Raw genomic sequence first — 267,667 nt, 5'->3', positions numbered from 1 at the left:
TGCCACTGCTCTCCTCGCAGCGGCGGTGCTCTGACACAGTGGTGCAGAGCCCGGAACATTGGGGCCGCAGCCCGCAGAACCAATGGCGGCCACCAGGGGGCGTAGCGACCCATTACACAGAATCACAGAATGACCGGGTTGGAAGGGACCTCAAGGATCATGTAGTTCCAACACCCCTTCCTAGCAGGGCCACCAAACATACACATTTACTAGATCAGGTTGCCCATGGCCCCGTCCAACCTGGTCTTGAACACCTCCAAGGACGGGGCATCCACAACCTCCCTGGGCAGCTTGTTCCAGGACCTAACCACTCTTCTAGTAAAGAACTTTCCCCTAACATCCAACCTAAATCTTCCCTCTTTCAACTTAAAACCATTCCCCCTAGTCCTGCTATTATCAGCCCTTTCGAAGAGTTTACTCCCCTCCTGGGAGTAAGTTCCCTTCAGGTACTGAAAGGCTGCAATGAGGTCACCCCGCAACCTTCTCTTCTCCAGGCTGAACAAACCCAACTCCCTCAGCCTGTCCTCATAGGGGAGGTGCTCCAGCCCCCTGATCATCTTCGTGGCCCTCCTCTGGACCCTTTCCAAAATCTCCATGTCTTTCTTGTACTGAGGGCTCCACACCTGGACACGGTACAACAGATGGGGCCTCACAAGAGCAGAGTAGAGAGGGACAATCACCTCCCTATCCCTGCTGACCACCCCTCTCCTGATGGAGCCCAGGATCCCATTTGCTTTCCAGGCTGCCAGAGAAATCTAGGAATCTAAGAAACAGAGTCCAACCATCCTACAAACCTAAGAAAAGGAAAAATAAAGAATCCTACAAAGGAAGAATCCTATGTGCTGGAATTTCTACATTCATACAGCTCTAGAATCCTAGAAATCTAGAATTGGAGAAACAACATCAAATATGAGAATCCTACTATCGTGATGGAACCTGAATGTCCTAGAATCCCAGAATCATCTTGGTACGAGAAGACCTCTGAGGTCATCAAGTGCAACCAAGAACATGCTGTACCATGGAAGTCCCTACACCCGTTCCCCAGCACCACAAGTTCAGGGCCCAGCAGGGTGCTGGATGACATGTCACAGATACGGGTTCAGCGGTGGACTTGACAGCTCTGAGTTAACAGTTAGTTGACCTGAGAGGTCATTTCTAACCTAAATAATGCCGTGATGGGTAGATCACTGCAGGGGAGGCTGTTGTCTGAGCAGCCTGAGAACTCAGACCATGTCACATTTCACTTGTTCAGTGTTTGACTGTTTCAAAAGCCTGAGTATTTCTTTTTAGATGTCATCAATCCAGCCAAGGGGTTTTCCTGAGGAGAACCTTTCACATGAAATTGCTATCAAGTTTCATCCACCTGCTTTGTATTGATCTCAAAGACAGTCTGTACCTCACCTCAGTCTCGATTCCTCACTAATGGCAGCACAGAAAATTGATTGGTTCTTTCCAAAAGAACACCAGAGTAGGGATAATGACACGTTACATTTAAATGTAGTGAATGAGGCAGCACTGATCAGCTCTGACAAATACTGCGCAGAGTTGAATCAGCCCAAAGGAAACTCTTCCAGCTGGCTGCTCTCTGGGCAATTTCCAACGTAAACATTCAAGTGCTCTTCTCATAGATGACCCACAGCAGCTCTCCTGTTTATGGGAAATGCCCTGTGAAAGCTGTGACCAGCTGGCTGTTCTGTCAGATGAAGCACTTCAAATTGGCATATCATGTTTCCTTGTAGAATCTTTGAGTTGTTTGCAGTTCTAAGCCATTTATCAGCTCTCTATTATTTCTTTCCTTTCATCCAGATACAGCAAGACTCACTTTCTCTGAAGCCATGACAGGAGGCTGGATCATCACAGGAACAAAACCCATAGGACAGCTTTGTTCTGCTGAAGCTCAGGCACACAGCCCAGTGACTTCAGAACCTATTCAGTTGCCTTCAGCCAATTTTCACCCCCAGCCTTGGATTCCATGCCTGCATGTCCTAATGGCAAACTGTCCTCATGGACAGAGGCAGCACTACTGCGATCTCAGACATGCAATGCAGATTTCTGGATGTAACATGGGGACTTCTGTTCTTGGCTATGTAAAGACAGCAGAAAATACATGGCACATCTCCTGATGTGACTGAAGTGGTCTTGTCCCACCCCAGTGATGCTATGACTCTATAGTTCTATGGTGCTGTGATTTCATGCTTCTGTGATTCCTCAACGTGCTGATTCTATGAGTCTGTGACTCCATGGTTCAGGTAATCCATGATTTTGAGATTCCATGATTGTAAAAGTCATGGTCTTTGGGTTTTGCAACAATAAATGAGGAGGAAGCCCATCAACTATAGCCAAGCTATAATTCACTCCTGATCTCCAGCATGATGACAAAGGCACTGAGTGAACACTGCCAACCTCCCTGTGTCTATGTGTCCCCATCACCCAACTGTCCCCACTGCCCACACAGAATTATAGAATGGCCTGGGTTGAAAAATACCACAATGATCATCTAGTTTAAATCCCCCTGCTTAGTGCAGGTCACCAACCACCAGACCAGGCTGCCCAGAGTAACATCCAGCCTGGCTTTGATGGCCCCACCTACAAACTTCCAGGTCCCTATCACCAAGAAGTTCCCATTTGGCTGCATGTCCCCTTTTCCCCATATCTCCATTATGTCTCCATACATGCAGCCATAAGATGGCGCCATAAGATCCCATATCTTCATGTCCCCATATTCCTGTGACCCCTTGCCTTCCAAATATCTCCCTAAGTTCCTCACTGACCATGTCCCTGTTATCCTCACACCTCCCAGTGTCCCCAAATGCTGTGTCACAGTTCCACAAAGGATCAGCCTCACACCTTGTAGTCTCACAGGACTGGACAGGACTCGGGGAAGACTCCTTGGACAAAGCCTTGATATGGGGACAGCGTCATCTCTGGGTGGTCCTGGGGGACAGAAAGGCCATGTGTGCTGAGTGCTGGGACATGGGGGATTTGGGCTCAATGCCATCAGGATCCCAGCACTCAGTGTTCTTCCTCTGATCCCTGGCTTCCTCATGTTTCCTGGGGCCATGGCAGGGGCCAGCTGCATGCAGGGCTCAGTCCATGTCAGGGGAGCCTGCCAAGCCCGGGGGCGTCTGGGGAGTGGGAGGGAATCTGGGAGGATAAATGCAGACCTTGCCTCCTGCAGCCTCACCCAGCTCCCAGAGCACAGAGGAAGATGAAGGCAGCTGCGCTCAGCCTCGTGATGCTCCTCGCTGCCCTGTGCTGCACAGTGGAAGCTCAGGTGAAGCATCCGTGTGGGATGTGGGCTGGGGCTGGAGGTGATCGGCCATTGGAGATCCCCGATGCGAGCATCTCTCTCACACTCTCTCCTACTCCTCTCCCCACAGCCACTTGTGCAAGTGCCGGACTCAGAAGTTGCTGTGGTGAGTGCCTGGGCAGTCATGCTGATTGTGCCCAAGGGTGGCCCTGCAGGGAGCTCTGCAGGAGCAGGTGGGGTCTGTACCAGCCTGGCAGAGACACCCCTCTATTTGGCACATCCAAATTTCTTCCATTTGCACCCTCGTCATCTTTTCTATGGGTCCCCTAAATCCCTTCTCTTGGTGGCTCCAAATGCCCTCTCTTTGGGTCCCCATATCCCATCCTTTTGGCATCAACAGATCTCCTTTCTTTGGCAACCCGATTCTCACCTCTTTAGGTCCACAATCCCCTTGTTTCATTTTCCCTTATTGTCCTCTCTTTGAGATCCCCGTTTCTCTCTATTTTGCCCCCACAGCTCTTTTGGCACCCCTATTCCCCTCCTTTGGGCCCCCCAAACCCCTGCCCTGCCCCTATGCCCAAACCCAACCCTGGGCTCCTCCATGGGCAGAGGCGCACACAGACCTTGGCAACCATGGGGGTGGGGGCAGCCCTGGAACCAACCAGGCTGCTTGGATGGGGTCACCCTGTGATCCCCCCGATTCACAGTTCCCTCATGGCTGCCCCATGGCTCTTCTTCCCCAGGCGCCGCCACCTGTTGCTGTTGCCCTTCCTGGATTGGTGAGTTGGGTGACCCTGGGGCGAGGATGGGTCTGGGATGAATTGCTGTTCTCAGTTCCCCTGGGACTTGGGGACACTCTGCAGTCCAAGGCTGCTGTTGGGCTCCCTCCAGATGTGGAAGGGCAGTGGTCAGGGGAAAGAGGCAATGGGGGTAGTCAGGGATGAGCTGGCTACAGGACCATGCCTTGGCCATGCTGTTCTGGTGCCCTTTTTCCCCAGGACGTGCTCATCAGGACAGAGGAGAATCCCCCGCATGTGAGACGGAGTGAGGCCCTGGATCTACGTGTCTAGGTGAGCAGCACGGGGACACCTATAACCCCACAGGGCTCTTGGGGGACCCTGGGTGTATCTGGAGCCCTGAGGACTGGGCATCAGGGGCTGGGAATTGATGGTATGGAGGGGACTGTCTGTGGCCTGTTCAAGGGGGACCTGGGTACTCTCACCTCCAGCCCTTCCCTTGCGCTCTATGGGGCTGTGCAGAGGAACAGATCTGGAGGGGACAGGCTCAGGGTGCCCTATTGTCATGGTTTAATAATGTTGTAATTTTGCTATCAGTATTCCACATCATAACATCATATAAAGCATGAATAATTTTACTGAATCTGCAACTTACAGAAGAAGACTACATCTCCCAGAGAGCAACACGATAGGTCACGGGACCTGGACTCTATATTAACTCTGTCGCAGACTAGACTGATGTCTATTTAAATTTAAAGGAACATATGTCATGGTTTTGTAATTTTGTAATTTTCCTATCAGTATTCCACATCATAACATCATGTAAAGCATGGATAATTTTACTGAATATGCAGTTCACAGAAGAAGACTACATATCCCAGAGAACATCATGGTCAGGGATAAGTCACGGGACCAGGACACTATATAATCTCGCTCCCAGGCTGGAGTGCTCTCTCTCTCGGACTTCTTGGAGAGTGGGAAGCGTTCCGTATTATATTGTGTTATCTTGTATTCTGATATCATATTTAGTAAAGTAGGTTTTCCTACTTAGATTGCTGCTGCTGTTCTTTATTTCCCATTCCCCTTTTCCCTTCCTTTCCAGGCCTGGGGGCCTATGGGGTGGCTCCCCCCTGTCACAGGCATAGGTAAATCTAGTTAACCTGTGACAACATATGACCTCACAGATGCAATGTGTGTGCCTAGAAGGACATTAGCACTGGAGCCATGCTGTGTCAGGAACAATGGCATTATACTGATGGCACCGTAGGAATACTGTGATAGTGATAGTGATAATGATAGACATAGCAACAGTGAGAGTGACAGCGATAGCATTGAATTGCTTGTAAGCATTTAAGAGTGTCTATTTGTGTTTGGAGCAGGAACCCACATTGTTTAATTTGAAGTTTCCATGGAACATGGTGCCAAAGACTTTTGGCAGCATTGTGAAGGGTGCTTTAGTGTTTGCCCACATGGGCAGCACAGCAGGTGAGGCAGGATGGCTTTTGCTCACAGACACTACAGTATATCCAGTGGCTCCTGCTGGCCTCTCTTTGTATGGTAATATGACCTGCATGTTTTGGTTCATGTCCTTCTTGTGCTTAGCCTGAAGCTGACCCCACACAGGCATCTGAGATGCCTATGGGATGATGTCCTTTGTGAAAGGAATCAGTGAGTGCTAGTTCTGAAATGTTCAACATATCTTGATGTGAGAACAGCCTTGTTTTACTCGCCAGTTCTGCTTCACAAGACACACCAGAGTCATAAATAGGCTGCTTTTATCTTTGTACCCACCAGGTACAAGGGCTTCTTCCTCAGATTTCTTATATATTGTCTTGGATTACAGTGCACCAAGGTGGAAAGTTGCTTGTTGTTGCATCCCAAACAATGGAAATCCACCAAACTGGGGAAAAACAGCCAAGGATCAGCCAAAATCCTCTGTGATGAGGCTGAGGGTGGAAAAATGGGGATTAAGTAAATGAACATACGACCACCTTAGATGCAACTGAGCATGCCCAGAAGGACATTTGCATATATGTATGTGTTGTGGTTTTGTGCTTTCTGTTGTCAGTATTCCACATCACAACATCATGCAGAGCAGTGCCCGTCAAAGAGTTCGTGTTCTGGTTCCATATTACCTCCCTTTGGGGCAGTTTGGGTTCTTGGAGGGGCAGCATCTCCTGAGGACTTGGCTCGAGGAGGTGGTGGACTGAGACTGTGCCCCCCTGTCACAGACTGATATCCTGTGATAACCCCATGTCTGAATGAGTTCTTGGAAAAGAACTAGAGGGAATGGTTTTAAGCTGCGCCAGGGGAGATTCAGGCTGGACATTAGGAAGTATTACTTCTCGGAAAGGGTAGTCAGGCATTGGAATGCACTGCCCAGGGAGGTGGTTGAGTCACCAACCATGGGAGTGTCCAAGAAACATTTGGATGTTGTGCTGAGGAATATGATTTAGCTGGGAAGTATCGGTAATGGTTGGACTAGATGATCTTGTAGGTCTTTCCCAACCTTGATAATTCTGTGATTCTGTGATTCTGTGATGTCCATCAACAATTAGGGTCAGGTGGAGGATACAGTATAGGCCTGTCAGCCTGACCTCATTGCCAAGAAGGTTATAGAGCAGATCATCCTGATTGTAGTAGCGCAACACATAGGGGACAACCAAGTGACTGGGACCAGTCAACATGAGGTTATGTAAGGCGAGTACTGCTTTACTAAGCTGATCTATGATCATGACAAGGTGACCAGCTTGGTGGATGAGGGGAAAGCTGTTGCTGTTGGCCTCTAAACTTTAATGAAGACACTGTTCCCCACAGTGTTCTTCTGAAGAAACTGTTTGCCTATGGCTTGGATGTGTGTGTGCTTCTCTGGTGAAAAACTGGGTGGGTAACTGTGACCAAAGACCTGTGGTGAAAGGAGTTATCCCAGGTGGAGGCCATTCAGGACTGGTATTCCCCAGGTTTCAGTGCTGGGGCCACTTCTCTTTGATGTTTTCATCAGTGTTCCTCAGGGGTTGGTATTGGAGCCTGTCTTGTTTAATCTCTTTTTTGATGACCTGGATGAGGGAATTGAGTGCACCCTCAGTGAGTTTGCAGATGGCAGCAAACTGCTCCCAGTTGGAGCAGTTTGGTCTGCCTGGGGGTAGGAACATCCTGCACAGGGATCTGGATTACTGGGCTGAAGCCAATGGGATGAAGTTCAATAAGACCAAATGATGAGTCCTGCACTTTGGCGACAACAGCTCCAGGCAGCGCTGCAGGCCTGGGGCAGAATGGGTAGAAGACTGCATGGAAGAAAAGGACTGGGGGTGTTAGTTGATACTCAGCTGAATGTGAGCCAGCGGTGTGGCCACAAAGACCAATGGCATTCTGGCTTGTATCAGAAATTGTGTAGTTAGCTGGGCTATACAACAACCCCAGGCAACCCTACAGGCTTGGGGAGGTGTGGCTGGAAATCTCCCAGATGGAAAGGGACCTTTGTGTGCTGATGGACAGTCGGCTGAATATGAGCCAGCAGTGTGGCCAGGTGGCCAAGAGGGCCAGTGGCATCCTGGCTTGTATCAGGAATGGTGTGGTGAGCAGAACTAGGTGTCATGGTTTAATAATTTTGTAATTTTACTATCAGTATTCCACATCATAACATCATATATAAAGCATGAATAATTTTACTGAATCTGAAACTTACAGAAGAAGACTACATCTCCCAGAGAACAACACGGTCAGAGATGGGTCACGGGACCTGGACACTATATTATCTCTGTCGCAGGCTAGACTGACGTCTTTCGAGTTCTGGCGTTCAGGGGAGTGTGTGGGAGCCTTCGCCGTTTCACCTAGATTTACAGTAGGCCTCTCGGTTTCGGGACTCATTCTCTCTCCTATTTTGCTTGATTCGTTAGCTCAGTTTTCAATTATATTGTATTATATTGTGTTATCCGGTATTTCGATATAGTATTTAGTAAATAAGTGTGCCTCCTTAGATCGTTGCTGCTGTTTTCTTTTCCTAATTAACTTTTTTCCTTTCGGCCTAGGGCCCCTGAGGGGCCCACAGCCCCCTGTCACAGACGCAGGTGGATTTTCGTTTAAACCGTGACACTAGGGAAGTCATCCTGCCCCTGTACTCAGCATCAGTGAGGCTTCACCTCAAGTACTGTGTTCAGTTTAGGGCACCTCAGCACAGGAAAGACATGGAGGTACTGGAGCAGGTCCAGAGAAGGGCAACGAGGCTCGTGAAGGGCTTGGAGAATCAGCCCTATGAGGAGAGGTTGAGGGAGCTGGGTCTGTTTAGTGTGGGGAAAAGGAGGCTGAGGGGAGACCTTATTGCCCTCTTCCAGTTCCTGAAAGGTTCTTACAGTGAGAGTGGGGCAGGTCTCTCCTCACTAGTGACAAGTGACAGGATGAGGGGAAATGGCCTCAAGTTGTGCCAGGGCAACTTTAGGTTGGATATTAGGAAGAACTTCTTTACAGAAAGGGTAGTTAAGTACTAGAATAGGATCCCCAGGGAGGTGGTTGAATCGCCATCCCTGGTTGTGTTTAAGAGCTGTTTTGATGTGGTACTTAGGGATATGATTTAATGTAGGGTTTTTAGAGTTAGGGTTCTGGTTAGGCTGTGGTTGGACTTGATGATCTTCAAGGCCTTTTCCAACCTGGGTAATTCTATGATTCTATGATTCTATGGAGAAGATGATTCCCCTGTTCTTGGCACTGGTGAGGCCACACCTTGAGTACTGTGTTCAGTTTTGGGCTCTTCACTATAAGACATTGAGGCTCTGGAGCGTGTTCAGAGAAGGACAACAAAGCTGGTGAGGGATCTGGAGCACAAGTCTTATGAAGAGCAGCTAAGGAAATGGGTTGATTTGTCTGGAAAAAGGGGTGGCTCGTGGGATGTGGGGGTAGATGTAACTGTGAGCAAGTCACCAAAGAGCTTATAGATTCTTTGGTAGACCTTATCACTGTGAAACCCTGGAAGACCAGAGTGTGAGACAAGAGCAAGCAGTGTCTGTTTGCATCCATGGGTAGACAGGAGGTTCTACTGATATGCATTGTTAATCCTGTTATTCTTAAGAAACCTTTCATCCTTTATCAGTGTTGTTTGGGAGAAGCTGGGACCAATTAACTGATTAGAGGAACTGTTAGAGGAACAGGAATGTCTTGCTTGTAAGTGAATGGTATATAAGATGTATGTTGAGCACAATAAACACACACTATTCTGATTCTACAAGAAACTAAGAGAGCTCTCTAACTCAACTGAGCATTGACAGTGGGAGACCCTATCACTCTCTACAACAACCTGAAGGGAGTTTGTGGCAAGGTGGGCAGTGGTCTCTTCTCCCACGTAATTAGTGATAGGCATAGAGGAAATGGCCACAAGTTGTTCCAGGGGAGGTTCATGAATGACAGAAAAGACCACTTAGACTGTATTTGATATTTGCTTTTTAGTAAGGAGCCATATGCAAACAACAAAAACACATCAGCTATTCAGCAGCAAGCGACAGAAACAGCAGGACTAGAAAGCCTCCCTGTCACCCCACCTACTGTATAGCATTTTCCAGTATTCCTTCTAACAGACCAGCATCATCATGTCTGACATCCCACAAATGTGAAAGCTGAATCAGAGCCTGGTACACTGAGAAACGTGGCGCACACTGTGGCCAGATGTGCTTGTTGGCACTGCAGCTGGATTCTCAACATGTCAGTCAGGAGCACCCAGAATGGTGAACTCACATGAAGGCACAGGAGCTTTCCCTCCAGTCAGACTCCCACAGAGGATGTGCTTGTGTTCTTATTCACAGGAGTAATACTGTCAGGAAGAAGAACTGGTCCTATAAGCTGCTTTAACACAGAGGCCTGTGCATCTGTAAGCGCACCTTCAGTATCATTTAGTGCAAGAGAAACGTTCAACACCTGTGTCTAAGATCAAGGTTCAGACCCAAGCTTGCTCTGTGCTCAGTGGAGGAAGGTGACCAAAAGAGGTTCCCTCCCCCTCTGGTGGTCACGTAATCACAGAATTATCAAGGTTGGAAAAGACCTAGAAGATCATCTAGTCCAACCATTACCAATACTTCCCAGCTAAATCATATTCCTCAACACAACGTCCAAACGTTTCTTGAACACTCCCATGGTGATTCCATGGTGACCCACGTTGTGCCACTGCTGGCTTTCTGGAGGTGCACACCTCTCTCTTTCACCCATGAAGGTAAAGCACAGAGCAGGGGTTTCTATTCCTGTGCCTAATTCCTGTGTGATTAAAGCAAGACGAGAGAAGTCCAAAGCAAGAGTGCCTACCTTAATGGTTGGGGTCCAGGGGAGAGATGCTCTCGTTTCTTTAAAGCAGTTCTCACCTGGCTGACCACTCTCCCCAGGGCACCTTGGACTTCCTTGTTCTGCAGACAGTAAATTATGGGGTTTAGCAGCGGAGTGAGGATCCCGTATAGCATGGAAACTATCCTGTCCTGGTGAGGTGAGTAGGTGGAGGAAGGCCGTACGTACGTGCAGATGGTGGTCCCATAGAAAAGGCTTACCACTGTCAAGTGAGCGCTGCACGTGGAAAAAGCTTTGTGGCTGCTCTTGGCAGAGTTCATGCGCAGGACAGCAAAGAGGATGTGGGTATAGGAGATGAGAGTGACTGCAAAGGCACTGCTTCCAAGGATCCCAGCAACTGTGAGAGTCACCAACTCCCGGCTGGCAGTGGGTGAGCAGGAGAGTGCCAGAACAGGGGGTATGTCACAGTAATACTGGTCAACCTTGTTTGAGTCACAAAAAGAGAGCGTAAAAATCAGAGAGGTGTGTAAAAGAGAATTAAAAAACCCGATTACCCAAGTGCCAATGGTGAGGTGAGCACACAGCTTCATACTCACAATACTCATGTACCGCAGTGGGTGGCATATGGCAATGTAACGGTCATATGACATCACAGCCAAGAGAAAAATCTCGGTGCCTACAACATCAATGAGGAGGAAGAGCTGGAGCATGCAACCAGTGAATGAAATTGCCTTGTTCCCCAACAGCAAGGCCTGCAACATCTTTGGCACTGTGATGGTGGGACATATGATATCCAGTAAGGATAAGTTGCCAAGGAAGAAGTACATGGGGTTGTGAAGGCGAGCATCTGTCCTAATGACAATGAGGACGGTGATGTTGCCTGCCATGGTGGCCAAATAGATACTGAGAAGTAGCACAAAGAGAAGAAAACGCACCTCTGGAGCATCAGAAAGGCCTACAAGAATAAACTCAGATACTGTTGACATGTTGACCCTCTGCATCTTACCTTTCCTTGTGGAGATTTCACAGGTGTACCTGGAAAAAAAATAAGAGTAAAATTTTAATTTTCCTCCTGAACAAGGTGATGTTTTGGTCTGTTTTGCAGTTTAAAAACAATTCCAAGTTTGCATCACCTAATGGAAAAGTAAATATCTAGAGATAGAGATGATATAGATATAGATAATATTAAGTGTAAAGTGATGAGTCAAAAAGCTTAACTTTTCTGAGATAGGAGATCATAAGAGTTGAAGACAAAAACCTAACAATATTAGCACTTTTAGGATCTAGATGGGCGTTGTACTTCTGCCTTCCATCTCAGAGGCCTCTAGGAAGACTTGGTGCATATTGTGACATTAAGCATAACTTTTAATAACTTATGCAGTGATTCTAGAGGGAGATTAAGTGCAGCACGATCACCTCCTTCCTTGATACCAAATACTGAAATGCCATAAGAAATGTTTAAGCAGGAATAAAAGGCTCATGGTGTTTTAAATCACAGCATCACTTGGGAAGATGGGAAATTAGTTAGGTGGAATACATTGGGAACCGCATGGAAATACTCACTGCAATGAGGGGTTTGTTACAGGTGATACACTGCAGTCTGCACTTCCAGGAAACCTGCCAGGCCTTCTGTTCCTTTCTACATCCAGTTAGAAGATCAGAGAAATGATTCCACGGGAGATTTCAGAGCACCAATTTGTTAAGGAAGAGCTGAGTCCTGATTTAGCAGCAAAAGAATTTTCTCGCATAGAATCACAGATGGTCTTGTATTGGAAGAGACCTTAAAAGACACGAGTATCAGCCAGAATGCCAGCCCAGATGCACGAGTAAGTGTCTCTTCATTAACAAGGTGTCATAATTATATGCTGGGGATGTACCTAGGGAGGAGCGTCTCTGAGGTTTTCTTGAACACACATACAAGGCACTTCAAGAGTGCAAAGAGTTGCAGGGATGTGGCAATGCAATAAAACAACTTCCTTGCCCCGAATCTTTGGATTCCAGTCACTTTGGTGTTGTAGAACATTACCAATGAGCTGCGGTTCTGTACTTAAGTCTACCTTCAGGACAAGGGAATAAAAGGCATCGTTCTCAATGGGTCCTTACCAATACGCCTCAGGGGCCACTCCAGATAGTGGAAATTTTACGTATCACATGAGTTTTGACTTCTTTAAGCCACACTTCTGTCACCTTTACAAAGTCTTTATCACTGTTTTCCAACCTTGGTCTGTTGCCTGCACGTAATGGGGCAAAAATAACTTCGGCAGCAGCTCCTCTGTAGAATTAGGTTAAGGTGTACAGCCGCCAGCACAACTACCCCAGAGGTTGGCAGTACATACAACACAAGTGCCTTTGTATTATTTTGTGTTCAGAGTGTGGAATGTTGGATTTTTTTATGTATTCACGTAATGATTTTGGAGTGATTCCACTAAAAATATTCTTTGTAACTGAAACGAATGATCAATTTACTTATGGAACCATAACGAATCACCAAGGTTGGAAAAGACCTCCAAGATCACCCAGGCCACCTGCCACCAATTGGACCAATTGTGGTTCAGACTTTGGGGATCTTTCCTTCCTTTCTTTAATGATGATAACGGTTTTCTCTGCTGGGCAGAGTAACTCCAGCAGATCCAAGGAGTTACAAGTGCTTGGGGGTGAAGTAATAGTTTTATTTGTCTATGATTGTCCATTCACTTGATGAAAAAGATCTTAGAACTGATCATAAGGGGAAGTATAATTAATAATTAATAATTAATTCCCTGCACTTCAGCTGCTGGTCCAAGTGGATGGCAGATGGGGCTGTGCCAGCTCTTTCCATCTTCCTTTTGCATGGAGCATGGAGATTCAAGTGATTCTTGGCATAGGCCTGGAGCTTGGTGATGTGGCAACACTTTCCTGGAGATGTCACCTATCCATGTATTGTAGGGGTTGGAAGGGAACTTTGGAGATCATCCAATCCAACCCCATCACCTCCTACCAGGTGCATGAATCCCAGCAAAGTCACTGACACTGAACCCTCCAGTGAGAGCACTTTGGTCCCTTGCTGTGCTCCAAATACACCTCAAGGTGGTTTAGAATACTGGGATTTCTTCAAGGCTTGCTTCTTGGTGCATTTAGTACTACTTCTTCACATAGACTCAGGTGTGGGAGACACTGGAACCTGTGACACAGCACACATTATCCTAGATGTCCATCCTTGCTCATCATGAGTACTTGGCCATGCTTTGAAAAAACAACTTCCATTTTCAGAACTGGTGTGATCAAAGAGGTGGTTTTGTCAGGCAACCCAGTTGGCCTTGATGGTTGGACCTAATGATCTTGGAGGTCCTTTCCAACCCTAATGACTCTGTGATTCTATAAGAAGGGAGATTTAGGCTGGGTCTAAGGAAGAAGTTCTTTACGACAGTGAGGCATCGGAGGGCGATGTCACATCCATGGCCCTTAGCTCCAAAGCTGTGCCACTGGGCAAGCAGTGCTGGGTTGAGACTGACCTCAGATTGGGCCTCCACTCTGTGTGGGGGCTGTTTGCTTACTGGTATGTCAGATGCCATCTTAACAACCCAGTGCTGATAACAGCCTCCACAATTGCTGAAGTACATTCCCCAAGTGTATTGGCCTATAGCCCAATAAGACTGAGGTTGTTTAGCATTCATAGTGAGCTACAAATCAAAGCTTACAAGGGCATTATATTGTATAATAGTTACACAGAACTTAATGTGACTTGCTCAGCACCAGTGGCCAAGTTTGCTGACACCTTAGGCTGAAAGCTGTGAACCTCCACTAAGTCAATCAAAGGAAGACCCCACTAGCTGCTTTTAGCCAGAGGACAAGGAAGCCTCACCCACCAGCAGCAGCAGAGTTTACTTGCCATGTTGTTCACACAAGACTGCAAATATCCAGGTTTGCAGATAAGGTGCCACTAAGTCATAATGAGCTACACACACAACTCTCATCTACCACGTGCAAACACAGCCCTTAAACTCTTGTGAATGTCATCAGTAACCAAATGCTTCCTCAGCTGTGTTGTGTCATGCAAATATTTTAATCAGTTTTATTAACCACATGCGTACCAAGGCCTAGTGAATTGGACATCAGTGTGTTTATAAGGCTAGACCTACTTGCCTCTGCATACACCAGAGACTGAAATGTTCGGTACGTGTGCAGTCATTGCAGCAACACTGAAATTCAGTTCAGGAAAAAGGATGAGGCCTTGAGTCCAAATGCCTGCACATCATATGTTGCCTGGAGAGAAGGCATTATTCAGCCTCAAGTCAAATTCCAATTTCTCAAGTAGTTTTCCTCACCTCGTAATGCCTCAAAGCAACCTGCAGGTATGTGTGTGGTGGATCTTCCATACACCTAAGCTGCTGCTTATCTGTAGTAGAGTAGAAAATCATTAGTGTGGATCTTATTCATGTTCAGTGTCACTCTCTCCAACAATGACCCTACAGGGTCTGGGAAGAAGGAATGGCCATGAGAGTTCTGCAGAACAGGAGCCCCAGAGCAGTTGAGGAGGAGGACCAGGTGTGCTCTCAATTGGCCTTATTTTCACCAAGAACCATTTCTGAGATTAGGAGAGTTAGGAGCTGTTTGAAACCAGCCCACTCTAAACAGCATTAAAACCAGCCACCAACATGCAGCTAGCTCTGCTTGACCCATGATTTACAAATGGCAGTGATTAGACAAGAGTACCTTCACTTTTCTTGTGATCTAACTAAAGCACTGTAGATATCTTTCCGGTTCTCATAGGCCATATTTCTTTTGGGGCAGTCTCTTGCTGTCCCCTACATTAGAGCCATAGTCAAGCCTGGGTGCCTAATTGGAGAGCTGCTAACTTCAAGGAGAGAAACCTTGAGACTCTAATAATGCACAGTGGAGCCAATTTAAACATGCTTAAACTCAGAGGCTGAGTTGCATCACCGCCATTTGTCAGGCATCAACTTTTTAACCACATCTACTGAGACCTCATTAAAATCATCTCGAATAATCTCCCAGGGGGGCAAACCAATATTATTAAATAGTTTGCCTTGGAATACAGGTGGCCAAAAGCTGAATGGAATTTGTGTTTGACTTCCAAGTAATTATTTCTGGTTTCTGCAGTGATTTGTGTCATGCTTCCTTGCGGCAAAGAGAACATAGCAGATAATTCCCCAAGAGGAAATGTGAGACTTAGAAAATAGGAAAAGAAAAAAAAAAGAAGAAGAAAATGAAAGGTGGGCAATTATATTCCAGTACCTGAAAAGTTCTTACAGTGAGAGTGGGGCAGGTCTCTTCTCACTGGTGACAAGTGACAGGACGAGGGGAAATGGCCTCAAGTTGCACCAGGGCAAGTTTAGGTTGGATATTAGGAAGAACTTCTTTACAGAAAGGGTAGTTAAGTACTGGCATAGGCTCCCCAGGGAGGTGGTTGAATCGCCATCCCTGGGTGTGTTTAAGAGCCATTTGGATGTGGTGCTCAGGAATATGATTTAGTGTAGGGTTTTTAGAGTTAGGGTACTATGGTTATAGGGTACTATGGTTATAGGGTTCTGGTTAGGCTGTGGTTGGACTTGATGATCTTCAAGGTCTTTTCCAGCCTGGGTAATTCTATGATTCTATGATTCTGTGGGTCTCTATGGGTCACTATGGGTCTCTATGGGTCTCTATGGGAAGCTATGGGTCACTACGGATCTCTATGGGGTCACTATGGGTCTCTATGTGTTGCTATTTGTCTCTATGGGTCGCTATGGGTCGCTATGTTCCCTCACTGAGGGATATGATTTAATGTAGGGTTTTTAGAGTTAGGGTTCTGGTTAGGCTGTGGTTGGACTTGATGATCTTCAAGGTCTTTTCCAACCTGGGTAATTCTATGATTCTATGATTCTATAGATTAAAGAAACAAGAGAAATTCAGCACTTGTTCTCGTGGGCACATTATCATCCAACAGAAGTTTTAGTCATCCACCAACAGCCATTGGCCCAGTTTTGCAGCCCCTCCTTCCCTTTCTCCTTCTGCCTTCCAGCAGAAACGACTTCACATGGGACATGCCTGAACACCCTGAGAAAAGAAAGGGGCAATTGAGGAGTTCTGTTCTGAGCTCAAATGTCCATCACTGACACCATCTGTGATTTACTTTAACTAAAAAACCCCAAAACTTTCACAGTAAACTTTTTGAAGTGTGGCAGCATATATCCCAAAGGAGGTCCTGGTCCCACAGCTTCCACAGACAAACACATAGATCTGTTCAAGGTTTGAAATCCATGGGGTTTGATCCTCAACCTCATGACATGAAGTGTAAGGGAACAGCAAGACCAAGACCTTGAAGTTTCTCAATGGTCTCAGACAGCTGCACTAAAATAGAGTCTGAAACCACTGCTGACAAGAAAAGTTACTCCATGTGGACACACACTTTTCAGAAGCCGCCTTGTTTACCAGCCCCAGGGACTCCCACCATGGCCAATGTGTTCATGCTTTGGTTTCCTTTCTGCAGTATCTTCTGGGGTGTCAGAGCAGAGAAGTGGCCTCAAGCAGCAGATTAACAATGACAGAAATCAGGAAAATAAAATGGCTTAGATTGGAGAGGGCCTTAAAGATCATTGAGTTCCAACCCCCTGCCATGGGCAGGGTTACAAACCACTAGACCAGGCTGCCCAGGACCCCATCTTAATGTGCCTTAAGTGCTTCCAACACTGCCATGACTCCAGCACAGAGGGGTCCTGCAGTTGATGGCAGAGGGATGTGGTTTCTGAAGAAGAGGGAAGGGGAAGGAAGAGCTTCCTCCCTAGACTGGCAGTTGTGCCCCAGCTCTCCCATCTCTTTGGTGTGAGCGCTGTGATATGAGCATATGGTGGGGGTGGGTCAGTGCTTGGACTAGATGACCTTAAGGGTCTCTTCCCATATTAATGATTCTGTGATTCTTTTCTATGTTTCTATGATCTTGCCTTGATTTGGCTTATCCCCATGGACATTCAAGGGATATACAGCTGGTAGTACAGTTCATAGAATCACAGAATCATAGAATCATAGAATCATAGAATCACGCAGTTGGAAAGAACCTACAAGATCATCTAATCCAACCATCCTCCCATTACCACAAGCCACTAAACCATATCTCATAGCTCCTCATCCAGACACCTCTTGAACACTGCCATGGACAGTGATTCCACCACCTCCCTAGTCTTTAACACAAAGGGCCACACCACCTCATCTATCCTTTCTGAAGAGCTTGTAAGCATCAATCACAGCACTCCAGTCCTGGCAGTGGTCCCACCATGGATCCATAATAGCAACTAGGTCATGGTTTGCCTGACACAGTCACTTCCAGCTCCACCTGCTTGTTAGCCAAGCTGTATGCATTGGTGTAGATGCACTTCAGCTGCGGCATCTGCCTCACTCCCAGCTCAAGCATCATTCCCCTAGGTTCATTTCTTGTAAGCCCTGTTTTGTCCCATCCCCCCATCGTAGCTAGTTTAAAGCTCTTTTGATAAGCCCTGCTAGCTCCCGAGATAGGATTCGTTGCCCCCTTTGAGATATGGTGGTTCAGTGGATAGGCAGCAGGTCAGGAGCCAAGTAAACTGCCCTATGGTCAAGGAACCCAAATCCTACTGTGCCTTAAGTTCTTCCAACACTACCGTGACTCCAGCACAGAAGGGTCTTGCAGTGGATGGCAGAGGGATGTGGTTTCTGAAGAAGAGGGAAGGGGAAGGAAGATCCTCCTCCCCAGACTGGAAGTTGTGCTCCGGCTCTCCCATCTCTTTGGTATGAGCGCTGTCTCAGCTCCTCAGGGTTGTCTCTTAACACAAAATAGAGAATCACAAAATCACAAAGCCTTTGAGATTGGAAGGGACTTCTTCAGATCACCCAGTCCATTGCCCCTGCTCAAACAGATCAGCCAAAGACAATTGCCCAGGAGCAATGTGTCCAAAGAAGGGTAAAGGAGCTGGTGAGGGGTCTGGAGCACAGGTCTTATGAGGAGCAACTGAGAGAACTGGGATGGGTCAGCCTGGAGAAGATTCAGGAGAGACTTTATGGCCCTCTACAACTGTCTGAGAGGAGGCTGTGGTGAGGTGGGGGTTGGTCTTCTCTCCTAGGGAATAGTGATAGAATGAGAAGGAATGACCAGGGGAGGTTTAGGTTGGATGTTATGAGAATTTCTTCTCAGAAGGAGTTGTCAGGCAGTGGAATGGGCTGCCCGTGGAGGTGGTAGAGCCACCATTCCTGGAGGTGTTCAAGAAACGTGGAGATGCAGTACTGAGGGATATGGTTCAGAAGACATGGTGGAGATGGGTCAATGCTTGTGCTTTCCAAGCCTGCTCTGTCTCCCTAAAGGTATAGAACAAAAAGATCACTTGAGCTCCCGCTCTATGAACTAAACGGCCTAAACCCCTGAAATCTCTTTTCATTGTTTATAGGCTTCTCTGAGCCATTTCATCACTGCCCACCTGAACTATGAGTAGTGAAAAACCATCAGTGGACCAAAACATCTTTGGGAGTTTTTATGGCTATGTTCTCTTGATCCGGGCCCCAGGAAAGCAGCAGACTTCCCGATGGCTCAGGTCTGGTCTGCATATGGGGCCCTCTGTTCCTCTGAGAAGGGAGTCACCCACTATGACCACCCTTCTTTCTTTCATGAAGTCTTGAGGTGTGGTGACCACCTTGCCTTAGGCTCCCTCCGAGGCAGATCCTCCATTGCCTCCCCACTCATATCTCCTTCAGGTCCCAGTATCTCAAACCTATTGCTTAGAGGGAGCTGGGGAAGAGGGCTGGGCAGGCAGGGAGGGCTCCCATGAAGCCGAGTTGGGACTCTCTTCTAACCCTCCTGTTGCCGTGTGCTTCCATGGTTCAACCCCCCCTTGCCCCAGGTTCTAGTGTTAGCCACCACTATGGCCAAAAAGCCACCGTGACTCAGCAAGAAAGATGGCAAAATGGTGTTTATTAGGACTAATTAACACCTTATATACCTTAATCACTTTGTCTACGCCCCCTAGAGTGTACGTTTGAAATGCGCTCCCAAGACACATCACAAGGTAAGGAACTGAACAGGGGAGGTACTATCAGTGTCACAGCCCGAATCCTCTTTAATGCCTTCAACATCTCACCCTCCCCAAATACAACAGGGTTCTGCCTCGTTAGTACCTACAACACCCTCCTCATCAGTCAGCTCTGTCTGACTGTGACAGGGCAGGGTGTCAACCACTTTTCTGGGAGTATCTCACTGTCACCCTTCCCTCAGGGATGCCAGTAAGTCACTCCATCAGTCAATCTCACACTCACACTCTCTTATGGTCCTGCTGGAACCTCATATCAGAGATTTAATTGAGAGCCCCCTGAGATCCTACAGCATGTTTAGTATTTCTGATGGTGTTTATCTATTTGCCAGTGTTTTAGGTAGTGCCCAGGAGCCCCATTGATAAGAAAACAGACAGGAAATGTCAACTTGTCACAGGGTTTTACAATGTCCTCCAAACCAAAAGATGAACCTTTAGTCTGAGTGAACAAGCAGCTTTTATTCAAGAGACATTTTTGTGGCAATGCTGACCAAATATATCATCATGACAGATCCTTTGGGAAAAGTGTCCACGTTTCTACACCTTTCCCTCTTCACTATCTACTCTTCTACCCCACAGTTTTCTCATGGCACTCTTTACCTCTTTATTCCTCAGTGTGTAGATGAGGGGGTTTAGCATGGGGGTGATGATGGTGTAAAATAGGGCCACGATCTTCTCCTCCGAGAGATCACTGGATGGGCGTATGTAGGTGAATGTGCACGGCCCGAAGAACAGAACCACCACAGTGATGTGGGACCCACAGGTGGAGAGGGCCTTGCGCCGTCCTTCGGATGTGTGACTTCTCAAGGAAACCAAGATCACCACGTAAGACACAACCAAGATGACAAAAGAGCTCAGAGCTATCATCCCGCTGTTGGCAATGACAGTGACACCGATGGCGTAGGTGTCAGCACAGGCCAGCTGTAGCAGGGGATGGACATCACAGAAGTAGTGGTCAACTTTGTTGGGGCCACAGAAGGGCAGCAGAGTGATCAGAAGAGTCTGCACAATGGAATGCATGCAGCCCCCCAGCCATGAGCCCACCACCATGCGGCTGCACGTGCGCCTGGTCATGAGCGTGGGGTAGTGGAGAGGTCTGCAGATGGCCATGTAGCGATCGTAGGCCATCACTGTCAGGATGAAGATCTCTGTGCAGCCAAAGAAATGGACCCCAAAGAGCTGCACCATGCAGCCCACAAAGGAGATGGTTTTGTTTTTGACAAGGAAGTCAGCAATCATTTTGGGAGCTGTGACAGAGGAGTAACAGATGTCTACAAAGGACAAGTAGCAGAGGAAGAAGTACATGGGGGAGTTCAGGTGTTGGCTGCTCATCACGGTGACAATAATGAGCAGATTTCCCACCACGTTCATTGCATAGAAGCAAAGAAACATCACAAAGTACAGCCCCTGCACACCTCGACTCTCAGAGAGGCCGATGAGAATGAACTCCTTCACACCGCTTGCATTGGTCAGTTGGGCAGCCATACACAACAGACAGCCTGTGCACATGGAAAACCAAAGAGATGTCATTTGATATCATCATCATCACTAATAATGAATTCTACCCCATAGGATTATGGGGGATTATAGGATTCACATAGGATTACTGTTAACCCTACAAAAAGATTTCTTTCCCTATTCACATAGGATTTCTGTTAACCCTACAAAAAGATTGCTTTCCCTGTTCAGGGAAGGGAAGGGAAGGGAAGGGAAGGGAAGGGAAGGGAAGGGAAGGGAAGGGAAGGGAAGGGAAGGGAAGGGAAGGGAAGGGAAGGGAAGGGAAGGGAAGGGAAGGGAAGGGAAGGGAAGGGAAGGGAAGGGAAGGGAAGGGAAGGGAAGGGAAGGGAAGGGAAGGGAAGGGAAGGGAAGGGAAGGGAAGGGAAGGAAAGGAAAGGAAAGGAAAGGAAAGGAAAGGAAAGGAAAGGAAAGGAAAGGAAAGGAAAGGAAAGGAAAGGAAAGGAAAGGAAAGGAAAGGAAAGGAAAGGAAAGGAAAGGAAAGGAAAGGAAAGGAAAGGAAAGGAAAGGAAAGGAAAGGAAAGGAAAGGAAAGGAAAGGAAAGGAAAGGAAAGGAAAGGAAAGGAAAAAGGATAAAGGGGCATAATAAAAAGAAGGAAATCAGATAAGCTGGAAAACTTACCTCTTCTGTATTTGCAAGTCTGATTTTTTTTGTGGAAGAGACGTATGATTTTATCTCCTCGATACCTGCATTTCCCAGCAGGGATGTGTTAGGGCACAGACATTAGAAGAAATGCTGAATGTAAAGCTTCCAGCACTTGCTCCCTATAACCCATCCAATTCTGTCTAGCTATTCCCTGCCTATGGGAGAACTGCTCTGCCTGGATAATGGATGCACAGAGGGGGGTGTTCACCGCCCCACAGCAGAGCAGCTCTGAGAAGAAAACCATTTAAATACCTCTCTTCAACCCTCTCCAAGGAAATCTCTCACCTGAATGGCTCCTGGGGCCAGAGGAGGGAGGAGTGAATAGAAGAGGCAAAGGAGATGTGAATTCCATCCTGACTGAGAAGTTTGAGTAAATATACTTTAAAGACCAAGTCATCACTCAGCGCTATAGTTTTCCAAAGGGTGGAGGGGCATTAGATACAAAGAATTAGATCCAAAGCATTCACTTTCTAGCCAGATTTCTAGGAATTAAACAGCACTTCTAGAGATGTCTGTTGGTAAGGAGAGAGATGCTGCAGAACAAATGGATGTGATCTCTCAAGATCAGGTTAACCAATCAACTCTAACTCATCACTGCTCTGAATACGTATCCTGTAGTCTGTGCTCTGAATAGTGTCTACTGAAACTCAGAGTCCTGGCCAGGTTAATGGCAGCTCACAGACCCACTGTTGTTGGTAACAACCCTCCAGTTGTTGGGAATGCTCTCCAAATCTCCACTGCAACCCCACCACTGTGGATATGGTTATAGTTGAGTACAAAGGCAATTGGAGATGTGTCTTTCTTAATCACTGCAGTCCATTTCACATTGTAACACTCAGGTGCATTGCCATGTTCTGTTTTGTTCTTGCTGTATTGTTTCACTTATCATCTCATTGCTTTAAACTCAAGCAAAGATAAACTTGCTGCCTTAACTCAGTGCCTGGGAGCTTCGTGCTGACCCCATCTGTTGGTAAAACATGGTGGTTCGTGCTTAGGGGGGCTGTGATGAAGCTTGGGGGGGGGGGAGGTCTGTGCATGGTTGGGAGATGAATGAGGTTGTGTGAAGCAATGAGGATGAAACTGGATGGGAGAGGACGGGGGTCAAGAGATCAATGGGAGTTAAGGAAATCAATGGGAGTGTTAAGGAAAGTTGGGTAGGGACGATGGGCCCCTGGGGGATGGGTGCTGTGCAGAGAGAGGCTGTGAAATCGGCATTAGGACTGACTATTTCTCAGCCCCAAATGGCAGTAAGGAGGCATTGCTGCAAGGTCTGGAAATGGAGCAGTGCCAGGATGCAGATGGGAAGTGAAGCGTCAGCGCAGGAGGCTGTAACAAGGAGAAAGAGCAACGTGGTGGGATAGTGATACGGGAGGTGTCATGGCAAAGGGACTAATGCAAAGGAGAGGGGTTACAGAGCAAAAAGGGGAGCACTCCCCCATCTCTGAACATCTCAGATTGCAGGGAATGTTCCACAAGCGGAGTATCTCCAACCAGACATCTTTCTCCAGCCCTTCAATGGGGTCTGAGAGGTGCGTCCAGGCTTCAGCCCTTCTGGTTGCTCTGCTGAATTGCTCTGTGCTCCCAAAGCTGATGGGGTCCTTTCACCAAGTCCTCAATCAGGGCTGTGACCCAACAGTTCCCATACACCAGTGTCACCCTGGCCTACAAAAAGGGCAAGAAGGATGTGGGAAACTACAGGGCAGTCAGCCTCGCTTCTGTCCCTAGAAAGGTGATGGAACAGCTTGTTTTGGATGCCATCTCCATGCACTTGAAGGTCATCAGGAATAGTCAGCATGGATTCACCAAGGGCGAATTGAGCTCAATCAACCTGGATGCCTTCTAGGATGGCATCACAGTGGATGAGCAGCGTGCCCTGGTGGCCAAGAAGGCCAAAGAGATCCAGGGGTGCATTAAAAAGAATGAGGCCAGCAGGGCAAGGGAGGTGATCTGTACCCTTACTCTGCCCTAGTCAGGACTCACCTAGAGCATCATATCCAGTTCTGGGCTCCCAGGATAAAACAGACAGGGATCTCCCAGAAAGAATCCAATGGAGGGCCAATGATAAAGGACCTGGAGCATCTCTTCTATGAGAAAAAGGGACTGTTCAGCCCTAAAAAGAAGGCTGAGAGGGGATCTCATTGGTGTCTAAAATGATCTCCAAAGGTCCCTTCCAGCCCCTGCAATTCTGTGATTCTTTGGCTTCATGTTGGGATGCTCCTGTTGTTTTGTTCCCCTTTAAATGGTCTCTTGTCCCACTGAGTGACCTTCAACATTGGATGTCCCTCAGTGCTGCCCCTTGTTACCCTGGAGGCAAGCTGATCCTTGGGGACACTGGAGTATCCTGTGTCTCTTGTCCCTTGGTGACACCAGGGTGGGTCCCCGGGGACATGACAGGGGATCCTTGTTCCCCTGGAGACACCACAGCTGGTCCTTGGGGACATCAGAGTGGATCCTTGGGGCACAGTTGTGTCCCTTGTCCCCTTTAGGAACACCAGGGGATCCTTGGGAACATGGAGGTGTCACTTGTCCTCATAGGGACATCAGAGCTGATTCTTGGGGACACTGGGGTATCCTGTGTCCTTTGTCTCTTGGTGACACCAGGGTGGGTCCATGGGGAAGTGGAAGTGAGCTCCTTGTCCCACTGGAGACACCACAGCTGGTCCTTGGGGGCATCAGAGTGGATCCTTGGGGACATGGAGGTGTCACTTGTCCTCATAGGGACACCAGAGCTGATCCTTGGGGACACTGCGGTACCCTGTGTCCCTTGTCCCTTGGTGACACCAGGGTGGGTTCCTTGTCCCCCTGGAGACACCACAGCTGGTCCTTGGGGGCATCAGAGTTGTGTCCTGTCACGGTTTAAACGAAAATCTACCTGCATCTGTGACAGGGGGGGGGCTGCGGATCCCACAGGGCTGCTAGGCCGAAAGGAAGAGTTAATTAGGAAAGGAAAAAAGCAGCAACGATCTAAGGAGGCACACTTATTTACTAAATATTATATTGAAATACAGGATAACACAATATAATATAATATAATTGAAATTAAGCTAACAAATCAAGCAAAATAGGAGAGAGAATGAGTCCCAAAACCGAGAGGCCTACTGTAAACTCTAGGCGAAACAGCTAAGGCTCCCACATGCTCTCCTGAATGCCAGAACTCGAAAGATGTCAGTCCAGCCTGGGAGAGTTTCCAGGTCCCATGACTTATCTCTGACCGTGTTGTTCTCTGGGATATGCAGACTTCTTCTGTAAGTTGCACATTCAGTAAAATTATTCATGCTTTATATGATGTTATGATGTGGAATACTGATAGCAAAATTACAAAATTATTAAACCATTACATTCCACCCCTTATTCTACATCATTACATTAAGCTTAATACATACACACACACTCAAATGTATAGTTGTGAGTAATCAGCAACCTTATTTTCTTAACAGTTTATATCTAATCCATGCAAATCCCAAGGTGAGAACAAAAATTCATAACCTAACTCACTATTATTTATTAATTTTGAGAAAAATGGCAAAACTGCCAGAAAAAGGAAAACATGACAGCGGTGGAGGGGAAAGGCAGCGCTAGTAGGGCGTCCCCCACATCAAGGTGCACTCATCCTTTCCCAGCCACCACAGCAGATTCCTTTTGAATTATACTTCTTTCCATGGGTGCTCTACACATGCATGGCCAGTGCACGATATAGAGCCCAGATGAAAAACTTGCTTAGAGAAAGCCTAGTTAAGGTATACAGAAAAAGTGTTTCCTTAACATTAATCCACTCTATCTTAAGTCCTCTACCTAATTGGACATCCATCAAATATCTCTGAGGCTCTACTTATATATATAAGAAATTATTGGCTGCACTCCCCCAACATCAAATTCCCTTGTGGTACACATTGGACATTCCCATTTTTGTCCATCACCCACCAAGTGCACCCATGTCCCTGGGCAAAAACAGTACCCCGGAGAGGTTTGCCCTTTCCAGACGCTGGAAGGACCCAAACTGCTTTTCCCAATACGCCCTTTATGTGTACTACAGGAACCTTATCTCCCTCTACGGTACATAGGGAGCTGGATTGATTAGAACCATTACGATTACTAGATCCTCAAGTGTTGGCCAACCAGGTGGCTTCTGCTAAATGGTTCTCCCAGTTTTTAGATGTTCCACCACCCATTGCTTTCAACATAGTTTTCAACAACCCATTGAATCGTTCAATCTTACCAGATGCTGGTGCATGATAGGGAATATGATAAATCCACTCAATGCCATGATTTTTGGCCCAAGTGATTACAAGAGAATTTTTGAAATGAGTCCCATTATAAGATTCAGTTCTTTCTGGAGTGCCATGCCGCCACAGGATTTGCTTCTCCAACCCTAATATGGTGTTTTGGGCTGTAGCATGGGGTACTGAGTATGTTTCGAGCCACCCAGTGGTTGCCTCCACCATGGTGAGTACATAACACTTACCATTGTGAGATCGTGGCAAGGTGATATAATCAATCTGCCATGCCTCTCCATATTTATACTTTTGCCATTGCCCTTCCCCCCAAAAAGGTTTCATCCTCTTGGCTTGTTTAATTATGACGCATGTTTCACAGTCATAAATAACCTGAGCAATAGCTTCCATAGTTAAGTCTACCCTTCGGTCTCTGACCCACTTATATGTTGCATTCCTTTCTTGTTGACCTGAAGTCTCATGGGCCCACCGAGCTAGGAATAATTCACCCTTGTTCTGCCAGTCCAAGTCTATTTGAGCTACCTCAATTTTGGCAGCTCAATCAACCTGATGGTTATTTTTATGTTCTTCAGTAGCCTTACTTTTAGGCACATGAGCATCTACATGGTGCACCTTTACAACAATGTTCCTTATTCAAGCAGCAATGTCTTTCCATAGTTCAGCAGCCCAAATAGGTTTACCCCTTCGTTGCCAGTTGTCATCTTCCCACTGCTGCAACCATCCCCATAAGGCATTTGCCACCATCAATGAATCAGTATAAAGATGAAGCATTGGCCACCTCTCCCGTTCAGCTACATCTAAAGCCAGCTGAACAGCCTTTACCTCTGCGAATTGGCTTGATTCTCCTTTACCTTCAGTGGCCTCTGCAACTTGTTGTGTGGGGCTCCATACAGCAGCTTTCTATCTGCAATGTTTCCCTACAATACGACACGATCCGTCTGTGAATAGGGCAAATTTCTTTTCATTTTCTGGTAGCTCATTGTATGGTGGTGCCTCTTTAGCACGTGATATCTCTTCTGTAGGTGATGTTTCAGTTTTTTTACCCTCAAGCCAGTCCATGATCACTTCTAGAATTCCAGGACGGCTGAGTTTTCCCATTCGAGCTCGTTGTGTAATTAATGAAGTGGCATCAGTAGCATGATGGGTGGAAGGAACCTGTCCTTTAAACATCCGGTTTATTTCTGGCAAGCGAGGTGCTAGAAGAAGCTGAACCTCTGTCCCAACTACTTCAGAAGCAGCCTGAACCCCCTCATACACGGCTAAGATCTCCTTCTCAGTTGGAGTGTAGTGCTCCTCAGACCCTTTATATGCTCGACTCCAAAATGCCAGCGGTCAGCCTCGGGTCTCTCCTGAGGCTCTTTGCCACAAAATCCAAGTGGGACCTTTCTCTCCAGCAGCAGTGTAGAGGATGTTCTTCTCATCCTGTCCCGTCCGTACTGGCCCCAAGGCCACGGCACGGGCTATTTCTTGTTTTATCTGCTCAAAAGCCTGCTGCTGCTCAGGCCCCCATGAGAAATTGTTCTTCTTCTGTGTCACCTGATAGAGGGGGCTCACTATGTGGCTGTAGTTTGGGACATGCATTCTCCAAAAGCCCACTACTCCCAGAAAAGATTGGGTCTCTGTCTTGTTGGTGGGCGGAGACATAGCAGTGATTTTGTCAGTCACATCTGCTGGGATGTGACAACGTCTATCCTGCCACTTTATACCTAAGAACTGAATTTCTTGGGCAGGCCCCTTCACTTTGCTGCGCTTAATGGCAAAACCAGCTTGCAAAAGAATTTGGATTACCTTTTTTCCTTTCTTGAAAACCTCTGCTGCTGTATGGCCCCACACGACAATATCATCAATATACTGCAAGTGTTCGGGAGCATTACCCTGTTACAAAACAGCTTGGATCAACCCATGGCAAATGGTTGGGCTGTGCTTCCACCCTTGGGGAAAACGGTTCCAGGTATACTGAAATCCTCTCCAGGTAAAAGCAAACTGTGGCCTACATTTTGCAGCCACTGGGATCATAGTATCATAGTCTCATGTGAGTTGGAAGGGACCTGAGAGATCATCGAGTCCAACCCCCGGGATCTGAGCCCCCTGTGTAGCAGAGCGGCACTTCTACCACTTGCACCACAGGAGATTCAAACCCGGGCCTCCGGTGTTACAACGTGGCATTCCTACCACTGCGCCACCGGGGCACGCACACCGGGCACACTAGGGATGGAAAAGAAGGCATTAGCAATGTCAATGGTGGCATACCACCTAGCTTCTTTTGACTCCAGTTCATACTGGAGTTCTAGCATGTCTGGCACAGCAGCACTCAATGGAGGTGTGACTTCATTCAGGCCGCGGTAATCCACTGTCAGCCTCCATTCTCCACGGGCTTTACACACTGGCCATATGGGGCTGTTAAAAGGCGAGTGAGTTTAGCTAATCAATCCGTGATTCTCTAACTGGCAAATTAGCTTGTGAATGGGAAGCAATGTGTCCCTATTGGTGCAGTTCTGCTGTCGGTGCACCACTTTGGTGGCAATTGGTACCTCTTGGTCTTTTACCTGGAGCAACCCCACAATAGAAGGATCATCTGACAGATCAGGTAAAGCTGACAGCTGCTTAACACCATTTGTGTTAACAGCAGCTATCCCAAAGGCCCATCAATACCCCTTGGGCTCCTTAAAATATCCCATCCTAAGGTAATCGATACCCAAAATACATGGAGCCTCTGGACCAGTCACAATAGGGTGTCTCTGCCAGTTTTTACCCGTGAGGCTTATTTCGGCCTCCAAAATAGTCAATTCTTGGGAACCCCCAGTCACTCCATGGATATATATTGGTTGTGTCCCTTGGTGACTTGAGGTCATTAGGGTGCATTGTGCACCAGTGTCCATCAAGGCTTTATATTTCTGTGGTTGAGATGTGCCAGGCCATCTAATCCACACAGCCCAGTATACTCTATTGTCCCTTTACCCGCCCTGGCAGGGGGCAGGGCCCCTCTATTGGTTACCTTGGTGGCTTGCAGCAACTGGAACTTTCCCCCTTTTGGAAGAGTTCACCTTGGTGGATGTTTTGCATTGTAATTCTTTCACTCGTGCCTGAAGTGCAGAAATGGGTGAATTACACCACTTCTTCATATCCTCCCCATGATTACACAGGAAATACAACAAAACAAAATGCATGGTCTTATTGTTCTCATTTGCTTGAATACGAGGACTTCCCTTTTTTATGGTTGAGATTTTCGATGATATGGATCAGGAGGAACTCATGTTGTTTAACTTTCTCAATAGGCGATCGTGGGAATCCTGGTCTCCATCATCTGGTACCACCGTGGATTCATCTACATCAGGCAAGTTAGCCAATTTATCAATAATATCACTTTGTGTTCCCTCCACTTTGTCTAACCTTTCAATTATCTTGACAATGGCTGAAGTATAAAGATTAACTTCTGTAGCGCTTATAAATAATTCAAGCTCATGAAGTCTACCAATCAGTTCATTCACAAGGTTTCCCCTTTCCTCTTTGTCATATACTAATGCAAGTACACTGGCATGTTTTTCTGTAGCAGCCCTTGTAAAGTCACGCCACATTTGTCATGGAACACGGACTGTCTCAGGATCATGTAATTGGTTTGGGTCATTACAGATGAAGTGGGGGCTGTATAGCATTTCCACCAGAGCATTTTCTCTCAAAAATTGGATACCTTTCTCTATATGAGTCCATTTCTTTTTCTCAGGCTCCAAGTCCCGTTTAAAAAGGAATCTATCTTTTTCCGCTATCAACATCTGCTTTCAGAGGGTGTAGGACTGATCTTGGCATGTGCCAATACCTCTGTCTACACGTGAGACCCTGGAAATGCCACCCAGTTCGCAAGCTTAATTGCCATCGAGCCCCTTAGGGACACCAAGGGATCCTTGGGGACATCAGAGTGGATCCTTGGGGAAATGAAGATGTGTCCCTTATTAGGGTTAGGGTTGGGGTTAGGGTTATGGTTATGGTTAGGATTAGGGTTAGGGTTAGGGTTAGGGTTAGGGTTAGGGTTAGGGTTAGGGTTAGGGTTAGGGTTAGGGTTGGTTAGGGTTAGGGATAGGGATAGGGTTAGGGTTAGGGGGGATGTTCAGTGTGTACAGCAAGGGCATTTGATGCTAGGGCAGTGCAGTCGGTAACTCTGTGTATATGTAACTCTGTGTATATATTTGTATAGAGACCAGTGTGCATATTCTGTTTTGCTTATAGTTTATTTGCATGTAGATGTTTATATTAAGTATGATGTTGTGATGTAGAATAGGAAGAGCAAATATTACTAAGCCATGACAGTCTTTATCCCTTGCCTCAAACACTTCCATCTATATGGTATTGCTCCTAACAAGGCAAGGGGTTTTCGAAGAGTCCTCACTATTTCACCTTGTACCTTTGCTTTTCTTCAAGGAGGTGGCATGCAGGAATGACACAAATGGGTCTCAATGACCCAAATGAGACTCAGCAGCTGTTTTGCAGCCGCCAGTGGAGCTCTGACTGTTCTGGGCACCCCATGCCATGATCTGATGGTGGGGGACTCCTTGGGCAGGCTGGACTCAGCCAGAAAATGCTGCTCTGGGTGTCCAGGCTTGGCTGAGTGAGGACAAAACTGCCTGGCCCCAAACAAGGCAGAGGAGCCACGATGCCATGTGAGGTATCTTTATGGCTATCTGTACACTGCACAGCAGGCCCGGCTGCTCCTGCCTCTCCCCTCCATGGGAGCTGGGGGGCTGTGACATGGCACAAATGACTGCAGGCAGAGAGATATGGCAAAGGGAACACAAAGCATTTAATGACAAATCATAGAAAACAATGAGTAACAGAAACAACGCTATTCCTAAAACTGCTATCCCACAACAATTGAGTGCCCAGACAGTGTCCCATCCCACTGCAATGATGGCTTTGGAGGATGGCTCTTTTCTGGAGGGGAGGGATGGGGCTGCTGCTGGTGCCCGTGGAATGCTGCTGCTGCTGCCTGGTGCTGCGGGGCCGGCGAGGAGCTCAGGGTTACAGGTAGCCGTACATGTCAGCTATGGCCATGTCTACCTCCCGCTGCACCAGGAACTGCACGGGGCCGATCTTCATCTGCTGGGCCGCCCGCTGCCGCTCCTCCTGGGCCAGCCTCTTCATGCTCTCCCGCTCGAGCCGCTGCTCGGCTGTGATGGGCAGCGACTCTTCCAGCACTCTGGGTACCTCACGGCCACCCACCCGGGGCCCCACGCAGGGCACAAAGTCCACGGGGCGCTGTGGCCGAGGCTGCTGCTGGTGCAGCTGTGGCAGTGGGTACCTCTGCAGGAATGAGCTCCTCCGTGGTGATGGGCGCAGGCAGCTCTGCACTGTCATCTTGGCTGCATCCTCCTTTCGCGCCGTGCTGCCTGGAGGTGCCGGCACTGCCTTGTCTGGGCCTGTGTCTTGGGGCTGGAGGGCAGCAGGGCCGGCACTGGGTGTGGGTTGGGGCTGCACAGAGGGTGGCTGGCGCACCGGCCCCACCGCAGTCACTCTCTGCCCCAGCGGGTGCACGGCCTGGATGGATTCACACAGGTGCGCGTGCAGCTCGCTGGCAGTGCCCTTTTGCCCGCTGCTGCTGCCTCCTGTGCTGGTCCCAGGCAGCTTCACTCGAGGAGGGCGTTTACAGCCTTTTCTTTCTTTCCTTTCCTTGCACGGCAGCAGCTTCCTTTTCTTGGTTGGAGCGCTGCTGGTGGGCTGCTCCTTCTGGGAACTCTCCCCTTTCTCGGGGGTGCCAGCAGGCGCAGGGTGTTTGGCCCGCTTGGTGCTGCCCCTCTTTTTCTTATCTGCCACGCAGCAGATAGTAGAGCCTGGTGACGGTGGCAAGGGAGCATGAAGCACCTGGGGCTGCCTTGGCTGCACCTCCTTGATGGGCTGTGTGGGTTGGGCTGAGGGAGGTGTGGTGACAGCCAGTGTGGTTGGCAGCGGACTGAGCTGGGCACTCGCTGGTGGCACGACAGACTGCAACTGTGACAACCCACACTGCAGCTCAGACAGGAACCCAGGGGATGGTGGAAGCCCCCAGAAGGGGTCGCTGGGGATCCTGCTGGCAGCCTGTGCCTCCATGCTGAGCTCTGTGCTTTCCCAGGGGTTGTCAGGGAGCTCAGCGATGAAATGTCCTGGGGCAGGGCTGCTGGGCTTCTTGTGGGGGAACTCAGCAGCTCTTGCCACATCTGAAAATGCAGGATGATCACCGTTTGGGGGACTTCTCACACACACTCTGTGCAAACGCACACCTGTGCGTTCTGCAGCTCCCAAACTCACCATTGATCCAAGAGAGCAAACCCGGATTGCCCGTGATGTCCTCCAGCACATCCGAGCTTGTCACCACTGCTGGGAAAAGCAAGAAAATGCCAAAGGCTCAATGCCAGCTCTCCCATATCATGTTCAACCTGTACCAAGAGATCTCTGGTGGACGTTGGGTTCCCATTACAGATCAGGACGGCAAAGGTAACTGTCAAGCCCAGGGATTAAGACCCCAAGAACACACTGTGAGAACAGTCCCAGGGGGATTCGAACCCGGGCCCTCGTGTTGCAAAGCGGCATTCCTACCACTGCGCCACCGGGGCACACAGGACATCCCCTGCAGCACTGCCCCCGCCCAGAAGTAACAGTCAAATCCCTCCACACTTCATGACAGAGGGCTGAGGACACTCACTTTTGCCTGGCAGTAAGGACGGGCCGTCCCCATCACGTCCCTCTGGGCTCTGAAAGGTGACGCTGGATCTCTGGCAGCCTGCTGGCTGCTTCTGAAGAGAGAAAGGAAGAAACATTGGAGGGAACGTGCAGCCACAGTTTGCAGAGAGGTTCTAGATGGTGCCAGAGATGGGATATCAGAGTGCTGAGACATTATTTATCACTAAGGGAAAACAGCCTGAGCCACGTTCCTGCCATTAGCCCAGGCTGTCAGCAGTGAGCACAGAACCCCACCGCTTATTGAGGGCACAAAGGACCAGTAGGGCTCCTCCCACTCCGTCCCTTCCCTTAAAAGTGAGACAAAGGAAGAAGAACCAAACAAAGAAACCCAGCCATACCTTTCCACTCACAGAGCAGAAATAGAAATAGCAGTCATCTCCTGGCTGAGACATGGCTGGTGAAATCTCAGAGGAAGCTGAAGCTCCCGGGGATCTCTCCACAGGAATGTGCCCCGCTCTTGGAAAGAGCTGGCTTCACTCTTCCTAAGACTGCCTCGAACCCCAAAAATCTCCTTTTGGACAGGAACCTTGCAGAAAGTTGCGACAAGTGAAAAACTGTCAGGAAGAAGCATTTTCCCAGCTTTCTTCTGCACCCAGCCATCTGTGGGGCAGTGAGGCACAAGTTGCTCTCGGGGAAGGCCTCGCTCTCCCTCCTTTGTCATGTCTGACATGAAGCTGGGGTCCCGGCAGCAGTTTTCCAGGGGAGGAATGACATTTCATCATCCTCACCGTAACACGGGATGGAATCTCAACAAGAACCCATTTCTGCAAACAGCCGTGCTGAGGGGCACCGCTGGAGCTGGGAACTCCTCCCCAGCACAGCTTTTCTGCTGAGACACCTCCCGGCAGCCACCCAGCACCAAACCCAGCTCACCTGCTGGGCCTGCTCAGCCCAAGCTGTGACCAGATCACGCACACGCCACACTGCTGCTTCAGACGGGCTCTCACAGGGTGATCAGCTCCAAGGAGGGCCCAGAGCTCAGTCTGCGTGCAGACACCAGAGCACCAGCTCTGCTCACCAGCTGTGGCACAAACGCTCCCACCCGGCAATGGTTGTGACCTCAGCGAGTGTCTGCATCACTGCTGTCCCTGCTAGGCTCTTGTACCAGCTGCGTAAGGAAGCTATCTTCCATACAATCTAGAAACCTCTTGGACTGCTTCCTCTGATCTTTCTTATATTATATATATATATATATATATATATATGTGCACCAGCATATATCAGGGAAGTTGAAGTCTCCCAAGCAAATGAGTGCTGGCTATCGTGTGACTATAGTGAGATGCTCATAGAACGCCTCACCCATCCATTCATCCTGATAAGGTGGTCTATAACAGACCTTCAGCAAGATGTCACCCCTACAGGCCTTCCCCCTGATCCTTACCCACATGCACTCGTCTTTATCATTCTGAAACCCAAGCTCTATAACATCAAAACTCTAATATAAAGGGCCACACCACCACCCTTTCTTCCTCATCTATCCCTTCTGAAGAGCTTGTAACCATCCATCACAGCACACTAGTCATGGCAGTGGTACCACCATGGATCAGTAATAGCAACTAGGTCATGGTTTGCCAGATGCACAGTTGCTTCCAGCTCCTCCTGCTTGTTAGCCAAGCTGTATGCATTGGTGTAGACGCACTTCAGCTGCGGCATCTGCCTCACTCCCAGCTCAAGCAGCATTCCCCTAGGCTCATCCCTGGTGAGCCCTGTTTTGTCCCCTCCCCCATCATAGCTAGTTTAAAGCTCTTTCGATAAGCCCTGCTGTCTTCTGTGCAAGGATTCGTTTCCCCATTTGAGATATGGGGGTTCCATTCATGGATAACAGGCCAGTGGCCAAGTAAACTGCCCTGTGATCAAAGAACCCAAAGTTTCTGGCTCAACACCAGCCTCTGATCCAATTATTCATTGCTTGTGCTTTCCAAGACTGCTCCACGTCCCTCACTGGCCCTGAAGGTATAGAACAAACAGTCACTTGAGCTCCCACTCTTTGAACTAAATGGCCTAAACTCCTCAAATCTCTTTTCATAGTTTGTAGGCTTCTCTAAGGAATTTCATCACTGCTCACCTGAACTATGAAGAGTGCAAAATAATCAGTGGACCTAAGCAGCTTTGGGAGTTTCCTCGTTATGTCCCTGACCCGATGCCAGGAAGGCAGCAGACTTCCTGATGGCCCAGGTCCAGTCTGCATATGGGGCCCTCTATTTCTCTGAGAAGGGAGATGTTGCGTATTGGGTAGGTGGTACCTGCGTGCACCAGGGGTGGAGTCAGGGAGGTCACGAGTATCTGATAGGGGTGGTCACATGTACTAGTATATACGGTTTGTGGCACGGCATTAAACTTGTACTTTCGGTGTTACACACTGTGTCAGTCCCCTCTGTTCCCCATGCGCGGAGGCACGGAGAGATCTGATGGTGGGGGACTCCTTGGGCAGGCTGGACTCAGCATGAGATGCTGCTGCCGCCATCTCTTCGGTGGGAGACCCCGTTCCTTCCTTTATGGGTGGCAGCAACCCAGATCTGACAACAGAGGGCTCCTCGGGCAGGCTGGGCTCGACACGAGATGTTGCTGCTGCTGTTTCCTTGGCTTATTCCCGCACTTCCCTGATCTTCCAGACTCTCTGCCTGAGAAGCTTCACCAAGTCGCAGGCCAGATGGTCTGCGTCGGGCATCGTTGGGTGCAGCCCTTGAGGAAGATGGTGGCTCTTGGCTGCAAGCTCCACCCTCACGCTGGGCTTCCTCTTCTCCTCCTTCTTCAGCGAGGAAGCTGACACGTCTTGTTCGGCCCAGCTCTTCTTGGTATTCTGTTCCCTCCTGGCCCTGCTGCTCAGATACAAGCACAAGTGCTGCTGGAGAATCAGTGCAAAGCACAGCCTGAATCGCTGCTACCTTGCACTGAGGAAAGGCTGAGATGCACCACGGCCTCACCTGCTGCCTTCTTGGAAGGGGAGCTTCAGCTCCACTCGTCAGGAAGTCCTCCAGAAACCTCCTTCTTTCCTCCTGAGCAGGAGACTGGATGCTGAAACCTTCTCCAAAGTCGTTACTAAACATTACCTGGACCTGAAACCCCAGGAGAAAACACAGTTCAGATCCAAGACCACAAAACAGTTATATTCTAGTCCAATACAGTTCTCTCCCGATAGCCCCCCTACAACTTCCTATATTCCCAGTTCAGCTACCTACATCCCCAGATCCCCCTACAGCCACCGGCAGAACCCACATTCCCCTCACAGCCACCCATTTCCTCATATCCCTTGGTATCCCCACACAGCCCACTACAACCCCATATACCCCAAGATCTACTCCTACATCCATCCCAGTTCAGCCAATCGGAGCCGGTGGCGCTGCCGCTGACCAATGAGAGACGGGGGCGGGGCAGAGCGGCGGTGTGGGAGGGGCTCCGGGTGCGTTCTGTCGTTACAGGGGATGGGATGTGGGATCGGGATTGGGATTGGGATTAGGGATGGGGGATTGGGATTGACGGGTGGGACATGGATTTGGGATGAGGGATTGGGAGCGAGATTTGGAATTGGGATTGGGACTTAGGACGTGGGATTGAAATGCGGGATTGGGGCGTTGGATGTGGGATTTGGCTGTGAGATTTGGGATTGGGATGTGGGGATATGGATATGCGATGGATATGGGATGGGATTTTGGGAAATTGGCTAGATATGAGGTAGGGTCTGGTTATGGAATGGACTTGGAATGCACATGGGATCATGGAATCCTAGAATGGCTCAGGTTGGAAAATAGTTTCGAGGTCCTGCAGTCCAACTGCAGCCCAACCATGGAATCAACGCAGTCTCTCCAGCTCCGTCTGCAGCACCTTTCTCCCCTCCAGCAGATCAGCACGTCCTCCCAGCTCGGTGCTGTCCGTGAACTTATTGAAGGTGCACTCAATGCCCTGGCCGAGATCCCTGATCAAGGTGTTCAATGGGAGCTGAGCCCTTGGGGACACCACTTGTGACTGGCCACCAGCCAGAAAATGCTGCTCTGGGTGTCCAGGCTTGGCTGAGTGAGGACAAAACTGCCTGGCCCCAAACAAGGCAGAGGAGCCACGATGCCATGTGAGGTATCTTTATGGCTATCTGTACACTGCACAGCAGGCCCGGCTGTTCCTGCCTCTCCCCTCCATGGGAGCTGGGGGGCTGTGACATGGCACAAATGACTGCAGGCAGAGAGATATGGCAAAGGGAACACAAAGCATTTAATGACAAATCATAGAAAACAATGAGTAACAGAAACAACGCTATTCGTAAAACTGCTATCCCACAACAATTGAGTGCCCAGACAGTGTCCCATCCCACTGCAATGATGGCTTTGGAGGATGGCTCTTTTCTGGAGGGGAGGGATGGGGCTGCTGCTGGTGCCCGTGGAATGCTGCTGCTGCTGCCTGGTGCTGCGGGGCCGGCGAGGAGCTCAGGGTTACAGGTAGCCGTACATGTCAGCTATGGCCATGTCTACCTCCCGCTGCACCAGGAACTGCACGGGGCCGATCTTCATCTGCTGGGCCGCCCGCTGCCGCTCCTCCTGGGCCAGCCTCTTCATGCTCTCCCGCTCGAGCCGCTGCTCGGCTGTGATGGGCAGCGACTCTTCCAGCACTCTGGGTACCTCACGGCCACCCACCCGGGGCCCCACGCAGGGCACAAAGTCCACGGGGCGCTGTGGCCGAGGCTGCTGCTGGTGCAGCTGTGGCAGTGGGTACCTCTGCAGGAATGAGCTCCTCCGTGGTGATGGGCGCAGGCAGCTCTGCACTGTCATCTTGGCTGCATCCTCCTTTCGCGCCGTGCTGCCTGGAGGTGCCGGCACTGCCTTGTCTGGGCCTGTGTCTTGGGGCTGGAGGGCAGCAGGGCCGGCACTGGGTGTGGGTTGGGGCTGCACAGAGGGTGGCTGGCGCACCGGCCCCACCGCAGTCACTCTCTGCCCCAGCGGGTGCACGGCCTGGATGGATTCACACAGGTGCGCGTGCAGCTCGCTGGCAGTGCCCTTTTGCCCGCTGCTGCTGCCTCCTGTGCTGGTCCCAGGCAGCTTCACTCGAGGAGGGCGTTTACAGCCTTTTCTTTCTTTCCTTTCCTTGCACGGCAGCAGCTTCCTTTTCTTGGTTGGAGCGCTGCTGGTGGGCTGCTCCTTCTGGGAACTCTCCCCTTTCTCGGGGGTGCCAGCAGGCGCAGGGTGTTTGGCCCGCTTGGTGCTGCCCCTCTTTTTCTTATCTGCCACGCAGCAGATAGTAGAGCCTGGTGACGGTGGCAAGGGAGCATGAAGCACCTGGGGCTGCCTTGGCTGCACCTCCTTGATGGGCTGTGTGGGTTGGGCTGAGGGAGGTGTGGTGACAGCCAGTGTGGTTGGCAGCGGACTGAGCTGGGCACTCGCTGGTGGCACGACAGACTGCAACTGTGACAACCCACACTGCAGCTCAGACAGGAACCCAGGGGATGGTGGAAGCCCCCAGAAGGGGTCGCTGGGGATCCTGCTGGCAGCCTGTGCCTCCATGCTGAGCTCTGTGCTTTCCCAGGGGTTGTCAGGGAGCTCAGCGATGAAATGTCCTGGGGCAGGGCTGCTGGGCTTCTTGTGGGGGAACTCAGCAGCTCTTGCCACATCTGAAAATGCAGGATGATCACCGTTTGGGGGACTTCTCACACACACTCTGTGCAAACGCACACCTGTGCGTTCTGCAGCTCCCAAACTCACCATTGATCCAAGAGAGCAAACCCGGATTGCCCGTGATGTCCTCCAGCACATCCGAGCTTGTCACCACTGCTGGGAAAAGCAAGAAAATGCCAAAGGCTCAATGCCAGCTCTCCCATATCATGTTCAACCTGTACCAAGAGATCTCTGGTGGACGTTGGGTTCCCATTACAGATCAGGACGGCAAAGGTAACTGTCAAGCCCAGGGATTAAGACCCCAAGAACACACTGTGAGAACAGTCCCAGGGGGATTCGAACCCGGGCCCTCGTGTTGCAAAGCGGCATTCCTACCACTGCGCCACCGGGGCACACAGGACATCCCCTGCAGCACTGCCCCCGCCCAGAAGTAACAGTCAAATCCCTCCACACTTCATGACAGAGGGCTGAGGACACTCACTTTTGCCTGGCAGTAAGGACGGGCCGTCCCCATCACGTCCCTCTGGGCTCTGAAAGGTGACGCTGGATCTCTGGCAGCCTGCTGGCTGCTTCTGAAGAGAGAAAGGAAGAAACATTGGAGGGAACGTGCAGCCACAGTTTGCAGAGAGGTTCTAGATGGTGCCAGAGATGGGATATCAGAGTGCTGAGACATTATTTATCACTAAGGGAAAACAGCCTGAGCCACGTTCCTGCCATTAGCCCAGGCTGTCAGCAGTGAGCACAGAACCCCACCGCTTATTGAGGGCACAAAGGACCAGTAGGGCTCCTCCCACTCCGTCCCTTCCCTTAAAAGTGAGACAAAGGAAGAAGAACCAAACAAAGAAACCCAGCCATACCTTTCCACTCACAGAGCAGAAATAGAAATAGCAGTCATCTCCTGGCTGAGACATGGCTGGTGAAATCTCAGAGGAAGCTGAAGCTCCCGGGGATCTCTCCACAGGAATGTGCCCCGCTCTTGGAAAGAGCTGGCTTCACTCTTCCTAAGACTGCCTCGAACCCCAAAAATCTCCTTTTGGACAGGAACCTTGCAGAAAGTTGCGACAAGTGAAAAACTGTCAGGAAGAAGCATTTTCCCAGCTTTCTTCTGCACCCAGCCATCTGTGGGGCAGTGAGGCACAAGTTGCTCTCGGGGAAGGCCTCGCTCTCCCTCCTTTGTCATGTCTGACATGAAGCTGGGGTCCCGGCAGCAGTTTTCCAGGGGAGGAATGACATTTCATCATCCTCACCGTAACACGGGATGGAATCTCAACAAGAACCCATTTCTGCAAACAGCCGTGCTGAGGGGCACCGCTGGAGCTGGGAACTCCTCCCCAGCACAGCTTTTCTGCTGAGACACCTCCCGGCAGCCACCCAGCACCAAACCCAGCTCACCTGCTGGGCCTGCTCAGCCCAAGCTGTGACCAGATCACGCACACGCCACACTGCTGCTTCAGACGGGCTCTCACAGGGTGATCAGCTCCAAGGAGGGCCCAGAGCTCAGTCTGCGTGCAGACACCAGAGCACCAGCTCTGCTCACCAGCTGTGGCACAAACGCTCCCACCCGGCAATGGTTGTGACCTCAGCGAGTGTCTGCATCACTGCTGTCCCTGCTAGGCTCTTGTACCAGCTGCGTAAGGAAGCTATCTTCCATACAATCTAGAAACCTCTTGGACTGCTTCCTCTGATCTTTCTTATATTATATATATATATATATATATATGTGCACCAGCATATATCAGGGAAGTTGAAGTCTCCCAAGCAAATGAGTGCTGGCTATCGTGTGACTATAGTGAGATGCTCATAGAACGCCTCACCCATCCATTCATCCTGATAAGGTGGTCTATAACAGACCTTCAGCAAGATGTCACCCCTACAGGCCTTCCCCCTGATCCTTACCCACATGCACTCGTCTTTATCATTCTGAAACCCAAGCTCTATAACATCAAAACTCTAATATAAAGGGCCACACCACCACCCTTTCTTCCTCATCTATCCCTTCTGAAGAGCTTGTAACCATCCATCACAGCACACTAGTCATGGCAGTGGTACCACCATGGATCAGTAATAGCAACTAGGTCATGGTTTGCCAGATGCACAGTTGCTTCCAGCTCCTCCTGCTTGTTAGCCAAGCTGTATGCATTGGTGTAGACGCACTTCAGCTGCGGCATCTGCCTCACTCCCAGCTCAAGCAGCATTCCCCTAGGCTCATCCCTGGTGAGCCCTGTTTTGTCCCCTCCCCCATCATAGCTAGTTTAAAGCTCTTTCGATAAGCCCTGCTGTCTTCTGTGCAAGGATTCGTTTCCCCATTTGAGATAGTTGGATTCCATTCATGGATAACAGGCCAGTGGCCAAGTAAACTGCCCTGTGATCAAAGAACCCAAAGTTTCTGGCTCAACACCAGCCTCTGATCCAATTATTCATTGCTTGTGCTTTCCAAGACTGCTCCACGTCCCTCACTGGCCCTGAAGGTATAGAACAAACAGTCACTTGAGCTCCCACTCTTTGAACTAAATGGCCTAAACTCCTCAAATCTCTTTTCATAGTTTGTAGGCTTCTCTAAGGAATTTCATCACTGCTCACCTGAACTATGAATAGTGCAAAATAATCAGTGGACCTAAGCAGCTTTGGGAGTTTCCTCGTTATGTCCCTGACCCGATGCCAGGAAGGCAGCAGACTTCCTGATGGCCCAGGTCCAGTCTGCATATGGGACCCTCTATTTCTCTGAGAAGGGAGATGTTGCGTATTGGGTAGGTGGTACCTGCGTGCACCAGGGGTGGAGTCAGGGAGGTCATGGGTATCTGATAGGGGTGGTCACATGTACTAGTATATAGGGTTTGTGGCACGGCATTAAACTTGTACTTTCGGTGTTACACACTGTGTGAGTCCCCTCTGTTCCCCATGCGCGGAGGCACGGAGAGATCTGATGGTGGGGGACTCCTTGGGCAGGCTGGACTCAGCATGAGATGCTGCTGCCGCCATCTCTTCGGTGGGAGACCCCGTTCCTTCCTTTATGGGTGGCAGCAACCCAGATCTGACAACAGAGGGCTCCTCGGGCAGGCTGGGCTCGACACGAGATGTTGCTGCTGCTGTTTCCTTGGCTTATTCCCGCACTTCCCTGATCTTCCAGACTCTCTGCCTGAGAAGCTTCACCAAGTCGCAGGCCAGATGGTCTGCGTCGGGCATCGTTGGGTGCAGCCCTTGAGGAAGATGGTGGCTCTTGGCTGCAAGCTCCACCCTCACGCTGGGCTTCCTCTTCTCCTCCTTCTTCAGCGAGGAAGCTGACACGTCTTGTTCGGCCCAGCTCTTCTTGGTATTCTGTTCCCTCCTGGCCCTGCTGCTCAGATACAAGCACAAGTGCTGCTGGAGAATCAGTGCAAAGCACAGCCTGAATCGCTGCTACCTTGCACTGAGGAAAGGCTGAGATGCACCACGGCCTCACCTGCTGCCTTCTTGGAAGGGGAGCTTCAGCTCCACTCGTCAGGAAGTCCTCCAGAAACCTCCTTCTTTCCTCCTGAGCAGGAGACTGGATGCTGAAACCTTCTCCAAAGTCGTTACTAAACATTACCTGGACCTGAAACCCCAGGAGAAAACACAGTTCAGATCCAAGACCACAAAACAGTTATATTCTAGTCCAATACAGTTCTCTCCCGATAGCCCCCCTACAACTTCCTATATTCCCAGTTCAGCTACCTACATCCCCAGATCCCCCTACAGCCACCGGCAGAACCCACATTCCCCTCACAGCCACCCATTTCCTCATATCCCTTGGTATCCCCACACAGCCCACTACAACCCCATATACCCCAAGATCTACTCCTACATCCATCCCAGTTCAGCCAATCGGAGCCGGTGGCGCTGCCGCTGACCAATGAGAGACGGGGGCGGGGCAGAGCAGCGGTGTGGGAGGGGCTCCGGGTGCGTTCTGTCGTTACAGGGGATGGGATGTGGGATCGGGATTGGGATTGGGATTAGGGATGGGGGATTGGGATTGACGGGTGGGACATGGATTTGGGATGAGGGATTGGGAGCGAGATTTGGAATTGGGATTGGGACTTAGGACGTGGGATTGAAATGCGGGATTGGGGCGTTGGATGTGGGATTTGGCTGTGAGATTTGGGATTGGGATGTGGGGATATGGATATGCGATGGATATGGGATGGGATTTTGGGAAATTGGCTAGATATGAGGTAGGGTCTGGTTATGGAATGGACTTGGAATGCACATGGGATCATGGAATCCTAGAATGGCTCAGGTTGGAAAATAGTTTCGAGGTCCTGCAGTCCAACTGCAGCCCAACCATGGAATCAACGCAGTCTCTCCAGCTCCGTCTGCAGCACCTTTCTCCCCTCCAGCAGATCAGCACGCCCTCCCAGCTCGGTGCTGTCCGTGAACTTATTGAAGGTGCACTCAATGCCCTGGCCGAGATCCCTGATCAAGGTGTTCAATGGGAGCTGAGCCCTTGGGGACACCACTTGTGACTGGCCACCAGCCAGAAAATGCTGCTCTGGGTGTCCAGGCTTGGCTGAGTGAGGACAAAACTGCCTGGCCCCAAACAAGGCAGAGGAGCCACGATGCCATGTGAGGTATCTTTATGGCTATCTGTACACTGCACAGCAGGCCCGGCTGTTCCTGCCTCTCCCCTCCATGGGAGCTGGGGGGCTGTGACATGGCACAAATGACTGCAGGCAGAGAGATATGGCAAAGGGAACACAAAGCATTTAATGACAAATCATAGAAAACAATGAGTAACAGAAACAACGCTATTCGTAAAACTGCTATCCCACAACAATTGAGTGCCCAGACAGTGTCCCATCCCACTGCAATGATGGCTTTGGAGGATGGCTCTTTTCTGGAGGGGAGGGATGGGGCTGCTGCTGGTGCCCGTGGAATGCTGCTGCTGCTGCCTGGTGCTGCGGGGCCGGCGAGGAGCTCAGGGTTACAGGTAGCCGTACATGTCAGCTATGGCCATGTCTACCTCCCGCTGCACCAGGAACTGCACGGGGCCGATCTTCATCTGCTGGGCCGCCCGCTGCCGCTCCTCCTGGGCCAGCCTCTTCATGCTCTCCCGCTCGAGCCGCTGCTCGGCTGTGATGGGCAGCGACTCTTCCAGCACTCTGGGTACCTCACGGCCACCCACCCGGGGCCCCACGCAGGGCACAAAGTCCACGGGGCGCTGTGGCCGAGGCTGCTGCTGGTGCAGCTGTGGCAGTGGGTACCTCTGCAGGAATGAGCTCCTCCGTGGTGATGGGCGCAGGCAGCTCTGCACTGTCATCTTGGCTGCATCCTCCTTTCGCGCCGTGCTGCCTGGAGGTGCCGGCACTGCCTTGTCTGGGCCTGTGTCTTGGGGCTGGAGGGCAGCAGGGCCGGCACTGGGTGTGGGTTGGGGCTGCACAGAGGGTGGCTGGCGCACCGGCCCCACCGCAGTCACTCTCTGCCCCAGCGGGTGCACGGCCTGGATGGATTCACACAGGTGCGCGTGCAGCTCGCTGGCAGTGCCCTTTTGCCCGCTGCTGCTGCCTCCTGTGCTGGTCCCAGGCAGCTTCACTCGAGGAGGGCGTTTACAGCCTTTTCTTTCTTTCCTTTCCTTGCACGGCAGCAGCTTCCTTTTCTTGGTTGGAGCGCTGCTGGTGGGCTGCTCCTTCTGGGAACTCTCCCCTTTCTCGGGGGTGCCAGCAGGCGCAGGGTGTTTGGCCCGCTTGGTGCTGCCCCTCTTTTTCTTATCTGCCACGCAGCAGATAGTAGAGCCTGGTGACGGTGGCAAGGGAGCATGAAGCACCTGGGGCTGCCTTGGCTGCACCTCCTTGATGGGCTGTGTGGGTTGGGCTGAGGGAGGTGTGGTGACAGCCAGTGTGGTTGGCAGCGGACTGAGCTGGGCACTCGCTGGTGGCACGACAGACTGCAACTGTGACAACCCACACTGCAGCTCAGACAGGAACCCAGGGGATGGTGGAAGCCCCCAGAAGGGGTCGCTGGGGATCCTGCTGGCAGCCTGTGCCTCCATGCTGAGCTCTGTGCTTTCCCAGGGGTTGTCAGGGAGCTCAGCGATGAAATGTCCTGGGGCAGGGCTGCTGGGCTTCTTGTGGGGGAACTCAGCAGCTCTTGCCACATCTGAAAATGCAGGATGATCACCGTTTGGGGGACTTCTCACACACACTCTGTGCAAACGCACACCTGTGCGTTCTGCAGCTCCCAAACTCACCATTGATCCAAGAGAGCAAACCCGGATTGCCCGTGATGTCCTCCAGCACATCCGAGCTTGTCACCACTGCTGGGAAAAGCAAGAAAATGCCAAAGGCTCAATGCCAGCTCTCCCATATCATGTTCAACCTGTACCAAGAGATCTCTGGTGGACGTTGGGTTCCCATTACAGATCAGGACGGCAAAAGTAACTGTCAAGCCCAGGGATTAAGACCCCAAGAACACACTGTGAGAACAGTCCCAGGGGGATTCGAACCCGGGCCCTCGTGTTGCAAAGCGGCATTCCTACCACTGCGCCACCGGGGCACACAGAACATCCCCTGCAGCACTGCCCCCGCCCAGAAGTAACAGTCAAATCCCTCCACACTTCATGACAGAGGGCTGAGGACACTCACTTTTGCCTGGCAGTAAGGACGGGCCGTCCCCATCACGTCCCTCTGGGCTCTGAAAGGTGACGCTGGATCTCTGGCAGCCTGCTGGCTGCTTCTGAAGAGAGAAAGGAAGAAACATTGGAGGGAACGTGCAGCCACAGTTTGCAGAGAGGTTCTAGATGGTGCCAGAGATGGGATATCAGAGTGCTGAGACATTATTTATCACTAAGGGAAAACAGCCTGAGCCACGTTCCTGCCATTAGCCCAGGCTGTCAGCAGTGAGCACAGAACCCCACCGCTTATTGAGGGCACAAAGGACCAGTAGGGCTCCTCCCACTCCGTCCCTTCCCTTAAAAGTGAGACAAAGGAAGAAGAACCAAACAAAGAAACCCAGCCATACCTTTCCACTCACAGAGCAGAAATAGAAATAGCAGTCATCTCCTGGCTGAGACATGGCTGGTGAAATCTCAGAGGAAGCTGAAGCTCCCGGGGATCTCTCCACAGGAATGTGCCCCGCTCTTGGAAAGAGCTGGCTTCACTCTTCCTAAGACTGCCTCGAACCCCAAAAATCTCCTTTTGGACAGGAACCTTGCAGAAAGTTGCGACAAGTGAAAAACTGTCAGGAAGAAGCATTTTCCCAGCTTTCTTCTGCACCCAGCCATCTGTGGGGCAGTGAGGCACAAGTTGCTCTCGGGGAAGGCCTCGCTCTCCCTCCTTTGTCATGTCTGACATGAAGCTGGGGTCCCGGCAGCAGTTTTCCAGGGGAGGAATGACATTTCATCATCCTCACCGTAACACGGGATGGAATCTCAACAAGAACCCATTTCTGCAAACAGCCGTGCTGAGGGGCACCGCTGGAGCTGGGAACTCCTCCCCAGCACAGCTTTTCTGCTGAGACACCTCCCGGCAGCCACCCAGCACCAAACCCAGCTCACCTGCTGGGCCTGCTCAGCCCAAGCTGTGACCAGATCACGCACACGCCACACTGCTGCTTCAGACGGGCTCTCACAGGGTGATCAGCTCCAAGGAGGGCCCAGAGCTCAGTCTGCGTGCAGACACCAGAGCACCAGCTCTGCTCACCAGCTGTGGCACAAACGCTCCCACCCGGCAATGGTTGTGACCTCAGCGAGTGTCTGCATCACTGCTGTCCCTGCTAGGCTCTTGTACCAGCTGCGTAAGGAAGCTATCTTCCATACAATCTAGAAACCTCTTGGACTGCTTCCTCTGATCTTTCTTATATTATATATATATATATATATATATGTGCACCAGCATATATCAGGGAAGTTGAAGTCTCCCAAGCAAATGAGTGCTGGCTATCGTGTGACTATAGTGAGATGCTCATAGAACGCCTCACCCATCCATTCATCCTGATAAGGTGGTCTATAACAGACCTTCAGCAAGATATCACCCCTACAGGCCTTCCCCCTGATCCTTACCCACATGCACTCGTCTTTATCATTCTGAAACCCAAGCTCTATAACATCAAAACTCTAATATAAAGGGCCACACCACCACCCTTTCTTCCTCATCTATCCCTTCTGAAGAGCTTGTAACCATCCATCACAGCACACTAGTCATGGCAGTGGTACCACCATGGATCAGTAATAGCAACTAGGTCATGGTTTGCCAGATGCACAGTTGCTTCCAGCTCCTCCTGCTTGTTAGCCAAGCTGTATGCATTGGTGTAGACGCACTTCAGCTGCGGCATCTGCCTCACTCCCAGCTCAAGCAGCATTCCCCTAGGCTCATCCCTGGTGAGCCCTGTTTTGTCCCCTCCCCCATCATAGCTAGTTTAAAGCTCTTTCGATAAGCCCTGCTGTCTTCTGTGCAAGGATTCGTTTCCCCATTTGAGATATGGGGGTTCCATTCATGGATAACAGGCCAGTGGCCAAGTAAACTGCCCTGTGATCAAAGAACCCAAAGTTTCTGGCTCAACACCAGCCTCTGATCCAATTATTCATTGCTTGTGCTTTCCAAGACTGCTCCACGTCCCTCACTGGCCCTGAAGGTATAGAACAAACAGTCACTTGAGCTCCCACTCTTTGAACTAAATGGCCTAAACTCCTCAAATCTCTTTTCATAGTTTGTAGGCTTCTCTAAGGAATTTCATCACTGCTCACCTGAACTATGAAGAGTGCAAAATAATCAGTGGACCTAAGCAGCTTTGGGAGTTTCCTCGTTATGTCCCTGACCCGATGCCAGGAAGGCAGCAGACTTCCTGATGGCCCAGGTCCAGTCTGCATATGGGACCCTCTATTTCTCTGAGAAGGGAGATGTTGCGTATTGGGTAGGTGGTACCTGCGTGCACCAGGGGTGGAGTCAGGGAGGTCATGGGTATCTGATAGGGGTGGTCACATGTACTAGTATATAGGGTTTGTGGCACGGCATTAAACTTGTACTTTCGGTGTTACACACTGTGTGAGTCCCCTCTGTTCCCCATGCGCGGAGGCACGGAGAGATCTGATGGTGGGGGACTCCTTGGGCAGGCTGGACTCAGCATGAGATGCTGCTGCCGCCATCTCTTCGGTGGGAGACCCCGTTCCTTCCTTTATGGGTGGCAGCAACCCAGATCTGACAACAGAGGGCTCCTCGGGCAGGCTGGGCTCGACACGAGATGTTGCTGCTGCTGTTTCCTTGGCTTATTCCCGCACTTCCCTGATCTTCCAGACTCTCTGCCTGAGAAGCTTCACCAAGTCGCAGGCCAGATGGTCTGCGTCGGGCATCGTTGGGTGCAGCCCTTGAGGAAGATGGTGGCTCTTGGCTGCAAGCTCCACCCTCACGCTGGGCTTCCTCTTCTCCTCCTTCTTCAGCGAGGAAGCTGACACGTCTTGTTCGGCCCAGCTCTTCTTGGTATTCTGTTCCCTCCTGGCCCTGCTGCTCAGATACAAGCACAAGTGCTGCTGGAGAATCAGTGCAAAGCACAGCCTGAATCGCTGCTACCTTGCACTGAGGAAAGGCTGAGATGCACCACGGCCTCACCTGCTGCCTTCTTGGAAGGGGAGCTTCAGCTCCACTCGTCAGGAAGTCCTCCAGAAACCTCCTTCTTTCCTCCTGAGCAGGAGACTGGATGCTGAAACCTTCTCCAAAGTCGTTACTAAACATTACCTGGACCTGAAACCCCAGGAGAAAACACAGTTCAGATCCAAGACCACAAAACAGTTATATTCTAGTCCAATACAGTTCTCTCCCGATAGCCCCCCTACAACTTCCTATATTCCCAGTTCAGCTACCTACATCCCCAGATCCCCCTACAGCCACCGGCAGAACCCACATTCCCCTCACAGCCACCCATTTCCTCATATCCCTTGGTATCCCCACACAGCCCACTACAACCCCATATACCCCAAGATCTACTCCTACATCCATCCCAGTTCAGCCAATCGGAGCCGGTGGCGCTGCCGCTGACCAATGAGAGACGGGGGCGGGGCAGAGCGGCGGTGTGGGAGGGGCTCCGGGTGCGTTCTGTCGTTACAGGGGATGGGATGTGGGATCGGGATTGGGATTGGGATTAGGGATGGGGGATTGGGATTGACGGGTGGGACATGGATTTGGGATGAGGGATTGGGAGCGAGATTTGGAATTGGGATTGGGACGTAGGACGTGGGATTGAAATGCGGGATTGGGGCGTTGGATGTGGGATTTGGCTGTGAGATTTGGGATTGGGATGTGGGGATATGGATATGCGATGGATATGGGATGGGATTTTGGGAAATTGGCTAGATATGAGGTAGGGTCTGGTTATGGAATGGACTTGGAATGCACATGGGATCATGGAATCCTAGAATGGCTCAGGTTGGAAAATAGTTTCGAGGTCCTGCAGTCCAACTGCAGCCCAACCATGGAATCAACGCAGTCTCTCCAGCTCCGTCTGCAGCACCTTTCTCCCCTCCAGCAGATCAGCACGCCCTCCCAGCTCGGTGCTGTCCGTGAACTTATTGAAGGTGCACTCAATGCCCTGGCCGAGATCCCTGATCAAGGTGTTCAATGGGAGCTGAGCCCTTGGGGACACCACTTGTGACTGGCCACCAGCCAGAAAATGCTGCTCTGGGTGTCCAGGCTTGGCTGAGTGAGGACAAAACTGCCTGGCCCCAAACAAGGCAGAGGAGCCACGATGCCATGTGAGGTATCTTTATGGCTATCTGTACACTGCACAGCAGGCCCGGCTGCTCCTGCCTCTCCCCTCCATGGGAGCTGGGGGGCTGTGACATGGCACAAATGACTGCAGGCAGAGAGATATGGCAAAGGGAACACAAAGCATTTAATGACAAATCATAGAAAACAATGAGTAACAGAAACAACGCTATTCCTAAAACTGCTATCCCACAACAATTGAGTGCCCAGACAGTGTCCCATCCCACTGCAATGATGGCTTTGGAGGATGGCTCTTTTCTGGAGGGGAGGGATGGGGCTGCTGCTGGTGCCCGTGGAATGCTGCTGCTGCTGCCTGGTGCTGCGGGGCCGGCGAGGAGCTCAGGGTTACAGGTAGCCGTACATGTCAGCTATGGCCATGTCTACCTCCCGCTGCACCAGGAACTGCACGGGGCCGATCTTCATCTGCTGGGCCGCCCGCTGCCGCTCCTCCTGGGCCAGCCTCTTCATGCTCTCCCGCTCGAGCCGCTGCTCGGCTGTGATGGGCAGCGACTCTTCCAGCACTCTGGGTACCTCACGGCCACCCACCCGGGGCCCCACGCAGGGCACAAAGTCCACGGGGCGCTGTGGCCGAGGCTGCTGCTGGTGCAGCTGTGGCAGTGGGTACCTCTGCAGGAATGAGCTCCTCCGTGGTGATGGGCGCAGGCAGCTCTGCACTGTCATCTTGGCTGCATCCTCCTTTCGTGCCGTGCTGCCTGGAGGTGCCGGCACTGCCTTGTCTGGGCCTGTGTCTTGGGGCTGGAGGGCAGCAGGGCCGGCACTGGGTGTGGGTTGGGGCTGCACAGAGGGTGGCTGGCGCACCGGCCCCACCGCAGTCACTCTCTGCCCCAGCGGGTGCACGGCCTGGATGGATTCACACAGGTGCGCGTGCAGCTCGCTGGCAGTGCCCTTTTGCCCGCTGCTGCTGCCTCCTGTGCTGGTCCCAGGCAGCTTCACTCGAGGAGGGCGTTTACAGCCTTTTCTTTCTTTCCTTTCCTTGCACGGCAGCAGCTTCCTTTTCTTGGTTGGAGCGCTGCTGGTGGGCTGCTCCTTCTGGGAACTCTCCCCTTTCTCGGGGGTGCCAGCAGGCGCAGGGTGTTTGGCCCGCTTGGTGCTGCCCCTCTTTTTCTTATCTGCCACGCAGCAGATAGTAGAGCCTGGTGACGGTGGCAAGGGAGCATGAAGCACCTGGGGCTGCCTTGGCTGCACCTCCTTGATGGGCTGTGTGGGTTGGGCTGAGGGAGGTGTGGTGACAGCCAGTGTGGTTGGCAGCGGACTGAGCTGGGCACTCGCTGGTGGCACGACAGACTGCAACTGTGACAACCCACACTGCAGCTCAGACAGGAACCCAGGGGATGGTGGAAGCCCCCAGAAGGGGTCGCTGGGGATCCTGCTGGCAGCCTGTGCCTCCATGCTGAGCTCTGTGCTTTCCCAGGGGTTGTCAGGGAGCTCAGCGATGAAATGTCCTGGGGCAGGGCTGCTGGGCTTCTTGTGGGGGAACTCAGCAGCTCTTGCCACATCTGAAAATGCAGGATGATCACCGTTTGGGGGACTTCTCACACACACTCTGTGCAAACGCACACCTGTGCGTTCTGCAGCTCCCAAACTCACCATTGATCCAAGAGAGCAAACCCGGATTGCCCGTGATGTCCTCCAGCACATCCGAGCTTGTCACCACTGCTGGGAAAAGCAAGAAAATGCCAAAGGCTCAATGCCAGCTCTCCCATATCATGTTCAACCTGTACCAAGAGATCTCTGGTGGACGTTGGGTTCCCATTACAGATCAGGACGGCAAAGGTAACTGTCAAGCCCAGGGATTAAGACCCCAAGAACACACTGTGAGAACAGTCCCAGGGGGATTCGAACCCGGGCCCTCGTGTTGCAAAGCGGCATTCCTACCACTGCGCCACCGGGGCACACAGAACATCCCCTGCAGCACTGCCCCCGCCCAGAAGTAACAGTCAAATCCCTCCACACTTCATGACAGAGGGCTGAGGACACTCACTTTTGCCTGGCAGTAAGGACGGGCCGTCCCCATCACGTCCCTCTGGGCTCTGAAAGGTGACGCTGGATCTCTGGCAGCCTGCTGGCTGCTTCTGAAGAGAGAAAGGAAGAAACATTGGAGGGAACGTGCAGCCACAGTTTGCAGAGAGGTTCTAGATGGTGCCAGAGATGGGATATCAGAGTGCTGAGACATTATTTATCACTAAGGGAAAACAGCCTGAGCCACGTTCCTGCCATTAGCCCAGGCTGTCAGCAGTGAGCACAGAACCCCACCGCTTATTGAGGGCACAAAGGACCAGTAGGGCTCCTCCCACTCCGTCCCTTCCCTTAAAAGTGAGACAAAGGAAGAAGAACCAAACAAAGAAACCCAGCCATACCTTTCCACTCACAGAGCAGAAATAGAAATAGCAGTCATCTCCTGGCTGAGACATGGCTGGTGAAATCTCAGAGGAAGCTGAAGCTCCCGGGGATCTCTCCACAGGAATGTGCCCCGCTCTTGGAAAGAGCTGGCTTCACTCTTCCTAAGACTGCCTCGAACCCCAAAAATCTCCTTTTGGACAGGAACCTTGCAGAAAGTTGCGACAAGTGAAAAACTGTCAGGAAGAAGCATTTTCCCAGCTTTCTTCTGCACCCAGCCATCTGTGGGGCAGTGAGGCACAAGTTGCTCTCGGGGAAGGCCTCGCTCTCCCTCCTTTGTCATGTCTGACATGAAGCTGGGGTCCCGGCAGCAGTTTTCCAGGGGAGGAATGACATTTCATCATCCTCACCGTAACACGGGATGGAATCTCAACAAGAACCCATTTCTGCAAACAGCCGTGCTGAGGGGCACCGCTGGAGCTGGGAACTCCTCCCCAGCACAGCTTTTCTGCTGAGACACCTCCCGGCAGCCACCCAGCACCAAACCCAGCTCACCTGCTGGGCCTGCTCAGCCCAAGCTGTGACCAGATCACGCACACGCCACACTGCTGCTTCAGACGGGCTCTCACAGGGTGATCAGCTCCAAGGAGGGCCCAGAGCTCAGTCTGCGTGCAGACACCAGAGCACCAGCTCTGCTCACCAGCTGTGGCACAAACGCTCCCACCCGGCAATGGTTGTGACCTCAGCGAGTGTCTGCATCACTGCTGTCCCTGCTAGGCTCTTGTACCAGCTGCGTAAGGAAGCTATCTTCCATACAATCTAGAAACCTCTTGGACTGCTTCCTCTGATCTTTCTTATATTATATATATATATATATATATATGTGCACCAGCATATATCAGGGAAGTTGAAGTCTCCCAAGCAAATGAGTGCTGGCTATCGTGTGACTATAGTGAGATGCTCATAGAACGCCTCACCCATCCATTCATCCTGATAAGGTGGTCTATAACAGACCTTCAGCAAGATGTCACCCCTACAGGCCTTCCCCCTGATCCTTACCCACATGCACTCGTCTTTATCATTCTGAAACCCAAGCTCTATAACATCAAAACTCTAATATAAAGGGCCACACCACCACCCTTTCTTCCTCATCTATCCCTTCTGAAGAGCTTGTAACCATCCATCACAGCACACTAGTCATGGCAGTGGTACCACCATGGATCAGTAATAGCAACTAGGTCATGGTTTGCCAGATGCACAGTTGCTTCCAGCTCCTCCTGCTTGTTAGCCAAGCTGTATGCATTGGTGTAGACGCACTTCAGCTGCGGCATCTGCCTCACTCCCAGCTCAAGCAGCATTCCCCTAGGCTCATCCCTGGTGAGCCCTGTTTTGTCCCCTCCCCCATCATAGCTAGTTTAAAGCTCTTTCGATAAGCCCTGCTGTCTTCTGTGCAAGGATTCGTTTCCCCATTTGAGATATGGGGGTTCCATTCATGGATAACAGGCCAGTGGCCAAGTAAACTGCCCTGTGATCAAAGAACCCAAAGTTTCTGGCTCAACACCAGCCTCTGATCCAATTATTCATTGCTTGTGCTTTCCAAGACTGCTCCACGTCCCTCACTGGCCCTGAAGGTATAGAACAAACAGTCACTTGAGCTCCCACTCTTTGAACTAAATGGCCTAAACTCCTCAAATCTCTTTTCATAGTTTGTAGGCTTCTCTAAGGAATTTCATCACTGCTCACCTGAACTATGAATAGTGCAAAATAATCAGTGGACCTAAGCAGCTTTGGGAGTTTCCTCGTTATGTCCCTGACCCGATGCCAGGAAGGCAGCAGACTTCCTGATGGCCCAGGTCCAGTCTGCATATGGGACCCTCTATTTCTCTGAGAAGGGAGATGTTGCGTATTGGGTAGGTGGTACCTGCGTGCACCAGGGGTGGAGTCAGGGAGGTCATGGGTATCTGATAGGGGTGGTCACATGTACTAGTATATAGGGTTTGTGGCACGGCATTAAACTTGTACTTTCGGTGTTACACACTGTGTGAGTCCCCTCTGTTCCCCATGCGCGGAGGCACGGAGAGATCTGATGGTGGGGGACTCCTTGGGCAGGCTGGACTCAGCATGAGATGCTGCTGCCGCCATCTCTTCGGTGGGAGACCCCGTTCCTTCCTTTATGGGTGGCAGCAACCCAGATCTGACAACAGAGGGCTCCTCGGGCAGGCTGGGCTCGACACGAGATGTTGCTGCTGCTGTTTCCTTGGCTTATTCCCGCACTTCCCTGATCTTCCAGACTCTCTGCCTGAGAAGCTTCACCAAGTCACAGGCCAGATGGTCTGCGTCGGGCATCGTTGGGTGCAGCCCTTGAGGAAGATGGTGGCTCTTGGCTGCAAGCTCCACCCTCACGCTGGGCTTCCTCTTCTCCTCCTTCTTCAGCGAGGAAGCTGACACGTCTTGTTCGGCCCAGCTCTTCTTGGTATTCTGTTCCCTCCTGGCCCTGCTGCTCAGATACAAGCACAAGTGCTGCTGGAGAATCAGTGCAAAGCACAGCCTGAATCGCTGCTACCTTGCACTGAGGAAAGGCTGAGATGCACCACGGCCTCACCTGCTGCCTTCTTGGAAGGGGAGCTTCAGCTCCACTCGTCAGGAAGTCCTCCAGAAACCTCCTTCTTTCCTCCTGAGCAGGAGACTGGATGCTGAAACCTTCTCCAAAGTCGTTACTAAACATTACCTGGACCTGAAACCCCAGGAGAAAACACAGTTCAGATCCAAGACCACAAAACAGTTATATTCTAGTCCAATACAGTTCTCTCCCGATAGCCCCCCTACAACTTCCTATATTCCCAGTTCAGCTACCTACATCCCCAGATCCCCCTACAGCCACCGGCAGAACCCACATTCCCCTCACAGCCACCCATTTCCTCATATCCCTTGGTATCCCCACACAGCCCACTACAACCCCATATACCCCAAGATCTACTCCTACATCCATCCCAGTTCAGCCAATCGGAGCCGGTGGCGCTGCCGCTGACCAATGAGAGACGGGGGCGGGGCAGAGCGGCAGTGTGGGAGGGGCTCCGGGTGCGTTCTGTCGTTACAGGGGATGGGATGTGGGATCGGGATTGGGATTGGGATTAGGGATGGGGGATTGGGATTGACGGGTGGGACATGGATTTGGGATGAGGGATTGGGAGCGAGATTTGGAATTGGGATTGGGACTTAGGACGTGGGATTGAAATGCGGGATTGGGGCGTTGGATGTGGGATTTGGCTGTGAGATTTGGGATTGGGATGTGGGGATATGGATATGCGATGGATATGGGATGGGATTTTGGGAAATTGGCTAGATATGAGGTAGGGTCTGGTTATGGAATGGACTTGGAATGCACATGGGATCATGGAATCCTAGAATGGCTCAGGTTGGAAAATAGTTTCGAGGTCCTGCAGTCCAACTGCAGCCCAACCATGGAATCAACGCAGTCTCTCCAGCTCCGTCTGCAGCACCTTTCTCCCCTCCAGCAGATCAGCACGCCCTCCCAGCTCGGTGCTGTCCGTGAACTTATTGAAGGTGCACTCAATGCCCTGGCCGAGATCCCTGATCAAGGTGTTCAATGGGAGCTGAGCCCTTGGGGACACCACTTGTGACTGGCCACCAGCCAGAAAATGCTGCTCTGGGTGTCCAGGCTTGGCTGAGTGAGGACAAAACTGCCTGGCCCCAAACAAGGCAGAGGAGCCACGATGCCATGTGAGGTATCTTTATGGCTATCTGTACACTGCACAGCAGGCCCGGCTGCTCCTGCCTCTCCCCTCCATGGGAGCTGGGGGGCTGTGACATGGCACAAATGACTGCAGGCAGAGAGATATGGCAAAGGGAACACAAAGCATTTAATGACAAATCATAGAAAACAATGAGTAACAGAAACAACGCTATTCCTAAAACTGCTATCCCACAACAATTGAGTGCCCAGACAGTGTCCCATCCCACTGCAATGATGGCTTTGGAGGATGGCTCTTTTCTGGAGGGGAGGGATGGGGCTGCTGCTGGTGCCCGTGGAATGCTGCTGCTGCTGCCTGGTGCTGCGGGGCTGGCGAGGAGCTCAGGGTTACAGGTAGCCGTACATGTCAGCTATGGCCATGTCTACCTCCCGCTGCACCAGGAACTGCACGGGGCCGATCTTCATCTGCTGGGCCGCCCGCTGCCGCTCCTCCTGGGCCAGCCTCTTCATGCTCTCCCGCTCGAGCCGCTGCTCGGCTGTGATGGGCAGCGACTCTTCCAGCACTCTGGGTACCTCACGGCCACCCACCCGGGGCCCCACGCAGGGCACAAAGTCCACGGGGCGCTGTGGCCGAGGCTGCTGCTGGTGCAGCTGTGGCAGTGGGTACCTCTGCAGGAATGAGCTCCTCCGTGGTGATGGGCGCAGGCAGCTCTGCACTGTCATCTTGGCTGCATCCTCCTTTCGCGCCGTGCTGCCTGGAGGTGCCGGCACTGCCTTGTCTGGGCCTGTGTCTTGGGGCTGGAGGGCAGCAGGGCCGGCACTGGGTGTGGGTTGGGGCTGCACAGAGGGTGGCTGGCGCACCGGCCCCACCGCAGTCACTCTCTGCCCCAGCGGGTGCACGGCCTGGATGGATTCACACAGGTGCGCGTGCAGCTCGCTGGCAGTGCCCTTTTGCCCGCTGCTGCTGCCTCCTGTGCTGGTCCCAGGCAGCTTCACTCGAGGAGGGCGTTTACAGCCTTTTCTTTCTTTCCTTTCCTTGCACGGCAGCAGCTTCCTTTTCTTGGTTGGAGCGCTGCTGGTGGGCTGCTCCTTCTGGGAACTCTCCCCTTTCTCGGGGGTGCCAGCAGGCGCAGGGTGTTTGGCCCGCTTGGTGCTGCCCCTCTTTTTCTTATCTGCCACGCAGCAGATAGTAGAGCCTGGTGACGGTGGCAAGGGAGCATGAAGCACCTGGGGCTGCCTTGGCTGCACCTCCTTGATGGGCTGTGTGGGTTGGGCTGAGGGAGGTGTGGTGACAGCCAGTGTGGTTGGCAGCGGACTGAGCTGGGCACTCGCTGGTGGCACGACAGACTGCAACTGTGACAACCCACACTGCAGCTCAGACAGGAACCCAGGGGATGGTGGAAGCCCCCAGAAGGGGTCGCTGGGGATCCTGCTGGCAGCCTGTGCCTCCATGCTGAGCTCTGTGCTTTCCCAGGGGTTGTCAGGGAGCTCAGCGATGAAATGTCCTGGGGCAGGGCTGCTGGGCTTCTTGTGGGGGAACTCAGCAGCTCTTGCCACATCTGAAAATGCAGGATGATCACCGTTTGGGGGACTTCTCACACACACTCTGTGCAAACGCACACCTGTGCGTTCTGCAGCTCCCAAACTCACCATTGATCCAAGAGAGCAAACCCGGATTGCCCGTGATGTCCTCCAGCACATCCGAGCTTGTCACCACTGCTGGGAAAAGCAAGAAAATGCCAAAGGCTCAATGCCAGCTCTCCCATATCATGTTCAACCTGTACCAAGAGATCTCTGGTGGACGTTGGGTTCCCATTACAGATCAGGACGGCAAAGGTAACTGTCAAGCCCAGGGATTAAGACCCCAAGAACACACTGTGAGAACAGTCCCAGGGGGATTCGAACCCGGGCCCTCGTGTTGCAAAGCGGCATTCCTACCACTGCGCCACCGGGGCACACAGAACATCCCCTGCAGCACTGCCCCCGCCCAGAAGTAACAGTCAAATCCCTCCACACTTCATGACAGAGGGCTGAGGACACTCACTTTTGCCTGGCAGTAAGGACGGGCCGTCCCCATCACGTCCCTCTGGGCTCTGAAAGGTGACGCTGGATCTCTGGCAGCCTGCTGGCTGCTTCTGAAGAGAGAAAGGAAGAAACATTGGAGGGAACGTGCAGCCACAGTTTGCAGAGAGGTTCTAGATGGTGCCAGAGATGGGATATCAGAGTGCTGAGACATTATTTATCACTAAGGGAAAACAGCCTGAGCCACGTTCCTGCCATTAGCCCAGGCTGTCAGCAGTGAGCACAGAACCCCACCGCTTATTGAGGGCACAAAGGACCAGTAGGGCTCCTCCCACTCCGTCCCTTCCCTTAAAAGTGAGACAAAGGAAGAAGAACCAAACAAAGAAACCCAGCCATACCTTTCCACTCACAGAGCAGAAATAGAAATAGCAGTCATCTCCTGGCTGAGACATGGCTGGTGAAATCTCAGAGGAAGCTGAAGCTCCCGGGGATCTCTCCACAGGAATGTGCCCCGCTCTTGGAAAGAGCTGGCTTCACTCTTCCTAAGACTGCCTCGAACCCCAAAAATCTCCTTTTGGACAGGAACCTTGCAGAAAGTTGCGACAAGTGAAAAACTGTCAGGAAGAAGCATTTTCCCAGCTTTCTTCTGCACCCAGCCATCTGTGGGGCAGTGAGGCACAAGTTGCTCTCGGGGAAGGCCTCGCTCTCCCTCCTTTGTCATGTCTGACATGAAGCTGGGGTCCCGGCAGCAGTTTTCCAGGGGAGGAATGACATTTCATCATCCTCACCGTAACACGGGATGGAATCTCAACAAGAACCCATTTCTGCAAACAGCCGTGCTGAGGGGCACCGCTGGAGCTGGGAACTCCTCCCCAGCACAGCTTTTCTGCTGAGACACCTCCCGGCAGCCACCCAGCACCAAACCCAGCTCACCTGCTGGGCCTGCTCAGCCCAAGCTGTGACCAGATCACGCACACGCCACACTGCTGCTTCAGACGGGCTCTCACAGGGTGATCAGCTCCAAGGAGGGCCCAGAGCTCAGTCTGCGTGCAGACACCAGAGCACCAGCTCTGCTCACCAGCTGTGGCACAAACGCTCCCACCCGGCAATGGTTGTGACCTCAGCGAGTGTCTGCATCACTGCTGTCCCTGCTAGGCTCTTGTACCAGCTGCGTAAGGAAGCTATCTTCCATACAATCTAGAAACCTCTTGGACTGCTTCCTCTGATCTTTCTTATATTATATATATATATATATATATATGTGCACCAGCATATATCAGGGAAGTTGAAGTCTCCCAAGCAAATGAGTGCTGGCTATCGTGTGACTATAGTGAGATGCTCATAGAACGCCTCACCCATCCATTCATCCTGATAAGGTGGTCTATAACAGACCTTCAGCAAGATGTCACCCCTACAGGCCTTCCCCCTGATCCTTACCCACATGCACTCGTCTTTATCATTCTGAAACCCAAGCTCTATAACATCAAAACTCTAATATAAAGGGCCACACCACCACCCTTTCTTCCTCATCTATCCCTTCTGAAGAGCTTGTAACCATCCATCACAGCACACTAGTCATGGCAGTGGTACCACCATGGATCAGTAATAGCAACTAGGTCATGGTTTGCCAGATGCACAGTTGCTTCCAGCTCCTCCTGCTTGTTAGCCAAGCTGTATGCATTGGTGTAGACGCACTTCAGCTGCGGCATCTGCCTCACTCCCAGCTCAAGCAGCATTCCCCTAGGCTCATCCCTGGTGAGCCCTGTTTTGTCCCCTCCCCCATCATAGCTAGTTTAAAGCTCTTTCGATAAGCCCTGCTGTCTTCTGTGCAAGGATTCGTTTCCCCATTTGAGATATGGGGGTTCCATTCATGGATAACAGGCCAGTGGCCAAGTAAACTGCCCTGTGATCAAAGAACCCAAAGTTTCTGGCTCAACACCAGCCTCTGATCCAATTATTCATTGCTTGTGCTTTCCAAGACTGCTCCACGTCCCTCACTGGCCCTGAAGGTATAGAACAAACAGTCACTTGAGCTCCCACTCTTTGAACTAAATGGCCTAAACTCCTCAAATCTCTTTTCATAGTTTGTAGGCTTCTCTAAGGAATTTCATCACTGCTCACCTGAACTATGAATAGTGCAAAATAATCAGTGGACCTAAGCAGCTTTGGGAGTTTCCTCGTTATGTCCCTGACCCGATGCCAGGAAGGCAGCAGACTTCCTGATGGCCCAGGTCCAGTCTGCATATGGGACCCTCTATTTCTCTGAGAAGGGAGATGTTGCGTATTGGGTAGGTGGTACCTGCGTGCACCAGGGGTGGAGTCAGGGAGGTCACGAGTATCTGATAGGGGTGGTCACATGTACTAGTATATAGGGTTTGTGGCACGGCATTAAACTTGTACTTTCGGTGTTACACACTGTGTGAGTCCCCTCTGTTCCCCATGCGCGGAGGCACGGAGAGATCTGATGGTGGGGGACTCCTTGGGCAGGCTGGACTCAGCATGAGATGCTGCTGCCGCCATCTCTTCGGTGGGAGACCCCGTTCCTTCCTTTATGGGTGGCAGCAACCCAGATCTGACAACAGAGGGCTCCTCGGGCAGGCTGGGCTCGACACGAGATGTTGCTGCTGCTGTTTCCTTGGCTTATTCCCGCACTTCCCTGATCTTCCAGACTCTCTGCCTGAGAAGCTTCACCAAGTCACAGGCCAGATGGTCTGCGTCGGGCATCGTTGGGTGCAGCCCTTGAGGAAGATGGTGGCTCTTGGCTGCAAGCTCCACCCTCACGCTGGGCTTCCTCTTCTCCTCCTTCTTCAGCGAGGAAGCTGACACGTCTTGTTCGGCCCAGCTCTTCTTGGTATTCTGTTCCCTCCTGGCCCTGCTGCTCAGATACAAGCACAAGTGCTGCTGGAGAATCAGTGCAAAGCACAGCCTGAATCGCTGCTACCTTGCACTGAGGAAAGGCTGAGATGCACCACGGCCTCACCTGCTGCCTTCTTGGAAGGGGAGCTTCAGCTCCACTCGTCAGGAAGTCCTCCAGAAACCTCCTTCTTTCCTCCTGAGCAGGAGACTGGATGCTGAAACCTTCTCCAAAGTCGTTACTAAACATTACCTGGACCTGAAACCCCAGGAGAAAACACAGTTCAGATCCAAGACCACAAAACAGTTATATTCTAGTCCAATACAGTTCTCTCCCGATAGCCCCCCTACAACTTCCTATATTCCCAGTTCAGCTACCTACATCCCCAGATCCCCCTACAGCCACCGGCAGAACCCACATTCCCCTCACAGCCACCCATTTCCTCATATCCCTTGGTATCCCCACACAGCCCACTACAACCCCATATACCCCAAGATCTACTCCTACATCCATCCCAGTTCAGCCAATCGGAGCCGGTGGCGCTGCCGCTGACCAATGAGAGACGGGGGCGGGGCAGAGCGGCAGTGTGGGAGGGGCTCCGGGTGCGTTCTGTCGTTACAGGGGATGGGATGTGGGATCGGGATTGGGATTGGGATTAGGGATGGGGGATTGGGATTGACGGGTGGGACATGGATTTGGGATGAGGGATTGGGAGCGAGATTTGGAATTGGGATTGGGACTTAGGACGTGGGATTGAAATGCGGGATTGGGGCGTTGGATGTGGGATTTGGCTGTGAGATTTGGGATTGGGATGTGGGGATATGGATATGCGATGGATATGGGATGGGATTTTGGGAAATTGGCTAGATATGAGGTAGGGTCTGGTTATGGAATGGACTTGGAATGCACATGGGATCATGGAATCCTAGAATGGCTCAGGTTGGAAAATAGTTTCGAGGTCCTGCAGTCCAACTGCAGCCCAACCATGGAATCAACGCAGTCTCTCCAGCTCCGTCTGCAGCACCTTTCTCCCCTCCAGCAGATCAGCACGCCCTCCCAGCTCGGTGCTGTCCGTGAACTTATTGAAGGTGCACTCAATGCCCTGGCCGAGATCCCTGATCAAGGTGTTCAATGGGAGCTGAGCCCTTGGGGACACCACTTGTGACTGGCCACCAGCCAGAAAATGCTGCTCTGGGTGTCCAGGCTTGGCTGAGTGAGGACAAAACTGCCTGGCCCCAAACAAGGCAGAGGAGCCACGATGCCATGTGAGGTATCTTTATGGCTATCTGTACACTGCACAGCAGGCCCGGCTGCTCCTGCCTCTCCCCTCCATGGGAGCTGGGGGGCTGTGACATGGCACAAATGACTGCAGGCAGAGAGATATGGCAAAGGGAACACAAAGCATTTAATGACAAATCATAGAAAACAATGAGTAACAGAAACAACGCTATTCCTAAAACTGCTATCCCACAACAATTGAGTGCCCAGACAGTGTCCCATCCCACTGCAATGATGGCTTTGGAGGATGGCTCTTTTCTGGAGGGGAGGGATGGGGCTGCTGCTGGTGCCCGTGGAATGCTGCTGCTGCTGCCTGGTGCTGCGGGGCTGGCGAGGAGCTCAGGGTTACAGGTAGCCGTACATGTCAGCTATGGCCATGTCTACCTCCCGCTGCACCAGGAACTGCACGGGGCCGATCTTCATCTGCTGGGCCGCCCGCTGCCGCTCCTCCTGGGCCAGCCTCTTCATGCTCTCCCGCTCGAGCCGCTGCTCGGCTGTGATGGGCAGCGACTCTTCCAGCACTCTGGGTACCTCACGGCCACCCACCCGGGGCCCCACGCAGGGCACAAAGTCCACGGGGCGCTGTGGCCGAGGCTGCTGCTGGTGCAGCTGTGGCAGCGGGTCTCTCTGCAGGAATGAGCTCCTCCGTGGTGATGGGCGCAGGCAGCTCTGCACTGTCATCTTGGCTGCATCCTCCTTTCGCGCCGTGCTGCCTGGAGGTGCCGGCACTGCCTTGTCTGGGCCTGTGTCTTGGGGCTGGAGGGCAGCAGGGCCGGCACTGGGTGTGGGTTGGGGCTGCACAGAGGGTGGCTGGCGCACCGGCCCCACCGCAGTCACTCTCTGCCCCAGCGGGTGCACGGCCTGGATGGATTCACACAGGTGCGCGTGCAGCTCGCTGGCAGTGCCCTTTTGCCCGCTGCTGCTGCCTCCTGTGCTGGTCCCAGGCAGCTTCACTCGAGGAGGGCGTTTACAGCCTTTTCTTTCTTTCCTTTCCTTGCACGGCAGCAGCTTCCTTTTCTTGGTTGGAGCGCTGCTGGTGGGCTGCTCCTTCTGGGAACTCTCCCCTTTCTCGGGGGTGCCAGCAGGCGCAGGGTGTTTGGCCCGCTTGGTGCTGCCCCTCTTTTTCTTATCTGCCACGCAGCAGATAGTAGAGCCTGGTGACGGTGGCAAGGGAGCATGAAGCACCTGGGGCTGCCTTGGCTGCACCTCCTTGATGGGCTGTGTGGGTTGGGCTGAGGGAGGTGTGGTGACAGCCAGTGTGGTTGGCAGCGGACTGAGCTGGGCACTCGCTGGTGGCACGACAGACTGCAACTGTGACAACCCACACTGCAGCTCAGACAGGAACCCAGGGGATGGTGGAAGCCCCCAGAAGGGGTCGCTGGGGATCCTGCTGGCAGCCTGTGCCTCCATGCTGAGCTCTGTGCTTTCCCAGGGGTTGTCAGGGAGCTCAGCGATGAAATGTCCTGGGGCAGGGCTGCTGGGCTTCTTGTGGGGGAACTCAGCAGCTCTTGCCACATCTGAAAATGCAGGATGATCACCGTTTGGGGGACTTCTCACACACACTCTGTGCAAACGCACACCTGTGCGTTCTGCAGCTCCCAAACTCACCATTGATCCAAGAGAGCAAACCCGGATTGCCCGTGATGTCCTCCAGCTCATCCGAGCTTGTCACCACTGCTGGGAAAAGCAAGAAAATGCCAAAGGCTCAATGCCAGCTCTCCCATATCATGTTCAACCTGTACCAAGAGATCTCTGGTGGACGTTGGGTTCCCATTACAGATCAGGACGACAAAGGTAACTGTCAAGCCCAGGGATTAAGACCCCAAGAACACACTGTGAGAACAGTCCCAGGGGGATTCGAACCCGGGCCCTCGTGTTGCAAAGCGGCATTCCTACCACTGCGCCACCGGGGCACACAGGACATCCCCTGCAGCACTGCCCCCGCCCAGAAGTAACAGTCAAATCCCTCCACACTTCATGACAGAGGGCTGAGGACACTCACTTTTGCCTGGCAGTAAGGACGGGCCGTCCCCATCACGTCCCTCTGGGCTCTGAAAGGCGACGCTGGATCTCTGGCAGCCTGCTGGCTGCTTCTGAAGAGAGAAAGGAAGAAACATTGGAGGGAACGTGCAGCCACAGTTTGCAGAGAGGTTCTAGATGGTGCCAGAGATGGGATATCAGAGTGCTGAGACATTATTTATCACTAAGGGAAAACAGCCTGAGCCACGTTCCTGCCATTAGCCCAGGCTGTCAGCAGTGAGCACAGAACCCCACCGCTTATTGAGGGCACAAAGGACCAGTAGGGCTCCTCCCACTCCGTCCCTTCCCTTAAAAGTGAGACAAAGGAAGAAGAACCAAACAAAGAAACCCAGCCATACCTTTCCACTCACAGAGCAGAAATAGAAATAGCAGTCATCTCCTGGCTGAGACATGGCTGGTGAAATCTCAGAGGAAGCTGAAGCTCCCGGGGATCTCTCCACAGGAATGTGCCCCGCTCTTGGAAAGAGCTGGCTTCACTCTTCCTAAGACTGCCTCGAACCCCAAAAATCTCCTTTTGGACAGGAACCTTGCAGAAAGTTGCGACAAGTGAAAAACTGTCAGGAAGAAGCATTTTCCCAGCTTTCTTCTGCACCCAGCCATCTGTGGGGCAGTGAGGCACAAGTTGCTCTCGGGGAAGGCCTCGCTCTCCCTCCTTTGTCATGTCTGACATGAAGCTGGGGTCCCGGCAGCAGTTTTCCAGGGGAGGAATGACATTTCATCATCCTCACCGTAACACGGGATGGAATCTCAACAAGAACCCATTTCTGCAAACAGCCGTGCTGAGGGGCACCGCTGGAGCTGGGAACTCCTCCCCAGCACAGCTTTTCTGCTGAGACACCTCCCGGCAGCCACCCAGCACCAAACCCAGCTCACCTGCTGGGCCTGCTCAGCCCAAGCTGTGACCAGATCACGCACACGCCACACTGCTGCTTCAGACGGGCTCTCACAGGGTGATCAGCTCCAAGGAGGGCCCAGAGCTCAGTCTGCGTGCAGACACCAGAGCACCAGCTCTGCTCACCAGCTGTGGCACAAACGCTCCCACCCGGCAATGGTTGTGACCTCAGCGAGTGTCTGCATCACTGCTGTCCCTGCTAGGCTCTTGTACCAGCTGCGTAAGGAAGCTATCTTCCATACAATCTAGAAACCTCTTGGACTGCTTCCTCTGATCTTTCTTATATTATATATATATATATATATATATGTGCACCAGCATATATCAGGGAAGTTGAAGTCTCCCAAGCAAATGAGTGCTGGCTATCGTGTGACTATAGTGAGATGCTCATAGAACGCCTCACCCATCCATTCATCCTGATAAGGTGGTCTATAACAGACCTTCAGCAAGATGTCACCCCTACAGGCCTTCCCCCTGATCCTTACCCACATGCACTCGTCTTTATCATTCTGAAACCCAAGCTCTATAACATCAAAACTCTAATATAAAGGGCCACACCACCACCCTTTCTTCCTCATCTATCCCTTCTGAAGAGCTTGTAACCATCCATCACAGCACACTAGTCATGGCAGTGGTACCACCATGGATCAGTAATAGCAACTAGGTCATGGTTTGCCAGATGCACAGTTGCTTCCAGCTCCTCCTGCTTGTTAGCCAAGCTGTATGCATTGGTGTAGACGCACTTCAGCTGCGGCATCTGCCTCACTCCCAGCTCAAGCAGCATTCCCCTAGGCTCATCCCTGGTGAGCCCTGTTTTGTCCCCTCCCCCATCATAGCTAGTTTAAAGCTCTTTCGATAAGCCCTGCTGTCTTCTGTGCAAGGATTCGTTTCCCCATTTGAGATATGGGGGTTCCATTCATGGATAACAGGCCAGTGGCCAAGTAAACTGCCCTGTGATCAAAGAACCCAAAGTTTCTGGCTCAACACCAGCCTCTGATCCAATTATTCATTGCTTGTGCTTTCCAAGACTGCTCCACGTCCCTCACTGGCCCTGAAGGTATAGAACAAACAGTCACTTGAGCTCCCACTCTTTGAACTAAATGGCCTAAACTCCTCAAATCTCTTTTCATAGTTTGTAGGCTTCTCTAAGGAATTTCATCACTGCTCACCTGAACTATGAATAGTGCAAAATAATCAGTGGACCTAAGCAGCTTTGGGAGTTTCCTCGTTATGTCCCTGACCCGATGCCAGGAAGGCAGCAGACTTCCTGATGGCCCAGGTCCAGTCTGCATATGGGACCCTCTATTTCTCTGAGAAGGGAGATGTTGCGTATTGGGTAGGTGGTACCTGCGTGCACCAGGGGTGGAGTCAGGGAGGTCACGAGTATCTGATAGGGGTGGTCACATGTACTAGTATATAGGGTTTGTGGCACGGCATTAAACTTGTACTTTCGGTGTTACACACTGTGTGAGTCCCCTCTGTTCCCCATGCGCAGAGGCACAGTACTTTCACATGGCAGCCTTGATTTGTCGCTGGATCGGGAGGCGACAGGAGTCACCCACCACAACCACCCTTCTTTCTTTGACAGAGGAAGTCTCAAGATGTGGTGGTGACTGCCTTGCATTAGGCTCCTTCCTAGACAGATCCTCCATTGCCTCCCCACTCATATCTCCTTCAATTTCCAGTGTCTCAAACCTGTTGCTTAGAGGGAGCTGGAGAAGAGGGCTAGGCAGGCAGGGAGGGCTCCTGTGATGTCAAGTTGGGACTCTCTTCCAACCCTCCTCATCAGTCAGGTCTGTCCCACTGGGACAGGGCAGGGAGTCAACCACTTTTCTGGGGGTATCTGCCTGGCACCCTTCCCTCGGGGATGCCAGTGAGTCACTCCACCAGTCCATCTCCTGATCACACTTCCTGATGGTCCTGCTAGCACCTCATGTCAGAGTTGTAATTGAGAGCCTATTGAGATCCTACAGCATGTTCAGTATTTCTGATGGCGTTTATCTATTTGATGATGTTTCAGGTAGTTCTGGGGAGCCCCACTGGGGGCCTGTGCTCACTGTCAAGAGAACAGACAGGAAATGTCAACTTATCACAGGGTTTACAGTGTCTTCCAAACCAAACGATGAGCCTTCAGTGTGAATGAACAAGCTTTTATTCAAAAGGAATCTTTGTGGCAATGCTGACCAAATATATCATTGTGAAAGATCCTTTGGGAAAACTGTCCACGTTTCTACACCTTTGCCTTTTCACTATCTACTCTTATACCCCACTGTTTTCTCATGGCACTCTTTACCTCTTTATTCCTCAGTGTGTAGATGAGGGGGTTTAACATGGGGGCAGTGATGGTATAAAATAGTGCCATGACCTTGTCCTCCAAGAGATCACTGGATGGGCACATATAGGTGAATGTGTACGGCCCAAAGAACAGAACAACCACAGTGATGTGGGACCCACAGGTAGAGAGGGCCTCACGCCTCCCTTAGGATGTGTGACTTCTCAAGCAGACCAGGATCACCACGTAAGACACAACCAAATTAAGAAAAATCTCAGAGGTATCATCCCATTGTTGGCAATGACAATGACGCTGACAGCGTAGGTGTCAGTGAAGGCCAGATGTAGCAGGGGATGGACATCGCAGAAGTAGTGGTCAACTTTGTTGGGGCCACAGAAGGGGAGCCGAGCGGTCAGAAGAGTCTGAACAATGGAGTGCATGCAGCCCCCCAGCCATGAGCCCCCCACCATGCGGCTGCACGTGTGCCTGGTCATGAGCATGGGGTAGTGGAGAGGTCTGCAGATGGCCGTGTAGTGATCACGGGCCATCACTGTGAGGATGAATATCTCTGTGCAGCCAAAGAAATGGACCCCAAAGAGCTGCGCCATGCAGCCCACAAAGGAGATGGTTTTGTTTTTGACAAGGAAGTCAGCAATCATTCTGGGAGTTGTGACAGAGGAGTAACAGATGTCTACAAAGGACAAGTAGCAGAGGAAGAAGTACATGGGGGAGTTCAGATGTTGGCTGCTCATCACGGTGACAATAATGAGCAGATTTCCCACCATGTTAATTGTATAGAAGCAAAGAAACATCACAAAATACAGCCCCTGCACACCTCGACTCTCAGAGAGGCCGATGAGAATGAACTCCTTCACACGACTTGTAATCACTGCATTGGTCACTTGGGCAGCCATATTTGACACACAGCCTGTGCACATGGAAAAGCAAGGACATGTGATTTGACATCACCATCACTAATAATTAATTCTGTACCAGAAACTGGGAAGCACATAGAATTACTATTAACCCTACAAAAGCATTGCTTTCCCTATTTTTTCCCCCTGGGTATTTCATTCTCCGTGAGTGAAACTTTGGCCATGGCTGTCATGTGCTCCTTCATCCTGGTCCTTTGGGGCTGTGAAGGACTGAGCCTACAGTCACTGTGCTATGAAGGACAGTGAGAGGCACAACAAAGGCGCAGGGCAGGATGTTTTCCCCCATTATAGTCCAAAGTTATGATTACAACCCTTGTGAGAACCCTTCTGAGACACCCATTTCCATTTCTGGCCTTCCACAGGGGCAACTGACACTGATACTGGTGCCTCCTTTGAGTGACCAAGATTGACTCGGACTTTTGACTCGGACTGATCCAAACTTTTGGTTTGGATCTCAGTTTGGGAACTCTCTCTCTCCACAATAGTGTTATATAGAGCTCGGTAAGCACAAGCCAAGCCCCAAATAAGACGTTCCTCCTCAGATCTTTCTGAGCTGCACCATCCCTTACTCAGATACTCACTTAGTTTCTCATGGTCCCACAGGTGTTCAAGAGTAAAATCTTGTGACACTAGGGGTCCCCAAGCTTCTAACCTCTTTCCTAGACCTCATCATATTTCCTGCCACTCACCATTCTCTGATTTTTGGGAAGGCTTCCTCTACATAACGTAAATTACTCTTGCAGAGCATACATGCAGACAGACTGATAGCATAGTACCTAAGCTGGCACCCTGAACGTGCATAAGGAACTGGGAAGAGCACTTGGAAACCAGTCCAAACCCCATATTGCCGTTTAAATTAGCTGGGATATACAGGGACCAGGCAGGTATCTCCATCAGCACCCTTCACTGATTATAGCTACGTGCAACTCCAACATAGAACACGAGGAGCTTAAAAAGAAACCAGTATGTCCCAAGGAACATAACGATCCGCAGCCCTCAATACAATGCTTTACAACTGCCACAGTTCCGCATTATGTTCTGATGTGAACCACAACAAATGCCCGGCTGATTCTCGAGCAGCAGCAGAGTTCCGACCTCCGGGGCCTCCAGGGCCTCCTGGGCCTCCCCTCCGGCCGGACCACTCCTCTGCCGGCCGCGCCTGCGCTGTGCCGGCGGAACGCGGAACCCAACCCGGCTCCTCCCCGCCGGAACCGCGGCCTTTCCCTGTCACCGCCGGAAGCGCTGCCGGCCGCTTTTCCGGTGTTAGTCGCTCCTGCTGCCCGCCATGAGCAAACGGAAAGCGCCGCAAGAGAGCCTGAACCAGGGCATCACGGACTTCCTCATGGGTATGGGGGGCGCGGGGGGCGGGTCTGGGGTTCGGCTCGACTGGTCCGACTGTGTTTCTCCCCGTAGAGCTCGCGAATTACGAGCGCAACGTGAGCCGGGCCATCCACAAGTACAACGCGTACAGGTACCGTCTCCTTCCTCAGGCCTGACCCGTTTGTTTAACCCGCTCCCGGCTCTCGGGGGTCTGGCCCGGCCTCGCTGCACGAGCCGTGCTGGGGGCTGAGCGCTGCGCGGCTCTGGGCTCTGACCGATGCCGTTCCGCAGGAAAGCGGCCTCCGCCATCTCCCGGTACCCCAGCAGGATCCAGAGCGGAGCCGAAGCGAAGAAGCTGGTGGGTCCCGGGGCGAATTTGGGCTTCTCGGGGTGAAGGAGTTGCGTTAGGACGGTACCGAGGTTTCCAGGAGGAGGGAAGCGATGTGCGAACGGCTCTGCCTGCGTCAGCTTCTGGCAGCCGGCTCAGGGAAGGGGGGAGCGGAGCACATCAGCTGTGGGGGTCTCATAGACTTGAGCTGGGGACTCCAGCTGGTCTCTTCTGTGCAAGGCAGGTTTCCGCTTTGCTGTGTTGCTGTCTCACCAAGTTTGGGGAATTGGAGTTGTAGGAATCAAAACCCGGTTTAAAATAACTGTTTTCAGCGAGTTTGTAATGCGGCACTTGAAGTGCTGAGTTTGTGCTGCTTGTGTTGTACCTTTCAGTGCTCCCGATCTCTCATAGAACAATGTTTTAAAATGGTTTCTGTGACTTCACGGCTTTTTGTTGAGCTTTATTTTTCTTAGCTGTGATGGCTGTATGTGGCCTTGAAATTGACTTGTGTTTCATCCTTCCTCAACATTTAGGATGGAGTAGGTGCTAAAATAGCTGAGAAAATAGATGAGTTTTTATCCACTGGAAAGCTCCGCAAGTTGGAAAAGGTGTGTTTCTTTCCTTTGTGCTTTATTTCTCAGCAGTTGTTTTACTTTGTTCTTTGGGAATTGGTCTGCTGCTTTTGTGCAGCTTCTGTCCCTCTCTGTGGAGGGACTGATGTCAAGCACTCTGCAAAGTAAAGTGGGGAACAAGAAGCTTAGGCAAAGCCTCTGAACTGTCTACTTATATTTTAGATTGTACAATTGGCACATGAATGTCTTCTGTAAGAAGTGGAATGCAGGCTCTGGAAGGCTGTGGAATTGAGTTTTAACCACGCTGTTTACCTTAGTATGGGCAGTTAAGACAATTAATTTGCAGGAATGGTACGTTGTGGCACCATCCTAATGCATAGTATTATTGTTAACACTGTTTTGTTCTGATTTACGGTAGGTCTCCAAAGCAGAATCTGACCAAGTTGTTTTATAAGCTTTCTTTGTCTACTGAAATGGAGTAAAGAAGAGCTTGTTCACATTATTATGTTCTTGCAGATTCGACAAGATGATACAAGTGCTTCCATCAACTTCCTGACACGAGTTACTGGAATTGGGTAAAGCTTGGTTATTATCTGTTAGTGCAGGGGGGAAGTGGTTGTTGTCAGAGTTGTAGAGCTGTCAGTTACAGGTTTTGCAGTAGAAGAGTGGAAGTAGAAAGCTCCTGTGTGCAAGCTGAGAGGAGAAGGAGGGAGGGAGGCGATCAGAAACTGAATCAGAAGGTTGAGAACAGTAAAATCAAGAAGACATAGTAGGAGCCTGTGAGACTTATGGTGCAAAATCTGATTAGGGAGAATAGTATTTGTACCATGTTTGTAAAAGGAGATCCAGAGCCCTGCCAACCCCTCAAAAACAGGACTTTTCAGAAAGATGATATTAGGAGTTCTCAGGCCTGTTCTTGTTCCCATACTGTGCGTAGGGAGATTTTGGCAAAAAAAGAGCTCAGTCTACAGACAGGCACTTAATTTAGCATGTGCAGAGCAGCAGTAGTCAATATCTTGAGTGAGAAGGGCTGTGATACTGCTTGCCAAGAACAGGATTGGCTAAATATAGAACATCGGTGCTTAAAAACAGAACTGGGTGGAATGCTGTGGGGAAGGAGAAGCAATATTGAGACTGCCTGAGGTGGAAGGCAGGAGATGCAGTGGTGCTTCAGTAATTCTGAAGAAAGATTTGCTGAAAGGTTGTGGGTGTTTATGTTGTGCTTATGATAAACTCTTCAGCCAAGCTGCTTTTCTGTACTGTAGGTTGCAAGCTAGAGTCTTGTGTAGATTTTTGTTTGTTTTTAAGTTGTAGTCTAAAGACACTTGCATTGTTGCCTTAAGCTGATTCAGAGGCTGTTAATAGTGAATGTAGTCCTTGTGCCTTCAGTTCCACACTAGTATTTGTCTAAAGCTGTGCTGGCTGTTTGGTGAGATTGTGTTGGTTTACTTCTTGAAATCATACATCAGTATGTAGTTCCATCAATACTAAAAATGTGCAGTTGGATAATTGTCTCTGTTGCTTGAAAACACAAGCTAAAATGTGCATGACAAAAGGATGATAAGCGCTGCAAGCAACCATAATCTCAACCTTGAAAAATCAGGGCAGTTTGAGTGAACTGTGATGTCCTTTGTAGTGCTGTAAGGTTCCTGCTGTTCCTAATTGCGTGTTGCCTTGCCTTTTTTGCAGTCCTGCTGCCGCTAGGAAGTTTGTAGAGGAAGGAATTAAGACTTTAGAAGGTGAGTATTGAGTGTAACTTTGGGTCCTCAGTTTATTCTCTGATAATGTTTCTTATGTTGCATTGCTTGTTTCACGGTAACAGTGTGATAGCAGATAAGCCTTTAGTTTGAGGAAACTATTGATAAAATAACAACAACTAGCTAATCTAAATGTAGTGCACAGGCTAGAGGCATTATGAGCCTGTTAGAGCCATTATTGAGCAACCTGTTAAAAATCTCTTCATTGAAGTTGCTATTTGCTCGTTGAATATTCTTCATTTGCATCATCTTTGTGTTGTTGAAAACGCACTGTAAGAACTTAAGTAACTTTTTTCTTTTTTTTTTTTTTTTTAATTTTCTAGATCTAAGAAAAAATGAGCACAAGCTGACCCATCACCAGCGAATTGGGTTGAAGTAAGCTTTTTTGGCTTCTTGTGCTTGGCTTTTCTAATAACTGCTTAAGACACCAGAATGTAATGTTGGTTATGGGCAGGACCAAGGTCCTGTCCTCTCTATATGCTCTCTGTGCAGGGACAGCTTTGGTGTATCTGATTCAGTGGCAGGGATGTGGGGTTTGTGGCAGAGAGACAAACTGCCTGCTAGAGAGTGAGAAGTGTTATGCAGCCATTTGTTTACTTATTTATTTTCCCCACTACTCAGGTTCTATACTTAGTATGCATCTTTACATGTGTGAGTATTCACAGGAAAATACTGTTAAGGAAGGTAGTATAAGATTACCCACCTGACCTGTCCAGGTTTCCTATGTGTTTTTAGCTTGTGTATTGTCCTTGGGTCTGCTTCTGGCACTGTGCTCAGATGTTACCCCAGCAGGAATGGTGTTCAGCTCTCTGCTGGCTTCATTTTGTCCCTAGTTCTACTTCAACCCACCCGAAGTGGGACTAGGGGAAGGTCCCACATCTGGGAGAGCTATTCTGAAGATGTAGGGATTGGGTTGGTTCTGTGTGGTGAGAATGGGGAACTTTTGGTGATATAAAAATTCTATTGTTTCTTCTGATACCACTTTTAATTAACTAAAATTTTAAGTTGCTCCCCATACCCCTCTTTCAGACACTTTTACTTTCCTATACACAGATACTTTGAAGATTTTGAGAAAAGAATCCCAAGGGAAGAAATGTTGCAAATGCAGGTCAGAAAGTCTTTGTCAAAGACTTGAGGCATGGAAGGCCAATGAACAACTGGCACCTTGAAACATTCATCTTTCCTTATTCTGTAGGAAATCGTGCTGAAAGAGGTAAAGAACTTGGACCCAGATTATATTGCTACGGTCTGTGGCAGTTTTAGACGAGGTTGGTACGCTGATCTTCTGTGTTTTATTTTGGGCAAAGCAGCAGATCACGATAATACATGCTTTTCTGGAGAGTAAGTTTATGCTGAAGTCCAGCTTTTCCTATTACTGTTGTCTTTAATGGGTTAGTGCAGTAGTCAGACACCTTGTTTGTGCTTCATTACTAGAGAGTATAGCAGCACATGCTGGATGTTCTCTGAGAAATGTAGTGATAGCAACTTCAATGGAACAGAAAAGGTTTTCTTCCTTTCAGATCAGTTTTTCACGTGTATCTGGAAAATTCACTGACTGTTGTTCTCTACAAGAAATATGTGTTTATCAGAAGAGGTTAGGAGCATTTTTATCAGTGTTCATATATACTTCTCATCTGGGAGGAATTTTCTTTGCTTCTTACTTGCCCAGGTGCAGAGTCAAGTGGAGACATGGATGTTCTCTTAACCCATCCGACTTTCACATCTGAATCATCCAAACAGGTGTGTTTCTCTGCTACCATGTTTAGTATTGAGCAGCATTTCCAAAAGAGTATTTTAAATTCAGATGATATGCAGCGTCAGACTTGCATTTCAGCTTCCTGCATCTTTTTGTAGCTGTTGGATCACCATTCTTATTTTGAGTAATTAATGCATGGCTCTGAGAAGCAGTTTTATGTTGAGTTCTCAGCATAGTGTGTTTGTTCTCATCCTCAGTCTTCTTCCCCAATTCCTCCTGAATTAATGTACTATACAAAGTAGAATTGTAACAACTATGTGAATAAGGCAGCAGTTAAAGTATCTCCTTAGGTAGCCTCCTTTTCTTGGAGGTGAAGCAGATGTCCTGCTGCCCTTATAGTCTTTTGTGGCTACCTCTGAGGAAGGCCTAATGATAATCCCTTTTTCCCTGTTGCTTCTATGGATTGATTGCAACAAAATTGAAGACTCAAACCAAGAAGCAATTTTTGTCACTCTAAGTGGAAACAATCTGGCATGGATTTCACTAGAAACTTTTCAACATTGTAATTTTATTAGTTCTTTTTCACTGTTGCTCTGATTCTCGTCCTCTTGGTCAAATTTCATGTTGGTATTTCACATAAGTTCATGTGGTGTCCTATGGTTATGTCCTGCAGCTAAACAGGTAAGATATTCTTGTTGTAAGTGAAGTAATTTTTTCTGTGTTGTTACTGTTCCCAGTCAAAGCTTCTGCATAAAGTTGTAGAACAACTGGAGAAAGTCCACTTTGTCACTGATGTGCTGTCTAAAGGTGACACCAAATTCATGGTAAGACCTTTCAGGGGATGTGGTGGGCATTATCTCTCCTGACAAAAGCTGGGATGCATACAACAGTGTTTGGGCTGCTGCTGGTGTGGGATTCTTCGTATTTTTTTCCTCTTAAAAACTCGTTGCAGTTGTGACTCAGTGAATCTTTTGTTAAAATGGAAAATAATTCCTGTCATCCTTGCTGTTATATGACTGAAGAAGTAATTATGTGCTGTATTGAGTTACAGTCCTCTTATCAGCTGTAGCTCCCAGCACTGGTGACGGCCAGCTGTTCTAACAAAACATTTGATTGGCTAGATAAGAATTTAATTTTACTCCAGGCTAACTGATGATTAAGTACAAGCTGCGTGCATTTGGAAATGTGTATTTTAAAAGTTTGTGCAGCACTGGGGCAGTCAAGAACAGTGAAGCTCTATAACGTAAGCCTATCTCAGACCTGTTTCACTTAATTTTAAATTTTGCACTTTCTTTACTTCCCAGGGTGTCTGCCAGCTGCCAAATAAAGAAGATGGAGCATCTTATCCACACAGGAGAATTGATATTCGGTATACTTTCCAATAAAAAATTTATCTGTCTGCTGTATAATAGACATTCATTTAATGTTCTGCATCCAAATCTCTGTTTCCCTGTTTAGAAGAAGGCATTTACTAGATTTCCAATTACCTTGTATGGAAACCACTGTCAAAGTGCCCGTGTCTGGAGCAGGTTATTAGCAGGAATGCTGTACTTAAATAACAGCTCTGTATCCAGTTTCAGAATTGTGACCTACTTGACAATACTGTTTTGCCATGAATTCTTGGCAGCAATGAAAGCATCGTAACAATAGGTTACGAGTCATGTTAGATGTGTCATACCTTTCTCTGGTAATGTTCTTCATTCTTGAGTTAGGGCATCTGCAAAAATGAAATAGTCAGAGTTGCAGAATGTGTGTGCTTGAGCACAGTTCTAGATCTGTTCCCTTCCAAAGTGGCTGAATTCCAAATGGCGTGTAGCTTCATATTTGTCCTAAATATATACTTCTCTTCCATTTTTATTCCAGGCTTATCCCTAAAGATCAGTATTACTGTGGTGTACTGTATTTCACAGGCAGTGATTTATTCAATAAGAACATGAGAGCCCACGCTCTGGAAATGGGCTTCACAATCAACGAGTACACAATCCGTCCCTTGGGTGTCACTGGTCAGTCTGGGCTTTTAAACAGTGTTCTTTCTAGTTGCATGTTTTCTGTGATCCTCTCCTTTAGTCATCTTCTCAATTGGAAATCTTGGCAAATACTGCAGTTAACAACATTATTCACTCTGTCCTTCCTGGAACTGTAAAACCATTTTAGCAGAGGGAGACAAGCTGCTAATGTACAGACAGAATTGTGGAACAAAATGAACACATTGGGATGCATGATCTGCTTGGTCTTAACTGAACTGCAGCTTGGATTTGCTCTGCGATGCACAACACACATTTTCTCATTCTTTTAACTTGATTCATGTCTTTCAGTTGTTTCCCATTGGAGGGTGGGGGGGGGCTGACTGCACATTGTGTGTGTCTATTTTAGTTGTATAAGCATTATAGCCGCGTAGTTAATTATTTTTCTTGTGACGCTGAGAATGATTACCTAAATATTGTGTGAAAAACTGTGGGTGGTGGTGGTTCTCTGTGGGGGTCGGGCTTTTCTCCTGTGTGTTCTTTGGGGGGAGGGTACTCATCAGTTCACTTGCAAGTATGTTTTGCTTACAGTGAAATCGATTGTCTTGATCTTGCAGTGCTTTTGGCAGTGCAGGATTACATGGAATTTCCACCTTTCCAATAGCATCTGTAATGTGCTTGCAGGAGTTGCTGGGGAGCCCCTACCAGTAGAATGTGAGGAAGACATCTTTGACTACATCCAGTGGAAATACCGGGAGCCAAAGGATCGGAGCGAATAACTGCCTGTATTTGTAACTGAGCTTTCGTGGCATTTTGTGAACGTGCATATTGAAAACGTGCAGGGTCTTTGGATGTTCTGCAACAAATGTGCATTACTGATCTTTAAAAGGAGGGTATTTGTAGTAAAGCTTAAATCCTTCCTGTGCTTTAGAGAAAGTGGATGAGAACCCAGTGTGAAACAACTCCCTGAAGGGTGTTCATAGTCTGTTTTTTGCTGTGCTTGTCCTGGTAGCCTGAAATACTTCCTGCTGTTTTAAGCTATAGCCACCCCCTGCCCCTTAAATATGTCACACTGCTGCTTTTTGTCTTAACATTCCTAATATTTTAAAATAATGTCATTTGTTCCCTGTCCATTCTTTCCATTCAGCTTGAGTATTGTAGAGCTCTGCAGGCTCCTGTGTAGATACAGATGTTTGTGGAGGGGGGCTCTTCAGATGAAATAAACTATTTACCTGAAGAAAGAAGTTCACTTTTCTATCTCTCCCTTTTCTGCTCCTTATTGTTCAGGGGTCCGTTCTTGCATTTGAGGGGTATGATTTAACTGGGCAGTATTGGTGATGGTTGGACTGGATGATCTTCTAGGTCTTTTCCAACCTTGATAATTCTGTGATAAACTCCTACAGGTGGGAACCCTCCTTCCTGATGAAGGTGCAGATGCTGTTTTGCTGTAAGGTGTGGTTTCCTTCTTAAACCTGAAGGTTCCAGAAACCTGGAGCAGTAAAGCCCAAGCAAGGTCTGATTTGGCTGTTACTCTAAAAGCACATCCACCTGCTGTGACTGCAGCCAACTAACGCAGGCTTTTAGTAGCTGACCGTGATTATACACCTGTACTCTAGCTTTTCTTTTGTATGAAGCCTGGTAGTAGAAACGCATTTACTATATTTACTATAGTCTCATAGTCTCGTGCGGGTTGGAAGGGACCTTAGAGATCACCGAGTCCAACCCCCGGGATTCGAGCCTCCTGTGTAGCAGAGCGGCACTTCTACCACTTGCGCCACAGGGGGGGATTCGAACCCACGGCCTCCGGTGTTGCAATGCGGCATTCCTACCACTTGCTCCACCGGGGCACATACTATGATATGATTTACCTGGCTGGGGGAGCGGCTCTACGCATGCGTAGAAAAGCCGGGGCTCTACGCATGCCGACCTCCGCGCCTGCGCCCCCCTCTCGCTGCGCATGCGCACCCAGCAGCGCTTCGGCTTCCACACGCAGAGCGTTCCGCAGCGCGGTCCGGCCGGCAGGGCGCGGTAGGGCTGCGGGGCCGGTCCGGAGCTGGAGCTGTGGTCGTTGCGGCCCATAGTCCCTTGGTTGGGTTGGGGCTGGCTGTGGTGTCGGTGGGACGGGAGGCCGTGAGGGCGCGGCCCGTCGCTCCTCGCGCTGCGTTCCGCCCGTAACGGGTGTTTTTCACCGGTTTAGCGACTCATTTTGATCCCTCCGGTTTGGACAGGAAGGTGGTTTGAGCAGCGGCCGCGTTTAGTGCTTATTAATCGGCATCGGTGCGGCCGCACCTCGAGTGCTGTGTTCAGGTTTGGGCCCCTCACTGCAAGAAAGACATTGAGGCCCTGGAACGTGTTCAGAGGAGGGAAACAAAGCTGGTGAGGGGTCTGGAGCACAGGCCGTATGAGGAGAGGCTGAAGGAGCTGGGATTGTTCAGCCTGGAGAAGAGGAGGCTCAGGGGAGACCTCATTGCTCTCTATAACTTCCTGAAGGGGGGTTGTAGTGAGCTGGTTGGCCTCTTCTCTCGTGTAATCGATGATAGAACTAGAGGGAATGGTTTTAAGCTGCATCAGGGGAGATTCAGGCTGAACATTAGGAAGTATTACTTTTTGGAAAGAGTAGTCAGGCATTGGAATGCACTGCCCAGGGAGGTGGTGGAGTCACCGACCATGGGAGTGTTCAAGAAACGTCTGGATGTTGTGTTGATGAATATGATTTAGCCGGGAAGTATTGGGCTAGATGATCTTCTAGGTCTTTTCCAACCTGGATAATTCTGTGATTACATCAGAGGAGGGAGCTGCAGGCACTCTGCTTGCTGTAAATCCTCCAGGCCCACAGTTGTGTCAGTAGTTTAATTTCCTACTGGAGAAGAGTCTCCACGCTTCTTTTTGTGTCTTGTCTTGTTTTCTAAGCTGGACGTTCTGCTGTGAAATTCCTTTAAGAAAGGCCATAGTTTTACATCCCTCCCTTTGGGTTTTGTTGTCCATTTAAGTTGCAGCAGCGGCGTGTGTTAGAAGGTGCTGCTGGATGTACATGCACAGCTTAGAAATGGTTCCAGCTTGTGGTTCCTTATCAGTGAGGCACACAGAGGGTACCTGCTCATAGAGGTCTATAAATGCTTTGGACATAGGTTAGATTTTGTGCTGTTTAAATTTAAGATTTTTGGTGCTTCCATTCTGTTTCAGATCCAATGGCTGCCCCACCATCATACAGCGACTTGGGAAAGGCTGCCAGGGATGTATTCAATAAGGGTTATGGTAAGTAACATGACTGAGCTTCCATGTTTCTCTTTTGTCTTAGGCAACTTGAGAACCACAACAAAGTCATTCCTATGTCAGAGTTCCATTTGATTCCTTATGATGGGAATTCAACAGAGGGATGGGGAGAATTTTCCTCTTAGAAGAGAATTCCTCCCTTGGAACCAGATATTTGAAAGTGAATTTTGTTACTCAGAGGAAATGGTAACGGTATTGATTGGTCCCAAGATAGCAGAGATACCAAATGATGGATGTTAAGCCTGGCCAGAAACGAAGAACAGGTGTATCCTATGACATTTATTGGTAAATTCTGGCTGTTATAACCAGAAACTATGAACTCAGCCACTCTGAATTGTCGTAGCTCCTTTTGTCATTCATCAGTAATAGCAACATCTGTTGAAATATGAAAATAGGCTGTTTCTAGCCAGTGTTCTCCATTTGTTGCACTTTGATTGTGTAGCAAATAAGTCTTGCTTGTATACTGCAGTGAAACAGATGTTATATGCTGTTCTGTTTTCAGGATTTGGGATGGTCAAGTTGGAGTTGAAGACCAAGTCTTCAAGTGGGGTGGTAAGTACTGGGGGCTTTCACCATCCCCAGCAAGGGCAAGCTCCTGAACTGGTGGCAGTAACCTGCCAGCACATGTTGATTCAATCTTCTGCTTCTTATTTGAGGATAACTATCCCCAGTTTGTTTCTACTGTGGGATGTGGAATTGATGTAGTGGTACTTCTTTCCCTTTGGTGCACACAGATTGCTACAGAATGGCAGAATTATAGGGACGTCAGGAGATCATTCAGAACAACCTCCTGCTAAAGGAGGCTGCTGGCAGAGGAGGTTGCAGCTGGAAGCATCCAGGCAGGTTTTGAATATCTCCAGCAGCCTGACATGGGTGGCAACACTCGTCAAGGCAGGGGGTTTGGAAATGGATGGTCTTTAAGGTCCCTTCCTGCCCAAGTCATTCTGTGGTTCTGTGATTTCACAGTAAAGCTGCCAAAACAAGAAATTGCTTTCATAATTTTGGCCTTTACCCACAGTCATACATATTTTATACTGGCTAAGCTAATTCTTATAGTGAGTCTCAACTCTGAGTGCCAGCTCTTATTGCTGCTCTCCAATTGACAGGTTTATGCTGCTTTTCAGGTGCTTTTAACCATATTTGCTTTAGCCTCCCTCCCTCTCTTGCATTCTTATCACATAAATGGTGCAAGTCACTTTCATTTCTTTGGTACTATTTCATGATGTCTCACCTGAGCTCTTGATAGATTACTTGCATCGTGCACCCAGCAGATGAGGCCGAGGATCTACAACTGCTGTTAGTTTATGACATCTCTGAATATTTGTAGTTTTCCTGGCACAGTTATGATTCTCAGCTAAATTAGTAATAGTTCCTTACACTCTGTACATGGCAGAACATGCCAACTGATATAAGTTTTTAAAATGGGTTTTTCCTTCTCCATGCAAATTTCGTGTTGGATCCTTTTCAGCTGGTAAGAATAGTGACTATTTTGGCATGTTGGCTTTTGATTCTTTTGTCGTTGACATTTTTGTGGTGCTTACCATTCATCTGCCTGGTGGTTTTGAGCAGTGCAGTCTGTGCCATGAACTTTGCCTTGTGTCCATAGCGCTTAATCTTCTGTATGTTGCCTGCATGTGAAGTCATTTGTCATCTCTGGCGATCTGAGATAAGAGCACTGTAATAACATCAGGAGGAAATCGAGATAGGTATGCTAATGGTATGTTTGCTGCTAAAGGTTTTATGCTTAGTGGTGTTACTAATGAGCATTCCGCTGCCATATGGGGCTTTGAGGATTGAAAAGAGGTTGGGTACAAAGCATGGAATCGAATTCATTCTTGGGAATTAACATTATCTCCATTTCAATACATAAATGTTTTGTTGTTTTTCTTCTTTCATGTGGGTGTGGACAGTGCCATTGTTGTTTTCTGTTGGTTGTAACTGTTTCACAGGTTACAGCTGTTTGTAATCTGTGAAATGTGGTAAGTACATCATGTTCTTGAGGAAACAGCCATTGTGAACTGAAAGGTCAATGAGAAGCTGAGCTTGACTGCTGAGTCAGGCTGGAATGGGATACAAAGCCAGAATGAGTTTGGTTTTCAGCTACATATAATCCAAGTAATGCTGCTGCGTGAAATGGCCTGATGAGAAGACTGGTTCAGAAAGTTGGGTTGATGGCAGTAGATGTTAACTGTGTGCTTTCTGCTTTCAGAAACAGATTCGGTTGTGGGAGATGGTTGTCCTTTATATGTTAAAAAAAACCAAAAAACTTTCACAACCTTCCTTTTGCTTGATCTGAGAATCAAACTGATGCAGATTCAGTGTCTTTACACTGAGTTTGTGGAAGTGATGTTAGAATGGTTTGTAGTGAATTGATCTTGAAGGATAGTTGTGCATCCCGACTTACGTTCTGTGTTTTCACAAGGTGGCCAGATACACCATAAAATTTCTGTGCTGTTGTAGTATTGCGGCTCAGGTGAACCTAATGAGGTTCAACACGGCAAAGTGCAAGGTTTTGCACTTGGGCTGGAAGAACCCCAGGCACCTGTACAGGCTGGGAGGAGCGGTCCTTGAGAGGAGCTCGGCAGAGAAGGACCTGGGGGTCCTGATGGACGAGAGACTCAACATGAGCCAGCAGTGCGCTCTGGCAGTTCAGGAAGCAAATGGGATCCTGGGCTCCATCAGGAGAGGGGTGGTCAGCAGGGATAGGGAGGTGATTGTCCCTCTCTACTCTGCTCTTGTGAGGCCCCATCTGGAGTACTGTGTCCAGGTGTGGAGCCCTCAGTACAAGAAAGACATGGAGATTTTGGAAAGGGTCCAGAGGAGGGACAGGAAGATGATCAGGGGGCTGGAGCACCTTTCCTATGAGGACAGGCTGAGGGAGCTGGGTTTGTTCAGCCTGGAGAAGAGAAGGTTGCGGGGTGACCTCATTGCAGCCTTTCAGTACCTGAAGGGAACTTACTCCCGGGAGGGGAGTAAACTCTTGGAAAGGGCTGACAATAGCAGGACATGGGGAAATGGTTTTAAGTTAAAAGAGGGAGGATTTAGGTTGGATGTTAGGGGGAAGTTCTTCACTAGGAGAGTGGTTAGGTCCTGGAACAGGCTGCCCAGGGAGGTTGTGGATGCCCCATCCTTGGAGGTGTTCAAGACCAGGTTGGACAGGGCCCTGGGCAACCTGGTCTAGTAAAGGTGTATGTTTGGTGGCCCTGCCAGGCAGGGGGGTTGGAACTACGTGATCATTGAGGTCCCTTCCAACCCAGGTCATTCTGTGATTCTGTGTGAGTATATGTCATCTTTTCTTCATGGTGTGCTAGGAATGTATGCTCATATGGCTGTGTGCTGGCTTACTGCCTTGGACTTCCTGCTCTTTGCTTTATGCTCTGTACATTAAACACTAAGTAGGCCATCTTTAAGTTATTTTCAGAAGAAATGTATTTATTGAGATTTCGTGGCCCTTAACAAGAAGCTCTGATGTGTAGGAGCTGCTCAAATATCATAGGACGGGGTGTTTGAAAACAGCGTGGAGAATTTGATGAAGAAAAATCAAAGGATCCAAGCAGCTTTGTATTTCAGATGAATATCTTCTTGTACGTGGCTATGGGGCAGTGAATCTATGTGAAATATAGAACAAGTTGAAGAATGTTGGAATAACAATTCCAGCTTTGGAACAGTAAAAGATAGCAAAGGTTTTCTGCTTTTTGGTGGGGAGCTTAGGGGGAATGTTGGTGAATAATGTAGGAAAAAAACGTGACAAAAGATCAAGGAGGGGTACAGGGGAATGAGGTGCCATGGCTTTGTGTACTGGGGCCTAAGAAAGCTCCAGGGCTATATCAGCACATCTTAGTAAAGGACATATTCAGAACAGAGATGCTAAAAGGAGCGTGCGTTTTGAGATGCAAAAATGACTATTTTACTTGTGGATAGGGAGGAGTGTTCTGTTGAAAGGCCTGAAGTTAGTGAGTGTTTGCGTACTTGCATTTGACAAGCGGACAAAGTATCCAGAGTGGTTAAACTCATGTTGTCCTCTTGGCAGGAATTTACTGCAGGTGGTTCTTCCAGTACAGACACAGGCAAGGCTTTGGGTAATCTAGAAACCAAGTATAAGATCAAAGACTATGGACTCACGTTCATTCAGAAGTGGAACACAGACAACACTTTGGGAACAGAAGTTTCCATAGAGGATCAGGTAAGAGGAAGTCAATACTCTGAAAATGTTTCTGCAGTTGGTATGAGAAAGTAGTACTGAGTGGAACAGAAGGCACTGAAGCAAAACTACCTGAAGTACTTATGCTACATTTTAATGTTTTAATGCAGAAAGCTGTAAGTTTGCCTTCAGACTGAACATGTTTTGTGAGGTTGAAGAGCAAGATGAGCGTTTACAGCTTGGGGTTGCTTAAGCAAATGGTTTCTAAGTACCACTCTTAAAATAAGTAACTCCTTTCCTAAGTTAGCAGCTTTATGCTTCTTACAGAGTGCGGCAGCATTAAGTAGCAGCGCCAAAGGTAATAGAAGCTCTGTGGTGCCCTCCACTGTGTATGTCCATCTCCCTTTGTAGTTATGACTTTGTACTTTAACCGGTACATTAAAATGGAAAATGCTGATCAGCTCAGAATGAGGTTAGACAGCTCTTAGCATACAGCATCTACAGATGTCATTGTAAAAACGTGTGAGATTTGCCCTTCATGTTGTGTCATCTCCTAAGACCTGAAGTAGTGCCATAGTATCAAAACCACGTTTTGACAGAGCTGTAAAAGACTTCTCTGTTTTTCTTAACAGTTGGCTGAAGGATTGAAGGTTGCTTTTGACACTATATTTGTACCAAACACAGGGTAAATATTTTCTATTACTTTAACCCGGGAAGCCCTAGAATTGTCTCTACCTTTTGATTAGAAGTCCTTGTATGATTCTTTGCGTAAATGCTCAACATGCACTGTCACTGAATGGTCATATTCAAATACTGCAGCAGGAAATTCCTGTTCTACAGGCATTGCAGAGCACTTTGAAGGCAGTGGGCTCTGAAGAATGTGCTAAAATTGATTTTTCATCTTTTTGGCCACTGCAGATTTTTCATTGTGGTGTAGTTATTCCATTTCTCTAACTGTCCTCTCAAACAGTTCTGTTTTACATTCACTAACTTGCACTGTCTTTGTGATGGTGTTTGTGGTCCATCTGCTGTCCACTCGGTGCCTTAGGAACACGGGACAAAGTACTGTTTTTCCTAAAGCTTGTGGGCGTATGGCTCTGCACAACTGAATGAGGAAGGAGAATGACATATTATGATGAGCAGTGCAATAACATATTTTTGTCTTCTATTATTATTGATTTCTTTTGGTTAACAGTAGAGCAGAGGAGAGGTGCATATACAGGTGTATATGTCTGTAGATGAAGCCTGAGACTGCTTCGTAAATAATTAACTGGTATTTGTCTGTTGTTGGAGTCAGCATAACAAAACAGTTGGTGTTGAAAGTATTAACTGAATATAAGGAAATAGAAAAGGAGTTAAAAAATGAGCCCCTGGGTCTAGGTTTGACTGATGGGCAGCACAGCATCCTGCTGTGTCTTCAGTGAGAAACATAAACAAGGCTGGGGAGAGGATGGGGGAGGTGATGTATTATTTTTTGCAGTTTTGTTAACTATGAAGTGATAGCAAGATGAGCAGAAGGACACATTGAGAGAAAGACACGTGCTTCTCCGGAAGGCTGACCAAATAGACGATGTGTGGAAGATGAGGAAATCTGTTTTTGGTAGAGGAGTGGTATCCTGCAGTGGAGATGGAAGGAGAGCAGGCACTGCATGTGGAAGAATGGTGGAGGGAAGTGACCAGGTTAGGACCATGGGAGACAAATGAATGGCCAAAGACAATCAAAGACAAGGTCAGATATCATTGTGAGATGTCACTGTTGGTGCTGAAACAGATGATACCATGGAACACTGCACTTGTTTGTGATCAACAAGATTTGAAAACTGATGGTTTCTGGGAAATTAAAAAAAAAAAAAAAAAAAAAATCCCTTAATTATTTTCTGTAAACTTCTTGATGATTTTAAGTATCTTGAGATGGTGAAAGAAGCACGACCAAAATATATAGATTAGTGATACCTGGTTGAGTAGGCATTACCTTCATTTAATTAACTAGCCTTTAGGGATGTGCATATGGCACTAGAACTAATTCTGTTATACACCACCAGGAATAAAATGGCATGTTTCTCTTCAGGAAGAAGAGTGGAAAATTGAAGACTTCCTACAAAAGAGAATATGTAAATCTAGGCTGCAATATAGACATTGATCTCTCTGGACCAACCATTTATGGCTGGGCAGTGCTGGGTTATGAAGGTTGGCTTGCTGGCTATCAGATGGCTTTTGATACAGCCAAATCTAAGCTTTCACAAAACAACTTTGCCTTGGGATATAAGGCAGGAGACTTTCAGCTGCACACTAACGTGTAAGTATGGATTTACCCTTGGAAAAACATTCTTGGGGAAACCAAACTGATCAGTCGTGAGGAAGGGATAGGATAAAGGAGGATGCTGATTTGTCTCAAAGTAATTCACATTTGCCGATTCCATCTTCAGTACAATTACAGCAGAGAACCAACTTTTCAACTTTCAGCTGTGATTCGGGGTAATTTTATTTCTGTCTGCACAGAATAGCAGTAAAAAGGCACTTTATACTGTTAACTTAAAATGAAATCCGTAAGCTGCAATTTCTGTATTGGCAGTAAGAGTCTTCAGTTAAGCTGTAATGTCCTTCCCCTTCTGAGAAGAAAACCTGTGTCTCAGAAACAGCCAAGGTGGAAGAAGGAGATGTCTGCTGCATCATACTTGAGTGTTTCCAGCAGTCACCTCACTGCAGTTCTAGCCTGGGCACTCAGCTGATCTTTGAATGCAGCAATAGAAAATGCAGTGCAACAGCACTGCTTTGGTCTCATCATTCCCACAGCTGCCTTTGTCCCTTTATGCATTATCACAGGCTTTTCTTTAAGACACACACGGTATTTTTATCAGATTTTCAAACCTTGTGTCTTGACTGTTGGGAAATCTCCATGTATGACACATTCGGCATTCATGCTTTGAATAACATCAGAAGGTGGCTGTGAGTTCCAGCGAGGAAGTAGACGACCATGGGTCCATGGAATGCTCAGTTCATTCTGAGATAATGATCACATAACTTGGGAAAAAAAGGGCTAATCTCAAGAGCTGCTGTTTACTCAAGGAGGCAAATCTTTATGTGCTTACATCTCTTACAAACAGGAATGATGGCACAGAGTTTGGTGGGTCTATTTATCAGAAGGTTAACGACAAGGTTGAGACATCAGTCAATCTTGCATGGACTGCTGGCAGTAACAACACGCGTTTCGGCATTGCTGCTAAGTACCAAATGGACGAGAAGACTTCCATTGTGGTAAGGATTTTTCTAAAGAAGGAGTATTCCAAGTTCTGTTTAATGCTCAGAATCAGTGGTGTGAAATAGTTGCTTCAGCTACTTCCCAAGAAATTACAGTAGATAGCAAACTATTGCTTCTGTTGTGTTCAGGTTTCAGCTAGGAAACTACAGGTGTTGATATTTACACCTGTAAAGTCTTGCAGGAATACCAGGGCCCGAAGGGAGAAACTAAAGGGGGAAGCTGAGCACTGGGAAGAGATGTCCCAGAGAGAAAACATGCCCATCAGCAAAGAAAAGTAACTGAATGCATGGTAATACTAAGCACTTTGTTAAGTAATTCCAGAATAATTCCGTTAGAATTAAAAATATGAACAGCTCATAAGTCAGTTTAAAAAGTTTCCATATTCATATATGTTTGTTGTTTGCTCATTTATATATTAAAAACAAGGTTACCACTTTATATATAACCTTTACATGTGTCACGATTTAAAGATCAGAGCTGTTACTCAAGCCTGTTAGTTTGAATTCAAGTAGTGTAGTCTAACTGACCAGGAAGTTGTGTGAAGGAAGACTGCAATGTGCCACTATTAGGGGTTAGTCTACAAGGAACTGGACAAATTAACATGTAAGCTGCCTTCCTGGAGTACCAGGATGATTGTCTAAATATTTACATATTGGTGTGATTTCTTTTCTTTCCTGCAGGCTAAAGTAAATAATGCCAGCCTGATTGGGATTGGTTACACTCTCGCTCTTCGACCTGGTACGTAAGTTCAACTGGTAGCATTATGTGCTACTTTAATATTAATCTGGAGTAGAAAAGATAGATGAAAAAAAAAAATTATCTAGAAATCTTACACAGATTCATAGGAGTAAAGTCTGTGCATGCACCTAAGTTCCTATAGCAACTGAGACACGTCACTGAACCTCAGGTACTGGGAGGGGGACGGACACTATAAGGGAAGATTAGGATCTCATTACTTGCTTTTGTAGGTGTAAAGCTGACCCTCTCAGGCTTGATCGATGGCAAGAATTTCAGTGCTGGAGGTCACAAAGTTGGGCTGGGATTTGAGCTGGAAGCTTAATGCAATTCTAAGTACATCTATGGCTGGTGCTCTGGAAGATGAAGGTGAAGTGAACCCAGTGTGCTTTGGCCTTAACATCACACTAAAGTCTCAAGAAGTGTGAACTTTCTGCTTCTTCCAAAGTATGCTTTTAATGCAACACTGAGTCCAGAGAGTACAAGCACCTCTACAAGAAGATACTTGAAGATATGGAAGCTCTGATGTTTGTGCCACGTTTCACTTGTTTATCATATTCTAAATGGGTTCTTAAAAGGAGAAGAATATTCCACCTCTTCCCCTTATTGTACTGTATACTGCATGTCCTGTATTTCACTCCCTTTTATAAAAAGGTGATCCGTGCTGTTGTGCAAAATTTCCTTTTATGTCAGAATGAAATAAACCAATCACAGCTGGAAGAACAAAAACCTGATTCCATCTTCATTCAGGTATTTACATACATTGATCACATTCCCCACTGAGCCTCTCTCTGTTCTAGGCTAAGAAGTGCCTTCCCTCGCAGGAGAAGGGCTGCAGTGCTTTAAAATTTTAACTGGAAAAAGCATTTATCTAACAGTTTGCTTTTCTGTGCTCTTTAACTTAACATCTTTACCTCACATTTAAGAGGCCTATACAGTAAAATCAGTTTTTTCATTAAAATGCTTTGAGTATGTTAACAAACAAAAAGTTCACACTTTAGGTCATTTCGTTCCCATACAGGAAACAAGTATTAAGTAATTGTAACTGTTACATTTAAGAAAAAAAGTGCAAATCAGCAAAGCTAAGGAAATGTGTTCACAGTTCAGGTGTATTAGGAAGGTGTCATATACCAGTGACAGTGCAAGCTGACTGCGTGCATTGTCCATTTGTCATCAGAAAGCCTGAAAAGTAGGAGAACCACATGTGGTGCCTAAAGGAAGAAACATCATGTTGTACAGTAAGAATATCTGCTGTCTTAGGGCACCGTTAAGAACTTTTTCCAAGCAGTTAGGATGGGCATTTCCTACTGCGTCTTTCAGAAATAAGAGTATCTGAGATGTGGATATCAGAAGCTGTGCCACGTATCTCACACAATCAGTAGGCAACAGTGAAAAGAGGCACTTCCCCTTCTAGAAGCAGCAGATCATCACAGTTGGCTTACTCAGGTAGCATGTCTTTAGAGGCAGCTGAGGTGATTTTACATATGGGTTTGTTCTGGACTGCTTCTTTCTTCCACCTGAAGCTGAAGCCAGCTCCAGTCAAGAGCCTGCAGTATGAACAGTTAGAAATACAAAGTTCAGTGCTGGCTTGTATTTGAGAATGCAAAGATTGAAAAACTACTGCAATAAACTTGGTCAATATAGTTTCGTGATGAATGATACCATTTATTTAAATGAAAAAAACACAAACTATTTTCTTCGATATTTTACTTGCAAAGCAGTACTATACTGCAGTAAGGAAGCATCCCTGCACACCAGTGCGGAGCCACCAGAGATCCATCCCAATTGCAAACTGCAGTTTTGCAGTATTTTTATAACACAGCCAAGTACCTCCCCCACCTGCCCCTGCCCTTCGAAGAAAGGGAAGTCTGAGTATCCCAGATGCTTTACAATGTGGACTTAGAGCCCAAAGACACGGCACCCACTCTCAGCAAGCAGGGAACGTGCCAGCAGTTCAAATGGGAGACCAAGTGGTTTCATTTCACACAGCTCCAGGTATCTATGAACCATTTCACTTACTGAGTAGGCAAAGGTAAACAAATAGAAATTTTAACCAATAAGCTTCCCTAGTCCACACTTGTACAAGAATATCAAGCATCTTACCATAAAGCTCTGCTCCTGATCCTTCATTGTGTCATGCATCACATTTTCTAGTTGGCTACACAGTTTCTGCGATTCCAGCAGTAGCTCCTCGCTGAAAGACGAGCATGTTTGACAATTATTTTCCATGGAAGTTCCTCTAGGAAATACTTTGCAAAGGTATGCACAGCACTGGGAGAGTATTAACCTTTAGCTATTAAACTTGTTTTGCATCAGGGGAAGTCAGTGGCATCCCCAGATTAGTAAATCTGGGGATGGCATGGGAGAAAAGGAAGCATGTTCAAATTGGAATTGGGTTCTTATATTGGAGCCACTGTCACCAGAGAAAACATTTAAAGCAGCCTATAAACTAAAGCATGAAGCAACACACAAACAAATGAGCTAAGGTCTCATTTTAATTAGGGACCCCGTTGCTTTAACCAAGCCAGAAATGCAAGTGCTTGGTAGAGAATCTTTCACGACAGTCCTGCTGCCATTCATTACCTTCCATAATAATACAATTCCTGCTGTCAGTACACTGCAAGTAAGCCCAACAAGTGCAGATAAAACAAGCCCTATTTATTGAAGTGGGGGGCATGCAGCTAAGTATTATTTCCAGTTGTTCATAAGGAATATTCACAAACCCCAGAAGAAACAAGCAAACAAACAAACACCAGCCATTGGGTGGATAAAACTACTGACACTGGAAACTGAACACTAAGCATGGAACGTAAGAAAGCTTCTACATCAGTTTACGGTGCTGACACCAGCAGTAACAGAACTCCAGCCTTCACCTCACCTTTTCCTGACAGATTCTGGTAAAGCATAGGTTCCAGAAGGGACCTGCAGCAGCAGCTGACCAGGGCTATTAAGACGTGATGTGTTCATGCTCTCTGGACTACCACTAACAGGACCACGTACTTTACTCTGAAAAGACAGCAGATTGAAATTGCAATTCTTTCCACTTATTTCTGAAAGCTGACAACAAGACAGCCTAGAAATCATCTTTAATCCTAACTCAGGGTAATGAGGATAAACAACGATAGGATGTACTAAACTTACTGTTATTTCAGTAACTCGGGTGTGCTGCTATCTTAACACAGTTTTTATTTTACTTACACAAGCAATTTTCAGTAAGTTCCACAGTTCTTTCTGTCGTTTCTCCTGAAGTCTTACAACTGTTTCTTCATCTTCATTCATCAGATTCATCACTTTCTCCACTCTGGGGAACAATTCTAACGCCTTCTGCTTGCAAACTACAGTTTTACTTTACAAAAATAAATGAATAATAATGAATTAGATCACACATCGTCAGTTGCAGTAGGGAAAGTTTCTTAACCCCTATAAGACCTATAAGGTAAACCTGTTTCTTATAGTGCTGGAACAGAAGCTCTTGCTGAAAGAGGAAACGTTTTCTCAATAGTCAATGAAAGGTAACTAAAGAGCTCACCTGAGTTGAGCATAAATGACTCGGACTTTTTTTTCAAAGGTCTGGATTGCCTGTAAGAGCAACCGTACAATTTCTTGGCTGTCACCACTTGTCCTCTGATCTGGAATAAGAGTCAGAATATTAGACAGAGAAGTAGGCTTTTATTACAGCGAGAAGCCTCTTAGTGGTTTGTTCCCACCTTTTCTTCAATCCTGAAACATCCCAAATATAGAGGACATGCATGTTTGGGTGGGATGAAGTGCACTGGCTTTTAGCCACCAAGAGATGGGAACTGGAAAGCAGAGTTGGTAGGGTGGGTCTACTGCCTTGGGGCTGTACAGATGTTTAAACAAACAGCCATGTCTTTCAGGCTCCCTACACAGAAAATGAAGCATACGCTTGCAGAAACAGTTTGCTCTGAGAAGAGCCCAGAAGTTCCAAGAAAAGCTCAGAAGATGTCAAGAGAGCAAGGCTGGCCTGGTTTAAAATTGAGTCCCTGACTCCCCTCTCCAAAATAGGCAAATCCAGAAGAGTCCAGTACTGCTAACGTAAGTGCAGGCCTAAAAGGCAGAGAAAGTTTCCTCAATGCAGATTATTCCACCTTCAGAGTTGCAACCCACAGAAAGCAAGCTGAACTTGCCATGAAGTATCTTTTACCTCTTGGCTTCTCCCTCAGTCTCCGGTACAACTCTCTGGCTTGCTCTTCCCTAGAAGAAAGGCACAGAACACAAAAGATTTCTCTAGGACCTAAAACATGACTGAGTAATTAAAAAACTCAGAGCTCTTATATAATATTCTGCTATTTCAGATCAACAGGTGAGAAGTCAAACTTTTTCTTGTTAGGTTTTAATTTTATTTATTTATTTTTTAAGTCCCCCATAATTTAAGAGAGCAATTTCATTACCCTGGAGTAAATAAGGAATTAAGTTTTGCTGGCAACACTCCTACATCTGACATTGAAGACAGTGCAACTTACAAATCCTCCAGTGTTCCTCCTTGTTTACGACCCAGTGGGCTTCTCTGAAGGTCCACAATGTCTGTTTGCAGGGCCATCATTTTCTTTACTAGCTGATCCACATCATCCTCCTGGAAGCAGAGCAGCACATGAGCAACGGGGCAGACACATACTAAGAGACACTACTACTCACTGATTCTTCCTTTCTCATTCATATTTCTAAATATGTCAACAAAGAAATAAACAGTCTTTGACAAAGACAAGTGTGAACACAAGTGAGTGAATTAACTTCAAATAAATTAGCTCTGTGCTCTGGAATAAAATAGTTCCTCAGGTTTTTTTTTTTAGTTAATAAATTTGGTCTGTGAGGAAGCACTACTGAAGGACCAGGCTTCACAATACAAATGGCACTAGATTCCAGGCTGCAATGCTTCCTCCTTATTTATTCACTACTCCAGATTTCTTCTCTCATCCTACCTATCATTGTTTCTCCTCCCTCCCCCCCCACCCTTGGCATACAAATGCAGCCAGTACTGGCACCCCAAGTTCTGCTTTTCACCAAAACTTGTTCATATGCAGAAGCTGCCTCTTGTCAGACAGTCCTTCTGCTGTTCCACATCCTTCAGCTAGGGGAAGACCAAGTGTTGCCACGGAATAAGACTAATCCAACAAGCTACTTTTCACTCCTTGCTTGGGAGTAAGGGTCCTTAGTTGTACTTACAGAGATTATATTGTCTTACGTCCAATCATCAAATCATTTGCTTTACTACTCAGTTTAACCTACTATCCCAAATGCTTCTTTCAGCTATCTTAAAAATCTACCTCCAGGCTTGTTTAGCTGGATCTCTGAGTGCAAAATCTCCTCTCACCTTCTGCAAGATCACCCTCACTCCCTAAGGCCTTGCAAAAACTGGTGAAAGGAGAAAAAAAAAAAAAAAATGCAATGCAAACCAAGGCAGCATGATGCATGGAGTCAGCTCAGACACAGTAAGTTTCTATTTAAAGGAGAACAAAGGGGAATAAATAACCTCTTTCTTTGCATAAGTGATGAAGATTTAGGATCTCTTGGAAAGAGTCCAGCGGAGGGCCACAAAGATGGTGAAGGGCCTGAAGCATCTCCCCTATGAAGAAAGGCTAAGTGAACTGGGTCTGTTTAGCCTTGAGAAAAGAAGGCTGAGAGGGGACCTGATCCAGGTCTATAAATATCTGAGGTGTGGGGGGCAAAGTGGTGAGGTCAGACTCTTCAGCACTTTGTGGAGACAGGAAAAGGGGAAACGGCCAGAAACTGGAGCAGAGGAAGTTCCACACGAATGTGCACAAGAGCTTCTTTACAGTGAGGGTGACGGAGCACTAGAACAGGCTGCCCAGGGGGGTGGTGGAGTCTCCATCTCTGGAGATATTCAAGACCCGCCTGGATGCTGAGCTGTGTGACCTGGTGTAGGGAACCTGCTTTGGCAGGGGGGTTGGACACAACGATCTCTGGAGCTCCCTTTCAACCCCTACAATTCTGTGATTCTGTGAACATACCCGACCACAAAGTTCCACAGCTTGCTCCATCTCTTTCCAGGCAAAGAGCAGCTTCTCAGAAGCTACAGAAATGAAAAAAAGAACAATTTCTTTTCTCACACTCACACAGGGAAACACTGCATGTGTTACAAAAGACATCCGTATGCAAGATACTGTACTCACTAATTCCAAATTCAATCTGCTCTTTATACTTCTCAAGATCAATCTGAATGCTTGTTTTAAAGAAGTCCAGTTTTGCTTTCAGCTGCTGGGAAAGGGAGGCCATGGAATTCTTCATCTTTGAGAGAGTACTGTTATAACGCAGCAGATTCATCCTGCGTGGACAAGAATGTTCTATTACAAATGCAGGCCTCCACTTATAACAAAAGTAGATACAACAGAGCATAGCAGTGAGCACAAAAACAGCTGTGCTAAAGAACACAATTCTCAGGTTTTCTCTAGTTGTTAACAGCTCCACTCACGGGCTTCCCCATTCTAACAGGATCCTGCTCCCGTCCTTTTACTTTCACCAGGGAGCAAAGGCAGAAATATGTATTCCAGCAAGACTGCCACCGTACATGGCTGCTCGCTGTCCCTGCTGCAGCCGGTTACAATCCTCTTTCAGCATCCTGATTGTGTGCCAGATCTGACCCCAAACTTTCCGCAGCTGGAAAAAGTGCAGATTCTTCTTTGGATCCTGAACTGGAAACAGAAGAATGGGTGGAGGGAAATCAGTATGAAGCTTAAAAGTAGCATTATCACATGACAAAACAGACTAAAACATCACTCCCTTGAAAGGCATGCAGCCAAGACCCCACCTCTTACAAACTTCAGAGCTGGCTACCATCTTTGCAGCTTCCCCAGTATTATTAAACCCTTCCTTCCTTCAGTTATTTTTAAAAGCTGAATAAATGCCACGCCAGGCTCTTTTATTGCTTCTCTAGTGCCAATATACAAAATCTCTCTCTGCTCTTTGCCCACGATACAGACTACAGAATACAGACAGCCCTCTCAACATGAACATTTGTACTAGAGAAAGTCCTTACGGATATAGTCAACACTTTCCGGATGAGGTCGCAAGGCAACCTGAGCCTCATAGGCAACTTTCTGATTATCAAAGAGGAAGAGGAGGTCTGTGTCTGCAGCTGCAGCATCATTCACCTGCAAAAGACAGAAGACACAACAGTGATCTCTCAAAAACAGCAAACACCAGTAACACCACAAACAAAATGCTCTTCTTCTCCAAGAAAGAACATGACCAGAACAGCAGGGAGTGCTGTAGTCCCAAGAGCTGCACTTGCAAATTTGCAGAACAGCCAAGGAAGGGGAATATCCAGACTCACTTTGCTATCAGCTGCATGCTTCTGAGTAAACAATGCAAGACCAGCCTCCTGCAGTAGCTCCTGATCCTGCTCTGGGATTCCTGTATCTGCCTGGATCCTGGCCTTCACTGTTTGCAGGGTCTCTTCTTCTGTCACAGGGTAGGTGTGCACAGTTCCCGTCACCATGTTCAAAACATGCAGTAACTAAAAGGAGATCAGCGTGACATAAGAACGGCTGAAAATGCATAGGTTATGTTTGAGCAGAAATCTCTGGACTGAGACACTGACCACCAATAAACTGCTTCAAAGAACATGCAAAGTTCAAAAAGTCACTTTGCAGCTACTTCATAACATTATATGCTCAAGACCTCATCTTTCATCAGCTGGAAAAGAGCTCACGTGCCAATTAAACAGCTTTTTCAGCAGAGTTCTTTGCCAGAATGCAGGATCAAGAACATACAGAAGCTACTTGCTACTCCCAGAAGCATGAGAAAAGCACATTGCTAAATAAGATTCTGTGCTGCTCCACCTCCTAGGCGGATGACTCAAGGCTCCTGTCTCATGGACTAGGTTCAAGTGCTTGCTGGGAAAGTAACCCAGGTGCATTGCTCACCTTCAAATTCAAGATGTCATCCAAAGCTTTGAAACACCCATTGGGCCCATAGACAGGATCAGTACCTCTCTGCCGTGGGTGCCACATTAACATGAGTTGCAGCCATTTCTCCAGTTTCCCAGCCAAAACACTGAAGGACCAAAGCAAGAACGGATCAGAAAAGAAAGTGCATCTATAATCACGACATGGACAAGTCTCTGCAGAAAAACTGAACCAATTTTCTTTTCCCAAGTGTAAATGTGCTCTTTAGAAGGAGAAATGGAGACACATCTACCCATCTGATAAGGTGCACAAGCACTGTTTGTGCCAAGCACTCAACTTATTTACAGAAAAGCATATAAAATACAACGTGGTCCATTCTGAGTAGGAAGTTCATTTCAGTACGTCACAACAGATCACGACAGATTTCTAGTCCTCACCTGTTTAGATTGTTTGGGCGGGGTAAACTGCTAGAAAATTTGACTTCTCCAGATAAGTCTTCTGAAACAACAATATCCAGCTCACTCTTCTGTCGCACTTTCGTGTGCCTAATGAATTCCAAGCAAGTACAACAGTGAAGTTATCACTTGCCCTTCCCAGCACACACGTTAGCAAACTTTTACAGTTAAAACAAAGACATTGCTTTAGTTTCTGCTACCTGCCCTGCAGAAGCCAGTCCCGATTCCCAAGAGAAATCTAAGGAATGCTCAACTTGCTCAAGCAGATCAAACTCCAGTAAAAGAAGTCAATCTCCATAAGGGTATAGAATACAGGGATATTACCCTAAAGAATCAAGGGACCACACCTCTACTTCCCATGGACAGGACAATGGCACCGCATGCATTCTTTTTATCACCTGGCCCAAGGTCACTCACCATTGTACTGGCTGCCAGTTGGGTAGGAATGGTCTGAAGCCTGTAATGCATTCAAAAGCCAGTGTGCCAAAGCTCCAGTAATCCACTGTAACCGTATACTTCTGCTGTTCCAGCAGCTCTGGAGCCTGAGACAGTTTACACATGCAGAAGTCAAAGCCATCCATCTCTCAGTTCTCTCTGTCCCTCAAGAGCTCAATAACATTTGTATCACATTAATGGCTGTGCTGAAACACTGCCTCTCACGAGCTTTGAGATCTCACAGAATACTCCTGCTTCTCATAAATACAATACACTGTGTTATCATAGACACTGTGATAATCCATCGGGGTGGAAGGCAAAAGAGGGGGGAAACGGGGCAGACGTTATCTTTGTCAGCTGCAGCACCCCAAACGCACCCCCTACCAAGATAATTACTTCATCCCAGTCCAAACTTGAATTGCACTATTAACTCTGTCCCACAGCAAAGTGGGAGATGCCCATCTAGCTGAATACCTTCCTTACCAAGTACTGCAGTGTCCCAACAAAGGATGTGCATAGGCTACCCTGATCCAACTCCTTAGCATATCCCAGGTCAATGATTTTGTGTATTAACTGAAAAACAAAACAAAAGAAGAACACTAGAGGCAAGTTTTGCTGCACACGTACAACAGACAAAAACAGTTCAGCTCTTCAAAGACACGCAGAAGGGTGCTGAATGACACACAGATCTGAGAGAGCTGTTACCCTAGGCTGACTGCTTCTGCATGTTCGCCACTGTAACTGTAGCAAGCACATGCACCTTCTCCACTTGTCTGTGTAGGCAGACACCACATTACTGCTTACCCTTTGCTCTCCTTGCTGCAGCACAATGTTCTCTGGTTTCAAGTCTCTATGGATGATCCTGTTCTCATGAAGGTACCTGAGAGCAGAGGCTGAGACACAAAGAGCCACTTGCTAAGAATGTGGAAGTACCTAGTATGAGCTTGCAAAAGTTTCACTTCTATGTGGTACAAGCATGGTGTTTGAGCTGAATCTTGTACAAAGGACAAGATCACTGACTGAAAAATAAAGTTCCAAGTGCAAGAGGAAAAAGTGTCAAACACATCCAGACACAAATTTGTTCTCTTGGCAGTGACATCTTTAACAGTTACAGTACATTCCCCTCTCTTCAAGTCATTTTCTGTACCCATTCCCAACTAAAGGCTGAAAAAGAACTGTAACAGCTGGCAGAAGTAAAATGCATGTCTTCACTGAAGGAACGGCTATACTGAGCTTTTCTTTGCCCATTTCTTCAACAGTCTTAAATCAGGATCCAAAAGCCAAACATCTTGTTCTGCTCTGTTCATAAAGTGGTGCTCCACCCATTTCGCCTCCCAAAATTTTTCAGATTCATGAGAATTTCCCAAATTTTCACACAGAGCCACTGCAACCCCAAATCTAGGAAATTCTACCTAGACAAGATAAAAACCTCATCTTTGTATGGGAAATTGGTAACCGCAGCCTGAACCTCTGATTAATCAGCAGTGATTCTACACTTGTGTAGCTCGAGCTTGTGAAGATATTGCCATCACTTACCAATATCAGACAGTAAGATGAGAATGGCTTCTTCCCGCAAACCACAGCAATTCTCCAGCTGATTCAGGTACTGCAAGAAAACACCAAAATGACAGCTTCTCCATCCTATATCCCATTGAAGGATCGCAGTCCCACGTATTCTCAAAACACAAGATGTTCAGGCATGAACAATTAAGTTTTTTTTTATTTGTTTGTTTTTTTACAGACAAAACCATGGAGCTGGGACCTCTCCTAGCAATAATTAGGGCTTCAAGCCTCAGTGCATCCATAGGATGAGAAAGGGAGAGTGGAAAGTCAGTGTTACTGCAACTTTGCTGGGTCCTTCATAAGCATTTCCCCTGGAGCCTAGCAATACCAGCTCCACTGTCAGCTGTAAGTTACAGGTCTCATCTATGGGCAGGTTATAGCAAAGTCAGCTGTAAGTTACAGGTCTCATCTATGGGCAGGTTATAGCGAAGGTTTAAAAAAGCAGTAAGATAAGAAGCAGCACTAGTAACTGTATTTTTTTCCTATTACAGACAGGGCCTGCACCTTGAGCTACAATGGTCTTGGACATGCTCCAAATCCTGTTGCATATCCTTCACACATGCTCTCATCTTCTACATGCAAAATTGCTGCATTGTTACTTGCAGACAAATAAAAGTCAAAAGCCTAAGAAAGCACTAGAGATTTTCAGAACTTTATCAAGGACTAACGTGTAAAATCCTCTTGGTATCACGTAAAGAATTAGGAAGCATCAGAACATGAAAATATGCTTTAAAGAGAAACTTCTAAAAAGAAGCCCCTAGGTTCTATTCCGCTGGGAAGCTAATCCAGCTTTTAACCTTTCACCACCACCACCTGTCTCAGCTGCAGCTGGGACAGTACTGCGTTCTTCAGAGTGCAGGGCATGACGCCGTGTATTGGTTCTATAAGAAAAACAATGCTGATACACACCAAAGCTTATAGCTGCTGCTAAACAGTACTGCACAGCATAAGGGCCATTCTCAGCAAAGGCCCAAGTTACTAGGAGGGAACAGGATTAGGACAGCTGACTCAAACTGATGGTGAACAGGATATGAGGGGCTGAGGGCCGGCTCTTCCAGGCTTATTTGTCATAATAATGATCTATTCTCTGACTCAGTAAATAGTTTTTATCTCAACCCACCGAGTCCCACTTTTGTCTTTCAGTTCTCTCCCCCATCTCACTGGGAAGGAGAGGACAGTGAGTGAATGACTGGCACCTCCCAGGTTAAAGCACAGGAGCACCTGGTGAGCTCACCTTGCGGAGGTCCCCACCCTGGCAGTACTCCATGGCCAGCAATGGCAAATCATTCGGTGCAAGCTTCTGCATTCCCTCCGGAACATCACGGGCAGCCACCACATTGGGATGGTTCAGCCTGAGAAACAGAAATAAGGCAAATGGACACCGCACCAGATCCACACCTGCACAGCCTCACACAGTCGTGGTTGTCACATTAAGTCCTATAAGGCCATTAATGCTTTTAGAAACTGAAAGTCAGCTCTAACAGCCTGCAATTTATCCATCCCTCACAGGCCTACAAACTCATTCCAGCTCTTTGCACACCCTATGTGTGCCACAGATGTATCACAGGCGTGACATGGAGCTACAGGACGAGCTCAATGCCCCGCCGGGCCGGTATCACCCCCCAGCAAGTTGTTTAGCAAGAGCTAATCAACCCAACACCCCATGTTAACCAACCCAGAACCCCACAGCACAGCCCTGTGCAGATGCTAACACAGCAGAGCTGCTAGGAGGAAAGCCTTAGACCCGAAGCTCTCAGGAATAACAAAGACCTTCAGCACGTCCTCGCTCCATGCCGGACCAGCCGCCCCTCCTGCCCGTACCTCAGTGCAGCCATTACTATAACGCCTATGCCCCTATGAGGACAGGCTGAGGGAGTTGGGTTTGTTCAGCCTGGAGAAGGTTGCGGGGTGACCTCATTGCAGCCTTTCAGTACCTGAAGGGAACTTACTCCCAGGAGGGGAGTAAACTCTTGGAAAGGGCTGACAATAGCAGGACATGGGGAAATGGTTTTAAGTTTAAAGAGGGAAGATTTAGGTTGGATGTTAGGGGGAAGTTCTTCATAGGAGCGTGGTTAGGCCCTGGAACAGGCTGCCCAGGGAGGTTGTGGATGCCCCGTCCTTGGAAGTGCTCAAGACCAGGTTGGACGGGGCCATGGGCAACCTGATCTATGGAGTCTCTATGGGGTCTATGGTGTCTCTATGGGGATCTATGGGGTCTCCTGGGCAACCTGATCTAGTAAATGTGTATGTTCGGTGGCCCTGCCAGGCAGGGGGGTTTGGAACTACATGATCCTTGAGGTCCCTTCCAACCCGGGTCATTCTGTCATTCTATAACGCGCCCATCAGGGCCGGGCCCGGCAGCGCGGGGGCGTTGGGCTCCACTCGGCCCGTCCCGCAGCGCCAGGCCCCGCTGCTCCCCATCACCTCCTCACGATCTCTATGTCCCTCACCTCTTCATGATCTCTATTTATCTGCCTCACCTCTTCATGATCTGTATCTCCAGGGACCAGCGCTCCCGGTTCCTCGGGCTCAGCTCCTGCCGGCACTGCTTGATGGCCACCTGCTCGCCGGTCTCCTGCGGACACAGCGCGGGGTCGGCTGAGCGCCGGTCGGGCCGGGCCCGGCGGAGCGGGACGGGAAGGGCCGCCTCCTACCTTGTTGTGCCAGCGGATGACGTTGCCGAAGCCGCCGGTACCGAGGCGCTCCTTCATCTCCCAGGGGCCGCAGGTCTGCGCCTGCAGAGCCGGCGGGCGGCTCATGGCGGACGGAGCGCGGCGCCTCCGCGGGGCCTGGGCCGTCTCCGCCGGCACTTCCGGCTCCGGAGGCACGTGGTACGAGGCGGCCTTAAAGGGGCCGCGACCGCCTTCCGTCAAGTGAGGGCTACAAAGGCGATAAGGAGCAATAAATTCAGCTTTTCCAATGAAGAAACTCTGAGACGTAGGACTCAGGCTGCAGTAGGGCCGCCTTCCGTGGTTGGTATGTATTGTAAAAATGATGTGGTACTTACCACAGAATCACGGAATTATCAAGGTTGGAAAAGACCTAGAAGATCATCCGGTCCAACCATCACCAATACTTCCCAGTTAAATCATATCCCTCAACACAACATCCAGGCAACATAAAGCCAGAAAACACGTTTCTGAAGCCTTTTACACTTCCTGCATTTTGCACCTGGTGTGGAACTGAAAGAATCATAGAATCATAGAATTACCCAGGTTGGAAAAGACTTTGAAGATCATCAAGTCCAACCGTAGCCTAACCAGTACCCTATAACCATAGTACCCTATAACCATAGTACACTATAACCACAGTACCCTATAACCACAGTACCCTATAACCATAGTACTCTACAACCACAGTACCCTATAACCATAGTACCCTATAACCATAGTACACTATAACCACAGTACCCTATAACCACAGTACCCTATAACCATAGTACTCTACAACCACAGTACCCAGTAACCATAGTACCCCATAACCATAGTACTCTACAACCACAGTACCCAGTAACCATAGTATCCCATAACCATAGTACTCTATAACCATAGTACCCTATAACCATAGTACACTATAACCACAGTACTCTATTACCATAGTACCCTATAACCATAGTACCCTATAACCATAGTACTCTAACTCTAAAAACCCTACACTAAATCGTATCCCTGAGTACCACACCCAAACAGCTCTTAAACACAACCGGGGATGAAGCAGAGGCTTCAGGCAGCACCTGAGCAGCTGAACAGTACGTAGGGATCCTAACTTAGCAGCCTCTAAAAAAACCCTGTCCTGATGCAGGATCAGCTGGGAGGTAAAGCAGCGGACACTGCTGAATGGGGAAGGTGCTGTTACTGCTTGCTTTCCTAAAGCACAGTAAGAAGCACACAGAGCGCCCACACCACTCTCTAGAAAGCTACAGCTGACCTTAAGCTCAAAAAGCTGGGAAATAACAACTTCTGAAATCCTCACTGAAAGCCATTACTTCATTAGGAACTTTAGAACTCCAATAGCAAAAAAAAATCATCTTTAAAAGAGATAGAAATTAGCCCGTTTGTTCAGCAGAGCCCAACCAACCTTTCTCAACACAGTCCCATTTGTTCCTAAAGCAGATGTATGGCACTTATGTTCACACGTGCAGATGCATATGACAACCTTGACACAGGTTTCCATACAGAAAAGACTTAAACATTCAAGATAAAGTTTCCTCTTTGCCAACGTGCAAAATGACCCTCAGCATGTTTGCTGACAGAGGATTCTGTGCACTTACATCCTGAAAATGAGAGGTCCTAACATTTCTTCATTGATATTAATTAACTTGGGAGTTGATTCCAGCAACACTGAGGCACACTGTGACACAAGGTCTCTGTGCCCAAGATTCCGAGGGGATGTCACTGCAGTGCAGCACGCTGCTCCAGCTCAAAGCAGGGCTTTCTCAGCACTACAGCTAAGCCTGCAGACCTCTGGTCATGTTAGAAACCATACACCTGTGCATTCACTTGGAGCTACCTGCTCCATTCCTCCCTCACGTTTCTAGAAGCACAGTGAGACAAGACAGCTCTTCATAGGGGATACATACTATTCTCAGTCTCGCTGAAGCTTGAGGTGTCTAATGCAGAGAATATTGTTTTGAAGGCTGTATCCGCTCTCTGATTAGAATAAAGAATGGACAAAGCAAACTGGCTGCAAAATCCAGTATGTAAAACCCAGTGTGTAAAATCAACAAGTCAGCTCTCCTCTCGTCCCATGCAGAAACCCCACAGTTTGGACACATGCCACTCTGTACCAGACCATCCCAAGATCTCCGCTGCTGCTTTTTCTCTTGGAGGAGTGGGAAGCACACCCGACTGCCCTCTTCAAGCTCCACCCCCTTCAGTGCAGTTTTAAGTAGGACGGAGCTTTTCAGAGATTGTAAGAGAGATGTGGGAAGCATAAACACAGAGCGGTCTGGGAAGCAAATCAGCGGCAGAAAACAAAAGAGAAGAAAAACAAAAAAGGTATGTACTACTCTGCAGCCATTTCATAAAATGCATTTCCTGTTTGTGACATGATTGACATTACCATTAAATGCTTTTAATAAACCATGCTAAAGTCCCACAGCAGTTAACTAACTGAGCTGTTGCCTTTCAACTTTTGAAGACGTACAATGCTGGATGAGACATCTGGCTTCCAGGTGCTTCAAGCCTCAGCAAGCTCTTCCAGTATAAAGGCAAACAACCTCAGGCTCAAACAGCAGGGAGCTCTCCTGGTTCTTTAGGTTACTGGGGGGGAAACAGAAGAGGGAGCTGCTTTCAGTCATTGCCAATGACTTTTTGTTCCACCTTTTAAGCTACATTTTTGTTTTTATTTCTTAAGCTGTTATGCCATATCTGTAAGATAATACACTAAGAATGTGAGTATTACTCAGAAGGACTCTTATTAACAAATTATAGTAGAAATGTGTGATTTAAAGCATTACTGGCAATGATACTTCAGCAAAACCAGTACATCTGCAGCATTCTTTAGGTCAACTCAAGGTCTGTACTGCTTAGGAGTGCCTTACCAGCAAGCACACTGCTGGCAGCTTTCCACGTGGAGTTCTGTAAACATAGTATTTTTCACACAGCTATGTGGTTTCAGTTTGATAAGGCTTATCGCTCAGAATATTGCAGTCTACTGGCATACACTGTACCTTTCTCAAGACTGGAAAGCATCTGCTAATATGTGTTTAACAGTTTTCCACGTATAGTAGGACAACAACCACCAGTGGTTAGAAAGGCAAAGGAGAAGGGAAGAAGGGGCGTAGTGCTGTAACATAGACTAGCTGGAATGGGGAGAAAAAATGGACAAAGGATGCAGTAGAGCAAAAGACTACAGGCCACTTATACATATTAGACCATCTGCATTTTAATGATATAAGAAATGCCATTTTGGCCAGAAGGGAGAGAATATATATTGCTCAGTTTCATCGATAACATTTCCGTGTACCCAGGACTGACACTGTGTTGTGTAGATGTCACTTGATGGTCACAATGTGTTTTCTGTCCAGTGAGTAATCAAAACCAGACAGCACTTTGACAATATTACTTAGCCTCAGTGAAAGAGACCATCTGTTTGCCTCCTTTGTTAGGAAGCAAACTGGGTGAAGGGCACTGAGTACAAGACTGTAACACATCTACCTCCCTGCAGTCAGAGGCTACAGAATCCCAAATTCATGCTTCTGCCAAGAAACTTCCCACTGAAGGCCAATATATGTATGAATTTTGCAACAGTAAGGTGAAATCCAGTGGGAACACAGTATCCGAATGTCCTTCCTATACTTATTTGTAACCAGGTCGATGCAGGGACTTTTCCAGGTAAGAGATGTTCAAAGCAAATGAGATGAGTGGAGGCAAAGATCCAAATTCATAACTAAACTGAACCGCAGAGTAGAAAGTGGATTTTAATGTAAAAAGTATTCTCGTTATTTGAAACCTTAAACTTGAAGCTTTGAAACCATTCACTCTGTAGTGAAACATCCTTTTCAACAGTTTATTTTTTTTCTTTCATCTCCACAGATAACTTGAGGTCTGGAGGTGATGTGGAAAACACTTAGAATGAAAGGTGAGCTCCTAAGTCTCCTCCTGCTGGTGGGAGCAATCAAGACTATTCAGTGCCAGGTAAGAGGATAATATATCAAGTAATGCTCTTGCCATCCTCAGACACTTAACCTAGTTTTCAGCAGCCCTTCCTTACCACTGACTCTAGCCATATGTATCCAAGGAAAGATCTAGTGCTACTGCTAGAAAGCAGGGGAAGAAAAATAATTGGCTGCAGGATATGTATGTGTACCTTTCTGCTCCTTCCTCCCACCCCACTTTCAGTATTTAAGTACAATGGGCAACAAGTGAAAGTCTTGCACCAAAGGATCACACATCATTGCATACATGACCAGTCCATGCTGAGCTCTTACTATGACTAACCGTATTAACACATGCGCTGAAAAATGAAAGTTAATCAAAGTACTCACAGGGAAACTACAAGCAAAAGCTGCTGAGCAAAAGTAACTGCTTGTTCACATTTACATATTTGCAGATTATTTTCTTGGATCTCCTGCAAATAGCAGGAAGTTGACAAGCTTTAGTTAGGAGTTTGAGTGCTCCACCAGCACATAAATGCTTCACAAATGATGCAAGTATAGCACACCACCCAGTTCACATCACTCAAGTCACAAGCAGCAGCCCGATAATCTGAACTAATTACATTAGTTGCAGTTTTTCAGTACACATGCTGAAATACTTAACACACTTTTCACTGTTCCCTGATTTTCAAGACCTCAAGAAGAGGTGTGGCTTCTCAAAGGCACTTGTTCTCTCAGTTTTCTTCAGAGAGCAGGTACTGACAGAATTCACCTTCTCTACTTGCAGGGCTCACACATGCGTTACAAACGGGGAGCCAGATCTAGAGGTAAGCCAAGCAAACTACAGCTGCATGAGCCAGGGGCTTTGAAAACACAGGGGAGAGGAAGGGAGATGTCACTGAAGGAATAGAGCCTGAAAGTTGTTTTCCATGGCTGGGGGCAGATTCAGAAGACAAAACACTCAAGTATTAATACCATCCACACCTTAAAGAAAAACATTCTCCTCTCTCTCTGTTCTTCTGAGTAATAATGAGGATGGTCATTAGCAGAACAGAATATTCAGCAGCATAATAGTGACAGAGATGGGATAGCTTGAGTCTGGGAATAAGAAAGAATGGCCTGTTAGACTGGTTTGTCCCTTTGTGGGTACGTTTTACCTCAGCAAGAATAAGTTATTTTGCTCAGCAATGTGTTTTCCGTGAATCTCTAAAAAGGATTCCCTTTCTCCAATTACAGCCATTTGCACAGACAGTTCATCTGGACAAATATACCAGCACAGGGGGAGCTGGCTGAGACTCTCAGGGAGCAGAATAGAATATTGTAGGTGTGACAGTGGTCGGAGTTACTGCCACACTGTGCCCATCAGAGGTGAGTATGAAGAAAAAGAATGGAAAGGGTGGGAGATAACAGACTATCCATTTAATCATCCTAAAGAAAAACTCCATTGTCAGGGAAGGAGCGATCACAAAAAACTTGGCTTGAAATGAAAGCATCAGTATACACTGACTCAGGCAGTACTAAGGAGGAATGGGCAAGAGGCTGAGAAAAGCTTATGATACCATTAATGGAAAGAATGGAGCAAAGGAAGAGTCGAACATGATATACACATATTAGGGGAAAGCAGAACAGGCTGAAGGAGACCAGCAGGAGGAGGGGGGCATGTTGCCAGCTGCTTACTTCTGTGAATTCTAACTGTTTCCTGGCTTTTGTTTATTCCACAGCCTGCACTAGAAATAAATGCTACAATGGGGGCCAGTGTTCACAGGCGTATTACTCCCCACAGCTCTTCATCTGCCAGTGTCACCACGGTTTCTCTGGGAAGCAGTGTGAAATAGGCAAGTATGCTGCTCCAGTTATTGGGAACAACACTGCTGGTTTTAGCTGTGTGGTGCAGAAGGATTAGGTACTTAGAAACCACTGCTGTATGGGAGTCTCTCCACTAAGCTGCCTCTTTTTGTGGTAAAGCTAATGCTACAAACAAGTTTAGAAAAGGACACGTGGGTTTCTCTGTGTCTCATGAGGCCTCAGGTGGGAAACTGCATCCAGATCTGGGGCCCCCAGCACAATAACGATGTAGAAACATTGGAGTGAGTCTAGAGGAGGACCACAAAGATGAGTAGAGGGTTGGGGCACCTCTCCTAAAAACACAGGACAAGAGCATTGAGTTTGTTCAGCGTGGAGAAGAAAAGGCTCCATGGACACCTCATTGCAGCCCTCCAGTACTTTATAGGAGCTTCCAGTACTGTCAGGAGGGAGACAGACTTTTTATACTGACTAATAACAATAGGGCAAGGATGGTTTTAAACTAGAAGAGAGAAGGCTTAGATTAGATGTCAGGGGGATATTTTTCATTCAGAAAGTGGTGAGGTGCTGGAATACGTTGCCCAGAGAAGGTGTGGATGTCCTGTCCCTGGAGATGTTTAAGGCCAAGATGTATGGGGCCTGTGCAGCCTGATCAAATGCTTGATTTAGTGGCTGTCAACCATGCCCACATCAGGGGGGCTGGAACTAGATGGTCTTTAAGGTCCCTTCTAACTCAAGCTACTCCGTGGTTCTCTGTCCTCTTAATAAAATACTAAGTTTTGAAGACAAAGACATTCATGTATATGCAGAGCTTGCTTGGAAAGATATTGCCCTGACTTACAAGGCATCTGGAGCTAACTTTAAACAGAGCACAGTCAGAGAAAGCAGAATTTGTGATGCTGTTTTTTGTTCCCTTTTGCTCAGATACTGAAGCTAAGTGCTACAAAAATGCTGGAGTAACATACAGGGGTACATGGAGCATAACAGAGAGTGGGGCTGAATGCCTGAATTGGATCATCAGTGGCTTGATGGACCGTAAATACAGTGGCCAAAGAAAGGATGCTGCTGAGCTGGGGTTGGGCAATCACAACTATTGCAGGTGAGGGGCTCACAGCACACATTAGAGCTGTAAGAATCTGATTATTTCAAGAGCTTAGGGCAAAAAAGGCTATTTGTAAAAGCTTAGTACCAACCATAGAACACTGCGTACAGGTGCAAACATGTCCAAGAGCAGCAACTGATAGATTTCTATTTCTGAACCATCTAAGAGTGGATGTTTGACAGACTACAAAGATGCACGCCTCTCTCACTCCATAGCCTTTCCCTTGTGCCCACTGCTTCCTTCTTAGTGTTAAAAACTCCTGTTACAAGCCAGTTTCCTGTCACATTTGCCTGTAGCTCTAGACACTCCTTAAAACTCTACAATGCAGAGCTTCCTGCACGTGATCTAAACTGCACAAACAAGCTATCCACTCTTGCTACTGGCCATCTCATCCTCACCTCCATGCTTTTCTAACTAAAATAAGAATACAGATTACTTCTGCAGGTTCAGTTCACCCCTTCACTGCTAAGCACAATCAAGTTACCAAACTAGATGGCACACCTGAGACTAGTAATTATAGCTTTATAATGATGCATAATGTCATAACTCTTTCAGAAACCCAGATGAGGACTCCAGACCTTGGTGCTACATCTACAAAGGGGGAAAGTACACCTGGGAACACTGCAGTGTGCCCTCCTGTTCAAAAGGTACATGCAGGAGGACAGAGAATGGGCTTTAGATATATAGTGAGTCATAGCAGCTCTAAGAGTTATCTGTGTCTTTGTGAAAATCAACAGTTAACATATTCTTATGTTAAATCATGTTTAAGGTTTTAATATTTACTACAGAAGTATAGCTAGTATATAGAAGTCTTGACAGAAATCACAATTGGAGCAGCTGATGGTTCACATGCACCATGTAACATATGCAGTTTTCTTATTTAAGCTGGAAACATCAATTGCAAAACTGGAAGAGGCACAGATTACCGAGGTAGTCACAGCGTTACCAGTTCTGGAGCTACCTGTCTGAGGTGGAATTCTCTAATCATTGTCAGCAAGTTATATACTGCTTGGAGAAGAGATGCTTACCAGCTGGGCCTTGGCAGTCACAATTTCTGCAGGTATGTATTCAGTGGTACAGTGAACTTAAAAACAAACAGTAAGTTTCCTTGTGGTAATGTTGAGGCAGGGCTCTAGTTGTTTACATGAGTTACAAAACACAGTAAGGATGTTATGGCTGGGAATCAAACTCACTGCTAATGGTAATTTTCATTCCACTTGGTGTGCCTATACTTCTCTAACACCATAAATGAAAATTTAACATGCCCTCTGTGTCACTAAAAAGATCAAAAGGAGTACACTCAGAACCCCATCTGCTGTCCTTAAGTGTCTCCTTCTCGCTAAACTCTCTGCAGATCTGACAATACAAGTTTTTCTTCTCCTTCCTGTACTGCAGGAATCCTGACAACGACAGCAAGCCCTGGTGCCACGTACTAAAAGGAAAACAGCTCACATGGGAGTACTGCGATGTGCCTACTTGCTGTAAGGATCCCAGCACTCCTGATGCTGCTCTTTCTTCTGTACTGTATGTTGGAAGCCTCTTATAGCAAAATAAGTGATGGGGAAAACAAGCTCCTTAGGATAAAAAGGGATTCTGTAGCTCAGCTGTCACAGAAGTACCTTCTCTGCCCCCGAGGAGATGATCACAGAACGAGGAAATAGGAAAGACAGGGTTTCTTTAATGTGTTTTTCAAATCAATATAAGTTTCCTAGGAAACAGGAATGAGTCAGATACCGAGCAGTTCATGCAAGGCTGCCTCAGTATGCATTGATAGCCAGCAGGCTCTTAACCTTAACTTAATGCAAGAGTCCCTGAACAAAAAAGATATTTCTGTGTTTGTCACCTACAGCCACCTGTGGTCTACGGCAGCGCAGAACACGCCAGTACCGGATTAAACTTGGCTCCTATGCAGAAATTGAAGCTCACCCATGGCAAGCTGCCATCTTTGTGAAATATCGCCGAGCACCCGGAGAACATTTCCTCTGTGGAGGAATTCTGATCAGTTCCTGCTGGGTTTTGTCAGCTGCTCACTGCTTTGAGGAAGGGTGAGTTGAGGATTTGGTACTTTTTGGAAATCATGATTTAAAAAAAAAAAGTCTGGAAAATTGAAGCATCCAGTATTACTGGAAGAGGGAAAGACCTGAAAAAGGCATTTACTTCACTGGGTCATTCTACAGTAAAGAATTATAGTTAAATGTGACCAGTGTTACAGACAGGCAAACTAGCTGCATGGCATTGAGGTACCGTAGCAGAATATCAAATAGCTAAAGAACAAAGCTGTCGGCACAGAATGCAGAGCCATCTGAAACTTGCTAACAGCAAGGGACTTACAAAGGAGCTTTGCCATAGTGGCTCTGAGCAAAAACTAAAGCAAATAGGACATCTGAGATCAAACTGCCTGACTGATGAAGTAGTAAAACACTAAAATAAGAGAAGCTCCAGCAGCACATCTTCAAGGAAAGGCTCTACTCCAGTTAACTCTGGAAGAAAGTAAATATGCTTTCACTTTTAAAGTTTTAGTACTAATCAGCTGAAGATTGTGCTGGGCAGGACTTCTCGAGCAACTCCAGAGGAGAAGGAACAAAAGTTTCAGGTGAAGAACTACATTGTACATGAGAGATTTGACTCAGAGAATTACAACAATGATATTGGTAAGAATTTCTTTGACCTCACAGTTTGAGGGGTTGTGATTTGCTAAAACTTAATCAAATGGTAATTCTTGTTTTTGTTCCCCACTGTTCAGCTCTGCTGCAGTTGAACTCGGACACAGAAGACTGTGCTATTGAAACAGATACTGTTCGAGCAGCTTGCCTCCCAACACCAGACCTGCAGCTGCCTGACTGGACTGAATGTGAGATCTCTGGTTATGGTAGAAATGAAGAATGTAAGTAGAAGGTGCATTGTGGCCAAAGCCACAAAGAATTCAAGCCCTTAACAGTGTTCAATCTGTGGTTCCTGAGTTATATTAGCACTCCAAAATACGTGGAATATGCATGAAAACAAGTTTGGGGTTATTTCGTTCATCTGTAGCTGCCCACGTTAGCAGGGTTAGTTTTCCTTGAAACTCTCAAACAGTAGAAACACAAAAAATGGCATGATGAATAAGACAAAAATTGTCAGTCAAGGTCCTGCATTTCTGCTGTATTATTTATTGCATTTAATTATTAACTTAGATATTGTCATTCTCACAGAAATCCATTTCCACCAAGATTTAATATACCATGCAGTTGCGGGTGGTTGCATTAATCCAAAGCATACATTGACTGTACAGCAATTAGCAAAATCAAAAATTAAATTTAAAAAAAAAGGCTAAGGATGTAAAAATCCTGGATATATGTTAAAAGGACACCCAAATTAATCAGAATAGCTCAACTGGGCAGTACCTACAGAAGTCATGAAGTCCAACTGCCTGGCTGCTCCCAGGCAGACCAAAAGTTGAAGTACAGCATTTTGATTATGCCTCCAATACTTGCTGGCCCCTGACAGGCATGCAGTACCAACCCCCTCACCAGGAATGGCTTTGAAATAGAGCTACTTTAAAACCAGAGACAAGAAAAAGCCTGGAATAAAACCTGCCTGGAAGCACATATAGATTAACCTGTATTTCAAAAAAGAAGAAAAAGAAGCTCTAACCTTACTGGCATTTATTTTTATTATCTTTAAATGATAAATGCTGAGGCAGAGACCATGAAGCATCCATCCATCATAACAAGGACAAATCATGATATGAGCTATTAAGGCTTTTGGAACAGACTCGACAGACAATTATATCACAAAATGTTTTTAAAAAGCTAAAGCTGGTCCTTAAGGCTTCCTTTCCACAGGGAGCAGAGTTAACTCTTTCAGAGTAAAGGGACACTGCAATTATAATTTAAAACCAGACTGAAAAACAGTCCTGCCAATTTTCAGCTTTGTGCAGTTGCAGCTATGCAGAAGAACAAAACCAACATGCAAGGCAGCAATAAATCAATTCCATTCCAAGATAACATGAGTGTGCATTCCTATCTAGTTATTCAGTATTCTGCAAAACAAGACATCTGTTTTTAACTAACCCAAATCTAATACTAAAAGTCAGGATCCCTCTTCATACATGTAGTGCTTATTAGATGCATGTCATTTAGATTGATGCTATTCATACAAATACAACCCCCTAAGAAACATAGCAAATTGCACCCTCTAAAAATCTCTAATACTTAAGTTTGCTGAAGTAGCAAAACTGTCTTTCAACTGTATTTAAGTTGTTCTCACTAGCAAGGCAGAACCCCCATAATTAAAAAAAGAATCCTGGCAAAGAAATTAGTTTTGCCGCCCTCCTCTCCTGCCTCTAGTTAACATACTCTCTCCCAAACCACAGACACTGAACTGCAAAGTTAGATATATTAAAAAAAACATTCTTATATTCATTTATATTCACGTCCCTTTCAGTTTCTCCCTTTTATTCAGAGCACCTGAAGGAAGGCCACGTCAGACTGTTTCCAGCCAGTCGGTGCACCACACAGCATCTACACAACCGGACAGTTACAGACAACATGTTATGTGCAGGAGACACAAGGCACCTTGATGATGCTTGTAAGGTAAAGCCAGTTCTATTCCTCTTCCCTCATCCTCCTCCCCACCCCCCTCCATCTGTTCTTGATGATCTAAATTAACTAAACAGACATTTTCATTAAAATCATTTAAAGAAGTCCTGCATCTGACTACATGGACATTCTAGAGAACTTCTGTTTAACAGGACTCAACTGCTGGGTCTTCTTTCTTAATTCCCTCTCCACCTTTTCCTCATAGGTAGGAATGCAGACTACATTCTGTCAAGCAAACCAGAATACAGACTGAAAATTCTAAATACAGGAAATAACACAAAACTGAACAGGAAACCCCACGTCAGCAGCACGTCTATTATTTTCTATTCTGTCAGCAAACACACCTAAATAAAGATTAGTACTTTTTCAGTTTCACTTTACTCACAATAGTATAAAGCAGCTTGGAAAGCAGACATTTTAGTTGCATACTGTTTGGGTTCCCTTCTCTGATACAAGCACTAAATAGAGTTATGTCTGAAACACAGAAGGTGCTTATGTGAAGGTGCTGTTACTAAGAGCACAGGAAGCACAGTGACCCTGATTTATCAGTATCCTACAGAGGGCTTAAGGAGACACAAGAGAGGGCATCTAACATACCATTATGGCCACTGAATAGGGAAACAGTACAAAACATAAACACACACGAAAAATAGGTTCTTACTAACCTGACACTTTTCTGCAGGGTGACTCTGGAGGGCCTTTGGTCTGCATGAAGGATGACCGCATGCATCTAATAGGAATCATCAGCTGGGGAATAGGCTGCGGCCGCAAAGACACACCTGGTGTTTACACAAATGTGAACCGTTATCTTCACTGGATTCAGAACAACATGAAATCCTGAGCAAGAAAGGAACTTTCCACGATCCTGTGAGCATGCCCTTACAACTTGCTTTGAGGTGTTTTAAGGATATTGACAGGGCATTCTATCTGTCCAGATACTTCCAGTGTAAAAGGAAGACATACTACTGTGTGTGATACGGGCAGTTTCTCAGAGCACTTCTCCCACTGCAGGTTATCACAACCTAAGAGCTCTTTCCCCTTGAATCTCCAAGTTTTCTCCTTCCACCAAATCACACAGATAGAACTAAATTTTGGACTGCAAAATGTGAGGTATGTTGTTTTGGGAACAGGGGTGAACTTAAGGCAGACAAGACATTTCATTTCCTGGTACTTTCATCTCCCTCTTTAGATCACCAAGACTCAAGAGACACATGGACACGTGCTTTCTATAACGTGGCCCTATGGCATACCTAAACAATCCCCTCTGTGAAATATCTTCATTATTCAATTTATTCCCACAAACCCCTTCTTTACCCCTCCTCTTTGGAGCGATATTCTTTTCTAGCTTTTAAGCCACAATGTAAATATCTCCCTTTGAATGGGAGAGACGAGAAACTCACAAACTCCTATGAAAAACCACCATTTAAAAAAAAGAAGTGCACTGGAAATACACATACTTTCTTATCCAAAATACAACTGCCTGCAGCAAGGTGAATCAAAGGAGGATTGAGCTTGAGCCTTTGTTCTACATCAACTTTTTCTAGCTTGGGTTATCCCCATTTGTGTCTCACATAGCAAAAATAACACACTGTGCAATGTCCACTTCAAAAACCACACTGCTGTAACACTTGTGTGTGGGGGGTTGAATAAGTTTTTCAATGTAGTTTTCTTTACAGTTCTGAAAGGTGTGCTTTTCTGGTTTTGTGGTTGTTGAAGTACTACGCAGGCATTTTTAGTTATTCTGTACTTATCCGGCTTAACAGCAAAATTTCCACCACTCTAAGAACAACCAACAGGTCTCAACTTGTCCAGCAAGACAATAATCCACACTTACCCCCAGTGAATTTAGGACTGCACTCCTTGTAATACAGTATTAACAATGGATTTGTAAATAAAAACGCTAACTCTCATTTGGATGTATATTGAGAATAACTCCAGTTAGAATTAAGCTCCATTCTTCCAATGTTTTACTCCGGTTATTTAAGCTGGTTTCCAACTCCAGTAGAAATAAATGTTTAAGCATAGGCTGCTTACTTCCTCATCAACCTACCACTTGCTTTTTCATTTTGGAACAGATTTATTAACAGATCCTAAGCTTAAGCTATCTGAGCAAGAACAGAATGGCATGATGTTAGACACTTGGCTCGTGTTATGCTTTTCCTCCTTACAGGAGCCAAACATAAATAAATAATGGTTAAAAATCAAAATACAGCCTTACCTGCCACAGAATCAACACTCAATATTTGACTACTGAACATCTATGTATTACCATCAGTTACAAAAGCAAAAGGATAAGTCAAACTGTAGCCTCTTCAAGTGCTTGCTAGACATACATCTATTTAAAAGTAAAGACTACATCACACAAAGGCTGTATTTCTCCTTTAACAGAAAGCAGGATGAGTTTAACAATGATCACAAAACAGAATCTTGATAGTTAACACCAAGCAAACATTACCTGTACTGCAATTGCCATGCAATACATTGCAATGCAATGCTAAGTGGTGTCTATACACTTTCTAACAGCTAAGCTTCTTTAAGAGATGCTTTCTAAAGCTTCAACTGCATATCTTGTAAAGCCCACACAAACCACTCTGAAATGACACGGGTGACAAGTAAAAATCAATTTTATTTATGCTTTTGTCGAAGTTTATGTTTGCAATAAACATGCTTCCAATGAGATCACCTGCTGTGGCATTCATCAGTTGCACTTGAAAATGCAATTCCAAAAGCAAAATGCCACTCATCCACTGCTAGTTTCCATCACAGGAAAAACAGAGCACACATTATTCTTCATTTAGGGTCATGCTGTTCTGTTCACAAGCATGGACTACACATGCTGGATTGGACAACCATCTGATAAATACTGTAACCACATGTACAGCAGCCTATGAACCAGTTCTGCTACCAAGAAATTAACACATTGGCATCTAGTGGCCAAAGAGCACACTACAAACAAAACAAAACTGCATATGCCTCTCATTTGGTATTTAAGCTTTACAGAGCGATGCAGCACAGACTGGGATGGGCATACGTAGCAACAACTCTTGCAGAAGAGACAGTCTTAGTGAGAAATCAGGCTTGAATCCACCAATCATCACAGCAGCTAATTGAGACAGGAACTAGGTTGAAGTACAGTGCATTAAAATGGTACCAGGACATAATTATTTGAGATAATGACACCAGTGAGCAGGAAAACAGCAGTATCACCTTCATTTGTAATAGGCAGGCAGAAAGAAAAATAGGTTCCAACAAACTACAGGATAGTAGCCATCTTCACTTTGCTGCAGGTTCAGTTTAAAAGGCCTTCCATCAGAGTGCTACATCTGCACACTAATTCTCCTGCCTCTGTCCCGACTACCCAAAGAGACTAGGAAAAACATTACCTCTAAATACTGAGGACATAAGAGGAGCAACAGAACTATGCTCAGATATCACCACCCATTAGTTCCAAGGTAAGTGCTACAATCAGCTCTTCACAGGAGTCCACATTAAGATCTGGATGAGCCTTTAGTCTATCCCAAAATCTTTAAGACACTTAATGACTACGACATTTAGGAAAAGAGGTCCACTTTTCCACTTCTTCCCTCTGCAGTACCTCCCCCATTCCATCCTGGTTGAGACAATCTACCTCTCCACTTTTTTCAGCCTTTCCAAAGCACAATGGCCAGCCAGTCTCACTGCTGCCAAAAGCTATAGCTCTCCATCCTAACATCCAGTGATGGAGAAGGGCCAATGACAAACCATCACTCTGCAGCTGAACTCTGTGGAAACTGAATTTCACATCACCTACAAAGGGATAAAAAAACAGCCAAAATGTAAGGAACAGAAGTTGGAAAAACAATCCCTAGAATTTCCTTTTAGACAGAATGATGAAGGTGATACAAACTTAGATATTTTACTTGCTAGTCCCAAGGGACCCAAAGTCCTCTCCCATCTGACAGAGCTGCAAACACTTGAGGCTCAGCTAAGGATGAGATAGTTTCAGGTCAACCTTATTTTTTTCCCCCTCCCCAGCACTCCAAGCACTGGCTATCCTGCTCATGCTACCAAAGGAAAGGGAGCAACCCAAAATAGGCAGACCAGGGAGAAGCTGGGTCCAACAGCTAGGGACAGGAGAAACAAGAAAGTATTTTTCCTCACTATAGTGATCCTCTAGGTTCGGACTTGGAACTTGCCAGCTTTAGTCATGTATTTTATCCCCTTGAAGGGCTTGTACTTCTCCCCATACATGTCCAATCGATTCACTTTCAGTCCTAAAAACAAATAAAGACAGAATAAGATTGACTGTTGCCACAGATACAGCAGACAGACCTTCGGGATAAAGGAAAAGAAGATCAAACCAGAAAGACAATTATTAATTGTCAGAAGCATTCTTACACAGCCATACTCTGAAATTATTTACGGGACTATTAGAAGCGCTAGACAATGTAGATATACCATTTCACAGATCAGAGTGGAAAAACCCCAAAAATTCATTTAGCTGTTGCTTAAGCATACAATTCTTCATCAGAATGTATTTCGGAAGGCCTGCAGAGCTACACCAACTGTGCAGAGTGAGCACTGGCAGAGCAGAAAACATTCAGCTACTTTATCTGATGGTCACTTACCAGAAATAGCCAGCTGCTGAATTTTAAACTGCAGGTTAATAGTGGGGTTTTCATCTGGTTTTGACGTCCCAGCTTGCAGATTCATGCTACCCTTCAGGCTTGGCAGCTTCTGGGAGTTTATCTTCCCCACATCCCACGTGAGCAACTTCAAGTAACAGTAAACATAGTAGTAAGCGGAAATGCCACCACCCTCTAAACATCAACTAGGTTGATGTGACAACTTTATTGTTTCTCTATGAAAAAAGTCCTTTGTCTCAGTGCACATCCACTATTTGTGCCATGAGTTCTACTTCCTATAGGTAACAGTAACATAAGTAATGCAGAATCACCTCCCTTCCATGTGGCTGAAGCAGAGTTGCCTGATGCTCTACTATGGATAAACCTTACAGCTTGCAGAAAGAAAAAAAGAAAAATAGAATCCTGGTTTATGTGTTGGGGGGGAAATCAAAAAACCCACTAACCAACACAGACCCTCAGTGCTCACAAAGGATTAAGTGTTGGCAGTCAGTATGAAGCATGATAACCAGATAAGCAGAAATTTGTGAACCAGCCAGTAGACTAATGCCTCATCATACAACATCAATCCTTGACTTCCTGCACACACCAAGAAACCAGAACTACAATCCATTCTGGCACTCAGCTATCTACCACGTGGCTTAAGACACAAGAAACAGGAGTATATTAAGTTCACATCCCAAAAAAAAAGATACTGCCTTCATGGCAGCAACATTCAAAGAAACATTCTCTTAAACATGAGCAGTTCAATTTCATTTGCTGAAAGGATAAAATTAAACAAACAAAAAAAAAACCCTAATATCTCTCACCTTTGTAACCGGATCAAAGATGTGTGTACCCTGAGAGGGTGTGAGGCTCATATTCAAGACACCTTTTGGCATCTGGATGGTAACCATCACTCCCTCTATAGTCTTCCCCATGGTCTGCTTTGGTCCCACCGTGATTTCAAAGCGTCCCAGTGAGCTGCTATCACGGAAATTGATGTTGTGTTTAACATACACAGGAATTGCCACAAGACTAGAAGACAGAGAAAAACAGTCCTTGTTAATTTTTTGCCTTCATTTTTGGTTTTCACTGTTCCCAGTAAAAAAAATACAAGGACTGCAGGAAACATGATCTTCCTAAAAGGAGAAGAACATCCTATTCTTTTTAATCCGAAAGCAAATTCAGAATGCTGTCCTGAAGCCTTAATTACTTTTTTTTTTTTTAAACCAAACTTTCCATACCTTAGTTTTCTGCTTCCTCCAGGACAGGTAAGGACATCCAACATAGCGGAAGAAATGAGCAGTAGACAGCAGAGTCTTTTTACATGTCATAATCAAGCTAGTAAGCAGTCCCAGACAGTGCAACAGCACTTGAACTGCCTGCTTTCAATTTTTCTTTCCCCTGCTCCTTTTCACTAACTTAAGTTTGATAAAGTTTAACAAAATGCTTTAGCATCTGCAACCTCAACTGCTGTCAGCCTGCTTCCAGAACTCCTAGTTCTATGAAGAAAGACATCAGAAACAAAAAGGATTATCAGGCTATTTTGTTTTATCTGAAAGTTTGTTATAAATACAGGTAACTATCAGCATGTTCACTCAATTCTGCTTCACTCATCCACACTCCAGTTTGTTCACCTGCTACCAGCTTTTGAAAAAAATGCAGACTGACCAGAAATGAAAGACAAAAATCACTGCTCCAAACATGAGACGCCACATTTTAAAAAGCACAAGTTACCATGCACTCCTACTTCACGTGGCACAAGTAGCCACCAAATCTTTAAAGGCAGATTTATTTTTACTGTTCCCCCAGCCATTCCTTCTCTCCAGTCAGGAAGATCCAAATTCTGTAATTCACAGCACTAAATGCAATACTTACTTCTGAGCACTGACATGGTAAGACAGCAAGCGGAAATTTCCATCAGGTGGAATGAAAGAGAGGATCCTCTCTGACTCCCAGCGCTTAAAACGCACACATGGATGAAAACTGACATCATCCAATAATCGAGGGTTCTGAAATAAAAGAAAGGCTGATGAAGGCAGTACTACCTAGAGTAACTGCTTGAATTCTTTAAAATCTTCCGTGTGTGAAGGGCCTACCATTTGACAATGCCCCCATTTGAACATCTACACTGAGGCATGTTAAGCTACCTGAAACATCTGTGCACAGTGGTACTCAATATTCTTAGTCCTATCCAGACCGGGTATCAGGGGAAATCCATTTACTTTGAGGGTGGTCAAACACTGAAACTGGCTTCTTAGAAAGGCCACTTTCTAAGGGATCCCCTGTGCCTGCCAGCATCTGAGATGCGCTTGGATAACACCCTCAGGAACACACTTCAACTTTTGCTTAGCCCTTATGTGGTTGGGTTAAACTAAGCTATTCTATTCTATCTTAGAAAATTCAAGTCACATCAAATAATTACATTGATGCACATTGATAAAAAGATAGCTCATTAGGATATTTGCCTAAGCACCAAATCTCAGAAACGTAGCCAGAGAACACATGAGCAGCAGTTTTAATAAAGAACCTGAAAATAAAACCTTTAGGCTCAAAGTTGTTGAAGTTCATTCATTCTCTTCTTATTTGGTGTACATAGGTTCTGACATACTGGAAATCATCACTGTAAACCAGAGATCTTAGTGGCATGGCTGAGAAACTTTTCAGAATACTTAAGTAGAGATACACCCTTGAGCTTTACCATAAAGGAAAGGGTAAGATCTGGCATCCCAGTCAGCTTGACACAAGCATCAATTACTCCTTGGATTTCAGCAGTAATTGTAGAACCTACAACAACAAAAGCAAACACAGGAGGTTTTATGAACCTTACCAAAAGTCATCACAACGTGGAAAAATTATCAATGAGAAGAGAATTTAATATCTTTATGAAGTGCCACCACACATTATGTTGCCTGTTCAACATATTTCTCACTTCTAAACACTTCTAGAGAAGATGTATACAAACAAGAAACACTGATATCTGTAAAGGCCATCCAATGGGCAACAGCAGTAGCTCCCACTCTGGTAAGACTAAGACACATTAAAACTAAGGAGATAGTCCAGTGCAGAATTCCCAGTTGCCTTCTATTTTCCCCGTACAGAACTGTTTACAAGACCTCATGAACAGTCAGAGGAGAAGAACAAGCAAAAATTTTAACACTTCTCTAAAAGTTTTGACAGAATGGCACCTAGAACTTGGCAACATTTCCAAGTAAGAAGAGGAACAAAACTTCCCATGTTTACATGAAGGAGCACCTCTTTGGAAAACAAGAACTATTGCTGGTCTTAGCTAAAAGCCACTTCCATACCTGATTTGTCAATTATTGCATCTATCTCTTCAACCACATCAAAATATGCCTCATTGTTGGTGTATTTCACACCAGTACGTCTCCAAGGCACCACTGATAGCTGTCCAGTAGGGAGCTGATCACCCACATTAGTACTTCCTGGAAGAAGAAGTGGAAAAAGAAGAGTAATCACATCAACCACAGAAGACAGTGTTCCAGAACAAGTTCCTGGCCTCATCTAACTAGGCTGCAGTTAAATTTCCAAGAAACCTCTGTCTCTTTGTGGGAGAGCAATTATTCACTGTTCGTATTCTACAATTAGCATCCATAAGCACTAACACGAGACTCACAAAATACATCTGTGCTGTGGTTTAGAAGGGTATGGAACAACATATATTCTCTTCACCTATGTCCAGATTGACTTATGTAGGAGTACTGCCACACAGTCACACCCATTTGTCTGCTTTTTCTTTCCTTGTACCTGTGATGGTGTTGACCACTGTTCTCAGGATAGTTGGAGGCTTAATCAGTTCTTTGAGAATATTGGATTCTGTTGCCAATGGAAAGCCGTTGTCTAGCATCTCTTCCAGCACCTCATAAACCACCACAACATTGTCCTTGATCATTACCTCTGAACAGACGCCAAAGTAATCCTGTGCAAAAGAAATAACTACTTAATCTCTACAGGAGGATATTAGTGACCATTCAGTTTATTTTCTCCCACAAATAAATAAATCAAGCTTCTCCTTGCAGCAGGTGAAACAGCACTGACACTCCACATATTAACAGAAGCACATCATATTGAACACTCCAATAAACAAGCACAACTCTAAGCAGACTTCCTCCTTTGCCCCACAACGCTGGCAAATCACTGCACTGCTGTATGCATCTATTTCCTTTTTATATAGCGGGATTCACTCTAATAGCCAAGAGAGTTCTCAGTGGGCACTTGAAAGCAGCTTTAATGCAACTGGATAAGTAGCAAAATTAACTAAAAATAAACAATTTCCTGAAGTATATTTTGGCTTGAACATGAAACAAAACAGACTTCCATATCAATGTAAGTAACTCAGATTTTGACTGTAATTTTGCCTAGTTACTTCAATACTGATGGCCTTCAAAAACAAACAAACAAACCTAGAGAACAAGGTTAGGAATGTGACAACATTACCTGGAAATTCCAATTAAATTGTTTTTCCACTCAAGCCCCACCTAGTTAAAAAGCTGAGCACATGAGAATCAGCCTCAGGCAACCTAAAGATAACAGGTCACACCAAAAGAAAGTCAAATCCACACACACACACACAAATAACAACCAAACAAGCTGCCTGGATTCAAGCCCTGGGGATAAACAAAGAATCATGACTGTGAACTTGAATTTGATGAAACATAATTCAGGGTTTACTGTAGCATTTGGAAGAAGAGTTCACATGATACTCATCTGACCAAGCACTTTCCTGTATTTCAGCAGGATGCTGATCACAAGACAATTCAAACCCAGACTATACAGCCATGTTGCTGGCAGGCAGCAGATATGTTCTCCACTCTGCATCCAGTTAGGGGGAAGTTCTTTACTAGGAGAGTGGTTAGGCCCTGGAACAGGCTGCCCAGGGAGGTTGTGGATGCCCCGTCCTTGGAGGTTTTCTAGACCAGGTTGGACGGGGCCATGGTCAACCTGGTCTAGTAAATGTGTATGTTTGGTGGCCCTGCTAGGCAGGGGGTTGGAACTACATGATCCTTGAGGTCCCTTCCAGCCCGGGTCATTCTGTGATCCTGTGATCCACCATCTGACTCAGTCATGTCAGTAGAGAGGAAACACAGCTTCTCTGAGGCAGCTCCTATAACTCACCTCTTTAGGTAGCAAGGAACGCTTCCAAGACACATCCCTAGCAGCAAACATGCAGGCAGGCTGTCAGATTAAGGCACACAGAGACTTGTGAGACCAGCTCTGGTTGGGTCTCACAAGCACAGATAGAAGATACAAGATTGCAAAACAGAAATACAGGTCTTGATCGCTGAAAGGTCCTGCAAGCAAACATTTATCTTAAACCCATCACATAACTGAGAAGTTAATGCCTAGCTACTGCAAGCACTCAGCACACACACTCTAAATCCTCAATGGTGCAGGATGAGAGTTAAGAGAGAGCAAAATGAGAATTGTCGCTAATGTAGAAGATTTTTGCTCCTCCCTGTCACCGTTCTCCATCGCAATACTGTCACCTCAGGCCCCTCCTCTCCTGAGACACACCTGGAAGGTGTCGACGACACGGTGCAGAAACTCAATGACGAAGAGAGGCGGCACCTCGGTCTGGATGACGGCCACGAAGAAGATCTTGTGTCGGTACACGCTGAGGAGGAAATGATGCGGCGTGGAGATGACCGGCGGCACGTTCTCCGCCTCCGAGGCCCTCTCCTGCGCCTCGAAGAAGTAGTCACACACGGAGCGGCTGACGACGCTCTTCCAGTGCTTCTCTAGGAAGATGTCCCCCGAGGCGTTAATCAGGAACAGGCTGTGGATCATGACTGCGGCGGACGGGCCGGCGGCAGCGCCGTCACTCGGCAGCACGGCTCCCCTCGGGGCGGCTGTTCGCAGCCAGCGCTCTGACGGGGCGGCCAATCCGGCCCCACACAGCGCGGAGGCGCGCGGCTGATGACGCACAGACCGGCCCGCAACGCCGCGCTCCGATTGGAGGAGCGCCCCGCACAGCGCGCGCCGCCAGCAGGGGCAACACAGGAGGCCGTGGGTTCGAATCCCCCCTGTGGCGCAAGTGGTAGAAGTGCCGCTCTGCTACACAGGAGGCTCGAATCCCGGGGGTTGGACTCAATGATCTCTGAGGTCCCTTCCAACCCACACGAGACTATGATACTATGATATCCAGCCTAAAAGATGAACTTGTTCACTAGAGCAGAAAGAACTGACCTGCTTACCATCATTTACACTAAAGATTTGTTTTTAAGTGAGTTGTTAAACATCAAGTTTTGTTTTGCTTTTTAATGTCTAATTCAAAGCAGCGCAATGAATTACGCAGAGAGCAACAAAGAGGAATACAACATTTAATTCCAGCGCTCTAAATTGAAGCACGAGGCTCACGCTGTGTTATCAGAAATCATACAGGCATCACAGATAGAAAGCAGCAGCACACAGTTACGTTGAACAACAGAAAGCCTTTATACACTTACCATGTTCTCCGAGAAGCTCAAACCTTCGTGTTTTGAACTTAGAAATTCAGGTCTATAGTCATGAGATACTTGTTATCAATGTGAGCAGCTCAGGAGTCGGTACAAACCAGAACGTAAAGGACAGGGCAGAAGGTGCAGCAAGAACTGAGTTCTGTGATGCTGGTTAATTTCCTGACAGCCTGAAAACAACCCAGCAGAGGGGACCTGAGCCCTGAGGGGCAAAGATCAACGCTGGAGGGGAAAAGCTGTTGGCAAACCGCGTTATCTTCATAAAACAGTCCCTTTCTTCCGTAGTTTGCCTAATGCAAGAATTGTGACTATTTAACTGCGCTGTGGAAATAGAAACAACCCGCTGCAAACTGAAACAGAACGGACTGACTGCACCCTCCAGGCACACAGCAGCTCCCACTGGGACACCAGCACTGAACAAGTTCTGCTGCACTTACACTGTGGATTACGCTTTGATTTCACTCCGAACGTATTCTTCTGTACTGAAAAGCCTCGTCCCAGAAGATACACCGAAAATGTCCGAAAGTTACTGCAACTGTCAGAACGAGACGCCCGGTCACCGAACGAGGGGCAGGAGCGGCACAACACACCGCTTAATTCAGCCTACGGGGCAGATATTCGTCCTACCTTCTCACGATGGTCCGGCACCGACAGCCCCACGGCACCGACAGCCCCACGGTACAGACAGCCCCATCGCACCGACAGCCCCACGGCACCGACAGCCCCACGGTACCGACAGCCCCATCGCGCCGACAGCCCCACGGCACCGACAGCCCCACGGCACCGACAGCCCCACGGCACCGACAGCCCCTCGGCATCTACAGCCCCACGGCACCGACAGCCCCACGGCACTGACAGCCCCACGGCACCGACAGCCCCACGGCACCGACAGCCCCACGGCACTGACAGCCCCACGGCACCGACAGCCCCACGGCACCGACAGCCCCTCGGCATCTACAGCCCCACGGCGCCGACAGCCCCACGGCACTGACAGCCCCTCGGCACCGACAGCCCCACGGCCCCGCTACGCGCAGCTCTCCCGCCGCAGCGCCGCTTCCGAGCAGCCCATCCCGCATCCCATCCCATCCCGCAATCCATCCCATCCCATCCCACATCCCATCCCATCCCGCAATCCATCCCATCCCATCCCATCCCGCATCCCATCCCATCCCATCCCATCCCGCAATCCATCCCCCCCATCCCGCTCCGTGCCTCTCCCCGGGCCGCCCTCGCCCCGCCCCGCCTCCCGTTCCCGCAGCCCCTCCAGGCCGCGGCCGACGCTCCTGCCCGCTGCGCTGTTCCCGGGCGGCGCCCCCGCCCGCCGCGGGCTGTTCCGCTGCTGCGCCCCCTCCCCCCGTCGCAGAGCTCCGGACCCAAGATGGCCGCCGTGTCAGTTTCGGGCTTCGCCGCCGTTCGGCCTTTGCTTCTCGGTTCCCGTCTCTCTCAGTCTTCGGTGAGTAGCGCTGGCGGGATCTTCCCGTCTCCGTCGCCCGGTGCTGGGTAACACGGGGACGGGCGTCCGGCGGGCCCCGCGGCCCGAGGAAGGGTTAGGCCCGCCGGGCTCCCCGGGCTCGCGGCCTGTTCCGGCCCCGCCGCCGCTCTGCGCCAGGCCCGGACCCGGCTGCTCGCCGCCCTGGGCCCCGCCGGCCGCTCAGCTCGGACGGCGGCGGATGAGGCGGGCGGTCGGTCGGGCTGCGGGGCTCGCGGTCGGGCTGCGCTCCAGCTCCGACTCCGAGGAGCGCGGATGAGGCGCGCGCGGGCCCGGCCGGAGCGGTGCAGGCGCCGGGTGCGTTGCCCGGCCGCGGGGGGGTGGGGAGCGGCGCGGCGCCTGGCTGCTGCGGCCGCTGCGGCCCGGGCACGCGTCTGCCGATTCCCCGGTGCGACTCTCTGTGCTGAGGCGGGGCGCCGTGCTCGGGGCCCGGCCGGGAGAGAGGGATGGGCTTGAGCTGTAGCAGGTGCAGGGCCGTGCTCCGCGCACTGAGCGAGCGGCGTCGGGACAGTCCTGGCGTCGCCCCGGTGTGACCGGGCGGTTACGTAACGAGCCGGGCCCGGAGCTGTGCCTGCCGTGGGTGCTGCTGGATGGAGGAAAAAAACCTAAAACTCCAGGCATGGACGTTAGTGCTGAACGGTAGTTTTGAGTCCTTCTGGTACGGGCTGCCTGGAGCTGTGGAGTTTGATGTCTGTATGTAAATACGTTCGGTGCATTGATAACTTCCTGAATACTTGCTGGAAACCAAAATGGAAGAGAACTGTGCTTATGAATGAAAACTACCTTGCAGAAAAATGTTATCCATTTGAATAAATAGATCGTGAATTCTTCAGGGTTTGTGTACTTTTACCACACTAAGGAAAAGTCTTTGTTGAAGAGAACTAAAGACTATGAAGTAGAACCTCCTACCCTTACATCTGCATCTTTAATTTGCAGTGACATAAACACTCCTTTTTCATTTGTATATGATCACTTGTTACTTTGTCCTCAAGTGTGCTTCATCTGTCAAGGATTTTACTGTTGTCTCTTCTACGGTCTGTAGAAGTAGAACATTTAATTACAATCTCAAGCTGTGTTTCTTCACTTTCTTTACCGATGGAACAACTGTCTCAGCTTTTCTTAGCAGGAGGGGAGTCAGGGCTATGATTTATGCTCCTGGAAGAGTTCTGAGAGTTCCTCGCTGTTTGCTCAGGACTCTTGATTATTCCTACTGTTTTCTGTTCAAATTTCAGGCAGCGTCTTCTGCGTGCAGAAATGAAAAGAGCTGCTGGTTTGGGTTGTTATTGTTTGGGTGTGGGTTTTTTTGCTAGTAGATCCTCGACATATATATATTTTTAATGTTGGTGTACGTTGTGCTCAGCATCGATATAAAAGTTGGAGTAGAATTTATGCCAACTTTATAGATCAAAACAAGAAGAGCACACTTCATTTTTTTCCATTTTCAAGGTTGTATAGAATTAATTTTTCCAATATTAAACCACTGTTTCTCAGCAGTGAAGATAGAACCTTATTGTTACTTCTTTGTAACAACTGTAGCAAGATTGAAACTTTGCTCTGTGTGTGCAATGAATTAATGTTGGCTGTTATTTTTTTAATTGTTAATTTCAAATATCTCTTTCTCTTCCAGGTGTAACGTTACAGTTCTTCTAATTGTGAGCGTGCAGACCAGAAGCTGAGGTGAGATGCACTGAAATCTTTATATCTCTGTGGAAAAAATTTGAGAAGCTGTTACTGGATTTATTGGAGAGAATTAGGAAATTTCTAATTGTTTTGCTTTCTTCTCCCCAGTGTGACAACACTTAATGTTTGAGAAAGGAGAAGTAATTCAGAACAGAAAACGTGTATGCTATGGTTAGCTGTTTCCCATCATCCGAGAATCTGTTTTCCCATTGTGTGAAACTTGTTCAGCATCAGGATAAAGGATAACGACTCTATGGATATACAGAAGTCTTCACCATGGTAAAGCTCGCCAACCCCCTGTATACGGAGTGGATTTTGGAGGCAATCAAAAAGGTAAAGAAGCAAAAACAGCGTCCTTCAGAAGAAAGGATATGCAATGCAGTGTCTTCATCACATGGATTGGATCGCAAAACTGTTCTGGAACAGTTAGAGTTGAGCGTTAAAGATGGAACTATTTTAAAAGTCTCCAACAAGGGTCTCAACTCCTACAAGGATCCTGATAACCCTGGGAGAATAGCACTTCCGAAGCCTCGGAACCATGGAAAGTTGGATGGTAAACCAAATGTGGACTGGAATAAACTTATCAAACGGGCGATTGAGGGCTTGGGTGAGTCTAGTGGCTCATCATTGAAGAACATTGAGCGTTTTCTGAAAGGTCAGAAAGATGTGTCTGCGTTATTTGGAGGTAGTGCTGCCTCCATTTTTCACCAGCAACTACGATTAGCTGTCAAACGTGCAGTTGGCCATGGCAGGCTCCTTAAAGATGGACCTCTGTACCAACTCAACACTAAAGCAACCACTAATGCTGACGGGAAGGAGAGTTTTGAGTCTCTTTCCTGTCTGCCTCCAGTGTGTCTCCTTCCCCATGAAAAGGATAAGGTAAGACCCAATTTACTGGGCATTTTTGTGCAGTTGGTGAAATGTGTCACTATATGTGTCACTGTACGGTCACAGTTTGAGGTCAGTTTGTTTAACTTGCTTTTGGTAAAATAGGAACAGCAAATGTACTTTAAGGATCCTCTGTTGGAATTTCTGAGCATGACCAGAGAAACTTGAATAGGTGATAATTTGTACATTGGACCTGGAAACTGCAAATGAAGTACTGTGGGGAAATTAGCTCTTATGTGCTCAGTACTGCTGTGTAGAAACATGACAGCCTTTCCACATGGTTACAATAGCAAAACAGGCTCGCTTGTCTCCTCACTTTACGTTGCTATAAGGTAGGGTAGATTTGTAAAGCCGACTTGAGATTATCTTATTTTTGTGTTTTAATTTGACTGGCGCTTTAAAAGCTTATCTGAATACAGCTAACACTGCGAAGTACCCATGTGCCGTTGGTGCCAGATATTGTCATAGAGGCTTTAAGCATTATTAAACCATGACAAGCATTTACAGTGAAGAATTCAGTTTTTGTCCTCGTGCAGCTTTGTTGTTAAGTCTGAAGAGCAGGTACATGGGTTATAGCAATTGAAAGGAGGAGTGAAATCAGAGGATGTGGAGAGCAAAGGAAGTGCTGTAATGAGCAATCATGAGCTGCTACTCTTTTGTGTGCCTTCTACCTTTCCTTGAATGTAGCTCATTATATAAACCAAAGCACTTCTCTGTTGTTTTCTCCTATTTTCATGTTTCCTTTTTCCCTTTTCTTGCATCCTTCTGTGTCCCTAAGGTCTTTGACTCCTCTCCAACCTCAAGATCGAGTTGTTGGATTGAAACTGATACCCAGTCAGTATCTTTCCTATAATTTTCATGCTGCTGTGGAAGCAGAGTAAGATTGAAGTCTTTGTTTATTCAACATCCTTTTGCTACTAATATTTATTCAGGAGTCTCCAGGAGTTTTACAACTTAAAAATAACTTTTTCTATCCATAATATATATATATATTTGATGGGGTTTTTTTGTTGTTGCTGACCTCTTCAGTGATGAGGTTTTTTGAGTGTTCTGCTCACAGTTTTCCTAATAAGTTTCACTCAGCAGGGAGAGGTCGTATTTATGGTCTCTTAGGATTTGAAGATTTAACACTACTGTAGGAATGTTCTTCCTAACAAATCTGTACAGCTGCTTTGATACCAGTAAAGATTGTCTGAAATTTTCATTGTGGGTATTTTGTTATGGACGGAGTAGTTAATAGAGCTGTGTTGTAGGCTGGTAGAATGTAATAATATGCTGAAAATTCTAATAGCTTTTTCAAGTTCTCCATCTAGATATGTTTCCTATGTACTTCTCCAACTCTGTCTGAAATGAAATCAGCAAAGAAAACTGATGATAAACAAGCCTGATAGATGTGGGAGCTGGACTGAGGGTGGGATATACTAGCTATACATATTACTATTGGCTGTGTGTGTTTCACAGCCTAATCAGTCATCTGTCAAAACCCACGACCAGTTTGATACTCTTTCAGATGAAGTGTTTCCTGTTTTTGTCACAGAGCAGTATAGATCAGCTTGGCCATTGATAGTATGGGCTACTGTAAATACTGAATCTTTTTGAGGTTTGTTTGTGTTTAGGCTGTAATATATTCTACTTATTTCTTCTTGACCTGTTCAAGTCTGAGGAGCTTGAAGACAGCATGGATGATTATTAGGTTTAGAAGGTCTTACTGTAAGCTTTTAAACATTAGCTACAGTAGAAATATTGCAGAGAGTTTCTTTATTCAATTCTGACTTTTTTTTTTAATTTAATATTAAGACTCCACATTTCTACTCTTGCATTATCTCCATGCTGCGTAATTCATACTGAGTTTCATACTAGTTTCTTGAGTAATTTTAAAGATATGATATGAAAACATGTATGTAAATTCTGTCAGCATTAGCTGGCATGTCAGTGGAAGCCAAAAGATCATTCCTGTTCTACAGGATTTTTAACACATATTTTTTTCTGTATGCAGATGTGATAATCTTCCTCCCTTCTACTGTCTTACTGCATCTCAACCAGTTAGGTGTGAGCAAATGCATGCTGAGGTGTAGTAGTTTTCTTGCTGGGTACTTGAGAGTGGTGAGGTTGTTTTGTTTTCGTTAAGGGAATTATTCAGCACAGCTTTTCCAGAAATATCACTGCCACGTTTGTTTAGTTCAGATCTTGACATGGTTTTGGCAGTAAGATGAACAAACCCTTGGTCTCCCAGAACCGCTAAATTCTACTGACGTTTTTCATAATCACTCTTATCTTCTTTTATCCTTTTACTGTTTGGTCTTTAGCATCCTCTTGAGAACCCTTTATGTATTTGTGTCCAGATTTAGGATTCTTAAGGGTGTAGTAGTTCATTGTTTCATTTAGGAAGTGCTTACCTGTCTGTGTTTGACAAAAGCATCACTTGGTTTAGGTACCTAAAAGTAAATATTCAGTTATGTATATTTGCCTGTGTGAAAGTTGACACATAAACTTCTTAAATAAAATCAATATGAAACGGTACCGTAGAAGTTTGTTTCGTAAATATTATTTACTTCTTTTTCCACCATCTTTCTTCCTCAACTTATGTAAATACCACATCACAGTACTGAGGGCGCAAATTACTACAAGTTATCATGGTTCATCAGGTAGCAGCGGTGTTCTGATGGCAGTAAAGGTTGGATATCTCTAGCCTAAAGACACCACTTGGATGAAAACAAGCAAATAGAGCAAAGCCCGTTGATGGGTAGTTCAGTGGTATCGTTGATGGTAGTTCAGTGCAGAAACTGCCTTATCTGTTAGTGACAGTGTCTGATTAAAAAAAATAATAATTGTCTTTGAGTGAACTTCACTTTAAGGAAGAAACACTTTTTTCTTTCAGTTTCCATTACTTTAGGAGGTAGAATGGGAATTGCACTTCACTGTATTGTAGTAATTCTTCTGACTGTAACTGAATTTGGCATTGATTGTGTGGTAAGTAACAGACTGGTAAGATCCACACAAAGGAAGAAAGGTAGGAGAGGGAATAGCAAATCGTTGCAGTACCTAGACATAAAGGAAAGAAAAGACTGAGTTGCTGCTGCTTGCCTCAGTATCAGGCAAATACCACCTCTTCAGAATACCTGTATGTGAGGAAGCATAGATGGCAGGCCTCTCGTGTTGGGTTAGCCAAAGAGATGGTGAGCATGGAGTAAAGAACATTCTGCACTGAGTCAGTTGTGTTAGTGGCTTTTCTTCCCACATCTATAGGGAATGAACAGTACAAGCTAGATTCCAAATAACTGCAGTTTCCAGATACACTGTGAGACAGTCTTATATGCCATTTAAAACTGGATAGGGATGTGGTAGATGTAAATACCAAAATATTCACCTGCAGTGCAGCCAGGAGCGAAAAAAACATTCAGAAAGTGCTCCCTGGAAAACAAAAAAGTGAGGAGTGTGCCTCTGGCTGAAGGAGAACAAATACTTAAGTATTTGTTGGTATTTCATATGTTCTTACAGCATGTCTGTTTCTCAGTTTCATGATGTTAACTGTATAGGGGTTACTATAAATGCAGCACCTTGTAGGCTTTCCCTATAGCAAATAGTAGGTCTGAATCACTTTATTACATCGTGGTGCTTACCTAGTGAAGGCAAACTTCTTGTATCTTTTTGAAAAGTTGGTATGCTTAAAAGGCCTCATAGTTGTTTTGGAGGAATTAAGCATGCAGTTGTTGCTTTTACATTATGTCTGTTTTGAGTAAATACCTGTTCATTCCATATCTTAAAGCAAAGAGCTTTCCCGGTACTGGTAAGGAAGTTGTTTTTGGATTGGTCTGTTCTGGGTGGAGTACAAAAAGTATCATCAACTGGAGCATTGTGATTCCATTTTGAGAGCTCACCAGTGTTCTCCACAGGTGCTCTTCAAGCTTTGGCTACCAGCTGGAGGAGGATTAGGATTCTCTCTCTTCCAGCTGGCTCCTTGGAAGAGTGGTTGTAGTTCTTTCTGTCTAAATAATTGTGGTTGATAACAGATGGTCTCCATCTGTACTCTGTAACTCTGGAAACCCAAGTGCTAAAAAAAACATTACCTTGAACTTGATTTGCTTGATTAATGAACAGGTGAAGTAGCTCATAATAATAGAGCAAATGTGAGCGTGTCAGAAATGTTACTATAATGAACAACTTTAAGTGGATGCTCTGAAATAATGCCTTTAGGATGAAATGAAGCATGATGATATCAAGAGGTGAGGGGGCAGAATGTGGAAAATTGTGAACTTAAGCAAAGGCTTGTGACTGTGGGGAGACAAGAAGTGTTATGATGGAGTGATGGCAGTGGGGTACTGCTGAGGGGAAAGGATTGGTAATGGCATGTGCTGACACACCTTCGGGTGAAGGTTAATGTAGGGTATCTTTCTAAAAAGCGTGAGATTGGACCACTGTGTTGGCTGAATCCCTGTTGATAGTTCATTTTGTTCTGGCGATTATTAACGGATGTGGAAAGATGCATCTCTGAAGTTTGGCTATGAAAGGAATCTTATTTACTGCAGAGTCATAAAGCACAGGCAGACAGGATGGATGGATGATGGAGAACATTGCTAAATAAATGACAGCTTGACTCCAGAGTTAGCTGCGTTATGTAACAAGGGAGAAAACAGCGGGGAGAAAGAAAATAATCTGCTGTCATTCTGCCCTTTCCCTGCTTTCCCAGCAATTTCGTGTTATGTCAAAGTGATGGTAGAATAAAACAGTTTTAGGCTGTCCTTCCATTTAAACGTGCTTCCCTAAGCGAGACTCAGCTAAGTGAGTTAGAGACAGAATATCTCCACAGGCAGACATACACACACGTTGTTTTAATAGACATACAAAAGGCTATTACAGCTTACTTATGTTTTCTTCAGCACAAAGATAACTTTAATATTATTTCCCAAATTATGTTGGTTGTTTTGTTTTGTTGGTTTTTTTTTGTTTTGTTTTGTTTGTGTTTTTGTTGGTTTTTTTTTTTGTCATTATGTACAATAACAACAAAATATTATCTGTAAAAGAGCTTTGGTAATCTGAAACCCAGCCCAAAGCAGCACCATACCAGTTACTGGGAAAAAAATTTATGCCAACCAAAACCAGGACAGAGACTAACAAAAACCTATGGCCTAGCATGAATTCTAAGAAGCCATCTGTCAGTGCTCCTAGATAGGAACTTCTGGCTAGGATTCTAAGATACAGTAGTGGCAGTGGTTCTGTAAGTACTGATTATGGTAGATTGTCTCACTGGAGAGCTGATAAACATTCAGGATGACTTAAACAGCAAAGTAAAAACAAAAACTGGGGGTGAGGGGTGAGTGTGTGTTTCTTTTACTCTAGCTTTGTCTTTGCACCTAAGTGATGCCAACAACAGAGCTACAGGCAGATGTGTAATGATGGAGCAAACACAGTCCTGGTATCTAGTGAGTCTGTGGTACTAGAATGTTTGCAGTAGGTTGTGTGTTCGGGTTATTGACAATTAGCACTGACAGCATGGGCTGCAGAGTTTGCTACGAAGGCTTATCTGTCAGTTTTGAGTAGCTTCCTAACTCGGTTTTCCTGAATTAAGAAGACAAGAGCAGATGGATTGGCCAAAACTGATTTTGTTTGTTTGTTTGTTTGTTTCTTCTCCCCCTTAGGTACTTTTTTGAAGTCTCCTAAAGGGAGAGGATATGGTTTGTGTAGAGCATGTTTGGTTTGTAGACATCCTTTGTATAGTAACAACATGTGCTTTTAGAGGCTGGCAGCCTGTAAGACACTGTCAGTCTCATTTTTTCTGGCTTCCTCCCTCACTGAGTCTGGTGACATCATGCAGATGGATGCTCTTGTGAGAAAAACAGCAGAAGGAGTTGAAAGTCTGCCAAAAATTGGCTGTACGAAACTGAGCTGGCTGCTTCCAGTCTTATTTTCATTCTTATTGTGTGCTTGTGTTTCTCACTTGCCAGGATGTTCTTTGCTGAACAAACAGAGCAGCAGTGAGGTCTCTCCCATCTTTAGCATAACACCCTTCACTGAGAAGCTTTAGAGGAGTAGCAATTCTGTATCTGTTCAACATCATTTCAATTTAATTATTCTAAAACATTTTGATTTCTAATAGTGCCTAATTCCCCACAAACTCGAACTGTTTGCTTTGTAAGTCTTGTTAAATGCAAGGAATAAGCTATTAAGGCATTTCCTAACAGCCTCGCTCTCATAGCTGGAAAGTACGTGTCGTCATTTGAAAACTTTATCTAAACTGAAATGATTCAGATGTGAACTGGTAGCACAGCAAATTCTTCATAGCTTGTATGCAAGTCTGCACAGCATAGTAGAGCTGTTCTTGTAATCCCAGAGCAAGGTATTTTATATTACAATTAGTGGAAGTGTTCTAGTAGTCTCCTTGATGCAGCATGGAGTGGCAGTCTGGAAGCATCAGGAAGGTTTGGCTACTTGATCATTTGAATGAACTTTATTTGTGAATAAGCTTTTCCTACAAATTAGGTTTTCTTCTGGCTATTGTTAAAGTTTGCTGTAGCTATATGAAGTTTGTAGAGGTGGTGTTGGATAGAAACTTGCACAGTGTGAGTAGAAATGAACTTAGGCACTGATTAATGTTATTAAGTAATTTGCAAATACAAGTGCAGTGTAACTGAGACACTTCTGTGTTAAAAGATGACAAAGGATCCCTAAACAGGTGATTTTTAGCCAATGTTACTGGTGCGACTATAGGTGGAGAATCCTTTCCTGACTTTCTGTGCAAGTGAAGATGCTGTTTTTCCTCACCTACTTGAAGACTGTGTGCTTTGCATAGCTATGTACAGTTACCAAAGGCTGGGATAAATACTTGCAGTCAGGATGTGGGGTGTTAGGCTTTCATTCCCCAGCAGTCGTTCCTTGCTGCGTGGCCTAGTTCTGAGTGTGAATTTATTCTGGTTGCTTCCACCTAGTGGCTGTTTTCAGGTGCACATCTCAGCCTGTAAAGATGCTGCATCTGTACATCGTAGGGATACAGCTTGAATCTCCCCGTTTCTGTGTGAATGGGAAGTAATATAGAACAAGGTGATTTCTGCAGGAAGCCATTCTGGATGTAGCTGTTTCTGTAATCCATAACATGATACAGCTGTGCAATGTATGTACCTGGAACCATGCCATAATCTGTTTTTCATGGTTCCATGGTTTTAAATGCGATTCTAACAAATGCTTTTATTTTGCATGCGCACACAAGTCAAAATTTCTACTTGTATCTTTGCTATTAAAACTGTAACTCACAGATTTTTCTTGGAAAATGCAGAATTGGATTAGAAAGAAATTCCTAATCCAGCAGTTAATGTTACTGTAGGCAAGGCTATACTTTCCCTCTCATTAGTTGATCAAGTATTTTTAATTTAAACCAATCAGTTTACTGTGCTTGTTACTTCTTTGAGGAAGCTGTTACAGAATGCCAGTCCTATGGCACAAGAATTTTACAAGTATTGCTGACTGGTTAATATCGAGCTATGATTTTGCAAGTGTTGTTCCTTATCTTAAATATCTTTTTCTCTTAGGGAGTGTTTAAATGACCTGAACTTTTCCAGAGGGGTCAAACCTTTTCATGTGCTGCTTTTGAGTGCTAAATAAGACACTTGTGTAATCTCCTGCGCAAAAATGTCCTTTTATTTTCACTTTTCATACACATGTTAATGGTATTGTAGTAGTTATTGTTCCATGAGATACATTTTATTTTAGTTAATATATCACAAACACTTCTGAGACAGTGGCTGTGGATACATGAAGGGAATTTCTAAGATTGCTGTGTTCTGGGATCATACGTGTGTTGTCTCATAGCTCCTTCATTTGGTGACAAATTGAGACACCAACATGCTGTAATTTTCTTTCTCTTACATATTAATTTGCTGCTCTTGCTTTCCAAGTTTCCTCTAGTCCTGGAATTCTGTTCTCTTTTCCCTTTGAGGCTGGAATTATTTCTCTTTAGCATTCTAATTTTTCTTTGGGTTACAGTGTTGATGCAGTATTTACTGTGTGGTGAGAACCAGCACAGTGTGCAGTACATAATATTTACACGTGATGTAAATGCCTACATGATTTGGTGTATTATATAATTTGCTGCTTTGATATACTGAATTATTTTGTTGTCTGTTTTTCTCGTGTAGCCGGTTGCTGAACCAATTCCAATCTGCAGTTTCTGCCTTGGTACAAAAGAGCAAAATCGGGAGAAGAAACCTGAAGAGCTTATCTCTTGTGCTGACTGTGGCAATAGCGGTAGGTGACCACTTACAATGCTGCTGGTAATAACCCAGTCACCTGTGGTAGAAAAGTTTAGTGTAGTGACTGACACTGATCCATGTGTACTGGGAGTATGCATCTGTGACATGATATGGTTAGTTGAACTGACACTTAAGTTAACCTAACAAGCAGTTACTTTACTCCCTGGAAGTTTCTGGAAAAAATCTAGTAGTGATGACTAGCATAACTTAATTAAGTTATGAAAAAATATCTTGGTGTGCTTTTGAACATGGCCCTGCCATTTACTTTCTAGGTGCTATGTATAAGTGGATAAGAGTCGGTGCATCTATAAACAGGAACATCTGAATAATCATATTTCTTCGTGGAAATATGTGATTAACAAAGTGAATGCTCTGTGTGCTATCTGTGATCATTAGAAGCAGTAGGGTGGTTTTACTGGTGTCATGTTCTCTATTTCCTACAGGTCATCCTTCTTGTTTGAAGTTCTCACCAGAGCTGACAGTTCGAGTCAAAGCCTTGCGATGGCAATGTATTGAGTGCAAAACCTGCAGTTCCTGTCGAGATCAGGGCAAAAATGCTGTGAGTACAGTAGAGTATGGTCTGATTTAGTATGACATCAGCCTTGCGAATGTTCTGTTAAAATATAACATAAAACAATTCTGGAGTTAAGTATTTGCAGCTTCTGTTTTATAGGCTGACACCTGTCAAATACAGTGTCAGTAGTGTGAGAAATACATGTGTATTCTCCCAGATGGTGACAAATTAATGGAGGGATTGATGCACATCAAAAAGAGATTAAGTTTATCTGTCTTCAACAGGATAACATGCTATTTTGTGACTCATGTGACCGTGGCTTTCACATGGAGTGCTGTGATCCCCCTCTTACCAGGATGCCAAAAGGTGAGGAGTTTGTGATGAAAGGCTTAATTCAATGTGGTGTAAGAAGAGATCAGTGGCTAGAAAGTGCTTCAACACGCTTTGTTCTCTTTTAGTTACTTCTAACTTGCTCTTTACGTTATTGCTTTTCAGGTGTTAAAAACTAAAAGTTTTCTTTGGGAAGGGTCAGAGATTTTCCTCTGTCTGTTTCTGCTTCCTATAAATTATTTTCTGTGAAGAATTTTGAAAAACAAAGACTTCAAAAACTGAGAGAATAAAATTGATCCATGCAGATTAAAGTGGTCAGCTTTGATTTGAATGAATAGCTTTGTACATCAGAAAGAGGTTGGCTTGTACATTTTTGAAACAGTATTTGAGGGAGTGGGAATTAACCAAATATGAATTTAGATTGCTGGTTTATGCTTAACTTTTCGTACATGCGTATCTGTGGAGAGGACTTTGATCCTATTCTTACCCTTTCTTTTGGAAAGCCTGGGGCCTTTAGTTGTATCTTTATTCAATGTTGATGTTCCTTGCATTCAGTAGTGGTGACTGTGTGTTTTATAGGTATGTGGATATGTCAAATATGTCGGCCACGTAAGAAAGGAAGAAAACTTTTACACAAGAAGGCAGCACAGATAAAACGACGCTATGCTAATCCAATAGGACGTCCCAAAAACAGGTTAAAGAATCAAAATGCAACGTAAGTTTCTCTATAAAGAGGAATGAGGTGTGTGATTCTGTAGGACAGTGAGCATTTCTGAAGTGTCAAGTCTGCTTTCTGTGAGATTTATTTTTTTTTACAATGAAAAGTTTTTCATTTTTCTTTAATACAAAATTTCTGAAAGGTTCTGTGAAAGAATGAAGTAATCTCACAGTTTATTTGTGCCCTGATTTTTTTCATTATTATTCTTTGTAATAGCTCTACATTATGTTACAAACTGTTCCTTCTAGTCATTCATTTATTTTGCTGGTTTTGTCAGATCTGTTATTCTGAATGTCTGCTTCTTCTGATAGAATCGCTTTGCTTTGCATTGTTTCTGATGCTTAGAGAGACATAAATTGAAAAATGTTAATTGAAACTTTGTGTATTCATTCTGTCTACCATCTCCTGTAATCTCATTTATTAAATTCAGTGAATATCTGTTATTTATACTTAGACAAACTTTTCAATGTGCAGCACCAAGGTGTTTAGAATTAGCTCACGTTTAACTTCTGTGTGATACATAAATAAGTAGGGAAGACACTAATCCACTCTGTAAGCCACACCAAACCACTTTACCAGCTCTTACCATATGTTTCCCTTTCTGTTTCTTTAGATCAAAAGCACCCTTCAGCAAAGTTCGAACTGGCCCTGGTCGGGGTAGGAAGCGTAAGATAACTCTGTCCAGCCAGTCAGCATCATCAGAAGGAGGATACCTGGAGCAGACAGAAGTGTTGGACTACTGCAGAGATGGCAGTGCTACCTTGAAGTTTAACAAGAAAACCAAAGGGCTTATAGATGGCCTTACTAAATTCTTCACTCCCTCCCCTGACGGACGAAAAGCTCGAGGGGAAGTGGTAGACTATTCTCAGCAGTATAGGATAAGGAAAAAGGGTACCAGAAAATCTAGCACTTCAGAGTGGCCCACAGGTAAAGATTTTTCACTCTGCCAGTGCAGGTATTTTGTACTCCAGGAAAAATGTTCACAAAGGCTAGGATGCTGAAATGATGAGAGTTGTTGGAGGCTGGAAAGTTACTCAAATGCAGCTATCTTTGGTGCACTGTGGGAGCTGGAAAAGGGAAGAAGAGACCTTTGCCACTTTATGATGGCGAGATGTGATTAGGGACTGAATGATTACTATCAGGTAAAATGCCCTTTTGGTGATAAGGAGCTGGCTTATAACCTAAATTAATTTGCTAAATAATATTATGGTTGAAAGGAATAACATAGGGTGTAGCTAATGCAACGAAGAAGAAAGAATGTAGAAGTATGAAAACATGTTTCAGAAAGACTTTTTTCTGATCAGGCTTGCATGCAAACATTTCTTACCTTTTCCTACCCCATAGAGGAGCTTGCTTCATGCAGTGCTTGTCTTCCTGCTGGAGAGCATCCTTCCTTGAACATAGTTCTACTTTGCTTGGTTTTTTTAATTCTGTTTGCTGGGGTTGTTAGTTTTGGTTTGTTGGTTTACTTTGTTTTGTGGGAGGGTGTTGCTTGGGTGATAAGCATCCTGATTTTAGTTGTAGCAAATATAGCATTTAAATAATTGTTATCCTTGTTTGTGAGAGACAAGAGCAGCAGTAAGCCATTTATCCACAGTGGTCTCATTAGTACCATGATGGCATTTGTAACATGAAAACCTAAGTGATGAACTTTGGTTAAATATCTGACATTCCTTCTCGCCTGGTTTGAAATTCAGAAATGGTTTTTCTTTTGTTCCCAGATCTAAGTAGAAAATGTTATTACAAAACTCAACAAAGTGTCTGAACGCAGATAGAGGCTGCATCATGCTGCACTAAAAAGTATGTGCTCCTTTGTAAATATAGGTAATGACAAGTTTTTTTCTTTTTTTTATAGACAATCAGGATGGCTGGGATGGAAAGCAGGAAAATGAAGAGCGTTTTTTTGGAAGCCAGGATGTCTTAACTGAAAAAGATATGGAGTTATTTAGAGATATTCAGGAGCAAGCACTGCAGGTAAAGATAGTTTTCCAGTGTTCAGTGGAAAGTACCTTACTCTTAAAAGAGGAAAAATTATGCTGTGGAGTATGGAGTTCAGATTAGTCAGTTTGCATTGAAGCTATGTGAGCATTGTAATTTATTTTAGCTTAGAAATCTTTCACTTGGAAAAATAAAAGTTTTTGTGATTTTCCTTCTTGCATAGAAAGTAGGGGTGACTGGACCTCCTGATCCACAAGTTCGGTGCCCCTCCGTCATCGAATTTGGCAAGTATGAAATTCAGACCTGGTACTCTTCCCCATATCCACAAGAATATTCGAGGTATGACTGAACATTCTTCTTAGTTCTGCTTCAGTGTTTATGGGAAAGCTGCATTCCAGCAGGTGTAGAGCTCTTAACAAGATTCTGTGTAGGACAGAGGAAAAGTACACATAATACAGATACTTTTCATGTTAGTTGGTAGATGTCTTAATGTTTTTTCAGACAGACTCAGGTTATAAAGTTTCTAACAACCTATATATACTCTTAGCCATGGGAGTGTATAATTACATGGATTCTCACAGGTCTGAGTTACTGCACTGCAGAGAGAGCAGCCTCAGCTACATGATAAGAGTATTTTGATTGTACTTGATTTGAGAACTACTACAGTAGTTCTTTACACATGGAATCATCATAATAGAAAATAATAAAATTGTTGAGGTAATAAAATGTTAACCACTTATTAAATGAGCTTGTTAGAAAAGGCTGTATGCTATTTAGGACTTCAAAGAGAAAAATAAGTAGAAATTTAAGATGAATCACTTTTGATGTGTTATTTTTATGCTGTTTGGTGTTCAGCACATCTATAAATGTTTTGCATTGTGGTGTCTCAAAGGTTGTTGCTGTGATGTTTTGATGTTCTTTTGATGAATAACTTTGCAAACTTGTCTTAACAGTAAACTCTCCCAACATAAAGTTGATTCAGAAAGAATAACTTCCAAAGGCCTTAGCTAGAGAGAGAAAATGAAGTGAAACTTATTATTCTACCATTTCTACCACAGAGCATGTGGTCTGTCATCAGGAATTATTCTAGCTTTGCTAAAGGCGCTGGGGGTAACTGAGAAGAGTAGATCTACTCAAGCTGGAATTAAATCGCAGTAGTATCAGGATATTTGCATTCAAATTGTTTGGGTCGATATATATCACGGGGTTATCCCTGGATCAGTCCATGACAGGGGGCACAGGCCCCAAGAAAAAGAAAAAAGGAGAAGCAAAGGAGTGATGGAAAGAAAAAGAAAAGGAAGGAGTTTGCCATGTGACCCAGTCGGAACAGTCCAGGAGAGGGGGAAGGGCAGAGAGCGAGCATATCGTTTTAACTAAGAGAAAACACAACGGCAGCGATCCAAGGAAGAGCTGGAATTGACCAAATGTAACCAAATCAAACCAAACGAGAGAGACCAAAGTAGGAGTCGAACCATGGCAGTACTCCCCCTCCCCTCCAGGAACCCAAAATCACCCAAATGGTGGTAACACGGAACCAGGACACAAACTCTTTAACTGCCACTGTTCTGTGTGATGTTCTGATGTGGAATAGCAACAACAGAAATCACAAAACCACAACAATATAATATGAAAAATTATTTTAAAAGAGCTTGATGACATTGCAACGCTTTTCTCAGTGTATACCGTTGCTTTTTCCACAGACAGAAGCAGGAGAACAAGAGCTGTTTATTTAATTCATTGTAGCATCACTAGTTTAAAACTGCTATTTGTTGTTATTTATCTAGTATGTTAATTGATGAATTTATTTCTTCTGGTATAATAATGTAAAAGTAATTAGGTGGGATATTAAATACTACTTTTTTTTTATACGTATTTAATCTAGAATAAGTAAATGTTGTGACTTGAAGCACAGTAAGGGTGCTGGGTTTTTTTTTTTGCACGAGTAGTGCACACAAGTTTGCTCTATCATAGAGTCATAGATCTGTGATTATATATATAGGTTTTGTTTTCATCAAGTTTTTTATCTTCAGGAGTGAGGAATTTCATATGAAATTTGTTTTCTTCAGTCTTCAATTTTTCTTTACCTTTGTTTATAGGCTACCCAAGCTGTACCTTTGTGAATTCTGTCTAAAGTATATGAAAAGCAGAACTATTCTCCAACAGCATATGAAAAAGTGTGGCTGGTTCCATCCTCCAGCCAATGAAATTTATAGAAAAAACAATATTTCAGTCTTTGAGGTAAGTTAAGAAACTAAGCCTCTCACTGTTATCTCTAAAGCAGAGTTTTTAGTATCCAGTAGTGTGATAAGTGTTCTGTAGCCCTCCAGATCTTCATTTTTTTTAAACATTCACATGCGAAAAGTGAAGAGGTACAAGCAAGCAGCAGTTGCTGACCTTTTTTTAATGGATAAACAGTCTGTATACATAAGAGAAGGCATATACATTTTAGAGAAAAGAGTTTTAAGTTCTCTTTTAAATTAATGAATTTAACAGACTTGGCCAGGGCTCTTATGCTGTGAAATTTGAAATCTCATGAGATTGTACCTGTAACACTGAAGCTTTCATTTTGTGTTAGGTGTTTCAAATGCACACGGGTACCCAGATGAAGCATTTCTTTGTATGCCAGCATTTAGAGTGACATAACTTTTCCTCATTTTTCTAAGGTGGATGGCAATGTCAGCACTATCTACTGCCAGAATTTGTGCTTGTTAGCCAAACTCTTCCTGGACCATAAGACTCTTTATTATGATGTGGAACCATTTCTTTTCTACGTGCTGACACAGAACGATGTCAAGGGTTGTCACCTTGTTGGTTACTTTTCCAAGGCAAGTATTTTAGTACTTCAGACTTGGAAGAAGCTTCATAGTTAACTCAGTTTTCATTAAAAGTAATTAGGGAATTGTGTGGAATAACATCTGGTATTTATGTTCTTTTGTTTTTAAAATGTGCTACCTTTATTCTTTTTTTCCTCAACAGGAAAAACACTGCCAACAGAAATACAACGTTTCCTGTATAATGATTCTTCCGCAGTACCAACGTAAGGGCTATGGCCGGTTCCTCATCGACTTCAGTAAGGAATTTATTTTGTTTTGCTTTTTGACTCTTTTTCTTTACACATTTTAAAGAGGAGTTTATCTTGGGTGGAGGATGCTTATCTATTTCTAATTTAAAAAAATCTCAGGAGAGGGGATATTGAAGTTCACAGTCATCTGAACTTAAATGGCTCTCTTAATTGGTAGGCTTAAATTCTGAAGAAAAATTGATATTTTTTCTTCTATCTCATGTGTTCTGTTTCCATAAGCTGGAAACTCCAGGCATGTGTCAGTGTAGAGGTTTTGCAGAAGCTTACCTTGTGTACGTAGTTATTTATATAGAAAGCAAACTGTAAATCTGCAATCTGTTGAAACTTGATTGATTGAATGTGTCTTAAGCAAAAGGTAGCCATAGCTAGGCTTTAATTTAGTTTTAAGAGCAACAGAAGTGGCTGTTTTTCAGCAGTGGATGTTCTATGAATGTTCTCACGTTCTTAGAGAAATCCATATGTTCACTGGAAAACTTGCTGTTCTAACTATACCTCTCATTTTGCTGACACAGACCTCTGTGTGGATGTGCTAATGCTCAAGTTAGTGTCTTGAGGAAAATTTTTCCTTACTTAATTATAGGTTTAGAATAAAAAAAATCCTTGTGCATATAATCTGTTGTTCTCCTAAGAGTACTGCTGAAACAAAGCAACTGAGTGAATTGTCTTGAGAAATCAATGCTTTTTTCCTGTGCTTCCTTAGGCTATCTGCTTTCAAAGCGTGAGGGCCAAGCAGGATCACCAGAGAAGCCTCTGTCAGACCTGGGGCGGCTCTCATATATGGCCTATTGGAAAAGCGTAATATTGGAGTGCCTTTATCATCAACATGACAAGCAGTTAAGCATCAAGAAATTGAGTAAGCTGACTGGAATCTGCCCTCAAGATATCACTTCCACTCTGCATCACCTCCGAATGCTTGACTTCCGTAGTGATCAGTGAGTACAGTAGTTCTGTTGCATTTCCAAGTAGACTCATATGTATTCAAAGGAAGTGTCTGGGGGCAAACTATGTCTAATAAGCTTAATTTTATTTAATAGTTAGTTGTCCAAATGTTGTTTGTTGAGATCTGTGATGCTTTCTTGTGGTGGAATAACTGTTCAGTGCCAAAGCTGTACCAGATTACTAGCTGTGGAACTCTGCAGCTGTGAAACTTCCAAGTAAGCTGCATCTTTAAAAGAAAGCAAGCTGGTCTCTTAGCCACATTCTCTTGAAGTCCTTCTAAGTAATCAGTAACCTCTGCAATGGAGCAGAAGAGGATCTCTAGAGAGATGTATGTTCTGTTTTCCTGACATTGAGTAGAAGTTTCCCAGTGTTCATCCAAGGTGTCATTAACTTGTTTAGATAATAGTCTAGATCACTGGGAGAAATTAGGTGTTTGGATATAGAATAGAGGTAGTTCACTTGACCAGCAGAGTGCACCAATCAATTGAAATTCTGGGAATTAGTATTAATTCAGACAGTTGCTGTTTTGGAAGTGGAATAATATTCGGTCTTGGTTTGTGTTAAACAGTTGGTGTTAAACTCACTTTAGAGCACTTTATGATACTTTCTACTTTGATACAAAAATAACTAGGGATGTTACTCCCAGGCAGCTGAATTTAACTCTCTGAAGTTACTTACACTGAGATTACATTGATTGAAAGTACCTTATTTTATACCTGTGCCACATGACAACATGTATATTGTGTAGCCTGTTGTTAATCTATGTCATTATTGTTTAGATTTGTCATCATTCGTCGAGAGAAGCTTATCCAAGAACACATGGCAAAGCTTAGAAATAATGTTCGACCAATAGATGTGGATGCAGAGTGTCTGCGTTGGACACCTGTTATAGTTTCCAACTCTGTTGTGTCTGAGGATGAGGAAGAGGAGACAGAAGATGGGGAAAATGAAGAGCAACAACATCATAAAGACTCAGAGTCCAGTGTAAGAGTGAATCTGTTACTTCTATGTAGTGGGGGGAAAGGAGTGGCAGTGGGTGCTGTGACAACCTTGTGCAGGTCAATTCAATTGTTCTCAGATTCTGAAAGGTTGTCCTTGTTACAGTTTAGCAATTTCATGTTCAAAATGTTCCACTATGGCAAATAGAAAGAATGAAATTGACTTGTTTTTATTTATACTAGATGGTAAAATCTGTGTCGTGGGAGAAAAAAGAACAAGAACCCTATTCACCAACAAAGAATGAAAAAAAGCCAGATGCCATTGCTCCCGTCAACTCCACGCGGACAAACAAGCATGTTTTTTCACTGGACAGTCTTCCAGCAAACAGTCAAACATCACGAAGAGGGCGATGGAACCGCAAGGGCAAAAAAGTTCGAGAACCCTTTTGTGAGAAGGAACCAGTATTGCCCATTGAGGACAAAACAGCCATTCCCAGTGAACAATGCATTGAATGCGAGGAGAAATCAGCAGCTTCACGAGGCCGGTGCAGTGAATGTGAGGAAAAGTCATCAGCCTTGCAGGAAAGGTGTGAATGTGAGGAAAAGTCTCCAACCCCAAGAGGCCATTATGCTGAAGATGAGGAAAAGTCCGTGGTTTCCCAAGCACAGTATGGCAAAAATGAAAAATCTGCTGTTCCCCATCAACATTATAGTGAAGGTGTGGAAAGATGGAGAGGACAGATGAAAAAGAACACAGAGCCACTGAAGAATAGGTTCCCAGAGGACTGTGAAAGATTACCCCACTGCTACAGCGATAGTGATAGGGCACTTCTGAGGTGTTTTAGTGAGAGCAGCGAGGAGGAAGACGATGAACCTGTGAGTCCCCGATCAAACTCTCCTCCTGTTCTTACCAAACCAACGTTAAAACGAAAGGTCTGTGCCTTATTTCTTCTTGTTGTCTCTGACTGTATTATGTAGCCTGTTTTGTCAGTATGCTGGTGGTGTTTTGAGGGTCAGTGCAATTCACGAGATAAGTATCAAATGTACAGGTAGCATCTGGTCAGTATGCTAGAACTCTGGAGAGTGCTGTTCTCTTACAGTTAGTGGTCTTTTTTGTTAGATCAGAGGTAATTTTTTTCCCAATTTTTCCTTGTGCTTTTGCTGTTTTCTGGCTTGGTTACTGAAGTTTTATTCAGTCAAAATAAAAATAGATATGCTGCTACTTTTAAAAGAAGTATTCAAAATACAAATACTATGTAAACAACTAAAATCACAGCATAAAGTCTTTGAAATGGTTAACCATAGAGAAGTTGATCCTGTCAACATGAATAAGAAAATCCTCATGGGTGCTGCATTAAGAAGTAAAACTCAGCTGTTAATGTTTTTTAATTTAAGTGTGTTATTTCTGCAGTCAGTAAAACGTCTTCTCCCACCATCTTCTCTTAGAAGCCAGTTCTTCATCGGAAGAGGAGAGTGCGCAAGCGTAAGCACCACAACAGCAGTGTTGTTACTGAAACAATCTCAGAGACCACAGAAGTGCTGGATGAACCATTTGAGGACTCAGATGCTGAACGACCAATGCCCCGTTTAGAGCCTACATTTGAAATTGAGGAGGAGGAAGAGGAAGAAGAGGATGAGGAAGATGAGGAGAATGAACTTTTGTCCAGTGGATACTTTCAGCACTTAGCCCCACAAGACACCCTCAGGAACAGAGCCTCTTCTAAGAGGAAGTCCAAAGATGAGGAGGAGTCTGATGACAATAATGGTATGTTTGGTGGTAAGCTTTAAAAGCTTGGTTAGGCACCACTGGAAGGAGCCTTGTTCCATGCTCTTTGTTGCCCCTCTTCAGGTATCTGTGCCTATTAAGATCCTCCTGAACCTTCTGTAGTCCCTGTTCTCTCAAGCTTTCCTTATAGGAGAGGTGTCATCTTAGTCATTTCTGTAGCTGTTTGCTGGACTTTCTCCAGTACATCCATATCTTTCATGTATTGGGGAGACCAGAACAGGACATGTTTAGTATTAAATTACTCTGTGGAAAGCCCACCATTTACTTTTTTTTCCTCTTTAGAGTTGTTAAGTCAAAGACAGTACAGATAAAAGTACGGTGTCTTTACAAAAGAACCAGTAAAAGCTAATCTCTTGTAGAAAATAGGAAATGTAAAAAGAGAAATAGATTCTATGGATTATAAAAGACACAGATTCTATTTATTTATTTGGAATGTTTTCAATGTTAAAGCATTAACAAATACTACGGAAGTAGCATTTTCTTCTGCCTGCCTTATCTCATCTGGAAGATCCTTTCTTTATTCACATACAGGATATTTTTTGATGGATGACTTCAAGGGGTTGTTAAATTTTGAACTCAGTGTTTAAGCTCATTTTTCATACTCAGAATTTTTTCTAGTATGCTTCTGGTCAGAGGTATTAAAGATAAGTACCTGTCAGAATTCCTTTAGTGTTGTTTTTAGTGGATATCTAAGTTTGTATAAATAGGATCTTTGAAACCTTAGAAATAAAAAAAGTGGCTTACCATGGATGAACTTATTTGTAAGTGGATTGAGTAACTTCTGGAGACACCAAACACTGTGCATATCCAGTTCACAGAGTTGCAGGGTTAAAGTAGAACAAAGGGCAAGAGTAACTCAGTTGACGTATTATTGGTTCTTAAGATGAACTTTTTTATTACTAGGAACACATTTAGTGTTACCTTTTGAATTCTTTGCATAACTGTGAATTTACATCAGCTCTCTTTGGAAAATGCCAGGAGTGGAATAGAGTTGGACTTTTGAGTTTATTTGTTTACTGTTTTATGGGTAAATATTAAAGAAACAGTGTTGCAGCTGACAAAAATAAGAAAGGATTTGGTAAATGAAGTGAAGGACATCTCAGTGGCATACATAGTCTGTGAGAAAGTATTTGAAGTTCATGTCTAGTAATCAAGTGAACATGGTATTCTAGCTCAAAGATTTGGATGACCCTTAAGTATATGAATGGGGAAATTTCAAGTGGAGCAGAGACACCTTGTCATCTTTGGTGAAGCTGCTGCTGCTTTCCCTACTGTTATTCACACTTGATAAGAGAATCAGTAAATTGAAATATTTCAAAGAACAGTCGTGGGTTAATAAAGGCACTGAAACAAATTTTCTATTATGATAGATTCAAAGAATACAGTCAACTTGGATTATAAGCAGAGGCAAGAGCAACTTACTACTTTTGTTTACCTATGTGAGAACTGTTAATTGGTAAGAATGATTCTCTGTCCAGCAGATAAAATAAAAACTAATGCAAAAGCAGATTAAGAAGATTGAGTGTCTGACAACCAAAATTCAGATGATAAAGTGTGAATATTGACTAATGTCAGTGCAGGAATTTTTCAGAAGTTGATTGAAATGCCACTGACTATTGCTTGTAATTGACAGGTTCAAAACAGAATTGCTAAGGGGGAGGCCTTACAGCGTTTGGTAAATTCATTAAACATCAATTTCTGATAATATAGGATGTGGAACTATTACAGTATTTGAAAAGCTACTGAAATACAAAGTAATATTTCATCCAGTAAAAGTCAGGTGAGAGAGGAATTTTGATTCCATTAAGTGTTTTCTTAGGATAAAAACAGCTAAATTCAGTCATCTGTGTATTTCTGTAGGCATTCAAAAATATAAGCTGTGACAAGGTAAAAATATGTCATTTCTGCAGCAGATGCACCAAGTACAGATCTAAATGGAAGCATAACTTTTATTATAACATAGCCTCGTGTTTAATTTGACTTGTTTATTAAAGACTCAGGTCTTTGACCATGTAAAATCTTGAAAGCATTGCTCTTTGAAAAAGTAGTGTGCTTTGCAACTGCTGATGAGCAGACTTTGATCTTTCTTACTACCCATTGCAATATCTTGCTAACCTAGAAATCTAAGTTGGTAAATATGATAGAATGCTTGGTAAAGTTTCCATGAGTGCTCAGGGTGAACAGCATTTTTCTGTTTGTGTTTTTAGATACTCCAACTTTGAAACCATTATCTATGCTGAGAAAGTGTGAAGCAAATGATTCTTCACTTGATCCAGATACTTCTACACCCATGAAAAAGAAGAAGGGATGGCCAAAAGGCAAAAGCCGAAAACCAGTCCATTGGAAGAAGAGACCTGGTCGAAAACCAGGGTTTAAACTGAACCGGGACAAGGTGCCACCATCAGTTCAAGGAGAGGGAATTGATGCAGTGATAGCTAATTCAAAAACAGGGCGTAAGTCCAAAATTTCAGATAAAGAGGAAGGTGTTGAGCAAAAAGAAGAGCTGCCTCTTAATGAGGAAAGGAAAGAGGAAGATGTGACTATGGAAGCAGAAGAGGTTGGAGAGGGAGAAGAGGAAGATGCAGCCAGCAGTGAAGTAAGAGCAGTTTCTCCAGTGGACAGCAGCAGTAGTCCAGTGCCTGAAGTTAAAGAGCCTGAAATAGAAGAGGAGGTGGAGGAGAAACCACAGGTATTAGAAGAGCAAAGGCAATCAGAAGAAGAGCAGCAAGAGCTAGATGAGCCTGAGCAGGACCATGAGGAAGATGATGAAATTGCAGCAGTGGCAAATCAAAATGAGGACCATGATGCTGATGATGAAGATGATGGTCATCTGGAGTCTGTGAAGAAAAAAGAATTGGAGGAACAACCTGTAAGAGAAGGGGTGAAGGAAGAACCTGATGTTCAGGAATGTTTTTTAGAAACAAATATACCAAGCAGTAGAGAAGATGCAAAAGGAAAAGATGAAGCAGAGGCAGATTCTGAGGAAGAGCAGGCTTCCAATGAAACATCAGTGGGCTCAGAGCATGTCCCTGGGTCTGAAGATGATCGTGAAGAAGATCCAAGTAATAAAGAAGGTTTGATTGAATTAAAAGAAGAGGAAGAGATTCCTCATAGTGAACTAGATCTCGAAACTGTTCAAGCAGTCCAGTCCTTGACGCAGGAGGAAGGCAACGAACATGATGTAGCTTACCAGGACTGTGAGGAGACTCTTGCTGCTTGTCAGACTCTGCAGAGTTACACCCAGACTGAGGAGGATCCTCAGATATCAATGGTTGAAGATTGTCAGGCCTCGGAACACAACAGTCCAATATCCTCTGTTCAGTCCCACCCCAGCCAGTCTGTTCGTTCTGTCAGCAGCCCAAATGTGCCCGCTCTGGAGAGCAGTTACACCCAGATAAGCCCTGAACAAGGATCCCTGTCCGCACCCTCTATGCAGAACATGGAGACCAGCCCCATGATGGATGTGCCTTCAGTATCAGACCACTCTCAGCAGGTGGTGGATAGTGGCTTCAGTGACCTTGGCAGCATTGAGAGCACTACAGAGAATTATGAAAACCCAAGCAGCTATGACTCCACTATGGGAGGCAGCATTTGTGGAAATAACTCTTCTCAGAGCAGCTGTTCCTATGGGGGACTGTCTTCTTCCAGCAGCCTCACACAGAACAGTTGTGTTGTCACTCAGCAAATGGCAAACATTGGCAGCAGTTGCAGCATGATGCAGCAAAGCACTGTCCAGCCTGCAGCAAACTGTAATATCAAGTCACCTCAGAGCTGCGTCATAGAAAGACCTCCAAGTAACCAGCAGCCAGCAGCACAGCCTCAACAGCAGCAGCCCCAGTCACAGCAGCCACAGCCTCCACCTCCACCCCAGCAGCAACCTCCACTGTCCCAGTGTAGTATGAACAACAGCTTCACCCCAGCACCTATGATCATGGAGATACCTGAGTCTGGAACCACTGGTAACATAAGTATCTATGAGAGGATTCCAGGGGATTTTGGGGCTGGGAGCTATTCACAACCATCGGCCACGTTCAGTTTAGCCAAGTTGCAGCAGCTGACAAACACCATTATGGACCCTCATGCCATGCCTTATAGCCATTCTCCTGCTGTGACTTCCTATGCAACCAGTGTTTCTCTGTCCAACACAGGATTGGCTCAGCTAGCTCCCTCTCATCCCTTAGCAGGCACACCACAAGCACAAGCCACCATGACACCCCCACCAAACTTGGCATCCACCACCATGAACCTCACATCACCTCTGCTTCAGTGTAACATGTCTGCTACCAATATTGGCATTCCACATACACAGAGGTTGCAGGGGCAAATGCCAGTCAAGGGGCACATTTCAATTCGCTCTAAATCAGCACCCCTGCCCTCTGCAACCGCACACCAGCAGCAACTCTATGGCCGCAGCCCACCTGCTGTTGCCATGCAGGCTGGCCCTCGTACGTTGGCTGTTCAGCGAGGTATGAACATGGGGGTCAACCTAATGCCAACCACCCCATACAATGTTAATTCCATGAATATGAACACCCTTAATGCCATGAACAGCTACAGAATGACACAACCCATGATGAACAGCAGTTACCATAGTAACCCTGCCTACATGAACCAGACAGCACAGTATCCTATGCAGATGCAGATGGGAATGATGGGGAGCCAGGCCTATACCCAGCAGCCTATGCAGCCAAATCCTCACGGAAACATGATGTACACTGGCCCCTCCCATCACAGCTACATGAACGCTGCTGGGGTGCCCAAGCAGTCTCTCAATGGACCGTACATGAGAAGATGAGCAAGATAAGCTTGCATCCAAAAAACTTAAATATATAAATAAAGGAACCTTTTATACTGACGAACCAGAGAAAACGGACCTTTTTCCAGTTAAAATATTGCTGTAGATTTAGAGGGATTTTCTTTGGTTTATTTTATTTTTTAGAAAGCTTGGTGGTTTTTGTTGTTGTTGTTGGTTTTCTGGGTTTCTTTTTTTTGTTTGTTTGTTTTTGTTTGTGTTTTTTTTTTCCGGGGGGTGGGGTGGGGGAGGGGAAGAGGGGTTGTTTTCTTTACAATCCTGAAACATTTTACAGCTGAAATCATTTACAGATGTTTTTTAGAGGGAAAACATGCACAAAATGTTTTCATAATTTAAAAAGAGCCTTACTTTGCTGACCATGTGGACAGAATCTGTGTAATGGTGAAATCATCTAATTTTGTTTTCAGATGTATGTCCTCCTCCCTCCCCCCTGTCCCTCCGTATGCATTTCTTTAGCGCTGCAGTAATGTAAAATGTCTGACATCTCAAAGAGTAACAACCCGCCCCTCCAAGCCCCACTTAATGTTCTACTTCTAGCAGGAGGCACTTATTGGGAGAAGTGGAAGGGGACACAGAGGATAAATGAAGCTGTTTATTTCTGCAAGTCAGGAAAAACAATTTATCTTTGAACTTTTCCTGACTCTCGCCTTCAGTAAAATTTGGAGACATGTAAACAAACTATTCACGTTGGTGTTTTTGTAGATGAGTTAATTGAAATTGTATGTTTCATTCTGAAAGTATAATGTACTTTTAAAATGATCCCATTTACAACCCAGGCATGCACGTCTGCACGTGCACACGTTGTCACTCTGAACTACTGGAAGCATCTATGAGCTGTTTGTAGCCATCACGCAGTCATGAGGAGGGTAGGATGATTGCTGGACATAAAACAAAGGGTTACAGGCTCTTCTGGTGAACTGCAAGTCAACCACAACTCTGAGATCCCAAACTCTGCTTTAGTGTGTACTTGGAAATGCTGAGGGTCTTGTTCTGAACCTTTGAGCAGTCTGAGCTCAAAAGCATCTGATTCCAGTGATCTGCCTCTTAGTCTCTATACTTCCATTACCTTGCAAGATAAAATGTGTGTTAAGTGACTTGGTGAGAGCCTTGTGGTGTCCTTGTTGCTCTTCCATTCCTGGTATGGCACAGGCAGTTGCTGAACGTGCCGCTGATAGGGGGGAATCAGTTAAGCTGAACGTTTCCCTGATTCTTCCACTGTTTGAGACCATGTTGTCAGAATCTCCACGCTTTGGATCTCGTGTGGGAAACAAAGGGACTCAGCCTGTTTTACAGGAGTGAAACAGTCCAGACACCGCAGCAGGATGCAGGTGGCAGGATTTTGCTGTTTATTACCGCATAATCCAGTCTGTGTTTCTTTTTTGGCTGCACTGCTTTGATAGAGACGGCACCTGCTGGCACGTCACACGTCACCCAGCTCAAAAAGGGACACCCCTTAATGTAGAGACCTTTTTTTTTTTTATTGTATATGAAGCAGAAATACACATTAATAAGACTAATTTCTTATTTCTTTAAAAAACAAAAAGAAAAGAAAAAAAAAAAAAGAATCTACAAGTTGGGTTTCTTTGTATGCACTAAAATGGACTTTCTTCCAATAACTGCTAACCGTAAAAGGCAGAATTCAAAGGACTTCCTTTTTTCTTTTTTTTTTTTTCCTTTGTTTTTCCTGTTTAGTTCTGAGCACATACAAGGCTGTGTAGGACTCATTTCTCTGTACGTACAATTCCAGTTCCAAATAACCCACGTAAGGAAGCACGTTGTGCTGCCCTCCCTGCACCTCCAGCTGTGCTGCTGCTTCCTGGCTGCTGGGCTGGGCGGTGGGGTGGAATGGATCTGAGACAGGAGGAGAAGCTGTTGAGACGAGGGCCATGAATTCCATTTGTTTGCTGTTCTGTTTGCTTTGGGTTTGTATTTTATTTGATTTTTTAATCAATTGGGCAGCTCCCTTTTCCACAACCTTTGTGACTGTAGAACTATTGTAGAAAAAGAAGTTCTTTTCTATATATAAAAAGAAATTATCCAACACAGTAATATTGGTACCTACCATTTTTTTCACTTCTGTTTAAAAAAAGAAAAGAAATAAATGTATTTTTAGCAAGATAACTTGGGTAATCTTCTAAAAGAAATTAAAAAATCTCACTGTTAGTGACTTTGATGCCTTTTAAAATAAGAGCTTTTTCATTTCATTCCATCTTCAAAATTTTTTATCTTTGTTGTAGAATATTAAAAACTATTTTAAGAAAGAAAAAAAAAAATGTTCTCTTTAAAGAGATCTCTAGAGTGTGTGAATAGGAGCTCCAGATGCCTCTAAAAGCCGCATGTACAAATGATGCTGAGTTTATTCCTGTCTGTTTATATTTGCTTTTCCTGTTTTGTAATCTCTTTGTACTTCGTTCATGGTGACTTGTAAGCTAAGGGGAAGGGGTGCCTGGATGCCTTTGGAATTCTCCATGTCATGCTCCTGGCTGGATGGTCTCCCTTCCTCTACTTGTATGTAATATCACTTTTTTTTCCCCTTTCTAGCAAGTACTTTCAAAAGAACTCTGTACATTTTAACATAAAAAATAAATTATGTTGAGCCATTTTGGATGTCTGTTGTGCTCGTGGATTCTTTTCCTTCTTCTTTTTTTCTTCTTTTCTGGGTCCCGGCGCCAGGCGGCAGCAGAGCTCCAGAGCTGCACGGCTGCAGCCTGCGGCCTCCGCCCGTCTGCATGCAAAGGGGCGGCTGGGTCCTGGTGAAAAGCGCCCTGAGAACCACGAGCTTCCTTTTGAACGGCAGTTCCCAGTCCTCACGGAGGTTGAAACGTCTCTTTTTGCTGGCGATGCTGCATTTAGGCTGACGCTTCTTGGACGCGTTGTCCCCAAGTTTGCAGGTCTGGCTGTGTGAGGACAGACAGCCGCTGCTGTTTGCGATGCTCGGGGCAGCCTGATCTGTTCTGCTTTTGTTTGTCTCTAATGTTCAGAAACGTTCTCATTTACTCATTGAAAGTAAAATACTAATGGAGAACAGCTGGATGTTCTCCACTACTTCGGACCAGCTTTGACTTCTGCAGTTTATGTGCTGAGTGATCGGACCAAAGCATCGTGGTGTTGATTTAGTTAGCTCCAGAATTCAGACTGATCATGGTAAATCAGTGCCATGAAATGAGGTCATGCATCTCTCCTGTAGTGAGATCCTCCTGTCATAAACTGATGGGTAGGGTGAATCTGAGCCTTCTTCTAATACCCTGGTACCAAATGGTGGCTATGTATGCTGTTTTGAAATGCCCTTCAGTTCCTTGGCAGAGATGTTTTCAATGCTTGATTTGATGATCGCCACATTTGGGAGTCATAAACAAAGAGATCTCTTTCAACATCTAAATCCTACTGTCTGTGAAGGCTTAACAGAGGTGAGTGTTTTGGTTTGGGTTTGTTTGGTTTTGGAGAGTTGCCATGCTAAAACGGGTTTTAAATCAGGCAGTACAAGAACCACCAGCATCTTACAGCATGGCGTGAGCAGCTGCTACTGCCTGCTCTGCACTGCCACTGCCAGGTGTCATGCTGTGAACACGGAACAGTTCCATTCAGTAGTGACAGATTTGCTCAAAATTAGCTGTTACGTGGACCAAAATGTCTGTTACCAACACAACATGTAAGGCTGCATACGTTGGAAGCAACACACGGCAACACACAAGCTTTGGCCTTGAAGATTTCAAGGGTTTCAAAGAGTTGAACTGAAAGCTCATAAGTGTGAGATAGGTAAGAAAAGATAAAAAGAACAGAACAATTTAAATCAAGTTCCTGACTCAGTGAGAGAAATCTGTGCTGAGATCCTCCCTCTGCAGCAGCAGGGAATGCAGATGGACTGAGCAAGGCCTGGTTTACAGCAGCTGAGGTGTGGCCTGCAGCGTCCTTCATCTTTGCAGACTGTCAACCAAAAGAGTTTGGCTGAAAACAGCTACTTGAAATTGGAGTTTGAATGTAAAATCCTATTGCCCCTAATATAAAGAACAACAATTTCCACAAGCTGTTCTTCACTCAGAGCAGAGCAGGACTCCAGCTATGCTTCATTCCTGGAAACACCTTGTAGGCAAACAGGACTTTGCTTCTGTACTTCCTTCGCATGAGGTTCTGTTCTGTAGGACGGCTCTATGTGTTGAATTGGCACTTAGTAGCCTTGTTCATTTGTGCAGCCACTTTCTTAAGGGTTCTCCTTGCTTTCCATTGCCAAACCCTTTATCCCGTGAGCTCTTTGCAACAGGGACTGTTGTTGATGATTTCCATTCGTCTGATATGGTAGAATCCCGATCTGTTACCAAGGTACCAGAGATATAGTAGAGATACTCTGTTTTCAAGGAAAAAGTGTTAAATACTGTGCTCTGTATCAAATAATTAAATAAGGTTCTTTAAAGTCTTTTATAGTATTGTGCTGTATACACGCAGGCGGTATCTTTCAGCTGGAAGAGGAGGTCTGTTTACTGTCATCTTCCATTTCTCCATTTCAAAGTGCTGTTGTATTTCTCCACTAGGAACAAGCAGCAACAAGAATATGGTCCATAAAGCGATTTCTTCTTTTCTCTGTATTTCCTCAGCAAGTCATTCAAAGAAGAGAAAAATCAGAGAAAAAAAAGCTGAAGTGGTGACTGAATAAAGGGTCAATCCATTTCTTGCTGCCCCTGAACAGAGTCCTGCCTCCATTCTGAAACAGCAAGAACGCTGACGAAGATGAGCTCTTCCTCATGTACAGCAGATCTCCGTGGTCACTTTTTACCAACCATACACCACACACCAGCACAATAAAAGCTCAACATCGACCCAGGGCAAATGCTTCACAACTTCCATTTGTAAGCCTCTGAGGAGGACAACCTCATGTATATAGCAGAGAGAACGAATTCCAGTTAATGTGGACTCTTAAATGACACTGTCAACATTCAAAATGGATGTTTCAAATTGAATGTCCGTGGTCATTTTTTGCATCCTAGTGTAGGCAAGACTGCAGTTACTCTAGGACTGACCTTGTCCCCTCTTGGTTTGTATTAAGAGAGCACGCTGTTGAAATCAAAGCAAACTGCAGAGCTTGGTCCTCAGCAAGCACTCAGACCTGCCCTGGCACAGACAGCAAGAGGTCAGCAGGTGATTGTAGAAACTCTGAGGACAAAGGAGAACTGGAAATAGTCCCTATAGAGGCCATCACAGATGCCCTTGGTGATCTCTCTGTGCATCCAGCTGTAAGACATACACCTCGGTGTGTTAGCAAACGTGACCACTGTTCTTGGGAACCTTTGGCACAAATCCTGTGCAGGGCTGGATGAGTCCAAGCAGCAAATGGTGGTGCGGAAAGGAGGCAGAAAGAGAGAGATGTTCTGAGAAAGCACTGTCTGGAAGCTCCAGCTCTGAATGGAAAGAGTATTGGTTTTTAGTTATTGTAAATATGGTGCCTCTTACCAGCTGTGCATGTGGCATCTCCTGTCTATGCTAAGGAGCATTGTGCTGGGTGGTTTCTATTTAATTCTGTGTTGTGTTGTTTTATACATGTATTAATAAGATGTACAAAGATACGAAGCTCTGACTAAACCTGAGAGTTGTGTTTCTCGAGATGGGTACAGATCAAAGAACTAAAGCTGCTCTTGGAAAATACTTGTAAAATGTGATGATTTCCTGTTCTCAGATTTTATTAGGACCCCATAAACCTTATCTGTGTTCTCACCCATCACATTCTGAAAGAAGCTGAGATACATAGACCTGTTTTCTGTTGTTTGGACTCTTCTTGATCTGTGGATAAAGCAAGATAATAAGGAGGACTTCAAAGGGAAAAGAAATGCAGAAAAACTTAGCCAGAAAAGTGACCTACATTATCTACAGTTAATTTTGCATTTCTCAGCTTCCCATCACTCTAAATAACCTGTAAGTGACTGTCAAGTAGTTGCTAAGGAATAGACATTAAACCCTACTTCCCCATCTTCTGACACAAAAGGGACCTTTCTGCCTAAAATAGGGTGAGCTATGCCAGAAACCTGCAGCATATGTAGGGCAGATGATGCTCCCAGTGCTCTGGGATGCAATGCAGATGGGTGACATTCTGGGGCAGAGGGAGAGCAGAGAATTGAGCTGATAAAAGTCCAGACCCCAGTTTGTTCCCAGACCCCTCCTGCACTGATGCAATCTGCAGGAACAAAAATTAGATCTCTGGGCTACACATCTGATTTCCAACCTGTGGTTTCTTGTGCTTTGGAAGGGTGGCTGCAGGTGAAATGGACAGATGTGCATGAAGAAGGGGTGACTGCCATGACCAGGGATGCTCTGGTGATGCCTGAGTGGGGCAGGAGCTGGGGTCTCTGGTTTTCTTTTCTACAGCTGTGTAGTCAAGGAGCAAACCAAGCCCCTGGTTTCTGTCTCCCATTCACAGCCAAGATCCCTCCCCTCCTGTCGCTGTTCACTCAGTGGAGAGATGTGGGCAGAAAAGGATGCTGTTAAGCTTCACTTTGCTCCAGCATTTGGCACAGGCTTTGCAGTATTGACTGCTTTCTGAGCAGGGATTCTGCCTGCCTTCTAAGCAACGCAGCAATCGCCTACTGCTCCCCCTGAAAGGAGCTGGAATCACAACCAGCCGCATCGCCCGCTGCACAGAGTGACTGAGGGAATCAGAGAGACTGGAATATGTGCCTGCCTCAGCAGCACTGCAGTGGTAGATCCACCGACTGACTACATGCAGGTTACTGCTTTCAATGTATTGCTATGGAAAGAACAGAAGTCGAGATGAAACGCACCAGCCTCCTTTTCCTCTGCTTCTCTGCTGTCATCATGCATTAATTGCTGAGAGTTATTTTTCTTCCTATGGCTAGCTGCCTGCATCTCTTTTCATACTGCAGGAGAGGCAGTGAGGAAGCGAGCACAGAACAGCCTGGTGCCCTGTCCCATCAGGAGGGTTCTGCATGATGTGCCAGTGCAGTCAGGGGCTGCTGCAATGGTGCACACAACCTCTGGAACAGCTGGATTTGGGATTATTAACGCTTTATAAAGGTGTTCTGGACTCCATCTAGCAATTAGCTGAAGACACCGTCTGTCCTTTGGGGCTTGTTGTCTGCTTTCTATCTTCCTCTCGTTACTGCTTTCACATCCATCTGGGTCGGCAGCATTTGAGCTGGAAAGGGACCTTCCTGGCCAAGAACAAGAGTGTGCTGTGCGGAAAGTGCCACCGTGAGCTCTGGAGCAGCTGCAGTCTGACCAGCCATGGCTCAAGCAGCAAAGCAGCTGAAGAAAATCAAAGACATTGAGGCTCAGGCTCTACAGGAGCAGAAGGAGAAGGAAGAATCCAATCGCAAGCGCAGGAACCGCTCTCGGGACCGGAAGAAAAAGGTCAGTGATGCTGGGGTAAGCAGCCCTATATTCAGATGCCTGTGCTTGTGGCAGCCAGTGCTGTTTGCTTTTGGAGGGGAGAGATGATGAGGGGCACTCAATTCCCAGTACAAATCCATGTGCTCTCTGCACAAGAAACAATCCCTACCAAACAGAAGATAACTTTTGGGGCTGGGATTCTGCTGTTTATCCTGACAGTGTAGGGATGGGGGTAGAAAAAAGGAGGGTGAAGGGAGAGAGGAAGTGGAGGGTTTGTCTAAGCATCAAATTCTCACGCAGCCCATTTCCAAGTCCTTTCGACATATGTCAGTAATGGATTTGATCTCTGGGATAAATTTTCTGTCTTTCAGCTTCATTCAGTCTCACAGAGTTGCAGAGGAGGAGGCGACACCTCCCCCTTCTCCCAGTGAAGAATGTTTCTAGTATTCTCTCTGTGTCCTGCTTCCAGCAGGACACTGCACCCAGGGTCCAGTGACAGCCACCTGGGGAGAAGGAGCAGTTTTGTGCTGCTGCGTAGCACAGGCAGCCTTGGTGAGGGGGATGTGGATCATCCCTGCCAGCAAAGGCATCGCACTCACTGGCCACCGGCACGTAGGGGGCCAGGAGCAAGAAAAGGTGCCTTTTCCTCTCTGCAGACATCAACACGCTGTAGCCTTGGCTCTGCAAGCTGTTCTGAGCTGTAGCTCTGTTCTGGGAAGGCACTGTCAGTTTTTTCTTGCTGCCAGCTTTCCACAGGAGCAGATGTGTGGCAAAGATTGCTTTGCTGCCCCTTGAAGATCTTCTTGTTCTTCTCACGACAGGGCCTGATGTCTGTGCTATACACCAATGCAGAGAGGCTATGAGGAATGAGGTGACACCAAGGGTATGTGTGAGAGGAGGCTGTAATACAGAGATGTCTTAATGGGCTTCTCTGCTGTATTTAGCAAAATAATTTGAGACTTCTGCGTGTCTCCTGTGAGCAAGAGGTTTACAGCAGACTTCTGTTGCTTAGAATGTGTCAATAGCTGCTTCTGCACAGCCATGAGAGATGTCCTGCTGAGGGGGCAGAGCAGGCACTGCTGAGCAGCCCTCAGAGTTTTATTCTTCCTGCCCCACTGCCAGACAGCTGTCCCTTTAGGCAGTCTGGGCTAGTCCTGAGCACTGGAATCCCAGTTTCATTCATGTCTTTTTGGAGTGAAGCCTCACCCCTTGTGGCTTTGAGAAAACCATCCTGTTTCCTTCTGCCCCTCACCATGAGTCACAATGTCAGCGTGTCTTAGTGATGGACTGGGAAATCCAAAGATCTCTGTGAAGTGTCTGGGTTTCCTCAGATGGAAAGGACCAGGGGGGACCTTCTTGTCAGTTCTTTGTGAGTGACTTGAGTTACATTTGCTGCCAAGACAGTGACATAAGCAATGGAGTTGGCGAAACTCCCCTAAATAAGCCCAGGGGCTCTGGTTCCCTGAGATGAAACAGGGATCTTGCAGCTGTGAGCATTGCAGTGCACTGTTCAGGACTGTCACAGCATGGGGGGCATGGTGCAAGGTCTTCTTGGAGAATTCAGCAGAATTCTGGCACACTGCAGAGCACCTGAGCTTCAGCTTTCCCTTCCCAAGCATTATGCCCAGGGAATACACTCTGGGAAGGGAGGCTGGGCTTCCTCACAAGACATACAGAGCCCCTGTTGCCCTCCATTTCTTCTGGGACCAAAGCTGGGCTGAGGGATGCTTCTGCATGAGGCTGAGCACTGGGATGTCTGACCAGGGCAGCCCAGGAGGGCTCTATGTTTGCAGAGAACAGTGAATTTGGAGAGAGCAGCAAACACATTCAGCACAGATATAAAGTCTAGAGAGCAGCTTGCAACTGGGTATGAGGCCTTTCAACTACCACACTGGCAAGTTAAACACTGCTTTCTTCAATGATAACTGCTTGCTGCATGCAGGCTCACAGCTTTTCCCTGCAGGGCCTTTTACTCTTCTACAGAGAAGCTTGTCTCTTATGCTATCAGAAGGCAGTTAAGGAGCTCTATTGCGAACAAGGAGATTTTGCTATAGGAAAAGTCTTCTTATCCCTTGCTTCCCACCGCCTGAGTGTCTGCAGTGGTGGCAGTTTATTGTACAAGTCTCTGTTGGCACCACACCGAGGGTTACCAGAACATGTTGGAGTTTCTCATTCTGTTTTGCAGCAGCTGCTGAGGAGGTCTCCATGATGGCTTGGATGCCTGGATGGTGCCTTGAAAGTCTGCGTGCAGCTTACCAAATGTCCATACAGAACAAAATGCTCTCACACTGTTCATCACTGCGGACTGAAAACATTGTTGTGTTACTGGATCCTTCTACTTCTCCACATGTGCCAGCTGGTTGTCTCTTGCTCTGTATGCAAACACAGGCTCCAGTGGGAAAAGACTTTGCCTTGTGTTTGCACAGCGCTCTGTGCCTACGTCCTGATCTATATCTGAGCCCACCATGCACTGCTGCAGTTCACTTTCTTGGTGTCAATAGGGGCAACTAGTCATCCTAAAAGGTGCTAACAAAGCACTGGTGATAGGCAGAGGAAGGAGATAATGGCCACAAGTTCCATCCAATGTAAGCTGATGCTTTCTGTGTCTTGGGGCACGAGTGGTTTGCATTCTGCAGCATTTCCAGCCACTTTTGTGTTGCTGTGTATGTTGTGTGTTCTGTGATACATCCTCAGTATGTTCAGAGTAAGTTTTGCTTGGGCCTCTATTTGCTCCTTTTTTTGTTTGTTTTGAACAAGGAGAATCAAGCCACTTATTTTCTCTTTCACTGCTGTCTGTTTCCTTTGGCATGCAATTGTCCAAGGCTAGGACAGTCTCTCAGTCTGAATTTGTTCAGTATCTCACACAGTACAGACTTGAATGCTAAAGGAAAACGTTTCCTAATAAGAATCTTTTTGTATAAAACTTCTGGCTATTTTTTCTAGTTGCCCATTTCCAGGAAACAAAACAGACTAGTTTGAAGGCATCTGTCTCCCTGCTATCAGATAGCACCTGCACTTGGAGCAGAGGTTCTTCTATGTGCTGCAGCAGGAAATACTTCAGTGCTCTTTACCTTAAATACATCACAGGAGTCAGAAGAAACTCCACTGTTACCTTCTGCCTGAAACTTGATGCTACTGTGCAGTGGAAGTGAGGAGGGGCACAGAGCATCGGGGCAACCAAAGCCTTTGAGAGCCAAGGAGGTACCACTCTGAATGTAACTGGGGTAGCGTGTAGGCAAAGAATTGTGTTTCTAGGAATGGGCACAGTCGTTAGCCATCTAGCTATTATCTAGGCTTAGAAAAGGACTTTGCAAATCACAGCACCATCTTAAATCTTTCTGTGTACTGTGTGTGTGCGAGGCTCAAGACAGTAGTGCAAGGATGAATCTTTTCTGCTATAAATGTCCAGGGTGTCAAGCTGGGAAACTGTTTTGTATACGCAGCTACTGATAGACTGGGGCAAAACTGAGCTCCTTTAAGGTGATCCAATGCACCGACTGATGTCGCAGTGGTGGAGGATTTGCATCCCCCCCTCTGTCTGCCCGGTGTGCCAACAAGGAATTGATTTATGTGACAAGAAGGTAACTGTGACCCTCTGAACACTGTCAAGGTTGTTGGGGAAGCAAGTCCTGTCATGATCTGGGGAGGATTACATCAGCTGGCTGCACCGCGAGGAGATTCAGACTTTGTAGAAGCATAATAAATATTTAGCTTGTGTTTTAGGCTGGGTTGGGAAGTATGGGGGTTGTGTATGATGACAGTTTCCTCTGATGCTGTTTATCTGACCTGCCACTGGAGTGCTGTGCGGATGGAAAAGCTGTCAGGATTAGAGAAAGCATCAGCGCTGTTCTGGGCTTCTCTGCCAGCAGCTCTGTGAGAGCCCCCACTGGGGCTTCCCTTCCAGCTCTCTCTGTGTCTCTGTTTCTTTCTGGTATGGAATCAGCAGGAAGACTTACTTTTGACTAAACTCTGTCCAGTTTCACTTGCTGCCATTCACAACCAACCTCTAGCATTTCTTCCATTAGGTTGTAATGCAGTGTACACTGGTTATAATGGGAGCATCTGTCCTCCTAACATTTGGATTTTCTTTCCAATGGTAACATTAAGTACGAGGGAGGGACAGCAGAGGACGTGGCGTGGTATATTTATGTGCAGAAAGCAAAATGGCAGCGCAGACATTAGACTTCTCTCTGTACTCCTTCACAGCAGAGAGGTTATAGGAGCTTGTGGCTGCGCACGTGATGTTGCAATGGGCACAGCCCAAGAGATCTTTCAGATGGCCCAGTTAGAAAAATCAGAACACGTATTCAGTAGCAGTTCCTTTTGCTTCTCTCACTGCCCACCTTGGCCTTTGGCAGATGTGGTGCTCAGGCAAAGGGAGCTAATATATAATGGACCGTGTTTGATTGCTTTCCCAGTAAGCAGTTGTGCGCAAAAACTCAAGACAGTTGTAAATGAAGAACAGCATGTACACTGCTGAGCTAGCAAGGCATTTCAGAGCCTGTGCATCTGTCCTTTCCTGACATTTCCAGACAAGGAACTGCAGCGCTGGTGATGGGAGGGGGAGAGAGGCTGGCGTGTAAAACATGAGCTGAATGTAGGCATCTGGAAGGAAAGGATGGGAGGTCGGAGCAACCTCTGCTGCTGCAGGCACACATCTGTGGGGGGAGGAGGCACACAGATAAAGCTGGTGCCATTGCACACTGCTGCTCTGCAGGTTCTTAAATTATTCAGGTAATAACAGTATCCATGTGTGCTTGGTGAACTCTCCAGATATGGAGATACTGGGACAAGGCAAGCAACATTCTAAACCTTGCAGCGTTCCAAAATCGATTTCTGGAGCAAGGTCTTTTAACTGCACCCTGTCCTCTGCACCTGGTCCCCTGTGCAGTGCAGAGCACCCCAAGTGTCTGCCCAAGCAGACCATTCCTATGTGCAGAGATGAGGCCAAGGGCAGTGCCTTCTGTGACAGACCTGAGCAGCACGTGCAGCTCGCTTTGTTCATGATAAGAAGCTGTTTCTATTGTGCTGCAGCTGAGGTACAGCTCAAAGATTTGAGCTCAAAGGAAAGCAGATTAACAGAGATCTAAAATTAGAAGTTTGGTCTGAATTATGCTAATTCATTTTAATTGCCTAAGTATGTCAGTGTTCTTCAGAAACGTACAGTCTCTTTGCTGGTCTGGGAAGATGCAGCATCACTGGAGGCGTGATGAAAGAATGGGTCAAGGATTGCTGAGATTTCTGGGTTCTCTGCCCTACTTTGTAGCAACCATCACCTCCAGCTCTCAGAATGCCATGAGGGTGGGCTCTAAAAGCACCACCCCTGGACTGGACAGTCTCCTTCAAATCTGAGGTGTGCAGAGGGCATCCTCCTGGTCACAGAGAGATTGCTGACGTCTCTCTATAAAGGGACAGTTCCGCACAGCAGAGCTATCTGAAAATTCACATTTCCTTTCTCAGATGAACCGTGTTGTGTTTTGAGCCACAGTGCTGCAAACAGCAGCAAAATCCAAGCTCCCTTCCTATTTGCAAACCAAATTTTGCTGAGTGGCTGAAACATTAAGCCAGAGCCACACAATTCTGTGTAGGGCTGCAAATATAGGGGACTGAGTTATATCTGGGACTCCAGAATGTTGCAGTGAGAAATCTACAGTAGAAAGAAAGTCGCAGGTATTCACCAAAGTGTCCTGAAGAGGGGGAGGGAGAGAATGCAGCAGTAGGAGAGCATCCAGAAAACAGACGAGGCTTCTATATTTATACAGCGATAAGGGAAGAGGGAGAGAGTGTGTGCATGTGTGTATGTGTCTGTCTGTATGTCTGTCTGTTCAGGTCACTGAGAAGCCTCTTATTTAAGCAAGAACATACTGCAGCAAAACAATGAATAGAAGGGATGGTTACAGTCCTTTACTGTAGTGTGGAAATGGGACTTTTCAGGTCCTGCTCATATGCATATGTTGGACCTCTGCTATGGGAGATGCAGAGAACACAGTGCTTAAAGCCTTTGCAGAGTACAGACTATGTTTATACTTAAACACACTTTAAACTATGTTATATCTTCAGCTCATCTGGTGGTCACTGCAAAGGAATAATAAACATCTTTCTACTGTTTTTTTTTTTACAGCGATGTTTGTTCAGAAAACAAAAGATTCTAAATAATGTAAAGGAAAGACTGTGTGTGTTCAGAGTCCATTTAGTTTTGTCCTGTTGCCATGCCTGGAAGGGGAGTGCTGTGTCTTTCCCAGGACTTGCTGATTACAGCACAAAGCAAAGAATAAGATAAATGCTATGAGGTGCTGCTTGGTGGATGAGACAGACAGGTGTGGGGTGAGCTGAGGACAGTTTGAGCTTTGACAGTGCACTTCCTACTTGCACTGAGCATCTCTGAACAGAAACTGGATGGGAACGGTCCCTGTCTGTGGAAGGTCCTCACACAGGGTCTCTGAGTGGCTGAGTGTTGTGGGAAGTGTTGTACTGGGTTTCCCAAGCATTTGACCCTTTCATCTCCAAACATGTTGTGATTAAATTAAATGTCCTCTGTTCCCAGCTGCAGGCACTGCCCCTCATGCCAAGCACTGTGCCTTAGCATGCTCACATTGCTCTACTTAGAGAGGTCTGCTCTACTGAGCAGTAGATGCTATTTCACTGCCCAGCTCTGCTTTGTCAATGTGTAGTTGCTCTGAATGGTACCTGGAAACTTCAAAATCTCTTGTGCAAGAAGAGTAGGGCTGTTTTGGGCTGTACCTTTCTCTAACTGTCAGAGCTTTAGGCAGAGACCATGTGCCAACTAAACTTGCTCTTTCAGTCTTCTGAATGGGGAGGGGAGAGTGTGAAAGATGTCCTCCTTTGGGATGTCTGGGAATCAGCTCTACTTTGTTGACGACTGGTGTGAGCTTTTACTGGGTGTTGTAATTATTTGCATGGCTCTTCCATTTCTAGGTTCTTACTCCATTATTTGAATCAATAATGTTTTGCTGTAAGTTATTTCCATGGCTTTTGCTGTAGGAATAAATAGTGTATTCTTAAATAAGATGCTGAACTTCAATAATTCCATTCCCTGACCTTGCAAGTCTCTGCATGGATCTCCTTTTCAGCTGCTTCTCTAATTTGCCTTGTGGTGGATGAAAGAACTAAGGCTGGTGATGAGCTCTAGGAGTGGTGGTGTGGGGACAGGAAATGTGCTGGAGAGCTCTCAGTAAGGGAAAACTTATCTAAGTGGCTTGCAGTGCTGTACTTGCTTGCCTTTTAGTGGGGATGCTTACAGTTCTGCTTCTCATCTTAAATGCTAAAATAGAAAATATATCTGTGGGCCACTGTCTTTCGCATGACAATATTTCAGCTCTTGGGCAAGACATGCCTTCATAGGATCTGTATTTGTCCTGCAGGCTATGATTTTCTAATCTCTTCCTTTCTTCAGCTCTTTTCCTGGCAGGATTAGCTCAGCTCACTAGATTTGGTCCAAGCAAAAATTGCTCAGTGAAGCATGGCATGGCAGCTCTCTTCACACACAGGTTGGCCATGCACTGATTCACAGTAACGTATTCCTCTTAAAAAACACCATGATGGCCAGCAGGAAAAATGCTTCCTGTCAAGCCTTCTGCAGTGCCAAAATTGCAGTAAAAGGAGCTACAGTATCACAAGACAAAAGTATGAAATATCTGCTACCCATCCATACTGTATCAGCACAACTTCTCCACATTGTTGAACTCAATCCCATCAATAGGGTCAACAGGGTGAAATGCATCGCAGACCAGCCAGCAACCAGTCCACAACTGCTGGAGGGAAGCAGTTCCTTTGTAAAGCTACACTTGAATGGGGCATTGCATGTTGGGTGTTGTAGTCTGCAGGCTTCCTCCCTGAAGCAGTGGTGTGTTTTTAGCCATTGTGCTGCAAAGAAATGCAACGGTTGTACACAGTAGGCAAAGGAAGGTGCTCAGAAATATCACATGATGCTGTAGTTTGTTCTTGACAGAAAGAATCTATTGCGACCTATTGGGATAAAGAAAGAAGCTCAGCGTCTTCAGAATTGCCTTCATAGTTCTGATGAAATTTCAGGGAAACAAACAAACAAAAGAAGAAAAAGACAAAGACAAAGACAAAGACAAAGACAAAGAAAAAGAAAAAGAAAAAGAAAAAGAAAAAGAAAAAGAAAAAGAAAAAGAAAAAGAGAAAGAAAAAGAAAAAGAGAAAGAAAAAGAAAAAGAAAAAGAGAAAGAAAAAGAAAAAGAGAAAGAAAAAGAAAAAGAAAAAGAAAAAGAGAAAGAAAAAGAAAAAGAAAAAGAAAAAGAAAAAGAAAAAGAAAAAGAAAAAGAAAAAGAAAAAGAAAAAGAAAAGGAAAAAGAAAAAGAAAAAGAAAAAGAAAAAGAAAAAGAAAAAGAAAAAGAAAAAGAAAAAGAAAAAGAAAAAGAAAAAGAAAAAGAAAAACCCCGAGAAAGTATTGTGGTCTTCGTTCTCTCTCTGGAGCTGCAACCACTACAGTTAGCTCCCACTCCTCCAGCTGTCTGCTCTGTACTGCCAACTGCTGAGCTCTGCCAGCAGGTTATGGGGAGAACGTAAGGGTGTAAGGCAAAACGTATTCAAAAATGTGCATTACTCGTGTTTATGTTTACATTAAGAGAGATGCACGGCATGCCAATGATGTGACTGTGAGCTGCCGAGAAACAGTAGGGATTCAAGGAGCCTTTTTAGGTGCTGAACCATGAAAACAAGGACCTAATTTTGACTATGGTTCTGAAGATCAGCATGAGCAAACGTATACAAACGTTGTTTGGAAGATGCTTCTGAAGACGTGCTATAGATTGCAAAAAGGTAAGAGAAGAGACCACAGAGATGGGGGCTTTCAGCTGCAGTTGTGTAGTATGCTGTCATTAAAATGAATGTGCGGCAATGACAGAGTGCAGGACATAGGCATTTTTTTCTGCAGTAGACCACTTTGGGTACCTGCTTTTCATGATGCAAAGCATATTCTGTTAGAAGTCTGGCATAAAACCCCCTCAAATAAATGAAATTTTCCTCTGTGCCCTCACATTTCAGGGCTCCTTGGCTTGCATTGGACCACCACAATCTGGGAACCCAACAAGGGTAGATGGGACGCAGGGGGTGGTGTCTCACATTGTCTGTTACTGAGAGCAAAGCCTCAGGGATCCATAGTGCTAAATGCTACAAGAGTAGGCATCTTTGAAGGTACGCAGTTGTGCAGTGTTTTTGAGCTTGGAGATGCCCTTTCTACGCAGGGGATCTCTGTGAGTTCCTGGAGAGGGGATCAAGCAGCCTGCTTGTCTTGTGCTTTCCTTGTTTGTCATTGGGAATTGCTTCCTACTTTCTCTGCCTATGATGTGACAGGAGATGGGTACAGTATTAAGCTGCATGTTGTTTGGCTCCACTGATGTTCTGACGCTGCAGCAGCCCTTTCCAGCCTCCCCATTAACTACTCAGTGGCCAGTGCTGTGGTGGTGCTCAGCTCCCAGCACTTGCTGCCAGTGCTGATAACCTGGAGTAACAGCATCTTATTTTTGAATTATTTAGAGCAGATTTTTTATTAATAACTCAAATTACCCTGTGAAACAGCAGCTTGTCTGATGTTAAATATTAAACTCTGCTAAGTGTGTGAGCTGGGGCAGAGAGCAGCACGCTGTGACAGTGCTTGGGCAGTGGATGGCTGCGATGCCCTCCATCATGCATCAATCCCTGCTCCTCAGAGAGCCTCCATCTTTAGGGCAGCCAGGTGCCCCCACACGGCTCCCCAGCTTCTGAACTGCATTTTGCATGCTTTAAACAGATCAGCACATCAAAGGCTGGCGGAGCCTCTCTCTGGCGTTTCCATGGCAGCAGCAGCTGAGAGGATTTGGATGTTTCTGGGGTGGGATGGTGCTGCTGGGTGCACTGGGGCAGAGGGGTCTGCTGACCACTGCTGGCATCCTCATAGATCTGCGCAGTCCAAGGTGCTGCTTCCCCATCTTGGGGTGCTGTGATGCAGACAGCTGCCTCTGGACCTCAGCTTCCTCTGGTCTGGGAGAAAAGGATGCTGTGCTGCACAGCAAGTAGGTCAGCTGAGTTATAGCCTCAGAAGTGCTTGCTGGTTGGTGCGATGAAGGAAAACAGGTCATTTCAGTTGCCATTCCTGCTCCTTGTGCTGCTGCATCCTTTGGGAGATGATGAGGTGGTAGAGATAACACTGTCACATGGTTTGTGGTGGGTATGGCATCATTGCAAGTTTCTCTGCAATCAGCTGAATTAATTCCAAGCATCAAAAGATGTGTTCTGTTTTCATTGCCTCCAGGGGCACAGCATTCTCTGCTTCTCCTAGGCTAGGCTAGACTCCCTAATGTAGCTGAGAGCAGTGTGTTCCTACATGGACGTTCCAACGAATGCTATGTATTTTGTCCGTATCTCCAAAATGATGCTCTTTGAGTGCAAAAGCACTTTGCATTCAGAGGGAAAGTTAAAACTCCTCACAAGTCACAAGATTTTTCCTTTTCTTGCTGTTCATATCGGCTACGTGTGCTCAGACTGTCTTGCCTTCATCTCTAGAGTAAGGCATTTGGTTTTGGACACACTCTCTCTCATTTTCTTTGATTTATTAACCTTAATCACAATTATATTATACTATATAGTGTTATCTTGTATTCCGATATCATATTCTGTAAATTAACTTTCCTCCTCAGATCATTGCTGCTGCTGTTTTTAGCCAGTCTCCCATCTCCCTATCCTTACCCCTTGTCCCATTTCCCCTTTCCAGGACTGTGAGTCTGTGGATCCCTTGCCCCATTAGTCACAGTTGGACCAAACCAGCCTGTAAACTGTTGTCACCCCCCCCCAGTTCTTCTGGGTTGTTGGGCCTGTGGGCCTGCTGTCCCCTGTCGTGGGCACAGAGGGACCCAAGGATAACCCCGTGACACTTTCCAACAGTGAATGCCACCACATCTCCCATGTGGTAGCTGACAGGAGCAAAGTTCCACTGCTGAGGCCAGGGAAAAGTGCTGATAGTGCAGGTGTTCAGTGAAAGATGTCCACTGGGAGAAATAAAATAGTCGATCTCCTTCAAGCTTAGAACAATGGCGAGACTCTCATAAACTCTGCTAGGTCGCTAGAGCTATACCTTCACTCTTGTTCTACAGAATTGCTCCCTTTCCAAAGTCATGTACAAATGACTACTTCTGGGACTCTTCTTCTGTCATCCAGAAGCATCTTATGTAATTGAATTAGACTGTAGGAAAAGATACTGTGAGATGAAATTATTTTAAATGCTGATCAGTGAGAACAGGGCTGTGGGCATACAACAGAGGTGTGCGTGTCTCTTCTGAATCATTCATTAATTATCCTTAAATGGAACCCGTGAGGTTCAAGATTTCAAGTGGATTTTTTGCAGGTCTGCCAAACCATTCTTCAGAGCATTGCAGTAACTGGAGAACAACTGGCACATTGGTGTGAGCCGTTGTTCTTGCTGTAATGTTCATATCATGTTGTCCAGGCATGCTAAGGACACTCAGGAAATAGATGAATCAATGGTATCTGGAATAGCTAGTCATGCCCACAAGATGCACAGTCATCAGAACATGGGTGGATAATGGGAGGCATTTGGCCTCTTTGCTTGCTCAGCAAAGGCACACGTTTCTAAGTTCTGTGATTCTGATAAGGAGTAGGAAGCCACTTCTCTAGAGGGTTTTCTTCTGGGGTCTCCTCTGCACTGGAGTGGCTCTGCAGGGATTGCAAGCTGGTGGGGACAACCCGTACAGGGAAGCTCAGTGCCAGGATGAGCATGCTGATGTTGTCACAGTCCCTCTGGACAGAATCAGTATTAAAAAGAGGAGTGACCTTGTGAGTGCAGAGCTTGCTTTTGATGGTACATGAAGCTCCAAGGAGAAGAGTTTGCATTGTTTTTATTCTTTCTGAGTGGGAACCATGAAAGCAGGGACAAATCCAGCTCTGTGAGCTGCTGCAGTATGAATATTCACCATCATCTCAATGGCTTTCCACTGAACAATCCCAGGACTGAATATTAGTGACAAATTTTGATAGTACCATAGAGTTTTCTTGGCAATGCCTTTCATGGATTTTGTTGATGATGACATAACCCAGTCAAGGTTTTGACTCCCAGGAGGAGTGTCTAACAGCCTCAGTCAGTTAGAGGTATGAAGAGAATGGAGGTTTCCCATGACTTATTTTTCTATGATTGTGCCTTGATTCTGTAACCACCACTTATGGTAACCTGCAGCACAGCATTGTCATTGCCAGAGATGTTCCTGTAAATGGCTGTGCTGCACTTGCAGTGCCACCAAGTCTCTTGCCAATCCTCATTTCGTTATTTGTGTCCAGCTGCAATCCATGACTATTCAGAGGAAAAAGCCGTACAAGTTGCAGCTGACTGTGGCATGAATATTGATTGGAATTATTTTAATTTTTGGTGCAAACCTTCCTGCCTTGCTACTGATATTTGAGCCTTTCATCAAACTCTGGAGAATTTCTGTGCCAAATCACAGGTGTACAGCTTGTTTTGTTTATTGCTTTGAATATCAAAATAACTCCCTGACACCTGTCGGACCACTGCAGAGCTGGTGACAGCATTGCATACAGCACAAAGCGGTGATTGAAGGCTTTTCTTGCTGCTACAGACTCAGAAGAAAATAATTTGAGAAATAAAGATAGAAAAGGTTTACAGAAATGGTTTCTAAGTTCTGTTCAATTGCTTGAACTGACCTGACTGAACAGGAGGATCTTGGTGGGACCATGGTATTTAGGTACACTAGACCTCAAAGGCTGCTGAGAGTAAAGGTACACCAAAAGGTTCCTCCTTCCTCTTTTTGCTTAGCAGCAGAGTCAGAAATTCCTTGCCAAAAGGAGCATAGTGCATCTTGCCAGGTGGGGACTGTGCATTCATCTGCTCTTGCAGGATGTCAGTCTGCTCTGCCTCCAGGCATGCATTACAGCTCAATGCTGGATGTTACTCCATCTTGAGATCCCCGAATAGGCATAATAACACTCGGGAATCTCAGTGGATCTGTAATCTTGCAGTTACAACAGAATCATTGGACTCAATAGGATCAATAGCTGGGTTTAATTAGCAGCAGCTTGATAAAGGTCTCCTTATGTCTTTCAGATTGGTACCCGCCTGAGTGAAAGCAGAAACTTGTACCAAAAGCTGTAATTAAGAAGTGATTTGCCCTTGGCCCACATTATGGGCATAATGCCAGGGTGATTTCCCAGAGCTGTTTTCTTCCGATGAAGGCTGAGTTAGGTGCTTTGCCTCTAGCAGAGGGGAAAAACCAAATAAAACCCCCCAAAAAACCCAAAAGTTGTTGTTAATATTGTGGGCAAGGTGTCTTCTGGTCCACTGGATGAGAAGCTAACGCAGAGGCTGCTGAACATTTTCTATCTGTGCAGCCAGGACAGCGTGGAGCTAAGCCATAGCATAGACGAGAGTCCATGGATATTGCTTTTATGTAAGAACTCTGCACTTCTTTCACATCTGCACTCTGTGAATGTGAGTCTCTGAGATTTCTGTGCATGAATGAGTGTAAGATGAATTGGCGGTGATAGCATTTTCAGCTGCATTGCCCGGCTCATCCAAATGAGGAGCAAAAAGAACATCTTCTGGCTCATATCATAAAATGTCAAAGGGGCACACACAGTGAAGCCTTCTGTTTGATCATTGTCAGTGTAGTGAGGGGCAAAGGCTGCCCAAACCTCTTGATTTCATGCTCAGACTGTTTCCTCTAAGAACTAAGCAGTGGTGATGCTGGTAGTAGGCAGTTGTCTCTTGAAGTAAAAGAGCAGGCTGCTCTTTTCAATTTGCATTTCTGGATTTCCTTTGTGAATTCCACAGCTCAAACAGTTCTGAACTTATGGAAAGCCATGAAAGATTTATTTGATCCAGGGGTACAATGGGAAGAGATTACCCACTCATCTGCTGCTGAGCTTTGCAAATGCAGTCCATTTTCTTATAAGTTTTAATCCATCTCGTGCTTCTGGGTGCAGGTTTTTAGACTGATTTCGGGGCAAGTATCTTCCCCTTTTCTCTCTGTCTCACACACACAAGACCATGGGGAGACAACCAGCATGACAGCATGGCCTGGAAGATGTGCACAAAGTGAATTTTGTTCCCCTTCCACCACATAGCACTGCACAGTTCCTGCTCTGACAGAAAGCTGAAGAGCAAGTGTCAGTGTGGCCCCTTCCATGCCCTTCCTCTGGCCCACGGCTGATGATTCCAGCACTTTGTAAGCTGAGCAATTGACATCAGAGAGGTGAGGGACCAGCAGCTCCCACTGACTTTCTGTGAAATGATGGATGCCAGAAACAACAAATACCACAGGAGAGCCAGCTCACGATGCTCAGAGAACTGCCTGCTTCTAGCATCAGAGTCCCTGGCTCAGCACTGCAGAGTGCTGTTATCTGCTTATTTATGCCTGCATCATGGCTATTCTCTCTTAGCAGGAGGAAGCAGCCTGACAGCAGCACTGGTTTACTTTGCCGCTCTCTCCTTGCATGAAGCTCAGTACCTTCCATTACCCACAGCTGGGCAGCAGCGACAGAATTGCTAAGGATTTAAATTATTCATCGTTTGTGCCTGACTCAGCCTTAAAATTGCATTCATGTTTCCTAAGATAACAGCTTGTTGACCAGAGGAGCCAGGGAGCTGGCTGCTCTTCGGAGCCTCAGCAGGCGACTGGAGCACAGGGACTGTTGTCCTCAGTAAGCAGAAAGGGGAAGTGCTGGATAAAAGAAAGCCTCCCTTGCTCCAGGAGGCTGCAGTGAGGGCTTGGAAGACCAGCTTCCCTTCAGTGACTTCAGCCCTGGACCTGTCCTAGCACTGTTTCTCAAGCTGCTGAATGCAGGAAAGGCTGTACCTCATTTCTGAGCAAAAGCACCACGCAGTTTCCTCAAAGAACTGAAGCCCACTGTTAAAGAGAGGTATTTACTCTTCCCCAAGGCCACGTGTTTGAGGCACTCTGCTTCACGCACTCTCCATTCCCGTAAATGAAAGGAAAATAACAGCTGAGAAGAGACTGGCAGCAGCCAGTGGTGCCCGGAGATCCCTTCTCTTATTACATGGAAGATAACAAGGCAGAGAAAGGAGCCTTGCATTCCTTCACAACTACATCATAGTGCAGCTGAAGATCTTCTCCAAAGGCCCTCAGGAAAGGTCAGAGGCAGGACTTCGTATCTCAAAAATCAAAAAGAAAAACAACAACAAAAACAACCACCCAAACTCTTAGTAGCCATAGGAGTGCTCTCCTTTAGAGATCTCCTCTTCCTCCTAATTGCTCACAGATCACTTCCCTCTGTCCCACCTCTGTCTGCAGTTGGTGCTGGAATTCGGTCTCAGGTATAACCCTGTAATACTGTGGCAGTGAGGCACTAGGGCTGCTGTGTGCTGGCACAGGACAGTAGGAGAAATTGTTTTTCCTGTGTATGATAGATATTTCAGCATCTGGGGAACAGCACCATGACCATATTGGAGCCCTGGCTGGCAAAATTCTCCTTGAAGTCCATAGGGGTGCACACAGGAGCACAAGAGAGCTGACAGCAATAATTCCTTGTTGCTCCTGGATGCTTTTTCTTGACATTGGTTTGCATTTGCTTACAGACTGTTTCTATTGCATCCACTGAAATCTCTTCCCTTTTCAGAGCTCTGATTTAGCTCTGTTAGCGACTGTGCATGCAACGCGATGCTGACTTGTACAGTCACAGAGGTCTTAAAGGAGATGTTCACATAGGTAAACTGCGTGGTACTGTGTAAAATCCCAGGGAGTGAGCAATCCAGCCAACCTCAGTTCATGGTCTGAAAACAGGTAAGTGTTAAGGTGTCGCCTGAGACTTCTGAAGTATTTTCATGGAAATGAAAGGAGCTCTTGGCAGCAGAACCTGCAGAAAGTTTGCATTATGCTGAGCCAGTAGCTCTGGACAGACTCATAGCCCTGGCTGGTAGGGTTCTGTCTTCAGAGGACTCATATTTGCATTCATGGCGTGCAGTTACGCAGGGAAAAAAACAGCAGGATCTGAGACGTGGCTGATGTTGCCTGGAGGTTCAGAGCAGCAGTACATTTGAGAGCAAATGCAGTGTGCCAAGCAGCAGTTACATTGCTCATCCTTCTGATAATTAACATCTGAGCTCTGCCTGAATGGGAGGAGTTTATTATAGGTCAAACACTTGAGGGATCCTACACTTCCTGGGAATTACACTGGACAAGGGGAATATATTTCCTAGGACTAAGATATGGACTATTCCTGCTCTACTGTTTCAACCTGGCACAGTAAAACAATCTCAGTTTCTACCTAATGCAAAGCATTTTTTGTGTCCTAACAGATTCTCGCAATTTCCTTTTTCTGCCTTTGCCAGTGGTGGGCTGGTGTGTTTTATAGGAATTCCCTAGGGGGATGTAGCTGACAGAGCTGATTTTGTTCCCCCTGCAGCTAAAAGTATCACATGCTGTGTTTATCAGTGTGATGCTCAGGCCCTTCCAGGTGTGATCAGCTCATAGCCATGCTAGTTTGCCCCAGTGGAGAACATTCCTGAAGCTGTAATTGGCATTGAGGATCAGCTGATGGGTAGCTAGAAACAGGAACCAAGCTGTGTGGCTTCCCTGTACTGCCCCAGAGCTTTGTCAGGGCTGCCCTGTTGGCATCTGGACCCCAGATAGGGTAGCAAAGCACTAGCAGAAGAATGCACCCTGCCAGCCCAGAGTGCCAGGTGAGCATGGCTCTGTGTGAGCACGAGGAGAGGGTGGGATGGGAGTGGTCTCCAAGAGGGCTGTTCCTTGGACAATTGGTGTGACTCCCTTGCGTGTCTTTCAGAGAGGGCATGCACCAACCACTGTGGACCCCTTGCCTTCTTGTTGCAAGCAAGGATCTCCTGAAGGGATGCTGGAGCAGGAGTCTGCTGTGCAGGTAGAAGGGGGGAAGGGGCGCGTTCATTGTGTTGCAGTGAGCCTCAGGCCCTACAGAGGGCCTGGAGCTGCTGTCACCAGATTCATCCGTCACTTCAGTTCCATCTCGGTGCCCCCCATTTTGGGACCGTGCCCTAGCCAAGGTCTGCAGCAACCAGTGAGTTGTATGGGCTCTGCGCAGCACAAACCAAGAGAACAGCGTGGTTCAGGCTACGGGATTATTTCATTTTGCCTTGTATTTCTGAAGTTCCATCCTCCCTTCTTCTGTTTGATGAACAGGGTACACATAAGTGGGCTCCTCCCTGTTTACAGGTCAGAGGCATGTTTATGAAGCATGCCTCAGGTGCAGCATAGGCCGAGTGCTTGCGTACAGGGCAGCTGTAATCTCCCAGCTGCAGGCAGGGAGGTTACCCTCCCTTGGGGGGAGAGTGCCCTTCAGTAGACACATGTGAGTGGAGATGATAGGGTTCAGTCCTGCTGATAACTCTTCTAGTCTGGCTGCTCACACTTTGTTTGGCTGCAGCATTCAGCATCGTTGAGCTGATCAGACCTGCGGACCCTGGCTGCCCAGGGTGAGCTGACTTTCCTGCAGCAATGCCATGCTTGCATTACTTGAGGGTGAGTACCTGGGCAGTCCCTGCCATGGTCAGGGTCTTGCTGGACTGAACTAGGGGGAGATGAACCAGGTCAGCTCAAAGAGTGGTGTTTTTATTTGTGGGGTTGTTTGTTTGTTTGTTTTTCTTGTTTGTTTTTTGTTTGATTGTTTGGTTTTTTTTGTTTTTTTGGTTTTTGGTTGTTGTTTTTTTTGTTGGTTTTTTTTTTGCATTCACGAGTTTAGGTGCATCCAGGCCAGTTAAATAGTTTTTATGCCTGTCCCAGAGAAAATGGCCTTTGTCCCCAAAGTATGGCAGCCTAAACAGGCCCTGGAATGGTAGAAGGGGTTTGCTTGCCCTTCTTAGGTTGCTGGAAGCTTGCCTAAGGTCATGCTGAAATTCCACAGCAGAGTCTGGCATTAAATCCAGAAGTCCTGGGTCCCCCTGGTGCCGTGCTCACCTTGTCCTTCTTGGTGCTGCTTTGCTGGAAGATGGGGGTGCCCTCAAGTGTTGTGGTTGTTAGGGTTTGTTTTTTTTGTTGTTGTTGTTTGCTTGTTTTCCTCTCCATTTTAATGGCACACGTTGATTTCTGTGCTATCATCTTCCTTATTCCATCCACACGAAACTCTGGGACAGGTGCACAGGATGCCGTTTCTCTCTAGGCATAGAGCTGTTTTAGCTGTGCTGAGGAGCAGGTGGCTGTGCTGCCACAGCTTTTGCTTGCATGTCCTCACCGGGGATAAGTTGGCAGCAATCTATTTCCAGGCTGTGCTTCAGGTACTTTCCTGTTAATGCTTTCTTCCCTGCATGGCTTCCGGAGGTTACACTGAGCCTGGCCAGCCTGGCTGCACACTGCCAGCAGTGAATCTGCAACCATGTGCTGAGTCCGTGCTGCCATCCTTCACAGTCTGTCCATCCTAGCAAGAAAGCCTCATCCTCAGCGCTTTTGCTCATGGAAGCAGGTGTGGACTGGCCCTGCTGAAGCAGAGGTAGAGAATGAGCCAGGGGAGAGATCGCAGACATTAGGAACAGTGCATACAAAACACCAGCAAAGGGAGATAATTATTTCCACAAGGCACTGAGTCAGACCTTGGTGGTACATTCTGGCTTCTGCCGAGTGCAAGGGCACTGCACAGAGCCTGGGGCAGGCTGGAAGCTGGTTTGCAGGATGTGCCTCAGTCCCTCAAAGCGCGTCCCTGCCTTCCTCCTTGTCCTGACATTGTCCATTGCTCATATTGCCTGAGCCATGGCATGGCTGGGAAGGCAGTGCATTAGGAAAGGAGATAAAAAGCAGTCACAGCGCTGCTGCATCTCCCTCACAGCTGTAAATCCTATTATGTTGTAAGAAGAGGTGTAGCTCCTGAGTGACAAGCACTGGTGTATTGTCTTCAGTCACAGTCTATGTATTTTCTGATGAGGTAAAAATAGCTTTTCTTTTTCAGGATGTGCAGAGAGCAGAGGCTCCTGCTAACATCAAAGGAGTGTGACAGCTTTCCCCTGGATGTGCCTTGCCCCAGCTGGCAGGAGCAGTCGCTGTGCTAATTCTTGCTTTGCTTTGGAGCTGTGCAAGAGGAACAATGTTCTGGTCTTCAGCTCCTTATTCCTCTGTCCAGTCCCTGCTGCTGGACTCTCAACACTGTGCTTCATTGACAAGAGGTGGTTTGCAAATGTCAGAAAAAGATCTTGATAGTACTGCTTAGAAACACCATTAATGCTATCTGAGAAATGACAGGCAGACATTCATAGAATTAGGGGATCCTTATCAGGAAGGATCCGTTTGCTACATAGGGGCAGCTCCCTAGTACTTGCTCATTGCAGATTAAGGAGATGTCCATCTCCTCACAGTCCTGAACCCCTTTCAGCTTCAGCATCTAGCAAAGGGGAGCTGTGAGGAGGGAGGGAAGGGCTGTCTACATCTGAACGTGCTCAGCAGGGATGGAGATCATTTGGCCCTGAGCTGCACCACCGGTGACAGTCCAGAACAATCTGTCCCATTCAGAGCACATAAAAACAGGCTTCCCAAATGCTGGTTAGTCCGATTCTCTTCCTGCCAGATCATAGTGCTATGGTCCACCCCTGCATTCTCATAACTGGGCATCACTGCTGCACCTATCAGCCATGGCCTCTGGTGGTCTGTGCCTTAGGGAAGCCTGGGGTATATTGTGAAATCTCCACTCAGTAACAAGGAGCATGGGAAAAGGTTTTGCTTAGGGTGGTGCATGAAATGAGAGCAAAATCACTTGGCAAAAGCTTTCCAGAGATGACCTTGATGCCTTCATTCTCGTAAGTTCTGTTAAGATCTGCAGACCTGTCCTAAATCATGGGGGTGGGGGCGTAGGTGGTGAAAGGGTAGAATTTGGGTGGATGGAGTTATCCTTTCATCTGATGAGCTTTTCCCAGTGTTCCTGCTTTTCTCTTTCATCTGAGTTTGCAGTCTGTGCCTGGCAGCCTCTTCTCTGTGCTGCTCTGGCTGCCTGCCTGAGGCTTCGTTCCTGTGGCCTCTCTAGAGATGCTGTGCACTACTAAATGCTTTCTTCCACCAAAAAGGCTGAAACTTGCTGGTAGGTTTTTTTTCCACTGCAGGGACCACCCGTGTCAAGCTTCTGTGAACACAGATAGAGGAGAAAGTTCCTGCTGATTAGACAGTATGGTTTTTGTTTCTGGGCATTCCAAGTTGAATCCAATTCAATTTTCCTTATCTTTTTAGAGAGACCCCAGGAGCCATCTCTAACTGCACTTAATCTTAGCAGCTGCCTTATTTTATTTCCAGAACTGACATATTCTTCTCAACTGAGGAGAAAGGATCACTGTTAGCACCTGCTGACCTGGGCATTTGATATCTGCAGGGTAGGGAGAACATGGGGAACTCTGGCCTGAAAGAAGTCCCTGGGCTGAGAACTGCTTAAAGTAAGGCAGTACATTGTTTTCTCTGCTGGAAACAATTCCTCAAGGTTGAAGACCATGCCTGCTGCTGGACATATGCCCACAAGAGCAAAAAATGTCAAAGCAAACTAAAGGCTATTGCAGGGGGTGTTGTACTTCCTTCCCCTACTGGCAGTGCTGACAGCGACTGGGTGATCTCCTGGGAGGTGGTCTAGACCTTTTATATACCGTCTAGATAGGATGCCCTTTGCAACACGTAGCCTCAGTGCAGGAGTCAGACTTGCATCTCTCCATTGGTCTTGGGGCTCTGTGCATTGCTGGAGCATTGTGTGCTGCCCCACCTGCTTCCCTTGCTGGACCTCCATGAGCATATGGCAGCCTGAACAGGTAGGGGGGTCATGCCTGCTTGGCAGGGTCAGAAGCCCCTGTGGGAGATCCCCAGGTAGAGCCTTTCCCTTACCAGCAGCATCCGGCTCTTCTGTTACTGTTTCTGTGCTGTTCACAAACTGCTTGCACATCCTAGTTTTCATTTTGCTCCAGATGCTGAATTTCAGTAGCATTAGAGCAGTGAAGCTGCAAATGCCACTGAGTGTGCAGAGCAGGAGTTGCTGGCAGGAGAACATGGCTTACAAAGAATACAGCAGTGGCAAAATTGTGAAGATGCAAAGTTATCTTTAGTGATAAACTCATGAGATAGAAATGCGATACAGTGGTGTAGTTGCTTTGAAGATCTCTGCTACGGAGCACACACAGGAAGCTTTCCTTGCAGCAAAGCCTATTGTCTGAGCCTCCTCAATAGCAATGATTTTCAGTAGCTTGGCCTGGAAAAAAGCAAACTGACCAAGTGTCAGGTCTGGCAGGCCCCAGGCATGGAGCACATGAGCAGTGTAGTAGCATGTACATGTGCCTTTTGCCAGTGGGAAACAACAGGGCAATTTGCTTCCTTCCTCACAGCCCAGAAACCACCATGAAAGCAGCATGAGCCTATGAACTCATTTGCACTTGGGAATCATCAGCATGCAACGTTTAACAGCCTCTACAGAGCGTGTTCCTGACAAACATGGCCCCCTTCCATAGAAAGAGGCAATGCTGAGACCCTTCCTTCCTTTATCGATAACATGCAGAAGGAGCTCCTCCCTTTATCAATAACGTGCAGAAGGAGAGTGAGAGTGATGGCACTGCCAGAAGAGATTAGGGAAGACTCTGACTGTGTCCAGGAGACAAATAGAGCAAGATTACCAAAATCCAGCCTGAACCTCTGGCTTGGCAAAACATCCCCTGTGCATACTGCCTCAGCCATAGCTACAGCGTAAGGAGCTTGGTCAGACCCAGGCTTCTGCTGAGGTGAAGGAGCAGCCATCAGGCAGTAGTGATACCCTGTATGGGCAGGGAGGGCACCTGTGAATAAGGACTGAGAGAGTTTCCCCTCAGGGCTGGGAAAGAGAAATAATTTGATTATCAGAAGATAAGGGGAGCTGTTTTCTGAAAGAAGAGAAGGTGAAGGAGGAGCAAAGCTGCACTCAGCTGTGTTTTCCACTTTAGAAGGTCTTGGAGCATGTTGCAAAGTCCAGATCTGGGAAGTGCTGGAAGCTGCATCCTGCTGCTTCACAGCTTGAAGATCTGCAAGTCTATGGAGCACCTGCATGTGCAACTTAGCAGTTGTGTGACAAATAAGCATTAACTCCTTCCTGAAAAATTGCTGGGAAAGTGAAGGAGAATGGAAAGAAACCATTGCAAACTGCAAATAAACCATTGGGGGCATTTTTTTCATCTGGAAGCAATTGCTGTGTATCCTGGGGTACATGGATAGCAAGCAACCGTGGGTGCAGGCAACAGTATGTGCACAAATGCAAAGCAAGTGCATACAGTGAGCCTGTGCTGCACTTTGTGCTTAGCTGTGGATGGCGAGTGTGCAATGCGAGTGTGTCTGTATTTAGGAGCATTTGTGTTGCTCCCTGGGGTGTGCATGCATCTTTTTGATATGCATACATACTTACGTTCACAGAGTCTCTGCATTTCTTGCTGTCACTGTTCCCTTTTGTTGAAAAAGGAGATGGCATTGACCCAATGTATGCTTTAGCTCCTTGGCTAATCTCATGCTGTCAGGCTGCCTGTGACACCCCAGAGTAATCAGCTGTTGTGAATGAGTACCACTGAATGCCAGGTAGGCAGTGCCAGTGTGTGCAGGGACCTCAGGAGGAGAATATTACTGCAGATATGTTGTCTGCTTTTACTGTCTGAGCTGCATCTCCATCCCATCCATCCGTTAGTTCTCTGGTTCTGGGAAGCAGAAGGGCAGTTGTTCTGCAGCACCCACACCTCTGCCATGTGGAGGAGCCCTCCACCCCTCTCCTCCAGGGTGGTGTTACCTGCAAGATGCTCCTGGGCATGTCTGTGGGGCTGCTCCTCTCTGCTCTTCTCGATCTCTGCTCTCCCTGCAGCTCTGACTGTTCCTTGTGCTTGGCAGCAAGCATCTGCTTTCCACAGGCAGCTTGCTATTAAATATCCTGTCTGACACAGTAATGGAGAGAAAACGAACAAATTCCATTAGTGGCTGGCGATCCCTGCAGGGTCTGTGTTGGAGCGAGGAAGGAGTTGGTATTTTTAGAGAGAATGCAATGCAACTTACTGGCTCTCTCAAAGCTGGGGAGTAGATAACCAAGGAGGGGAAGAGGGGACACCGGGCTCAGGTTTCAGCTGAAGTGCTGGACTATGGCAGCACGAAAGGGCAAGTCTGGTCCAGACGTGGCTGTGAGTATACAATGCGCTTCTCCTTCATGCCCACAGAGACCTCTGCTTTGCTCCTCTGCTTGCTTCCTGCCTGTGGTCTCTGCTGCTGGGTGTGCCAGGGTTTTGGAAGCGCTTTGCTGCTGGGGTGTGTCACGTTTTACCATATTGATCTTTGCAGCTCCATGCATGTCCTGTGGGTGGGATCCCAGGTCTGCCTGAGCTACGCTTCGAACTTCCCAGGGGGTTGCTGTTGTAGGTCTGTGCTGAGGTACAGACCTGAGGGCCTGACCCGAGGTACAGAGGTTTCCACCAGGAGCTGGAGTTAGAAAAGCCCTTTGCACTTAAGCTGTTTCTTGGAGCTGTCAGCGTTTCCTGCTGACCCTAAACAGCATGCAGGGCTCTAAGTGCAAATGTGCACTTCTAAGGGCAGCACCGTGCCCTGCCTTTCCCAGCAGATCAGCCTGAACGAGCAGGGTACACCCAGGTATCATGCTGACTCTCCTCCACACCTGCAGCCCTCCATGAAGCTGACAGCCTAGCTTCAAATCTGGGGCTTCCTCCCAGGCAGACCCGGTTGTGTTGTGAACCAGCAGCTTGTGGTGACAGCTGGCAGAGCAGGGCATGCCAGCAGCACGTGTCTCCCTGTGTGCAGGGGCTTTGCCAGCACAGGGCATGGCGATGCTGCCCTCCACCGCCTGTCCCTCTGTCCTGGGCAGGGCTGCAGCACTTGCACTGCTGGGGGCTGAGACACCCATCTGCAGGTCTTCAGTCTGCAGGGGCAGCAGGGCAGTTGGCCCTTTGCTGGGCCGTGTTTCTCTGGGTAGGATGGTGAGGGAAGGATGGAGGAAAGCAGGAGGCAGCTGAGCAGTGCTGCTTCCATCTCTGAGCTGGAATGACTGAGACTGGTAAGAAAGGAGCTCTGAACAGTTCACCTGCACCATTCTGCCCAGGTCTGCTGCTGAGACTATGCTGCTGCCAGTGCTGGCCCCATGAGCTTGATGACCCCAGGGCTGTGGGCACTGGAGGGCTGAGGCTGGCAGGATGTATGTTCATGTAACACAGGAGATGTCTTAGTCCCAGCATGAGTGGTAAGAAAGGGGCTCTCATTTTCTAGTGGAGCCAAGGTCAGAGGAGAGGAGTGTGTCCTGCTGCTTTGCCATGGATGTCTCATGGCTCTGTGCTGTGGACAGCCCTTTGGGATAGAACTACCAGACAGGCACCAGTTCATAGGCCCAGCCACACAGAGCTCTCACTGCATTTCCACTTTATTCTCCAGCTTCTGGTGAGCCATCCCATTGTCTTCATTTGCTGCCTTAATAGTGTTATACAAATGACTGCTGTGCCTTGCCTGGGGTGGTGACACTGCCTTGCTGTGATTTTCCTGGCTGTAGTGTGCACAGTTGGGGTGGTTGTCCCCACTGCCACTGTGGCTCTTCATCAGGTTTCTGGAAGACAGCAGAGGCAGACTCACCAACACTGCAGTATATTGTCCATTGCTGTACTCTCAACCAGGACAGAAAGCATTTCCTGTGCCTAGGGAGACTGCAGCAATCCTGTTAGAGCACCTTCCCTGCCCCACCAGCATTGCTCAGACCCATACATCTCTCCTTCCTGGCCTGGCTAAATGCTGTTCTTCCCAAGCCTCACTCTCAGCCCTGCCTCGTCCTGTTTGATGAGGAGCATCTCTGTCTGCCTGGCCTCTACCTTTCTTGCCGGGTCTCTGTAGTCAAGCACTGGGATGATCCCATATTGCTGACGGGAGAGCACAAGTATGATGCCAAACCTCATGCTGTTCATTTTTTTTTTCCCCAAGGCTGATGCTGCAACCAGCTTCCTGAGAGCTGCAAGATCTGGGAATCTGGACAAAGCCTTGGATCATCTCAGGAATGGGGTAGATATTAACACCTGTAACCAGGTAGGTGAAACCCTCAAGGTTTCTGGTATCACCTCTAGCTCATGTGAAAATTGCCATGCTGTGGCTCCCCAAGGTTGAGGTGACAGTCACTCTGTCCCTTCCTTACTCTGCTCCATGGGAGAGAGACAGGGAAGGGCCTCAGGGAGCTTGCTTGGTCCTGATCCTGCTATGGAGCAAACCATAAGTGGGCAGTGGATACTGTGACATAGCAAGTTTAAAAACTGGGAGGTGTTTAAAAACAGGGGATGTTTGCAGAATGCCAGTGTGGGGGCCTCAGGAGGTGGTGTTCAGGTGTAGCCCCCTCTAACACAGAGCAGGGATGGCTCTGCCCCGGAAAGGAGAGCTGCAGGCACAGAGGAATGGTTTGCACGTAATTGACAGAACATTTTGTTACCTGTGCAGCTGCCAAATGCATCGACTCAGCCTGAATCAGAGGAGGTGCTGCAGGGAGGGACACAGGGGACTTGGGCTGAGCTGGGGGACAGACAGGCAGACGGCACTGTCAGCTACTTTCCAGAGCATCAGTGATGCCGGAGAGGCTGACTTGGCAGGTAGCACAAGCGGATGTCCCTCTGGTTCAGTATCGAGTTCCCAAACGAAGCGTGGTTCAGACCCATCAATCTATGCACTGCAGTGGCCGGTGCATTGCTGCAGACATCTTCCCCCAGGAAATGTTGCTGTCTCCTTTTCTTTTCTGACAGCACTGTGCAGATATGCTGGACTTCTGCAGGCCACTAGGCACGTTGTACCTTGCTTTCTCCTCCTTTGGGGAAAGCTCATGAGGTGCCCATTTTGTTCCTCATTCCCAGTTATTGTCAACGCATAACCAGCATCTAGGTGTTCCTGTCCTGGGGTTGTGTGGACATGGACAGGATTAAAATCAGACGGGTGTTGTAGGGAGAAGTAGATGGAAAACAATGTGTTTCTGTCCTTGAAGATGAAATAGCTTTCAGTTTCTTCACCACAAGGGGCAGTCCCTGTTCGCTGGGAGCAGTCCTGCTTCCAGACAGATTCCTGCAGCTGATGGGAGGGGGGTTTTAATACCATGCTGGGGAGCACATGGCTGCAGCAGGATGAGATGCTTCTTTCAGTAGTGCCTTTGCACTGGTTCTTGCCATCTCCCTGAGGTTAGATGGCACTTTGGGGTTTCCTTCTGAGGAATATCAGACCTGTGGGAAAGGTCCAACCTCACATGTCCTGTATAGAATAAGGAGGGATATATGTGGTCAGACCTATCCCACAGGCCCTGTATTCTTACACAAGTGCAGAGACCTTGACATGCCATCTGATCTTCATCCTACCAATTCCATCCTCTTCATGGTTGCCATCTGCATCAGTATCCTTACTGTGTTCTGAATCCATGCATGCTGTCCTCATCGGTGAGGAGCTGGAGCTGAGGATGAGCGGAGCAGAGCTGGCTGCCAGGACACAGCAGTCATGGTGGTATGGGCAGTAATCTCTTCTGTGTCGCACCCCAGGACAGGGTCCACAGCAACATGGAGTGTTTTTCTGCAGAGCTGAGTTTGTTGCATTGGCAGCAGCACCCAAAGCTTCTGGAAAGCGTTTGCAGTTGGTGAGGGTGTGTGGCAGTGTTCAGATCCAGTACATCCCGTGGCAGTTCTGGGTCAGATGAGCCATCAAGCCAGAGCAGACCTGCAAAACAACCTGCATTGTTCCTGAGGCAGAAATATCGATGGGCCTCTGGGAAACAGCCTTCAGTAAACACTGTGCTTATCGCTGTAAGGATGGAGAATAACGATTCCTCAATGGCTTTCAGCTTTCAAAAGGTTATTTATGAGTCCTTTGCGTAAGAGGACATATGTGCAAGGAGAGCAGCTGAGTATTCGTGATCTTGTCCTCCCTGCATCTTGTTACATGGATATAACAGGGAAAAATCATGTGTTATGTGTGTGGTTCTTACCCAGCTCTCAAGATGTGGGTGCTAAGTGGGTGCAGAGCTGTGTAACTGTGCCCTAATCAAAGAGCTGCAGCATTCTTGCTGCTTTTTCCCTTAGCAGCCATCCCCTTGTGCTTAGAGCTCCAGGAGATGCTGGAGCTGCTGTGCTGAGGGAGCCTGTAGACTTGATATCCGTACATACCTGAGTAAAAAAGAGTGTGATCTTGGAAGGCTGGTGGATTGAGCATGAGAGAGATGGAAGACCTTCTTGTCCCATGGTAACCCCCTCTGGACGCTGTTGTGAGTTTAACTGGGATGCTGAAGACTGCAACTGGAGCTTGCCTTGGCATGTTCTGCTCCCCTACCTGTATTCAGATGGGGATGAAGCAATCCCACAAAGTGACCTTCCAGCACCCTCCATAAGACAAAGCAGATGGTTGGGAGGTGGAGTGCTTGGGCAGCACTGTGTGCTTCTGGGGAGCTGGCAGCTCTTTGCCACATGAGAGTTGCACAGGGGTGAGTAAGCACAGTGCATCCATCTGGGAGAAGTGCTGCACTTTTCCCTTGTGGAGGGGGAAAAAAAAGTGCCATTTGAAAATGCCTGCAAATATTTAACCTCTCTGCCAGTAAATATCTCAGCCCTTTTGTTCTGGGAAGCTGGAAATAATGGAACATAAGCTTTCTCAGCTGCCTCTGAGGTGCCAGCAGGCCTAACCAGCCACTTTTGACAGCACAGGGGTATTCCAAGGGAGCTTTTCAGTCCTTTGCTCCTGGGAATGTGGTTGCATATGTACCCTGGAAAAGGAGGGCTGAACTGGGGCACCCATAGCAGTGTTCCCAAGCAGTCACCTGCACTGTTCAAGAGCTTCCTGGGTCTGGCAGAGCTGAGCAGCTTCACAACCTGTGCTTCCCCAGAGTCTCTGCTGCAGCTCAGTACTGGAGGAGCAAGGCAGCCCTGGTGCTGAGCGTGGGATGGAATTGGCAGGGTCAGCCTGCAAGGCCACAGTTATATAGTGTGTGCATCCTCACTCTGGGCCATACAGAGAGCTTTTGCTGTGACAAGTGTAGCTGTGGGCAGGAGATCTCAGGGATGGGCACCCCTGGGAAGCCACTGAAGAAGAGATGGGAGGTGACAACAGGAATGTGTCATGAGCAAGGAGAGCTGAAACAGTGCCTGTGGAGCCATGTGCTCCCACTGAGCCATGGGGACACCCATCTATAGGAACCAGCCCAAAAGGGCTGCATGTCACAGGGAAACCTCCAGCATTAGTCAGCAGCTCAGTGCGTGGGGCTGCATGCAGCTGCCCTGGCAGCATGAAGCCTGCTGTGCAGGGCTCAAAGGCAGAGCAGTGAGTGCTGCTCCTGGCAGCCAGCACCTCCTCCAGCCCACACCAAGCACCCGCAGCCAGGTCCATAGAGGAGCTCAAGGGTGGTTCCCAGAGACCATCAGTCTCATCCTGTGACTAATGCCCTTCTTTGTGCCCTGCAGAATGGGCTGAACGCGTTGCACCTGGCCTCCAAGGAGGGCCACGCAAAAATGGTGGTGGAGCTTCTGCACAAGGAGATTGTCTTGGAGACCACAACCAAGGTAAGAACAAAGGAGTCGAGTCGCGTTCCTCAGCCTAATGCTCTACAGCCTGCCACTCTACAGCCTGCCATTGCTGGTGCTCCATAAATAATGCATAGTCGTCTCCCTGCATGCTTAGTCACAGAGAGAGGGGTCTGGCTGTGGAAGCTGCAGTGGCTGACATACCATCTCTGTGCACTAGCAAGGCTTGGGGTGCAGAGCAGAGCCTGGTGTCCTGCCCCCGCCACCCCAGGGCACACACTGAGGGGAGGAGTGGTCTTTCAGTCCACATCTAGCTGAGCTCTGCTGGGAGGCCTTGGCTCCCAGGGTATGCACTGTGCTCCAGTGCTCCCTTCTCCCTTCCCCTGCTCATCTCCTGGTGCTGGAGATATACAGAGCCTGACAATCCACACAGCTTTGGCTGCTGCTGACCTCATGAGAAATATGAAGTCCCCCCCTTTCCTGGCCAGCAAATGTGAGTCTGTAGCAGGAAAGGAGCGCTGAGCATGGCCCCGCTGGCTTGCACTGGCCAGGATGGCAGCAGCCCTTTTCACACCCATGTTAGTACACACATCAGGTCTGTCTCTTTCCCTGAGTGCTGCCCTGTGATGATGTCTTTCAGAAGGGGAACACAGCCCTGCACATCGCTGCCCTCGCTGGACAGCAGGACGTGGTCCGGGAACTGGTGAACTATGGGGCCAATGTTAACGCTCAGTCACAGGTACAGCAATCCAGGCTGGGGTAAGCAAAGCCCCAGCATGTGAGTGGTGGTGTCCATGTGGTGAGAGCTATGCCCAGCAAGGGCAGTGTAGCAGCCCCTTAGTGTCTCTTTGGTCCTGTTCAGGGACAAGGACGGTGGAAAATGCTCCCTGACAATGAACTGGGGATGTGGGTGTTCACAGAATGGATTAAGTTGCAGGGGACCTTGAAGATCATCTAGTTCCAATCCCCCTGCCAAGGGCAGGGTTGCAGAGCACTAGATCAGGCTACTCAGGATCCCATCCATCCAACCTGACCTTGAATGCGTCCAGAGATAAGGCATCCACAGCCTCTCTAGGCAATACGTTCCATTGCCTCACCATTCTCTCAGCAAAAAATTTCTTTCAAGCATCTAACCTAAATTTCCCGTTTTAGTTTAAAGACATTCCTCCTATCCTGTCACTATCGGACTGTGTAAAAAGGCAATCCCCTCCTACTCATATGTTTGGTGGGGTGCAGCTCTTCATGGAGCAAGGAGCTGGAGGAAGGGCTGTTCTGATGTGTATGGCTCTATTTGCAGAAGGGCTTCACACCGCTCTACATGGCAGCGCAGGAAAACCACCTGGAAGTTGTCAAGTTCCTGCTGGAAAATGGAGCCAATCAGAATGTAGCCACAGAGGTACAATCCTTGGGGAGATTGCTGCAGCTCTACTTGTTAAGGCTGCTGTCAGATGTTGCAGGTGCTGCCATGGCTTCTTGGCTCTCTCTACTCACCTACCTCTCCTTGGCAGGATGGCTTCACACCACTAGCTGTGGCTCTGCAGCAAGGTCATGAGAATGTGGTTGCTCACCTTATCAACTATGGGACAAAGGGTAAGGTCCGCCTGCCCGCCTTGCACATTGCAGCTCGCAACGATGACACCCGCACAGCTGCTGTGCTGCTGCAGAATGACCCCAATGCTGATGTTCTCTCCAAGGTGTGTGTCTCTCCCACCCTGTCTCTGCCAGCTTTCCCACTTCCCAGGAAGAACAGCAGCTTGGTATGCTGTGTATATCCATCCTTTCAGCAGGGAACATATATCTGGCTGGGCTGATCCCTCCTTCTTTCCCCTAGACTGGATTTACGCCCTTGCACATTGCAGCCCACTATGAGAATCTCAGTGTGGCCCAACTATTGCTGAACCGTGGAGCCAGTGTCAACTTCACACCCCAGGTGGGTGCCGTGTAGATCAGCTGGTAGGGAATCTGCAGCTTTCAGCCACAGGTGGGCATGTGCTCACCTCTCACCTGTCCGTCCTTGTGCAGGAATTTAGCCATCCACTGCCCTCTGCCCCTTGTTTGCCCCTTGCTTCCTGGCAGCCCTGCAGGAAAGAGATGGGTTGCCTCCTGTAACAAGCTGTCCTTCCTTCTGCCAGAATGGGATCACTCCTTTGCACATAGCCTCCCGTCGAGGCAACATCATCATGGTGCGGCTGCTGCTGGACCGTGGGGCCCAGATAGAGACAAGGACCAAGGTGAGACCCTTTCTGAACAAACAACAAGTGCATGGGCCGTTTCTGTCTTCATGCTTCCTGTGCCCAGGGAGCACTGATGCAATGTCCTCCTCAGTCCGTACCCTGGGAATGTCATAGTAGGGCATGAGCACAGACCCTGCTGTCCTAAGGGGATAGACCAGGTTTTTTAGTGATGCATGCTCAGGATGCAAACAAGTCCACGTTCCTGTTCTTTTCTGGCTTGGGATGCTTTACCTTTCCCTACCCTTTCTGAGCCTCAGAACCCTTCTCTCTCCCCAGGATGAATTGACGCCTCTCCACTGTGCAGCTCGCAACGGGCATGTGCGAATTGCAGAGATCCTACTGGACCACGGTGCTCCCATTCAAGCCAAAACAAAGGTGCCTGTGGGGCTGTGCTCAGTGTCAGTGCAGGGCTCACAAACTGCATGCGTTTGCTGGATGCTCTACGTAACTGGGCCAGGGTTGAACTTTTGGCCATTGAGAGGCAAGGAGCTTCCTGATCCTTCTGCTCAGAGCTGTGGCAGGGAGCAGGGCTGAGTCGGATGCCCGGTGCCCCCCACTCAGCCCTAAGGCCCTGTTCCCTGTTCACAGAACGGTCTGTCACCAATCCACATGGCAGCGCAGGGTGACCACCTGGACTGTGTGCGCCTGCTCCTGCAGTACAGTGCTGAGATAGACGACATCACCCTGGACCACTTGACACCTCTGCATGTGGCCGCACACTGTGGCCACCACCGTGTGGCCAAGCTGCTGGTGGAGAAGGGAGCCAAGCCCAACTCCAGAGCCCTGGTGAGTCAGGAGGGGTGGGCAAGAAAAGGATAGATAGGCTGGGAATGGAGGAAGAGTAAGGCAGAGGAAGAGGGAATGTGCTTGCAATTGACTGATGGTCATTCTGTCTGTAGAATGGCTTCACTCCTCTCCACATCGCCTGCAAGAAGAACCACATTCGGGTGATGGAGTTGCTTCTGAAGACAGGAGCCTCCATTGATGCCGTCACTGAGGTGGGTGAGCTGCAACCCAGCCTCAGCCCTTCTGTTACTGCCCATGCACAGCAGGGCTGGGTCACTGCTGCCCTGCTGCCCCCCAGCATCTTCTTCCTTGTGGCTTGGGAGAACTGCAGCTCAGGACCCACTGGGCAGGTGGCATCTGCAGCCTGTTTCCTGCCAGGCAGAAGCTCTGTGCACTTCTATTGGCTCAGCTAGGGGCTCCCAGGGGCTGAGAGGATGGGGAGGGATTACTTCTGTGTCAGGCCATCAGCCCCCAACATGACTCTTTGCTGCTTTCTCTCCGCAGTCTGGCCTGACCCCCTTGCATGTGGCTGCCTTCATGGGGCACTTGCCCATTGTCAAAACCCTGCTGCAGCGTGGAGCATCTCCTAATGTGTCCAACGTGGTGAGTCCTGGCCTGGCTGGAGCTGTGAGGGCTCACTGTGGTGGGGTGTAGCGGGGGGCTGCACCCTGCTTTCTGTGTTCCTGGGCAACCTCTTGGTGACATGTCCCCTCCTGTGGCCTCACCACTTTATTCTGTTCTTGGTGCAGAAAGTGGAGACTCCCCTGCACATGGCAGCCAGAGCTGGGCACATGGATGTGGCCAAGTATCTGTTGCAGAACAAAGCCAAAGTCAATGCCAAGGCCAAGGTAGGCAGGAGCTCCCATGTGCTAGTCCAGTGCTGAGTCCTTTGCTCTCATCTGTCCAGGTCCCTGATGTGAGGGGTTGTGGAGCAGCAGGAGTGCTTCAAGGAAGCAGTGAGTGCAAGTCCACCAGCAGCAGCTTCTTTGCCTCCCTTTCAGGATGACCAAACTCCTCTGCACTGTGCTGCACGCATTGGCCACACCAGCATGGTCCAACTCCTGCTGGAGAACAATGCCAACCCCAACCTGGCCACCACAGCTGGGCACATGCCTCTGCACATCACTGCCAGAGAGGGGCATGTAGACACAGCCTTGGCCCTGCTAGAGAAGGGAGCCTCTCAGACCTGTATGACCAAGGTAGGCTTCTGTGCCTGCTTCAGGAAGATGGCTGGCAAGGCTGTAGGACAGTGTCCTTGTCACAGAAGGGGCAGCCTCCTCCTGTGCTGCAGTGTGCATCTGCATTCTCCTCATCATCCCCTTACACCCAGTGATGGGCTGCCTATCTCCTCAGAAAGGATTTACCCCTCTCCACGTTGCAGCCAAGTATGGGAAGGTGGATGTGGCAGAGCTGCTGCTGGCGCATGATGCTCACCCCAACGCAGCAGGGAAGGTGAGGGTTGTTCAGAGGCTGTGGGAACAGTGAGTGTGGGCTGAGACTCCATCTCACTGCTCCATGCTCTCTTCCCCTCCCTAGAATGGCCTGACCCCACTGCACGTAGCTGTGCACCACAACAACCTGGAGATCGTCAAGCTTCTGCTTCCCAAGGGGAGCTCTCCACACAGCTCAGCCTGGGTAAGGCTGGATGGGATCCCTGGGATGGGGGGACATGGTGTGTGCCTGTTACCCTCCAGCTGAGGCTGACAATGCCCCGTGCTGTGTCACCCCTCCACCTTGACACCTGCCAGTCCCACCATAGCTCCCTCACCTGCTGCTTGTGCTGGCCTGTCTTTGCACCCATGGAGGTGCTGAGCAGTCACCCAGTTCCAGCAGAGTGGCTTTCAGGGATATTCCCTGTTGGCAGCCTAGCGGCTGTTGCTTGGAAATGTGTTCCCATGGCAAGCCCTGCTGAGCAGTGCTGCAGTCTGGCAGTTTGGGAAACCACATATGAGCATTTCCATGCAGCTGGGAAGCCATGAAGGCGGAAAATCCAGCAGCTTGTGAGAGCCCTGCGCTCTGACAGAGCACAAGGATCCTTTCCTCATGGAGCAGCCCAGCAGAGTTTTCATGCTGTTTGCAGAAGCTGCATCTTCTCAGCAGACAAGCGGCTGCTGGTGCTGCCACGTGACCCTCCCCTCTTCCCCCCGTGCAGCTGCTGGCAGGCCTGCTGTGCTGGCATCAGAGCAGCTAGTGCTGATGCTCATCTCCCCTTGGTCTGCGTCATGGCAGCCTGCGTCATCACAGGCACAGGGTGTCTGCTTCATGCAGCCTCTGCTTGAGCATTGATCCTGGCTGTTGTGGGTTTTGCCCCCAACCTCTATCAGGCAGCTCCAGTAGTACCTGCCTGTCCTGGCTCTTTCAGCCCCAAGTGGTTGCATGATAAAAACTCACATGCAGAAAACCCCAGGACAGTTGATACTAACCAGAACTGAGGCAAGTGGTCCTGGAGATCTCTCACTGTCTGGACTAGGGAAGCAGGATTGGCTTCAATGGTAGGGTTAGCTGCTGTCAGGGAGATGGTTTGGGTGCGAGCATGTGTCCCTGAACCCTGGAAGCAGCCTGGGAGGGCAGATTTGGCCTGGAGAGATGGGGTGGTACTTCCTGTTCAAGCAGATCTGCTCGGTGAGTGCTGAGAGCTGCCATGGTTCCCTCCTACAGAACGGGTACACCCCTCTGCACATTGCTGCCAAGCAGAACCAGATGGAGGTGGCCAGCAGCTTGCTGCAGTACGGTGCTTCTGCAAATGCAGAGTCTGTTCAGGGAGTCACCCCTCTGCACCTGGCTTCTCAGGAGGGGCATACAGACATGGTAGCACTGCTTTTCTCCAAGCAAGCCAATGGAAACTTAGGCAACAAGGTATGTTGTACTGGTGCTTCCTGCCAGGCTGGCAGGCAGTAGCAGACCCACTGCGTCCCGGCATTCAAATAGCAGTGCCCCAAATATTGGCCAGTTTGCTGTATTTACAACACAACTTTCTCTGCTGGTTGAGCTGCAGTGGTTCCTTTGTGTATGTGACATTCTCTTTTTGCAGAGTGGCCTGACTCCTCTCCATCTTGTGGCCCAAGAGGGACACGTACCCGTTGCTGATGTTCTGCTGAAACATGGAGTCGCAGTGGATGCAACAACCAGGGTAAAGTAGTGCATTGGCCATGGTTGGGTGAGAAACACTTGGGAACTACTTTACATGCCCCATCTTTCAGCTGTAGGGATTGGCCTATGCAGTTCAACATACCCAAGCCAGAAGGCCCAGAAGCAGCACCGACAGCAGTCTGAGACCTGATCTTGTCTTTCAGATGGGCTACACCGCACTACATATAGCCAGCCACTATGGGAACATCAAATTGGTGAAGTTTCTGCTGCAGCACCAGGCTAATGTCAATGCTAAGACTAAGGTACAGTGATACTCTGTGCTAAAAGGACCCTTCTGCCCTGGGGAGCAGTGTGCAGGTTGATGGGGAAGGCTTTGTTCCACTACAACCCCTATACCTTGTGTGGCTGGAAGCTGTTGTAGTGCCCCTGGGTGCATTGTGGATCCTACAGAGTCCTTTACTAACCACAGAAAGCAGGAGGCAGCCCATGTGAAGCACCGTGTGACACCTTGGGGGGCATTTGTGGGGCATTATTCCCCAAAGCTGATGCAGTACTCTCTGCTCTCCCTACAGCTGGGCTACACCCCCCTGCACCAGGCGGCACAGCAGGGCCACACGGACGTGGTGACCCTCCTGCTGAAGCATGGTGCCTCTCCCAACGAGATCAGCACAGTGAGTAGGGCAAACTGCCTACACTGCCCCATTATGTGACATGTGCCCAAGCACACGTTCCCTTACATCCTCTCCCCTTGCACAGAATGGCACCACTCCTCTGGCCATCGCGAAGCGCCTCGGTTACATTTCTGTCACAGATGTGCTCAAGATTGTCACAGAGGAGACCAGCATCCCAGTAAGCTTCTAGGCATGGGATTGGCTGGGTATGGGATCCTGAGGAGGAGGGTTGGGGCTGGGAACAGCCAAGTGAGGGTCTGCCAGCCTTGGCCACAGGCAGCTCAGGCTGTGGGCTGCCAAAAAGCAGCTTGAGTGCCCAAATATGTGGAGAGGGGCTGCAGGGAGCTGTGGGTTGTGTGCTGTCCTGCCCTGACTGCCCTCTGCTCCACAGCCAGTCAGTGACAAGTACCGCATGAGCTTCCCGGAGACTGTGGATGAGATTCTGGATGTGTCGGAGGATGAAGGTGAGGGGCTGGAGCTGGGTTGCACCCTTAGAGGTCTGCTAGCAGCCCCAGGGATGGCACAGGGTGGGGAGCTGCCTGGCCTCACTGGGGTCTTGCAACAAGGAAGAGGGAGCCCAGCAGCCACCTCCTGGCTTGGTCGTCCCCTGTGCTGTGCAGGAGGGTTGTGCTCAGACCTTAGGATGGTGTGCAGAGACCTGGGGCTCTCTGAGCACCACACCATACTTTGCTCCCTGGGTGGTACCAACCCACTGCAGCTGGTTTGCTCCTATCCCCTCCCATCAAGACCTTACTTTTGCCTCTTCTTACTTTGCAGGCACTGCTCATGTCACAGTAATGGGTATGAAATTTGTCCCTGTGCCCCAGCTCAATGGCCCATTTCACCCCATGGCCACTAACCATCCGCACGCCACCTCCATCTGCTGAGCCTTGCTGCTGGGCTGGTGCTACCCAGCACAGGCCCTGCCATCCTGCCCTGCCCATCTGCGTCCGTGCTGCTTGCTGTAGTGTGTCTGCATGAAGGGAACTATCCCCAAGCAGAAGGAGCCCTGGCTCTCATCAGCCTTGCTCCCAGCAGCAGGAGCCTGCTACTGTTGTGAGCTCTAGTGCTCGCCCACAGCCAGCCCATGCTGCTCTGGCCCTGGTGGGATGAAGCAGAGCAGAGCACTGGAAGGTCCCTGTGCTGCTCTCCACTCTGGCTGTCCCTTCACTGGGAGGTGCTGGGCTCCTTCCAGCAGAGCTCTAGCAGGAGCTCAGCCTCGGTGGATTCCTTAGCAGGTGTTATAAGTGGGAATGGCTGGGCTCAAGCCCCCAGCGAGACATGTGTGGGTGAACTTGGTGGCCTTGGTGAGTTGTAAATGTGGTCCCAGCCCCACCTGGTGGTGGGGGGCCCAGGAGGCTTGGCTCTGTGCTTGAGTGCTATGAGGTTGGGGTTGTCTGGCTCCTAACAGCTGCCGTGCCACACTAACAGCCCGGGCTTCTGGCAGAGGGAAGAGCCTTCCCACAGCTGAGACCCAGGGGATGAACGTGTGTGGCCAGTGGTGGGAGCAGGGATGGGAATAAAGCTGGGCAGCTGTGCTCCCCCCTTGTCCTGCTGCCTCTGTGTGCTGAGTCAGCTCTTGGTTTCAGAGGAGGAGCTGATGGCACCGAAACCCAGAACACCTGAACCCAGGGAGCAGGAGGGCAAGAGGGAGGTGCTGGAATTTGTGACTGTGACAACGCTGGAGCAAACGTATGAGGCACTGGATGGTGGGGAGGGAGCGGGTACAGGGCATGGGCCAGCCTGGTGCTGGGGTGGGATGCCAGCAGGGCAGGAACAGCTGCGGGCATTGGGTGACTGTGGGCAAGGTGAGCTCCCTGACAGGGTCCTGCTGTGCCAGGTGGTCCTGGGGAATGGCTGGAGCCTGGGGGGGTCAGGCCTGTTGCTGCAGTGGCTGTCACTGTTCTCTCCTGCCAGGGAGGAGTCTGCAGCTGTCCCACAGGTCCCCTGCGTGCCCCCTGAGACCGTGGTGACCAGAGCAGAGGAGCCTGAGCCGGTGGGAACTGTGGAGACTGAAGTTGAGCAAGGCAGCCTGCTGCATGCACCCTCAGTGTCCCCGCAGGAGGTGCGTGTGACACAGTTCCAGCATGTTTCCTATGGGGTGAACAGCCATCCTCTATCAGCCCAGAGCCAAAACACTGGGGGTGGAGGGGATGGGTGGATGGTACAGGGCTGCCCAGGCAGAATGCAGGAGTGCAGAGGGTTAAGCAGGCTCAGCATCACCAGACAGGACCCTACGCTCATGGGGGCTCTTCCCTGCCTTTGCACAGCCCTCCAAGGAGTTCGATGAGGACTCCTTGATTCCCAGCAGCCCAGCCACCGAGACCTCGGACAACATCAGCCCAGTGGCCAGCCCCGTTCACACCGGGTAAGTGCCAGCCCAGGGCAGCACTGTGTGTGTGAGCTGGCTGCAGGACACTGCTTGCCTATGCCTCTGCCCACTGCAGGTTCCTGGTGAGCTTCATGGTGGACGCACGTGGCGGCTCCATGCGGGGCAGCCGGCACCACGGGCTGCGTGTCATCATCCCACCCCGTGCCTGTGCTGCACCCACCCGCATCACTTGCCGCCTGGTGAAGCCTCAGAAGCTGCCCGCACCCCCACCACTGGCTGAGGAGGAGGGCCTGGCAAGCCGCATCATTGCACTGGGACCCGCTGGCGCCCAGTTCCTCAGGTGAGCATGGCAGGGAATGGGGCCACCCTGGTCTGGGAACAGATCTGGGCTCCTCTAAAGGCTCGGGTTAGGCTGTTGCTACTGTCTGTGGGGATTCTGCTGCAGGAGCTATCCTAGCTCTTGGCCAAGTGCAGCATAATGCTGAGGTGGGCCTTTGCAGCATGGTGTGAGCATGCCCTCCTCCTTTAACTGCAGCCCTGTCATCGTGGAGATTCCTCACTTTGCCTCCTACGGACGCGGGGACCGTGAGCTGGTGGTGCTGCGCAGTGAGAATGGCTCTGTATGGAAGGAGCACCGCAACCGCTATGAGGAGAGCTACATGGACCAACTGCTCAATGGCATGGATGAGGGTGAGTGTGCCGGGCTGGGGGCTTGACACCCAAGCCAGAGCTGCAGCCATCCTGGGAACGGGCAGCACTTGGAGGTGGTGGTATGGAACCGAGTGTGGCATGGTTGGTGCAGTCAGAGGAGGAGGTGGATGGAAGCCATGGGCTTGGTTTGAGGAGGAGCACTGATGACTGTGTTGCACTTGCAGAGCTGGAGAGCCAAGAGGAGCTGGAAAAGAAGAGGGTCTGCCGCATCATCACCACTGACTTTCCTCTCTACTTCGTGGTCATGTCCCGGATTTGCCAGGACTGTGACATGATTGGCCCCGAGGGAGGATGCTTGAAAAGCACACTGGTGCCCATGGTGCAAGCCACCTTCCCAGACACCGCTGTCACCAAGAAAGTGAGGTTGGCTCTGCAGGTGAGTCTGAAGAGCCTGGTCTGAAAACCAGCAGGCATGAAAAGGCAGTTTATCCAGCTGCACTGTGGAGAGCTGGCCCTGATCACCCCACCTGTGCTGCCCACAGGCACAGCCTGTGCCCGATGAACTGGTGACCAAGCTGCTGGGGAACCAGGCAACCTTCAGCCCCATCGTCACGGTGGAGCCACGTCGTAGGAAGTTCCACCGCCCCATTGGCCTCCGCATCCCTCTGCCCCCATCCTGGAAGGACAATCCCCGAGACAGTGGTGAGGGTGACACCACCAGCCTGCGCCTGCTCTGCTCTGTGATAGGTGAGAACATGTGCATGAATGGGCTGGTAGCAGGATGAGCCGAGGTGGGATGCAGCTCTGGAAGCGAAGGACAGGTTTCACAGTCCAGAGGGGAAAGCAGATCCACTGCAGCAGGAAAGCAGTGTGCTTACCCCTGCTTTCTGCTGCTGCAGGAGGGACAGCACAAGCTCAGTGGGAAGACATCACAGGCACCACAAAGCTGGTCTATGAAAAAGAATGCGCTAACTTTACCACCAATGTGTCTGCCAGGTGAGTCATGGGCAAGCATGTAGTTGGATGGGATTCTTGTTCCTGGGGAATTTCCCTGCCCTGGATGGGTTTCCAACACTTGCAGCTCCTGTGCACCCTCTGTGGTGCTGTTTCCCCCCTCCCCTGCCCCCAGTGCACTGCCCTGACCCCCACCCCTCCTGCAGGTTCTGGCTGGCTGACTGCCCGCGTACTGCTGAGGCTGTGCACTTTGCCACCGTGCTGTACAAGGAGCTGACGGCTGTGCCCTACATGGCCAAATTTGTGGTGTTTGCCAAGATGAATGATGGACGGGAAGGCCGGCTGCGCTGCTACTGCATGACTGATGACAAGGTGGACAAGACTTTGGAGCAGCATGAGAACTTCACTGAGGTGGCCCGCAGCAGGGACATTGAGGTTTGTCTCTTGCGATGTTCCTGGAGGGCAGAAGGAAGAGGCTGCTCTGTGCAGAGTCCTGTCCCATGTTCCACTCCCTGCAGGTGGTGGAGGGAATGCCTCTGCATGTCGAGCTCTCAGGGAACCTGGTGCCCATCAAGAAGGCCACACAGTCACGCACCTTCCTCTTCCAGTCCTTCCAGGAGAACCGCCTCGCCATCCCTTTCAAGGTAATGGCAGGTGCAGAGTTGGGCTGTGGTGGGGCCCTGTGCCCTGTTCCAACCCCCCTGCCTGGGTGCTTGGTGTGTAGGTCCGGGACAGCAGCCGGGAAGCCAGTGGCTCCCTGTCCTTCCTGCGCAAAGCCATGAAGTATGAGGACTTGCAACATGTGCTCTGCCACCTCAACATCAGCATTCCACCCTGCACCAAGGTCAGCTCTCCTTTCTCAAAGTGGCCATGTCACGCTGTGCTGGGGCTGTGCAGGTGCCAGGGACGAGCTGTTACTCTCTTTTCTGGCTGGTGACCCCTTGGTTTGTCCCCACTTTGCAGGGAAGCAGCACTGAGGAGCGAAGGAGGACACTGACACCTTTGTCTCTGCGGGAGCGATATAGCATCCTAAGTGAGAGCAGTTTTGGTACGCAGCCTACTGGGTCTGTTCAAGCCTCCCACCTCTTTTGCTTAGGGTAGGGGTGCACAGGCCAGGGTGAAGGGCTGGGCTGGTCCTGCTGCACTTGTGTGCGTGGCATCCTCCTGTTCCCAGGGAGTTTCTTTGATCCTTCCTGCAGGGCTATGCCGTGCCTCTGCAGCCTGTGCCTCACTCCTACCCCAACCCATATCTGGAGTTGTGACCCCCTCTTCTCCTCCAGGCTCTCTGAGCAGCACAGACAGGGCAGACCAGAAGATGATTGACATCGCAGAGCAGCTTGGCCTCAGCTGGGCAGGTGAGTCCACACCTGATGGATGCTCAGTACACCTTGAAGCTCAGCCCATAGGAAGACTAAAAAGATGCTGCAGGGTTGCATGAATGTGCTTTATGCTGTCTGGGGAGCTGTGCTTGGATGTGATGCTGAGATGCTGTGTCTCTCCCAGAGCTGGCACGTGAGCTGCAGTTTGGGGTGGACGACATCAACAGGATTCGTGTGGAGAACCCTAACTCCTTGCTGGAGCAGAGCATAGCCTTGCTCAACCTCTGGGTCAGCCGTGAGGGCAAGGGTGTCAAGAGTGAGTATCTACGGTTCCCAGTACAAGGGTGATGGTGTCTGAGCTGGGTGTGCAGCCTACATGTGTGTGCTCAGGTGTCCCTGGCTGAATTTAAGCTACCAGTTCCTACATACCTGCCGGGGGGGGGCAGCTGGGGTATGGCCATAACCTGGCCTGCCCTGCCTGCTGCTGACACCAGCTTCCCCTGCAGTTGAGAACCTGTACACGGCGCTGAGGAACATCGACCGCAGCGAGATTGTCAGCACGCTGCAGGGCCCCGGCCGGCAGAGCCGCAGCATGAAGGGCAGCTGGCGCTACACAGACAGGGACTACTCACTCTCGCCCTCCCAGATGAATGGTGAGCCCCACATCCTGTGCAGGGGATACCTTAGGGGCTAGGAGCAGGGTTGCTGCAGACACAGTGGGGCTGATGTCTGTCCCAAGTCAAGCACACTGCGCTTAGGAGTTTGGTGGGTGCTGCAGGCAGCTGCAGTCTCTCAATGGGGACTTGTGCTATGGAAACTTTGGTCCTGCTCTCCATGGAGAACAGACACATGGGGATTCCTCCTCCTGAGGTACCAGTGCTGGATGCCCCTGGCTTGTTGCTCCCAGCACCACCTGCCCAGCCATGGCTGTACCTGGGTGCAGGACCACTGTCACGTATCCCACAGGAGAGCCAGTGCCATGGGCAGGGATGGGGCTGTTGCTGTTCTGCACCCAGGCACCACTCATGCAGCTCTGGCTCATTGCATTCCCTTTTCGTGTCTGCCCTTGTTGTGTTCTTTCAAATGTGCTACCATCTGCCACTAGACGTGGGCACTCCTGGGGGCACAACCTCCAAGTTCATCCTGACCTCTCATCTTCCTCCTCTGCCTTTCTACACCATTTCCACCTCAACTGAGCCCTCTGGAAGCAGTGTCCTGTTCCAGCAGCTGCATGTCACCCAAGACTGCCCATCTCTTGGCTGTATCATGCTCTTCCCTTGCTGGCCCTGCACTGTTTTCCCCCTGCACTTGGGAGGCTGAGGGCTCCTGGCTGAACACTGTGCTGCAGCTGCTGCTGCTGATCCCTAGCTGCTGGGGAGCACTATTTCTCTTTCATTCCCTAGTACTGAGCAAGGGGCATGTGGCTCAGTAAAGAAGGAAACAAAGCTGCCTGCATGCCTGGGACTGTTTGGCTTGGCTGTAGTCTCTGTTGGTGTGCCTGGGCTGTGCATGAGGCCCTCAGTGATGAGGACACAATGATCGCTTATAGACCTAGGGACATCAGAGGGATTATATGGCCCTGGCTGCATCCTGTAGGGCCTTAGGGCTGCATGATATTTGCTAGGGTCATCCTTCTTTGCTCGTGGGTCAGCTTTGGGATTTTGGTGCCTGCAGCAGCTAGCTACCTGAGCTCCAGGCTGACCTTCAGATGCTGGTTGTGGGCTGTGGGCAGGGACTGGGGGCTGGTAGAGCAGGGTGCCAGAGTGGGCACCATGTCCTGCAGTGGGGATGGGGGATCACCAGGCCCCAGGCCTGTCCTCACCAGGGGAATGGACAGTCACATGCCCAGCACTCAAGAGTGAGGCACAGGGACACTTGCAGGGACAGGAGGGACTGCATGAAGGCAGCAGCCGCTGTGAGCACGCACCTCCCAGAGGCTGCTTCCCTTCTCACCCTGCTGTGCTTGTGTGTGTGTATGAGATGGCTGCTGGAGATGTCGCCTCTGTCTGCCCATGTAGGTTACGCTTCGCTGCAGGACGAGCTGCTCTCCCCTGCCTCTTTGCATTATATGCTGCCATCCCCTCTGCGTGCTGACCAGTACTGGAACGAGGTGGCCATCATGGATGCCATCCCCATGGCCGCCACCGAGCAGGACGCCCTGATGGAGATGTCTGACATGCAGGTGTGGTCCTCAGGGCTCACCCCTTCACTGGTGACGGCTGAGGACTCCTCTCTGGAGTGCAGCAAGGCTGAGGACTCGGATGCCACAAGCGAAGGTCGTTTCCCAGGGCAACTTCTGACAGACGCACATGGCCCAGACCACATGGGCTCTATGGACTTAGTTGAGGATGACACAGTGGACTCAGATGCCATGAATGGGCTGATTGAACTGCTAGAGCAGGAGGAGGGGCAGAGGCCAGAGAGGAAGATGCCAGCCAGGGACCACCAGCTGGGGACTGGAGAGCAGAACCCAGAGAGTGAAGTCTCTTTTGTTTCAGTTCAACAGAAGGTACAAGCCAGGATCGTGGCATCACCGACCGTGAGCCACACAGTGGAGAGGAGTGCAGACAGGTATGGTGGTCCCCGGTGATAGGGGGGCAGTGGAAGGGGAGCTTTGCCAGCTACTGCCTTGTGCTGGGCCAGCTGCAATAACCACCCAGCCTTGCTTGCTTCCCTGCTGTCCTCCAGCTCTGGAGCCCAGCACCTCACCCAGAGCAGTGGCTTGGGCAGAGAGCCTGTAAAACCTCTGGAGACTCTCTAAGGGCTTCTTGAAAAGCACCCAGGGGAAATCCCTGCACACAGCCAGGCCCTGCATGTGGATCATGCCTCCCAGCACCATCTCAGGGCTGTGTTCTTCCCAACAGCACTGGTCACATGAGAGCCCAGTGATGCTATGAGGCATGACCCGAAAGCCTGTGGACTGGGGTGCTGGATGGGCATAGAGCGTGGCAGGGAGAAGGCCCGTGCCCCTTGTGCATCTGCATTGTATGCTGCTTGTGCCAGGCACGGGAAGCACCAGGAGCCAGGAGCTCTGTGCCTGGCAGGATGCAGCTGTGCCCAGCTGCGGGCTGGTGTTCTGGGTGTAACACTCCAACAAAGCTGACTGCTTCTCTCTCTCTGTCTCTCTCTCCCTGTCCCTCTCCGGTGCCCAGGCTGAGGGACTGGAATGCAGAAGGCTCCTTTATCTCCTGCCTACAGGACCTGACAGAAGGCTCCTGGCAGGAGGGGGTCACCCGACGGCTGGGCCCAGCACACACCGCGGCTGCTGGGGCGCAGGGCCAGGAGCAAGAGCAGGTCCTGGTGCCGGACGTGGAGCTGATGCGGGTCAGCTCCACAGAGGACAGCGACTGGCAGCCCCAGCACCCCGCGGGCAGCTGGCCAGAGGAGCCCGACAGCCGCAGCTTTGGGCAGGTGAGGTTGAGAGCAGCAGCAGATGCAGCCCTTTGACCACCACCGGGTCAAGAAGTCCCGGCAGAGCTGCTGCCCTGGCCCCTGGGGGCCTCTTGGCCCAGAATAGAATGCTGCACACCCAGTATGCGAGCTGTTGCTCTCCATTTATAACCCAGGCAGGCTCCCTGCTTGCTTCCTTATTGAGTATCTGCCCTGGCCTCTGGCCTGGCAGCTTGCTGGGCCAGAAATAGAGCTGGTCTGGGGGCCAGGAGGAGTGATGGGCATCCTGCCATAGCCATGTGGAGCTGATAGGGATGGGATGAGAGCAGGCGTGTGCCTCCAGGCAGACACGGCGCAGCAGCAGCTGCAGCATGGCAGAGTTCAGCTCTGTGCCACGTGTATCTGTCCTGTGACAGAGGGCTGCTCTCTGCCCTGTCAGGCTGCTGGGGAAGGGGGTCATGGCTGTCCCCGTCACCGCCTGACAGGGGGACGGGTGTTGCTGTTACAGTCCCAATCCCATGACTTTGATAGAAGCTGTGAGTGCAAAGGACACCCCACCTGCCTTCTCCCTTCTCCCGCCCCGGGCAGCTGATCGGCAGCAGCTAAGGTTACAGCAGTGCTTGCACAGACTGGGCACGGGCAGCTCCTGTGCCCAGGGCTCTGCCCACCACAACCGACAGCATGGCTGGGCTCTGAGCGGGGCTGCGGGGCACACGCACGACCCTGCAGAGAGCAGGATGTGGTCTTTCCTGGTCCAGCTGCTGATTGTCGTGGTGCTGCTGGCTTTCTTCCTGGTCAGCTGCCAGAATGTCCTGTACATCGTCAGGGGCTCCGTGCGCTTCCTGCTCAGTCATGCGCACCGAGAGCTGGACAAGGAGCTCGGGGAGAGCCAGGGGCTGGCGGACGACGAGGAGTCTCTCTCTACCAGAGTCGTCCGCCGGCGTGTCCTTGTGAAGGTAACGGGCAGGGAGCAGCGCCGGGCTGTGCACGGCACAGAGCAGAGACAGGGCTGGGGGCTGTGCAGGAACCGGAGCCTTGGGCTGCGTGCTGGAGAGCTCTGCTGCCCCCCCTGAATTGCTCTTCCTCCTGTCCCTCCAGGGCAACGAAGTCCTCCATCTCCCTGGGGAGCATGTGACTGAGGAGCAGTTCACAGATGAACAAGGCAATATAATCACCAAGAAGGTGAGTGACCGGGGCCAAGAGTCTGTAGGGTGCTCTCCGCAGTCTTCCTCCTCTCTCTTTCTCTGCAGTCCCTCTCTGCAGCCCAGGACCCCGTACAGGGTGCTCGCGTTCTGCTTTCTCCAATTACTGTCATGGCTCTTCTCCAGACAGATTCTGCCAGGGGGTGGTGTGCACGGGGCTGAGGGCCAGACCAGCAAGAAGGAAGGCATGGTGTCGGGGCTGGCCGTGTCCCCGTGTGGGCTGGTGCTGGGGCTGGCAGTGATGAAGGCTGCGTGGGTCTCCGCAGGTCATCCGGAAGGTGGTGCGTCATCTGGGCCCTGATGGCACGGATGACAGGCAGGAGCATGAAGACGTGATCCTGGAGGGTTCTCTACAGGAGCCCCAAGACCTGGAGGCAGAGGCTGATCACTTCATGTACTCCATCCTACAACGAGATGGTCTGGGAGCCAAGGTACGTTGTGGTTCATGGCTGTGCCTTGCATGTGCCCTACTCGAGGCCAGCACTGCCTCTGCAGGACTTGTGGGCTCCAGAGCTCCTCTGTCCTCTGTCCTTCCTTCTGTCCTGCTCACCTCTCTCATCTGTTTCCCTCCTAAGGCTGCCAGGGGCTGCTCTTGCCCCTGCACCAGTCTTCTTGCTTGGTGTCTTCTGCTGACTGACTCAGCCTTTCCCTCTCCTGTCCTTTTCTCTGTGTCTGTCTGTTCATCTGGGTGATGTCCTGCCTCCTGTCCCTGTGGCTCCCTCAGGAGGAGGTGCAAGTGCGTGTCCCAAAACTGGAGGTCTCCGGGAGCAGGATGGGGGCTCAGATAGTGAAACGAGCCAGTCTGAAAAGGGGGAAGCATTGACCCCCCTCAAATGGCCTCTTTGGAGGTAACCAGCCCCTTTGCTCTTCCTTTTGTGCCAGCTCCTTGTGCTGCTGGGATAAAGGTAGTAGGGATGTATGTGCATGGTGGTGTCTGTCTCCTTTCTCTCTCCAATTTCTTTTTTATGTTAGTGGGATGTCTGTGGTACATGATAGTTAAGACCCCTGTGTTTGTGGACGTATGTTCATGCAGTGTCTGTTGTCTGCAGCTATCCCTAGAGAGTCCCTGGGCCAGCTTCAGTTGAGGCAGTATACCTGCTGCTTTACTCTTGCTATTTTCTACAGCATGCAAAAGCAGCTCAGGGGGGTGTATTAAGACTTATGGGGGTCTTCCATGCTGCTGTGAGAACAAGGTTCAGTGAATCGCTCTCAATGAAGCAGGACTGGCCTCCAATGGATGGGATATATATGTCCCAGGCTCTGCAGCAGCTTTCCCAGCTCCTTCCAGTGCTGCACTCAACTCTTACTTGTAGCTGCTCTCTGCATCTGAGGTGGCACCATTGGTACCATTTGTGCCATTTGTGCTGGTTCCAGGCAGGGCACTCACTGATGCTGTGATGGCACCTCCTGTAAAACTCATCTTGTGGGTGGTCAGAATGGGTGCATGTGGAACAAGTGTGGGCTGGGACTACATGTGCCTGGTGACCCCATCTCTGTCTCTTTCTGTGTCTCCCCAGGATCTCACCTCAACACCAAACCACTGATCTCCACACCAACCTGGGAAGAGAGGAGAGGAAAACAGAGACTGGAGGGAAGCAGGGCTGGCTGTACATGTTTCAATAGGCTAATGGCATGATTTCTGTACGAGATACCTACCGTCCTATCCGCATGACTGACTGACTGCAAGACGCATGAGCTACAGTACTTCCAGCAGACAGAGAGACCCTGTCCCTGCCTTGCTGCCATCAGGAGCCTAAAGACAGCAGCACGCACAAGGGGCATCCTTCAGCTCCTCTGGGAGGCCAGAGCTGGACTGGCAACAAATGAGAGGGGAGAAGAATCCACTCTCGCACGTCCACCTGCGTCACTACATCCCTGTGCAGTGTTGCAGTGGCAGGAAGGAGTCTGGGGATGCTCACTGAAGGAGAAGAGGGGCTCTGTCCCCGTCGCCATTCTTGCCTCTGCTGGACTCGCTTCTCGTCCCTCTCAGTGAGTGCTGGGGCAGGAGGAGGGCAGCAGTTGGGGGTATGAGGGAGGAGGGCTTGTGGGTGCAGTGTTGCCCTGAGTGCTTGGCCTGATGCAGGGCTGCCCTTCCTCTCCCCAGCATGTGCAGCATCTCCTGCCAGGGCAGGGCTCTGGGCCGAGCACTGAGCTCGTTGCTTATGTTGAAAGTGTTAACTGTACAGCAATCAGCCTTGTGTATATGAACCAATAAATACTATGCAAACACCTAGGGACACTCTAGCAGTATGTACAAAGCACTAACAGCTCCACTCCCAAATACCTCTTCAGGCTGCAGGATGGGCAAAGCCTTTGGAGTATGTGAGCAGCTCTGGTGAATGGAGCTGGGAGTCTACAGGGGTGAAAGGGCGGCAGGTTGTCTTGTTCTGTGCCCTTCCATCTGAGTCTGGCCCTTCTTGGCCTGAAGAGAGAGGCCCATGGGGCAGCCCCATGGGCTGGTCCATGGTGCAAGCCCCAGTTTGTGCTGGCTTCAGCTGGGATGAGGCTGGCAGCCTGCACTGAGGTGCTTGGGGCCCAGGGAGGATAGGTAGTGAGAGCAGGGAAGGCTTGTGCCACGCACTGGGTTGTGCCTAGCTCTACTCAGCACAATATCTGCTCAGGAGATGAGCCAGGAGCTGGCAGGAGCCAGAAGCCCTGCACTACTTTGCAGAGCCTCCTGGCCTTCCTGTGAGGGCACAAATGAGCACAGACCCTTGGCCCCATGGATGCTGGCCCCCCCAGGACCAACCCCAGAAATGGGGGGAGCTGCTCCCTTGAGTGGCTGCACTTTGGCCAAGTGAATGCCCTTCTGCAACCACTGGGCTCAGCAGTCACCCTGAAAAGGGCAGTGCTGGGGCAGCTGCTCTGGCAGGAGAATCGTGGTGGTCAGGGCTGCCCAGGCAGCACTGAGATGTGCAGAAGGTTGAATCTGCTACAAAACTTGACCCTGGAAGGACAGGATGCAGACAGCAGCAGATCTGTGTCCCCAGCTCTGTCCTTTACCTAACCAGTGTGAGAGGGGCCTGGCCTTTGTAGCATGGTGGTGTGGAGACCCCCCCTTTGCCCTTTCCCCAGAGGTGGCTGTGGGCTTGTTCAGCAGGGCCTGATGCTGCTCTCAGTGGCCATGTGTGGAACAAGCCCACCTCCAGCTACAGGCAGGGCAGCCCTGTCTCACAGCGGATGCACATATGCCAGGAGAGTCTCTGGCTCTGCTGCAATCTGGATAAGAAGCCCAGATGCAGCAAAGCTAAATGGCCCAGCTTAGCCATGGAAAGCAAAGCAAGCCCTTCCTCACCCCACCTTGAAGTAGGCACAGACTCCATCCATTACCCTTGCTGTGTACAATAACCTACCTAGACCCACTGCGGCAGCTGACCCTGTAGCATCACCGTAGAGTCGTGTGTGGGTCCTGTGCTTTGGCCTAGTAATACACCTTAGGGAATGTGCTGTGCTGCAACTGTGCCCGGCACCTGCAGCCACATTGCTTTGCGCTCAGATTGCTCGTAGGGCTGGTAGGGGGAGGCTGCACCCAACATTGAGCCTAGAGAATGCTGCAGTTCTGCACACTAGAAGCTTTTTAGAAGTTTTAAAGAAAAAAAAAAATTACTTTTATTTCCTTTTTTTAATTGTTATGGAAACGAGCCTTTTGGATCTCCCTGTCTCTTAGCCCCTGATGTATAGATCATATCCCTGTACACACCAGCTATCGGACTATGGATTAATAAAGAAACTAACACAGATCGTGTCTCGTCTCTGCTTTTCCAAGGGCGAAAGGGGGAGGTGGAGGCTGCCGGGTGCTGCACCCCCAGCTTCCCCCATCCCCAGCCCCCCCATGTGCTCCGCTCCGCCCGGCGCTGTCCATCGCCCGTGGTGCTGCAGCGCATCATCCCGCAGCCCGGACCCCGCGGCGGCTCGTTCTCCGCCGGCTCTCAAAGCACGATTTGTCTGATCAGAGCCAATCCCGGGTTGCTCGTGAGTTGAGCCAATGGAAATCGAGACCGCGGAGATCATACCAATGGGAGCCAGCTCTTGAGGCAGCCCGGCCAATGGGAGCACCGTATTCTAATAGACCTCGTCTTTATCAGAGAAATGTTGGCTCTTCCCAAGCTCAAGTTGAGTGCCCGGTGCCGGTGCCACGTCGGGTGCGGGGTCAGCCGGGGGCAGCCGCCACCGAAGCCGTGCCCACCTGCTGCTGCAGCCCTGGCCCCCGGGGTGGCTCCCCCAGCCTTTTGGCTGCCCATTGGCAACGCGTCGGCTGGTGTGGACGCTACGGGCCAGTAGCCCCAAGGCCGACAGGGATGGGCTGCACATCATGCCCTTGGAGTGCCGGACTCTGAGGGCAGTCTGGGAGCCATGGACACCAACCTGCCGGGCACCTTCCTGCTCAGCGGCCCTTCACTGGCCCCTTTCCCTGAGACCAAGGCACCCGTCTGCCAGTACTCGGTGCAGAGCTCCTTCTACAAGCTGGGTCCCCCCGGCCTGGGTGCCCAGCTGGCCGCCGGCACCCCACACGGCATCTCCGACATCCTCGGCCGGCCCACAGCGACTCCAAACAGCAGCCTCCTGCCCAGCTACCCCCATACAGGTGGATTTAACGGACTGAGCTCCCCAGGCGTCTATTATGGGCCGCAGGTGGGGGCCCTCCCTAAAGCCAGCAGCGATTACGTGCCGCGGGGCAGGAGCTGCTGGGCAGAGGCGCCCGACTGGCAGGGCAGCCGGCAGTGCGGTGGCCGTAAGTATGGGGATGGGGGTGGGAGGGCAGCTGGTGGGACCCCATCTCCTCTATTGCTTTGTGCAAGGCACAGCCTGACACCTGGGGATTTGCTGGGGGGGCTTGGCTGGGGAGCTGGTGGAACCTTTACTCACAGAGACTCCCAACCCCTGATTGCCTCCCTTGGTGAACACCAGGGACAAGAACAGTGCTGGGCTGGCATGCAGCTGGCAGGGGCATTGCAGAGCACACTGCTGCCATGATGGGACTGTGCTGGGTGAGCACAGACATTAGCTCATGAGGAGCCCACGGAGCACCCGGGGGCTGGGGGCTCTGGCTCAGTGCCTGCAGCTCTGTTCCCCTTCCCAGGTGATGCTCATGGAGTCAGGCAGGTCTTCCTTCCCATTGCACACCTAGGAAGGTGGGGGGCACGGGCATGGTGCTCCCAGTGCAGTGCGGCTCCACAGTCACATGCTGCTCTTAATGCTTGTTCCCTTCTTAGCACAGCAAATAGTTTCTCCTCCCAAGCAGGAGGTGCAGAGCCCAGCCTTGGAGGTAACACGGCTCTCCCAGGATGAGGTCCCAGCTGTTGGAGCCAGGATGTTGTTTTACTTTGGAGGAGAGCAGCGACATAGAGGGGTGGGGGATTGGGCTGTCCAGAGCCATGAGAGCTCACCCACTGCCCTTGTCCCAAAGCCCCTGCGCACCTGACTGACAGTCTGCACAAGAAGAAGCACACGCGTCCGACCTTCACGGGGCATCAGATCTTCGCTCTGGAGAAGACATTTGAGCAGACCAAGTACCTGGCAGGGCCAGAGCGGGCACGGCTGGCGTATTCCCTTGGCATGACTGAGTCCCAGGTGAAGGTGAGTGCAGGGGGGTGTTGTGGTGTGTGGGGTGTGTGCCAGGCGGCCGCTAACAGCCATGTTGGGCTGCAGGTTTGGTTCCAGAACCGACGCACCAAATGGAGGAAGAAGAGTGCCCTGGAGCCCTCCTCCTCGTCGCAGCGGGCGGGGGGCTCCAGTGGAGAGCGGGCAGCCTCTGAGAATGAGGATGATGAGTACAACAAGCCCCTGGACCCTGACTCGGATGATGAGAAGATCCGGCTGCTGCTGAGGAAGCACCGTGCAGCATTCTCCGTGCTGGGGCTGGGCACACACAGTGGCTGAGCACCTGGGAATGGGTACTGCTGTGCACCCACTGCAGCTCCTGCCCAGGGCTCAGAGAACAGCAGCAGTGAAATAAAGGCCCCTGCCCCAGCACTTACTACATGGGTCTGCAATGCCAGGTGCCCCAGAGGCCGGGCTGGGAAGGGACTGAGGCTGGGGGGCCATGTAAGGGGCAGGAAGGTCCCCCAGAGCTCTCCCCAGAGTTTCCCCAGGTTGGGTGTGTGCTGGTAGCAAGAAGTGCTGTCCAAAAATCACTCATTAGGGCCTCTTGTTGGAACCTATTAGCAGCAAATAAATATAATTTATCTTAACTGTGTGAGTGAGAGCCCATTCACCTGTCGGGGCTGCAGGATTGATGCGGCAGCAATAGCCCTGGCTTGTTTGCTGCCAGCGTGTGGGCCTCCCCCCCATTCTGAACCCAGCTCGGTGCAGGCTGCGTGCACTGCTGTGGCCATGCCCTCCCTGGTTGCCACTGGCTCAGCCTCTGCTTGCTGATGGCACAGGGCCACCACCTGTCCCTGCTGCCTGAGGTGCCAAGGGGCTGCTGCTGGGGCTGCTGAGAGCTGACAAAGTGCAAGCAAACAGTGCTGCGGTGTCCTGGTGGAGAAATCAATAGGCAATGATAAGGAGCTGCTGGGCCATTGTGCAGTGGTTGGCAGTGGGGCACACGAGCGGAGGTGATGTCGGGGGCCCCACTGGCAGCTGCAGGCAGCATTGGTGTTCACGTCCCCACCTGAGCAACGCATATCCTGCATCACAGCAGCCCCCTTATGGCATTGGGATGCTGCAGGCTGACACTGGGCCCCCACCTGCCTGGCCCCAAGGCACACACTCAGCTCCAGGTTCTTACTTTCCACCACGCTTTGAGTTCTGCAGGTACCCCGGACAGCTTTGGTGGGGACTTGAGAAAGGCTGGACGACCCCAGCAAACATGGGAGGTGTAATGCTACCCCTGACCATGCAGCCCTTGGGCTCCCCTGAGCTGATGCTGCTCCTTTGCAGGGCTGTGGAGCCATGCACCACCCCTGGGCATTGCAGTGCAGGAGAGTTCTGTGCGTGGCCAGAGTGTGAGGCTGCTGCTGGGATATTTTTTTGACATTTTCTAAGCTGCTCGACGTGGCTGACAATTTTTAATGTACTAACTGCCTGGTCCAGTGAGCTGATTAATTGGTGCTGTGGAGATCAATAGAAAACAGAAAATTAAAACAATTTTAAAGTGATTAAGTAGTTTAACACCTGTCTGATGCAACGTCAGTGCTGGGAGACAAATAAAGCAGGTGGCAAAGGGCCGGCTGCAGCCCAGGAGTGACAAATCGCAGTCACAGCCTGGCTGCCCTAAAGCATCCCATGGATGTACCGGAGCTGCTCATGGAGCTGCTCATGGGGCTTCAGCGCAGGATTAATCCCACCTCCAGCTCTCCTCACCCTGCAGACAGCACTGATAGATGGTGTCAACCACGTGGCACGGCTGGTGGCTGCCGTGGCACAGCACCGGAGCTCATAGGGCTCACAGAGCCCGGCCCATGGTGAGTACGAGCACGACGACCCTGGCCCTCCTTGTGCTCCTCACCGGGCACTACTCGGGAGCGTGAGTGCGAGCGGGGTGGGCTGGCAGGCAGATGGATGGCAGCTCCACTTCAATTCCACATCCCTTTTCTCCCAGACAAACCCCGTCGGATTTTCATAAATCAAAGCGCCACACTGTTTAATAAAAATTTATTGACTTACAAGTGATTATTTATCAAAAGGCCATTAATAGCGGCTCCGGGAATGATGTGCTACTGGGTGGTGTGGGGAGACTAATAGCAAATCAATGCCAGCATCTGGGCAGAATGCATATGAGGGCCCCCGGCCCCAGCGGGCTGCATGGCTGCTGCTGCCGGGGCCGGCAGCCCCTACCCCAAGGGCTGCCCCACGCTCCCCCCGGTTATTTATCGCTTACAAATGAAATGATCAATACTTTTAATCTAGAGCTAAATTTATTAACTTTCCCATCGGAGAGAGACATATTGACTGGGAGCACACGGAGGGGGAGCTGAGGCAAGATGGATGTGTGCTTGCTCACCTGCCCAGCCTGCTGCACAGCATCCCAGCAGCAGCAGGACCATGAAGATGGCCCCAGGCACAGCGAGGAGGATGGAAGCAGCCAGGAGCCACAGGCTGCTGCTGCCACCTCAGCACCTGTAACAGAGCCAGGGGCCCGATGCAGGCCAGGTCTGAGTTCTGGGTGCAGGGTAACTATGGACATCCAACATGGCAGTGTCGGATCCTGGCACAGTCCCTGCCTCTGTGTGCAGCTCTTTGCACAGCCAAAGGCAATGAATGCCCTGACATGGAAAAGTGGAGTGCTGGGTGTGATGGGAGCCTGGAGACCCAGCCCCCACTGAGCAGCAATGCTCATGTGCAGCACAGTGCAGCACGCCTGACTGTAACTCAGTGCAGAGGCACCAAGGGGGCATGGCACAACCTGGGCACCCTGTGGCTCTCCAGAGCAGGGGCTCAGTGCAAAGGACCTGAGGCAGGGAAAAACTTCATGAGCCTGGAGGTTGGAGCAGCCGTACGCGTTTTGTGCTGCAGCCAGGAGAGGAACAGGCTTCTAAGCTTCCCTTGGTTGTCAAGGCAGCTTATCTGAGCACAGCTCACCAGCTTCTGTGCCGTGGGAGACTTGTGACTGACACACATGCACATCAACACACCAGCCCTCCCCCTGGGCCTGTAAACACCATATGGAAGCATATGACACCAGAAGTGTTTCATTTTAATATTGCCCCTGCAAGGGGCTTCACTGTAACAGTAACAAGAAGGCATCTGTGCCAAGAGTTGCCCAGGGCCTGAAGACTCTAGGCAGTAATAGAGCCTCCAGGAAAGAAGAGCCAGGAGATGAAGGAATAAGTCCAAACAGCTCTGGAGTAGCCAAAGTCCAAAGAAATGGAGCTGCTTCAGACAAGACCCGGAGGCAGAGAGCTCTGGCCAGGTAACAGTGCTGGAGACAGAGGGCTCAGGAGCGGCTTCGGTCTTCATGGTTGCCTACAATCATTTTGCTGTAAAGTTTCTGTTGCTCCTCCTTGAATGTATCTTTCACCTTCTCCCTCTTTAGACCTCCATCCCTGGAAAAAGAATCATTCACAATGGAGCTAAAGGAACACACTGACACTGTGGCTGGGGCTGCTCCGAGCAGGCTGGAGCTTCCACATCAGCCTGATGAGTGCATTTGTCCCTTAGGTTGATAGGGCACACTGCAGGCTGACTGTCCACAGGGACGACTCCTTTCACCAAGAATATCCCACATAGCCCTGCACAGTGCTCAGCACATCCAACATACTGCAGCACACTGCCAGCAGAGGCCCTCAACCTCTCAGGATCCAAAGATCTCAATGGCTGACAAGGGAGGTTCTCAAGCTTCACATGCTTTGCTAAGCAATGTCAAGTAAGAACTGGGGCATCCCAGAGCAACAACACACAGAACAGAAGTCTAGATGCTTGTCTTGACTATATAAGGGCAGTTTTGGATATCCGTTTCTACACAGCTCTACTCCGCCCAGTGTGAGACACAAATGTAGCTCTGCAGCTTATAAACACGTATCAGGACCCAGAGACAGAGAACACTAGACCAGGGAGGAGAAATATCTGACAAGACTCACCAAAGCAGATCCACAAGGCCTCCCTGCCTGGCAATAGCTGACTTCACTCGATTGGCAAACTGGACAGCATCCTCATCACACTGTAGGAAAATGACACTGTTCAGACAGACCAAAAGGCCAAACAGGCAGCAGATGAGACAGGGCAGGTTCACCTTACTTACCTGTCTGGTCATTGGGGGCAAGTACCACACACTGCAGACAATGGCCCAGCTGGTCATCATCCTAAGGAGGTAGGTTACCATGCCATACTTGCTGCTGTTCCAAAAGGCATCTCCAAACTGTGGATCATACTATGGAGGAAGGAGAGCTTATGAATATCAGGTAATGGGTGCAACTTCCCTGAGAGTCCAAGTTCTACATCAGATCCAACCAGGAGGGCCAGCCCTCCCCCACTGCATGTGGAGCAATTTCAGTGTCCCCACATCCTATGGTCTGAGGTCCTGGTCTGAGGACCAGGCTGTTGTGCCCCAGCAGTGCCAATACTGGACTATCAAGGCTGACCTTGTAAGCAGATTACCATTTCTGCTGTAAAAATATTTGCCTTCTCATACCTTGATGGCTACAGGGTAAACTGTGGCTCCAATTTCAAAGCTCCCCTTCTTGAACATCATTACGGATGTGTTGTTGATGCAGGTTCCTGTAAGAGACAAGCACAATCTTTGCAAGCCAGTCCAGAAGTCTGAGCTGTACACCTACAGGCATCCAGTAATTGCCCCTAACACTCCAAACCTTTCTCTGTGTGTGCACATGTGTAACATAATGAGATACGGGAAGGCCGCTGGGCCCTCTTCCACCATGTGCCTGCCTGGCAAAACTCCTCAACTCACCTTCTGGAAAGATAAGAATAGGCAGTTTGCTCTTGTCCTGGACATGCTCTGTGAGCCTAAATAGAAGAGAGTCACCAGTTATCATGGGAGCTGTGCTGACAATCCACACAGCAGCGCCCAACCCTTTCCCAGCCTCCAGAGCCCCCCTGAAGCTGTCAAACCTTTTGGCAACAAGATGACGGTCTTTGACCTCAGAACGTTCAAACCAGACATGGGGGCAAGCTTTCACCATGGCTCTCTGTATCACACCCATGAGCCCTCCATGGATCTGACCCACCTGAACAGGGTGAGAAAAACATAAGTTACAAGACCTGGGGACATCATAGAAGGCCAAGGAAGCTCCTACAGCTTCACTGTTAAGTTCATCTTTCTACCCCAGCTCTTGTAAGGCTGAGAGGAAAAGTTCCAGGCTCTAAATGTAAAGATGCAGCAAGGCCCGGGGGAGGTCAGGCTTGCTGGAAAGTAACACAACAGCAGGCAGAGCCGGAGTGCTGACCTTACCATTGCATAGTAGCCATCACTAGCCAAGATGATCACATCAATGGGGGATGTGTGATTAGCCACACAAATGCCTCCATTCTGGGGCCTGTTTTCTCTAAATGCAAAATAAAGGCACAGATTAGGGCAGAGGAATGAAGAGCGAGGCCTACAAGAGGCTCAGAATGATGCAGCCGGGGGGGACTGACACTGTAGCAGACAGTGCTACCTTACCGGTCGTGGTAGGTGATGATGGCTGTGAGGGCACGCACACAGATCCGGTAACACATCAGGTGAACGTGTTTGCTGAGGAACTCTTTACACCTGCAGCCCAGAACAGAGAGCATCAGCCCCAGCTGCCCACATTGGGACAACTCAGCTCAGCTGTCCGAGCTCACCAGATCCCACTGAGACTTCACATCATGCCCACATAAACACATCTCCTGCTGGGTTTTGCTGGTTGCTTCCTGATTCATATCTCATGAGAACCAAACTTTTGCCTTTGTTCTTCTCTGCTTTTACTCCTTTCAGAGATCTGGGCTGAGAGCTCAGTCACAGGCTTAATGCTTTTATTTAAAGTAGTAGGATATACATTCCTAACAGGCTACAGATGACAGAGCCACCTGCCTCATCTGCAGCATGAAGAAGAGATGGGCCTTGCAGGAAAACTCCCTAATTATCAGGTCTCAAACAGCACAGGGCCTTTCAAAGGCCAACTCACCTTCCATTTGGCAAATATCCCACCACTGTAGTACCAGTCACCAACAAACTGATGCCAGTGAATGCCAGGGCTATCCTGTAGAAAGAGGGAAGTTATGTGCTAGCAAATCCAGGTCAGAGGCCCTGCCCATCACATTACCTGTCTCTCCCAGCCATGCCAAGCGGGGTCTGTGAGCTGGGGGACCAGCTGCACCAGGAACAGGCCACAGGCAGGTTCCTGCAGCAGCACCCACCTGAGGGGCAGAAGGAAGCAGTAGCGGATGAGAACACCCAGTCCCCAGAGCACAGTGAGGCGCAGACTGATGTAGTGGAAGTTGTAGTTGGTCCTGCTGAGCAGGTTCCAGGACTCCAGTTCTTCAGCTGAGAACCTCTTGGTCACTTCATCGTCCATGATGGTCTCGATGCCTTTGCGGCAGAAATAGAAGATATCTGAGAGCTCAAACTCAGGGGCATCCAGGGCTTTGCTACTGCCACTCCGACGGATCTCTTTGATCTCCTCTTCCAGTGATGTTGGCTCCTTTGCAATGATACCTGCAACAAGCCACAGGCAGCTCTGAGCAAAGTATGACTGCTGAAAGAGCTGAGGGCCAGGGAGACTCCTGCAGACCTTCCTCCAGCCCTCCCAACTACCTAGACATGAAACATGCCCTGAGTGCCTCATGCACTGGACCTTTCCGCATCCAATGCCAATCCATCTATGTGGAGAGGGCATCCCATCACACTTCAGCAATCAGAAACACTAAATTTACCACACAGAAATTTGAATTTCAGATGTCCCCAGGAATGGCAGGATCTTACCATTGACATAGGGCTTGTATAATGGATGATTCTTCTCCTTCGCACCACGCTCTATTCTCAGTGTTGCCCACTGCAAGAGACACACACAGCAAACAAGACTGTCAAAGCCTGTAGTTCCACCTGATACTATTCCTAATTCACAGGTGGCTTCTGGGGAAGACCACGCTTAAGGGGACCAAATGAGATGAAAGCAGGATGCTTCCATACGGAACTATGAAAGTGACGAACGTGCAGATGAATTGAAGTGGAAGCAGACACCAGGTTGGGAAGAAAGTTTTCTCAGCAGAGATTTGTGTATAATGGAACAAGAGGAGTAATGGGAAGATAACCAGCACTTAAGAAAGACATAATGTGCACACACTTGTGTACTGTTCTGCATAGCAGAGCCCCAGGGGAAGAATGAGAGCCAGGAGGTGGAACTGTTCTCAGTGGTGAGATGGCACAGCAAGACTTTCTACAGCCTCCTGTAGGCTGCTGCCAATTGCACGTGGCTGCATGAGGCACAGCCTCCAGATGGACCTTGCATCCTGCATGCTGGGCTGGAACGTGATGTAGTTCAGCAGGCAGATAACATGACCAGAACTATTTTCCACTACTGGATTCCTCCATACTCAAAGCAGAGACTGTTTGCAGGCTGCTGCTAAGCACATCAGGCCAGCCTATGAGGAGCTGGGATTCCTCCCTACTGCTTCTCAGCTCGTAGTTAATCCAAAACAGCAGCAGCAAGAACCCTCAGACAAACACCCCCAGTTACTCTATCAGTCACCCACGAAGAAGAAGAAACTACTGGGAACTCCAGGGTTCTCAGTCTCAACCCATGACACTATTAGATGAGAAAGCAGTGATGTGGCAATGCTAATTGTGGGTGGAGCTTCTAGCTCATCTGGCAGCCTCCTCTGCCAATAGAAGGAACTGCAGGATTGCAGAGGACTGTCCAGACACTGCCATCCCAGGAGAAGGAAGAGAAGCTCTGACCCACAGAGGAGTGGGGCAGCCTGTACAGAAGGCACATTCCTTGCCAGCCCCACAGTAGAGACCACAGTGGTAGAAAACCCAGCTTGCCACATGGGAAGCAGCAGGCAGGTCTCCCACCCCACCAGCAGAGGTGTGTGGCTGCCAACCCAGGCCCACAGCCCCCCAGGTTGCCAGACTCAGGTTCTGTGTTTCCAACACTGGCCTCAAGCACTTGATAAACATTGTGAATAACACCCCTCATACGGCTCTGAATGACCAGGCCCAGCCACTGAGCTTTACATCAATTTATCAGCCATTCTGCCAGAGCACTTCTCTCTCCCACCACAAAAGTTCTTTGATGGAAGCTGAAATAGATTTCTTCTCAGAAAAAAAAACAGTTGCAAAATTGAACACCAAAATGTGCTGAGATTAAATGTTCCTTCATCGAATGAAAGAAAGAGAAAGAATTACAGTAAAACAAAATGTTCCATCTCAGATAAGCCAAAATTCTTATTAATTTTTTTTTCTCTCAGTTCACTAAATTGAAAACCAGATCTTCAGACACCAGTGTTAATGAAGCACAGCACAAAGCACTGGGTCTTCCCCTTCACACCACAAACTTTTGGGAGGACTCAAAGCTGCAGGGCTGTGCCCTCCAACCAGCAGATGCTCCCAGAGGAGACCAGCTCTGTTCCTAGGGCAGCAGCTGTACTGAATACTGGAGCAATTTGGACATCACATTTAAAAGCCTGAAACTTCCCTACTACACACAGTGTTATCTTATTCCTTTTCCCTGGGCTGCCAGGTTTGGGTTGATTTGGGTTTTATCTACTGGGAACTTTGCAAGAATCCTGGTCTCTCCAGGGTCTTGACTCAAGGAGAGGTGCTGGCTAAGATGGCCCAGAAATGAGTGTGCTGAAGGCAGCCAGAGGAACAGCATGACCCCAACTTGGAAAATTCCACTTGGCTTTTTTTGTGCCCAGAGGAGCAGTGAGCGCTGCTGCTGTCCTCTGAGGCTGCGGGTCCAGCTGTGGCTGCTGGGCTCAGCAGATAAGCAGGCAGTACTTTGGGACTTGAGAGCTCTGCGTTCTGGCTACAGACTGCCCAGCACTTGCAGCACATAAAGGTCCACCTTGCTGCCTGCTTTTGCTTCATCCGAACATACTGGAGATGAGCAGCCCACTGACTGCAGTTCCTCTCTTACACATCTTACACCCCTTTTGGCTTCCCTCCTTATTCAACCGTGACAGCACTCAGCCTTGCCTCGGAGATCAACCCGGCCAAGTACACACCTCCTCCCAGCACATCCCCTGGTACTGCTGTACTACTTGCATACTTATGAGCTATGCTGTCCTACAACTTCATTTGAAGACTCAGAGCCTTAACCACAAAGAAAGAAAACACAACCTGTGAACAAAAGTCCAATGAATTGCATTTGGCTGAGCAAGTCTTGTATGATGACTGCAGCAAGTCATCTGGCACCAGCACATTAACAGCAAACCATACTCTCGCCTCTGTTGTCTTCTGTGCTCTACTGAAAGGTAAAAGCTTCTCCTCCTACCATTCATCCGCTTGATGAGAGCCCTGTAAACACTCTTCAGCACAGAAAAGGCTGAAAACATGACTTACCTGAAAAATCTTCAGTAATGTTTTCATGTAAACCTTGCGGATGCCAAAGGAGACTCCAAAAATGGCTGGCACGATGATGAAAACCAGGAGTAGAGTGAAGAGGACAGTTATGGAGATTCCCAAGAGATTGACAACTAGGCTGTCAAACGGGAGCAGAAGGAACATGATGAAGGGCCCAAGCAAGGCTGGTGCCTTGCGACCCCGCAGCCAAACAGGAAGGCTGCCTGCAGCAGTTAAACAGTCCTCCTATTATTCAGTAATAGTCTCACACATTCACTGAGTCCGCTGTTGCTCACAGACCCCATTCCAAAGTTCACATCCTTTTTGGGCTCTGTGAGAGAGGGAACGAACAGTATCTGGGAGAGAGGTTGGGAAAACAAGCAAATACTGCCAGGAGTCCCAGATAGTTCAAATAGAGCACGTCAAGGAGCACAAAGAAGATGGAGAGTGCAGGCAGGATCCTCCATGGGTTTGCAGTGCGTACTGTTCCAGAACGACTGTGTGAATACAGGCACCCCCACAGCACCGCTGAGTAAATCCTGCTGAGGAGCAGCTTCTGAAGACACTGGCTGTAGAATCTGTCTCAGGCTGCTGACAGTCTGCAGAGCCTCCTCACAGGGACAAGATGAAGTCCATCTCTGAGCCTGCATTGGAGGAGACTGTGGGAGTTGGCACTCGCAGGAGCCTACTGTATGTGGAGCTATTATTGTTCCTTCCAGGAGACCACAGGTACTGGCTCAGATCCTCACATGACGCCTGCGACAAGTTCAATTCCAGAGGCTCCTGGCATCCGCTCACATGGATGAGTTGTAACTGACTCAAATGAAACCCGCGTCCCTGGAAAGCTCTCCAAATAGCGTGTTGGCTTCTTGGTAGACCAGGCACTCACAGCACTAGAGGAGGAAAGAGAAACTGAAGTCAGACAAGTCATGCAATCAAAGACGTCAATGGCAGGAGGCCAAGGACAGTGGGTGCTGGAACCACGAAGGCAGCGTTCAGGCTGAGGACACATCACTGCGAGCAGCTCCTGAGACACTTCAGCCCCAGCCTGGTGCTCCAGCTCCCATTTCACACCATCACACACGTCCTGTGACTTCCTCCCAGACAAACCTTGAACTGAGCAGCTGCGACCAGAGCCACTTTGAAGTACAGGATGTTGAGTGTCACTAAACAGGTCCCACGTACAGGAAAAGAGCCAATGAAGTAGCAGAAAACCCTTGTGAATGACAGAGCCCTCACCACCACCTCTCTCATTTCAGAGGAATCCAAGCTGAAGGAGCCAGATGTGTGCTGGATTCCTGGGAAGGAATCACTTCCTCTACCCCTGTACACAGGTTCCTGGGGTGTGGCTCACCCACTGCTTACACAGGGCAGCTCTACAAACAATGCATGACAGGAAGTTAGCCCAAGGGGAGAATTACTGCAGATGATGATTAGCCACGGTGGAACTCACCGGGACACGGGGAGCAGTCAAAGGTCAGCACACAGCGAGGGATGACCCGGCAGAACAGGCCAACACTGCTTGGAGCATCGGCTCAGGGCAGAGCTCCCTCCAGGTGCTGTCTGTGCCTGCTGCCAGAGGGCACGGTGTCAGCCTGAGGGTGGGATGGAGCAGTGCTTCAACTCAGAGCAGGGAAAGGTGGCAGCACCATTCTGCGTCCCTCTATGTACAGAGTAAGGAACACAAACGCCTCTATAAGCGATGATTCCCTGGTAGCAGCAGTTCTGCACGCACACACTGAGCCGGAGCCGACACCGTCCGACCGGCCCCGCTCGGTTCCACGTTCCTGTGTCACCGTCGTGCCCCACAAGCCGCCACGTGCGGGGCTCGACTCGGCCCGATGCAGCAGCCCCGGCCTCGTGCCGGGTACGAAGCTTCGCCCTCCCACCCCCCGCGGTCACCCCAGTGCGGCTGTTACACCGCCCACAGGGCAGCGAATCCGGGCCGGGCCGGCAGCGACCTTTGTGTGTGTGTGTGTGTGTGTGTGTGTGTGTGCGGGGAGGGGCGGGGAGCGGAGCCTGGGCCGCTCACACCACGCGCGGGGGCGCTACGGCGCGGCCCGCACCACGGAGGAGGCCGCGCTCCCTGATACAGGAGCCGGGTAACGGTCCGCGGGCGGCTCGGGCCCGGCCCCTCTGTCCTCCTCCTCCTCCGCCGACCACGGCCGGAACCGGAGCGGGGCAGCACGGGGGAGGAGGAGGAGGAGGAAGGAGGAGGAGCAGCGCCGGGCCGGGCCGCGCCGCTCACGCACTCACCTGCCGCCACCGCCGCCGGGCCCGGCTCCGCCCCCGCCACACGCCGTGCGCGCCGCGTCCCCGCCCTACGTACGATGACGTCACCACGCCCACCGCGGGGGCGCGCACGCAGCAGCACCGCGCACCTCCCCGCCGATAGGGGGCGCTGCAGCCAAGCACGGCGCGGAAAGCAGAGCCCAGCCAGCACCGTGCGCTCACTTTATTGCCACCACAACAGCGCGGACACAACGCGGCACCGAGCGGCAGCACACACCCGCCACGTCCCGCTGCAGAACAAGGCACTGCCCGCTGGTCACACTGAAGCCGCCTGTCTGCAGCCTTGTCCCGCTGTCACATCAGCACCAGCAGCTTCACCCACATCGATGATGGAGCAGGTCCAGCTTTGAAGCCCAGCAGCTGTTTGTAGCACAGCCCGGCTGGACTCAAGGAGGGGTTATGGAGCTGGGAACAGCACCTGAGCTGCCACTGCCCCCATCCACACACAAGGACCCTGTAACAAGTAGGGACATAAGGGACCTACAGCCCCCAGAGCACCTCCCTACCAGTTACCAGTACGGGGCGTGGGGCTCTGAGTGCCGCCAGCTCTGCAGGTGAGACAGGATGAGGGCAGCAGCCCGCGACGTGCCCAGCTGCTCCCGAGTCCCCTTGGTGCTGTTCACAGCGTGGGAGGGTGGGCGGACGGCAGCCACGTGGTAGAGCCTGTAGTTGTTCCCGTGGTTGTTGTCCCAGTGGGTTTTGTGCCCACAGCGGAAGGAGATGCAGAACTCTGTGACCCTGCAGGAGCTGGAGGGTTTGGGAAGGGAGAGCTCAAAGGAGAAGGTGTCCACGTCTGCAGAGCCGTACGTGCTGTGCATGTACTGGCAGGGGATGTCTCGGAAGCTCTTCCAGCCATCAAAGCTGATGCGGACGAGGACTCTCTTCTCGTACTCAATGTTTCTGACCTTCACTGTCCCGGACAGGGCACGGTCCTGGATCACGCAGCTCTCCAGGCAGACCAGGTTGCTGAGCAGGCGGCTGCGGAAGGTTGCATAGTCTGCAGAGGGTTGTGGGAAGTCCAGCACATACCTGCCCGCTTCTGAGTGAGAGTCCCTGAGCCTGGGCCGGAAGCAGGTGAGGTCTGACAGGGCGTGCTGCAAATCACAGAGATCCTCCTCAATCTTGGAGAAGAACCTGACGGCTGTCAGTGAGAGCCCCTTCATGTCAGCAAACACCACCCTCTTTTTCTTCTGACTTTTGGAGCTCTTGGTGCTCTCTCTCCACTCAGGCTCATGATCTGCGCTCTGCTTCAGGTTCAAACAGGAGCGGAGTGGTTTGCGTCCTCGGCTGCCCCGGAGCTCCTCGTAGGAATTCAGCAGCTTTCGAATAGGGGGTGAGTGGCTCAGGCAGAGCCGCATGGCCAGGTCCACAGGCATGGCTGGGGGAGCGACAGCTCGTGTGCTATAGACCTGGAAAAGGCTGGAGGTGAAGAGGGGTCATGCAGTGAGCCCTGGTTGCTGGACAGCTGTGGCTGCAGCCCCGGCCCAGCCCGCACCCTTCCCTTCCCTCCACCCTCCCCACCCGCGCTCACTCTCCGCAGCTCATCCCGTCTTGTCCTCTCCCTCCACCAGCTCAGTGCTACCAATGGGGCCGTGGGAGCAGCCGGGACATCCCATGGCTGTGATGGCAACCAATGGGAGCCAACAATGCGCTGCTGAGCGGCCAATGAAGGCACCGGCCGCACCCCCCCCAGCCACCTCCCTTCCTTTGGCACAGCCGCAGCAGCCCCGCACACAAGGGGTCCCACAGCCCGGGGTCCCATAGGAGGTCCCACAGCCGGGGGTCCCATAGGAGGTCCCACAGCCCGGGGTCCCATAGGAGGTCCCACAGCCGGGGGTCCCATAGGAGGTCCCACAGCCAGGGCCACTCCCGAAACAAACTACTGGAAGCAAAGCATCCTTCTCTCAAGCTGTGTTCAATGCTGGCAGCTTTGAACCATTTTCACGCATCTCTTTTCAAGTACTTACTCTGAAATCTATTTTTAAGAGCACGGAAGATCCCAGGCTTTGGACTCGCTGTGTCAAAACGCAACTCTGAAGCTTCTTCCCTCTGTCCCTCCACACTGAATGCAGGGCACTGTCACTGACACCCGCATTCAAAACCACCTTCACTGCGTAGCTCACATGTGACTCCTTGACCGTCACCCTAAGCCAGATCACCCCGTCCTGCACTCCCTGCTAATCCCTGCAGAGCTGTCTGGCCATTTAGGTTAAGCAGACCTGATTTTTCCTGCTGACAGCACAGATCTTGATCAGCTCATGACACAACCTATCTGTCGGTATTTACACACAGCTTTCCATTGCCACTGATCTAAATGCTTTCAGAGCAATGTGAGATGCTTCTCACTCCAATGGCAAACTTGAATCCTCTGCGTGGCTGGGAGAAGCCTGTATTCAGCCCTGACCTCAGGAGGCAAAAAACATCTGAGCCACCAAGCTGTGCTCTCCCCTACAGGGATGTGTGGCACTCAGGTCACTGTTGGTCAGACACTCCTGCATGGGGAGGAGCACAACAGAGTCCTTTGGGGGTAACCAGGAGCCAGATACACTTGTATGGCAGGGCCTGCAGGAAGGGGTGGTGTAGGACAAGCCACATTCTATTCCCCAATATTCTATACCCCTACAAAAGGTAACTGTGGCTGCACCTGCCCAAATGACAAACTCAAACATCATCTCCCAAAGGCATGACAGCAAATTGACTGTTTCCCTCCCCCCTGCTCAGAACCAGGGCTATTATTGCTCAGGTTTTCATAACCTGTCTGCTTCTGGACTTTTGACTACTCAAAACTTTCCCAGCAGAATTTCCAATTGCTTCCCTATATCAGCTCTAACACAGACATTTCTCAGTTCTGGGATAGACTGTCACCCAGCAGAACAGCAGACGGGGTGAGCCAGGGCAGTGAAAGCCCATGTTAAAATGCCAGAGACAGGTTTTCACATGGCTGTGCCTCCACGCACTGTAGCGATGGACTGCACAGGTCTGCATGCATAGTCACATACAGCATGGGCTGTTAGTTCTCACCTGTTGCTTTCTGAGAACCATTCCTTCATCACGTTCTCTCAGGCTGACAGCACATATTCCCCCCTTCAGGGACTTGGGGGAGTCAACAGAGACAAGGAAAAGGGTTCCTACTAATATAAGTACTTACTCCACGTTTCTCCTGCACTCAGGAGAGCAGATCTGGCTTAAACTATGAAAGCACAACTCACAACCAGTGCCCTCCCTGTGACCTCTTCCACCATCCATCCACTTTGCATTTAGAGCTAATTGCACAGTAAACCCAAAGTTATCAACACCTTGGAAAGAACAGAGAACAGGTGATTTATTTCAGTCCAATCTCTACAGCAGCCCCTAGAGAAGCTGCTCTGTGCATTCTCATCACAGGCACAGACTGAGGTGGATGAACGAGTCTTCCCCTCCATCTAAAAGTACAAGCCAAAAGCAACTCTTCCTTGACAAACCAAATCTCACTTATTAGCCTGACCAATTCCAGCCTAATAGCCCATGTGGTAAACTGCACAGCCTGCAATAATTTTGATGGCTGCCAAACTGCAGAGAGGAGCTGTGCTCAAAGCACTCTAGGAAAAATCAGCTCTGGTGAGGATTTGGCTTCTAGAACCAGGGCATGGGCCCCAATCTCACGTTGCAGCAGCCACGTGAGATGCAGTTGTAGGGCAAGTACAAGCTGCCTGGACAACTGTTCAGTCAAACTAAATAGGGCTAAGGAGAAAGTCTTACATTCTTCAAGCGGCTCTTCTAGAGCACGTTTTTGCAGCAGCAGATTAAGAATGACTTTGACTGGGAGCTTCAGTCACCTCTGAGAGGCTGCCTAAGCTACAGGCGTGAGCAGGGTACAATCCAAAGCCCTTTCTTCAGGGCCAGGCAGAGGTGTGTGCTACTGATTCCTAAGGATTAAACACAACTTCCTCTTAATGTCTATACTTAAAAAAGAATCCACTTTATCTAAATGGATTCATTAGGAACACTATAAACCACACACGCAAAGCCACTCGCACTGCAAGATGCCCTGCATCACACCCTGCCTGGCAGTGAAAGGGGAGCACCAGCCTGTTCCCCACAGAGTATGGTGCAAGGAAGGCCCTGTCCTGAAGGAAGGTGAGCCTGTCTGTCCACACCTGAGAGGTACCAGGCTGTACTAGCAGGGGACCAGGAAACACATGAAGGTCAGCAGGGCAAAAGGAGCTTTTGCTCTTCCTTGTCTCCCTTACCACAGCATTTGTTTCAGCACAAAGTAACCAGACAGATTCCACCCTCAAAACTACAAACAAGCAGAGACTGCAGTAGAATCCCACATTCTCTGGAAAGAGGATCTTCGGGGAGCACACAGCAGAAAGCTGCTTTATCCTGAGCCATCATTACAGTTGCTTCTTTTTAGTCAAACTGGTCACCACGATTCTTAAATAAGGTATCCTAACAACTCCACACCGCAGCTTTCCAGAATATACCGTCAGCTTGGTCACTTAGCACTTGGTGCTACTGATCCAAGTTTCCCCACACATGGAGCTGAATGCTCTGCTGCAGAAATCAAAGGCAACATGCCAGCCTTAGAGGAAGTCATATGAATACCATACAAAACACAGGAGGTAAGGTAAAAATCAAGACCATTCCTGTTCTCACCCTGTAGGAAGAGACTATTTTGGGAAAGCCCTACTGAACTTATACTCTGTTACCATTCCAAGCAGCATGAAAGCACCACAAGCTTACGGTATTCCTTAGAGCTCTTCTAGTCCTCAGCTGCTGATCATGCAGACCATCCTGCATCAAGGGCCCCATTTGCCCTGGAGTTCACCGACAAAGGCAGCCTCAAGCCTGAGGATTAGCTGTAACTGTGTTGTAATCTCCCTGAAATCTGACAGCCCAAAGAAGCGGGTCAGAAAAGGCCAGAAAAGAAGGAAGGCCTTTCAATTCCCCTCACTTGGATCAACATCCAAGAATTTCAAAAGGTGAAATGGCAGCATTTAAATCAGTGAAGAATCTGCTGATTTTGGTTTCAATACAAAGCTTGTGCATGTAACAAAACAGTGGAATGAAATACAAATTGTACATGGGCATTTTCAAGACCTACTAAGTGTGAATCGGTTGTTCAGTTAAGAAGGATTGTGACAAACTTAAAAATGCTGTTTGACATTTCCAAAGCTTCCATCACAACTGTACAAAACACAGCCTGATCAGGGAAAACACAGATGCCCAAGGCTCCTGTAGGCACCCACTCTTTGGACCATGCAAGAAAAGCCACTATCAGCACAAAGGCCAGGAAGCAATTCCAAATCCAGGCCTACACTGAAGGTAAATCTGAGATATTTTATGAGGACAGTGCTACTAATGCCAGAACACCAGAAAAAAAAAGAAAACATCATTGTAACTTCTCTCTAGATAAGTCAGAAGGTGCTGTGGACAACTGTGTCCACACTGGGAAAGACACTGCACAGGCAGAACAAACTTTATTCCATCTGCAAGGTAAATTCTGCCTTGGGACATTCCAAGGAAAAAGAGACTTGCTGTTTGGCCTGTGTAACTATCCTTCAGAGCAGACAATCTGAATTCCTAAGCTCATGGCCATTTTCCAGGCAATACCTTGAGAAAGACAGAGATAAACTTGGTAAACTCTCCAACCTCCCTTCCTGATGCTGCTAACAAGCTGGAGTTAAGCATCTCTCACATGATCCTAGGGCTCTCCCCTGCTTGCTTACGACATTCTCTTTGTTCTGAGTTGTAGTTTCCATCCTTAATTTGCTCCCAATCCTTCCTGCTCCTTGTGTGATAATCAAGATTTGCTCTGCCAGCAAATGCCTTCATGTGTGTTTTTGCTCAATGGATCATGTGGCAAAGGTGGTGCAGAAGTATCCCTCCAGTTCAGCTCAGAGCAATTGGGCACTTGCACAACACCCAAAGTCGCACAGGCTGTGATGAGATCAAAGCTGATGGGGAAAGGTGGAGTTCACCCAACAAGTTACCACACTGTTCCATCAGCCAATTTTCACCTGATAGCCTAATCTAACAAACAGTGCTAAACTGGGGCAAGAATGAACACATACATGTAAGGTGCACCTTAAAAAAGTGCACCCTTGCATTTACAAAGGCATTATTCACCTCTGAAGATATATGTGCTCTGTACGTGTCTGCTGTCAAACCACTCTGAGATATCGTGAAATGCTGCCTATGCTCATCCATCCCTTGGGATTCCAAAGAGACTATGGAAGGGCTCGGCCAAAGCCCTGTGAGTGAGCGCTATGACATAGACTGCCCTCACTCTGCAACAGTGGGAGAAAGGAGCCTGGCTGAATTCCAAGTGTGTGTCATAAGCAAGCAAGAGCTTGTTTATGTGGGGGGGGAAGGAGGGGAATAAGCCCCTTGCAAATGCAGAGGGAAAGATGTCTTGTTGGCTTACTTGAATGCTTTGAATGCCTCCAGAGATGCACCTCCCAGCCCTGCTGCTACCCTTAGCCAGTCCTCTCCAAGCCACACCCTGTGGGGCACCCAGCCCAGACTCCTTCATTGCCACCTTCCAGCTGGGCCTGGGCCATACCCAGGAGGCAGCACAGCCCCACCTCAGTGCTCACCACTTGTTCAGATGAGCTGCACTGCTCCTGAGGCCACCAGTGGGGCAATGGTCTTGTAGCGGATCAGGTGCTGTGAGCCCTCCTCCAGATCAATGGTGTACTCTCTGAAAGAGGCAGGTGCAGGGTGTTAAGCTGCTTCTGGGAAACAAGTCTTGTTCAAATGCACTGGGTGTGGAAGGACCACCTACCTCTGCTCATCAGTCTCTGGCTCAACCAGGATGTTCTCCTGTCTCTTCAGCACTCTCAAGAACACAAAAGAGTCCAGGTTGGGTTTCGGGACTGCAGATACAACAGATTTGGAGTACAGACTCAGCACTCACTCATGTTCCTCTGCAGAATGCTCAGTGAAGAAAGGAGTACTAGGGGCAACAAATGCATTGCCAACAAAGGGAATAACAGAGGTAGTCTGCATTGCCCCAGCTTAAGAAAAAAGCAGATGGAGGTGGCTAGCGTGAGCTCAGAGCTTTCTCCATACCTCATTTGCAATAATTTTCCAGACTGCCTGTAGTCTGTCTGTACTCACCTGATTTTAAGAGAGCCACTTTCTGCAGATTGGGTGGCATGTGCTTTAGGGCCACATTCTTCAGATAAGTCTCGGTGTTTGCCATGTACCTGAAGGGAAAAAAAAACACCAAACCCCCCCAACATTGGAGCATTTACTGATTAAGTCAAACACAAATTTGCCTGGAGAGCATTTGCTCAAAAGTGCCAACAGGTGACACCTCCTGGTCATCCAGTTACAAACAACCCACAGAAATAACTCGCTCAGATGCTAAGTATACCACAGACTCACAAGAACTGTTTCATTTTAGCTCTCTTGTATGGGAAATCACAGCTTGAACCACTGATTAATTAGCTGAGGCAAGTGTTGGGTCAGCTGCGGGAGCACAGGTGAGAGTAATGGAGCTGTGCTCCTGGAAGGGGTGGACTTCGACTCCACCCCCTCTGAGACCTCATTTAAGGGCTGACCACCTCTGAGGCAGCATCTCTTGGAGATTGCTCCCCAGTGGAGTCTGCCTCAGCTATCTGGTCCAGGCATCGACATTGGTGAGTTTTCTTTACTAATAACCTTTAACTACTTATCACCATCTTGGTCAATATCTTCATATTAGCCACCTTTAAACCATTCTCTGTTACCACCTTTACACTCCCCTCCATGTCCATAAGGAACGTTGAACACCTGAATCTTACTGCAACTTTGTCTAACGCTTAAGAGCTGTTCAGTTCTGTACCCCATGCAATGGGAGGGAGATGCACTGAAAGCCCACTCACTCCTTAGCAAAGGCAAACTCCTCCGGTGATAGAATGGAAGGCTCCCCTCTGGCTCGAGATTTCTCCTTCTCCAGCACGTGTGGGAAAAACTTCTCTATCTGTCATTGGAAAAAAAAATGAGATAAAAAAAAAAAAAATTAAAACCCAACTTTCCAGTAGTTCAGTACCTAAAATCCCCCAGAGACTACCCTTACAAGTGATCCTCTCCTGAACAGGTGTATGCAGTAAACACAAGCCTACCCAAATTACCTGCTTCTGACTTAGTAACAATACAGTAAGATGGGGTCTTAAAGCTGCATGGGTGCATGTGACAGGACCCAGGAGGATCATGCACCTTGGATTAGATAAAAAAAAACGTGCCATTATAACAGAACATCACAGCAATACTGTGATTCTCCACAACAGAAAAGCACTCCCAGGGGATGAAATCCTTTTGGTTGCACTGTAGATAGTGAGATAGGGGATCTTTAACAAAGTGCCTTGCTAAAGCAGTAGATAATAAAACAGGAATCACTCCTGAAGTAAAGCTTCCCTATGCTCTGTACAGTATTTACCTTCACAAGTCGACACCTCAAGTAACTACTGAGCACATAACGGATCCTTTCAATCTCCATGCGGTGGATGCTGACCTTCAGGTCTCCTTTCTTTGCCCGTTTTAGGTTCGCCTCCTGCAAAGAAAGGCAAAGAAAACTGAAAAGGCTGAAACAGCAAACAATAAAAATAGAGAGCAAGAAGCCCGATTAGCTCACAAGGGAAATAAAAAGTGAATTTCCCAACGCTATCCTCAGCAAACGAGCATTGTAAATACTCAGAAGAGCACCCCCTCCATAGCACACACCATGTGGTCCAGCTGCTCCACCACGCACTCAATGATCTCGGGTTTGCTCTCCAGCAGCTCGGGGGCAAACTTCTCGTTCATCCAGGCCTAGGAAGAAGCACGATGTGATAAAGGCCCACACGGTTCCTACCGACCACCGGGACCCCGTCCCCACATCGCCCCTTCCCGCCCAGCGGGCCCACAGGCCTGACCGTCATCCTCCCCGCTCCTTCCTCGGACAGCTCCAGCTGCCGATGGTCTAAAAGTCCCCTCGGGGCTCATCCCTGTCCCGCTCTACCTGCTCCAGGCTGCGGATGAGCTGCAGTGGGGTAAGAACCAGCTCCTCGCTGCCATCGTCCGAGTCCGGCTCCTCACCGCCCGCCGCCGCCATTACAACAAGCCGCCTCTCCACTGCGCAGGCGCACAGCGCGACCCGGATGTTCTGCACTAGCGCATGCGCAAGCCATGACAAAATGGCGGCCGTAGGGGGTGCAGCAGTGCGGCCCTGCTAGGCCTTGTGGATGTGCTTTTAGCCTCAAAACACCTCAAAACAGCGCGACTGAACAGGCCACAGACACGGTTTAAGAAAAAATTTACTGATCCATTAGTACTTCTGCCAGTATCGCAACAAACATGAAAGGCAACCACAGCTTAGAAAACAAGTTTTATACAGTTAGAATATTAAATTAAAACAAAAAACCCCACAAAACAGAAGTTACTGGCTGAGGAACAAGGCTGGAATTTCAGACGCAGTAGCACCTACAGCACCACCAAAAGCCAAAACACTCCATCTCTCCTATATTATTCCTAAGCTCTTGAATTCCTTCTATAATTGGATCATGGCTCAATTCTGAACATCTTTTTCCTTGAGAAGAGCAAAGAGAAAAGAATGAACCCAAATCTGGTTCCTAGGAACGTGCTTTAGGTATTGCTGAGGAATGTCAATGCAAAAAGAGAGGAAATAACACACAGCTCAATAGTGCGCCAGCAGGCAAAGAGTGATGAGACCATCCCACACAACAGCTCTGTCGAATCAGTGTTTTCCTATAAGTTATGATAAATTCATAAAGAAACAGTTTTACACTTCACGTATTAATCAGAGAAGGGGAAGAGTTATGTTTATTGGTTCAGCATCCATTTTATTGTACTTCCTGTTTTATAGACTCTCCCTCTTCTGCTCAGCACTGACATACAACAACAGCACATACACAGCAGTAGAAAAAACACCAGGAATAAAGTCCCTCTCTTCTAGGAATAACCAAAACATTAAAACGAGAAACATTTTTTGCCTTCTAGTTTTTCCATAAGAATCAGTACAGGACGCTTCCAACGCTCATTGCCTTGAGTCATTTTGCACTGGGAAGAGGCACTGCGTATCCCCTCACTGCAATACTGACCTCGAGGGAAAGCCTTTCTTCTGGAAAATTCCACTCTGACTTGTAGGTTTCCAAAGCCCAATCAGAAAGGTTTAAGAAGTGGGGAGGAACGGCACCACATTTACATGACTACACTTCTGTTGGGTTAATGCGGTTCTGTCAGTAGAATATGCAGCTTCACCACTTCTGCGTTTCCTCGAGGAACTTAAAAGTGATCTCAAGGCTCAATAATTCGCCACAAAATGAATGCTGACCAGCTGGGTCACACCACGTGGAGTAGTTTTAGGAAGTCAGTCCCTGTAGAAAATGGCACTGTGGATCTGGCAGCAGAAAGAGGAATGATGCTCTAAAGTAGGAGGTAGGGGAACTGATACAGCAAGTCCACTGTTGAGCTGTCTGCTAGAAAAGAAGTTACATGTTAGAACTGATTGCCAGGCAAAATACAAGGTGATTCTTAACATGGGTTATGACCTTTTCATAGATGCTTTAAACACAAAAGCTTTTGGGTACCTCTAAAAACATTCAAGAAAAGCTGCATCTTTCACAGCATAATAGGAAGAACAGTAAAGCACCATCAATTAGGAAGTATTACTTCTCAGAAAGGGTAGAGACTTATGCCAGAAAAGCTTTGTGAAAAATCAAGACTCTTCAAATACAGAAAGCCATTCTGGGCTTGATACAGTGCAAGTTCAGTTTATGCATATTTTACCAAATTCCAATCTTGACTGTTTAAGTCAAATCTGTTATTGTTTGAACTGAGAGTAGCATGAAATTAACCACACATTCAGAAAACCTACACCACACAAGACTTAAGTAAAAAGCCACTGATGACATGCAGTAGCTGGATAAACATTCTGTTTCAGCAGAAGAGTCTACCACTCTGAGCACCATAAAGAAAGCTGAGATTGGCATCTACTGTAATGCTGATATGTACCTGAGACTCCACAGTTTTATCTTCCACTGCTCATGCCTCTGTCTTCATAAATGGTAATTTCAATCTGTGTAGAAAGGCTGTTAGGAAAATATACTATAAGAAGTTTACAAAAATGAAAGTGAAAAATCATTATGATATTAGAACTTTTGATCTTTCTGCTTCATAGCTGCTTACTCAAGAGCTCCAAACCAAACACAACAGCTCACCTGCCTTGTCAGATCAGATCGACCTATGGCAGCTCAGGATTGTTCTGACAACAAGAACACAAGATGCTGCATACAAAGAGCTTGTGAACCTTGCCATCTCCTCCTAAATCTCAGCAAAAGCTCCACAACAGGGCAGAAATAAACATACCTGCTCAAAGAACAGCACATACCTGAGAGTAACAACACTGATCACGTATTCTGCAGTATCACAGATCAAGCATGACTAGAGGATACCATATTATTAAAGAATTAAGAAATAATCTTAGAAACCACACAAGGATACAACTCTTAGTCCTCTTTCAATGGGATCGGTCAGAAGGAGGCCCTGAGGAGCATAGATCTTCTCGTTCTGTTCCTGAATGAACTTGGCAATTTTCTTTAGAACCTGATAATAGAACAGCAGGGAAGTCACAGTTTATTCACTAGGAGAGTGGTTAGGCCCTGGAACAGGCTGCCCAGGGAGGTTGTGGATGCCCCGTCCTTGGAGGTGTTCATGACCAGGTTGGACAGGGCCCTGGGCAACCTGATCTAGTAAAGGCGTATGTTTGGTGGCCCTGCTAGGCAGGGGGGTTGGAACTACATGATCCTTGAGGTCCTTTCCAACCCAGGTCATTCTGTGATTCTGTGATTTATGAAACTAGATTTCTTAATTAAGTTTTCCCGTCTTAGAGCCATAGCTCAGCAATACCACCAATATAACAATATTAGGAGAACCCAGCATGAGAGCACCGATACCCACCAGAGACAGAAACTGTTTTGTACAGAAAATGTTACACTGCTCAGGTAACTCATATATCAGACGGACTTGTCTGTAGATGTTAAGTTACCCCGTAGTAAGATCCAGAGTCTATATGGAATTCATACAACTGAGGTACAAGTCACAGAAAACCCACCAGGAAATAAAGCATCTGAAGTCTGTAGGATATACCGCCTTCTAAGAAAGAAGGAAAACAAAAGAAACTTACCTTTTCATAATGTGTTTCCATGCACAAGAAGATCGTATAGGCAGTCAGACAGGCCAGACACCCCTCAAGGTACGACTGGCCCCCAAGCTTCTCAGCTTCAGCATAAAGGTTATTCAGTGTCCGGACAGTCTCTTCAAACTGCTGCCTATCGATCTGAAAGAGAAATCAGGTTTAGCCAGCACAGCTCAGAACTCAGCAGTACCTTCTAATAACAGCCCTTGCTTGTTTTTATTCGCACTTTGTCTTTTTTTCCCCTCCCCATATTAATATCACCTACTGCCATCTTACACTTAGATGTGCTCAAACTGTGGAGGGTGCTGTGAGTTACAGGCCTGAAACTCTTTGCTGTGATGTTATTATATCAAGCCTGAATTGTAATGGTATAATTGTTGTTATATCAAGCCTGAATTGCAACACAACCTGAACACAAAGCATTTAAAGGAACTGTAATTCCACCAACAAACAAAAGCAGCTTCCTTAACACACAACGGGCTGCTAGATTAACAAGAGCATGAGAGACAAGCAGTAATTCCTTAGTGCTTCATGCAGCATCATGCAGCACTGTCCATAGGGGTGGGGGTCTGTAAAGCAATACAGCGTAGGGGGGGGTAAATATAATGCACGGGATCCGCTTTACCCGGTTCTCCAGCTCGGCCGGGAACTTGCTCTGGAACTGACAGCGGGTCCCCCCGCTGTAATCACGCTGGATGAACACTTTGCCCGACACGGGCGCTTGTTGCGGCCTCATGGCACCGCGGCCGCCTCGCTCCGCTCCTCCGGGCTCCGCCGCTCCGTTCACACCGCGCTAAACGCGTCCGGTCAGCTCCGGGCCAAGGAAAAGGCGGAAGCGATATTCCGCGCATGCGCCGTCGCCCCCATCAGGCCCAGAGAGAGAGACAGTGCGCATGCGCACGCGCCGGAGCGAAACAGAGCGTCAAGCTCACGCATGAGCACTCGCTACCCGTCCCACCAATCACAGCTGACGCACAGCACTCGTGACCTCACGCACACCCCCTGACGTCCGTAGAGTGGTACAGTCCTGCTCCCCCCCGCTTACGGATCACATGGCACAGTCCGGATACGCCCCCTCGCCGCGCCCCTCCTATCCGCGCATGCGCACTGAGAGCAGTCATCTAATATATAAAGGGCTTATAAAGCGCTGTGTGAATTGGGAGATTCAATGCGTTATCAATGGGAGGGGTGTTTGTAAATCCAGATGTAGGATGGGGATCCAGAGCCTGGGTTCAGACACATACAGTGACCCCTGGTTGGGTGCTGGGTGTCCATTGGGACACTGTGACTGCTGGATCTGGATGGATCCCTTATAAGATCCATATATATATGGATCCATATATATATATGCCTTATAAATATGCCTTATAAGAACAGAGCCTTGCTTTGCTAACAAAGCAGTTCTGCACTGGGAGATCTCTTGGCTGATGACTTCATCCCTCCATAGGGAGGTGGGTTGTAGCTGTTATGAGTTTGGTACAAAGGCTTGCAGCTGTTGGGTAGCAATGGGTGGATGAGGTTTGTGAGGCTGCAGGTCACCCCTATCCCACAGAATGTAACTAATTCCAAAGGGAGCAGAGTTCTGAGCAAAGCAGGAAAAATGTGCATGTACTGAGGGAGGTCAATGGGAAGCTAAAGCTACGTTAATCAGGCCTTAATGCAAGGGCAGTTAATGGCTGAGGCATCGTGCTGGTGGTCAGGGTTATTCTCCAGCACCCCATGCCTCCAAAGCCCCAAGTGCTGGAGTGCTGCGTGGGCTCTGATCTGTAGGGTTCAATGCTTTGCTGAGATTGATGAAGCGTTTGTTGTCCCCTGCCGACCACGCCACAAATCAACACGGAGGAAACAAATACAAGAATGATTTATTGGGTTTAGTTTTAACAGGGCATAATAAGCAGCCGCCGTGTCACGCTCCAGACAAAACTAACAATGTTGTGATGATAAAAGACAGTAAACAGAGCTGTCAGTGTCCCCAGCACACAGCCCAGGGGTGGCAGCTAGGGAAGAGGCACCCTTCTAGCCAAAGGAGGGCTCTTCTTTGTGCTAAGCAGTTTGCAAATGTGATAATGACACCTTTAAATTGCTCGGGAGGAGATAAAAAGGAAACAGAGAAAAATACAAATAGAGATCTGACATTAGAGATCTAAATGTAATCTGAGTGCTGAGTGTCCCAGGAACCTGGCTATCAGCTGCTGTGATCTCTGTGCACCCCCCTCCTGTACCCCCCCCTCCAATAGGAGCAGCCTGAACTAATTAACCCTCTAGCACTCCATAATGAAGACTAATAAACACCTAGTGGGTCTGCTTGAACAAACAACCCCTGTGCCTTGTGCAGGAAGCGCCCAGTCAGTTGGAGCAGCGTGGGGACAAAATGTGGCATGAGCTGAGCCCCCATTCCTGCAGCCCATTCCCCATTGCCTGCCTGAAAGTCCTCTCAGGAATGATCTGCTTCAAATGCTGCACCAGATGGAATGCGTTTCCTTAACCTTTAGCTGCTTGCAATGTGAAAGCAGTTAAGATCGTGATGTTAAAATTGTTTCAGATGTTTTATGTGCATATGAAATATTCTAGAAGGATGAATGCAAACTTTGATCCAGCTACGATTTTACTGGAGTTTATAGAAACAAAAAATATCTATTTTCAGGGTGTCTGGATCTTCAGGTACAGATACCCACTGTTGAGTTTTTGGAGTGAAAAAAGTTGGCAAATACTGTAACCAGAGGGAACCTCCTGGGTTTGCTGACCTAACATGGAGGCTGAACCTGGAAATGGTAACCATGTAATCATAGAATTACTCAGGTTGGGAAAGACCTCAAAGATCATCAAGTCCAACCACAGCCTAACCATAGTACCTTAACTCTAACAACCCTCTGCTAAATCATATCTCTGAGCACCACATCCAAATGGCTCTTATACACATCCAGGGGCGGAGACTCAACCACCTCCCTGGGGAACCTATTCCAGTGTTTAACTTCCCTTTCTGTAAAGAAGTGTTTCCTAACTTCCAACCTAAACTTACCTGGGTGCAACTTGAGGCCATTTCCCCTCGTCCTGTCACCAGTGAGAAGAGACCAGCCCCGCTCTCACTGTAAGCACTTTAAGTTACTGGAGGACAGCAATCAGGTCTCCCTTCAGCCTCCTTTTCCACAGCCCCAGCTCCCTCAGCTTCTCCTCATAGGGCCAATTTTCCAAGCCCTTCACAAGCCTCATTGCCCTTCTCTGGACCTGCTCCAGTACCTCCATGTCCTTTTTGTACTGAGGTGCCCAACACTGAATGTGTAACGTGCCTCTTTCTGAAAGATCCATTCACTGTTTCAGTGTTTTATTACACCAAGCGTAAGAAGTTCGTAATTTTAACAGCTTATTCCAATGTACCATCTCTAAATCAGAACAAGCGTGTTAAACTTATATAGCGAGCGTGCATGAAATACTAAAGAAAAGCAAAGCAATGTCTCATCTTGAGCAGAATGTGGGTCTTCCAGGCTTAAGCAAGACCTTGGTGTTTCTGAGAGGCACTGCAGGAGGAGCTGCAAACCAGCACGTGGCATCCCAGGCTGCCCTGTTCCCATGGGACACTTGAACACACGTGGGCAGGAGGAGGTTCCTGTGCCTGGGGAGGGTAATTTGAAGCTGTGCTGGTGGGTACCACACTCAGTGTTACACAGAAAAGGCAAGAGCAAGGAACAGGATTGTGTTTGTTATTGGTAAATCAAACCATCTGTGATCCATGGACTGCAGACCTTTCCTAGGAGAAACACCAAATGTTGCTGCTGTTCCCCTTCCCTTGGTGCTGGGCTGCTGGGAGCATCCAAGGGGCTGCTGCATGCAGGGACCCCTCCATCCCATTGTGACAGAGTAGCACCTGGGTCGGTGGAGGGGACTGGGGGACTGTGGAACAAAGGAGCCTTTCAGGCCACCTAATGCAGTATGGATCCAAGAGGACCAAATGAATTTACATGGCTCAGACTGGGAGATATGCTCGCAAAGCCAATTTGTTTCATTTTATAGGCCTGAAAGATCCTACATCGGGGCTTCCTGTATGGTTTGAATTAAGTTTGGAGAGTGGTGTTTTGGAGAGCAATTCAGAGGGGTTTTCATGCAATGAAATGCCTGTCGTTGAGCAGGAGCCATGCAACACTTTGCAGTGCTTCCTGGCAAAATAATCCACGTCTGCTCCCAAAATGAAGATGATGAATACCTGAAAACTGAGCTATCTGTCTCATATTATTTCGGAATCAAGTTTCACACACCTACTGATGGAGCAAGTGAGAAGTTTGAAGGATGTTGCATTAAAAATAAAGAGCTTTTTCCTGCCAGTTTGTGCTGCCAGTGACACATCTCCCCAGGGTAATGCTGCCAACTGGGTCTAAGGGTGAGACCGGACCCATAGGTTGGATGGGCGATGCTTGCTGCCCTCCGGCTTCGTTAGCTGTTAATCAGGGCTGCTCTCCCGGAGGAGGCTCCTTTCAGGGCATTCAGAAAATGGGGTCAGACGTGTCTTCTGACCTGCGACCTGCCGCTTCCCCCCTCGCTGTAATTATCTAATACCGAGCTCTCCCTGCCAAGTACAATGAAACAATTTGTCACTTCGATTGTCTGTCAGTCAACACTGGGGCCTTTTCAACAGGCCAACACATGTTTTTTGAGAGCTTGTCAGCAAGGGCTGTCTGGCCAGGCACATAACCGTGGAAAATGGAACCTTTGTTAATTCTGCTTCTTAGAAAAGTAAATCCATTCACTTGCTTTTTCTTTTTTTTTTTTTTTTTCCAAGGCCTTCAGCTTGGAATTTGCACAAGAAGCTGAATTGCCCCTGATCCCTAAATGATTGGTCAGAGGATTTGCATGAGGAAGCAGAAATTAATTATTCTTTTCTTTTCTTTTTATTTTCTGTAATTGTGTGTTTAGAAATGAGATTACATTCTGCAGCCGCACGACGGGTTGGGCCGGGGAGGGGGGCGAGGAGGAGGGGGGGGCAGGAACCGCTTTGCATTTGTTTAGCGCTTCGGAGTTAAGATCACCTAATCGCTTCAAGCATTTCCTCGGATTCCCTCTCTCATTTTTGTTTTCCTGCTTTAATGACCAAACAAAGCTTGTGCTGCTGCTTCCAGGGGAACTTCTCAGCGCTCTGCATCGCTCCGTTGCTGCGCTGCGATGCTCGGGGCAGCTCGGAGCCGTTCTGAGCTCAGACGCTGCCCCGATGCATCCCCGGTTCTGCTGCCTGCAGCTCCGAAGTGCTGCAGCCCTTAAGTAAAATACGGCGTGGAATCACGGCACAGCCACTCCATTGAGAGCGCTGCTTGCTTGGCTAATAGCAGTAATTCAAACCAGATGAGCCCAAGGCTGCGCGCTGCAGACTGCGTATCCCGATCTGCCCTGACCCCTGGCACTCACTGAAAGTTACCTTGAGACTCGCCAGAGCTCCTTGTGACTTCTGCGAGAGTTATTTATTGCAAAGTCATAAATATTTGCTATAGATTTTCTCCATCAATCTACAAAACGACTCGGGTTAGAAAAAAAATTGTGGACTTGGATTTTTGGGGCTTGTGTTTCTCGGGCAGGGGAGAAGAATTCGGAGCTCCATTGTTCAGAGCTGCACAACTCTGGGCTCTGCTGCTGTGTTAATTAATTCCCTCCTGCAAACGGTTTGAAATGAGAAGGGAAGAGGTTCTCCTTTACTTCTGTCTTAAAATCTTCCATAAAACTATTTATGGGAGAAGAAAAAATCTGTTTCCCTCTCATCCCTCTGGGATTCATTGCAATTAAAAAACCATTGAAATCTGGGGGCTGCTGTGGCCCAAAGAACCCACCTGTAGCCAACACTTCCCAACTGGGTGCAGTAGGGCTGGAGGAGAGCATCCACCTCCTCCCTGCACCCCAGGCACTGCTGCCCTGGGCCATGGCCAGCATGTTTCCCCACTCCCGAGGCTCAGGATCGGGACTGTTGCTGCCCTGCAGGCAGTTTTCTGCAAAATTAAAAGCTTTTGCTCAGAAAAGTTGAGCAAAACCGCAGCTTCCAGGATGTTCTGGAGGTCCCTCGGTGAAGTGGATTCAGGCACTATTGGATGTGGCGCTGGGGCTAATGAGCTGCCATGTTAAGATGTTATGACTAACAGTTCAATTGGACTGCATTTTTTGTTGTTGTTTCAGAATTGTTCGTGGATGATGTGCTTGCCCATATACAATGTCATCATGGCCGGGAGAGAATCTGCCTCAGCTCAGAGCGGTTCTGTGCTGCATTCATGCATAGCTCAGTTTCCACAACCATGGACCAGGTAAGAAGATGGATGCAGGGCTGGCAGTGTGGATGCCACGACAGTTGCTGCTGCTATTCATGGCACACCCTGCTCTCCCATGTCTGTCTGTCCATCCGTCCGAAGCCTCTTGAAAAGCTTTGCATGAATGAGCTGACCCAGCTTTGTTTCTGCTGCCCTGCTTTGCCCTTTACCCTTTGGCCTTTGCCCAGCAGTGTGGTCAGGGAGGCAGGGTTTGGCCACAGATCACTGCACAGCTGGGCAGATGATCCCACAGAGGCACAATGACACTGTGGTGCAGCTCCTGGGCTTGCTCTACACCACTGCAGGATTTATCTCCTGATTGCTTTCTCTTCTCCCATGCATCTCTTTCTGTCCCTGCCCAATGTGTGCCACAGAGCTGGGTAGGTGTGTGGTTGGTGGTTGTATCTGCTGACACTGGGACCACAGGGACATGAGGGTTCTGGTGTGGATGGGGCTGTGCTGGATAAGGTGGTTGTACAAAAATCTGACAGCGAGAGCATGACACCAGGAGCCATTTGTTCGATCAATGATTTACCAGATGTGTACACTGTACTAAAGGCTTGTAAACATGCTTTAATGGCCAGCTGTAAATCCAGACAGTAGCAGTGCCAACTCCAACTCCATTGGACATGTCTCAGAACAGCAGCATAAGGGCTCTGAATCACTTTGTTATAGGCTCTGTCAGCTCTGCAATTGTGCATGTAAATCAAAGAGCCAATGTCCTGAGGTCAAAATTATTTGGATGTCAGGAGAGGTTTTATGACCACAGTTTTTCCCTTTCTGGGTTCCCTGCAGTTTCATGTCTTCCACAAACCACATCTCCAGAACATCAGGTTTCTGTCCGAGTGCCCCAAGTGCAGGGCTGTGTTTTCCCTGACTGGGTTGGAAGTCTCTTTTGTTAATCACTGAAGCAGAGCATCATTAGCGAGAAGTGCAGAATGTACACAAAGAAGAACTTGCCAAATTACTAATAAGCAGAAACTCCATCCATCTTAATGAGATGGGGTTAAGAAAATAGCAACCTAGAATGTACACAATGGAGCCTTTCCATGCTGTTTGTTTATCCATGTTAGAAAGTAGTTCGGAGCTCCATCTCCAGTGCTTAGAGAGGCTGAAGCATGGTTTCCAAACCACAAGCTGCTGGTGCTCTTGCAAATCATCAAGCATGAGAAAGATAAATAAATAAACGGACAGACAGCTCAATAAATTATTAGAGGGAAGATAAGTGTCTGTTTTCCAAACAAATGAAACACCACCACAACAAAATGCTGGGCTCTCTTTGCTGCTGAGCTAATCAGGTTTGCTCCACACAGCAGATGAGGAGCACTGCTTGGAGGAGAGAGAAGTAAGTGCACAGTGCTGCCCACCTTGCTGTGCTGCATGGAGGGCTGGGAAGAAGCAGGGAGATGCTTTTATTTGGGAAAAGCTGGGGATGAATTGCAAATCCATGGCTCCCTGCTGACCTCCTGGGCATTGGCAGCACAGAAGGGCTCGCACCACACTGAGGTGGCTGCACACCTGTGCTGCTGAGCCACATTTTTCTTTTGTTGGTCAGAAATGACTTGAAGTGCATTTCAAATGAGCTGCTCAGCTGCTGCTATTTTATTGAATGCCAGCACTCGCTGTACATTATTGAGACAAACTTTATATATGCTACAGCAGCCTGCACCTGGTCCAGGGCAAAGCTGAACCTCCTAGAGAAAAATGTGCTGTAATGCAGCAAGTTATTATGGGATAAATATTTATAAGCGCCTGTAAATATTTGCCATGGGTTCCCTCTTGGGATTAGGGGCAGACGGTCAGAGTTTTCAGCAGTGCCGTTGGAGTTCTTTATGTGTTATCTCAGCTAGTAAACCCTTTGCTGATTGTGCTTAGTTATAGAATTTAATGGTGCTAATTTCACACTAATGGGAGATGTCAGCTGGAGCTGCACATGCCTTGACCCCAGCTGGGCACAGGCAGCTGCATGCCAGGGTGCCCTCTCCATGTAGGCAGCAGCACAGGGCTGCCCAGCTGCAGAACTATGTGCGCAGCTCCCCAGGCACGAGCCTGAGGGCACATTCATGGCTGCTTTGGTGCTAATGAAAGCTCTGAGCTATCTGCTGAGCAAAACCAGAAAGCAAACACAGCAAAGCTAACATCCTCCATGGCAGCCTGACCCCAGCAGGGGCTATCACTTCTGGCTGCCAGGGGGGTCTGAGCTAAAGCAAATATTCCCTGCGTTTTCCAGGAGCTGCCCTGCTGCAGGAGGTGGCACCACAGGGTCCCTGCACAAAGATGGGGATGGGGGTGGGGATAGGGTTGAGGATGGGAATGGGGATGGAGATGGGGATGGAACAGTTGCTGCCAGCCTCGCTGCTGCTGGTGGCTGTTGTGTCACTGCTGCCACGTTGGGGTTGGGATGGGGCAGGCACAGTGGTGGGAAACTGGGGAAGAAATGCCAGGGCAGGCAAGGCCATGACTCCTCCATGCCCTCAAACGCAGCAGTGGAACAATGGGCCCTGGGCAATAGTGCTCACTGGATTGTTGCATGGGACTCTATTTGGGGGCTCCACTTTGCTGCTCATGCACGAAAGGCAGTCATTTGGCAAAAATCAGCTCAGTTAGCAGCCATTGTTCGTAAAGAGCCTGGGGCTGAATGGGCTCAGGGCTAATATATTCTATTATCCCATAGCTGCCTGTTCCCGGACAGCATGGAGGGAAAGGCGCATTCCAGTCCCAGCGGCCAAATGCTGTGGGCAGAGCAGCAGGGCCAGAAGGGATGGGGAGCAGTGGGCACAGCTCAGGGGATGCAGTTTGCAGGGGTGTGCTGACCATCGCTGAGCCTTTAACACTGCATGCCCATGGTGGGGGGATGGGAGCACCCGAGCAGCAGATCCAGCAGTCCTGCAGGGTCCCACGGTCTGCAGGACAAACAACGGAGGCAGAAATAAGCATGGTTAATTGGGCTGGGCTTGTCATGGGGCAGAGAGGACTCAGGATAACCAAAAGGGTGCATGTTGCAAGGCATCTCGTTATTCAGTAAGGATATGCCAGCCCCTGTGGGAGAGGCAACAATAAATGGCTGTAAAGTTAAATGATGACATTGCAGAAACTTAGGAAGCAGAAGAAAGCTACATAATTGTGAATGGGAATGGCTGCACAGCCATTTAGAAAAGTTAATGCCCAGTTTGGAAAGGGTTTATTGAAAGAGCATCCCTCCTTGGGCACTGCTATACATACGGCTTATACTGTGTGTTATGCAATGCAGTGGTCTAAACCAGAGCTGCTAGATCTTTCTTCTTCTTTTTCCCGAGGCAGTTCTATTTCAGCCATCAATACTCATGCAGGTGCAGCTGCCACCAATGTGGGTACCAAATACAGAAGGGTGCCAGCAGAGCTGTTTGTAAGGCTGAGGATGGAGCTGTCCTTGCTGTCTGTGGGATGCTTCAGAACCAAAGCAGCTGGTATGGGGAGGGCTGAGCTGAGATGGGCAGCCCTGGGAGATGCAGGATGCAGCCAGCCCTGGGAGCAGTGTGGATGCTCTGGGTACGTGGTGCAGCACATCTCTGGAATGGGTTTGTTTCTCCCTCTGTTGAGGTGCGCATAACCAGCTCTGATGTAGCGCTCTTAGACTTTCTGGTGCTGTTGCAGTTAAAAATGAAGCGTTGCTTGCAAAGAGTGGTTCTGAGCACCCAGAAGAGCAGGGGACTGCGTTCAGGACCAGACAGTTGTGCCTGCAGGCAAAGTACTTGGCTGTGAATAAAAGTTCTTGAGAGAAATGCAGCCAAGCAGCCCTAAGCAGATCCACGTCATTTTTTGTGCAGCACTGCAGCACTCTGCTTGGACTTTGCAATATATTCTATGTTCCATGAGATGTTTCAGTGTTTCTGAATCGATGCAGGTAAAAGCAAATTCTAGGATGTCAGGATTTCCCCGGGGATGAAAAGCCCATTTTGCAGCTGTTTCTTTGTGCAAACAGCAATCAGGGTTCTCCTGCCATTCCCTGAGCCTGAGCAGCAGGGAAGGGCCTGCTCCATCTCACTGCTTTTCATTCAGTAACTGGCACCTTACGGTGAAGACTTCTCTTGTTTACTACTGAATTCTCCACTTCGTTAGCAGTGCTAACAGGCTGCTCTCTTCTACAGGGCCTCAAGTGGCTCTTTCACGCTTGCAGCCTGCAGAACCTCTTCCATTTACCTCTCAATGAGGTGTAGTTCCTGCTTTAAATCTCACAAGCTGTCGAAGCAGAAGGCAGCTGAATTATACGAGCTTAGTGTTGAGCAAGGGGAAGGGGCTCAGGGGGGCACAGGGGCTGCCTGATGGCCCAACTCCTGCACACACACTGGCTGAGCTGCACGGCCAGAGCTGAGGGACCAGCTATGCCTGGTGGTGGGGTGGCATTGGGTGCTGCTGCTGCATGGCTGCAGGGCTGTGGGCAGGCTTCCAGGTGTAATTCCTCTTTAAGAAACAAACCTACTCTTTCTCCTGTTTTGTTGTTTTGTTTTATTTTTCCCCCGTCAAATACCGCAGTTTGGGTTGGAATTTATCCACAGGGGAAATAAGATCTGCACGGTCCACTCCAGGTCCTCAAAAAACATTCACAACCTTAGAAAAGCTGCTCAGGAGCGCCGGGACTTTGCAAAGCTCCTTCAGCTCCGTGCAACCCAACCGCCCCCCGGTGCCCCCCCAGCTCTCCGGGGGTGGAAGCAGCAGGAACTACGGCCGCGCTCACGTGTGCCCTAAGCCTACGGGAGCCTCCCGGTGCTGTCACCCTCCCGCAGGTGCCCGCACCCTCCCGTCCGCTCCGGGGCACGGAGCTCGTCCGCCGGACCGCGGCGCCGTCCGGGCTCAGCCTGGGGCGGTACCGGGGCGGCCGGGCCGGGGCGCGATTGGTTCCCGGTGCCGCTGATTGACGTCGTCGGACGAGTGCTCGGCGGGCGGTACCGTCGTGATTGGCTGCCGGGGGGCTCACAAACCCGCGGCGCGGGGCGGTGGGGCCAGAGTGGGGCCGGGGCTGGGGAGGGAGAAGGGAAGCGAGCGGGGAAGCGAGGGAGCGGGGAGCTGCGCGTGGGGCAGCTGCGGGCATTTGGCCGCCGAGCACCGGGCGGGCGACACGGGAAGGGGTCGTTGGGAAGAGCGCGGGGGGCTCCGGGTGAAGCTGCGGGCGGTGGCGGTGCCGCGGGCGGTGCCGTCGGGGCGGCCGTCGGCTCGGCCATGGGCGGAGTGCGGGGAGCGCTGCGGGCTCTTCTGTCGCTGGCCGCGGGGCTGCTGGCGTGCGGAGGGGCCAGCGAGTACGACTACGTGAGCTACCAGTCCGACCTGGGCCCCTACCCTGGGGGGCGCTTCTACACCAAACCCCACCAGTGCGTGGCCATCCCCGCCGACCTGCGGCTCTGTCACAGCGTGGGCTATGATAAAATGGTGTTGCCCAACCTGCTGGACCACGAGACCATGGCCGAGGTGAAGCACCAGGCGAGCAGCTGGGTGCCGCTGCTCAACAAGAACTGCCACATGGGCACCCAGGTCTTCCTCTGCTCCCTCTTTGCCCCCGTCTGCCTGGACCGGCCGGTCTACCCGTGCCGCTGGCTCTGCGAGGCTGTGCGTGACTCCTGCGAGCCCGTCATGCAGTTCTTTGGCTTCTTCTGGCCGGAGATGCTCAAGTGTGACCAGTTCCCCCAGGATGATGTCTGCATTGCTATGTCAGCTCCCAATGCTACCGAAGTCTCCAGGCCTAAAGGTAAGGCATGGCCAGAGCTGGGGGTGGGGCAAATGTCAGTTCGGGAAAGGCTGTATCCTTCTCCCCAAGCAGGAAAGATGTGCTGCCTGCTCCTTGCCACTCTTGGAGCAGTAATCATGGAGCAGGTGGAACCCGGGGAGATGTAGTGCTGTATCTGTGCATTAGGGCTCAGCTCTTTCTCTCCTGTGGTGCCACTCTTCAGCTGCAGCAGGATGTGTGCTTCCACATGGCAGGAACATCTGGCTGGTGGCACTGGTCCCAGCAGAGCACCACGCTTCCCAGGCAGCACTGAGACTCAGCATCCTGCCCTAGTGCAGGAGTGCATGTGTGGAAGGCAGCCCTGCCTTCCCAGTGGGGGCTGCATGGTGGAGGGAGGCTGCAGGCATAGCATCCATCAAGAAGCAACTGGGGAAAGTGGATGTGTTTCTTATTTTTCTGGATCGTGCTCTTTGAATCTGCCTGTGTCAGACCATTGAGTCTGCTTTGTTGACGGAAACTTTTAAAGCAATCAAATAAACATTCTGGTGTAAGGTAAGCATGCCGTGTTAAAGCACTCTGTAAAGCTACTGAGAGGTCTTTGCAGAGGGAGAAGGCAGGAGAGCACAGCACTTACTGAAACAATTGCTGGAAGGAGCTCTTTGTTTTCAGGGGAGGCTCTAAGTTCTCTGCTCTGGGTGAACCCAGACCCTTGGTCCAGACTGCTGCTGTGTCCCGTGAACAGGTACAAAGGTTGCTTTTATTCCTCAGGGACTTGCAGCCAAGCGAAGCAGAACTGCAGCCTGTAGAGCTGCCCTTGTTCTGGGCTATTTGCAGGTCAGTATCTTCAGAGGTTTTAGTAGCTCCAGACCTGGAGTCACCCTTGCAAGCAAGCAGCATCTGCCAGTGTTCCCTATTGTGGTTCAAGAGCCATCTTTGTGATGAACTTTCAGGCCTGTTTAGGTGGATGGGGCAGCATTGCTTTCTTTTGCTGCCGTGCAGCAGCGCTGTGTTCAGTACCACACTGTCACTCACATCACTGCAATGACTTTGTTACAGCAGAGCTGCTCTGCTGCGTGCTGTTGTGTGCAGTCTTCTGCTGGTGCATGTTCTGGAGCCCCATGGATTTCAGGCTCTGGGGTGTTTCCTATTGATTCAAAGAGGGTCAGAGCCCAGCAGTGTCCCTCCCCCCACCCCATTTTCTGGGAATTAATAAGAACGAGTCTTTTCAGTATTTTTCCCCATTAACACCTTAAAATTGGAATTTGTTTCTGCCTCTCAAAGAGCTGACCTGCTGAATTCCTTTCTCCTTAAGCATTAGGCAGTAAAGCCTGCAGGCCCACGGGATGCATCAGGGGAGTTGCAGATTAATATAGCATTACACATTCCTTCTCCTGCCCCTGGAGTAAGCAAGCTCTTAAAGCCAGGCATTAGAAAATTGTCAGCAGGGAGAAAACGAACTAGAAACAGGCTGAAGTTGTCCTCAGAGTGAAGCTGTCAAATGCAGAATGTGGGCTCTGTCCCAGTTGTAGCCTGGGAGGTGGTCAGAGCTTGGACTGTTGGGTGTTCACAGGGTGCTGGGCTGGGATCCCTGAGCTGCTCAGGGTGCACAGCAGTGGCCCCTGCTCACATTGTGGGTGTGCTGCAGCATCCCTGGGGCCATGCACACAGCTCAAACAAAGCCTGACTTTTCACCAGGGAACATTTATTTTACTTCTTTTTTTTTGGGAGCTTGGAAAGTTTGTAAGTTGGGCACTGTGGTTGCTTTCTTGCTGGCTCTCTGCCCTCTTGGTGTGCACTTTGGCTATAAGGTAAGCTGACAATGAAGGGTACCCCTCTGCTCTCAGGGTATGGGCTCAGGTGGTCCGCAGCACAGCTGCTTTCCTCCTGACAGCGTACAATGTGGGGTCCTCCCACCAGCATCCCTTTGCTGTGAGCTCATTAAATGTACAGGCAGTATGGAAAAATTCTGACTGCTCAGTTTAGAAATAAAGCATTTGTGCTGTCGTCATGTCCCACAAACTGTCATCTCTCTGTGTCCTTGTAAGCTAAGCTGGTAAAGTGGCTATGGCATTGGTAGGGTGTTGGAAGGGGATGTCATGCAGCTCAGACACACCAGGAATGGCATTCCCAAGGCTGCTCCTGGATGCAGTGAGGATTACCTCGTTGCTGGCAAACTGGAACAATTGGAAGGCCAATTGCTCTGCATATGTGATTAATAAAGATGTGGCTTATGACCCCAGGAATGAGGGTTTGGCACAAAGCAGATTGGGTGGCGGGAGGAAAGAAACACGGCACAGGAATGAATTGAGTGTCCAGCTGGGAGTCCCATGGGGCGTCTGCGGATGAGGCAGCAGCACTGTGGTCTGCACGAGGTGTGCGGCTTTGCACCCTCCTGCTGGCAGCTGCTGCGCTGCAGGGCCAGGCTCCATCTGCATGCGGAGACTGGCAGATGTTGCACTGCAGTGCGGGCTCCAGAGAACAGCTCTTGTGTGTGGGAAAGAGCCCTTCTGCTGGACCGAGAGCATCTCCCTGCTCAATAAATTCAGCAGCACAAACCTCTGTCTGTGCTGCTGGGTGGTCTCTGCTGGCTGGAGGCAGGAACCTGGAAGCAGTTCATTATCCTCTGCATGTGAGGAGCTCTCCTGATGAGCTGAGTTGTGCCTGTCCTGAACCCAGTCAGGCTCTGGGGTGGTTACCCTTGTTGTGTGAGCCTTCCCTGCCATACCTTTGCGTGTGCTGTGTGCCAGCTCGGTGCACCATGGGACACGGTGTCAGCAGGCTGCTCATCATGGCAAGCATCTTCCCCAGCCAGGAGCTTGGCCATGAAAACCCTGCTCTGTGTCAGCCCTGTCTCCTATAAGCATCTGCCTACACCTGGACTGGGAGGAGCAGGGCTGGCAGGAGGCTGTGCTGGAGCTTGGACCAGGCAGGTGCTCTAGTTGCTGGCACCCCTAGGGTTGGTCTTGAGGTTGCTTTTGGTCCTCTGGGGTTTGTGGTGCTCTTGGGCTTGTTCTTCATAACCTGTTCTCTCCTCTCACCAGGAACCACTGTGTGTCCCCCATGTGACAACGAGATGAAGTCAGAGGCCATCGTTGAGCACCTGTGTGCCAGTGAATTTGGTAAGGAAGCATTTCTGCTGCTGTTCCTCTCTGGTATGGCTCTGCAGTGTGGAGAGGAGAAGGCGCTTAGTGCCCTGGCTGCAGAGCATCCTGCTTCCCTTCCATCTGTGCCTGGGGCAGCAGGTTGGTTGCACGATGCTGGAAGTGCACTACAGAGTTCCACAGCTGCTCAGCAACCACTGTGCTACCCATGCAAGCTGGGGGCTGCTTTGTTGTGGGCCTGGAGGTGTTCTTAGGGTGCTGGGGGGTTCCTGGGATGCGCAGGGAAGTGCAGCTTTGCATAGGCTGGATCCTGGACCACTGGATTTCCACCGGCCTTGTGGTTGGCATAGGTCAGTGGTACAGTCCCATTGCCTGCGGGCAGCCTGGGGGCAAGCATGCCTCTAGATGTCAGTGTTGATGCGTGGTGGTAGCAGTGTGTGGGATTTGTCGGGTGGGGAGTGGGGTCTTGGAGCTGCACGGCCCCATGGCAGCTCAGGAGGGAGGTACCTTGGGGTGTCTGCTGCCCAGGCTGCTGGCACCCCTGGGTCTCTTTTTAGCTCTTCTTGCCAAGTCCAGGTGTTGAACCCAAAAACCATCCCTTGCTTTGTTAAGGCTGAGGAGTGAGGGGGGGGGGAAATGCAGTGCTGTTGGAAAGTTATGTCCTAGATCCATTATGGCTCTTAAGTGAGTCAGGCAATCATATAAAAACCAAACAAAACAACAACAACAAAGAAAACCACAAAGAAACAACAACAACAAAAAAAAAGCTGTTCCAGGGGAAAATATGAGCTTTTTCAGATCAAGTCCTGCATTAACTGGTTTTGACGTCCTTGCTGGTATATGTAACTTTCCTGCAAAGCTATTAAAGGAGTATTGAGCAAGGTGTGCATTCCGTGGGGATTAGCACTTGAATGTGTCCTGTTCCAGAGTGCGCTGTGCAAACCCCAACCTGCTCTGTGCTGATGCTGGAAATGAATTCTCCACTCCTGCAGGTTTGGCATGCCAAAAGGCCTAAGTTCAGTGCATACTTTTTCTAACGGGGAAAAGCATCCACAGGAACACCCATGTAATAGTTGCTCAGGAATGTGCGTGCTCCCGGCGTGCAGGAATTCAGTGTGGCTGGGAGCTGCCTGCCCTGAGCTCCTCATCTGTGGCCCAGGAGTTTTCTTGTGAAAATTAGATGACTTCTTCCTGGAGAAGAGTGCAGAGCAGCTGAGCAGGACATAACTGGTGTCTGCTGCGTGTGAGGCATCATTCTTTCCTCACAATGGAAAGCTGGTTGCATTTTGGGTTGCCTTTTGTTCTCCTCTTCCTCCCTTGTCACCAGAATAAATGGCAGTGGAAAAGTTCATTTGCATGGATTCTCAGTGCTGGAGGTTTCAAGCAGCTGCCTTTGGCGCTTCTTCATCTGCCACTGTGTTTTTCCTCCTCCGTTGAGCTCTGTTGTGCTGGGAGCTGGGGTGAAGGACATGGGCAGGGTGCTGTGGGGATGCCTGGCAGTGGGGAGCAGCTGGTGAGCAATGGGTTGGCCCCAGGAAGTGCTCACCCAGCACAGCATGGGATCCTTAGATCTCTGTTTAGTCTTCAGGGGTTACTGTCGTGGGGGCGATTTCTCATGGCGAGCTGTTTATCTGGCACTAACGTAAACTCCCGTCCCCTCCAACTGAGGTTTCTCATGCACATCCAGCAAGGTAAACACCGGCAGCTGACAGGTTACAGAACCTCATCACAGCCAGACATGTACTGTAAATGTTTAAACTACGTGTGCTGTGAGGGGCAGCTGGTGGTGGGCTCTGCTCACTGCTCTTCCCTAGTTCTCAAGGTGCCATTGTTGCAGGGCTCCTGCCCATCCCCACGCTGTGCTGTGTAGTGCTCTGCCCGTTCCTTGCAGCTCCGGGTTGGGCAGCCCTGGCATGCTGCTGTTCTCAGTTTCTCCTGGTGGGTGTATTTATCATTTCTGCCCTTTCCCTGAGGTCTGACGGATCCTGCCCAGCGGGCTCTTGCTGATCTGGGACTGCAGTACAATCAATACATGCTGTTTATTTTTCCCCTTGACTGACAGCTCCTTGCCTGCAGCCTTCTCCAATTACAGCCCTAATGTGTCTTCTGGCAGGTTTCCTTCTTCTGTGTGATTCCTGAAAGAAGGAGCAATAGGGGCTGCAGGAACAGCAGAGCTTTCCACTCTCTTGCACTCCCTTCCCTGACCCTGGGGGTGTGGGGCTCCCACATGTGGGGGAGCACTGGGATGGAGCCAGGTGGTGTGGGCTGGGGTGGGGGTGATCTCAGTGATGTGTTGCTGTGCCTCGTGCTGTTCCAGGGCTCTCCTGCTCTGTAAAGCTTGCATCTCTAGCTCCCTGAGCATCCTGAATTTGGAAAGCAAATAGAAAGAAAGCTTCTTTAGTTTCCAACCCTGGATTGCTTTCCTGTACAGTAATAGTACAACACAACAGGGCTCTTGGCAAGCACAACAGCCTTTTTTTGGCACATGGGCAGACAAATACCATTATTCTTGTTGCCAATGCAGTGGCTGGGAGCATGAGGGTAGCACACAGACTGTACTGCCTTCTTGAGACTGTTATTGCTGTTCTTCTGCCATGTGTGTCTGCGGTGGTGACCTGAATGTGTGTGTTTATTGCTATAAGTTCCGGCAGGGCTAAACTCCAAGGAGCAGTGATGCAGGGGACTCTATTCCCTTCCAGAGCCAGTGGTTCTGCTGTGCTATCTGCTGCTCACACATCTAAGAATCGAATGGGAAGGGACAGCAGACAGTCACATATCTGAGTGCTGTTTATCTGCAGCTCTGAATTGAACTCCCATATGATGGAAATATGTTAGTCATTTTTGGCCATATGTGCTTTTCCCTAAAAATGAGGCAGAGCCCGATGGCACAGAAGTGGTACTTTAATGTACAACACATTTCCACCATTTTTCCCATGCTTTCTAAATTCCTGTTCATGGTCATGGCAAATGAGCGTTAATTTTCTTGTATTTGGGTTGCTATTTACTCAGGAAGGCACTGAACCCAAATACATCTGTTGGGATGGGATGGGGTTGGCCCTGCTCCTCAGGTCCCCACCAGCTCACACATACTCAGTACTCACAATGTGTTTCACAGATGCCTGAGGGCAGGAGAGCCTGAAAGCAAATGTTTGAGGAGCTGAGTTGATCCTCTTAAGAGTCTGTCTGTGCTGCTGAAGTGGGGACGTTGTGTCATTGCTCAGCTAACATTTTGCTAGCAAATCATGTGTTGTGCTGCTGAACAAACTTCCTTCTCAATTAAAATGGCCATGTTCCGTGCTGAGAACTTTCTGTTTTTTTTCCCTTGTCCTTGGCTTGTTTTTCAGCTCTTAAGATGACCATCAAGGAAGTGAAAAAGGAGAATGGGGACAAAGTGATCATTCCACGGAAGAGGAAAGCGCTGAAGCTGGGGCCCATCCGCAAGAAGAACCTGAAGAAGTTGGTGCTGCTCCTGAAGAACGGGGCTGACTGCCCCTGCCACCAGCTGGACAACCTTGGCCATCACTTCCTCATCATGGGCCGCCAGGTGAAGACCCAACACCTTCTGACAGCCATCTACAAGTGGGACAAGAAGAACAAAGAGTTCAAGAAGTTCATGAAGAAGGTGAAAGCTCCGGACTGCCCCACGTTCCCATCCGTCTTCAAGTGACCCCCATAGGGGCCAAACTCCTCCCTTTCCTCCTCATCCTCGGAGCTCCCCACAGCCCCACCTCCTGCCCCCTGCCAGCATTTCCCAGAGTGAGCACTGAGCAGAGCCCGAGGTCACGGACCACATACATCTGCAGTAGCCAAAGACCCATTGCTAGGAGCTGATGGAAATAGCAATGATCAGATGCAGAAGGGTGTGAGACCACATGATTTTGGACCTGATCCTTGTGACCACCAATGTTCATGGCTGTAGGAGCACTCGAGTTAATTCCTACAGGACCCAAGCCAGCCTATTGGAAAAGTATTCTGTCCTGACAATACAAGTTAAAAATAAGTGCAGCAGTATCCATCAGACCCCTGATAAAGCCTCCTAGTAGCTAATTGCCCTCCTGGTAAATACAAACCAACCAATATTCCAGCCTGAGTGCCTTTGGATTGAGCCTCAGCCCTGGGACCTGACGGTGCCTTGATCTGCTGGGTCTCATTCCCAACCACTGCATGATCCCATTCACCTGGCTGTGTCCCTCAGCGAGGCTCTGCTCGCTGGCTCATGTCATTGCTTGCTTTACCACCAATATTTCATTTTCCTTCAGGCCATCAGCAGAATATTGCACTGCAGAAGGACAAGGAGTGGTCCCTGCAGAGTACCACAGGACTGCGTCATCTCGGTGCTCCTTTTCCTGCAGTTGCTGTGGGACTGATTGGTGTCTGGGTTTTGCTGAGTGACAGCTTGGCTTTGTATCGTTCTGTGTTGGTTTTTTATCCTGTAATCAAAATGTCACGTTAGTGTGAGGTTGAGTCGTTTTATGAAAGGCAATGAATACTACATCCAAATGATTACACTTATTGACCAGGCTGAAATTCATTATTCTTTTAATTGGAGTGTCCTTTTCTCCACAGTCCCATATTGCTCTGCATTAATTACACCGTCCTGCTTCTATTCATCATCCTCATAAATCACGATTGCTCCTAAGAGAATGGCCATCTTAAAACTTGAAATAACCCTGTAGCTTTGCAGTTAACTCTGCTCAGATCTGGTGAATGAATCGTTCTCTGGCTCGGGAGTGCTGTGTGTTTCTTTCATGACTGAACCATGGACTTTATTGTAGATAAATACAGTAAATATGCTGAGCACCCTGATGAATGCTGCTTCAGAACTAGCAGAGAGATGGATTTAGGATGTGAACTCTGTAGAAAATCCCACTAAGTGTCTTAGACCACCGTGTGTATTAGCATTGTTACTATGATGCAAAGTTAATCGTTGTAGATAATGTACTTTATCAGTGAATTAAAAAGAAAAAAAAAGCAAAACCACAAAAAGAACCATCCTTAAGCTTTAGAGGCAGCTCAGAGCTGCCGAGCTGAGCTGTGTGTGGTGTTTCAAGCACAGTGCATTGGACATCTCTATATACCTGGATGGTCACTGTACCACCCTGCTACCAAAGGGCTGAATCTGCCAGCAGTTCTGTGCAGATGGAGCAGGCAGAGCCCCTGTGCACCATTGCTTCCCTTGTGTTCTCTTTGTATGTGGAGGTTTTTAATAAAAAGAAAAAAAAAATAACAGCACTAGAAGAGATACGTTTGATGTAACATCGTGTTGTAGACAAGATATATTTACGTTTTGTTTTAATGTAATTTTAGGTCATTAATTTAGAACGCGTGTGGCAGCCCCAGACTGGAGCTGCAGCTGCTGTCTGTGCCTCCCTGTGCTCTCACCCCCCACCCTATGGGGGTCCCTGGGGTGGAGCAGCACTGGGGCTACAGTCCAGGCCCACGGTGCCAAGGCTGAGGTTGCAGAGCCAGATCAGCATCCGCTTCTGTTGTGTGGGTGGAAGCCTCAGATGTGGTGAAGGTGTTCAGCACTGCAGTGAGCTCATGGTAGATGATTTCAGCGGTTGGTTTCGATGTTAACAGCTTGCATTTATTTTCTGTTCTTTATGCTTTGTCTTTTATATATCAATCGTCTCTTAACCAGAACTGCTAAATTAACCCACAACAATATGATTCCCCCTCCCTGTTTTGATAGAGACGCTGCTTTCTGTCCTTTGTTGGTGCTGTCAGAGGTGGCTGCAGAGCAATGCAGTGCGATGCAATGGGACGTGATGCAATGCTGGGGATGTCTGGGCTGGGTGTGCTGCAGCTTTTTGGACAAGAGGAGGGGGATGCTTCTCACAGCCAAACCTAACACTCCCCAGTGGTGCATCCCTGCTGTAAGAACACAGAAACTGTCTTGCAGTGCAGCCCCATGCACGCTGCAAAGAGGTCTTGGGGTGCGAGAGCCACATGGGGGTCATGCAGGGCACAGTGGGCTCCGAGGATTCCAACTGTGTTATTGTGAGGCTCGAGGGGAGCAGCCCAAGCTACACATCAAGTAGCTTTTGAAGGACAGATGCTCCCAGTGTAATTGTGATCGAGAGCGTAGAAGTGCATGAAGAGCACACGTTGTGTGAGTGCTCTGGAGCAGGCACTATCCAGAGTCTGTGCTGCTGTGGGAACCTCTCATGTGAGCACAATGCATTGCAGCAGAGCACTGCTTACTTTTCTCATAGACTATTTTGACAAAGAAATCTGTACTTGATTGTTTTGCTTTGTTTAAAACTTGTGGTTGATATAAACACGTTATGGCTTCTGTTCTCTTCTGTGATTGGAGCAAGAAAATCTCTCAATAAAATGTGTTTTTTGTTTTGGTTTTTGGTTTTTTTTTTTGGTCCTTTCTTTCAAAGTTATTTTTATTGTTGCCTTTTCCGTATCAGTTGCATTACTCATTCCACATGGCACCCACATCCACAGGTTCAGCACGCTGTCTCTGCAGACACAGCTTATCTGTGCTGCTGCCTGGCAAGGAGAGATGCAAGAGCTTAAACCACACATCCACAGTGCTGAGACAGAGAAGAGCTGTCAAAGTCCTGCTGCTGGACAGTGCTTTATCTGTACATTAATACCCCTGGTGCACACCGGTGCAAACAAAGGCAATGAGCTCCTTACAGCACACAGCACTGTTTGCAGGAATTATTTCCTAGAGAATGTTGTTGCTGTCACTGGTTGCAAGGAAAGCAGGCACACACCTGATACCCCTACCCCATTGGCCAGCCCTGACTCCAGCTTTCAGGTTATTCTGAGCAATCAATCACCCATCCCTTGAGAAATGGCCAGCAGGTGTGAGCACAGCCTGGAGTTGGTCTCTGATGCAGGAGAGCTCCTATGAGTGCTCCTGGCCAGGGACATCAGCAACAGCATGTGGTGCCATGAGAGTAGGTATGAGCAGCTTAAGCATATGAGTTATGCTATAACTGCTTCAAATGCTGCTTGCTATGAGTTCTGTTTATGCAGCGTTCACACAAATGATCCTTCTAAACCAAGCCTTTGATGAGTTCTGCTGTGTAATGTGTTGGAGGGGGGGTGATTTTCATGTGCACGTGTGTAACTGTAAAGTAAGGTGTGTGCTTAGATCCTGCTGAGTGCTGGAGATGGAAAGAAATACCCAAAGCTATGGGGAGAGGTGCATCTCTTTGCTGCCCAACAGCTGATCTTGAATGCACTTTGTTTCAAGCTCCTGTGTCCATCTCTGAGTCTGGCTTCACAATGCAAGGAGGCTGAGAAGCCTTGGGGCTGGCTGAGGATTGCCCAGCAGTGACTGCATTGTGTCTGTGGGCTGTGCCCCATGGAAAACTGCTTCTAGTTTGTGTGAGGGTGTAACAGCTGATCTGGTAGCTCAAGGGTGTTCAGCTTTGCCAGCAGCCTGCCCTGGACTTGTCAGAATCTTGCTTAAAATAAAATATCATCCTCTTGTGTCTCAGTTTTTCCTCCCAATAATGTTTATCTCATTTGAACTAGCATTCTTTCTGTCGAGTATTGTCTGTTAATTGAGTTTCTGGTCTCCAGTTCGTAGTTAAGCTTTAAATAAATACATTTTTCTTTCATGCTACACAAAAGTCATCTTCCATTGCACAATTAATTTCTTGTCCTTGGCAATCTGTGTTCTTCTTTGACCCCTGCTGGGGAATGCAGGGCTGGAAATTGTGAGCAATTAGGGATGGTTTCTCCTGGAGAAGAGCAGATACCAGCCTGGTGTGTTTGACGAGGAGCTCTATTAATGTTCTGTGGGATGGGGAGGTGATGCACCCCAGCTGCTGGGGCAGCCTGGTGACATGTCTGCCTGTGTTTATCTGCTCCTGGCGCGGTGCTGCTGCTGTCTGGGCACGGTGTAACAGCAGTTCCCACCAAAGCCCTCCCCTGCTCTGGTGGTGTTCAGCTTTGCTGGGACACAGGCTGTGACTTTAGCACTGAACTGCAGAATGCCAACTGCATTTGTGCTGCTGAAGGGCTGAAGTGATGCAGGAGTGGCAGGGAGCTGTGTGGTTGTCTCCACAGCTAGGAATGGTGTTTGTGCCCTAACTCCTTAAAGCAAAGGGTGCCCTGTTGCACGTGGCCAAACAAAGCACACTGAGAGAGATGCACAGAGGAAACAGTTTGTAATGTCCCACTATGAAGAAGAGAACAGAAAGTGGGAAAGAAATTCTTCCTTTCAGACACTTTTGTAGAGAAAAGATCCATCGAGGATAAAGGGATGCAAAGCTCCCTACTGTCTGAGTGTGCCCTGAGCTGCAGGGCATGCAGACATGGGAAGCACTGCTCTGCTTCAACCTCGGTGCAGAGAAAGTCCTCCATAAGATGGAGGGAAGGAAAAATCTCCCGGGGTCCACAGCAAGTGCTGTAATAGCCTCTGTTTTGCAAGGGCTCAGACTAATTTTATTGTCATTTCTTCTCTAGTAATCCCATCTGAGCCTCTGAGCATCCTACCTGTTGGCTGAGCTGCTCCCTTGTGCTAGTCTGGAGGTGACAAAGTCACATTTCAATGCCCTTTTTGGGAGCCTGGCTGGCTCCTCTGCTCTATGCGTGGGGCCGGGGCCCCTGCAGTATGTGGCTTCCCTGGGCAGAGCTGTGCCAGGATCTGTGGGTCGGCGCATCAGGCTGAGCTGCAGAAACCTCCCAGTCTCTGGAAAATGAGAACTCTGTTCCAAGACCTTCCTGGCGAAGGCTGGAATCTCCTCTGGGTTGGCTGCCAGCCACAAGCTGTCCTGGTGGCAATGTAAGGGCAATGGTGTGCCCAGCTCTGCAGTGCAAGGTGACAGTGCCTGCGGGGTCATCAGCTCCATTGCACAGAGTGTGCTTCCAGGATCCAGGTTGCTGTGGGGACCCACTTCTATGCAGAAACATGCACAGCCATGAAATGCTGTCAGTAACATTTTTCTGTTGGAGACACGTGCCAAGTCCTCACTCTAGCAAGAAGGTGTATGAAAGCTGGGCTGTAGCTGGAAGAACCACACCTGGGACACAGTGCTGCTGCTCAATGTGACCCCTACAAACTCCTGAGTTATCAACATGGATAAGAGATTAATTTGCTAGAAGGTGTTTGTCTTTGCCAGAAGAGCATCATAGAATGGCCTGGGTTGTAAAGGACCACAATGTTCATCTCATTCCAACCCCCTGCTGTGTGCAGGGTCACCAACCAGCAGCCCAGGCTGCCCAGAGCCACATCCAGCCTGGCCTTGAATGCCTGCAGGGATGGGGCATCCACAGCCTCCTTGGGCAACCTGTTCCAGTGCATCACCACCCTCTGGGTGTAAAACTTCCTCCTAATATCCAACCTAAACCTGCCCTGTCTCATCTGCACATGCACAGCTCTGACATGTATAGGGTCAGTAAGCTGCACTAACGATGATCTGCAATTCCATTAGTCAAAGCAATTTATACCACTGGTGCCTTAAAGCAGCAGAGTAATTGCAACCAGCCTGGGTAATCTCCTCTGCTATTGCACAGTTGGGGTAAATCACTGATCCTGGAGAGGGCTGAGCATGTTTGTGGCAGTCCCAAGGTAATTCAGTCCATAGCCATATGTGATGGCTGCACTGCCCTCCTCACCTGCAGTGCCACTGCTGGACACCCATGGGTGAAATCTCAGCATCCCCAGTGCCCAGCTTGGGGGCAAGGAGCGACTAAGAGCGGCTGCTGAGGTGATACACTGAATGTTCCATGTGAAATGGTCTAAAAAAAAGAATATTGAGCTAAATGTTTATGAAAATCTCTCCCCCAGATTAATGGTTGCCAGAGAGCTGAGGGGTAATTACACGTGATACTACTTTAATGTCTAAGCACGGAGCTGCCCAGCTGAATTACTGTAGCTCCTAACTGCCTACTCCAGTGTTTACAATTTCTTCACCATTCCCTGTTCTTCCCTCTCACTCACCCTAAATGTTTATTTAATAATCCTGGAAGACCTTTTAAGCTTTCTGGGTTTAGTGCTTGCTAAACACCCTGTCACTTTCACTTCTATTGAGTATTCCCTGGTTCTGCTCAGCCCCAGAGCTTTGCAGGGGGAAGGTGGGAGCAGCCAGCATGTCCCTGGGTGAGGAGCTCAGTATTGGGTAGGCACTGCATGGGGCACTGCAGACCTATGGAGCTGGCACACAGTGCTGTCAATTGGGTCATCTCTGCACTGCATTGCCTCCATCTCCAAGCTCTCTGTGTGCTTTTGCTCAGTATTAGTTTCAGCAAATTCATTTTTCTTCACAAAAGCTTTTGGATATTTGAGATTAGGGGCTGTTAGGGCTCATTGTTCCCCAAGCTGTGCCTTGTTTTGCTGTGCTGCTCTGAGTCTGGTCTGCAGGAACTTAATCTCCCCTCTCCTGTAGTGGTTCTGTTCTTAGAAAATCTGTTCGCTGCTCTTGTGCAAATTGTTGATGGGAGATAGCAGTGGGCCTTCCTGCTTCTATTTAATGTGTCAGCAGAGAAAGACATCTGCTTGCAATTAAGGTTCAGCCATGCTGAAGGATTGGTGTGGTAGATGCGAAACGATAGCGGGAAGTCTTTATCAATTCGTAATTCCTCATGTTGTACAAAGGAATATATTTCACTTAAAATTCCTGGCCCAGGGAAAACCAGCAAAGCAGCAAACAGTGCGGGCAGCCTTGGGAACAGAGCAGAGGAATGGGAAGGATGGAAAATCCTGGGCTCATTTCTAACATGCCACGCGTTTCTGGGTGTTGCTGAAAGAGCCAAGTCTTGGCTGAGGAAGGGAAGGAAGCGCGTGGCAGGGTGTGCAGCCGGGGCCAGTTCAGGGCTGTATCCCATTTTGAGGCAGCTGCCCTCAGTCTGTTGGTGTGGGACAGGAGCTGTGCTGTGTCCCCTGGGCCCTGCAACTTAGGGACACAGGCTGCCAGCACCCCGTGCTGAGGATATTTGTCCCTTGCAGAGGAGGAACAGCTTGGTTTCATTTCAAGCTCCCGGACATTGGTCGTGTTACCAATGTTTTTGCCTACTGAAGCAAATGCAAAACACCTATTTCTCTTTAAGGTATCTGACATGAGGTACAGAGAAGTTCCTGTCTGTGCAGCTTGAGAGCAGCCCTGGGCTGGCAGGGCTGTGCTGCGGCATTGCTCCATACCGACTGCTCCCCTCTGTGTCTGCAGGGCTGTGGGGTGGGTGGCCATGAGCACCCAGACCTCAGCTGGGGCACTGCTGTGGCTGTAGGATGAGGGTGATGTGTTCCCAGCAGCACTGTAGCTTTCCAAATCTCCGCAGGGCTGTAAACCAGCTTGCAAAACCAAAGGCAAAAGCTGGATTTCACTGTTAAACCCAAGTGGAACTTCCAAGTGGGCTTGGAAGGAGGAAACCAGAGGAATCTTCATCTCTATGCAGGACCAAGGCTCTGTGGGACAGCGATTCGGGATCCAGGAAATCTCCCCCTGTCTGCAGTCCATTCGTCAGGTTTCACACTCATGGATGCGCTGTTAAACTGCTGGCCCAGATGCGCGGAGCGATGGAAATTCAAAGCCTTTTTCATGAGCTAGTTGGAAGATCATTAACGAGCAATTAGTTTGCTAAGCGTTTGGCCGCAGGGCTGCTTTATTTCCCCTTCCTCTCTAAAGGCAGTAGCAGCTTTGCTGGGCTCGAATTGCGATTCCTCCCATCCCCACTGCCCGGAGCAACTCTGGCTCTGTGCTCCATGCACTGCTTGGGGTGCGCTGCCCCCCCGGGCTCTCCCTGGCTCAGAGCATTGCATTATACAAGATTGAGTTTGATTTGTTCCCCCTTTCTCTGCTATTTTATTTTTTTTTTTTTTAGTAGCTGACAGTTGCTACCAACGTGAGGCACTAATTTTTTATGTATTTTTGATTTGGGACGCATGAGTTCAGGCTCTTTAATCATTTCCAAATGCCTTCTTCTAAAGGCTATATTGTTTCAGCGTTCAGCCACTAACTTTTTTTTTGGAGATCTCTGAAATAAGACTCTCTGCTCTTGAACATGTGCCGGAGAGTTGTTCCTTTGCACTGTAGTTTTTAAACATACATGTGGTTTAATTCAACGCAAGGACCGGAGGGGACATATTTTCCACCATTTCCCCCCCCCTCCCTTTTTCTTTAGAACGGTATCTGCCAAACCACCGCCGGGCTTTGTGCCAGCAGCAGCCCCTTGGATGAGCCCAAATGCATCTGGAGGGTTAAAAAGTGTTTGCAGTGCGGCTCAGAGTCGTTGCCTCGCAATGCAGGACCTGGGGAGTGTCCGCTGTCACCTGCTGGCTGAGGACAATGCCACCAGCGCTGGGATGCTGGCTGTAAAGAAAGGAAGTTTAATGTGTTTGCACCGAAGGGCTTTTGTTCTCTTTGCTCTTTCGGTGTTGTTGCATGGAGTTAAAGACAACACGAAGCAAGTCCCTGCTCTGTTCAGAAGCTTCACAGAACAGCTGGTTTTGGAAAGGCAGAAATGCTGTGAAGTAGACAAGAAGTGGCAGCACCTTTCTGAGAGCAGATGTTGAAAATCCCTGACGTATTGAAGCAGCGGGTTATTAGGATTCATAAAAGTGCAGTGAGACCAGAGGAAAAGAGCAGGGGAAAGGGAAAGCTGCTGCTGAGCACCCGGTGGAGGCTGAGAGGGTGAAAGAGGTGAGCATGAAGCTGATCCTCAGTGCTGGTGGGGCTGCAGCTGTGCAACCTGAGCAGGCAGTGGCTGAGGCTGTGCAGTGCTGCCCACAATCACGGCTGATGCAGTAACACAGCAAGGAGATTTCCAGGCAGCAGCACTGACAGCCTCTGAGGGAGCTCCCATAGGAATCTATTTGTGTTGGCAGCCATAAATTCCCCAGGATGCAGATGACACTGGAGGCATTATGAGGCTGAGCTGTCTTGTGTCTAATATCTGCACTGCACTGATTGGTGAGTCACCGGCATAACTATTTCTGTTCTGCATCACCGACCCGTTCACAAAAATAAAGCAAAATAAATACTTAAAAAAGGAAATAACGCAGAGGCAGAAGGACAGCAGACGTGTTGTTGAATCCAGCCAGCTTCCTGCAGGGCCCAGAAGCAACAGATCTAATGGGTTCATATCGATCCTTTCACTGGTAATTTCACAGGGGCTTTTCGCAATAATTAGCTGGGATTGGCGGTTCCCCTCTGAGCAAAGTGTATGAATGTAACGTCGGCTTTGGGCTCACAGCTCTGGGCGATGCTCGGGGATGCGGATGAGCCCCGCATGCGGGAGGCGGCTGCCATCTGGCGGCTCCGCTGCTGCCCGCATCCTCATCCCATCCGACGCCGCAGTCCCTGCGGTTTTAATGCCCGCGGCGATGCCGCCCCGAGCCCCGCACGAGCGGCCACTCCGTCCCTCGAGGCTGAAAATACACTCTAGGGAGGCGGTTCGGAGCTCAGGAGCTCTGTCGGAGAATGGACCAGCTGGTAATAATCAGGGCTTTTACCGCGTGCAATATCAAATCCACCAAAGGGTTAAAGCGAGCATCTCCGTATCCATCCCTGCAATGTGACCTCTGCGGGACCTTCCTCCCAGCGATGCAGCTATCTCGTCTCCGTGCTCTAGGAGCTGCTTATCCTGAGCCTGACAGTTGGCTGCTGTCTCCAGACACTTCCGTGGCAGATGGTTTTCGTTACCGTCACTATGTGGTACCTCACCTGCTCTGTGAACTTGGCACCGCGAGCTGCTGGGAGAGCGGAGGAGCGCCACGCGGTGACCCTGCAGGCTGGGCAGGAGTTCTGCATGGGAGGAGATTTCTGTTGTCGCTCCTCTATGCGCTGTGCTGGCTCATGCCAGGTCTAAATTTGTCCCGGTGAATGAGAAACGTCTGCAGGAAATGCTCTTCCTTCCCCTCTGTGGCAGAAGAGGTGAAGGATTGTGCAGCTCAATAGGAGGATTTTTGGAGCTGGCTTTTAGGAGTCAGATCCCAAAGATGACCCCAAAACACAACCAGCACCCTCAGAGCCCCTTGGTGACAGAATCTATTTGTTTGGGTTCCTTGGCATGTATTTGCAGCCACACTCACTTTTTAATTGAGGAGAGCACAGAGGGAGATATTTCCCACCTCGGTGCCCAGGGGCTGTAGCTGGAAATGGCTTTGCTGTCCAAGTGAAAGCTGGATGCAAGCTAAGGGGGAACAGATGGTTTCAAGATCAAGCCCATCATATGGAGGACAAGCCAAAGTGCTGATGGATGGGGCAGCATTTAACTCAGGCATGGAGCCAAATGCAGTGTTGTTCTTTCTAAACTGCAGGACCCAAACCACAAACTCATTCTCAGGTCAAGAGTGGCCCAGCTGTAAGGACAGCAACAGTGGAACTGCAACAGCAAGGAGTGCTCCAATGGCTGACTGCATTGTGTCTGTTTTAGGGGGCTGAGACAGGTCCTTTAGGAGCATGGAAACTGGCTCTGGAGTAACAGTTGTGTTTAGGATGTTACACTTGAGATGTATCCTGCAGTCCTTGGTGTGTTGCTGCAGAATGGCTGCTGTGAAGGCACAGAGACAGGAGGTGATTCCAAGGAGAGAGAATAAATGGCTTCATTCAGTGCAGCTTGGTCATCTTCCCATTGCCCACATGCCAAAGCAATTAGTGGGCATAGGGCTGTCTTCAGCACATCCATGACGATGGCAGAGCACACATGAGATGCTGACTGGGTGGGGAGTGCTCCTCATTTGCAAGAGGAAAGGGGATTGCAGTAGGGTATGATGTGTCTGGCAGCTATGGAGGTGGGATGGAGCCACAGGGAAGCAGAGGTGCGTTGAACCACCTCTTGCCTCGCTGGGCACTTGGTGACAGATGCTTCAGCTGAGTGGTGGGGCTGTGGTGTGGAGCCAGGACTTGTGCTTGGTCAGCAGTGCGCTTCACTCCCAGCTGCAGAAAATCTGTAAGAGGAAATGAGATTTAAAATGGTTCTGCCTAGCTCTAGGGAGAAGACTGGGACTGAGGGAGGGTTCACTCATCACCAGCTCATTTAATGTGGAAACCCAATCCCCAGGAGCCCTGTGCTCTGGGGTAGCCCTCTGCAATTGGTCATCTGTGCAAACGCGGCAGCAGCAGTGATTTGGCACTTGTGAAAGAGCATTGTGCTGTGCCCTGAATCCACATCCAAACTGGGACATTTTGATTATTTTTAGTGTTACTTACGAAGCATGCCCTATATTCACCCTGAAGGGCCAATTCTGAGCTATCACTTACTTTTTGAGGTGGAAATGCTTTGTTTCTGTAAGGTCTCCTGCTAGATTCGTGTTGTGTTTACATTTGCATTTCTCATCTATAACTCCAGACGTGTGTCATGCAGAGAAAGTGAGCTTTGTGCTTGAGGAAGCCTATGGTGTGGGGCAGGGATATCCCTCACCAAACTCACTGCAGCCTGGAGGGGTCACAGTGGGGCTGTACTTGAATATTCACAGAACATCTGGGCAGGCAGTTGATATCTCAATCCATTTCCAAGGCTCACGACCGTCAGCACCCCTGCCCAGATGTGTGCATTTTATGTGCCGTGCATAAAAAAGGCAGATATTGCACAGGGTGGAATGTGTTGGAATCAGCACTTTGGAAAATACACACTCTGCTGGAATGTGCTCACATCCAGCTTGTGCAGAAGGGCAATTAACTCTATTTATGTTCATGAGACTGGGTGAACAACTGGCTTCAGAAAGCAGCTCGCTCACATTAAAGGGCTTTATTATCATTATACTAACCTATTTCTTTTGAAAACATTTCCAGTTTCTTAAACAGTTAGGATATTTATAAAATATGGCATAAATTACTACATATTTCTTTATTCATGCTGATTACACAACCTATAATTATACTTAAGCCTCTTATTTGTATATCATGGCAGCATTAAGAAAAGCTCTGTCATTTGCCTGTGTGTTATTCTTCCCAAATAGCAGAGGGCTGAAATCTCTCCTCTCCTTTAGGAGAATTCTCATGGTCGTGTGCCCAAACAACACCCCAGGTGTCCGCACCCCCCAGCTCTGCACAGAACACACACACAAAGGTTTGCAATTGATTGTGACAGGTAACATTTGGCTTTATGCTCATTGGACTGCACACCCTGTGCTTACAGCCAGATTTCTGCAGTAATTCACTCACAGGAAAACATTTTCCTGGAGCCCTTTTGCTTGCTGTAAACCAGTGTCGGGGTAGTGGAACTCTGTTCCCTTTGGCCATGGGTCCGCAAACACTTGGGGTCCTCTGATGAAGTCAGAGATGTGAATGTGGCTGCTGAGGGTTTGCTGCTGGTCACAGCATCCTTGGTGTGAGCAGCTCAATAGGGAAAGCCATGGGTGGGAGCAGACCTGGCTGGTGCCACAGCTGCTCTGTGCAGTGTTGCACTGCTCCAGTTACACCGTGATGTGGTATGTAAGTATGTTAATGCCTTTTAAGGGATGTTGCATCTACGCAAGGACTGTGAAAAGGAGGCAAATAAATGCCTGCTTGCCTTGCTTCGGTTTTCACAGTGTGTTTTCTGAACATAAACATGGCAGTGTAGGGGTTAAGGAAGTGGAGCACTGGAATTTCAGTGCTGAAAGGAACTCCCTTGCAGTGGGTAAGGCATTACACAGCTTTCCTTGTTACGCCTGACAGATGTGTGACAATAGACAATGAGTCAAAGTGGGGAGCCAGAACAGAGCTAAGGAAAAGCTGCAAAGAATTACTGGTGCGGGTGGGCGAGCGAAGCCCTCCTATAGCAGAGCATTGTTCTTCTGGTTGTAAATCTCAGCTGAAATATGAATACCAGGCTTCCAAGGACTTCCCAAAGCTGGAATGTGCATCAGCAATAACCAAACCCAACGTGCCCCGCACAGGGTCCTATTTATCACTTTTATGCTGAGGCATGAAATCCCCATGCTGTGAGGGTGAGGTGGGAGTCTGTTCCCACTCATGGTGGAGCAGGGGCCAAGAGGAGGATTTTCTTTCAGAGCAGATCCTTCATCCCAGAACGTGCAATGTGAGTGGATAACAAACCCAATGACACTGAACGTTATTTTCGCTCTTTACCCCATGTGGTTGGAAGCAATGCAGTGTGTTTGCTCTCCCAGATTGCTGGTGAAAGCTTTCAGTGGGTAATTCTCACTCCATTGCTGTTTACAGCACGGTGACCATTCCCAGGTGACAGTCTGGAACTCATACTGTGCTGGCAAGTTGGGAGCTATTGTTTCCCTCCTTGATAGAATGGCTGCACAAGTCCCAGCACAGCACGGGCTATGGATTTTTCTTGTTCTATTTATGACTGTAAAATGTTGCATTGTTTCTGCTGACCTCTCTGTGCTCAAAATGTCTTTCCAGTCCTGCCAAACTGCTTGTTGCCTTCTCAGAGAATTTGAGAGATTGGGGGGGTTATAAAGTTAGAGAACTGCAAACCCACTTTCCCCTCATTTTTCCTGCTTGGTTGTTCTGTTCCACGTGCAGATGAAATTCTGCACCTGATATGAGTGACAGGTCAGTCCCACGGATGGCTTGACTCGCTCCCCAGATCCCTCCAGCACAATTCCCAACCCACATCAGATCCTCAAAGCTCCTCAGTGGCTGTGACTGCACCTTCTGTCTCACTTGGGCTCCTCAGTGTCTGTATTCCAATCCCTCAGCTCTGCTGGGCATGTTTGGCACAGGCTGAGGTCGTTGTTTGCTCACTCAGGTGCCCACAGCCGTCCTGCCCCACATTACAGGTCCCTGCTTTTTCTGGCAGTATAGCTGGGATGCAGAGGTTTGGCTCTTTGTTGAGCATCCCTAAAGAGTGAATGGGGCAGGATTCAGACAGGATGACTTTGTCACTTCTGTGCAATGATCAGATTACAGCCTGTAAACCAAATTGTCTGCAGTTTCACAGCTAAATTAAGGGGAGATGAGGACATCAACACACAAAATGCGGTCATTGTTCAAGTTAAACTCTTCAGTTCAGCGCAGTAAAGCACCGCCGCGTTTCTCTGAGAGGCACAAAACCTCGATTTGCTGCTGCTGTCGGCTCTGTTCGAGCCCGGGCTGAATTCCCTGCAGCTCATCGTTAGCGCTGCGATGGGGGCAGCGCTCAGAGCCCTGCCCTACGATGGGGGTCCCGCCGTACTCGGTGCCGCCCGGTCCAAAGCCCGACGCGCCGGGCGCCGCTCGGTGTCGCCGTTCACCCACGAACGCCGCGTTCCGCCCCGCTCCGTTGCAGCACTGCTCTTTGCGAGCCCTTGATAATAACGTGTACAAGGATTTACGCTGAGAGCGCTGCGATGCTGCTTCTGAGTTTTACACACGTCCTGTTTGGCTGTATGAAGTGCAGCAGTCGGAGCCTCCATCCCAGCACAAGTCGGATGGTGCATCTCTGTGCAGCAGCCCCTTGGGGCAGCCACAAATACAGACCACACTAGAGTGGGAAAATAAAGCAAAAGTATGTTGCGTGGGCATCACGAATCTATCCAAGACCCTGTGAAAAAGGGAGGGCAGCCTGGAGATGCGCTGTGATTTTACTCCTTATTTAGCTTCATGTGTTGTTTTTCCTCAGCTGTCTCTGGCACGAATGCGCTCCTAATCTCTTGGTGGAGAGCAAAATTCATTAAGCTCCGGGGCCTGCAGCAGGGCTTGATGATAATTTAAATGAGGAACCTGAGTTGTGGCTGTGTAACACGAGAGTGATGGCTATAATTAGGGAGGCAGCAATTTCCCCATGACCTTTTATATTTAAAGTGTTTTAAATGGACCGCTCTCATCCCCGGAGCTCCCTCCTCTGTGGGAAGCTCCTAATGTGGGTCACGGCTCTGCTGTTTGCAGGTGGCGTGGAACAGAATCTGCGTTTTGTTTTTCAAAGTGAAAGCGTCTTTGAAATATGGTTTTGCATCCAATGCAGAACGTAATGAAAGGACTTTAAAGAGCTGCTGATGCCTCGTGGAATAGTGAAAAAACATTCTGTTGTGAAACAATTCTGCCGGGCTGTCTTATCTGCCGTTCCCTTTACTTGTTTTTGATAGCAAGGGGCACTATAAATATACATCCTTATACATAAAAATGAGAAACCTTGGCAACCAAACAGAGGTTGGTTGTTTCCTCATGTTGGGTTGCTTTGGCTGGAGGAGATATAACTCATCAGCTGGAAAGCCATTCCTAAAGCTCCAATCCCACAGTGTTCCTTTACCCCTATGAAGCAGCCCGAGGTGCTGGCTGTGGAGCTGATAGAATTGTTATCCTGTGAGACCTTAAATGAAACCTGACAAAGACCAGGATCTCTGCTGCAGGGATTGCCTTGTATTGTTTCCAGATGGCTGGACAAAATAACTTGCCCCATCCCTTCCCTTCTGATAGCTCTTGCAGAGATGCAGCGACTGCCACGAGCTGCTGAAATGTGAGCAGCTGTGCAGCAGCACAGGGGTCAGTTGTGGCAGTGCAAGACGTGGAAAATGCTCCTTTCCAGGAGGTCAAAGTGAGCAGCTGCCTCGTAAACAAGGAGGGCCAATTTAAACCCAAGGGTTAATTGGGAAGCTGATATGGAACAGCTCTCCTGCATATGCAGAGAGAGCCATGTGAGACGGAAAGAATCACAGATAATGTTTGTGCAAGCACAGCTCTGAGGTGTCTCTCAAAGCCGTTAAGGTTCCTTTTTGTAAGCTTAGAGCAGGCATAGATTCCTGATGTCCTCTTTAATACTAAAGCATGTCCTTCTTGATTTGCTGCACTTCTGACTTGAGATTGAGGTGATGCACAGGTGTGTTCTGCAGACAGCAGTGCAGCCAGGCACTCAAAGTGGGCTGGGAATGCTAAGCCCACTGTCACCAACTGATGTGGTATAATTAGAAAAGTCATTAATTCTTGCTCAGTAGTGCTACAAACTGTTTATAACTGGGCAGACATGCAGTGCCCTGCAATACAAGGCCAGGGTGGGTGGGAAATGGCTCATGGTGCCAAACGTAGTGCAGAGCCCACGTCAGAGATGGTGCCCTGGAGCTGCAGGAAGTCCCAGTGCTGCCTTCAGCTCAGCAAAACAGTGCTTGTGCTCTGTGCTGTGAACACAGTTTGCCCAGATGATAAAAGGTGACCTCAGAAATTACATTTCCAAATACCATCTCCTGTCTGAGCAGGATGGCACTTATCCCAGTGTTTCAGGCTGGGACTGCCTGGAGTTCTTTGTTTAAGCTCCCTGGGTGCTGCAGTTCTTATGCATTGAGCTGAGGATGCTCTGCCAGAGTCAGGGCTCAGCCTTTTTTTATCCCCCTGGATTAAAAACTGTGGTTGAGGATGAGCAAACAAAACCAGAGTAAGCTATCCAGGGACACCCCATCAGCATGTCTAACAGTGCTGGAGAGAGGGTCAGCTGCTGTGAGTTACGACTGCTTGGTTGCCATAATGCTGATGTTCAGTCCCAGCGTGAAGGAGAAGCAGAACAATGGTTTGGTTGACTGGTGGCCAGGCACCCTGAGCTGGGATTTGAGCTCAGCACTTCTGGTCTCTGTGTGCACGAGATCTGGTTCCACAGAGCAAGGATCTTGTCGTTGAGGAGGGGAGCATTTGTACAGAAATGCAAGGGGTCTGAATTTCACATCCTCACGGTTGTAATGTGTGCAGGAGGAAGGGGGTGCTCCTCTGGGCAGGATGATTTGATGGGAAATTACGTTATTCGCCTGCAAGGTTGTTGGCTTCTCTCTGGGAGCAAAGGGAGCTTTGTACCTCCACCACCTGGCAGTGACAGATGTGCTTTGCAGCCAGGATCCCTGCACATGTCCTGCTGTGCTGGATGATGCTGGGTCCCAGTGCCAATGGAGCAGTGGGTACATGCCCGAGCCATCACCATTCAGTGGCACCATTCAATGGGGTGCTGCTGTGAAGGGTGCAGCAAGGAGAAATGGGAACAAGGAGACGATGCCCACTGAAGGGATGGGCTGGCTCTGGCCAGATGGGCTGCTCCAAGGGGCAAAGTGCCCTTGTGCTTGCTCATGCAGTGCTGTGCTCTTCATTTGCTGCAGGCACCACAGTCTGCTCAGAGACACTGGGGGGAAGAGAGCCCGGCCTGAGCTCTGCTTTGTTCTGTGCCTGCAATAGCCTCTCCCTCTTTGGAGAATGAAATATTAAAGAGGTTTTGGGAATGATCAAACCCTTCAGCTTCACTACTGTGATTAATCAATCACAGCTGTTGTTTTCCTGCTCTGTATTTTGAGGCATTTCGGATTGCTCTGTAATTAGCCCAGTTCAGGGCCAGTAAACACATTCCTCGGCCCTGGCAGTGCACTGGGATGGAGAAAAACTGAATTTTCCAGTGTTGTGCTTTGGTCTGAGCCAGGGCTGTCCGAACCTATCAGGGAGAGCTATGGGGAGCTCTGCCTCTTTGCTTGGCACCAAGAAGGGCAGTGCAGCACCACTCACATTCACTGCTATCATCTGCAAAGCAAGTTCTGCTTGGAGGAAGCTTTGTTGGAGGAATGGGTCAGGGGGGGTGGCAGAAAGGAAGAGATTTAAGGAATCTCCATTCCCTGAATGGCAGCTGTGTCACTGCAACCAGTGTCTGACCTGCACCTCTCAGCAGGTGGCAACTTGGAGGAGTTTGTGTCAGTTTTGGATGCTTAGATACATGGCTTAATAACCAAGGATGCTGACTTTTTAAGGCTTAAAGATGCTAAGGAGCATTTGCAGCCAAAGAGCCAGAAAGGATCAGGAAGCATCACGGTCCTCTGGGTGATTTAAAGACCATCTCACACTGAAGTGAATGTTCCAGACACCCAGCACAGCAGTGTGGCTCAGCCTGATTCTTGCACAACCCAAATCCATTGGTTTGGAAAACCTCTGCCCCACCTTTGTGAGTAGTTCAATCCTATTGTGCCAAGGGAATGTGCTTGTAGCTCCTTGAGGCATCCCATGCAGAAATGAGAATCGTGGTGCTGAGTGTCACTATAATGTCGTTGTTGTGTCTGAGGAG

The 267,667-nt window shown here is 48.5% G+C and overlaps 20 protein-coding genes, 1 long non-coding RNA gene and 2 pseudogenes across 83 annotated transcripts; 8 read left to right on the top strand and 15 right to left on the bottom strand.

Annotated features, from left to right (window-relative positions):
- Positions 1-3,159: 3,159 nt before the first annotated feature.
- LOC146759150 (uncharacterized) lies at positions 3,160-4,318 on the top strand. Its single transcript, XR_014932267.1, has 4 exons — positions 3,160-3,274; positions 3,381-3,416; positions 3,994-4,029; positions 4,249-4,318. It is a non-coding gene; the product is annotated as an uncharacterized LOC146759150 (long non-coding RNA).
- A 5,947-nt stretch (positions 4,319-10,265) lies between these two features.
- On the bottom strand, positions 10,266-11,246 carry LOC146759149 (olfactory receptor 5V1-like). Its single transcript, XM_085509909.1, has one exon. It carries the CDS (start codon positions 11,244-11,246, stop codon positions 10,266-10,268), a length of 981 nt encoding a protein of 326 aa, XP_085366035.1.
- An 8,538-nt stretch (positions 11,247-19,784) lies between these two features.
- On the bottom strand, positions 19,785-20,756 carry LOC146759148 (olfactory receptor 4S2-like). The gene has a single exon (XM_085510257.1). The coding sequence runs from the start codon at positions 20,754-20,756 to the stop codon at positions 19,809-19,811; it is 948 nt and encodes a 315-aa protein (XP_085366383.1). The 3' UTR covers positions 19,785-19,808.
- Positions 20,757-30,432: 9,676 nt separating this feature from the next.
- LOC146759147 (uncharacterized) lies at positions 30,433-34,453 on the bottom strand. 2 transcript variants are annotated; one of them, XM_085510588.1, is made up of 5 exons: positions 33,243-34,453; positions 32,708-32,895; positions 32,332-32,422; positions 31,938-32,003; positions 30,433-31,846 (listed from the first exon to the last, which is right to left on the bottom strand). In XM_085510588.1, the coding sequence occupies exons 2-5, from the start codon at positions 32,759-32,761 to the stop codon at positions 30,675-30,677; spliced, it is 1,383 nt and encodes a 460-aa protein (XP_085366714.1). In that variant the 5' UTR covers positions 32,762-32,895; positions 33,243-34,453; the 3' UTR covers positions 30,433-30,674. The 2 variants fall into 2 exon arrangements, with proteins under 2 accessions (XP_085366714.1, XP_085366713.1); XM_085510587.1 differs by having other exon boundaries at positions 32,708-34,453.
- A 2,174-nt stretch (positions 34,454-36,627) lies between these two features.
- On the bottom strand, positions 36,628-42,535 carry LOC146759146 (uncharacterized). 2 transcript variants are annotated; one of them, XM_085510584.1, is made up of 6 exons: positions 41,406-42,535; positions 39,359-41,300; positions 38,824-39,011; positions 38,448-38,538; positions 38,054-38,119; positions 36,628-37,962 (listed from the first exon to the last, which is right to left on the bottom strand). In XM_085510584.1, exons 3-6 carry the CDS (start codon positions 38,875-38,877, stop codon positions 36,791-36,793), a joined length of 1,383 nt encoding a protein of 460 aa, XP_085366710.1. In that variant the 5' UTR covers positions 38,878-39,011; positions 39,359-41,300; positions 41,406-42,535; the 3' UTR covers positions 36,628-36,790. The 2 variants fall into 2 exon arrangements, with proteins under 2 accessions (XP_085366710.1, XP_085366709.1); XM_085510583.1 differs by having other exon boundaries at positions 38,824-41,323.
- A 204-nt stretch (positions 42,536-42,739) lies between these two features.
- On the bottom strand, positions 42,740-45,884 carry LOC146759145 (uncharacterized). Of its 2 annotated transcripts, XM_085510582.1 has the most exons (5): positions 45,471-45,884; positions 44,936-45,123; positions 44,560-44,650; positions 44,166-44,231; positions 42,740-44,074 (listed from the first exon to the last, which is right to left on the bottom strand). In XM_085510582.1, the coding sequence occupies exons 2-5, from the start codon at positions 44,987-44,989 to the stop codon at positions 42,903-42,905; spliced, it is 1,383 nt and encodes a 460-aa protein (XP_085366708.1). In that variant the 5' UTR covers positions 44,990-45,123; positions 45,471-45,884; the 3' UTR covers positions 42,740-42,902. The 2 variants fall into 2 exon arrangements, with proteins under 2 accessions (XP_085366708.1, XP_085366707.1); XM_085510581.1 differs by having other exon boundaries at positions 44,936-45,884.
- Positions 45,885-45,951: 67 nt separating this feature from the next.
- LOC146759144 (uncharacterized) lies at positions 45,952-48,644 on the bottom strand. Of its 2 annotated transcripts, none has more exons than XM_085510580.1 (2): positions 47,518-48,644; positions 45,952-47,435 (listed from the first exon to the last, which is right to left on the bottom strand). In XM_085510580.1, the coding sequence occupies exons 1-2, from the start codon at positions 47,638-47,640 to the stop codon at positions 47,178-47,180; spliced, it is 381 nt and encodes a 126-aa protein (XP_085366706.1). In that variant the 5' UTR covers positions 47,641-48,644; the 3' UTR covers positions 45,952-47,177. The 2 variants fall into 2 exon arrangements, with proteins under 2 accessions (XP_085366706.1, XP_085366704.1); XM_085510578.1 differs by having other exon boundaries at positions 45,952-47,412.
- A 128-nt stretch (positions 48,645-48,772) lies between these two features.
- On the bottom strand, positions 48,773-53,332 carry LOC146759143 (uncharacterized). Of its 2 annotated transcripts, XM_085510577.1 has the most exons (5): positions 51,583-53,332; positions 51,048-51,235; positions 50,672-50,762; positions 50,278-50,343; positions 48,773-50,186 (listed from the first exon to the last, which is right to left on the bottom strand). In XM_085510577.1, exons 2-5 carry the CDS (start codon positions 51,099-51,101, stop codon positions 49,015-49,017), a joined length of 1,383 nt encoding a protein of 460 aa, XP_085366703.1. In that variant the 5' UTR covers positions 51,102-51,235; positions 51,583-53,332; the 3' UTR covers positions 48,773-49,014. The 2 variants fall into 2 exon arrangements, with proteins under 2 accessions (XP_085366703.1, XP_085366702.1); XM_085510576.1 differs by having other exon boundaries at positions 51,048-53,332.
- A 1,696-nt stretch (positions 53,333-55,028) lies between these two features.
- LOC146759142 (uncharacterized) lies at positions 55,029-62,551 on the bottom strand. Its single transcript, XM_085509908.1, has 10 exons — positions 62,502-62,551; positions 61,255-62,410; positions 60,612-60,730; positions 60,123-60,224; positions 58,978-59,060; positions 57,695-57,804; positions 57,160-57,292; positions 56,784-56,874; positions 56,390-56,455; positions 55,029-56,298 (listed from the first exon to the last, which is right to left on the bottom strand). The coding sequence occupies exons 2-10, from the start codon at positions 62,301-62,303 to the stop codon at positions 55,127-55,129; spliced, it is 2,925 nt and encodes a 974-aa protein (XP_085366034.1). The 5' UTR covers positions 62,304-62,410; positions 62,502-62,551; the 3' UTR covers positions 55,029-55,126.
- A 3,377-nt stretch (positions 62,552-65,928) lies between these two features.
- LOC146759141 (olfactory receptor 4S2-like) lies at positions 65,929-67,140 on the bottom strand (annotated as a pseudogene).
- A 1,136-nt stretch (positions 67,141-68,276) lies between these two features.
- Positions 68,277-75,913, top strand: POLB (DNA polymerase beta). 4 transcript variants are annotated; one of them, XR_014932385.1, is made up of 14 exons: positions 68,277-68,378; positions 68,446-68,503; positions 68,644-68,710; positions 69,214-69,288; positions 69,769-69,827; positions 70,942-70,991; positions 71,333-71,384; positions 72,063-72,117; positions 72,205-72,222; positions 72,679-72,749; positions 73,443-73,529; positions 74,010-74,074; positions 74,569-74,708; positions 75,354-75,913. XR_014932385.1 is itself a non-coding variant. In XM_015883097.3 (14 exons), exons 1-14 carry the CDS (start codon positions 68,318-68,320, stop codon positions 75,446-75,448), a joined length of 1,008 nt encoding a protein of 335 aa, XP_015738583.1. In that variant the 5' UTR covers positions 68,277-68,317; the 3' UTR covers positions 75,449-75,913. The 4 variants fall into 4 exon arrangements, 3 of the variants coding, with proteins under 3 accessions (XP_015738583.1, XP_085366695.1, XP_085366694.1); XM_015883097.3 differs by having other exon boundaries at positions 72,205-72,277; XM_085510569.1 differs by lacking the exons at positions 68,277-68,378; positions 68,446-68,503; positions 69,214-69,288; positions 69,769-69,827 and having other exon boundaries at positions 68,689-68,710; positions 72,205-72,277.
- A 244-nt stretch (positions 75,914-76,157) lies between these two features.
- Positions 76,158-86,806, top strand: VDAC3 (voltage dependent anion channel 3). 6 transcript variants are annotated; one of them, XM_085510567.1, is made up of 9 exons: positions 76,158-76,182; positions 77,853-77,924; positions 78,445-78,494; positions 81,973-82,125; positions 82,716-82,768; positions 84,152-84,379; positions 85,188-85,338; positions 86,023-86,080; positions 86,311-86,806. In XM_085510567.1, the coding sequence occupies exons 2-9, from the start codon at positions 77,858-77,860 to the stop codon at positions 86,400-86,402; spliced, it is 852 nt and encodes a 283-aa protein (XP_085366693.1). In that variant the 5' UTR covers positions 76,158-76,182; positions 77,853-77,857; the 3' UTR covers positions 86,403-86,806. The 6 variants fall into 6 exon arrangements, with proteins under 6 accessions (XP_085366693.1, XP_015738586.2, XP_085366689.1 ...); XM_015883100.3 differs by lacking the exon at positions 76,158-76,182 and adding an exon at positions 76,623-76,697; XM_085510563.1 differs by lacking the exon at positions 76,158-76,182 and adding an exon at positions 76,623-76,762.
- Positions 84,548-99,236, bottom strand: IKBKB (inhibitor of nuclear factor kappa B kinase subunit beta). Of its 6 annotated transcripts, none has more exons than XR_014932378.1 (22): positions 99,071-99,236; positions 98,897-98,991; positions 97,651-97,768; positions 96,390-96,459; positions 95,658-95,746; positions 95,337-95,426; positions 94,836-94,960; positions 94,401-94,508; positions 93,982-94,111; positions 93,390-93,572; positions 93,093-93,207; positions 92,625-92,748; positions 92,230-92,381; positions 92,068-92,129; positions 91,569-91,661; positions 90,562-90,671; positions 90,243-90,292; positions 89,607-89,706; positions 89,276-89,423; positions 88,956-89,083; positions 88,181-88,271; positions 86,743-87,624 (listed from the first exon to the last, which is right to left on the bottom strand). XR_014932378.1 is itself a non-coding variant. In XM_015883093.3 (21 exons), the coding sequence occupies exons 1-21, from the start codon at positions 99,173-99,175 to the stop codon at positions 87,556-87,558; spliced, it is 2,262 nt and encodes a 753-aa protein (XP_015738579.1). In that variant the 5' UTR covers positions 99,176-99,236; the 3' UTR covers positions 84,548-87,555. The 6 variants fall into 6 exon arrangements, 3 of the variants coding, with proteins under 3 accessions (XP_015738579.1, XP_085366676.1, XP_085366675.1); XR_014932377.1 differs by lacking the exon at positions 91,569-91,661 and adding an exon at positions 89,785-90,145; XM_015883093.3 differs by lacking the exon at positions 91,569-91,661 and having other exon boundaries at positions 84,548-87,624.
- A 2,091-nt stretch (positions 99,237-101,327) lies between these two features.
- On the top strand, positions 101,328-112,462 carry PLAT (plasminogen activator, tissue type). Of its 6 annotated transcripts, XM_085510551.1 has the most exons (15): positions 101,328-101,413; positions 102,953-103,054; positions 103,802-103,841; positions 104,251-104,382; positions 104,736-104,849; positions 105,742-105,916; positions 106,475-106,566; positions 106,805-106,979; positions 107,315-107,400; positions 107,769-107,964; positions 108,434-108,570; positions 108,663-108,803; positions 110,345-110,493; positions 111,182-111,366; positions 111,511-112,462. In XM_085510551.1, exons 2-14 carry the CDS (start codon positions 102,974-102,976, stop codon positions 111,338-111,340), a joined length of 1,677 nt encoding a protein of 558 aa, XP_085366677.1. In that variant the 5' UTR covers positions 101,328-101,413; positions 102,953-102,973; the 3' UTR covers positions 111,341-111,366; positions 111,511-112,462. The 6 variants fall into 6 exon arrangements, 3 of the variants coding, with proteins under 3 accessions (XP_085366677.1, XP_085366678.1, XP_015738580.2); XR_014932382.1 differs by having other exon boundaries at positions 107,315-107,443; positions 111,182-112,409; XM_085510552.1 differs by having other exon boundaries at positions 101,328-101,412; positions 102,951-102,998; positions 111,182-112,409.
- AP3M2 (adaptor related protein complex 3 subunit mu 2) lies at positions 101,468-122,412 on the bottom strand. 10 transcript variants are annotated; one of them, XR_014932384.1, is made up of 13 exons: positions 122,207-122,412; positions 122,017-122,114; positions 120,639-120,738; positions 120,240-120,276; positions 118,872-119,043; positions 118,412-118,549; positions 117,805-117,890; positions 116,982-117,115; positions 115,931-116,138; positions 115,107-115,251; positions 114,640-114,752; positions 111,165-111,278; positions 101,468-101,677 (listed from the first exon to the last, which is right to left on the bottom strand). XR_014932384.1 is itself a non-coding variant. In XM_085510555.1 (12 exons), the coding sequence occupies exons 1-11, from the start codon at positions 122,395-122,397 to the stop codon at positions 114,652-114,654; spliced, it is 1,410 nt and encodes a 469-aa protein (XP_085366681.1). In that variant the 5' UTR covers positions 122,398-122,412; the 3' UTR covers positions 101,468-101,677; positions 114,640-114,651. The 10 variants fall into 10 exon arrangements, 9 of the variants coding, with proteins under 9 accessions (XP_085366681.1, XP_085366683.1, XP_085366680.1 ...); XM_085510555.1 differs by lacking the exon at positions 111,165-111,278; XM_085510554.1 differs by lacking the exons at positions 101,468-101,677; positions 111,165-111,278 and adding an exon at positions 113,106-114,285.
- Positions 122,413-122,935: 523 nt separating this feature from the next.
- Positions 122,936-151,541, top strand: KAT6A (lysine acetyltransferase 6A). Its single transcript, XM_015883103.2, has 18 exons — positions 122,936-123,032; positions 124,696-124,745; positions 124,857-125,627; positions 133,763-133,871; positions 134,320-134,435; positions 134,675-134,756; positions 135,300-135,435; positions 136,052-136,365; positions 137,294-137,412; positions 137,600-137,715; positions 139,473-139,614; positions 140,040-140,201; positions 140,353-140,446; positions 141,159-141,390; positions 142,177-142,381; positions 142,579-143,268; positions 143,782-144,100; positions 146,329-151,541. Exons 3-18 carry the CDS (start codon positions 125,025-125,027, stop codon positions 148,914-148,916), a joined length of 6,027 nt encoding a protein of 2,008 aa, XP_015738589.2. The 5' UTR covers positions 122,936-123,032; positions 124,696-124,745; positions 124,857-125,024; the 3' UTR covers positions 148,917-151,541.
- A 3,815-nt stretch (positions 151,542-155,356) lies between these two features.
- ANK1 (ankyrin 1) lies at positions 155,357-205,085 on the top strand. 20 transcript variants are annotated; one of them, XM_085510541.1, is made up of 45 exons: positions 155,843-156,287; positions 173,058-173,150; positions 181,169-181,270; positions 184,657-184,755; positions 185,357-185,455; positions 186,014-186,112; positions 186,225-186,410; positions 186,548-186,646; positions 186,849-186,947; positions 187,227-187,325; positions 187,539-187,736; positions 187,850-187,948; positions 188,241-188,336; positions 188,486-188,584; positions 188,738-188,935; positions 189,090-189,188; positions 189,273-189,371; positions 190,395-190,592; positions 190,768-190,866; positions 191,030-191,128; positions 191,399-191,497; positions 191,583-191,675; positions 191,889-191,961; positions 192,275-192,298; positions 193,087-193,189; positions 193,415-193,562; positions 193,768-193,865; positions 193,945-194,169; positions 194,365-194,519; positions 194,705-194,916; positions 195,023-195,227; positions 195,380-195,476; positions 195,641-195,869; positions 195,953-196,078; positions 196,159-196,278; positions 196,398-196,482; positions 196,715-196,789; positions 196,938-197,069; positions 197,260-197,406; positions 198,772-199,324; positions 199,906-200,164; positions 201,242-201,325; positions 201,612-201,776; positions 202,070-202,193; positions 202,863-205,085. In XM_085510541.1, the coding sequence occupies exons 1-44, from the start codon at positions 156,162-156,164 to the stop codon at positions 202,166-202,168; spliced, it is 5,991 nt and encodes a 1,996-aa protein (XP_085366667.1). In that variant the 5' UTR covers positions 155,843-156,161; the 3' UTR covers positions 202,169-202,193; positions 202,863-205,085. The 20 variants fall into 20 exon arrangements, 16 of the variants coding, with proteins under 16 accessions (XP_085366668.1, XP_015738594.2, XP_085366667.1 ...); XM_015883104.3 differs by having other exon boundaries at positions 156,147-156,287; positions 188,241-188,339; XM_085510542.1 differs by lacking the exon at positions 173,058-173,150 and having other exon boundaries at positions 155,357-156,287.
- A 472-nt stretch (positions 205,086-205,557) lies between these two features.
- On the top strand, positions 205,558-207,536 carry NKX6-3 (NK6 homeobox 3). Of its 4 annotated transcripts, XM_015883075.3 has the most exons (3): positions 205,558-206,077; positions 206,753-206,922; positions 206,995-207,318. In XM_015883075.3, the coding sequence occupies exons 1-3, from the start codon at positions 205,699-205,701 to the stop codon at positions 207,223-207,225; spliced, it is 780 nt and encodes a 259-aa protein (XP_015738561.1). In that variant the 5' UTR covers positions 205,558-205,698; the 3' UTR covers positions 207,226-207,318. The 4 variants fall into 4 exon arrangements, with proteins under 4 accessions (XP_015738561.1, XP_085366696.1, XP_085366697.1 ...); XM_085510570.1 differs by having other exon boundaries at positions 206,753-207,536; XM_085510571.1 differs by lacking the exon at positions 206,995-207,318 and having other exon boundaries at positions 206,559-206,915.
- Positions 207,537-209,962: 2,426 nt separating this feature from the next.
- Positions 209,963-218,569, bottom strand: GPAT4 (glycerol-3-phosphate acyltransferase 4). 3 transcript variants are annotated; one of them, XM_085510561.1, is made up of 14 exons: positions 218,528-218,569; positions 217,725-217,934; positions 216,272-217,164; positions 213,689-213,758; positions 213,124-213,421; positions 212,892-212,966; positions 212,405-212,494; positions 212,195-212,288; positions 211,855-211,970; positions 211,694-211,749; positions 211,418-211,503; positions 211,028-211,156; positions 210,867-210,946; positions 209,963-210,332 (listed from the first exon to the last, which is right to left on the bottom strand). In XM_085510561.1, exons 3-14 carry the CDS (start codon positions 216,434-216,436, stop codon positions 210,224-210,226), a joined length of 1,368 nt encoding a protein of 455 aa, XP_085366687.1. In that variant the 5' UTR covers positions 216,437-217,164; positions 217,725-217,934; positions 218,528-218,569; the 3' UTR covers positions 209,963-210,223. The 3 variants fall into 3 exon arrangements, with proteins under 3 accessions (XP_085366687.1, XP_015738612.1, XP_085366688.1); XM_015883126.3 differs by lacking the exon at positions 217,725-217,934; XM_085510562.1 differs by lacking the exons at positions 217,725-217,934; positions 218,528-218,569 and adding an exon at positions 217,382-217,686.
- Positions 218,570-218,711: 142 nt separating this feature from the next.
- LOC116652397 (protein phosphatase 1 regulatory subunit 3C-B pseudogene) lies at positions 218,712-219,939 on the bottom strand (annotated as a pseudogene). Its single transcript, XR_014932386.1, has one exon. The product of XR_014932386.1 is annotated as a protein phosphatase 1 regulatory subunit 3C-B pseudogene (transcript).
- Positions 218,712-227,648, bottom strand: GINS4 (GINS complex subunit 4). Of its 5 annotated transcripts, none has more exons than XM_085510573.1 (8): positions 227,532-227,648; positions 227,255-227,341; positions 226,971-227,084; positions 226,417-226,514; positions 225,668-225,756; positions 225,333-225,423; positions 225,133-225,248; positions 218,712-219,982 (listed from the first exon to the last, which is right to left on the bottom strand). In XM_085510573.1, the coding sequence occupies exons 1-7, from the start codon at positions 227,622-227,624 to the stop codon at positions 225,152-225,154; spliced, it is 669 nt and encodes a 222-aa protein (XP_085366699.1). In that variant the 5' UTR covers positions 227,625-227,648; the 3' UTR covers positions 218,712-219,982; positions 225,133-225,151. The 5 variants fall into 5 exon arrangements, with proteins under 5 accessions (XP_085366699.1, XP_085366701.1, XP_015738617.1 ...); XM_085510575.1 differs by having other exon boundaries at positions 218,712-219,972; XM_015883131.2 differs by having other exon boundaries at positions 225,145-225,248.
- Positions 227,649-227,808: 160 nt separating this feature from the next.
- On the bottom strand, positions 227,809-231,557 carry GOLGA7 (golgin A7). 2 transcript variants are annotated; one of them, XM_015883136.3, is made up of 5 exons: positions 231,352-231,557; positions 230,715-230,867; positions 230,033-230,134; positions 229,544-229,607; positions 227,809-229,008 (listed from the first exon to the last, which is right to left on the bottom strand). In XM_015883136.3, exons 1-4 carry the CDS (start codon positions 231,460-231,462, stop codon positions 229,560-229,562), a joined length of 414 nt encoding a protein of 137 aa, XP_015738622.1. In that variant the 5' UTR covers positions 231,463-231,557; the 3' UTR covers positions 227,809-229,008; positions 229,544-229,559. The 2 variants fall into 2 exon arrangements, with proteins under 2 accessions (XP_015738622.1, XP_015738621.1); XM_015883135.2 differs by having other exon boundaries at positions 227,809-229,005.
- A 10,383-nt stretch (positions 231,558-241,940) lies between these two features.
- On the top strand, positions 241,941-252,153 carry SFRP1 (secreted frizzled related protein 1). The gene is made up of 3 exons (XM_015883172.3): positions 241,941-242,720; positions 245,741-245,818; positions 249,145-252,153. The coding sequence occupies exons 1-3, from the start codon at positions 242,198-242,200 to the stop codon at positions 249,465-249,467; spliced, it is 924 nt and encodes a 307-aa protein (XP_015738658.2). The 5' UTR covers positions 241,941-242,197; the 3' UTR covers positions 249,468-252,153.
- The last annotated feature ends 15,514 nt before the right edge of the window (positions 252,154-267,667 follow it).

Source organism: Coturnix japonica, chromosome 10 (assembly GCF_054131305.1).
Source record: "Coturnix japonica strain WE chromosome 10, WE-NBRP24, whole genome shotgun sequence".
Classification (NCBI taxonomy): domain Eukaryota; kingdom Metazoa; phylum Chordata; class Aves; order Galliformes; family Phasianidae; genus Coturnix; species Coturnix japonica.
The sequence above is the reverse complement of the archived record's forward strand: the minus strand, read 5'-3'. Positions and strand labels throughout refer to the sequence as shown.

Coding starts and splice junctions, on each gene's coding strand:
- LOC146759149 (XM_085509909.1), bottom strand. CDS start 11,246: ATGCAGAGGGTCAACATGTCAACAGTATCTGAGTTTATTCTTGTAGGC.
- LOC146759148 (XM_085510257.1), bottom strand. CDS start 20,756: ATGGCTGCCCAACTGACCAATGCAAGCGGTGTGAAGGAGTTCATTCTC.
- LOC146759147 (XM_085510587.1), bottom strand. CDS start 32,761: ATGTCTCAGCCAGGAGATGACTGCTATTTCTATTTCTGCTCTGTGAGT. Junction 32,423..32,707: donor TCTGCTCTGTGAGTGGAAAG/GTATGGCTGGGT, acceptor TTCTCTCTTCAG/AAGCAGCCAGCAGGCTGCCA. Junction 32,004..32,331: donor GTCCTTACTGCCAGGCAAAA/GTGAGTGTCCTC, acceptor TTTTCCCAGCAG/TGGTGACAAGCTCGGATGTG.
- LOC146759146 (XM_085510583.1), bottom strand. CDS start 38,877: ATGTCTCAGCCAGGAGATGACTGCTATTTCTATTTCTGCTCTGTGAGT. Junction 38,539..38,823: donor TCTGCTCTGTGAGTGGAAAG/GTATGGCTGGGT, acceptor TTCTCTCTTCAG/AAGCAGCCAGCAGGCTGCCA. Junction 37,963..38,053: donor TTTGCTCTCTTGGATCAATG/GTGAGTTTGGGA, acceptor CTGCATTTTCAG/ATGTGGCAAGAGCTGCTGAG.
- LOC146759145 (XM_085510581.1), bottom strand. CDS start 44,989: ATGTCTCAGCCAGGAGATGACTGCTATTTCTATTTCTGCTCTGTGAGT. Junction 44,651..44,935: donor TCTGCTCTGTGAGTGGAAAG/GTATGGCTGGGT, acceptor TTCTCTCTTCAG/AAGCAGCCAGCAGGCTGCCA. Junction 44,075..44,165: donor TTTGCTCTCTTGGATCAATG/GTGAGTTTGGGA, acceptor CTGCATTTTCAG/ATGTGGCAAGAGCTGCTGAG.
- LOC146759144 (XM_085510578.1), bottom strand. CDS start 47,640: ATGTTTAGTAACGACTTTGGAGAAGGTTTCAGCATCCAGTCTCCTGCT. Junction 47,413..47,517: donor CCCTTCCAAGAAGGCAGCAG/GTGAGGCCGTGG, acceptor GTATCTGAGCAG/CAGGGCCAGGAGGGAACAGA.
- LOC146759143 (XM_085510576.1), bottom strand. CDS start 51,101: ATGTCTCAGCCAGGAGATGACTGCTATTTCTATTTCTGCTCTGTGAGT. Junction 50,763..51,047: donor TCTGCTCTGTGAGTGGAAAG/GTATGGCTGGGT, acceptor TTCTCTCTTCAG/AAGCAGCCAGCAGGCTGCCA. Junction 50,187..50,277: donor TTTGCTCTCTTGGATCAATG/GTGAGTTTGGGA, acceptor CTGCATTTTCAG/ATGTGGCAAGAGCTGCTGAG.
- LOC146759142 (XM_085509908.1), bottom strand. CDS start 62,303: ATGGAGGCACAGGCTGCCAGCAGGATCCCCAGCGACCCCTTCTGGGGG. Junction 57,805..58,977: donor TGGACCTGGGCCATCAGGAA/GTCTGCTGCCTT, acceptor GTCTGCACGCAG/ACTGAGCTCTGGGCCCTCCT. Junction 56,456..56,783: donor GTCCTTACTGCCAGGCAAAA/GTGAGTGTCCTC, acceptor TTTTCCCAGCAG/TGGTGACAAGCTCGGATGTG.
- POLB (XM_015883097.3), top strand. CDS start 68,318: ATGAGCAAACGGAAAGCGCCGCAAGAGAGCCTGAACCAGGGCATCACG. Junction 68,504..68,643: donor CACAAGTACAACGCGTACAG/GTACCGTCTCCT, acceptor GCCGTTCCGCAG/GAAAGCGGCCTCCGCCATCT. Junction 72,278..72,678: donor CTGTGGCAGTTTTAGACGAG/GTTGGTACGCTG, acceptor TTACTTGCCCAG/GTGCAGAGTCAAGTGGAGAC.
- VDAC3 (XM_085510567.1), top strand. CDS start 77,858: ATGGCTGCCCCACCATCATACAGCGACTTGGGAAAGGCTGCCAGGGAT. Junction 84,380..85,187: donor TTTCAGCTGCACACTAACGT/GTAAGTATGGAT, acceptor TCTTACAAACAG/GAATGATGGCACAGAGTTTG. Junction 85,339..86,022: donor ACGAGAAGACTTCCATTGTG/GTAAGGATTTTT, acceptor TCTTTCCTGCAG/GCTAAAGTAAATAATGCCAG.
- IKBKB (XM_015883093.3), bottom strand. CDS start 99,175: ATGAGCCGCCCGCCGGCTCTGCAGGCGCAGACCTGCGGCCCCTGGGAG. Junction 92,382..92,624: donor CAGGGACAGCGAGCAGCCAT/GTACGGTGGCAG, acceptor TTGTCCACGCAG/GATGAATCTGCTGCGTTATA. Junction 90,293..90,561: donor GGAGGAACACTGGAGGATTT/GTAAGTTGCACT, acceptor CCTTTCTTCTAG/GGAAGAGCAAGCCAGAGAGT.
- PLAT (XM_085510551.1), top strand. CDS start 102,974: ATGTGGAAAACACTTAGAATGAAAGGTGAGCTCCTAAGTCTCCTCCTG. Junction 103,055..103,801: donor TCAAGACTATTCAGTGCCAG/GTAAGAGGATAA, acceptor CTCTACTTGCAG/GGCTCACACATGCGTTACAA. Junction 106,980..107,314: donor GGCAGTCACAATTTCTGCAG/GTATGTATTCAG, acceptor CCTGTACTGCAG/GAATCCTGACAACGACAGCA.
- AP3M2 (XM_085510555.1), bottom strand. CDS start 122,397: ATGCCGAGGGGCTGTCGGTGCCGTGGGGCTGTCGGTGCCGTGGGGCTG. Junction 119,044..120,239: donor GTTCCTTGCTACCTAAAGAG/GTGAGTTATAGG, acceptor TCTTTTGCACAG/GATTACTTTGGCGTCTGTTC. Junction 116,139..116,981: donor TACCATGTCAGTGCTCAGAA/GTAAGTATTGCA, acceptor TCTGTCTTCTAG/TCTTGTGGCAATTCCTGTGT.
- KAT6A (XM_015883103.2), top strand. CDS start 125,025: ATGGTAAAGCTCGCCAACCCCCTGTATACGGAGTGGATTTTGGAGGCA. Junction 133,872..134,319: donor TGCTGACTGTGGCAATAGCG/GTAGGTGACCAC, acceptor TATTTCCTACAG/GTCATCCTTCTTGTTTGAAG. Junction 135,436..136,051: donor TTAAAGAATCAAAATGCAAC/GTAAGTTTCTCT, acceptor CTGTTTCTTTAG/ATCAAAAGCACCCTTCAGCA.
- ANK1 (XM_015883104.3), top strand. CDS start 156,162: ATGGCTCAAGCAGCAAAGCAGCTGAAGAAAATCAAAGACATTGAGGCT. Junction 187,949..188,240: donor CCATTGATGCCGTCACTGAG/GTGGGTGAGCTG, acceptor TTCTCTCCGCAG/TCTGGCCTGACCCCCTTGCA. Junction 188,936..189,089: donor CTCAGACCTGTATGACCAAG/GTAGGCTTCTGT, acceptor CTATCTCCTCAG/AAAGGATTTACCCCTCTCCA.
- NKX6-3 (XM_085510570.1), top strand. CDS start 205,699: ATGGACACCAACCTGCCGGGCACCTTCCTGCTCAGCGGCCCTTCACTG. Junction 206,078..206,752: donor CAGCCGGCAGTGCGGTGGCC/GTAAGTATGGGG, acceptor CTTGTCCCAAAG/CCCCTGCGCACCTGACTGAC.
- GPAT4 (XM_085510561.1), bottom strand. CDS start 216,436: ATGTTCCTTCTGCTCCCGTTTGACAGCCTAGTTGTCAATCTCTTGGGA. Junction 212,967..213,123: donor TGCTTCCTTCTGCCCCTCAG/GTGGGTGCTGCT, acceptor CTCTTTCTACAG/GATAGCCCTGGCATTCACTG. Junction 212,495..212,891: donor GGATATTTGCCAAATGGAAG/GTGAGTTGGCCT, acceptor TCTGGGCTGCAG/GTGTAAAGAGTTCCTCAGCA.
- GINS4 (XM_085510573.1), bottom strand. CDS start 227,624: ATGGCGGCGGCGGGCGGTGAGGAGCCGGACTCGGACGATGGCAGCGAG. Junction 225,757..226,416: donor GAGTTTGCCTTTGCTAAGGA/GTGAGTGGGCTT, acceptor TTTTCCCTTCAG/GTACATGGCAAACACCGAGA. Junction 225,424..225,667: donor AGTGGCTCTCTTAAAATCAG/GTGAGTACAGAC, acceptor TTGTATCTGCAG/TCCCGAAACCCAACCTGGAC.
- GOLGA7 (XM_015883136.3), bottom strand. CDS start 231,462: ATGAGGCCGCAACAAGCGCCCGTGTCGGGCAAAGTGTTCATCCAGCGT. Junction 230,135..230,714: donor TGGAAACACATTATGAAAAG/GTAAGTTTCTTT, acceptor TTCTATTATCAG/GTTCTAAAGAAAATTGCCAA. Junction 229,608..230,032: donor TTGAAAGAGGACTAAGAGTT/GTATCCTTGTGT, acceptor CTTTCTACACAG/ATTGAAATTACCATTTATGA.
- SFRP1 (XM_015883172.3), top strand. CDS start 242,198: ATGGGCGGAGTGCGGGGAGCGCTGCGGGCTCTTCTGTCGCTGGCCGCG. Junction 242,721..245,740: donor CGAAGTCTCCAGGCCTAAAG/GTAAGGCATGGC, acceptor TCCTCTCACCAG/GAACCACTGTGTGTCCCCCA. Junction 245,819..249,144: donor CCTGTGTGCCAGTGAATTTG/GTAAGGAAGCAT, acceptor CTTGTTTTTCAG/CTCTTAAGATGACCATCAAG.